Source organism: Hydra viridissima, unplaced genomic scaffold (genome assembly GCF_058129835.1).
Source record: "Hydra viridissima isolate aposymbiotic clone 2 unplaced genomic scaffold, HvirCarnegie_v1 scaffold_1, whole genome shotgun sequence".
Taxonomy (NCBI): Eukaryota; Metazoa; Cnidaria; class Hydrozoa; order Anthoathecata; family Hydridae; genus Hydra; species Hydra viridissima.
Genome location: NW_028324300.1, coordinates 37,604,614 through 37,892,971, shown reverse-complemented (window position 1 = coordinate 37,892,971; position 288,358 = coordinate 37,604,614). Strand labels below are relative to the sequence as shown.

The 288,358-nt window shown below is 29.1% G+C and overlaps 15 protein-coding genes, 1 long non-coding RNA gene and 2 pseudogenes across 38 annotated transcripts in view; 9 read left to right on the top strand and 9 right to left on the bottom strand.

Annotated features, from left to right (window-relative positions):
• The window catches only part of LOC149894841 (uncharacterized), a 7,214-nt gene extending 7,128 nt beyond the window's left edge, over positions 1 to 86 (top strand). For all 3 annotated transcript variants that reach the window (XM_090093081.1, XM_090093074.1, XM_090093087.1), the window contains one exon: positions 1 to 86. This exon is cut by the window's left edge and continues 280 nt beyond it. The gene's annotated coding sequence lies outside the window, so the exon portion shown is untranslated.
• A 1,228-nt stretch (positions 87 to 1,314) lies between these two features.
• Positions 1,315 to 8,926, bottom strand: LOC145192712 (ciliary microtubule-associated protein 2-like). Of its 3 annotated transcripts, none has more exons than XM_090093050.1 (13): positions 8,785 to 8,926; positions 8,374 to 8,429; positions 8,153 to 8,240; positions 6,951 to 7,035; positions 6,481 to 6,566; positions 6,281 to 6,400; positions 5,237 to 5,374; positions 4,937 to 5,080; positions 4,774 to 4,828; positions 2,359 to 2,465; positions 1,860 to 1,988; positions 1,580 to 1,698; positions 1,315 to 1,507 (listed from the first exon to the last, which is right to left on the bottom strand). In XM_090093050.1, the coding sequence occupies exons 2-13, from the start codon at positions 8,421 to 8,423 to the stop codon at positions 1,444 to 1,446; spliced, it is 1,185 nt and encodes a 394-aa protein (XP_089949176.1). In that variant the 5' UTR covers positions 8,424 to 8,429; positions 8,785 to 8,926; the 3' UTR covers positions 1,315 to 1,443. The 3 variants fall into 3 exon arrangements, 2 of the variants coding, with proteins under 2 accessions (XP_089949176.1, XP_089949187.1); XM_090093061.1 differs by having other exon boundaries at positions 8,734 to 8,880; XR_016454122.1 differs by lacking the exons at positions 2,359 to 2,465; positions 8,785 to 8,926 and having other exon boundaries at positions 8,374 to 8,482.
• Positions 8,927 to 11,125: 2,199 nt separating this feature from the next.
• LOC149894840 (uncharacterized) lies at positions 11,126 to 12,255 on the bottom strand. The gene is made up of 2 exons (XM_090076732.1): positions 12,071 to 12,255; positions 11,126 to 11,841 (listed from the first exon to the last, which is right to left on the bottom strand). The coding sequence occupies exons 1-2, from the start codon at positions 12,107 to 12,109 to the stop codon at positions 11,416 to 11,418; spliced, it is 465 nt and encodes a 154-aa protein (XP_089932858.1). The 5' UTR covers positions 12,110 to 12,255; the 3' UTR covers positions 11,126 to 11,415.
• Positions 12,256 to 21,514: 9,259 nt separating this feature from the next.
• Positions 21,515 to 22,389, bottom strand: LOC149894839 (uncharacterized). Its single transcript, XM_090076970.1, has 2 exons — positions 22,261 to 22,389; positions 21,515 to 22,035 (listed from the first exon to the last, which is right to left on the bottom strand). Exons 1-2 carry the CDS (start codon positions 22,297 to 22,299, stop codon positions 21,613 to 21,615), a joined length of 462 nt encoding a protein of 153 aa, XP_089933096.1. The 5' UTR covers positions 22,300 to 22,389; the 3' UTR covers positions 21,515 to 21,612.
• An 8,613-nt stretch (positions 22,390 to 31,002) lies between these two features.
• LOC149894838 (uncharacterized) lies at positions 31,003 to 31,869 on the bottom strand. Its single transcript, XM_090069100.1, has 2 exons — positions 31,663 to 31,869; positions 31,003 to 31,428 (listed from the first exon to the last, which is right to left on the bottom strand). Exons 1-2 carry the CDS (start codon positions 31,699 to 31,701, stop codon positions 31,003 to 31,005), a joined length of 465 nt encoding a protein of 154 aa, XP_089925226.1. The 5' UTR covers positions 31,702 to 31,869.
• A 22,791-nt stretch (positions 31,870 to 54,660) lies between these two features.
• On the bottom strand, positions 54,661 to 61,048 carry LOC145192413 (transmembrane protein 59-like). Of its 3 annotated transcripts, none has more exons than XM_090100996.1 (7): positions 60,849 to 61,048; positions 58,315 to 58,417; positions 57,992 to 58,089; positions 57,685 to 57,843; positions 57,454 to 57,526; positions 56,986 to 57,196; positions 54,661 to 55,257 (listed from the first exon to the last, which is right to left on the bottom strand). In XM_090100996.1, exons 1-6 carry the CDS (start codon positions 60,951 to 60,953, stop codon positions 56,994 to 56,996), a joined length of 741 nt encoding a protein of 246 aa, XP_089957122.1. In that variant the 5' UTR covers positions 60,954 to 61,048; the 3' UTR covers positions 54,661 to 55,257; positions 56,986 to 56,993. The 3 variants fall into 3 exon arrangements, with proteins under 3 accessions (XP_089957122.1, XP_089957111.1, XP_089957117.1); XM_090100985.1 differs by having other exon boundaries at positions 57,000 to 57,196; XM_090100991.1 differs by having other exon boundaries at positions 54,661 to 55,254; positions 57,000 to 57,196.
• A 4,082-nt stretch (positions 61,049 to 65,130) lies between these two features.
• On the top strand, positions 65,131 to 78,015 carry LOC145192642 (afadin- and alpha-actinin-binding protein-like). The gene is made up of 15 exons (XM_090100056.1): positions 65,131 to 65,335; positions 71,696 to 71,859; positions 72,102 to 72,159; positions 72,860 to 73,075; positions 73,159 to 73,265; positions 73,571 to 73,625; positions 73,726 to 73,815; positions 73,891 to 73,942; positions 74,141 to 74,215; positions 74,403 to 74,524; positions 74,630 to 74,677; positions 74,968 to 75,096; positions 76,940 to 77,024; positions 77,188 to 77,341; positions 77,642 to 78,015. Exons 1-15 carry the CDS (start codon positions 65,147 to 65,149, stop codon positions 77,790 to 77,792), a joined length of 1,695 nt encoding a protein of 564 aa, XP_089956182.1. The 5' UTR covers positions 65,131 to 65,146; the 3' UTR covers positions 77,793 to 78,015.
• A 581-nt stretch (positions 78,016 to 78,596) lies between these two features.
• Positions 78,597 to 85,312, top strand: LOC145192565 (uncharacterized). Of its 4 annotated transcripts, none has more exons than XM_090098997.1 (12): positions 78,597 to 79,478; positions 79,564 to 80,132; positions 81,239 to 81,497; positions 81,685 to 81,883; positions 82,085 to 82,205; positions 82,326 to 82,442; positions 82,767 to 82,889; positions 83,012 to 83,212; positions 83,419 to 83,550; positions 83,672 to 83,893; positions 84,270 to 84,535; positions 85,039 to 85,312. In XM_090098997.1, exons 1-12 carry the CDS (start codon positions 78,721 to 78,723, stop codon positions 85,081 to 85,083), a joined length of 3,012 nt encoding a protein of 1,003 aa, XP_089955123.1. In that variant the 5' UTR covers positions 78,597 to 78,720; the 3' UTR covers positions 85,084 to 85,312. The 4 variants fall into 4 exon arrangements, with proteins under 4 accessions (XP_089955123.1, XP_089955129.1, XP_089955136.1 ...); XM_090099010.1 differs by lacking the exon at positions 85,039 to 85,312 and having other exon boundaries at positions 78,663 to 79,032; positions 79,098 to 79,478; positions 84,270 to 84,587; XM_090099019.1 differs by lacking the exon at positions 85,039 to 85,312 and having other exon boundaries at positions 78,748 to 79,032; positions 79,112 to 79,478; positions 84,270 to 84,587.
• Positions 85,127 to 86,970, top strand: LOC149894837 (uncharacterized). The gene is made up of 5 exons (XM_090099027.1): positions 85,127 to 85,312; positions 85,609 to 85,728; positions 85,886 to 86,054; positions 86,274 to 86,778; positions 86,869 to 86,970. Exons 1-5 carry the CDS (start codon positions 85,162 to 85,164, stop codon positions 86,953 to 86,955), a joined length of 1,032 nt encoding a protein of 343 aa, XP_089955153.1. The 5' UTR covers positions 85,127 to 85,161; the 3' UTR covers positions 86,956 to 86,970.
• A 1,109-nt stretch (positions 86,971 to 88,079) lies between these two features.
• Positions 88,080 to 91,697, top strand: LOC149894836 (coiled-coil domain-containing protein 130 homolog). Its single transcript, XM_090076680.1, has 9 exons — positions 88,080 to 88,147; positions 88,274 to 88,327; positions 88,533 to 88,612; positions 89,151 to 89,206; positions 89,318 to 89,436; positions 89,589 to 89,673; positions 89,819 to 90,021; positions 90,180 to 90,288; positions 90,411 to 91,697. The coding sequence occupies exons 1-9, from the start codon at positions 88,145 to 88,147 to the stop codon at positions 90,962 to 90,964; spliced, it is 1,263 nt and encodes a 420-aa protein (XP_089932806.1). The 5' UTR covers positions 88,080 to 88,144; the 3' UTR covers positions 90,965 to 91,697.
• A 10,941-nt stretch (positions 91,698 to 102,638) lies between these two features.
• On the top strand, positions 102,639 to 104,529 carry LOC145192275 (uncharacterized). Its single transcript, XM_080069489.2, has one exon. It carries the CDS (start codon positions 102,945 to 102,947, stop codon positions 103,689 to 103,691), a length of 747 nt encoding a protein of 248 aa, XP_079925615.2. The 5' UTR covers positions 102,639 to 102,944; the 3' UTR covers positions 103,692 to 104,529.
• A 9,814-nt stretch (positions 104,530 to 114,343) lies between these two features.
• LOC145192711 (receptor-type tyrosine-protein phosphatase S-like) lies at positions 114,344 to 145,678 on the bottom strand. 2 transcript variants are annotated; one of them, XR_016452762.1, is made up of 42 exons: positions 145,385 to 145,678; positions 142,902 to 143,119; positions 142,724 to 142,790; positions 142,235 to 142,417; positions 141,613 to 141,743; positions 141,221 to 141,359; positions 140,156 to 140,427; positions 139,776 to 139,911; positions 139,549 to 139,692; positions 139,231 to 139,394; positions 136,655 to 136,799; positions 135,631 to 136,017; positions 135,233 to 135,520; positions 129,817 to 130,049; positions 129,494 to 129,569; positions 129,280 to 129,386; positions 128,996 to 129,179; positions 128,694 to 128,787; positions 128,085 to 128,292; positions 127,701 to 127,740; positions 127,475 to 127,568; positions 125,817 to 126,099; positions 125,640 to 125,694; positions 124,139 to 124,265; positions 123,179 to 123,312; positions 122,912 to 123,063; positions 120,381 to 120,468; positions 120,032 to 120,105; positions 119,842 to 119,890; positions 119,476 to 119,512; positions 119,126 to 119,223; positions 118,856 to 118,975; positions 118,520 to 118,680; positions 118,027 to 118,162; positions 117,803 to 117,946; positions 117,411 to 117,510; positions 117,035 to 117,114; positions 116,756 to 116,887; positions 115,355 to 115,477; positions 115,106 to 115,257; positions 114,776 to 114,911; positions 114,344 to 114,670 (listed from the first exon to the last, which is right to left on the bottom strand). XR_016452762.1 is itself a non-coding variant. In XM_090088249.1 (41 exons), the coding sequence occupies exons 1-41, from the start codon at positions 145,425 to 145,427 to the stop codon at positions 114,584 to 114,586; spliced, it is 5,772 nt and encodes a 1,923-aa protein (XP_089944375.1). In that variant the 5' UTR covers positions 145,428 to 145,678; the 3' UTR covers positions 114,344 to 114,583. The 2 variants fall into 2 exon arrangements, 1 of the variants encoding a protein (XP_089944375.1); XM_090088249.1 differs by lacking the exon at positions 119,842 to 119,890.
• A 14,537-nt stretch (positions 145,679 to 160,215) lies between these two features.
• Positions 160,216 to 227,024, top strand: LOC149894835 (receptor-type tyrosine-protein phosphatase S-like). 8 transcript variants are annotated; one of them, XM_090084886.1, is made up of 63 exons: positions 160,216 to 163,305; positions 164,479 to 164,696; positions 164,808 to 164,874; positions 165,181 to 165,363; positions 165,855 to 165,985; positions 166,239 to 166,377; positions 167,171 to 167,442; positions 167,689 to 167,824; positions 167,908 to 168,051; positions 168,206 to 168,369; positions 172,567 to 172,711; positions 177,456 to 177,842; positions 177,954 to 178,241; positions 179,227 to 179,459; positions 179,729 to 179,804; positions 179,912 to 180,018; positions 180,171 to 180,354; positions 180,568 to 180,661; positions 180,786 to 180,993; positions 181,139 to 181,178; positions 181,332 to 181,425; positions 182,287 to 182,569; positions 182,692 to 182,746; positions 193,125 to 193,342; positions 193,453 to 193,519; positions 193,850 to 194,032; positions 194,521 to 194,639; positions 194,894 to 195,032; positions 195,793 to 196,064; positions 196,311 to 196,446; positions 196,530 to 196,673; positions 196,828 to 196,991; positions 200,287 to 200,431; positions 202,657 to 203,043; positions 203,155 to 203,442; positions 204,428 to 204,660; positions 204,930 to 205,005; positions 205,113 to 205,219; positions 205,372 to 205,555; positions 205,769 to 205,862; positions 205,987 to 206,194; positions 206,340 to 206,379; positions 206,533 to 206,626; positions 207,488 to 207,770; positions 207,893 to 207,947; positions 211,952 to 212,078; positions 213,201 to 213,328; positions 213,483 to 213,634; positions 213,714 to 213,786; positions 213,907 to 213,965; positions 217,298 to 217,334; positions 217,539 to 217,642; positions 217,967 to 218,089; positions 219,342 to 219,502; positions 220,942 to 221,074; positions 221,154 to 221,294; positions 221,388 to 221,487; positions 221,588 to 221,667; positions 221,806 to 221,937; positions 224,520 to 224,642; positions 224,783 to 224,934; positions 225,174 to 225,309; positions 226,564 to 227,024. In XM_090084886.1, the coding sequence occupies exons 4-63, from the start codon at positions 165,189 to 165,191 to the stop codon at positions 226,657 to 226,659; spliced, it is 9,048 nt and encodes a 3,015-aa protein (XP_089941012.1). In that variant the 5' UTR covers positions 160,216 to 163,305; positions 164,479 to 164,696; positions 164,808 to 164,874; positions 165,181 to 165,188; the 3' UTR covers positions 226,660 to 227,024. The 8 variants fall into 8 exon arrangements, 5 of the variants coding, with proteins under 5 accessions (XP_089941012.1, XP_089941201.1, XP_089940943.1 ...); XM_090084817.1 differs by lacking the exon at positions 160,216 to 163,305 and adding an exon at positions 163,859 to 164,209; XR_016451738.1 differs by lacking the exons at positions 160,216 to 163,305; positions 220,942 to 221,074; positions 221,154 to 221,294; ... (5 more) ...; positions 225,174 to 225,309; positions 226,564 to 227,024 and adding exons at positions 163,859 to 164,209; positions 218,438 to 218,645 and having other exon boundaries at positions 219,342 to 219,466.
• Positions 227,025 to 232,408: 5,384 nt separating this feature from the next.
• Positions 232,409 to 233,241, top strand: LOC149894834 (uncharacterized; annotated as a pseudogene).
• A 2,418-nt stretch (positions 233,242 to 235,659) lies between these two features.
• Positions 235,660 to 238,035, top strand: LOC149894833 (uncharacterized). 4 transcript variants are annotated; one of them, XR_016449375.1, is made up of 4 exons: positions 235,660 to 235,804; positions 236,220 to 236,324; positions 236,457 to 237,600; positions 237,700 to 238,035. It is a non-coding gene; the product is annotated as an uncharacterized LOC149894833 (long non-coding RNA). The 4 variants fall into 4 exon arrangements; XR_016449377.1 differs by lacking the exon at positions 236,457 to 237,600; XR_016449374.1 differs by having other exon boundaries at positions 236,457 to 237,793.
• Positions 238,036 to 246,596: 8,561 nt separating this feature from the next.
• Positions 246,597 to 253,790, bottom strand: LOC149894832 (uncharacterized; annotated as a pseudogene).
• Positions 253,791 to 259,881: 6,091 nt separating this feature from the next.
• Positions 259,882 to 263,755, bottom strand: LOC149894831 (uncharacterized). The gene is made up of 5 exons (XM_090098686.1): positions 263,381 to 263,755; positions 263,034 to 263,151; positions 261,153 to 261,694; positions 260,454 to 260,997; positions 259,882 to 260,324 (listed from the first exon to the last, which is right to left on the bottom strand). The coding sequence occupies exons 4-5, from the start codon at positions 260,496 to 260,498 to the stop codon at positions 259,884 to 259,886; spliced, it is 486 nt and encodes a 161-aa protein (XP_089954812.1). The 5' UTR covers positions 260,499 to 260,997; positions 261,153 to 261,694; positions 263,034 to 263,151; positions 263,381 to 263,755; the 3' UTR covers positions 259,882 to 259,883.
• Positions 263,756 to 265,058: 1,303 nt separating this feature from the next.
• Positions 265,059 to 286,021, bottom strand: LOC149894830 (general transcription factor II-I repeat domain-containing protein 2A-like). 3 transcript variants are annotated; one of them, XM_090098680.1, is made up of 3 exons: positions 285,930 to 286,021; positions 265,439 to 270,280; positions 265,059 to 265,191 (listed from the first exon to the last, which is right to left on the bottom strand). In XM_090098680.1, exons 2-3 carry the CDS (start codon positions 266,253 to 266,255, stop codon positions 265,187 to 265,189), a joined length of 822 nt encoding a protein of 273 aa, XP_089954806.1. In that variant the 5' UTR covers positions 266,256 to 270,280; positions 285,930 to 286,021; the 3' UTR covers positions 265,059 to 265,186. The 3 variants fall into 3 exon arrangements, 2 of the variants coding, with proteins under 2 accessions (XP_089954806.1, XP_089954803.1); XM_090098677.1 differs by lacking the exon at positions 265,059 to 265,191 and having other exon boundaries at positions 265,239 to 270,280; XR_016455926.1 differs by lacking the exons at positions 265,059 to 265,191; positions 265,439 to 270,280 and adding an exon at positions 283,439 to 283,929.
• Positions 286,022 to 288,358: the final 2,337 nt, after the last annotated feature.

Sequence of the window (288,358 nt, the reverse complement as noted above, 5' to 3'; positions counted from 1 at the left end):
GACTTTTATATGAGTAACTTTCCACTAAGTATTTATACTAGAAAAATATTTACACTTCCCATAGCCCAGCAAATATTGTCAAGATGTCTGCAATAGATTTTCAAGATATCGATACAATATCGATAAGTATTCAAAATATCGATAAATATCAGACTATCAAGTATCAAACAGTTTTTAAAAACCTTTTTAGTTATTGATAAAATTTAAACTTCCATCAATAGTTAGATTTCTGTCTTAAAGCTAATATAAGAAGCAGTTTTATCATTTATGTAATGAGTTACATGGCCTACTTTATACACGGCCGGATATATTGCATAAATAGGCCGAAAATTAGAAGGCTAGTTTTTCAGTATTTTAAGTTTCTGTGTTTTAAAGTGTAAAATAATTTTAACAGTAACGCTTAACGTTTCGCGTCATACACACTAACATATTAAAAATATTATAAACGATTACTTTAAATCTTTGAACATCTATCATATAAGCATTGATATTCCATTGAAAGAAACAATCGTACATTCTCATTGTAGTCAAGTACGCTGGATTTTTGAGAGTACTAGATCATTACAATCATCAACATCAAATCCCATTGATCTTATTCTTGTGAGGCAAACTTCTACACCGAGAAGAAACAGTTACTATAGCAACTCTTTACTTTTTCTTTTTTTTTTTTCGCTTATTTCCCCTGAAGGTTTGCTACACTCGTTTATAGCCACAAAGAAATCAAAAATTTCCCCATCAGTCAAACAGAGAAAACAAAAACCTTTGGGAGCGTTTAATGCTGGTATAGCGAGAAAAAGAAAGAAATGAAAATAGATAGGAGAAAAATGAGGCATAACGGCTCTTTTTTTCTCATTTCGAATCCTGCTTATTTAAAGTTCGAAAATAGTTTACTTATTTAGAGATCACGTTAGATTTTGACGTCACGTTAGTGATTAAAATACAACTCTTCAAAGAACACGTGCAACGTTGCACGTTATTCAAAATCAGCTTAATCTAACCCTTTGTTGACATTATGCGAAAGAACTTCGCCTTATTAGTTGCTTTTTAGTTAAATTTGAGCCGACAAATGAATGATTCTTCGAATGTAATATCTTTAAGTCTGCTTTCTTCTGACTTACAATGGAAGATTTAAACATCAGATATCATGAGATTCAAACTGTATATCGAAGACATAACAACCTTTTTTTAAATAAAATTTTTAGATGCTCCAGTTTTAGGTTTATTCATTTTTCGACTAAAAGCACAAAAAAGCACAATCTTGCTCATCTAGCCATTCATTACAAATTAACATCGTCGTCATCGAAAAGCCAATTATTCTAATACACTGTTTTTTTATTCATAATTAAGATAAATACTATTATAGATTAACCCTTATACAATATAGATGAATTTAAAAAAAAAATTACAGCAGATTAAAGAGTAACTAAGAGCAGATTTACACGATTACGCATTTGTAGATATAGCAACATTTTTTATGGATCCCAAATGCTTTGAACGAATTCTTTCCCTAAAACAAACACCTCAAAAAAAAATCACAAAGATAAAAAAAATTTAAAAACTAAAAGATAAAAATCCTTACATTAAGAATATGTCTCGTGACGGATCCCATCTCTTCGTCTTGGATATAAAAACACTTTGGTTGCCATTGCTGTTTTTATCATGAGAACATAATTCATATCGACCAGGTCCAACTGAAGTCTAGTAAAAATAATGGTCTTTATTGTAACGATTTGATAATTTTATTGTAATGAATTGACACAAACGCAATCGAAAAAATCAATTGTTAACCAAACTGTCAAACCACTTACAAAGCAAATGAGACAGCAGTCAAATCAAAAATGACTTTATGAGCTACTTACGATACTTCCCGAGAACAGACTCTCAGCATTCTTATCAATTCTTGGAGCTGATGAGCCGAATGGGGGCCGACCACACGAACTAGGTTGCCCTACTTCATGAGGATCATAGGTACCGGGTCCAGGTTCATTCTACAAAAAAAAAAAAAATTTCGACAGAATGTTTTAGGAGGAACCAAACGAAAAGACTTAACATTTATTTCATTGTCAAAAGAAACAAAAAAAATTATTTTTAAAAAACGAGGGAACGAAATAATAAGAACAGCTAGGAAAAACAGCTCAAGCCTCTATAAAGTATGAGATCATTTATATAAACCCAGATTAATATCACAATCCATTTCACAAATTATTCACGTATCACTCTAAAGTATGAACGGCTATTTTTCAGAACTCCGTAACAAAGTGAGTACTCAAAATTTTAACTGGAACGCTTAAACCATGGCTCCGGTTTTACAATTTTAAAAATTTAACACTGCAAATAGGCGAAACGCAAGTAAATTACAGGTTCACGAGGCCATTGTGAAAGTGTTTGACAGTAGATGCGTTCCGGTGGTACAACAGGTGTTCGTTTAACGTTTGAAAACTTTCCATGTCTTTTCTTGTGTTCGTCTATGAAGACAAAGAACCACGGTCTGTAAAAACCACGGTCTGTAAAAATCTGGTTTAGTATTTATGGAATTTCCCAAGAAAACGCCTTGGAGGTATGAATATATACATATGGTAGAGCAACTATGCAAAGCTTCAAAATACTTTAGTTTTTCCCGAGGGAGTAATTGAATTTTGAATGTTTTGATGAAAAACACCCTTAAAAATTTGCTTAACCTGAGTTATATATTCATTTAACACCATTTGTCACAAATGGGTAGAAATAAAGCAAGAACAATCTAAAATTATCATCCACTGACAGTTTTGTAATTATTTATAACTTGCTCTACAACTATTTACAACTTTAAGAGTAGTAAAACGGTCAAAGTCAACTCTCCCTTTCCCCATTTTTTTGAACTTACATTTTTTGTTATCGAAAAAGTACTCAAACTTATTTGGGTTTTTAAGAAAATGGTTTGGATTTAACAATCAAAAGGTTCCAAAAGGAGTTTGTAATAATTGCCAAAAAGCTACTAAAAAAATTACATCAAGGTGATACAAAAGTTTTACTGCCTCTCAGCTGTTTAATTTTGATTTAATCCTTACTAAGTGACCTATTCAAAACTGTGAATGCTTGATTTGTAAGATCAGAAAATTGAAGTTTTATGAAAAGCATCCAGTCAGAGACAAACACAAAAAAATATATGATATTCCTGCAATATCAATCTTAAGAGTCTCGTATATGCAACAAACTGAAGATGCACAATTTGTCTAAAAATTATTGGTCAAGATCAAAGTCACTTCTACACAGCTAAAAAAAGACATCAAAATATTGGTTTCAAATCAGAGCTGAACAAATTGCATCAAAAGTCATTGCCACAAAAGAAGGATCATCTAATGGTGCCATATGGATCAGACAAGTAACTGATGGCAAAATAGTTCCAGTAACTTAAGGTAGCATGTTTCTTTTTCATTAAAAAGTCTTTATAAGTAGGTTTTAATATTGATTTTAAAAAATTACAATTTAAAAATAATTCAGCTTGTAAATAAAGTTACTCTTTGATTTGGTTAGGACAATCAAAAGCACAGATTTCTTTGGTCATTGCTCTCTTAACCTAACACATGATAAATGTTCAGCACATTACTTACCTTTCTAACACCAAAATGAGGAAATTGGAATCTACTTTGAACAAGTCAGCAGAATTCAGACTAGTTGAACCATATTTTGCACAAAAATTAACAGTAAAAGGAAAGAAATTAAATTCTTCATGCTGCTAAAAGTAAACATTTAACAACACAGCTACAGAAAACAGAAAAGTTGTAATTGCAAGAGTTTGAACTAATTAATCATGTTCTGCTTAACATGGAGCACTTGACAGTTCGTTACCTTGGAATTGATGGTGGAGAAAAATTTTTGAAAATGAGTCTTGATGTTATTTACACATCCATCCATGAAACAACCAGCCCTTGACAGAAAATTCTAAAATTACTCAAAACTTTGACAGCTTGAAACACTGGAGTCAAGTGCCAATCACAGAAGTGGTTTCAGAATCCTACAAGAGCATTAAAACATTGCTAGATTTGATCAATAAAACCAATGTTTGGTTCAAATTTCATGTGATCTTAAAGTTACCAACCATTTGTGTGGAATTCAATCACATTCAAGCAAACATCTTTTCTGTTGATGTGGCATTGGATTGACTCAGAAAATATTTCTACCAGAGGAGTCTTAAAATAAAAGTGTGAAGATTGATCACAACAGGTTTTTTCCTACTGGATCAAACAAACCAAACAGTGGTAATATGCAGAGACTGAGTGCAGTAATCTGTTAAAGAATCCAACAGTTCAAGAATTCATAGCTCCTCTTGTCAGTCACCATGACTCCTAAAGCAAATGGTGTTTTCTATCATATTCCAGAATTCATTGAATGCTATGGCACTTCACTTGGAATTATTCAGTGAACTGGCAACAGAAGCAATTAATTCCATATTCAGAACCCACTGGAGAAAATACAAAAAAAAAATCCCATCCAGATTATGGATTCAACCTTTTTATATCTTCCTTGAAACTTGTTTATTAAAGGTGTTTTTCATAGAAAGCTTAACAATTAAATATCTCTCTTGGAAAAGACAAAAGATATTTTGCAAAGTTGCTCTATGATATGTGTATATTCATATCTACAAAAGGTTTTTTTGGGGCCATAGACATTAACCCCGAAATTTACAGACCATGAAACCTCATAGAAAAAAACAACAAGCATTGGATTGAATTTAGATTATTACATTCAAGAAAGACAAATTATGCAAAAGAATATTAACAATCAAAATCAAACCATGATCAAGAAAGCCTTTGCTTTTGTATGCACCAGGTTCCATTTGTCCATAAATCTATGAAAATTTTTTTTTTAAAACAGTAAAATTATTAGTTCATGTTTCAAAAACATTTAACAATGAACTCAAGAACTAATACTGTTTACATCCATTATTTAAACTTACACGAGTAGCAAGGTGTCCCACAGTAATTGGATTGTTTCTGTCTCCTGTAAATAGATCATAAGGCCCACGTTTACTAACTACACGGTCCCTTAACTCATCAGTGAAACTTTTACAATTGTATTGTCCAGGACACAAACCTGAACCCTAAAACAAGAAGAAAAGCATGATAAAAAAATACAAGTTTTAATTAAAGTTTAGAAAAAACTTGCATCAAGTTTAATTTTTGCATTAGAATAAAATTCAATTTATTCAAGTAAAAAAATATTTTTACTTGTTATGAAAATAAGTAACTTGACTTACAACTTCAGGAGCATGACGCTTTCCAGATGCACCAGCATCAAGCATACCAATTAAACTAGCAGACTTTCTTTCTTTCTCTTCAAGCGCAGCATGAGGGATTCCACCTTTGCCATATGTACCTGGTCCTGGAACATTATTCTAAAATTGAACAAATAAATAACTACATTATCGACAGAGAATTGAACAAATAAATAACTACATTATTGACAGAAAATTCATTTTTAATCTCCTTTTTGTTGGATTTCATATTTAGTAAGCATTTCAGTCCATAAAAAAAAAAATTTATAAAAATATTTCAATACATAAAAGTAAAGTGGTTGAAAGACATAAAATTAACATAAACTTTGTTAAAGCATAATATCATTATATCATAAAACCATAAAAATAGTAACAGTAGTATCAAAATTATTGCCTTAAAATTAATAAAATTTGTATAAAGTAAGCCCTTTTCAATGCTCTAAGAGTTGTATTCCTAACTTTTGAATTTCATAACAACAGCATTTCCATGATTAGTAACAACACTATTGGTAACAACATTTGATACTTTAACAGTACAATTTTTATCTTTCAACCTATTTAATATCATGTTTAGCAAATTTAACTTGCTTTGTTTTGCTCATACAACAAGTCAATAGTTAACCAACCATTGTGCAGTATTTTTGGCATCAAATAGGCATATTGTAGCTCTGCTGATAATTATTGTATTGCCAATACTTTTTCCAAATTAGACATAAACACTGTGCATGATCACAAATTTCCAAGTAAGTTTGGAGAAATTCAGTTTAGAGAGCAACAACTTATATTTGTTTACTTTATATTTGTTTACTTTAAAATTTGTTCAGGACATAGAATTATGCATCATTACAAAAACTTAGTAATTTAATGTAATAAATGTTGTTATTATTTAATAACATTACTTTTTTGTACAGTTATCAAAAAAATGATCGTAACTTTTATTAACAAAACTTTTAATGTAGACAGTAAATAAATATTCAAACATTTAAAACTAAAATATGACTCTTAGAGTGTCAAAATGCTGAATACCTTATCCAAAATGAATCTTGCAGCTCTTGTTTGGCAAACACCATTGATACTCCTTGGTTTGTTTGATAGCTCATAAAAGGAATCATGAATATTATATGTGCCAGGACCCAAGTGTTTTTTCTGAAATAATATTTTATCAAGAAATTTATGAAATCTATGCAATAATTTTAAAATCATGAGAAAGACATTTTTGTACATACGAGCATTTGTTTTTTATTCCACTCTTCACGATATAAAAAATGTGGTATCTTTGCATCTTGAACTGATTTATAAGCTACTTCCCACCCTATTTAGTTAATCAAAAAGTAATTAAGATTTATTAAGTGATTAAAATTCATAACTAAAACATAGTATGTAAACAAAATAATTCAAAATATTTAAACAAAGTATGCGAGATTTTTATAGAAAACATTAAAAGATATTATAACTTTATATTTAACATCATAGCAAATAACAAAAAGGTTTATACAAAATATTTATTCAAAATATTTATATGAATATTTATGCATAATAGTAAGTAAATATTGTGAATTAATCTGTTTTATCATAAATAATGTCTTAGTAAAAATATCTTTAAAACAAACAAACAAACAAAAAAAACTCAATCATAATAAAATAATGGGATAAAATATCATAAGCCAAACAATAATATATAAATAAATATTCTCACCTGGACCAGAACTTCTCTTCATGATATTTTTTTCACTGAAGTCTCCAGAATCAAGGTTGTACACTCCAGGACCGAGTTTGCAATTCTAAAACAAATTTTTAAAACAAAATACATATGCCATACTTTGATTTTCTATGTACTAGTATATCACATTAAAATCAGATAGTGGAATTCTCAAAATCCAATAAATTACTTAGTAATACCTACTGAGTTGTTATATTATTATTATTATTATTATTATTATTATTATTATTATTATTATTATTATTATTATTATTATTATTATTATTATTATTATTATTATTATTATTATTGTTATTGTTATTGTTATTGTTATTATTATTATTATTATTATTATTATTATTATTATTATTATTATTATTATTATTATTATTATTATTATTATTATTATTATTATTATTATTATTATTATTATTATTATTATTATCATTATTATTTTCATACCATTTCTGAAAAATAAAAGAAATTATTTTAAAAGGCATACTCTTTACATTCTTTTTCATTCTACTGATTATGAAATTGTCCAACATTTAAATAATTTCATAATGTTATTCAAAATAAATACAAATGAACTTATGTAAGAGTTTAATACTTTTTTAGTTTTAACAATTGTATCAAACTAAAATTATTCTTTCATTATCATAATAGTTAAACTATTATTTATTTAAACTGTTATTTATTTATTTACATATTATTTAAACTGTATATTTTTTAAGCATTGTAATAATGAGAGACTGTTTTAAGATAAAGAAAGATTATTTTAAGATAATGAGAGATTATTTGGATTATGAAATTAAGTGATTATTTGCATTATGATGCTAAGAGATTATTTTGCATTGTGATAATGAGAGATTATTTTAAGATAATGAGTGATTGCATTATGATATTAAGAGACTACTTTGAATTATTATAAGAGATTATTTTTTGTCATGATAGTAAGAGATTATTTTGAATAAATATGAGTGTTTATTTTTTATTATGATAATGAAAAATTATTTTAAATTATTATAACAAATAAATTATTTTACATGTTTATGATGATAGATTTATTGCATTTTTTGATAAAAAAAAGGGAAGATTTCTAGAAATGCATAAATAATAAAGACTTCCAAGATCAGCTCTAATAATAAAAAAAAAAAAAGATGTATTACTCTGAATCTTTTTTAAACCTTATTTCTTACCAGGGGTGAGATTGATTTTTTGTCATAACTGACTTGTGTAAATGTACCAGGTAGTTTCCTTGTTGGATGAATACCAGCGACATCAAACCTGTGAATGTACTTTCTGATTACAAACATGGATGTGTACAAAATTTCTAATTTATGATTTAAAAAAGATCAGAATTTTATTTTAAAAAATCAGTAGATGTTTTTTTGAAACTATTAAAGCAAATAAATAAAACCTCTCTTGTTGGATTCCAAACGGAGCACCACTAAAACTTTTTCTGTTCATCTTTTTCTTTTAAAACAGATTACATTTATACTGTGTAAATTATTTATATTAACTACATAAAGAAATTTATATATAGAAATATATAAAAATGTAGATTTACTACAGAAGATTAACATTTTCAAATTAAGCTAGAAGAAAAAAAAACTATCAAAGCAAGTTGTTTTGAGTAAATCTAATAAAAAATATATATTATTCATTTTATGCAATTTTCACACATATTTGTTACAATAAGGCATGATAATAGATAACATGCCTAATTGTAACAAATATGTGTGAAAGTTGCATAAAATGAATAATATATAATTTATACCTTATTTATGTATTTTAATACAAAATATAGTAAAGTAATTAAACCAAATACATTATTTCATGTTCCAAAATAACATCATAAAACTGTTCCTTCAGTAATTGCTCGAACCATGAGATGAAGTTAGTACACCAAGTCAGCAAAAACAATACAAAACAGCATCTAAACTCCGACATTTTAAATATCTTAGTTGCCATGGATTTATACTCTCTCTCTCTATGAACAATTATTCATGACGCAATCGAAAATTTTATTGGAACAATGCGTACAAATAATTTGATCAGATTGTGATCACTGCGGATCAGAATGCAATCACTGCTCTGTCGCTGTATCAGGTTGATAATAAAAATGTTGAACTAATGTTATGGGAAAATGATAAGACTTTATTACTCAGCCGTATCAGATGATACTCTATTTTCTTCATTCATCTTATTTCTTTGGTCAGAATATATTAGCTTCAAATAGTTTTCGTGCATGAAAAGAATGTTTCAACGAATTCTATTTCTTTTCAAAAAAATTTCTGTCTAAAACGGAACTGATCGTAATTATACAGCCTTGGGGTAATAAATCTCTAAGCAATACGAAATATCTTTGATAAACAGGAAAAAAAAGCAATGTACATCATCCAATACGCCTCCAACGGGTCTTAAAAATCCAAGGGAAAAATTAATTTTTGTACTTTTAACTGTATCAGGCCTTCTAGCTGAGCATCCTTAGGTTAATGAATAATAAAGGAAAAAGAAATAGTCAAAAACTCAGGAAAAGAATAGTATTTTAGGATGGTATTGTTGAATAGAGATACCATTAAGAAGATATTTTGAAAGTAGAAAAATATAACTTTATCATGAATATTTTTATCAATATTAGAAATGTTAACTCACATATGGCGATCATCTGAAATTACCATCAATTTCGCTAGCTTCCTAATAAATGGACAACATTTTGCCTTTTTTTTTAAAACGCTTTATACAATCGAAATGTTAAAGCTTAAATGCATCTATTCGTTAAAAACCTATGTACAAAAGGCATTAACACTTAGAGTGGTAAATACATTTAAATTTATTCTCATTCGTATTGCAAACTGTTTATTAAACGTTGAACATAGAAAACCCCTTATCTTTTTATGATAGGCACTTAAAAGGGCAGAGGCTCTAAGACCTTTAAATATTTGTGAGAAGATACTTAAATCTTTATACATCTGTGAGAAGATCAAAATCTCAAAGAAACTTCTCATCAAAACTTTGTGGAAAGCTATCAATGCTTTCAATTGTCTTTTTACAAACCGCCTCCAAAATCTCCCCAAACATTTTGAATTTTCTTTTAAAGTAGGGTGGCGAAACCGTTCGAGAAAAAACTTAAAACAACTTAATATGATATCCAATAGAATAACTATTTCAATACATTCAAAATGGTTCCAAGAAGAAGTATTTAAGAAAAAAGTATTAACATCCTAAGTCGTTTTCAACAAGATAACTATATTACTAAAAACCGCGAGATTCCGAGATCCCGGTTTCGCCACCCTACTTCAAAAGAAAACTCAAAATATTTGGGGAGATAGTGGAGGCGGTTTGTAAAAAGACAATTGAAAACGTTAATAGATTTCCACAAAGTTTTGATTAAAAGTTACTTTAAGATTTTGATCTTCTCACAGAAGTATAAAGGTTCTACTATTTTCTCACAAAATATGTAAAGGTCTTAGAGTCTCTACCCTTTGAAGTGCGTATCATAAAAAGATAAGGGGTTTTCTATGTTCAACGTTTAATACAAGTTTTTTTTTCAGTTTGTAATACGATAGAGGATAAATTTCAATGTATTTTCCACTCTAAGTGTTGATATGTTAAGGTGTTGATAATGAATAGATGCATTGAAGCATTAACATTCCGATTGTAAAAAGCATTTTAAAGTTTAAGGTAAAATGTTGTCCCTTTATTAAGAAGCTACCGAAATCGATGGCAATTTCAGATGATCGCCAAATGTGAATTAACAGTACTAATATTGATACAAATATTCATAGTTCTAAACCAATGAGGAAGTGGAAGCGGACAACTTTTATGTAGTTTTACATGCAAGTTTTTATCAAAACTTTTATTGATTCGATAAAAGAAGCGGAGTCTTACAAAATATATCAATCATATAGAACTAAACTTTCGTATCTTTGAAAACTAAATCCAATTTGGAGTGTTAGATTCATGAAGCATATTAACGTTTTTTACTTTATACTTTTCTTGAAATGAATGAACCTCGTTTACTCCTTAACAAACACCCACATACATATCTGCATTAATCCGCACCTACACATTATTGAAAAAGATGAACATTTGAACAGATGAACATTTTTGGCATTTTAAAAATACTATTCAGAATATTTTTAAATAATTTTTCCGTAAACTTGATTTTATGTTACAAAAAATATAACTATCATTGTTATTACAATTATCTAACTATTATAATATTTCATAATATTAAAGCCTTCACCTTTTCTTCTATTTTCCACATGGCGATGAACATTAGGAATGTCGTAAAGGTATGACAGACACAAAAGTGGTGATTTTCGTAAAGGTATGACAGACACAAAAGTGGTGACTTTTGTCAATCATCACTCTTGTGCTGTCGATAACTTTAGTTTTGTCGTTCACCTCTTTTTAATCTTCAATTTAACTTTAATTTTTTAACAATGAAATAGTTTTAAACCATGTGCTCGTAAGCTACTGTTATTTCTCTCGTTTTAATAGTATATATGTATTGATTTATATTTTCGTGGCAGTGCTTTTCTCGCTGCAGATAAGTTATTTTTTGCTTGATTTTTTTGCACTTTCGCTTATCCACGTCATTCAGAAGAGTAGCTTCCGTGATTCTTTTTGGGATAGTATCCTTATCCGACAGGTCAGGTATATCTATATGCTGAGTAGTACAAACCGGTTTTTTGTGTTTGAATCTCAGGTGAGCGTGTAAGTTGTGATGACCGTTAGATAAATCTGACTTGTGCATTTCTTCGATTGGGTTTACTATAAGGTAGTTGTCTTTCAATATCTGCAGCAATCTTGCTGGATTTTCATGTTCACGTTTGGGACACGGTTGGAAATCCATTGGAGCTGCTTCAATTATTGGCAACTAAAGTTTAGATATTCTATTTGTCACATGTTTATTTTATTGTTACAACTTTTATTATTAAGTTAAAAATTTCGCTTTAATGCATATTTTAAGCAAAACTATAAGTAATATTATAAATTTATAAAAAGTATTATAAAATATACAAAATAATAATGAATACTATAATGGAATAAAGTATATAAGTATTACAGATATTGGTATAAACAATGTGAAATGTTAAAGATTTTACCCTCAGCATCACAAAGCAAGCAACAATTAGTTTTAACATTTCAAGATAATTTATCAGTTTCTCACTTTCTTGAATTGTTGGGTTGAAAAATTGAAACTGTTGATTGAAGTGTAAATGACCTTTTATAAATAGTTCTAAATACGGAAACACCTGATATTACCAAGTATTTGAAGCAAAAAGTTAAATGTAACGATATTCGACCATATTTGAAATACTATGGTTTCGTATAACTTTATAAGACATTCCGTATAACGATATAAAAGCTGAAAACGACGTCAGTCGACGTCATTTTTCATTAAAAATTTTATCTTAAATATTGCTTTAAAATCATTTCTCGAGTTTTCATTTTGAGTAACCATTTTTGAGAAAATTTATTTCATTCAGAGATAAATTAAGTTGAAACTTTTTTTATTATTATTATCTTATTTTATGTTTTTTTTATTTTCCATCAATTGGAAAAAAAGTTTCAATTTAACTAAAAAGATAAATATAAAAAAAATATATTTATTTATAAAGTTACTTGATAAAATTTCTTAAAAATTTCTTGAAGAGATTCAAGAGCTGAAAGATAAAATATCTAGTTTCGAATTACGACAACTATGACGAAAGAAAATGCTAAAACTACCTTTTTAGTATATTGCCGACGATTTCTTTTGTTGAGTTTTGAGCTGTTTTTCATATTTTCTATGAAAAAATAAAAAAGTTTTTAAAAATATTCTTATAACAAGGCAACTAAACAAGAACTTGAAAATCGTCACAAAATGCAATCGCAAAATGCAATCAAGTCTAATTTTCACCTAAAACCAAATCAACTACGTAACTAGAGTTAAGAAATATTAATTACATTGAAGCTCAGTTATAGAGAGTGAGCTTTTCATAATGCCTTATAGGTAGGGACCGGAGACCCGAAATCGGATTTGGTTATTTATTGCGGGTATTAAATATCTCGGGTAATCCGAAAGTTATAAAACACCCAATTGCTTTTTAAACCAACTATTACCCGATTGTTTTTATTACCCGATACCCGAGACCCGTAGAATACCCCTAGAATGCCCTTAGAAATACTCGAAGAAGAAAAAATATCTCAAACGATTTAACTCAATTCCTTTATTACATTGAAGTACAAATGACTAAACAAAATTGAATAATAAACATTTGCATTGAAGGAGTTTAAATTTCAATATTAACAAATTTAGAAGCAGCCAGGCTAAATTTTTTAAATCTGAAATTTCAACCTCTAAATTGCAGTTTCTTTCATGAAAACTAGCCGCTCCATTTTGCTAACGCTTAAATTTGTTCTCTTTACAATGCAAATGTTCCCTGCACTTGAAAACACTCATTCAGAAAAAGTAGATGAGGCTGGTATAGCCAGAATCTGACTTGTAAGCTTTTCAAGCATATGGTATTTCCCTGCCTTAATCCTCCAAAAACTGCTGGTGCATCACAAAGGTAGTTGTCAACCTTCTTCATTATATTTTCCTTTGCAGCTGAATTTTCCCTCATTTTTTGTATTGCTTCATAGCACTGTGTATGATGTATGTCTAACAAAGTAGCCATCAAAAATTTTGCGTCTGTTATATATATATATATATATATATATATATATATATATATATATATATATATATATATATATATATATATATATATATATATATATATATATATATTTATTTATATAAACTGGTATGACTAATTTTATATATGTGTGGTTGTGTATGCGTGTATGTGTGTATGTATGTATATATACACACAGAGAGACAAAACACATAGCTTAAAATAGTCATAACTAAATTAATAAAGAGAAGGTCTTAAAAATGTCATAGATAAGTTAAAAAATACAAAACTACTTTACATATTTTAAGGAATTGATATAATTTTATAATGAGATCAGCGGAAAATTCCGAAATTCGGCTTGTTCCGATGATTGGGTAACAAAATCGGAAAGCGTATTAAGTAAAAGAGAAATAACAAAATAAAACAAAATTTTTGCTTACTTTTTCATTAATAAGGTGATAGTACAAAGTTTTAAAGACATATTTTGAGAATTGCGTATGGAATAATCAAAGAGTTGGAAGGTTATTGCTTGAAATCAAAATTTTACTGGCCCGTTAATAATCAAATTTAGCTCAATGAAAATTCTCATGAGATTTAAATAACTTTTATTTGGATTCTAAAAATCATTATGCTGCAGCAAATTTTAATTAATAATGAATACTTGCATGGAGTTTGTTTGCGTGTTAAATTTAAGTTCCATAGTTTTTTATTCTTTTTCATTGTCTTTCGCTTGATTGCAACACTCAAAGCAGAGTTTTAAAAATACTATTTTTTTCATATTAGTAACGGGAAGTTTTGTTTTAAAATAAAATTCGTTTTTACCATGTCAGACCATCCAAGTTATAATATTATATCAATCTTAATAATACATTAATTTTATTGAAATGAGTAGACATCGTTTTTCATCAACTATCTTCATGCTTCTTCGAAATATGTGTTTAATGTATTAACAATGCAAAATCAATTTTAAACGTTTTCATTTATTTTTTTAAAAAAAATTCTATTCGTCTGTTTAAAGATTGCAAGAGATGCCTCAATTTTTGAACATTAAATACTTTTGTCAAAAAGAAAAAAAGAAAAAGAAAATAAGCGTATTGTGGTACCAAATACTTCAAAGAGGTTAAAACTAACGGGTTAAAAGCTCAACCTTCTTTAGGGTGGGTGCTGCCATTATTCCATCTACCCTTACCAGTCAAAGACTTTCACCACAACATGTCTTGTTAACAAAATTTATTTAATTAATGAACAGTGCGAAGTTTGTTTTCTCTTCAAACAAAGTACTGAAAAAATAGATGCGGCAATGCAAAAACCTCTTCTGCGGGGTTTTTTTTTGTTTTTTTATATTGTTTTCATCTTTGACTTTACATTTTACCATTTTATACTTTATATTTTTTCAGAGGTTATACAATTTGGAGCTTAAAAAACTGTAAGTTCAGCTTTGCAGTTAATATAGTCCTTTTATTTACTTGACTATTTCATCGACATTTAGCTCAAAGTAATTGTTGAAAGTAAATTTTTCCCGTTAAGTTTCCAAACGTTTTGGGAGTCTTACACGATTTGAGTTTGACATAAGTACTTAATTTGAGTTTGACATACTTTAGTTTACATAAATTGATTGTGTATGTGTTTTCTGAACAAAACTAATTTTTTGAAGATTTTTTAAATAAAAAAGTTACTCGTGTTCAAAAATAACTTTTTTTTAGTTATCTCTATAAGAACGTCTCATTCGAGTTTTGGTCTCATTTGAGTTATTTACGCCGTAAATAACTTTGCCGTAATAACTTTTTTTAGTTATCTCTATAAGAGATAATTAAGTCTCATTCGAGTTATTTTTGCCGTAAATAACTTTGCCGTAATAATTTTTTTTTAGTTATCTCTATAAGAGATAACTAAGTCTCCTTTGAGTTATTTTTGCCGTAAAGGGGAATTGAAACTAATATATAATAAATTAACGCGACAATTTAAATTACCAGTAAAAAATAGCTTTTTTCCCGGTTTCACTTTCTACAAATTCCAGTAAAAAAAATATTATTTTCAGTAGAAAATAATTAATCTCTGGTAAGTAAATAAACCGCCAGTAATTAATTTTATTTCCAGTAGATAATACTTTTTTTCCAGTAATTTAATATTAGTTCTAGTAAAATAAATTTCATATATATATATATATATATATATATATATATATATATATATATATATATATATATATATATATATATATATATATATATATAAGTCTAGTTGTAGTAGTAGTAGTAGTAGTAGTAGTAGTAGTAGTAGTAGTAGTAGTAGTAGTAGTAGTAGTAGTAGTAGTAGTAGTAACAGCAGTAGCAGTAACAGTAGCAGTAGCAGCTAGCTACATCATTTTACTTTCATGTAAGATTTTTTTCAATTATTAGAGCAATATTCAGATTTCTTTTAATCATAATACATTATGAATTCCATTCCTCAATACTCATCAGAAAGTGAAGCTGATTCACTACCTAGTTCTCCAAAAAAAAAAAAAACCTACAAGCAATGGGAACTTGACTGCAAATTAGAAAATTTAAATGAAGTCAAAGAATTTTTGAACAAAGAAAAAAATTGGAGTTTTGATTTTCGAAACAAAACTGAAGAAGGTCAAAAAGACTACTACCGATGTAATCTTGTGAAAGTTAAAGGAACTCAATGTGCTGCAAGCATTTATCTTTTGTATGACAGTTTCTCATCTAATGTATTATTATACAGAACAACTTCACAACACACACATGATTCTATTGAGACTAAAAGGGGAGGTAAACTTTCTGAAAAAGTTCAGTTAGAAATCAACAGACTTTTTGATTTGCAAATGAAACCCAAACAAATTCGTGACTACTTGGCCAAAAATGACTTTTGTGTACCATCTCAAACACAACTGAATAATATCCTTGCAAAATTGAGAAAGAAAAAGTTTGGAGTCACTAACATCAGTCTAGGTGAATTGGAAAAGTGGTTTATTGAAAACTCTTCAGTGCCAAAAGATGAACATACAGCATTTATTGTGTCCTATACAGTGACATATGATGAAGAGTTCCTTTTCAGATTCTTTGCTTCAACCAAACATTTGCTTAGTCTTGCCAAAGATGCAAAGATCATCCATGCTGATGCTACTTACAAACTCATTTGGCAAGGCTATCCAGTTTTTGTTGTTGGTACATCTGATTCTGACCGCCATTTTCATCACTTTGGCATAGGAGTTTGTATGTCTGAAAAAACTGCAGATTTTACATTTTTATTTGAAGCATTGAGAAAAGGTGTCCAAAATATTTTTGAAGCTGTTATGACTCCTGAGGTTTTGGTTTCTGATGCTGCTCAATCCATTCAAAATGCTTTTAAGTTAGTTTTTGGTGAAGAACAAAAAATTGTGATGTGTTGGGCACACATGTACCGAAATGTTTCACAGAAAATTAAATCCATGGTGAAAATAGAGAACAGAACATCAATTTTGACAGATGTTGAAACATTACAAAAGTTATCAAGCCCAGAATCTTTCTTAATTGCCATCAATCTGTTTTTTAAAAAGTGGGATCACCAAGAACATTTGTTTTTACTTTACTTCAAAACAGAGTGGGTTAACACTAACTCCAATTGGTATGAGGGCTATAGGCATTTCACCCCAACCACTAACAACTGTCTTGAGTCATGTAATAGAGTAATTAAAGATGAGCACACCTTTCATGAACGATTTCCTATCAGCAAGTTCAAAGTTGTTGCTTTGCAGATGATTGAAAACTGGTCTTTTGGTTACAAAAATAATCTGAAGTTGTTTTCAAAAACAACAACAATCAGTTTGGCTACCAAGACATCAGCATACCAATGGGTAAAATCCAAGAAAGAAATTCTTACAGAAAATAAAGAAGCAGAAAATTTTTATTACATACCAAGTGGGGAGCAAAATGTAATTAAAAAAGAAGACATTTTGATCTACAAAAATCAAAATGATGCCACTTTCGATGAATTTGTTAAGAACCAATTTGGAATTTGGGTGGTTCAGATGAAAGATGACAGTTGGCAAGATGCAAAATGTACTTGTCCTCATTTCTTCAAAAATTACTCCTGTAAGCATTCAGTAGGAGTAGCAATACGTTTGAAATTGTACAATCCACCTCCTGAAGCCAAAAATATTCAAATGCACCAAAAAAGAAAGCCAGGTCGTCCAAAAAAAGCTCGAAAAGCTTTGCTGATTCAGTGAATAATTCCTGATGGTTATCTGTAACCCTGATTTAAATCTATTGGACAAAGTATAAAGTTTATGTAAAGTTTAGCTTAGAAGAAGTTTATGTGTTTAAGTGAATTTTAAATATCAATCTTCAAGATAAATAAAACTAAGTTTAATGTAAACATTCGTTTAATTCAAAATAGATTATTGTTTCTTTTGGAATTATATTCCAAAATCTATTTACACTTAAAGTATTTTTCACTTGAGCACTTGAAGTATTTTTCCCAAAAATTTTTTCTACTGAAGAACAAATATTTTCTACTTGGAAGTTTGAATACCGGAAAATAACTTTTAAAAAACTAACTTTTTACTGGTAAAAAACTGATTTCTTACCGCAAACATTTTACTGGAAAAAAGTTGTTATTCTACCGGAAAAAATATTATTTTTTACTGGAAATAAGTTACTGGAAAAAAAATTAAGTTTACCGGAAAAATGCGAGTTTAATACATAAGACTTTATTGACAGCCATAAATTAAACAAAGAACAAGCAAAAAATATTTAGCTTGACAAAACAGATAACGTATAAAATTATTTCATGAATTGAAATTCACACTTAAACTAAAAAATACAAAACAATTTACCTGTAACTGGTATTTTGAATCACGTGATTGAGCTTCACGGTAAGAATCGGAAGAAGTTGCTTCTCCATCTTAAAAGCCACAACCACTCTTCTTCTTCGGGTAAACGATGAGCTTTGAACTCACAAAGCTATTTGTAGCTTGCACATCTTGTCTCTGTTATCTTGCTCTCTAACAACCTCAAATGCACAAAGTTAAAGATGTTTTACCAGATTTTTTTTAGATCTCTCTTTACAATTTTAATATTTTGATTTTGTTTTTGTTTTTGTTTTGATTTTCGATTTTTTTTTTCTTGTTTTTTTTTTCTTGTTTATGTAGATTTTAATCAATTTTAACAAAACTTAGATTTATTGTTAAACAGAGCTGCTTTTCGAAACCCTCAACCAAAATTGTATAACTTTAAAAAATTCACTCATGGAAATGGTGTATGGTACAAAAAAACAGAAAACATATATGGATTCATAGTAAATTTCTCAAGAGTTAATTATAATTTTGCCGGGGGAAGTTTGTAGTTGATTTTTACGACCATTCAAAGTGAAAGAGAGGGGGAAAAAAATCAATTCTTCCAACTAGTGTTGCTGGTGCAAACTGAAAAGTAGGTTCTTGAGTAGAAACTGCTTAGATCTCTTCATTATCTCCTTGAATCCATTTTTGTCGCGCCTAAATAATTTTCGTGAGTGGAATGATGTGGGAATACGTTTCCTTTTTTCATATTAGCGAGCAGGTCATTCCCTTAACCTGGTCATTCACTCAAATCATATTCAGAAAGCCTTTCATCTTTTTTTTTTTCCCAAAGTTCAGCTAAAAAAAGATTTTTTTTCTAACAACCATATTAAACGGTGCGAGAAAAATTGGTATTACTTAGGCCATGCTGGTATAAGCAAAATTAATAGCGCCTAATTTCTGCACGAAAACATTTTGTGATACTAAGAAATAAATTAACGCGTTTTTCTTAAAAACTCGATTCTAGTATGGACATATAAGAGATGGACGTGCAACTCATTGTTTTTCATAAAAGAGGCGGCAGAAATTAGCGAGCCATGCGAGTTTCCAACAAACTCTAAATTTTCAGCCGTCAACAAAAGAATCTTTTTAAAATGGCTACCCCCAGTTTTAAAACAGAAACTCTGATCACGTGGTACTAGTTTTAACTTTTATATCATTTGTTTAGTAAGACTGTTCAGGATAAAGTAACTACTTCACGTGTTGAAAAATTGCTAGATAAATTACACCAAGGTAAAGGAAATTAGTTGTTGGCACAAACAGATTTTATCATTTCTTCAAGACGAACATTTGTAAATTTTTAAAACTTTTTTTCATGTAAACAAATCCTGTCAATGATAAGATAGACCTGTAAGGCTAATTTTAAAATGACTAAAAAAAGTTTAGTGAAATATAAAAAAGCTTAAATAAAATTTTTTGTCAAGATCTGGTTTCACTTAATTCCTTGGTTCTTCATTCACCAACCTTAGTTTTGTGTATTTCTTAAGTATTTTTTTCCGATATGTCGCCATTTTTTGCCTCGACTACTCTATAAGCTCCATAATATATATTACACTATGCATTATTTTTTTAGTAGGTGTATTTTCTAATGAGCTTTTATATAATTCATTTGATAAAGCAAAACCTTTTATAAAGTTATTCAAATTTATAATCATCATGCAAAACGCGGCCAGATATTTTATGTTTTCGTTTTTCACATTTCATATATTATTTCATTTCTCATAAAAGGCACATAAAAACCCATTTGTTTTTGTCAAATAAAATTTAGTTTATATATAGCTGGTAAATCATATTACGTTAACATTAAATACTTAGCTATTCTTGCGCTTTACCATATATCAGCTTTGCTAAAATCTTTAAAACTGTGATTGACTATTTTTTTTCTTTATTGTATTTACATTTATTTTATGCATTAGTTATTTAACCTTAACTGTATATATTTTTGTTGTTAAACATAAATATAAAAAATTCTATAATATTTATAAACTGGAAGTCTACAGCAATATAATAGATGGATTAGTTCCCTGGACATGAAACCATCGTGCCCTAGGTAGCTACAAAACTTGATGATATTTATTATTATTTATTATATCTCTAATTATACATGTACAAAAGTAGTTAAGTAAATGATCTCAATTTCTATATTATCATCAGCATTATTTCTTAAAATATTAATGTCTAACTATATAAAATTAAGCTTAAAACAAGGTTCTATTGCTGTTATCTTGAATAACTAAAAGGCGGTTGATGTGACTGGTCAGACAAGACCAAAAACTTTCGACGATTCAGACAGACTTTAATATAATTTAATTTCTCTTGTTTAAAGCAAAAGTTTTATAATAGTACGTAACGAGCATGGTTTCCAAAAAAAGCAATATCGCTGCACGTCCATCTCTCATACGTCCGTCTCATACGTCAAAACTCGATTTTAGCCATAAAGTCTCTTTCTTCTAACACGAACACATTTTTCGTTAAAAAAGTTTTTCGTTATATAGTTTGCTTTAAATGTTATATTTACACTTAAATTTGTTCAAAGCAAGTTAGCTTATTTACTAAAGTTTAACTAATAATTACTTTTAGAAAATTAATAACTTTCTTACAACTTTTAAAATTGCAGATAAGTATCACGTGACAAAATATCATCGTGGGGTTGATACGTCTACATAAGGCTTTAGAAATCATCGAGTTTAACGGAACTGATTATTATAAACTTGTTTCGAACTTTAATTGTTTAATTAATCTTTAGAAAGTTAAAGAGAGGAAGAGGGGTTCAGAGCTCAAGACACCCTAGTATTCACTCTAGTTTAAAAGAAATTGGTATTCGCTGACATCGAGCAATATAAACCTTTTTGAAACATTAATGTTTCATAAATGCAGATGAGTTAAAAGCAATTTATGGATGATGCACTCTTTAAAAAACATGAAAAACAATCAATTTAAATATGTGAATCTGTATAAATATATTCTTTAGAAAATATATAAACATTAAATCTTTATACAAAATTTAAATAGAAAGCAGACGCTTCGTCTTATAAATAATTGTGTTCTTTAAAAAAAAATAAGTGTATAAATAGTTGCCTCCTTTTCTTTTCTCAATTTACCAAACACTCTATCATGATTCAATCTTTTCAGGAACATTCTGTGTTCTATAAATCATGATGCAGTTTTAAACCATGTGCTCGTAGGCTACTACTATTTCTCTGGTTTTAATAGTATATATGTATTGATTTATATTTTCGTGGCAGTCTTTCTCTCGCTGCAGATAAACTATTTTTCGCTTGATTTTTCTGCACAGTTTATCCGTGTCATTCAAAAGAGTAGCTTCCGTGATTCTTTTTGGTATAGTATCCTTATTTGACAGGTCGGGTATATTTATATGCTTAGTAGTACAAACCGGTTTTTTGTATTTGAATATTGGGTGACCGTGTAGGTTGTGATGATCGTCAGAAACATCTGTCTTGTGCATTTCTTCGATTGGTTTTAGTATTAGGTAGTGGTCTTTCAATATCTGCAGCAATCTTGCTGGATTTTCGTGCTCAAGTTTGGGACACGGTTGGAAATCAATTGGAGCAGCTTCTGATATTGGCAACTAAAATTTAGATATTCTATTTGTTTTATTTTAGAGTTTATTGTGAGTTTGAAAAAAATTAAACAACAGTCAAAAAGTATTGATTATGCCATAAATGTTAATAATAAAAGCATTATTAATAGTAGCAAAATTTAAAGAAAAACATTTCGAAAACCTTTATAAGGAGTATTGTAAAATGAAATTATGTAAATACAAATAAAAGCAACTTAGAAATTTTATACCCACCATCAAAGTAACCAAGTAAACAAATAATTGCTTGTGCATTTTAAATTTACAATTACTTTTTTAAAAAATTATTTTTACTTCTCTTCGCATTTGACTTTATGGAACTGTTGAATTGTTCAAAGTTTATATACTTTTAATAATATAGAGAATAATTGAAATTGCTAATTATTCGAAACGAAAAATGAAAGATAAAGACATTTTAGGCTCTGATGTCGTGGAAGGTTTCCTATGATCCTAACAGGAAAATACTAGCGTCACTGTAACAAACAGACATTTTTATTATTTATAATTGAGTGAATCGTCATCGATAATTTTTTATCGTTTTTTTTTTCGAAAAATTCGATTTTTTTTAATCGTTAAATCTTCTTATCGATTTAAAATCTTCATTTTCCATACGAAAAAAAAAAATCACATTTACATTTCAAGTTACCTTTTTTAACTTTTCTATTAATGATATATTTACCAAACGAAAAGTTATTGCTTTTTATTCTTTATTATTTATTTTATATACAATTATTTATTGGCATTTGTTCCATTACAAGATTTTCCAATGACGTTTAATTTTTAGTTTCGAAAAAGCTATTTATTAGGAAAATATTGGATTACTGCTGCTTTTCAGAGCATAATTCACTCCCAACAATAAAAAAGATTTACCAGAGTTAACAAAGGTTTTATTCGTATAGTTTTGATGAACCTATTTTCTGCCCTTAACAAACTAAGAGCAATCAAATCAACACCTCGCGGTGAAAGCATGTGAAACCAAATTAAGTAAAACCATATGAAATCAAATTAAATCTTTCTAAAAGTTGTGATTTTTTTTATCATGTAAAATAATTGCAGCGTTTAAATTGTAAACAATAGAAATTTTCAGTCTGTTTCATCAAGAAATCGTTTACGAGTCAAAAAAGTTTTTTTTTTTTTTTCAGTTTTTTTTTGTTTTTTTTTTTAGCAGGTTTCTCTTCTATAGATTTGCCAGTTTTAGCTTCTACTTCAACTAAGTCTGATTATTATAAGATGAGTTCAACTGTAAGTTTAAACTGTAAATGTAAAACTGCGAAACGCTGTCGTTTAAATAAGTAAAACTTTAATAGCTTGTAGTTTTTTGTCAGGGAAAAAACAACAAGCATCGTTTCAGCTTGTTGAAACGGTGATTGTCGACGGATACGATGGTTTCAGCTTGCTGAAACGATTGTTTGATTTTTAATCGATTCCGTTTGATCGATCGAGAAAAAATTGTTGTTCTGCGCATGCAATTAATGTTTAAGTAACTAGTCTGTAAAGCTGGTAATTTTTTGTTTGTACAAAGGAGTTATTTTTTTCGGCGCCCTATATTGCTCTTTTTGAATTTTTAAAAATCTTTAATCAAACGCGTTACTAATCTTGAAAAATTCGTCGAAAATTTGATTTAAAATTGCTTTTCAAAAAAATGGAATTTCCTGAAAAACCTAGACTTGTTAAAAAAAATTTGTTGAAAATGTTCAGCTGTTTAATTATGCTAAACTTAGCTTCAATAATAATATTTTTCAATTACAAATTAACATCAAAATTAGGCTCTTGCATTTCTAATATGTTGAAGAATAAAATGTTAACGAGCAGTTAGATAAAAATGTAAAGAATTTTATGCATGTAAATATGCAAATATCTATGCAAGCACAGTAACTAAGATCATCACAGATTATTATTCACTCGGGTATTTATATTATACTCGGGTAGATATATTATTCACTCGGGAGTATATGTTATACTTTGTCACTTTCTAAAAATGTTTATTTCCGCAAAAAATTCCACAATACGAACGAAGATTCGTGTGTAATAAGTGTCAGAATCTCAGTATAGAAAGTACCGTGTGGTCACTTAATCGGTCATTTTTTAGGATACCCGTCTTGTGATGCCGTTACAGAATTGGCATCGGTCTCGGAAGGACGGATTTTTCAGTTACCAACTTCGAAGTATCAGCTTGATAGTTACTCTAGCTTAGTGTTTAAGAAGTTACTTTACGTACGAAATTTCGAGAACAAAAATAGAAGTTATGAAAGCTTCTTCAGATTGATTCAATCTTCACATTTTAAGAACACTGTCTGAGTTGAATCTTTAAAAAGTTTTCGATTTATTTTTTTTTGTTGTTCTCTACAAACTTCATGTCCCCAGAGAAAGTTTAACTAAATGGAGGGGGCAATCTTGAAATTGTAAAACTTTGCAATTTTTCTCATTTTCATATTCGTGTCATAATTTTTGTTACACAAAGTTGATTGACAGCACGCAAATACGTCGGTGCTTCAAAGTTGATTGACAGCACGCAAATACGTCGGTGCTTCATTTGTATTAAAAAAATAAAGTCATTGTTTCGAACTAAATGCTTACTATTACAAAAAAAAAACATTTCAAGTGTGACATTTTTAAAAAAATGAATGGAACCTATGAGATCATTATACAAACATAACTGCTGAAAGTACCTATTAACAGATATCTTTTAGACGCTTCGCTTTTTATTGACAATACATTTTCATGTTTACACGTGCGAAAATCATTTGCCAATAATGTGTAGGTGCAGTTTAATGCAGATATGTATGTGGGTGTTTGTTAAGGGGTAAACGAGGTTCATTCATTTCAAGAAATGTATAAAATAAAAAACGTTAATATGCTTCTTGAATCTAACACTCCAAATTGGATTTAGTTTTCAAAGATACAAAAGTTTTGTTTTATATGATCGATATATTTTGTAAGACTCCGCTTCTTTTATCGAACCAATAAAAGTGTTGATAGAAGCTTGCATGTAAAACTACATAAAAGTTGTCCGCTTCCACTTCCTCATTGGTTTAGAACTATGAACATTTTTATCAATATTAGCACTGTTAATTCACATTTGGCGATCATCTGAAATTGCCATCGATTTCGGTAGCTTCTTAATAAAAGGACAACATTTTACCTTTAACTTTAAAATGCTTTTTACAGTCGGAATGTTAATGCTTCAATGCATCTATTCATTATCAACACCTTAACATATTACCACTTAGAGTGGAAAATAACTGAAATTTATCCTCTATCGTATTACAAACTGAAAAAAAAACTGTTTATTAAACGTTGAACATAGAAAACCCCTTATCTTTTTATGATACGCACTTCAAAGGGTAGAGACTCTAAGACCTTTACATATTTTGTGAGAAAATAGTAGAATCTTTATACATCTGTGAGAAGATCAAAATCTTAAAGTAACTTCTCACCAAAACTTTGTGGAAATCTATCAACGTTTTCAATTGTCTTTTTACAATCCGCCTCCACTATCTCTAGGGTAGCGAATTTGGGATCGTGGAATCTCGCGGTTTTTAGTATCATATTAAGTTGTTTTAAGTTTTATCTCGAACAGTAGTAATTTGTTCTTAAGCAACAAACTTTTGTAAATGGCTTCTTTTTACCTGGAGTATAAAAAATAAAGTAGTTCCGCTGTTTGAAAGCATTTTTTACGAGAAGAAAATTGACGGCGATGTGTATGTATTCCGACCGTAAAAGGCTTTTTAAAAATAAAGGCAAAGTGTTGTTATATTATTAGGAAGCTAATGAAATTGATGGTATATTCAGGTGATCACCAAAAAAAAAGCGATATCTTGTTGCGGCTGAGTCCGGGAAGCAAAGAGATATTTGCTTTACAGACTGTAAGGCTAGATGGAATAACTTTTTATTAATGCTTTATTGTGCTATTTATTAAAAATTTATGTACAAATTATGAACAAGTTATCAATATTATGAAAATTATGTACAAATTATGTACAAATTATGTACAAATTATGTACAAATTATGTACAAATTATGTACAAATTATGTACAAATTATGTACAAATTATGTACAAATTATGTACAAATTATGTACAAATTATGTACAAATTATGTACGAATTATAATTTAATTGTAATTTAAGTAGATTATGGAAATTATGCATTATCAGACAATTCTACTTGTTGGTAAATCATTTTTTATTTTTCCAACAATCAAATTAAAATATTGAATTATCGAGGAACTTTTTTGTTAAAATATGTTCAATACCAAAGTTATCTTAACCTTTGTGTTAAAAAAAGTTTTTAATTGTTGATCATTTTATCAGTCAAAAGTTGCATTCAACTCTCTTTCTTCAAATGCAACAAACGAGAACACATCTAGCTACATCACTAACAGCTTCTGAGTTCGAAGCTGAACTTTCCGTTTCAAATGAGGCACTTCTCAAAAATTTATCTGATTCTTCTGAGTTTCTGTATGAATCTATATCTTCAGAAATAAATGCAGCCGCTTGAAAATGGTGGGGCATATGATTTTTTAACGATTAGTAAACCTGCCAGCGTAAAACCCTAGACGGGCTTTTTCTACAGCTTTGGCTAAAACATAAATTTTATTTTTAAGAATAATAAGAAAAATTGCGTATCTATATTACATCTAAAGTTGCATATCTATATTACATCTAAAATTGCATATCTATAGAGAAATTGAAAAAATTTTATCAAAAAACTTTTTATCCTTGTCTAAAGAGTTCAAAAAAAAAATACAGCTCAGGAAAAAATATCATAATATATATCATTCATATCATACATATCATATTTTATATATTTACGGACGGGATTATTTTTAAAACTTATTTATATTAAAAATAGCCGGGACTAAAGGTTATTTTTAAAAATAATAAGCAAAAGTTATATATCTATATTACATCTAAAATTGCATATCTACCGTAGATTTCCGTAATTACGAACAAAATCGTACTTAAAGTTGAATAACTCCGCTTGCTTTTGGAATTTTACATTATTTTTTTAAAATAAATGAACTGGAGCCTAAACTGAATTGAACCATGTTAAGCAACAAGTATATTTATAATAAAAATATTGTTGATTTTTAAATTTAAAAAGTAAAGTTTTCGTTTGAAATTAGGAACACGTGTTTCTAATTCCGAACGTACATTACAAATCCCAAAAAACGGCATTCAATTTAGATAGTAAATAATTTATACTAGCGTGGACCTCTAGCTTAGAGTTAGGTAAAAAGATTTTTAAAATTTAAAATTACTTTTATTTTAATGTAGGGGAGACCGGGCTATTTGGCTACAGTTTTGGTTTTTGAGCTCTGTGCACTTCTGGGTGAACATTTTTGAGGATTTGATTGGACTTAAGTCAATTGAATGGACTTTCCCTCTATAAAAATAGCATCAATAACATTTTTTGTAACATTTTTAGAATTTAGAGGCCTGTCTACATTTTTTTTTATAATTTCGCATGTCTGTAGATCTGTAGTGTTACATAACTCAAGTGAATTTTCGGCTAATGCGAAAAGTTGTAAGTTGGCTCATGTTGTTAACTAGCCCCACAATCATTGTGCCAACTAACCCCAAAAACTTTTTGCTCACCAAACGGCTTATAAATCCCCAAAAACGCAAAGTATTGAGAAACAAAAAATATGACTGGTTAGAGTGAACCATCTAAATCAATATTACTTTAAAATTGAAAAAGTAATATAGTTACCAGTGATACTTTCATTAACGTGAAGTAAAATAAGAAGTAAAAATAATTGATTTCGGTAACGTGAATAAAAACTAATATTAGGAATTATCTGAAGAATGAAAACTGAAATAGAATTGAATGTAAGCATCAAAAAACGAAACTAGAAATAAAATTAGGAATTATTACCGAAAGAAAATTATTGAATATTAAAAAAATTTTAATACAATAATTTTTTTTTTTTTGACAATTAATTTAAAAATTTTACATACTTGGTTTAAAATTGGCGCACATGTTTGACCATAACGATTATATTTGGAATGATTACAGAATGTATATTGGACCACAAAACTGGTCACGTGCTTGTCATTACATTAAGTATAATTTTTTTAAAAAAAACGTGTCCTTAAGACTACTAATTGCTTTAAAATTTGATAGAAGTAAAATATGAACTGAAGTAGAAGTAACTGAAATTAGAAGTAAAATTATTGAAATCATAAGAACTGAACTGAAATTAATTTCATCAGAACTAATTCAAAACAAGTAAAATTAAAATTAGAAATTAAATCAATGCTACAAGAACTAAGTAAAAATGGAAATTGAAATTATATTTAGAACTTAAATATCACTGATAGTTACAAATGTTACAAAATTAGTAAAAAAACACAAAAGTCGCTATAACTTCTATGCGCATGCGCTTAAAGCCCTGATACAACACGGAAAGATGAATTAGTTAAGTGGGAAGGCTCCATGTAAATTTTGGAAATTTCTGATGGAAAATTCCAAAGTTAAACGCAGTGTGTCAACTTACCCTTGCAGCCAACTAGCCCCGGTCTCCCCTAAGGGTATAAAATTGTGTTGGTGCAGAGTGTGCATTATCTATTTGTTAGATCCTGTCTTCCATTATTTTTTTGTGATCAGTTAAAAAATAAACCTTCACAGTCAATGCCTGTTTCTGTTAGTTAACCAGAAGAAATCTCAGTTATTAGTATCAGGATGGTTGCAGCCTCAGCGAATGCTTCCCCATTAATCAAATGCTTCCCCATTAATCAATAGGCTTGTAGTGCATTTTATCATAGAGCAATGCAGTTTTATCCTTTACACAGTTGTATTTTGAAATAGCAGTAATTCAAAGACTGAAACATTGTTCATTGTAATTTTGCTCACTGAAATATATTATCCTGAATATGACATCTTCTTATTATTAATAGCCTCAATACAGAATTTAATTTTTCTTTCTTGATCTTCATTTTTTTTAAACTTAGACATTTTTTTTTTTTTTTATTAACAAACGTTAAGATAAACAAGACGTTTAGAAATTCAATAAAAAGGATAAAAGCGTTTCTAAGCTAATGTCGTTAAAATACCAATGTAAAATATTGTGGTTAATTACTTGCACGTAAAAACGCTAACTTTTGCAAAAAAAAGTGCATTCCAAAGTCTGTTCGGAATTTGGGAAACGTTTTAATTATGCAGAAAAGTACTGTTTTTAAGATATCTTACGAAGTATTGCTAACTTTTGACTTTTTTTTCTTCAGATAATCACCATCAAATTCTACATCGAACAGTACGCAATTTAAATTGTCTTTTTTTTTAAACTCGGTTTTATATTGTTGGTTTTTCAGGGTTTTAAAAAGTGTTTTGCTTGCAATTAAAAAATTTAATGGTATCAATATATATTTTGAAAATATTTTTTCATATTCTCATTACCCTAGTCTTCTAATTTATTATTCAGTTTTCCTTTTAAAAATCCCACAAAAATAAAAGATGCAACAGTAAGTGAACTGAAAGCTGTTCGTAATTAGGGAAATCTACGGTATACAGCATAAAAACAAGAAACTCTTTAGACAAGGATGGAGAAGTCCAACAATTTTTAAACAAAACTTCAATAATTTGGGTAAAAATTTTTTAGACCTTTTTAAGTGACAATAATTTAACAGCAGTCGAACATAGAATTAGTAAAATGAAATCCAAGAGGTGAACCTATTTAGGCTTTATGAGAAATAATATTATTGAAAAAATAAACCAGAAAATCTCACCCAAAAAAAATTATAACTGAAAAATAGTTTATGAAGGTTCAAAAATTATTTCATTAATTAACATTTATTTAATTCATTATTTTGTAATGTAATTTACCATTCGGAAATTTGAGTCAGTAAGAAATTTTTGAAATAGAAATAAAATAGCTGCAAAAGGTCCTTCAAATAACTTTTGAAGGAAAATCGATATTAAATTTACATAACTTCTATTTTATCGAAAGATACAGGTTGATGTTGACTTTCATATAAAAATGCACACATAGATACATACATAGGTACATAGATACATACATATATACATACATACATACATACATACATACATACATACATACATACATACATACATACATACATACATACATACATACATACATACATACATACATACATACATACATACATACATACATACATACATACATACATACATACATACATACATACATACATACATACATACATACATACATACATACATACATACATACATACATACATACATACATACATACATACATACATACATACATACATACATACATACATACATACATACATACATACATACATACATACATACATACATACATACATACATACATACATACATACATACATACATACATACATACATACATACATACATACATACATACATACATACATACATACATACATACATACATACATACATACATACATACATACATACATACATACATACATACATACATACATACATACATACATACATACATACATACATACATACATACATACATACATACATACATACATACATACAACGTCTAAACCAAAATCTGGATTTTAAACGCTTTAGCTCTGCCTCAGAGATTTTGTTATTTTCCTAACAAATAAATGTCTTTGGAGTATAAATACAGATGTACATTTTTGGCATTTTAAAAATACTATTCAGAATATTTTTAAATAATTTTTCCGTAAACTTGATGTTATGTTACAAAAAATATTACTGTCATTGTTACTACAACTAACTATTATAATATTTCATAATATTAAAGCGTTCATATTTTCTCCTATTTTCCACATGGCGATGAACTTTAGGAATGTCGTAAAGGTATGACAGACACAATAGTGGTGATTGACTTCTGTCAATCATCATTCTTGTGTTGTCGATAACATTAACTTTGTCGTTAACCTTTTTTTAATCTTCAATTTAACTTTAATTTTTTAACAATGAAATAGTTTTAAACCATGTGCTCGTAAGCTACTGTTATTTCTCTCGTTTTAATAGTATATATGTATTGATTTATATTTTCGTGGCAGTATTTTTCTCGCTGCAGATAAGTTATTTTTTGCTTGATTTTTTTGCACTTTCGCTTATCCACGTCATTCAGAAGAGTAGCTTCCGTGATTCTTTTTGGGATAGTATCCTTATCCGACAGGTCAGGTATATCTATTTGCTTAGTAGTACAAACTGGTTTTTTGTGTTTGAATCTCAGGTGAGCGTGTAAGTTGTGATGACCGTTAGATAAATCTGACTTGTGCATTTCTTCGATTGGGTTTACTATTAGGTAGTTGTCTTTCAATATCTGCAGCAATCTTGCTGGATTTTCGTGCTCACGTTTGGGACACGGTTGGAAATCCATTGGAGCTGCTTCAATTATTGGCAACTAAAGTTTAGATATTCTATTTGTTACATGTTTATTTTATTGTTACAACTTTTATTATTAAGTTAAAAATTTCGCTTTAATGCATATTTTAAGCAAAACTATAAGTAATATTATAAATTTATAAAAAGTATTATAAAGTATACAAAATAATAGTGAATATTATAATGGAATAAAGTATATAAGTATTACAGATAATGGTATAAAGAATGTGAAATGTTAAAGTAAAGATTTTACCCTCAGCATCACAAAGCAAGCAACAATTAGTTTTAACATTTCAAGATAATTTATCAGTTTCTCACTTTCTTGAATTGTTGGGTTGAAAAATTGAAATCGTTGATTGAAGTGTAAATGACCTTTTATAAATAGTTCTAAATACGGAAACACCTGATATTACCAAGTATTTGAAGCAAAAAGTTAAATGTAACGATATTCGACCATATTTGAAATACTATGGTTTCGTATAACTTTATAAGACATTCCGTATAACGATATAAAAGCTGAAAACGACGTCAGTCGACGTCATTTTTCATTAAAAATTTTATCTTAAATATTGCTTTAAAATCATTTCTCGAGTTTTCATTTTTGAGTAACCATTTTTGAGAAAATTTATTTCATTCAGAGATAAATTAAGTTGAAACTTTTTTTATTATTATTATTATCTTATTTTATGTTTTTTTTATTTTCCATCAAATGGAAAAAAAGTTTCAATTTAACTAAAAAGATAAATATAAAAAAAATATATTTATTTATAAAGTTACTTGATAAAATTTCCTTTACTTGATATAATTTCTTGAAGAGATTCAAGAGCTGAAAGATAAAATATCTAGTTTCGAATTACGACAACTATGACGAAAGGAAATGTTAAAACTACCTTTTTAGTATATTGCCGACGATTTCTTTTGTTGAGTTCAGCTGTTTTTCATATTTTCTATGAAAAAATGAAAAGTTCTTTTAAATGTTCCTTTGGAAGTTTGTTTCAAATTCTTGTTTAGTTACCTTATTATTGATACTCAATAACAAGGCAACTAAACAAGAACTTGAAAATCGTCACAAAATGCAATCGCAAAATGCAATCAAGTCTAATCTTCACCTAAAAACCAAATCAACTATGTATTTAATGTTAGCAAAAATTAATTACCTTGACGCTCAGTTATAGACTGAGCTTTTCATAATGCCTTATAGGAAAAGACCGAAGGCCCGAACTCGGACCGGGTTGTTTTTCGAATACAAATATCTCGGGTAATCCGAAAGTTATAAACAACTCGGTTTTTCTTTAAACCAACAAATACCCAATTGTTTTCATTACCCGATACCCGATACCCGTGGAATACCCGTTGAAATACCCGAAGAAGAGAAAATATCTGAAACAATTTAACTCAATTCCTTTATTACATTGAATTACAAATGACAAATAATAATTGAAAAATAAACAGAGCGAGAGTACCCGTAGAAAGAGATGGTTTAATTAGTGATGCAGATGATCCAATTAGTGATTGGGATTTAGATTTATCAGAATCAATCTCAAAAGTGTCATCTGCCCCTCTTTCTATCTGCATGCTTTCTTTCCAATTCTGTGGACAGATTTGCATGTTTCTCATTAAGGTATTTGAACTAAACACTATTACACCCCTGCATTGCTGTGGATTTTAAATGACAATCATTGCAGCAGGTTTTATCATCATTGGCCTTTTGATTATTTTGTTCATCTAAAAAGAATACATATATATATATACACACACACAAACACACACACACACACGCACACACACACACACACAAAGAAAAGAAAAAAATACATATAACCCAATTTTTTTCAAAAATTACCCGACTAGCGGGTTATTCCATATGATCGGGTAAACAATCTAGCAAATTTACTACCCGACAAAGTAAACAAAGAGAAGGACTTAACATTAAAAAAAATAAAAACATAAATATAAATAAAATGAGAAGATAGTCAAGAATAAAACCCCTTAAATTAGCCATAAATAAATTATTATCATTATTATTATTATTATTATTACTATTACTATTATTATTATTATTATTATTATTATTATTATTATTATTATTATTATTATTATTATTATTATTATTATTATTATTATTATTATTATTATTATTGTTTTTATTATTATTATTATTATTATTATTTTTATTATTATTATTATTATTATTGTTATTATTATTATTATTATTATTGTCATCACTACTATTATTATTATTGTTAATATTATTATTATTGTTATTATTATTTTTATTATTATTATTATTATTTTTATTATTATTATTATCATTATTATTATTATTATTATTATTATTATTATTATTATTATTATTATTATTATTATTATTATTATTATTGTTATTATTATTATTACTATTATTATTATTATTATTCTTTTTATTATTATTATTATTATTATTATTATTATTATTATTATTATTATTTTTATTATTGTTATTATTATTATTATTATTATTATTATTATTATTATTATTATTATTATTATTATTATTATTATTATTATTATTATTATTATTATTATTATTATTATTTTTATTATTATTATTATTATTATTATTATTATTATTATTATTATTATTATTATTATTATTATTATTATTATTATTTTTATTATTATTATTATTATTATTATTATTATTATTATTATTATTATTATTATTATTATTGTCATCACTGCTATTATTATTATTGTTAATATTGTTATATTAGGGAATGTCCAGGCCCTGATAGGAATGTAACGAGACCCGACCCGAACGGGTATCGGACACTGAAAAGAGTCAAAATATAATTTACCGGACCACGATATCCCGAACGGGTATTACTCAATAACACCGATAAGATCGGGTAGTTGTAAAGTTTCATACCCGACTCAATCTTACGGGTAATTTAAATTATCGGTACCCGAAAGTTATTGATCCTATTTGTACCTGAACCCAATTACCCGTTAAAAATATAATACCAGAACGGTTCTGTTGTCGGGTATTCTGTGGCTGTTTTCTGTACAATTTGAAAATCAAAAGAAAAAGAAAATGAAGTTCTTTATTTCAATAAAGTCTTACAAATGAAGGAGAACTTTTAAAGTACAAAAAAATGTACTGTATATTGGACCATTTTACTTTTTGAATAAAGTGTAATTAAATTTTGTTCAATCCTTACAGCAGGATTTAGTCCAATCTTAATTGCAACAGATGTTAAGGCTATCATTGGTCGATTACCAAGAGAGAAATATAACCGCAATAATCGCAATATTCTGATTTTTACTCGGCGTTTAGGAAGTTAAATAAAATTTAATATATTTCGTCATTCTATACGTGCAATCTAATTGGCAAAGTTTCATCATCTATATGAAATGCTCAACTCTGATAGGTTTTTACAAAAAACTCCAAGTTAAGCCAAAACCAGCAAAAGCAATCATAAAACATTACTGTGTGTTTTCAGAGTTTTTTCCGTTTCTTGAAATCACGTGAGAGAGAGTTTGTAATTGAGCAAATATTTTCGAAATGTTCGCTAGCCAGCTAAGTGCTCAGTTATCACAAAGTCTAGGCGATGCTGATACTGAAAACGAAGACGAAAATGAACGTGAAAAAAGACATTTCAACACTATCTACAGATCCAGATGACCCACCTCTCCAAGAAAGCGAAGCCGAAAAACAATGTAATACATAGCTTATTAATTTAATTTCTTTGTTTAGTGTTTATAAATTTTATGCAGTGTGCTAATTGCCTTGAAGCATTGCTTAAAGTTACAAAGAATTAAGAAACAGTGGAAAGTATTCAAAGTTTTGTTCGAAATTAATTTCAATTATTTGGCCAAACATTTATTAAATATGCCATCCTAGATGACCGTCAAAAACTGAAGCATTACCGAAATGGATTCCCGTTGGATGTGAGAAAGACAGAAGCGCTCCCTCATATTGCACTATTTCCCAGAAGCAGCTAATTCTATAAAAGGACCTCATCGGCTATCAGGGATGTTCATCTGTTACAAACTTTGAAGGTTTGCATTTTTCGAAATTTTTTACAATCATTTAATTAATTTCAGAACCCTAACGGTGATGAAGTCAAAAACAAACAAAAACAAAAAAACAAATGGGAGTCCGAGTATTAAAAAATTCGAATACTCGAACGGATGCCCAATTATTTATCAGTTTCAATTTTTTAACCGTCATTGACCGTAACCGATCGTAGTTTAATATTGCCGTAACTTAACAGTAATTCGAACATAGTTTCGGGTGCATCGGGTATTTAACGAGCTTATACCGAAGGGGTTCGGGACCAGAAAAAATTTTTTAAGTTACCCGTTCGATTCCCAAACGGGGCTACGGAAGTATGTAGGTATAAAACTACATACATACATACATACATACATACATACATACATACATACATACATACATACATACATACATACATACATACATACATACATACATACATACATACATACATACATACATACATACATACATACATACATACATACATACATACATACATACATACATACATACATACATACATACATACATACATACATACATACATACATACATACATACATACATACATACATACATACATACATACATACATACATACATACATACATACATACATACATACATACATACATACATACATACATACATACATACATACATACATACATACATACATACATACATACATACATACATACATACATACATACGCTCACACACAGAGACAAACACACATACCTTAAAAAAATCATAACTAAATTAATAAAGAGAAGGTCTTAAAAACGTCATAGATAAGTTAAAAAATACAAAACTACTTTACATATTTTAAGGAATTGATATAATTTTATTATGAGACCAGTGGATAGTTCCGAAAATCGACTTGTTCCGATGATTGGGTAACAAAATCGGAAAGCATATTAAGTAAAAAAGAAATAACAAAATAAAACAAAATATTTGCTTATTTTTTCATCAATGAGGTGATAGTACAAAGTTTTAAAGACAAATTTTGAGAATTGCGTATGGAATAATCAAAGAGTTTGAAGATTATTGTTTGAAATCAAAATTTTATTGACTTGTTAATAATCAAATTTTGCTTAACGAAATTTCTCATTAGAGTTATAGTGCTGTGACAAAAGCTAAAAATCTTAACTAACGTAACTAAAAAAACCCTGACTAAATTTAGTCAACTAACTCTTTAGTCTAACTAAATTTAGTCGACTAAATTTTTAATTTGCGAAAAATATATTGTTACTGTTACCCAAAAAATACTTTTTTTAAATCTTGTTATGCGTTAGTTGTGAAGTGGTTTGAGCGCCATCTTTTTGATTGCAAATTGCTGTAAGTTACAATTTTTATTGGCAGGGCATCTATTTCAAGGTTCGATTTTCAGAGTTTTTCAAGTTTTTGGAGAAAGGTATGCGACATATACACTTGGAATTTTGTAATAAAACTTATCTAAATTTCGCGAGGTTAGAATTATTTTGTTCTATCCCCAAGTTTAAACGTTGGGAGAATGTTTTTGATTTTTTTCTTAAAGTAAAAATTATTTAAAATTTTAGCTTTAATATTTAAAGAAATAATAACTTATGCTTTAAATAATTTATGTTTAAACAAGTCATTTAGAAAAAAAATTGTAAAATAAGCGTATTTTTAAAGCAATCATTATTTACTAAAATTAATAACTCATTTTCTCCCAACTATTAAAATAGGCGATAGAACAAAATAATTCTAACCTCACGATTTGTAATAAAACTTATCTAATTTTAGTCCCCCGTTATCGTTAAGTACTTCTTTTAAATTTCAATGAAAAGCGGTTCAGATCTGGATTTTTTCAGTTTCTAATTTAAGTGAATTTCAAATTATAAAACACATGTGAAATCAATTTATAAAAAAAAAAGGTGCTACGTTTTTGAAAGGTGTGTCATGTGCAGAAGCATTTTCGAATTTCCTTTAGATAATGCCTGCAACGATTTTTTAAGGTAATGCGTAATTTATTTCGTTCTACACTCATAAAAACGCAGATATTTACAGTGACAGCAATGAGATTGAAACAGTTGGGCAATTAGTGTTTTTTATTATTTCTATATTGTGTAATTGAATATATATCTTGTTCAACTCTCAACTTTGTTTTTCTTTTAAAAAATAATTATTAAAGTGCTAATAACTAAAAATGTTTTCGGTATAAAATATCAGCTGTTTTTGACGGAGTTGTTCAACCAACAAACAAATTTTTATCGCGTTCAATAAAATTTGGGGCAATACCAGGTACAAACAAAATATTTTTATTACCTAATTGTCACAAATTATATTACGTATTTTAAGTTTCTTGAAAACAATAAATTTTGACGAATGTCTTTGAATTGATTTATTTGTCATAGTTCATATTATGTTCATATAATTTCATGGTATAGGTTATTCAGTTTTTTTTAGCACTAAATCTTGTTTTAGTCAAGTTTAGTTAGACTAAAAGTTAGTCGATTAATTTTAGTTACGCTAAAAAGTTAATCGACTGATTTTAGTTGAAATAACCTTAATTCCCTTAAAACTAACCTTAACTCCCACCCCTAGAAACAAATAACATTTATTTGGATTCTAAAATTCTTTATGCTGCAACAAGTTTTAATTAATAATGAATACTTGCATGGAGTTTGTTTGCGTGTGTTTAATTTAAGTTCCATAGTTTTTTTTATTCTTTTTCATCGTCTTAAGCTTGATTGGAACACTCAAAGCAGAGTTTTAAAATACTATTTTCTTCATATTAGTAACGGGAAGTTTTGTTTTAGAAGTCGTTTTTACCATGTCAGACCATCCAAGTTGTAATAATATATCAATCTTAATAATACATTAATTTTATTGAAATGAGCAGACATCATTTTTCATCAACTGTCTTCATGCTTCTTCGAAATATGGGTTAAAAGCTCAACCTTCTTATATAAGACCCTACAATTATAGGGTGGGTGCTGCCTATTTCATTTACCCTTTCCAGTAAAAGACTTACACCACAACATGTTTTGTTAATAAGATTTATTTAATTAATGAACAGTGCGAAGTTTGTTTTCTCTTCAAACAAAGTATTGAAAAAATAGATGCGGTAATGCAAAAACCTTTTCTGCTTGTCTTTTTTTTTACATGGTTTTCATCTTTGGCTTGACGTTTTACCATTTTATATTTTATATTTTTTCAGAGGTTATACATTTTGGAGCTTAAAAAACGGTAAGTTCAGCTTTGTAGTAAATAAAATCCTGTTATTTACTTCGCGAGGTTAGAATTATTTTGTTCTATCTCCCATTTTAAAATTTGGGAGAAAATGAGTTATTAATTTTAGTAAGTAACGATTGCTTTTTAAATACACTCTATTTTACAAATTTTTTTCTAAATATTTGTTTAAACATAAATTATTTAAAGATAAGTTAATTATTTCTTTAAAAATTAAAGCTAAAAATTTAAATAATTTTTACTCTAAGATAAAAATCAAAAACTTTCTCTAAACGTTTAAACTTGGAGATAGAACAAATTAACCTCGCGACTTGTATCATCATCCTGTTGTTAGAGAAGATAATATAACCTCGCGACTATTTCATCGAAATTTAGCTCAAAGTAAATTTTTGTTGATTGTGTGTTTTCTGTCCAAAACTAATTTTTTTAAGAATTTGTAAATAGAAAAGATCCTCGTTTTCAAAAATAACTTTTTTTAGTTATCTCTATAAGAACGTCTCATTTGAGTTTTGGTCTCATTTGAGTTATTTACGCCGTAAATAACTTTGCCGTAATAACTTTTTTTAGTTATCTCTATAAGAGATAATTAAGTCTCATTCGAGTTATTTTTGCCGAAAATAACTTTGCCGTAATAACTTTTTTTAGTTATCTCTATAAGAGATAATTAAGTCTCATTCGAGTTATTTTTGCCGTAAATAACTTTGCCGTAATAACTTTTTTTAGTTATCTCTATAAGAGATAACTAAGTCTCATTCGAGTTATTTTTGACGTAAATAACTTTGCCGTAATAACTTTTTTTAGTTATCTCTATAAGAGATAACTAAGTCTCATTTGAGTTATTTACGCCGTAAAGGGGAATGCTAATCGTTTTGTGACAATAAAACTACCCAGATGTAAACTCTTTGGTTACGTATATGGGCGTATATTAAGTCAAAGGCCTGTGCATCTCCCCACAACAGTATTGCAGCTCTGAAGGCCTCCGTCAAAGATGAGCTTTGAACTCAAAAAGCTCTTTGTAGCTTGCACATCTTGTCTCTGTTATCTTGCTCTCTAACAACCTCAAATTGATTTTTTTCACTAGTATTTTTTTAGATCAATTTTACGATTACAATTTTACAATTTTAATGTTTAATTTTATTTTTGTTTTGTTTTGATTTTTTTTTTTTTTTTTTTTTTTCTTGTTTATGATTTTAATTGATTTTAACAAAATTTAGATTTATTGTTAAACAGAGCTGCTTTTCGAAACCCTCAACCAAAATTGTATAACTTTAAAAATTTCACTCATTTGTACCATACACCATGGTGTATGGTACAAATAAACAGAAAACATATATGGATTCATAGTAAATTTCTCAAAAGTTAATTATAATTTTGCCGGGGGAAGTTTGTAGTTGATTTTTACGACCATTCAAAGTGAAAGAGAGGGGGAAAAAAATCAATTCTTTCAACTAGTGTTGCTGGTGCAAACTGAAAAGTAGGTTCTTGAGTAGAAACTGCTTAGATCTCTTCATTATCTCCTTGAATCCATTTTTGTCGCGCCTAAATAATTTTCGTGAGTGGAATGATGTGGGAATAAGTTTCCTTTTTTCATATTAGCGAGCAGGTCATTCCCTTAACCTGGTCATTCACTCAAATCATATTCAGAAAGCCTTTCATCTTTTTTTTTTCCGAAAGTTAAAGCCATCAGCTAAAAAAAAGATTTTTTTTCTAACAACCATTTTAAACGGTGCGAGAAAAATTGGTATTACTTAGGCCATTCTGGTATAAGCAAAATTTATAGCTCCTAATTTCTGCACGAAAACATTTTGTGACACTAAGAAATAAATTAACGCGTTTTTTTTAAAAACTCGATTTTAACCATAAAGTCTCTTTCTTCTAGTCTTCTCCTCCTCATTATAAATATCAATAGAATTTGACTAAAACTTTACTCGGGGTGTAATTCAAATGGGAAGTCCGGAATTTGTTCTCTAAGAAATAATAACTTTTATCTTTTTTAAATTAATAAAAGAAAATATTTAAACAATGAAGTACTTTATAACTTAATAAAAAAAGGTCCATTCAAGTTTCTTATTAATTTGTTTAAGTCAAAAATTAAAACAACCTCCGTTTAAATATATAAATCGTTTTTTTTTAAAATAAACTTTAGACGTTCTCGATTTGACAAGCACTATAATAAAATACTAAACTGTAAATCTAACTGTTATCCCGGATTAATAACTTCTTACCATCCGTTCGAACAATTAACCTTGTATAGTTTGCTTAACTATTGCTTTAGTTTGCTATAATTATTCGCTCTGTTTGCTTTTATCTACCGACGCATCATATTTATTCAACAAAATATTGAAGTTGTGAAAAAATATATATATATATTGGGTATGTCCAGTAACGTAGCAGACATCCCCTAGACACGCCCCTGTCTACATTTAAATTTGTTCAAAGCAAGTTAGCTTAAAAACTAAAGTTTAACTAATAATTACTTTTAGAAAATTAATAACTTTCTTCCAACTTTTATAATTGCAGATAAGTATCACGTGACAAAATATCATCGTGGGGTTAGTTAATAACATTACCATTTAGCTTACGCTAAATTGATACGCCTACATAAGTCTTTAGAAATCAATGAATTTAATGGAACTGCTTGTTATGAATTTATTTCGAACTTTTATTGCATTTAAAAAAAATTAAAGAGAGAAAGAGGGGTTCAGAGCTTAAGACACCCTAGTTTTCACTCTAATTAAAAAAAAAAAAAAAAAAGATATTCGCTGACATCGAGCAATACAAACCTTTTTGGAACAAAAATGTTTTATAAATGCAGATGAGTTTTAAAAAGCTATTTATGGATGATGCAATCTTTTAAAATATGAATGAAGTATCTTCAAATCTTCAATTTGTATAAATATATTCTTTAAAAAATATTATCTTTAAAAAATATAATCTTTAAATATATAATCTTTAAAAAATATATTCATATTAAATCTTTATACAAAATTTAAATAGGAAGCAGACGTTTCGTCTCATAAATAATTGTGTTTTTAAAAAAAATAAGTATATAAATAGTTGCATCTGAGTATATACACAAATAAATACATTTAATTTTTTATTTGATTTGTAAATTGTTTTACTGTATTAATATTTTGTAAGCCTGAACTAGCAATGCATACAAAGAAATGAAATTCAGTGAAAATGATTTTCCTCGGCCAACTTTTTTGGTTAAAAGCTTCAGATGTTGAATTAAAACTTCTCATGAAACTCCTTCTTTACTTTCTCGATTTACCGAACACTTATTCATGGGTCCGTTTTTTTAAGGAACATTCTGTGTTTTTTAAATCATGATTGTAGTTTTAAACCATGTGCTCGTAAGCTACTACTATTTCTCTCGTTTTGATAGTATATATGTATTGATTTATATTTTCGTGGCAGTCTTTCTCTCGCTGCAGATAAACTATTTTTCGCTTGATTTTTCTGCACAGTTTATCCGTGTCATTCAGAAGAGTAGCTTCCGTGATTCTTTTTGGGATAGTGTCCTTATCCGACAGGTCGGGTATATCTATTTGTTTAGTAATACAAACCGGTTTTTTGTTTTTGAACCTCAGGTGAGCGTGTGGGTTGTGATGACCGTTAGATAACTCTGACTTGTGCAGTTCTTCGATTGGGTTTACTATTAGGTAGTGGTCTTTCAATATCTGCAGCAATCTTGCTGGATTTTCATGTTCACGTTTGGGACACGGTTGGAAATCAATTGGAGCAGCTTCTGATATTGGCAACTAAAATTTAGATTATTCTATTTGTTTTATTTTAGAGTTTATTGTGAGTTTGAAAAAAATTAAACAACATTAAAAAAGTATTGATTATGCCATAAATGTTTATAATAAAAGCATTATTAATAGTAGCAAAATTTAAAGAAAAACATTTCGAAAACCTTCATAAGGAGTATTGTAAAATGAAATTATGTAAATACAAATAAAAGCAACTTAGAAATTTTATACCCACCATTAAAGTAACCAAGTAAACAAATAATTGCTTGTGCATTTTAAATTTACAATTACTTTTTTAAAAAATTATTTTTACTTCTCTTCGCATTTGACTTTATGGAACTGTTGAATTGTTCAAAATTTATATACTTTTAATGATATAGAGAATAATTGAAATTACTAACTATTCGAAACGAAAAATGAATATAAAGACATTTTAGGCTCTAATGTTGTGGAAGGTTTCGTATGATCCTAAAAGGAAAATGTTAACGTCACTGTTCCACACAGACAATTTTATTGTTTGTAATTGAGTGAATCATCATCGATAATTTGTTGACTCGTTATTTTTCGAAAAATTAACTTTTTACAATTGCGTAATCCTTTTAAGGTTTTAGAATCTTCGTTGCTTTTGCATTTTAAATATACAAATACAAATTTTAGACTCTGATATCGTGGGAGCTTTCGTGTGATTCTTACAGGAAAATGTTAGCGTCATTGCTCCATACAGATATAATTGATTTTATAATTGAGGGAATCGTCATCAATAGTTTATTGAGCCGTTATTTTTCGAAAAACAAGGTTTTTTTAATCTTTAAATCTTCTTAACGGTTTAAAATCTTAATTGTCAATAGGAAAAAAAAAAATTATAATTTCAAATTGGTTAATCAAATTACATTTTTTATATTTTTTCTATTAATGATATATTTACCTAACGAAAAATTATTCCTTTTTATTCTTTATTGTTTATTTTATATACAATTGATTAATGGTATTTGTTCCATTACAAGATTTTCCAATGACGTTTAATTTTTAGTTTCGAATAAGCTATTTATTAGGAAAACATTGGATGGCTGATGACATTGGATGACATTGGATGCTGCTTTTCAGAGCATAATTCACCCCCAACAAAATAACTGTCGTGTTGAAACGGAAAACTCATTTTCTTGAAATATTTTTAAAAAATTTGTGTGCGAAAGTAATAAAATCCTGTAAATAAAAAAAGATTTACCAGAGTTTATAAATAATAATAAAGGTTTTATTCGTATAGTTTTGATGAGCCTATTTTCTGCTCCTAACAAACGAAATGCAATCAAATCAAAACCTCGCGGTGAAAGCATGTGAAACCAAATTAAGTAAAACCATATGAAATCAAATCAAATCTTTCTAAAAGTTGTGATTTTTTTTATAATGTAAAATAATTACAGCGTTTAAATTGTAAACAATAGAAATTTTCAGTCTGTTTCATCAAGAAATCGTTTACGAGTCAAAAAAGTTTTTTTTTTTTTTTTTTCTTCATGGTTTTGCCCGTTCTAGCTTCTACTACAACTAAGTCTGATGATTATGAGATGGGTTCAACTACAAAACTGCGAAACAGCGTTTAAATTAAGTAAGACTTTAATAGCTTGTAAGTTTATCCTGATAAAAAAACAACAACGATCGTTTCAGCAAGTTGAAACGATCGTTTGATTTTTGATCGATTCCGTTTTATCGATTGAGGAAAAGTTATCATTCTGTGCATGCAATTAATGTTTAAATAACTAGTCTGTAAAACTGGTAATTTCTGTTTGTACAAAGGAGTTTTTTTGGGGCTTTTAGGCGTCTTGATATTGCTCTTTTTAAATTTTTAAAAATCAAAATTTGAATCAAACACGTTACTAATTTTGAAAAATTCGCAACAAATTTGATTTAAAATTAAATTTCAAAAAAATAGAATTTCCTGAACCACCGAACTTGTCAATAATCCCATATACAGTACTATATGATTAATATTTTAAAAGTCGACTGTTTTAAATGACGGAGCGGTTTCTTCTACTTACCAAAAAAGGGATAAATCATCAAAAGAATTCCCATATGAATATGTTCTATAAATGTATATATTCTATAAATGAATATAATGTTGCACGAGATGTAAGTAACAAAGAGCGTAGAATATTTTAACTCTCTTTAAAAATAGCTTTTATATTTTTATTGTTAAAAAAGAATGCAGCTTTCTCATTAACTGAAAAATATTGGATAAATTATGATCGTGCTATTTTTACATTTGCAAATAAGGAACCCTTTTCTGCTTGAACAACTCAACATAAAACTTCAGTTGGCAATTTCCTTTTTTATTTTTCCAGCTCAATGAAACTTATTTACTTGCGAATTCCTGAAATTTTTTGAGCAAATTTTCTTTATTCAGGATTGAATTCCGAAGTTAATACTTTAGATTGTTTTACTGGCCAATCAATGAAGTGTAATATTCCAATAAATAACGTCATTTTCCAAGTTGACTGTTGTTAAAATATTAAAACAACATTCATGATTCGTTGGGTTGTTGTTGGGTTGCCGTTGGGTGTCGCAAGTTGCAACTTCCTTATTAGACGGCCTGGTTACGTCACTGTTCTTGCATATTTATAAAATTAAAAATTTATTTATTATAAAATATTTATTTTTTTATCTTATTGGTTTTTAACATTTTATTTTTCTATATATTAGAAATAAAAGAGCTTAATTTTGATGTTAAATTGTTATTGAAAAATGTCATTATAGAAACTAAATTTATCATATTTAAACAGTTGATCATTATTCCATCAAAGATCATCATTCTCTCGAGAGTATACGTCATATTTCGTCGCTTTCTAAAAATATTTATTTGCACAAAAAACGAATTCCATAATAAACGAAAATTCGTGATTAATAAGTATTAGAGTCTCAGTATGGTAAGTACCGTGTAATCACTAGATCGGTCATTTTTTACATTACACGACCTGTGATGCCGATACAGAATCGGCATCGGTCTTGGAAGGACGGATTTTTCAGTTACCAACTTCGAAGTATCACCTTGATAGTTACTCTAGGTCAGTGTTTAAGACATTACTTTACGTGAGAAATTTTGAGAACAAAAATAGAAGTTATGAAAGCTTCTTCAGATTGATTCAGTCTTCACATTTTAATGAAGAGCACTCTCTGAGTTAATCTTTAAAGAGTTTTCGATTTATTTATTTATTTTTTGCTCTCTGCAAACTTCATATCCCCATAGAAAGTTTAACTAAATGGGGGGGGGGGGGGGGGGGGCAATGTTGAAATTGTAAATTTTTGCAATTTTTTTTCCTTTCATATTCGTGTCATAATTTTTGTTACACAAAGTTGATTGACAGCACGCAAATACGTTGGTGCTTCATTTGTATTAAAAAAGTAAAATCATTGACTCGAACTAAATGTTTACTATTACAAAATAAATATTTCAAATGTGACATTTTTAAAAATATGAATGGAATCAATGAGATCATTATACAAACATAACTGCTGACATTCCCTTTAATAGATATCTTTTAAACGAGGATCAAACATATTAATCTTACTTAGGAGATCACGGGAAGTTAGAAAAAAATTCACAGACGCTTCGCATTTTATTGACAGCACAATTTCTTGTTTACACGGGGGAAAATCTTTTGCCTATAGTGTGTAGGTGCGGATTTGTGCAGATATGTATGTGGGTGTTTGTTAAGGGGTAAACGAGGTTCATTCATTTCAAGAAATGTATAAAATAAAAAACGTTGATATGTTTCATGAATCTAACACTCCAAATTGGATTTAGTTTTCAAAGATACAAAAGTTTTGTTTTATATGATCGATATTTTTTGTAAGACTCCGCTTCTTTTATCGAATCAATAAAAGTGTTGATAGCAATTTGCATGTAAAGCTACATAAAAGTTGTCCACTTCCACTTCCTCATTGGTTTAGAACTATAAACAATTGTAAGCTCACAAGTTTATCTATTTTAAATAATAGTGTCTAATAAGTACGATCTCAGGCTTACTGGCATCTTTTGGAACTTCCTTTACCGTCAGTCACTATTTAAGAAGTTAGCAACATGTGGATTTGATTGAATAAAATCATTAAAGCTATGGTTAAATGAGGACGAAATTAGCAGTCATCGAGTTATCTTTTTTGATGAAATGTATCTGCAGCAATCTTGTGAATAACACAGTATAGATTAACTAGATATGATAAAGAGAGTAATGTCTACAAAGGAGTGATTGTCTTTTTGATTGTTGACCTCAAAAAATAAATGACTGGTGTAATTAAAGCCATCCCAGAGACTAGTATCACTGGAGATTTCATTAACAATGAAATAAAGAAAAGGTTAAATGCATTAAGATCTGCGGCTTTTAACATTTGAGCAATGATTGCTGATAACCATTTGGCAAATGTCTCAGCTCATTCAAAAATTGCTCAACATTTATGTGTTGCACAAACCAGAAGAGAATTTTGTTATCACTTCTAATCATCATAAAATTTATATGATGTATTTTCATCATTTCAGTTCACTGATTATGGTTTTAATATGAAAGTGTCTGCAAGGGACATCTTTTGGGCTATGCTTCATAGAGTACATGTAAAAGACAAAACTCTTTCAGCAAACTTAAGAGGCACATAAATTAGGGGAAGAGACTCTATATCCAGGTAACAATAGACAAGATGTCAACTTGGTGTTAAATATATTCCACAGAACAACTTTAGCAACAAATTAAAATGAAAATTTGTTAAAACTCTTTAATTTATGGTAGGTAATATCCAATTCAAAAATGAAATGCACTAAAAAATTTATAGGAAATGCAGCTGTTATGATGGATGGTAAACACATTCTTATGCACTTGCTTACTGAACTCAAGAGTGGCAAAATTTACAGCACAGTTTCACTGAAAGATATTGTCTCACAACTCAGATTTCTAAAGCACGTGTAATAAAATTGCAAAGTACTTTTAGTTTAATTGAAGATCTTCTATTTGAAGGATAAATTAGAGCAGCATTTCCAAAGTATTGTCAAATCAGTGGCAGCAGGTTTCTAGTCAGATTATGGAATGTAAATATCTCTGAGAAAATATTGCAAATGAGATCATTATAAATAGAGAACTTTGACTTTTGGAAACTGGATATAAAAGCTTTTAATTCGGATGTGAATCTGAATTCATTTTCAGAACTTTTTAATAGTTATATTCAGGAGTGTGAGTTAGATGAAGACAGTAGTGAGTTTGCTATTTTTATTGCTGGATAAATATGCAGGAATTTACTTAAAAAATTGAAATGTGAATTATGTACTTTATTGTTAAAAAGTGATGTCATTGACAAAAATACTGAATAAATTGAAATTAGTGTATGAACATACTCTCCAGAGGAGGTATCTTAACTTACTTGAAATTGATTGCAAGTCATGTTATTAGTTGCTTTGCTATGCTTGATGCAAACATCTACCTGTTGGAATTTCTTGACATCAGAAAAGTTAGTGAAAAGATTTTTTATGAATTTCTATTCAAAGCATATTTTGAACCAAAACTTTATTTGTGATGGTCATATTGAGTGTGGGCTTTCTCTTGTTAATCAAACAGTAATAAATATTTTTTATAATAATGAACAAAAGATTGTAGGTGGCAGTAAATGCAAGTATGCTGTATTATCATTATTCAAAAGCAGACAAAGTGAAAAAAGAAGAAGAAAAGAAATGTTGTGAATATATGTGTGTTTGTATGAGTGTGTGTTAATACAAATTTAATACATACATATATATACATATATATATATATATATATATATATATTGTTAATACAAATAAATTGTTTTAGCTACAAATTTGTCTATATTTTCAATATTGTTAATATCTGAACTTTAAATACTGTTTTATAAATGCATCTGTGCATCTGTTATATTTTAAATGCTAAAAATTGTTTGAAATGAACTGTAAAATATGGTTTTACTAATTTAATGTTTGATAAAAATTTTAAAACACATATGATTTAACCTAAAAATTTTTTAATAAGGAATACTTGATAAACTTTAAACTTGGTAAAACTTAGGAAGCTTTAAGCTTTACTATTAAAACTATTTCAACTACTTAAAATACGGAAATAACTGGCCTCCTAATTTTCTAACGTATCTGGCCGTGTATAAAGTACGCCATGCACCACTAAATATGGCCCTCTTGAACTTTCTATAAAATATCCGGTATACTGTTGAAAGTAAACGTAAATATTTTTTAATTATTTAATTTGTTTCAACTTAATTTAACATCTCCATAATAGCAATTCTTTTACAATCCAAAATTTTGTTTTTTGACTGTTTGACGTCATTTCGAACTCTTGGCAATCATGTCAGACATTCAAAAAAACTCTTTAAGTCATGTTTAGCTTATTTTAAAAGAGCTTGACAAATGGTGATAGAATTTAAACGTTGCTGATCCCTAGTGCTCTGTTATATTTCAGTGCTGATGAAGGGCTTCGACAGTTAAACCTCACATCTCTTTTTTTTTATTTCTCTTTAGTTTACAACTATTGAGGAAAATGATGGAGACCTAAGGAATTAAGGTTACTTTTTTTATATCCTGTTAACATGTCTGCTACATGTTGCGTTACTTTAACAAAAATCAAAACTGTCTAGATTACTAGCATCAAGATATTTTTTTGTAGGTACGTATGTGTTTGAATAGCGCACAAACCTGCCTCTTTCTTCTAGTTTTGAAGCTTGGTTAGAAAACAATCATAGACATCCTAAATATAAGGCGCGAAAGATAGAGCAGCAAAATCATTTCTTGAACTGCTCATAAATATATTCTTTACTAAAATCTGATCATACCACCTCGTTCTAAATGGATTTTAAACATTTGTTTTTATTTAAGTCTTACTCTACTTTACGTTTGATTTTTTTTTTTTTTTCCCTTTTTATTTTGGTGCTACAACTTTTATTAAATAAAGTTTGAATTGCAGCTTTGTGGCTTCAAACAAAGAAAGACATAGATTTTACACAAATACCCCTCGGAAATGCATTGAAAATTTTCAGCAGAATTTCATTCTACTAAATTACTGACGAAGTTCCTGAACTAAACAGTGACATTTAAAATTTTTTTGGAAGATTTCAAGATGATCTGAAAGATAAAATACTTAGAAATGGATCGAAGAAGATTAAGTGAAGCAACAACATGGTAGATAATGGTATGAAAGGTGAATGCAGGATCAACAACAGAGTAATTGCTAGTAGATTATCGATTTCCGATTACAGCGACTGAAATACTCTCGAAATATTTAAAATAACATGACGATACCCAACGTAATCCAGGATAAAGCCAACCTTAGGTTACGTTACTGTAAACTTACAGAAAAAATCGTGAAAAACGTGTTTCAAATACAAATAAACATTTTACTTTGAAAAAACTTTGATATTTGAGCTGACTTTAGAAAACCGATGGTGATGGCCGGAGATGGGGCTCACAAGATAAAGTTTTATTACAGTAGCTCTCAAAAGCAAGTCGACGATCACATTTTTTTGTGAATAACTCTGCAACAAATCGAGCTGAATTCTTGAAATTTTCACTAAATATTTGTTTATTAATAAGAGATTAAACTTTAATTAACATGAGATGCGAAACTTCGAATTTTTTTGCTAACACCAACGAAAAACTCAAAGTTCAAAAGTCGACGAAAAAATTTTAATCAATTATGAAAAAAAATACAATTATTTTTTAATGATTTGTGTAAAAATAGAATTATTCAATTTATCAATGCTTAATATCGCATTGCATTGCTTAGTCAAATTGCTCAGTGAAATGTGGTTGCTTTGAGACGGCCGATCACTGATCTCAAAATATTATATTTTGAGATCAGTAATCGGCCGATCAAGTTTTTGAACTTTTTTTTTTAATTGAGAATAATCCTGAATTTTAATGTTTTGGATCATTATCTTGTTGGAAAATCCATACACAAAGCATTTTTTTCTTTTCCGTGCGTCTTTAATAGTGTTTTTGTTTTCATTTCCATCCATTATGCCTTCAATTTGATGAATTCGATTTGATGAATTTGACTTTCAACATAAACCGACGGTTTGTTTGCTGGACGTCTTCCGATTAAACTTGTTGAATTCAAGTTGCATTTTGTAGATTGAAAACACTGTAGTTTATTCCATAAACGGTTTTTAAATCAGTATTTAAAGAGACCACATTTAATCTTGGTCAGCTTTTGATAAGCGAACGAGCGACATTATTTTTTAGTCAGCCATTTTCTTTGCTCTGTAAACAGATCAAGTAGAACGAAAAAAATTGTGTCAAAACTCGATAAGTTGTTTGCTCGATAAGTTTTTTGCTTTAACAGATCAAATGTTTTTCAAATTTTTGTTATAGGTCTTACCTAAAGTTGCTGCGTTAACTATCAATTGTTCAGGCAATAACAAATATTTTCAGCCAGCCATATTCAAATAGTAGCAGGTTCTTTTATTTTTTACTTAACTTCACCAAAAGAAAAATCTTTTAACAACTTTATATATATATATATATATATATATATATATATTCATATAAAATGAATAAAAACACCTTTTTACGGAACTCTGGGTTTCATGCCTTTCGGCAATCATCAGCCATTGTGTATATCGTTACTTAAAAACCGTTTAAAAATTACAAAATAAAATCACTGTAGAACGAGTTCTGACGTTACTGAACCGAAACAAAACAAAAAGACGTCAAAGGTTTTTAGTCCCTGCTGTCGAATAAGGATAGCAAAAATTTCTTTGCATGTTGGTACTTTGATATTATTTCATATCTTTTGTTAAGTAAGTTATCTCCTTTATGTGTTGATATATGAAATTTTCCGCGGAGACAAAGATTACAAACTTTTGTTGTTTGATTGTAGGGCTTACGTTGTGCTATAATCTTCCATATAATCACCGGTTTCAGATTTTTAGATTTTAGCATCCATACTTCTTTGGAAAGTTCGGTGTCATTTTTATATTTAGGTGCGTTGAAGGATTTAAGATGGTTGGCATATCTAAGTTTAAATGTAGTTTCGCTTATACCGAAATAAACTTTGTCTTTGAATTGAGGATCTCCAGAATTTACAGTGGCTTGGTATACAACATTGCTAGAAAGGCATTGGTTATTTAACGGACAATTTTTTTTGTCTATGCGGTTGCATTTTTTTGTTGTTTTATATTTATCGCTTTGTAGAATTTCGTTATTATGTGCATTTATTAAAGAATTGATATTAGGCATGCATCTATAGCTAACTTTAATATAGTTTCGATTAAAAATTTTATGAAGCCTGTGTCCTACTGGAAAGTGTTGGTCAATTAAAGCTAAGAAGCGCTTTCCAATATTAGTTTCAACATTTTTGCTAAACGGGGGGTTGTACCATATAATTTTACGTTTGCGATGTTTACTTTGATGTTTGTCTATTTGCGGTTGGGAGGTGAAATAAATAAATATTGCTCTATTATTCAATAGTATCGAGCACTCTCAAACGCACAAGAGTATTTGTATTATTATACTATAATAATACATTATATATTTTGTATATATATATATATATATATATATATATATATATATATAATTAACATATACTAAAAAGAGGTCTTCAAAACGCTTTTTGAACTTAAAGTTTTCTCCTATTAACTTAACATCATATTTTTTATGCTACGAGTAAAAGATTAAACCACTTCATAATTGAATTGGTTTAATCTCTTACTATTAGCCTAACAAGTATTTGGTAAAAATCTCAAAAATTTAGTTCGAATAAAAGAAGCACAGTGGCTTAAACATAATCTGCAAATTGTTAAAGCCATATCGCAACGGTTTGTTTTAGGATGACGCACAATGCAAGATTTATTTAAAAACAACTTTTCTTTAAAAAGAAAAAAAATCTTTTTTTCTTTTTTAAAAATAGATAAAACCATAATATTTATATCACTTCATATAACAAGACCTTGAAAACAAGCACGAAAAGTTTAAAACATTTTTAGGTAGTGTGTACCAGGTTGTTAAAATTTTTCTTGAGTTTTGTTTTAGCTGGTTAATCCTGTTTCTGTTTTTTATTCCGCTAAACCAATTATGGTAATGAGCTTTAGCGCAGTTAAAAAAAAGACACCCTCTTTTAATGGGTATCAATCGCACCATTTAAGAGTAGTTTTGATTCAAAGTTAACTAACCAATAGTTTTAAGGCTACAATTTTTTTTATAAGAAAAAAAAAAAAATTTCATCAACAAGAAGCGTTTTTAGGCCCGAAGAGGTTGCCCTGGTGCTTTTAAAAGTTATGAAAAATTGACTTAAAAACGGCAATTTTTATTTTGTTCTTAAACAGCTACATCAATGTGTAATATTAAAACATAGTTTTCCATTCAGACCAAAAGCAAATATTTCTTAACCTTGTAAAACTTGCGACCTGTGGCCGTCGTGGTTTTCTAACATCTGCATAAACATCAAAATTTTTCTAAGTATTACGTTTCTAACTGTATTTGAAGAAACATGTTTTTCATGGTTTTTTTTTACAAATTTATCGGCAAAGTCAAGGTTCACAGTAACGTAACTGTTGGTTGGCTCTTACTTGGCGAGATATAAATTTTTTCTCGCTCTATAGATTTCTTTTTTTTGGCTTTCCAGGTTTTTCGGACGATTTTGTATAACACCATGTTGTTTTTAATGTTTTCAGAGTATTTCAGACGTTGGTCTCGAAAATTATTAATCTACTAGTAGTTTCTCTGTTGTTGATCCTGGAGGCATCCTTCATAATCTTAAATGTGGCTATCAACTGGCCATCATCGCCATTTTTTTGCAACCTTTTATTTTTACGGTAAACGATCAAAACTCACATCAATTAATTAAATAGGGATAAATAATTGTTGGTAGAACGGAAATCTATGTCAAGAATTTTTTTTTAACACTGTTTTTTTTGGTAGTTGTTTACATCTGATAAAACTGAAGTAAAAAGCCTGTTAATGAAATGCTTGCTGCTGCACAAAGCCCTTTCATATAATTAATAATATAATTCAACATATTAGTTATTGTAGCTGTTGACTTCGTCTTTTTAGCAAGTTCTTGGATATTCTTACCTTTAGCTCAAAAGAGTTCAAGGTTTCATCAGAAAATATGGACTCTAAATCTAGAAGTATTAAGCAATGGTAAATAATTATTTACTTTACAATAAATTTAAATATAATTCGTTTAGATGTTTGGGCGATTAATTAGTTTTCCCGCATTTCGTGGGATCCTGATTTCTAATCTTATGTCCTTTCGTAACTTTAATGCATTCTTAAATATAACATTGAAGTATTCTTCAGCGTTTTGTCGTTTTTTAGCTTTAAAAAAATGAAAGGAATATAAGCTAGGTGGACAAAAGTCACTTAAAAGAATCAATTGGTGATCTCACGAATATAACAATCCCCTATAAATAACAATATGAGGTAATATGGCAAAGATTCAAAAGCGATGAATCATAAACAGTTGAAGTGAATTAAAAAGGTAGTTCCATTTGTGCCAATGGAAAGATGAAAAGATTTTATTTGAAATTTTTGCAGAAAACGAATTACTTTTAAGTCACTTAAAACTTGATCCAAAAGGGAAATGGGTCAAAATTGTTTTAAAAAAAAAAAAAATGCGTTTAAAAGGAAACATTTTTTTTCGTTTTTATTTTTTTTAACGCTTACTGTTTTTTTTTTATTTAACCAAAGCAATTAAATCGTTGGTGTATTAGGTTCAGAAATGCTGAAGAATGGTATCAGGAACTTTAAACTAAAACATGATCAAATTGACAAACTTATCGAGTCGCAGATGTAGAGGTTATTAAGAATAATAGGTATGTAAGAAAATATCCGCCTGTCTTGCTGTAGGGGATTCACTGTAGCTCGTGATAGGAAATGTTCGTATGAATTTGGGTTGGTGCACCGGAACCGAGATTTCAGATAGTTAAAAGTCTTAAGAAATGTAAATTGGGTTTACGTAAAGAAGCAGTGCAGGCCACCTTCGTGCATCAAATTTTTTCTACGGTTCAAATTATTTTTTTTGTGTCCGTATATTTTAATTGCTTTAAGTTTTTGTAATCTAAGTCTTTAAAACACCAAGCATCCCAATCCCCATTCCAAAAATTCAGCCCTAACGCACTGGCACTTAAGTGATCACTTTCTGTTCATTAGGTTTTTGGTCCTTTAGATAAATCGAAAGTTTCAGTAAATGTGTTCGGTGCTTTAGGTTTTTCCGCGTCGGTTAAAAAAAGAGAACAATTCCCAACCTAATAGACTATTTACAAATATTAACACGTACAAAAATTGGGATCTTAGTTAACAATATTAATCCAAAAATATTATATTATTTTTACAGAAATTCGAAAAATCCCCGACACGCTAATTATTTCTACGTAAACATCGTACATATGGATGCTGCAAAAATTTAGTAAAATATCAGAAACTAAAAAATACGAAAATCAAAATTTTGCGTTAACTTTCTTTCTTTTTATGAGATTCTTCAAATTAATTTAAAAATAACATAAAAAAAAAAAAAAGTGTAAGAGAAATGTGCTTGCTGTATAAAGATACTTTAGGACGTTCAAGAGTGCAGCGAAACATGCAATAAACATATGTACAAAGATATTTCAAGACGTTCAAAAATGTAGCAGAACATACAATACACTTATGTAAAGTTTAAACAGTTAAAAATACTTTTAAATTCAGACTGGAGATTCATGCTGACAAAAGACAGTTGTAGATCTAAGCCAACAATGGTACTTTTTCAGGAATAGGACCAGCTTCGTTAGTTTTTGAAATGAAGTATAGCTGTTGGTTGTGTTCTGGTAAAAATAACTCCTCGCCAAAGTTATACTTCTTAAAAGAAAAAAAAGAAAAAAAAAAAAATACAAAATTTTTCTTTACAAAATCACAAAGGCCAAATATACAGTTTTCTATTTAGAGTTGATCATTTTTTAAACATAGCGTAAATCGGATTTTAGATTTTTTTTTCCTGAGCTTTGACAATTTGATAGAAACAAGTAAACCCAGGTCTTTTATTAGCATAATTAACATAATTAGCATAATTAATATAATTAGCATAATTAACAAGGAAGTAAGTCTTACACAAACAGTTTTTGAAAGATTTATGCTGAAAGGTATTGTTTTTTGTTTTTTTTTAGCTTTTTTTTTATTTGAGCCATTTACAGCGATCTAAGGCTTATGAAGTTTTGTAAGTAAATCGAATCTTATTCAATTCTGTATATTGAATTTGTTTATGTTAGAAGGTATTTTATGTTAACCATTGATATATTAGCAAATTCAATACATATGCTTGTTACACTGTATGAAAAAAGGAACATTTGTATACTTTGGAAGCAGGTGATTCACAGTTCTTGATAATGGCATTTATGATATTGACTGAGTAAAGAGAGAGAAAACAAAATCGGTTTTAAGCGCAAATATATTTTATTTCATTTAGAGGCTTGTTATTGTTATTTGAAATTAATTAAAGTTTAATAAACATAAAGAGCAAAACAAGTATGAAATATGTATCATAATTTGCGCCTCATACAAAAGTATTCTGAGCTCAAGAGGGAATTTTCTGAACCCAAATGCACACAAAAAAGTTGAAGCTCCTTCCTAAGGAGTGTGTAATAACAATAAAGAATAAAAAACAATTCAAATACAGAAAAACAAATTTAGCACACAAAATTAGCCAGGCAGTAATTAAAAGACTAGAAAAAAGTATTAAGTAACAACAGTGAAAATCCAGTTATTCAACCTTTGAAATGTTAAATTTCAAAGAATTTTAAAAATTGATGGAATATGAAGAATGCTTGAAAGTTTCCCAAGAAAGTCCTGTACCATCTAGATAAAGAAATGACCTTAAGCAAGAATTCCCTCCTCCAGAGACAAGAAAGGGATGTACTCCAAATAATGGGCTAACCATAGAATCATCTTATGTCCCTATACAGCTTTTTTGGGACTATTTGGTCCAGCAAGCTAAAGATCTACAGGAGACATGAAAACCATAAATATTCAAATTTGATTAAATGCCAAAACTGTAGGCAGTATTCAAGGTTTATGGATGATATATTGACAAAAACAAACATTTTTAGTGAATGCCACCAATATTCTTGATTACTTCTAATGAAATTAGAACTAAAAAATGTTTTATTTTTATTTTTGTCATAACCATTAGTGTTTAAGCTTCACATTTTGGCATCAGAAAATTAAAAAAAACTGCTTCAAGACACTCCTTAATAGTAGTCTATATGAAAAACATTCTTGGTACAGATTTTTGGTTTATAAAGTTATAAATTAGAAAACAAATGACTCAACTATGAAAAATGTAGAAGCCAACTTTTTTACAACAGGGATATTGAGTATCATCTACACAATTGACGTTAAATGGATCACAAACTAGTGCTTTATGATGAGGAAGTTCTTAGTCTTTACTTTACAATAACAATTCAGTTTTTTCATTTTTTTTTTGTAGTATAGGTTCAGATTTATAAAGTATTGTAGTTTATTAAAGTATTGTAAACAAACTTAAGCTTTATATCAGAACTTCTAAAAAAAATATAGATTAAAACAAATCACTTTAAAAATTAAACCTTGCTGCGTTTTTCATCATCGCTATCACCCTTGCAAAGTTGTAAACACATCCAAGCAGATGTCACAAATGCTGACACTACTAAAGGCAACAAAAGCCATCGAGGGATGCCTGTATTCCTTTCAACGCAAGATAACCAGTTCCTTCCACGTCTGTAGATATCACTTGTATACTTGCTTACTGATAATTTTTCTTCTCCTTGAAAAGAAACAATTTGCTTAAAGACTAGATAAAATAAAAGGATTACATGCTTCTTCATACCCCCTGAAAATAGAGTTTATAAATTAAAAGCAAAAAAATAAGGGAATAGTTGAAACATTTATTTTTCACTAAACTCTTTTGAACAACAACAACAACAAAAAAAAACAATCCTTTAAGAAACAAATTTATGGTTCATAATGTTGTAGATACTTTTTTTGCATAGACTTTTTTGCAAAATCACTATAAGAACCTACCCTGTTGTAAACCAACACTCTTGAGCTCCACTTCATTAGAAATGTCACCTGGCTCAACAAAATTGTCTGATAACTAAAATGTTTAGTGAGGTTCAATTTCAATTTTTAACATTAATTTCAAAAAAACAAAAAAAAACAAACATAAAAGGAAAAGAATAAAATAAAAATTATAAAGAGTTTTAAAAAATTTTTTAAAAATATTACAGGCATTTTGCAAAGATTTCATATAACCTGTAATACTAAGGTATAGCTTCTACTGTCATCATTAACTGGCTGTTTAAAGAATGATTCATCAACAGAAGCTCTGGAGATATATTGGCGAAAAACCATCATGGGTTGAAAAATTTGGATATGCCACTGCAATAGCTGCATGTCAAGCTCAGATTCTTCCTGGAGAAGAATAAATAAACTTATAGCTACATGTTTTCAAAATACACAACTAAAATTTATAAAAAATAAAATTTCCTTAAACCAATTTATCTCCTTAAAAATTCTTCTAATTCAACTAAACTCTATTTCAAGCTTGAGTATAACATACTTGATATTGATTAAATGACGTTGAATAATTAGATTGAGACTTGCAACCCACATCACATGCCAGCTGTTTATCTTTATCAGCATAAGCCTCTATGCAATCTTAATTAAAAGAACAATATCTAATATTAATTAACAAAACAATAACTTGGTCTTAAATCTAAATAAATGAATATCAACAAAGTCCTTTTTGAGATACCATAAAGTTAAGGATTTAGTAGTAAAACTTTCTAATAAAATCTGCAACCATACTGCTAGTATTTACCCTCTAAAGCTGCCATATTTATAGTATGTAAGTTTTAAAACTAATTTAAAAAACATAATCACCATGGTTACAATTGGAAATCGCATCCAGATTTAAACTTGAAGTCAATAAATTATTGATGCTAAAAAACCGACATCCTCTGTAGCAAGAATCTAACTCTTCTTCCTATAAAATAACATCAAAATAAAATCCTTGATGTCAGGCAACAAGAAGTATAATTTAACATGTTGTGCGGTGACATATTAATCTAAGAACAGCAAAAAGCTTTATAGCTTTTAGACTTAAAATGTTAAAGTACATTACTTTTTGAACCAACTTTAAAAATTTACCTTAGATTTTATCAATTTTTAGTTTTAAAGGGACATGTGTAAAAAGTTAAATATTCCACCATAAAATTATGAAAAATCAAGATATGTTTATCTAGTAAACAACCTTATTTTCTACCTCCTTACAAAAATTTATTATTTTTGTTAAAGTACTAAGTGCTAAGATATTAAAAATTAATTTACTTTTTTTTTCTTTAGATTTAAAAAATAAGTTCTTTTTAATATTTCTTTTAAAAATTAAAATTTTAATGCACAACTTTAAACATATGTACCAGCCGAAAAAAAGTTCCACATTGTTCCACATTCAATTTTAGTGAAACAAAACCACTAACCTATAGCCAAATAAACCCAGCAGTATTTGCTGTAACCTTCTGCTCCTTAAGAAGATATTTTAAATAGATTCTTGCATAGTTTTTGTCAAATACACCCCTTTCAATTTAAAAACAACTTTTGGACATTTGTGTAATAATACACAATCTAATATTAGTTATCAAAGGAAGAGCTTTGCTTCCAGAAGTACCAGACTTGTTAGTAATTTAAATTTTGAAAAAAGCATTTTTTTTTGCACCTTAAAGACCCATAACACTTTGTAACACATTTGCGTACATTTAGCAAACTCGTGCATTTAACACATATGGGAGCGTTAGTTTATCAATATATTAGTGTTATGTTTTGGGTCAAGGAAGTAAATATTTTACTAAAAATAATATTTAAGAATTTTAAAGAACATACATGTGCATTATATGGGTAATTAGTGTAAATAAAAATAATTTTAAGTTCCAAATTTGAATTCCTGGACTGTAAAAACCCCTAACTTGATGTATAGTATATGTACAATATACATGTATTTAATAGTTAGGTAATTTTTGCTACATTTAATCAATCTGGATCACTGTATGTTGGAAAGATCAAGGAATCTTTTAATTTTCATTTGAATCTTTTAATTTCCTACTAGCAGTTGTAGCAGCTAAACTTAAATAACATCAAGTTCAAACAATGAGAACATATTCTTTTAAGAAATAAAAACTTTTGAAAAAAAGATTAGATATTTAACTTTATGTTTCAGCACTGAAAACTTACAAAATCACCAACTATTTGATAAATTGCCAAAGATGCTTATATCATTCCATAATCTCATTTTTATTAATCTCATTCTATAGTCTCATTATTATTCTATAATCTCATTTAAATACATATCAAGGTTAATCAAGGTTTGAAGACAAGGAAAAAAAAGATGATATGATTTCTAAATAGCAAGCAAGGACTACCAAATGAAAGGACACACAAAGTTGATTTTGTGACTTCAATAGCACAAACTATTATGATCAATCTTAAAAGTTTATGGTCACCCAGAGATGTCTCTGGTCACCCAGAGATGTCTGTTGGATATTTTTTGTCAAATGTAACCACAATGTTAACATCCTAACAACAAGATCAAAACAGATTTATGACTTTAAATTTGGCAATTTTTAACGCTTTAATTTTTAATCCATATCTTGAGTTTTATATATTATGTTGAAATTTATAATCAATTTTGGTTTTTTTTTAAACTGTAGTGAGTTTTGTAATTAGTGTTAAATTGATGTTTTATTTGTGGGTACATATAAATTAGGGTACATTATGTGATTCATACCTTGTGTGACTTGTCTATTAAAATAACCTATGACAATTTTAAATGTAAATTTCTAATGTTTTATTCCTATGATTTTTCTTTTATAAATCTTGAACTCCACTAGCATAAGTTATGTAAGGATATTAAATTGCATCCACACTCACAAGAAAGCCTTAAGTCTTATTGTAAAATTTATAATTATTCACAACAATTTATGATTGCAAAGATGTAGAAAAGGTTTCAAAAATCGGTGTATTATTAGACTGCTGAATTGGGAAAAATCATAATGCTTACAATAACAGTTTCATACTGAATGAGATAGATAGCTAATATTTTTCTGTGGACAGTTAATTAAGTAGATCAAATTTGCCCTTCTTTGTAAATAGAATTCTAGAATTCCTTATAGTTTACTAATTTTATTCATGGCAATATGGATTTTTTTTTTTGAGTATTTTTCAAGTTATGTTTATGGTGTAACAATAATCTATAAACTTAAGTTAAATTTTAATTTTTTAATCATGTAGTATTTCGGATATTGCTGTGTTAGTAACCTTAAATTAAAAAACTTCTCCACAATTTCAATGTTTATTAAATTTTAAATATATATTAGTGAGAGGAAAAGAAAAGCGATACGAAGTTTTTTGATTTGACAAAATACCTGATTTGAAGACAAAAAAGTTTCTTTGCACGATTCTTCACAAATTTTGTTTCCGAATGTTACAATAAAATAACTAAAGAGCCCAAAAACACTTATAAAGTACATTTTCTCCTTCGGAATAATCTTAGTTATACAATCAGTACTTATTCATGATAGGATTGACAACATAGCCCACAACTCTCTTCGTTTCTCAATTAAGAAAAAAAGAACCGTAGTAGGCAGGAAATTAACTTTTATTAGATTTGACCCGATAAATTTCATGAAGAAAATTGCCTTTAATGAGAAAATATTACATTTATTAAATCTAGGGCATAATGAGAAGGTAATTAAAAAATTATCTCTATAAATTCTAATCATAAATATTTATTAAAAGTTTAGTTCAACTCTACATTATGCAAATTTAAATATTGTGCCAATTTGTTATCATGATAATGCGGCAGAATGTGCTAAAATTAGCAAAAACTGAGGAAACCTATTTAAAGACAAAGTCTATATCAAAATATAAGTTTTTTTGTAACCTATAAACCTATTACCGTCATAATAATTGATTTTTAAGTCCTCTGACCAGGCGGTTGACCACTCTTACCTGCCGGATTTCACGACTTTGACCGGGAAAGCAGTATTAAAACTTTTGTTACAAATCAAAATGTAGACTTTAAGGGCCATGGAATTTAATTCTGGCTTAAATACTAAGGTTTGACTAATCAGACCATCTGATTGATTCTAACCCTGAGCACTATAACCAGCCTGATTTACCATTCTGTCTAGGAATGTAACAGTGTAACATTTTTTGGACGAAAAAACATTTAAGGCATAAAAACGGAGATTTAACCACTTATCACTACATAGCTAAATGAATTATAGGACCAAGTTGGTTGAACTAGTTTGTTAAACAAAGTTAATTTGGGCTTTTTTTAGTTTATGTATTGATTTAGTTTGATGCATTTATTGAAGTTTGTTTAAAGTTTATAAATCATTTTCTATGCAAAAATTCAGTTATTATTATCATTTCTTTAAACTTATGTATTAAAAGAATACACCATCTGGAAATTTTTTTAAAAAATTCAGTGGTGCACCTAAGGAGGTAAGTACCACTACATTATTAAGCAAACTAGTTGCAATTTAAATTTAAAAAACTTTCTGCTGTATTATATACACAAAAGTATTTTATTTAAATGAAATACCTAAGTTTTTTTTTCACTTCTTCGGCTGCAGTGTAATTTTGGGTGATTTGTTTTTTAATCTAGAGCAGATTTTAAATACCCGAGGTCCCCAAATGTAAAGGAAAAAAATATTTATGATGAAACCATATTTTATGGTTTCATCATAAATATTTAAAAATTTAAATATTTATGATGAAACCATAAAATATGGTTTAAATAAAAAATTATTGCACCTTTTTTTTCAATATCGATTATTATAGAGCTTACTTGAACAGCTTATTTTAGTTTAAAAGACCAACAAAAAAGTTGTTGAAGAAAGTTAGAAGGAAGAATAATATCAAATCAAATCAATCGATTGATTTTTTTCTAATATATTGATTTTATATATTGGTATAAGAACTGTTTCATAACTCCGAACTCTTTTGAAATACTTCCTATTTTTAACTAAACTTAAAAGGTATATGTGTGTGTGTGTGTTTGTGTGTGTGTGTGTGTGTGTGTGTGTGTGTGTGTTTGTGTGTGTGTGTGTGTGTGTGTATTTGGTGCCGCTACAACCGAAAAAACAATTTAGTTTTAAGGATTTTAATCAAATAATTATCATGAAGAAATTTGTAAACGAAAAAGCAAAATATTAGGAAAAATGTATTATTTTTACACTTTTTATCCAAGCCTTCCGTAGTTTGACAATATTTGTCGTTGCACCTTGACACCGATAGTGTGTGAAAAACATTACAGCTTGTGGTACAAGTTTTAATTTGTGAGCTGAAGTGTATGTAAAATAATTATTTGTCTAAAGCTGTTGGATATTTCTTTTTTTTCTCTTTGCTTTTTCTTTTTCCATTAAGAATAAGCTCGGAATTGGCGTATAAACGATAAGTGTTTATTTACATCTAAGGTTTTTCCAGTCAATTAATTACTTAATTTTAAAATATTGACTTTCCGTTTTGTAATGAAAAGTTTGGTTGTTTAGTAGACTGATTAAATAAACGTTCTTTTAAAAACTTTTAATAATTTAGATTAGAACTTCAAGAATAGCTCTACTGTTTAGAACATTACCACACATTGGGCTTTTAGAAACGTAGAAAAGGTTTTTCTCGAAATTGTGTTTAAAGCAAAAAAAATTAGTTTACCATAGTTCAAACGCAATAATGCATACAATATTGTTAAAAAAAAAAAAAAAAAAAAAAAAAAAAAAACGCTAATTATTATTCCAGTCGATTAGAAATTCCTCCGTTAAATTTTTTTTCAATGAAACTCAAACTTTTTTTGGCTGAAGAAAATACTTGCAATAGTATTGCAGGTATTGCTAATATCTGCAAATCAGACTCTCCTTTTAATAACTATTAAAACTATTTTGTAGAAATTCCTTTGAAGGTGGCATAGTATTCAAATGTTATATATATTTGATAATGGCTTTTAAGAATTATATTTCCACATATGCCTCTTTGTTATACTCTACAATGTTAATTTTTTAACTAGTAAAACATGATTTAAGGGGTTAAAGCTATCTTGTCCAAAATATTCGAAATTTAATTTCGGACTTCGTTGAAGAAAGCAATAATGGTGATGAGCATAAACACGGTGTTTACGTAATTCGTGTTTTATATTTTAGTATAGTATAATCTAGTAGTTTCATTTATCTATTATTTAATCAAGATAATTTTTCAAAACTTTTTTTTAGAACTGTTTTTTAGACTACAGATTTTTTTCCCTTTTTTTTTTAACTTAGTAACAAAATTTAGTCTTAATGTTTATTTCTGTTGTATTGGGTAAAAAACTCTTGAATGTATCTAAAATTATCTATGTGTTTTTAGGTACATTCATGATGTAACTTATTTATTACAAATGTGTATGTAATGAATTGAAATTTAAACTTTACTACATTGCTTTACATTTTTGAAAAAGATGTTGTATACATTTTATAATGAGTATGGTAATTATAATTTTTAGAAGTTCCTGGATTCCTAAATCTTCCCTGGAAAATTCTGAATTTTCTAGATATTTTGCAAAATTTTAAGTATTACCTTGGTCTCCTAAGTCTCGGAATTTTACAGAGTTCTCTTGATACCACTTTTAGTAGTTTATAAGGTTTTGTAAAGTTTGAGAACTCTTTTAGTTCTCCTAAAACTGTCATGATTTTTGTTTTCTCATTTACAAATGTTATAGTTTTTTTTTGTCATATAGTTTTTAGATCTGTCTACATTGTTGATTTTAGGAAGTAGTTAGTATGTGTATTAAATTGAACTTGAATTGTAGTAACATGGTATATGAGTGTCTTATATCTGTATGATAATTGAGTGTCTTATATTTACATCATATATGACTGTCTTATATTTGTATGATATGAAAATCTTAGAGTTACTTTTGAATACTTTCTATTATTCATTTGAAATTATTTTATTTAGATTATAAAAATCTGGTAAATACTCTGAAATTTATTAGGTAAATGAAAACTGATGAAAACAGATAAAAACCTTAAATTTTAGTTAGTTTTTGCTATGGCAACTTTATACAAACAATTAGAATGTATCTATATATGCAATATATACTTGTATTATATACAGCAGCTCTATACATATTATCTAAATATTATAAATTTGCAGATATTATTTTTCTTTCTAGTTTTTTTTTTTTTTTTTTTACAAACATTCCAAAATTAAGTTAAGTTTTTTTGAAAACACTTTTAAATTAAGTTTATTTTGAAAACATTTCAATATGAAAATCCAATGATGCAGTCTTTTTAAACAGAAAAATGTAGTCATAAAATAAAACAAGAAGTTTTTACATTTTTACACTTTTTTAGAAACAACTTATTGTAAAATTCAGAAGAAAAATTATAAAGAAAAAAGAAGAAATTTATTTTAAAATAAAATGATTATAGAGTTTATCTTAATGTGCGAAAAATGAAAAAAAAAAGCATAAAGCAGTTATATTTAAAGAAATTTAATATATGATAAATTAAATAATAGTGTATTTAGTATATAATATAATTTAATAATAGTGTTTTTAAATGTAGGATATTTTTAAAGCATTATATTTATGTATAAACAATATTGTTTTTTATTTTTTTAACTATTTATAGAAATATTTTTCATTAAAATAATTCTGTTTTCTATTAGACTTTTAATAAATAAAATGAATAAAGATGAGTTTTGGGATGTTTCTGATTTCTTGAGTCGTTATACAACAAAATCAACAACTTCGGCTAGTCCAATTATTAAAGATAACGACTTATCTAATCGTAGTAGTATTGATTTTTTTAATGTTGAAGATGTTTTTTGTACATCACAGAACTTAGATGAACGTCTCATTTATTTAAACCAGGTTAGTTAATTTCCTTCTGTAAATTTTTTTGTAATTCTTTTAAAGTATTTAAAAGGTTTTAAAAGTAATTATTGCACTTAAAGTTATATGAAAAATGTTTCAAATGTTTCATCTATAATATATGTTATATATTATGGTCCTTATCTGGACCTTTTTTTTATGGTCCTTATCTGGACCTTTTTTTTTTTTTTCCCTTCTAAGAGAAATCACTTTCTATTTGGATTTTTTTTAAAAAATGTTCTATTTAAATTAATTTGATGCTATTAAGTATTGACTTAGTAGCATCACTTTCTATTTAACCCATATAAACCCATGATTTTTAAAATGTGTTTCTTGTCTTTGTTTGGTGTGATTTAGGTCCAAATGAACAATATTCATCAACTGTTTCATAATTTTTTATATACTTAAGTGAATATAGGTGAAAATATAGGTGTCAGTTTAAACTGACGCTAGCTGCAGGAGGGTACAGGTTTTCTCACGTGTCATATTTGGCTATGACAAGAAGAATAGTCAAACTCTGAAACCAGGAATCACATGGCAATGTTAACTGATGCAGCATAACTCACAGTGACGTTTTATAACTGTTATTAATTATTTCACAGGGCCACCTAGCGAGTGAAAACTGCCCGTTTGATGCAAAAGTGCTCAGAAACAACGAAATGGATGCAAAAAATATCATGAACTTTTAAATAGCACATAATAACTGTAATGTCACATTAATGTTAAGTTGCAAAGACTATATTTCATTGACAAAAACAGGCATCAGTTATTTGCAGTGGAATGCCTTAAAGCAACCAGGATGCAGTCCCACATTGCACTTCTCACAGTAGAAGACTGATGTGCCTTTGCAGCCGAGTGCCACACATCAACGCTGTGTACCCTGAGCAATCCAGTGATCTGTAGCATCTGTGCATACTTCAGTAAGTACTCGTCGATCGACTGCTACACGAGGTGGCAGATACGGCACTGTAGTGTCTGCACATAGGTTTGTGCAATCTGACGTCGAAATGACAGCAGATCATGCTCCGGGGTGCCAGGTATTTTCTCCTGCATACGGTACAGCTGGAAGGCATTCTGAACGGCCAAATCAACACAAAATCTAAATATTGGCCAATACCATTTCTTTGATCGGTGCTGAATCATATAGCAAGCTAGATTTTGGTCTAGGCGGTCCACACCGCCCATCCCATAATTGTACAGTTGTATTACTGAAGGCTGATCAACGTCTATGCGCTTCTTCTGTGCTGATGAATATCTCTTAGCTTTGCGAAGTGGTGCGACACCAGCGTAAGTTGATGCGACTGTCACAACCTTACTGTCATGCCAGCGTACCAAGCATACATTAGCCTTTTGATCCAGGGCAACGTCATGCAAGCCACGAGGTAGCTTGTCCATTGCTTTGATGTTTTTCAATGGCGCACCTTCAGTTTGGTTAGAACGGAGAGTGCCTGTGGCGGCCATTCCTCTATCCGCTAGTAAGCGCAACAGTCGTGGGCTGGTAAAGAGGTTGTCAAACACAATGTGAAAGAAATTACCATCACGTTTTGGTAAATCTTTTGTGAGATTGACCACCACCGATCCACCGAGGCCCAGATCTTTATCTGTCGTGCCGGCACCTTGATATGGGTAGAAATTGATATCCCAAACGAGTTGTTGCCACCTACATCTTATACCCGAACTTGATGGGTTTGCCATGGATGTATTGCTTTGCACCATGTTTTTTGTAATAAGAGATCATACTTTCGTCGATGCCGATGATTTGTTCAGGCTGAAAGTTTGCCAGGCAAGCAGCATTGATGGACTGGATAAGAGGGCGGACTTTGGCAAACCTGTCAGTCATATCAAGTTCGTTGTTATTGGCAAAATGTATATTACTCATTACGGAACTGAATTTATTGCGTGACATAGCGGCCGACACCATGGAACTGTGTACATCCCCCGCAGTTTCCCAATACATAGGGCGACGAGGCAGAGGAGCATAGCCGCTTATTAGAAGAATCGATAGGAAAAGCTTGAGTGATGTAATGTCCAGATCAAAATTGTCATGGCCTTTTTGAGCAGCGTATTCTTTGCTTTCGTTGCATATTCTGTGCATTAATTCTGGTGTCATGAACAACTCAAATAATGACACTGGTGACAGATGGTTTTCTACTTTAGGTGGGGGTATGGTCCATGGAAACTTTTCCTTTCTGACGGCCTCCTTGAAGTCGCTTTTGACCCATGACGGTTTATACGGAACTTGTTTCTTTGTTTTCTTGTGCTGCGGACCCTGTTCCACTATATCATCTGCAGTGTCCTGTGTATTATTTTCTGCATTGTCCTCCTCTGCAGTGTCTTCTGCACCGTCCGACTCTTCCATTCCAATAACATCAGTTCCATTGGGTCTTCGTAGTTTCATCGTCGCTTCCGCCAGAAGTTAATTATGATTGAGACTGTTTGGATCTCCACACACCTCATTCTCATCACCAGAATCTTCATCAGTGTCTGCACCAGAGGTATTGGAGGAATAATTGATATTTCAGCGCTCTGAAGACATTCATCGTCTGTATCTTCTAGCAATTGTAGCACCTCATGAAGCCGGTACCTGCAAAATATATGAAATTAGTTATTATTTATTTGCTCTGATGTTGAAATGACGTCAAAGCATTCCCACAAATTACGTCATTATAAAATAGCAGTAAAATAATAATAAAAATTAACAATAAACAACTCTCAACCTTCAAATATAAGAACTCAGAAGGGAAATAAGGTGGGTCACAGTAACTTACATAAATACCAGACTGCTGTAGTTTAACTATTTTGTATTAGATAAGGCTCATATATTTACAAGGAGTCATACAGTGTCTACAAACTGATGAAAATGCCTTCTATTCCGAGGTAAATAAACTGTTTGAAAACCTGTACCCTCCTGCGGCTAGTGTCAGTTTAAACTGACGCACAGAAATCGCATAAAAATTTAAGAAGACTAGCTTTGTTGACTATACCGAATATTCAAATGTTAAAACGATATTTAACAATATATTTAATCTATATTTCAACTAAAAACAAAACATATATGCATACCTTTTTCTTGACGAAACACTCATGTTCGAAAAATATTAATCAACGCTACTAAAGTGTGTCAACTGAGCAAAAATTAAAATAAGTTAATGCAGTTTACTTTATTATCAGCATCATACATTCACACATGACGTAATTATTACGAAAAATGTAAAGAATGTTTGTTATTTTGCAAATTAAATCGGATAATGTGACTGTCAGTTTAAACTGACGCTAGCCACATATGGGTTAAATAGAAAATTTGCAAAAAAAAAAAAAAAAAAGAAAAGAAAAAAAGAAAGAAAAGAACCTATTCCAATAATAATAAAGTAGAAAAAAAGAAAAAGAAAATTGATCAATAAATATTTTAATTAGAAATTACTTTTGTTGATTTTATAGCCAAAGCAAATGAAGCTGATTCATATAGATATAATTTAAACCTTGTCATTACTCTCTTCTTTTTTTTTTTTATGATAAATAGAAATATTTAAAAAACCTTTCAGAAAAAATGCTTTAGTTATTTGCAAATATTAGACATTTTATTGTTGTTTAAAGCTACACCACATGAATCAAATATTTGCGATGAAGTTATGTGATAAATAACGTAACAAAATTTTCCTATGCAAAAAAATTATTTTAAATGATAAATTCCACAGTAAAATTATGTATGAAGCAAATGTCATTTCAAAGCATTTGCATACTTTATTTGTATGATTAGTTGGTGTTTTGAAATGAACACTAAAAAAGATAAAATGATAAAAACTATTTTTCTAAATAAAATTTTGAGTACTCTTTATTTATGCTTCAACTTTCATCAATAATTTGCCAAAATACACTCCACCATGAACAAAAAATTGAACATTTATGTGTGATAATATCTTTTGATCTGCAAAAAAGTTACTTTTGACTTTCTTTATTACTATAAAATTGTTGTAGTTAAATTTCTTTTAAATGTTAACTAAGTATGAGTTTATGTGAAAAACAAAACCACCATCAAGTAATGACGGACCTATGAAGGATTATAATGGAGCCTGATAACACCAAGAACACAAGTACATTCTTGTTTTTAATTTGCTCTAAGAAGATTACCATGGACAAGAAGGCTACTAAAAATGGTATTAGGTACCACTTGGAGTTCTTCCACACAAGCAAGTATATTAAGTATAATCACAAGGGTTTATTTGTAAAGAAAAGAGACAAATACATGACTCAGACTAATACATGTTCCCGATAGTATCAGGAACATGTATTAGTCTGAAGATAATGTTGCCAGTCAAGGTAAATTAGTTTTGAAAAAAAAAAAAAATACTCTTTTTAAATGTGATTTAGCTAATCTTTTTACAAAGTAAATGAAATGTATTCTTTAAGATATTGTTAAGTGTTATGCTCTCAAATTTTAATTTTTCTCAATATAACTAGATTGTGACCTAAAAAAATGTCTTTTCCCAAGACAGTTACCAAATCAATCATGGTTTGGTAATTGGAACCAGAAAATATTTTAAGAGTTTTTACAGCTTGTATTCCCAATATAATTTTTATTTTCTTGAGAATTATATGCAGATGCTAAACAATATGTAGACCTTGACTAATTCACAGGACCCCAATTTTTTTAAAAAAATGAAAATAAAACCCATTGAAAAAAGAAACTATATACAAAAATGAATGCCATTGTTCAAAGTGCTTAAAAATGCAAAAGACCTTTGGGTTTGACATTCAAAAACAATTAGTGTACTTAGTTCCAATTGCAAAAATAGTTTTACAGAGATAAGTGTGGACTTTTCGAAAAATACCTCATCTATTTTTAACAGTTAATTTTATATTAGAAAATTAGTTTGAATAACAAATACTAAACATACTACCGATATTTAGTTCCATTGATCAAGTTACAGTATGATTGCATTACTTAAGTTCATTTGTAGCACTTTTTTAAATCTACAAATTAAAAAAAGAAAGCAAAAAACATTTGGAATATTTTTATCATACTTGTGAAATCTAAAGTAAAGGTTCATCAGTATCCTTCAAAATTAAACATACGGTCAGCACACACTAACTTCACTAAGAGTTTCAATGACTTTGCAAATAATTGACCAATTTTAAAACTGTGTCATTTGAAATTTCAGATTTTGAAATAAAATCACATTTTTTTAGAAATTTTATGTGCTTTATATATTTCTAATAATAAGCAAATTTTTATCAATTTTTCTTAAGACTTTGTATAAGCTAAAAAACTTAGGATCATTGAATGCTAAAATGCCCTAATCTCAGTTTTAATGTTCCTTGATCCAAAGCATCCATGGATTGGAACTAAAATGTAACACTTACTCAAATCTTTATCAAAAGTATGTAGGAAAAAGGGTGATGAAAAATTTTTTATCTGCCAGTTTAAAAAATATATGTGCTTTTTATAAATTCATGTACCTTAAAATTAAGAGTCTGTGCTGTTAATTTTATCACAATCATTTATTTTAGCATTTTAAATAACTTTTTAGTATTTAAATCATAAATTATGCCATATGTAAATAAGAAAAATTTATACATTTATACATTATACAAAATATATACATTATTACATTATATTTAAAATATGGATCAACTTATAAATATCTTATTAAAAAATAATATCCCTTAATCGTTTTGAGCAGGTTTATACCCATTATGGAAGCTGTAGATGTTTTGTTTATGCATCCTGTATTTTTACTTCTATATACATTACTTAAAAGATATTACTTTAAGCTTACCTTGAATCTAAAAATGTCTCAAAGCATTGAAAAAGATTTTTGGGGAATAATTGTTTTCTTTTCAGACGTAAACAATAAAAATGAATGATAGGGTAAAGAACAAGGGAAAAAACCCAGGAAGAATTTTTAAACAAAAATTTATATACAGTGATATCAAAGTAATTAAAGTTAAATGAAGTTGTAAAAGCAGCCTAAACTTTAATATTTTTTGATATGTAAGATGTCAGCTTATGTATTATGATTTTCAAAAAATCATTTAAAAAAAAAAAATATTTCTGAAAAAAGAATGATCATATTTTTTTTTCAAAAACAGTGCAAGTTTTGAAAATTTTTTTTTATTTTCAAAAAAATTTTTCTAGTACTTCAGTTAAATGTACTCCTTGTCTATCAAACCATCGAAGTGGTGTAAAGAAGAATTTTCTTAGGAGCTATTGACTTTAATATTTCTGTTCATTTTCTCTGTCATATTTTTATTTTAACATAATCTGATTGTCTATTACAATAGAAATTTGATGGTCTATTACAATAGATATAGTAAATTAAAGCCATTCTTTTTTATGTAAAATAAATCTTTGTTTTTCAGGAATTAAATTCATTAGGTCATTCATCAATATTCAAGAATAACAACCTTTTGAGTAAAAATGATATCAGAGATAACTTAGATCTTGCACAGCTTGTTAACTGCACTTACGAATTATTAAAACTACAACACCAACAACTAAGAGTAAAAGATGAACTTGAAGAAAAGTAAGTTTTTTACTGTTTTATTCTAACTTTGTTTTTTTTTGTTTGTTTGTTTGTTTTTTTTACATATGAACTTTTAAGCTTTAACAGTTCTTTTATGAACTTTATGTTATTGTATATCTATATGTATTGTATTAGAGTATTGTGTTCAGACATGAGTATTGAAAATTGAATTACCTTTAAAGTTATATGATAAGGTAATGGCTTTTTTAATGCAGTTTTTACTCTTATTTATATTTTCATAGACAAATGCGTTCTGAAAATGATAATGAATTTCTAATTCAAAGTCAAACTCGTCTCAAGGTAAATTCTGTTTTATAAAAATAGTTCAGAAATGCTTAACTTTAATGCTTTAATTAACCTAAGATGTTTTTAAATTTATATTATGCAATTATGTAGTTGTAATTATTAGTTTTGCATTATTTGGACAGACCTTTTGAATAGAAAATTGTACACAGTTAATATAGTTGTCAATTTCTTTTTATCATGTCTTCACAGGATGAAATGTAGTTGTTCATACAGGGTATAACATTCTTGCTCAGTCAGAAAATTTATCATTCTGTAATTGTCTCTTTGTAAGAAAAAAAGTTCTGAGTGGCAAACTTCTGATGAACCTTCTGAAAGATTATACACATCATTTGAAAATATTGGTCAACACCCTGATTTATGTGCTCATACTTTTTTATGGTACAACAAAAAATGAGCAAGGGATCCAAGAGGAAGTTGGTAAAAGCCTCAAATTTGGCCACATTTGGCCCAAATTTTGACGTTTTGTATGGAAATTGAGCCAAAAACGGTGTTTTGTCGCCAATTCCAGTGCTTGCCAGCCTTTCTGTTGACTGTCTTTGTCATTTTTGTGCTCAGCCTGATAGATTACAACAAAAAATGAGCGAGACTTTCAAAAAAGCTCGGTGAAAGTGGCCAAAATCGTTGCAACTTTTATTTACATACTTTTTTATGAAGCAAATTTTGATTAGAAAGCAGTTACTATTTTATATTTTAGCAAGACTTAGAAAATGCAAAGCGAGAGCTAGCGTTATCTGCTTGTCGGGAAAATGAACAGATGAGCAAGATTAAGATACTTCTTCAAGAAATTAAAACTGAGCGAGATGAAAAAAGAAAAATGAAAAGTGATTTGGATCATATGAAAAATCAGTGTCATCACGAGTTGAAAAGGATGGAGAAGGAAACATCGAGACTTCAAGCAAAAGTTCATCAGGTTTGGTCTGGTTTAGTTATACTCATTTCAATTGTTGTTAATTTTTTAATGCTTTTTCATTATAGTTCACTTCTTTATTTTAGCTTTTAAATGATAAAACACAAGAGAAGAAAGTTTCTATTGAGGTCTTGAATGTGTTGCAACGGGGAGATGGTAAAAGAAGTACTTGGAGAACAACAACTTCAAAAAGGTATCTAGAAAAATTGCTTTTAGTCAATCATATCCTGTGCATCTGGAGAAAAGTGCGACATAATGTTGCTATCACAAAATTGATGACAAATGTAGTGGCATTTTGTAAAAACTTTATTTACATAAAATTTTTTGATATTTGTTGAAAGTGTAATAACTAAAATATTAATATAAAGATTTAACAAAATGCTAAACAGAAATTAAAAAAAGAATTATTTTTAAAATATTAATATAAAGATTTAACAAATGCTAAACAGAAATTAAAAAAAGAATTATTTTTATCACAAGAAAATTTGTTGGTTTTAGAAACGAGGAAGATATGTATAAATTAATTATTTCAAGTTACGAGGAAAAAGAAAAGGTTCATAATTTGTGATGCTTTTAAAGTTTTTTATGTTTCCTTAAGTTAATATCAACAATGATACATCTTTGAATAAGAAAAAAAAGTCTTCATTTTTCAGATTTTGCTACTAGAAAATCAAGCAGTTCGAGAATTGTTACAAGATATTCTAAATATGCTTCTTTCAATTAATTCCTCTCAAACAAATGAGGTTTGCTTCATTTTTTTGTTGACAGTTGAAAAGTTTTTCTATTTGTTTTCATTCTATTTTTTATGATTTTTTTAGGCTGTTGAAGATGATAAACAGTTATACATGCCATTTCATCTAGTAAAAAATGGTAGATTTACTATTAGCTTAATCTTTCAAGAACTAATGTAAAAAGTAGAATTAATTGATAAATATTAACTTTAAAGTTATTTTGATATATTATAAACTTTTAAAATACTTTAGTTGTTAGTTAAATTATTATAATTTACTCAAATTATTATAAATTATAATAATTTGAGTAAATTATGATAATTTAACTTTTTTATAGATATAAAACAAAAATTCTTCACAGCAATTGAGTCAATTCGACCTATGCCTGAGAACAAAACACATTCCACTCAAGGTAAAATTTCAAAATATGGCACCTTTTTTTGTTAATCTGAGTTCTTAAACGGAAGAATTTTAAAAATCTATCATTTATATGTTTTGCATTACTTAAGAAATTTTTTGATAAATGCTTTTCAAAATCTTCATATTAAAAATTATTTTTTTATTTTTTATTGGAAATTTTTTTACATGTCTTGCTCTAGAAGAAAATAGTTCAACCGTTTCTAGTGCAACATGCAATGATTTGCATTCAACATATAATGATTTGCATTCAAAACTTGAGAGCTGCGAAGCTATTATTTCTGCTCAAGAAAAGTTAATTCAGGTATCCATTATTTTAAATCCAAAACTCTGACTCACTTTTTTTTTAACTATGTAATCTTTATTTATGTAATATTTATATAATATTTATAAATCTTTATATTTTTAGAATTTAAAAGATGGAAATACTCAAGAAGCCCTTCAAAAAATATTGATGGCAAGATTATTTTATTTGAAATAATAAGACAAAATATTTTGACTAAAAGTTTTCACATTTATAATTTTTATTTCAACATAATTATTACTTGTATTTAATTATTACTTCAATATAAATATCGTTCAAACATAATTATCATTTTGATATTCATTTCCTTATATTTATCATTTTATGCATTTTCAATATTTTTTGTGTTTGTTTCAATATTTGTACAAAAAGTTTTCATTTAATTTAGTTGTTTGATTTTTTTTATACGATTATGATTATTTTCAAAATATTCTTTGGTTTAGAATTTTGATACAAGCATAAATGGTTTGGCAGATAACCAAGCACAAGAAAAAGTCCTCCAAGAAAGAAACAAAGCATTTATAGATGAACAAAAAAGATTTACAGATTATGTTCTTAAAATAGAAAAAGAGGTTGTTGTTTTTTTTTTTAAATATTTTTTTGATTTTTTTGATTTGTTTTTTTAAAAAGAAGTTATTTTACTCTAAGTTAATTTAAAAACGAAAAAAAAATCAAAATTTTTACATTAAAATTTCTCTTTCATAGCATGCAACGTCATAGTAGGAGTTACACCAGCTACATAATTCAAAGTTATTACATTAAAAAAAAAATCTAAAATGTTGCTACATTAATCTTTAATGTGTATGGAATTTCGCCTAAATATACAACAATTTTATAGGAATAGACAACAATAGAAATAGTTCTTGTTATAATTGGAATAATTTTATAGAGTACTGATGAAAAGTTTAGCACACTTCAGATTTAAGTTCTCTTATTTTTCTTTAACTTTATTTTTTAAGCAGTGAGATTCTTTTATTTCTTTCAATTTTTTTTTGTGATATATTTCCATTGAAACATGCTGAATAGAAAAGAATATGATCCATCATTATTTTTTAAAAAAATAAAAAAGTTGTCACTAAGAAATTTTTTTCCTGTTTTTTGTTCATGAAAAATCTCAAAAAAAAAAACAAAAAAAAAAAAACTCGAAATCTCAACTCTGTATTTAAAATGGAATCAAGACATCGAGAGATTGTAAAAGAATTGTAAACAATTGTAAAAAAAAATTGTAAAAAGATTGTAAACAGAAGGTAAATAACAGAAAGTTATGCTGCTATGATGCTGCCAGAAAACCATTGCTAAAACCATTAGATCAAATAAGACAAACAAAATTTTGCAGAGAGTTCTTAAAATTGACTAATTATAAGCTAAAAATAATATTATCTATTGAGAATAAGAATATCATATAGAGAAGAGGAGGCATGGTAGGCATTTGGGGTTGTATTACATATGACTGAAAAGATCAGCATAGATATATAGCAATTCTTAAGGATCATTTGATTCCGACTAAAAATATTGAATGGATGTTCCAACAAGAAGAACCTGAATGGATGTAAAAGCAAGATAGCTATCCATGCCACAAAGAGAAAACAGTAAATATTTGATTTAAAGAAACTAACGCTCAAGTACTCTCCCAGGAAAAAATGTATAGATAGTACTAGACCAAAGTACATGTGTACTAGACCAAAAACTGAACAGAGCTTGTGTAACATTAGCATGAATCATTAGCTGAATCTCTTAGGAAAAATTAGAAAGAGATATTCACCAGCTTGCCATTCAAAAATTATCAAAAACATTTCAATACTGCTATAAGAGATGGGCTAACTTTGTATTAAGAAAAAAAGGCAGCCATATTTCTTGTTAACTCTGCCTTAAAATCATGTATCTGTAAATATTTTTTGCTCATCATAATCTAATTAGATTAAAATGTTTTTTTTAATTTCAATGCTAATTTTGATTTTAAAGTAACTAAAAAATTCTTATTTTTTTTCACTTTCATAGAAAAATTTTTCAATTTAAATCTTATGTGTGCTAAACTGCACTGCAAAATTTTGAGGGTGCAAAAAAGTGTTAGTTTACATTATTTCCTAATATATTTAGTTTTGATTGAATTTCTGTCTCTTCAAAAATAAATTGTCAACATTCTTGTAATATACTCTGTTAATATAGAAAAACACCCCTTGAATTATTTTTCATGTTTTCAAGTTTTTTAAAACTTAGAAATAACTGTATGTTAAATACTATTAGTTATTTAATTAGTAATTAATTAGTAATAATTAGTAATAATTAGTAATTATTACAGTTATAATATAATTAGTAATAATTAGTTATTTAATAATTAGTAATTAATATATATACTAAAAATTGGTAAGTTTGTTTGAAAATGATCATCGTAGAAAACATTTTTTTGTTTGTTAGAAAGAAGAATTTGAGAAAGAACGTGTAGAGTTCTATATGAGCTGTTTGTCCACACCCGCTGTAAATAGAGGATTGCATGGAAAAGGTTTTGGAAATTCTTAAATTTTTGTCTAGAAATACCAAATCATGATTTTGTCTAAAGTTTATGGAGAAATTGATGATACATTTTAAAACTTTTTCTAATATTTGTATTCAGCATTTACATTCTAGCATTTTTGTTTAAAAACTACATACTTCATGTTTTCCAGTATTGAAGAGTGAGTCCTTAAAGTCAGCACAGCCTATCTTTAGCCCTGCTCCCCACTCATCAAAAGTTAATACACCATCTACTGCTGATTTATATAAGTTTATGTCTCTTACGTATGATAGAAAAGAGCAGCCTATTTCAAACACAACCAACAGGTTAATAAAGTTTATCTGTTTAAAGACTTTGTTATTGTTAACACTATTGATGTTTACAAAAAACATTAACTTTCAAATTGATTTTACTATTTTTATTTTTTGACTATTGATTTTACATTAAATAAGAGAAATTAAAAAGTATTGTTATTGATTGCTTAGTAATTAGCTATAGATTTTGATTTTTTTAAAAAATTACCCCATGGCATCAAAATACTAAACTATAAAATACCATATATCTGCATTATTTATGTTTTTTTATGTTGGTGAGTTTTATTGGTTGCTTCACTGTTTTTTTTTCAGGTCTGCTTCTCATGATGGCTCTTTTATTTCATATGATACTCAAGAATCCCCGTCTGTAAAAAAACTTCAAGAGCATGCAAATAATATTCGCAAAGCTGTTGAAGAGAGACATAACAAAAGTACAGAAGAAGAGAAAAGGTTTATTAGCTGAAAAGTGTGGAGATAAAAAGTATTGGAGATAAAATAGAACTTCTATTTGAAGTTATCATTTTGAAGGGTAATTTAGTTTTAAATGAACAGTGAGATTTATGAGTTCAGTGCAAATAATATTGACTGTTAGTGTATAAAATTTGAAAATTTGAAGTTTTGCTATGAAAAAATCTTATTCCTACCACTTTTTATATTTTTCCATTAAAAATCAATTAAAAAAAAAATTAATAATTTGAAATTTAATATTTCTTTCCTTGTTAATTTTTTTTTTTTTTTTTTTAAAAAAAAAAAGTATTTTTAGTTTTTGAATGAAGAAAAAATATTATTTTCATAATTTGTTGAAATTTGTTTTTGCAATTGTTGGAAATGTCTCTTTAAACTTCTTTTAAAAAATAGCAACGTAAGAATAATTGATAGTGTTGTTAATTATTTTCTAATTGAATTGCTTTGAAACATGACATTCATTATTTGAAATGTAATTGCACTGAATATTTTTATGAACGTGTGATGGATTTTAAACTTTCGGTTTCTAGAATGATGAGTTATTTTAAACTGTTGTAAAAATTTTGATATTTAAAGCGACTATGTATATATTTGTATACATTTTCAAAATATATATATACAAAATTTCTATATAGAATTTTTTTTTATCTTTTTTTCGGAAAAATAGAGAACTCTCTAGTACATTTAACCTATATGATTAACAAGCTTTTTTTGTCTTTTTTGTTTTGTGTGGGAAATAAATAGAAAACTTTAAAATGAAGTAAAAGTCAAAAACATGTAAAAGTATGTAAGCAATAGTTTTAAGTTTAGCATTTTTTTTTAAAAGCTATTTAAAATTATAAATTGATGTTTAAATTTTAAGTTAAATATAGCTTAATATTTATCTTCATTTGTAATAGTTTAAATAAATTTATGAAATTATGTAAATGAAACATTTTTTGTTTAAATTGTTTAGAGATTTAAGTATGACTTTCTATGTTGTGATCCTGTTTCTATTGGTTTCTTCATGCTCTTCTGAAATAGCTGAAAATGTATTTATGGAAGAATATATTAATGCTTTGGAAGGAAATAAATTTAATTGTCAGTCAGTTGAAATATCTTTTTTACTATGGTTAGAAAAGCACAAATCATCAGAACATGCTGTTGTTTGTGCACTTAAATTCGTTAAGGATAAAAACATTAAGAATAAACAGCCCATTTGGATTTTTCTTCACAGTATATTTACTAAGGAAAAACAGGTAATGAAAGCCTCTTATGCACTTAAACAAGTTAAAAATAAACAAACTTTAACAATGTCAGAAAGATGGTATTTTTTAGGTCCTTTTCAAATTGGAAAACCTGAGTTTGATGGAAATCCTGCGGTAGATCATGGTAAAGATATAGCCATTGATCATCGATGGGATAGCACATTCCATGTCTATTCAGAACTGGCTAGTAAAGGGATTTTAAAGTGGATGCAAGTTTTGCCTCAAAATGGTGTAATTCATCTTAATGTTGAAGTTGACTGGAATAACTTAATTTCATCTTTACAATCTATGGCAGTAACTGAATGGAAGGGTTTTCTTGTGAACGATTTCTTTTTAACTAAAGATAGTGATGTTCAAGCCCAATGTTTGGGTGTTAGTGTGTTTTATATCAATGATATTGTAGTAAATGGTGATGTTTATCATCGCCAGGAATATTGGTAAGAATGATGCTGTTTTTAACTAATAAAAATTTCAAAATTGTAGTGTAAATGTAAATTAATTAAATATGAAAACATTTTTTAGGCATCCATTATTTTTGCCTATGGGTAACCATGTCATAAAAGTTCATGTCCGTGCTAAAGTTAATGCAGTAGTGAAATGTAGCTTGAAAATCCTAAAACAACGCAGCCTTGTATTTCACAGTGTAAAGTTTTCACCTGATCTTGTTGCAGGAAATTTATTTTCTTCTTATGTTTCTATTTTGGTTTCCAACATGAATCCTGTAAAAAATCTTTTCATTAGAAGCTTGACTGCAACTAGCTTTGATTTGAGTGATTTATCTGCAGAATTATTTGGCAATCAAGAGTTTTATCCTGGTCAATTTAGCAATACTGTTATAAAGCTTTCATATTCAACTAGCAAGATGCATGCAAGTTGTAAAAAGGATGCATTTAAAATTGTCCTTCTTTTTAAAGTCAGTGATGGGAAAGAGGAGGAAATGAAGTTAAGTTTACGATGTCGTGAAGTAAACCAGTCTTTTTTGTTTACATTTATTGATCATGATGGATCAGTTCAGCATGCAGCTGCAATACAACCTCTCTCTCCATGTTTGTTAGAGAAATGTCCAGTTCTACTAACACTGCATGGCACAGGTAATGACTTTGCCAAAATATTCTGATCTTTGTTCTAAATTCAAAATCTTTAGAAGTGTTGACTTTTCTCAGAAAAAAAAGTTGTAGATGAAATATTAACAAAAACAGATTACTTAAATAGTTCAAAGCTGCACCTTGCACAAATTATGAAAGTTAGTATTTTTGTTTATCATGTGTTTTTTTTTTTTTCACTCTTTTATTTCATTTCATTCATTGTGTTAATTTAGGTGAGTGTCACTTTATAAATGAAAATTTATCAGCATAATATCTACTACCACACAGAAATCGTTTGATCCTTTTTCTTACTTCACAAAGGCTCATCTGATTTCGGTGGTATTAGGACAGTTACTTTTATAAATATTAACGAAATACTCAATATTTCCATGTTAACCTTAAGTTTATGACTGTAAACAATTAAAATTTGCCACCGTTAAATCTTGAGTTCTTTAATTTAGTGTTTAGTATAGAATGAAGAAAAAAGTTGACAATTAAAAAAAAAAAAAAAAAAAAAAAGATGCAATAATAGAAGTCAGTACAAAAAAACTAATAGAAAGCTTTGAATTCTTCCAGCTAATCCAGCCTTCTAACAGTTGTAATAATTACCTGGTATATCTATAAATTGACAGGTTAAAATTTAACACATTTGGCCTGACTTTAAATGATTCTTGATTTATGACTTTACAGGATTTTTAAATTTCATTTTTATGTTGTTTGTGCTGCCATTGTTGGTTATTTTTAACAGTTCAAAAATGATCTCCTTCCAATTGCAATTTTTAGTTTCTATAGTATCATTTATTAAAAAGTTTGATATCTTTTTGCTGGAATTTTTTGCTGCTCAATAACAGCATGTATTTTAGTAGTACAGTTTGTAAAAATCAATAGTAATATCAACATTTCAATGATTAAAAACAAAATAGTCTTGGGATGGTCCTTGAGTCTTCCCAGCAGAATTTAGCATTAAGCTCATAAAGCCTAAAGAAACCTCCAGTTTTGCATCATAATTATCATATTGCTTTTTAATGTTTCTTTGGTTACACTTATAAGTAAATTATTATTATTTGTTATGAAAAAATTAATGATAAATGAGTATTTCAATTACATTTTAGGTGTCTCTGCACAGAATCAAGCTGACAGCTACAAATATATGAAAAATGGTAAATTCCTATTTGGTGTAGATAAATTATGGCTACTTGCACCAACTCGTCATGGTGCTCACAACTGGGAAGGTCCTGGAGAACTTACAGCTTTAACAGCTGTAAAAGAACTTTCTCTGCTTTCTTCCAAATCAATGGGTTATTTTTCTAAATGTGCAAACTCAGATCTAATTGTGTTTGCTGGTCATTCCATGGGTGGCCATGGTGCTTGGTAATCTGATTTTTTTTTCTTTAAAAGTAGCTGTAAAGTTTATATGCTTTGTGTATATAACATATATAATATTATTATTTGTAAATACTAAATATTTCACACTTAACATATCTATTTTAAAATGTTTCATATTTATAGCACTTAGTTAAGTTTAATTGTATTAATTATAATATTATATTGATTTTAGGCAGCTATCAGTTCATAACCCAGATCTTGCATTAGCTGTTATTTCTGGAGCCGGATGGTTGAGTAAAGAAGATTATGGTGATTCAAATCTTTTTTATCATTTTGATGTTTCAATAAGTTATATTGACCCTGCAATTAAGTTTATACAAGAAGCATGCATCAATGAAAATCATGCAGATAAACATGCTTCAAATTTAAAGGTATAAATTTTTTTTTTTAAAACTATTTACAATGTTTACCTTTAATTAGTTTATTTGATTTACGAAAAAAATGAATTAAAAATAATATCTAAATATATAATATACAAAAAATAAAAAGATATAAAAATAGATAAAATCTTTTTCTTTTATAACTGTATAACTGAGATTCATAAATTTTTCATAAATTGTCTATAATTTTAGGGCCTTTCTGTGATGATACGGATAGGAGCTGATGACAAAACAGTGCATCCCTATTTCTCCCGAAGAATGTTTCGTCTCTTAAAAGCAAACAATATTAATGTAACTTACAATGAGTTTCAAGGTTGAAATTTTTGTATTTAACTATTTCTAATTAATAATAGATTTCAAGAGCAAGCTTTTTTTTTTTCTTTTTACTTTATATATTTTGAGTTCAGAACATTTCTTGTTTTGTTTTCTGAAGGAAAAGACCACTGGTGGTGGGATACAAAAAAAGCTAATGATGGTGGTGTGACCAATGACTTTCAAATAAGATTATTTGCCACACAGGCAGTTGATAACTATGAGAGATTTCAGCAAAGTATTTGTTTTAACTTTTATCGTCACTGAATTTTAATTCTATAAACATAAAAGTGTTTATAGAATTGAAATTCAAGTTGACTGCACAATTTCATATTGAATGAGGTTGTAATATAAGATCTTGTAAGATTATATTAATAGATCACTTGGAACTTTTAAGATTACATAGATGATTAATGAGATTTTAACTTAAGATCATGTAAGATTGTAAAAAAAAGTTTTATGAAACAATAATATATATGACATAATAAAAGAAAAAAATGTGATTTGATGGGAAAGTATAATTTTTGTTAACATTTTTTCAACTTTCTGTTTTTACTTTTAGCTTCGGAATGTTCCGATGAAAGCTGCACACAAGTGTATGGCAAAATGAAATACACAAGTGTGGGAAAAAGAAGAAATTTTGGCAGTTTTCATTTTGTTATATTCAATCCTGCATCTTTTAATGGTTTTATTTTAATGCAGTTTGTTTAGTTTGTTTTTTTTTTGTTTTTTTAATTAATTTGATCAAAAATTTATCACTTTATTTACATTAGTTTACATTAAAGGTTTAAAAAAACATTTTTACAGGTGGTCGAGGAATTTATGTCATTCAACAGAAATTTCCAATGCATAAATCAGAAATGAAAATTGAAATCAGCGAAAATGAAGTCCACATCTTTACAATAAACATCCTTTGCATAAAAATCACAGAACCAATTATTGATCCGGTGATTTGGCAACAAAAACTGATTCACATTGATGGATTTAAAGTTCAAAGCACTGACCAAGGTTACATAATAGTTTAATGGAATTTGAAAATTGTTAAACATATTTAGCATAAATAATGTTAATATGATTTTTCTTTATGCAGCCTGTTATAATAATTTATGCAGCCTGTTAGAATAATTTATGCAGCCTTGTATAATAATTACTTTTTTTTTAAATAATTTTTTAAACTTTTCATTTTAGTTAGCTTATCTTATATTTTTATTCAGAGTTACCATGGTTTTTATGTTTACACAATGAGACATGGCAATACTGTAAAGGTGTTGGTGCTAATGAACGAAACATCTCTAGCTATGGTCCTGCTAGAAGAATAGCGGAAAAACCATTTCATATTTCCATATGTAGACTTTTTTTTTATGTGCATTTTATAATTTTTTTTACATTTACATTTTAACTATTTATTTTTTTAACTATTTAAAATTATTTAGGTACTATTTATTTATTAATTATTTTTGATTTTAGGTGATAATGAAAATAATGAAGAAATGTCAGTTCTTTTGAATTCTGCAATATTTCTTTCAAATTTGTTTCAGTCTACCTCAGACACACCTGTTTTAATAAAAAAATTAAAAACTTTGTCTGATACCACATCAGATAACATGATTTTACTTGGAACGGATGACTGTACAAAAAGCATGGGACTAAAAAAACTAATCAACTTTACATCCAATGGATTGAAGATTGGTAAGATAAAAACTTAGGAAACAAACAAATACATTATATTATATTATGATATATTGTAATAAATTATAATATTAAAATAAAGTAACATAATAAAAAGTCTTCGTATTTTCTGACATTCGATCCAAAATATAAAATAATTTTGTATACATAAATACTATATAAATAGTATGTAAATATAATAATGTATTTTTTGTATTTTTCTCTTTCTTTTTTTCTTGCTGTGGCAACAATAATTCTAACCATCCTTCTACTAATATACTACTAAAATAAGCTGCATACACATAAAATTATGATTTTTTGAATAATTTCTTCATGTTTCACTTTTTTTCTTTATAAATATTTCGTAGTGTTATTTTAATTTATTGTGTTAATTTAGGTGAGTGTCACTTTATAAAAGAAAATTTATCAGCATTATATCTACTACCACACAGAAATCGTTTGATCCTTTTTCTTACTTCACAAAGTGCTGAAAGTATACGAACATATGCACTTCGGTTGTCATTTCCAACAATTCCCCCTATGACAAGGTCACCATTTTCAAATCTGGTCCCTGATTACTTGATACTCTCTCCAGAGATTTTGTCCCAAGGACCAGGAGGATTTCTTTGTGGAGGTTTTTGGGGCAACACATGGGGATATGATGTGAAAACATCATCATGTACTTGTTAACAGAATAATATAAGTTTTTAGAAAATCATGGAGTTATGTTAGTGTTAACTTTAAAGATTTGTGATCACATGTAAATATAAGCAGCAAAGCTACTTTTAAAAAAAAACATATATATATATATTGTTGAAATGGTATTATGGTTTGAAATTTTATATTTATTAAAATTTTACTAAATGCTAAAAGATTTTTTCATTATTATAGTATAAATATTAATATAACTATTACATTACTAATATTTTGAACTACTTTTTTTAATAATAATTTTTAAATTAGAAACAAAGTCTCAGTTTTAATTATGAGAAATAAAAAATGTAATAAATAATAAGTATATATAATGTAAATAATAATAATAAAAATAATAGTAATAAATAGTAAATAATTTGAATATTTTGAGGCTATTAGTTTGTTTTTTCAAAATGGTAGACTTTATACAAAGCATATCGGTATTCTATCCTAGTATAAATATATTTTAATAGTACGCATCACCCAAATTGCCCATCAAACCAGAGTTCCAGTCTTGATTGAATATTGGTTTTGATATATCTTCTGTTGGAAGTTCACCATTTTACATATTTGGATTGGATGATTTATTTTTAAGAATGAAAAAATCAATTGCTGTTCTAGCTCACCCACTTTTTAATTTTACTGAAATGCTCACAAAAAATCTTCCAGATTACAACATTCGTGAGATAAAATACAGCGGTTATGGTGATAGCATTTCATCAAAATTGGAAACCCTTACTAAAGAAGGTACAACTTAATATGCAACTTCTAAAACTTTAATCTTTTCTTCTGTAGTTTACTTTCAACTTTGTAATTAAATCAACTTTTATTTGATTAAATTTAACTTTTGTAGTTAAATCAACTTTTTTAATTAATGTTTTTTTTTTTTTTTTTTTTTTTTCCAATCTTATTACTGCACATTTAACCATTTGTTGTAACTTTATAATATTTTTTTAAGTTGCATTTAAATTTATTTATTTTTTTAACTTTTTTTTTATTACCTTGTAAAGTGATTAGAACATAGTTGTATTTTTTACACTTAGAAAATGATGCATTACTAAAAGAAATTGAACAGAGTGAAGTGTTGCTAGTTGATCCTTACTTAATAATTCCAATTGTGAATGATATCAAGAAAATTAAGTGGGTTCAAGGTATATGGGCAGGTACTGTTATCTTTTTTGAATTTTTTTTTTTGTTTAAAACTGCTCTCTTGTTATTCACTTTGACTAAAAGTTTTTAAAATTGTCTTTGTTGTTATTTATTAATGAGGTTGAATGCTACAAAAACATATCCCTTTGCTTGTTTTTTTTTTTTTTGTAGGTGTTGATGTTTTGACTCCCATTTTTAATAAAAATAATATTCCCACATTCCAGTACACTCGATTTGGTGGGAAGTTTGGGCAGCATTTGTCAGAGTATGTAATTGCTCATATTGTTAACAGCGAAAGAAAAACTCACTTCCTTTATGATCAACAAAAGAAAAGAATTTGGTAAAAAATCATAAATCTTTTTTGTAAATATATATCTTTTTAACATAAATCTTTTTTTTAACATAAATCTCTTTAAATCATAAATCTTTTTTGTAAAAATATAGTTGCAAAAAATCTTTAAAGTTTCCCTTTTTTGAATTTTATATAAAACGTTTTGTGAAATAGTTTTAAATGTATTTTAGTACGAAGAGTAATTAGCTATTTTTGATTTTTTATTAGGTCCCAGTCAAAGATAATCATAAGTAGTGCTCCTTATCGTCTTTTATCTCAATTGTCAGTCTCTATCCTTGGAGCTGGAGAAATTGGTTGTGAAATAGCAAAACATTGTAAGAGCTTTGGAATGACTGTATATGGTATGGTATCTAAAGAGAGAGAAGACAAAATTGAAAACATAGATGAACTCTTTACATCCTCTTCACTTCCAATATACTTGCAAAAGTCTGATTACATTGTTAATGTCCTTCCCAAGACACCTCAAACAACTGGAATTCTCTCAAATTCTATTTTAAAAAATTGCACTGAACGTCAGTCTGTTTTTATTAATGTTGGTCGAGGCAATGTTTTGACTGAATTAGATATTATTGAAGCAATAGAAAAAAAATGGATCAGTAGTGCAATACTAGATGTTTTTGAAAAAGAGCCATTGCCACCCAACAGTAAACTTTGGGACATATCAAATGTTACAATTACTCCTCATGTTGCTGGTCTGGCAATGACCACAGAAGTATGTTAAGTTTTAGATTTACTGTAGAATACTTTTTTCTTCCGTTTGAACAGTACCTTGGACAGATTACAATATTTTTTTTATTTACAGGTCATAGAGATATTCTTGGAAAATTTAAAGCGTTATGAAGAAGGCAAACCGCTCAATCATGTTGTAGATTGGGTTAGAGGTTATTAACATAAAAAAAGAAAATTTTTTAAAAAATTTTTAATTGTAAACATTCTGATTGATTTATTAGGAGTATTTTTTAAATAGATTTTTTGTTTAAAAATTATAAAATTATTTTCAAAATCTATTTACACTAGTTTATTTTAATTTTTATATATTTTGTAATTGTTCTTAAATGAAATAGGCTATAAATATTTACATAATGAATAGATTTATTATAGTTATCAAAATTATTCAAAATTACTGTTGGAACCTTTTGGCTTGCTTAATATTTTTATGTGCTGATTTGTTATGGTTTTTATTTTTTACATCTTATGCTAAAACAAAAATAATATGTTTAAGACGTTACACTTTTTAATCAAAAGTGATTGAAGTATTTTGTGAGTAGGTATTTTAAAGAATTTATTAAATTATTTTTTTCAAATGAAATTACTTTTTTAGTACATTTTTATTCATCACAAAATCTATAACAAATTGTTTTCTGAAAAATTATATATTTTCCTTTTTTTTTCTGTATACTTCTTTTCTTTAATCAAACATTTTTCAAGGATTTTGCTAATCAAAATTTTGATTTTTACTTTGCAAATATTTTTATAAAAGTATTAAATTCAAAATTATTTTTCTTTGTTCTTTTTAGAAAATTGATTTAATTTTATGAATTATAATTAATAATCTATAATTTTTTTTCTTTACTTGATAGTCTTACTTGCTCTTTAACATTTTGGGTGATGTCTAGCAAATCACACAAAAAGAAAAGATATTCATGTCAAATTTACACGGAACTAATAAGTTTCTATAAGAATTATTGTTTCATAAATTTGCATTTGTAAATTTGGTCTTTTTATTAGAAAAAAAAAATTATTTTCTCTTTTTTGAAGTGATTACTTTCCTTTTTGAATTAATTTAAATTAATTGAATTAATTTTAAAAAATTTAGAAAAAATTTAATTATCAATTATGTAATTATCTATTTATATCACCTTTTTTTTTTTTATATCTAAAAATACTTAACTTTAATTTTTTTTGTTACTTGATTACTTTCCTCTATTAATTCAATAAGATTTTTTGTATTTTTACATTGCTTAACAATAAATTAATAGAAATGTTACAATTTATCATTAAGCAATATATTAAAGTCTTTTTTTTTTTAGCTACCTAATAAAACTAAGATTATAAGAATTTGCACCAGAAAATAGAAAATGGTAATTTTTATGTGTGAATATAAGTTTATACTTTTAAAAACACCTTTAACTTATTGACATCTTTTGTTTTTTACATATATTTCAGTTTAATGCAGGCGTAAATATTTTTATATTGTTTTTTTCCAGGGTGAACGAAAGGGAGTAAACAAATATTACCCCCCTGACTATGATCCTTCAAAGGTGTGTTTTTATTTCTTCTGCCATACTATTACCCTTCAAAGATGTATTAAGTGTCACAATTTTAAATGACTTGATTATCTTTTTATCCTTTATTTATTATTTCTTTTGTTCTTTTATCTAGTGTGACATTACTTATATCCTCTTTTATTTCTTTTCCAAAATAAAATCATCTCTGTTAATATAAACAGCTAGCAATTATTATTAGGGTGGGCTCAACAAATTCCTTGGAACTCATGCATTAAGAGAACGAGCAAGAAAATTGCACGAAGGCATTCTTATAATTCGGTAATAATTAATCATCCTTATTTTAATTGTTTTTAAAGTTATTTTAATTATGTTGTTATTTACAATTTTTGGTGAGAATCAGTAAAAATGATTCACTGTGTGTACTCTCCTTTATTTTAATTTTTTCCTAACGTGTAAGTTAGAAGATGACTAGCTTAATAGGATACAGCAGCCTTTTTCTACTAATTGTCAAGTACTTTTCTGAACAATATTTGGGGATTTTTCAAAACAAGAAGCAATCAAGGTTCTCTATGTGAGTGGACAATAATGGTCTCAATGCGCTTTTAATAAAAGAGTGCTTTCAAAACGATTTAAGTTTTAATGCAAAATTTTTATGGTTGTTAAGTTGTGTGACGATTTGGTGAAGAGGTTGTTGAAATTCTTCTCCCATGAAGATTAGTTTGGCAATAAAAAATGGCTAAAGTAGATCCTCAGCAACATTTCATCATAAAGATTTGACATTTTGAAAACGAATTTTGTAGTTAACAGCTTATTTTTACATAACGGATTTGTTGAATTATTTATATTTTTTTCTTAGGTTTGAAATGCCATTTAACATTTGGTGCCTGGGATGTGGTAAACACATCGGGATGGGTACTTTTGATATTTCTATGTTTTTTTTGTTTTTATGTTGCTTCGTTTTTCTGTAAATTTCTTTTTAAATTCTATTTAAATTTATGTGTTTTTCTAATGTTATTTTTTCAGGGGTTCGATACAATGCACAGAAACGCAAGATGGGTTATTATTACACCACGCCTATCTACAAGTTTCGGATGAAATGCCATTTATGCGATCAACATTTTGAAATACAAACTGACCCTAAGGTAAATTCAATTTGTTTTGTATTTTTGTAAATAATAAATTTTACTTGTTATAAATTAGAATATTATTACACATGCATATTATTTTCATACGTATAAATTTCTTAATGCTTCTTACCTAATTAAATTCGTCTTTGTCATTTTTTTAAATTTAGAACTGTGATTATTTATTACTGAGTGGATGCCGCAGAAAAGAAGAAAGATGGGATACTGAAGCGGCTGGAAATGTACAGTCTATGGGTCAGTTATTTTAGGAAGTATATTTAAGAAATCCGCGTTTTTACATAACGTATTTTTCGTTTCGCACACATGGTGTAATTAGTTTTATTTTTCTTTATATGTATATATATAAAATGTATTATATATTTGAATTTCTTTTGAACAGAACGAGGAATGAAACAAAAACTTATGTCAGATGCAATGTTTAAACTTGAACACGAATCTACTGACAGTCTGAAAGCTAAAAAAGTCGCTCCTACTTTAACAAGGTTAGAAGAGCTAAGGGAAGATTGGAGTGATGATTTTGGAATTAATCAATTATTGAGAGAAAAGTTTCGAAATGAGAAAAAAGAAATTCTTCAGAACGAAGTAATTTAATATTTGATTGGTATAAATTTCGTGTTAAATAATTTTAATTTAAACATGTAAAGATATTTTCTCTATTACACTAAAACATTTACTTTTATTTTAGTTTCCTAATTAGTTTAGTCTCCTAATTTACTTTATAACATTTCTGTTTACAATAGGCAGAATCGAGTGCTTTCAAACTGAAATCCAATCTTCCGGAAGATTTGACGCTTGTCAAGGAATCTGAAGAAGATATTGAAAAAGCAAAGCGAGTAAACTTCGGTGAAGGTTTGTTGCTGTAACTTTCTGTTTCTTTTTTAAATATGTACATTTTACATATTATATATAGTTTATATATTTATTATATGTATGTAAGTTTATTTTCTCTATAAAACGGATTTAACTTTTAGTTGCCATGCGACCAGACCTCCTCTACAAACATAAAAGGAGAACGATAAAACAATCTTCCATATTTGATTCGCCCAATCAAGATGTTAAAGTTCAACTTGCAAAATCACTCGCTCGTAACTCCGTCAATAAACACCACAAGGTAAAGTCCACTTTTAATCAGTATGGAGTGAAACTAAAGACAAAATCTGAGTCAAAACAATCGGAATATGAAAGCAACGATAACAAACAAAATGTTCCAAATACACTATTGGCTCCTCTGGGAACTCCGTCGGATCTTTCGAAAACGGTGTCAGATCTTCGATCGTCTTCTTGTAATGAAGCAACAACAGCTTTTGTTGATGAAAGACGCTCGGAGGGTTTTATAAATGAAGCATTAACTTCTTGCGATCCTCTCCAAGTTGTAACTTGTTCTATTACAACAGAAAGTACATTACCCGAAAATCCTGATGATAGAAATCTCATGAGTTTTTCAAAACCCTTTTCAACTTTATGTACTAAAGAATCGATGCTTTTAGTTGATTATGATTCTAGTGAGAGCGGAGCCGAAAGTTGAAATCCAATCTAATGTTATTTCCTTTTATAATCTTGTCTTCGTACGTCATTCGTACGTCATTTGAATGCGTTTTTTAATCAAATTTATCTTAAGCGCGCGAACTTATACAACGTTGTCAAACGACATGTCTTTTTTATTTCTTATTTAGCTTAAAGTTAAAATGTCAATATTTTCAAAAAAACTTTCAAAGCGCGTTCAAAAAACAAACAATAAACTAAAAACTTCAAAATTCAAAACATCGTCCGTGAGCAATTAGCTCTGGATTTCATAAAGCAATCTTTCAAAGAATTGGAAAAGGGGTCTTATATCCGGACTAACTTTAAGTAAATCAAAATACAACTCCGATAACTTTTTGTTGTTTTCACGTAGATCATAAGATAGTTAAATATAAGTTTATTAGCTGCTTGGACTAGTATTTGAATTTTCGTATATACTAAAATTATGATTAAATGGAAAAATATTTAAAATTATTAAACATTTTGGTTAGTAATTTATTTGCCGTTTCCGTAAAAGTTGCCGTTTTAAAAATCGTCAACTTTTACGGGTGGAAATTGTTTCTTAACTAGAAAAGATTTATTCGTGGTTTAAGTACTTTTTGAGCTCGGTCTTCAAATATTCCAATGGATTATAATTAATCTATATTTACATCCATCAGGATGATATAAAAATAGTATATAAAAAAACCGCAGTACATTATCTGGCTCTACAAAACAAGGAGTCTACAAAAGAAAAATTTAAGAAACCTTAACGCTGAAGAAATTACATGAATTTTAAAAACTTTTTCCCTAAGCATTTTTTGGATTGCTTCGATAAGTCAAACGGAAAATTGTACCCAACTACAAACTCAATAAGATTAAATGCACCCAATGAGAGTGGAAGAACGGAAAGAAACGAACTTTATTTTTTATTTGAAACGAATCAAACTTTTTTCTGATTAAAACAATATTACTAAACAATGCTCGTATTTTAAAAAAGTAATATAAACACAAAAATCGATTAAAAGTTGAGGGTGGGGTAAGGAATGGGGGATTTTTTTACGTTTTTACTTAGAATAGTACAATTTTTTATCAGAATATTCTGATATTTATCACAGGAAATATATTTATATTGTAAAATTATAAAACATCCCTATAATTCAATGTTAAAAATTTGTGATGTTACTTTTCCTAAAGGAGGGAATCATCAAGCCTCTGAGAAGAGAGTTTTGCAGTAACGTTATTCTAAGGTTCGGTAAAAATAACGGGCCTAAGATTTATCAAGAAGGCAAAAGTAAAATCTCTAATTTCTCCTACAATAAAGGTTTTTAACCCTACTTTTAAAATCACTTTAAACTTTTGTTTCTAATGCAGAAGCTGCTTGTCAATGAGTCGCCATACAACAATTTATACCGGTATTGTATACCGGTATTATTTTACCTTGATTTAAAGTCCTGTTAGCGTATTCTTAAGATGGATAATTTTTAAACGGACCTGAGTTTGCTTCAGTTAAAGTTTTTAATGTTGAGTTAAATGTGATTTTGTAGCTGTGCGTTTATGTCAGCCCAAATTTGCAGCATGACGCAGCTATGACGTAGTTAGCACTTAGGATTTATTTGTTTGCTTTTCTAATATATAAAAAAAAAAAATAGATTCCATATAGGTTGGATTTGAAAAGACTTTTCTGGAAATTTTAAAGAATTTGTCGAAAATACATTGATCAAAGGAAAATTGTATGATTTAAATTTTTGGTTTAAATTTTTTAAGTTGATTTCTTAGTTTAATGCTTTCATATTCATCTTCAGTAAATAAAAAGTAGCCTTTTTTAAAGTAGGATTTAATAACATTGATAAAAGTTAAAAATTGTAGCGTGGTTATCATCAACAGAAATTTGAAATGATTTGATATCAATGGAAAGATTTAAACTCTGTCATTTTGACTGCGTTTAAATCTTTTCATTGATACCATAATAATAATCACCTCTATATGACAATCGCCTCTATATGACAATCGCCTCTATATGACAACCGCTTCTATATGACAATAACATTCTTTCCCACAAGCCAAAGTAGTCTCTAACCATCTTTTTTGCAAATTTCCTCATCGAGTTTTTTTGACGATAATATTTTATACAATACAGTTGTAAGCGTGAGAAGAGTCGGCTGAACATATGTTTATAATCTTTCAGTGTCGCATCAGGGCTGCAGGCGCATGCGCATAGAAATTATATGATTTTTGTGTTGTTTTTTTTTTTTTTTACTAATTTTGTAACATTTGTAACTATACCCTGGGCCGGGGTAAGTTGGCACAATTTTGTTTTGGAGGCCTTTTTTGGACCACAAACTTTTTGAATTTTGAATCCTTATTAACTAAAAATTATAATTATAAATAATATATAACCCTTATTAATTTAAAAATTATTAATGAAAAGTTATTAAATTAGTTGGCGGTCTCACTTCTTTTGCTTGCTAGAAATTTGATTGAGTTTTTATTTAATGTTGCAAAAAAAAGTTTCTAGAAAAATCAACTTGATTGACAAAAAAGGAATTTATAGGTTAATCAAGACCAAAAGAAATTTTAAAATCAAATAAAAACTGGTAGATTTACCTATATCTTTCTTGAGTATGCAATCCTCACAAGGACATGAGGAATCTTTTTTCCATTTTATAGCAGCAATATTGTGTTATTATTTTAATTTAATTAAATTTAATTTTTTGTATTTTATTAATTTTAAAATTTTGAATCCTTATTAGGTATAATTTGTTTTACTCATCAAGAAGTTTATTAAAGTTGAAGGAGGAAAATAAACATCTTTTTTCCAATAGCGCACGTGTTATTAGCTTAGTAACACAGTAAATAACTGGAGTTTTTGAAGGTGTGTGCTGAGCACAGATATCATGATATCAGAAATCTGTGATATCTTTATTTTAATTTAGCTGCTGCAAGATTAATTGTTGAGTAAGATGTCTTAGTTCCACCTAAAGATATTAATTTCATTGAATCATCCTCAAACAGTAGGTAACAGTTTGGGTCGCTTCAGTGATTGAGATCAAAGAACAAACTATTTTAAAGGAGATGTTAGACAGCTAAAGCTATAGAACCTATTGAATCTGTTGAATCTGAGAATCTGTTGCATGTGCAAAATAATTTACAAGACCTTTTTTAGAGCAAAAACTTAGAAACTTAGAAAACATCTCTATAGCTTACATTCAATAAAGTTTGTAATTAAAAGTTTATATTTATATAGATTTATGTTCAATAAAACTTCAGTTTTCATTCATTCCTTAACATATTAAAAGATTTTTATGACAAAAAAAGTTTGTATTTCTTTATTCAATAAAATGTAGCTTGTTTTAGATGTTTTGCTGCATTTATTACAGCAAAACCAGATGTACTAATAAAATTATAGTAACCAAAAAAAAATCTTAATAAATGATTAAATTACGGTTACAATATTTATAGTAGATGTTTCTTTAAAATTTTTTGTAGTTGCCATTAAAAATGAGTTTTTATACTTTAAAATAAACACGATGTCAACTCATATAGTTTTTCTTTCACCTTTTTTTTTAAAGTTCTTTTATTTTTTGACATTTTATAGTTTTGAGAAACCCCGCAAACTATACTCGCGTCGGGCCCCGCATTTTTTCGATCTGGCCCTGCTTGCAGAAAGAGGCCAAACACGCAATAATTTAATGGCTGATAAGATGTTAGTTACTGCAGACAGATTATCAGTATCTGTAACTAGCACAGAGTTTGATACCGGAGATGATCTATTTGTTGTTGTAGAACCACTGAGAGTGGTAATGAAGGAAGTATGGCAGCAAAAAAATAAAAAATGGCAGCATTTGTATTATGAATCTCCTGAAATACTTTGAAGCTGTTGACGTAAGATTCTGTTCTGTAAGTAAATACTGGAAATGTGGTGCAATTGGAGAAAAATTCTGGAAAAAATTCTTAATCAACGATTTCTTCAGTTACTGCGTAGGCACCAAGATAAACAATTTTTGAGCTTTTAAAGCAATTTCAAAGGAAAAAGTCTGTAAGCGTTGTCAAAAAGTTGCTGAAAGATTTTCAGCAGATATGAATTTCATACAAAGCTTTATGCCAATGGCACTGTAAAGAAGTTCAAATGATTTCCTAAGTGAGACCTTACTGTGGACAAAAAATGAAGGGAAAATGCTTTGTAACCTCTGAGTATGAGATTTTTTCCATGTATATTGCAATAACATATAATAATATGGAGTTTTTTCTCCAGGTATTAATAATATATAATAATATGGAGTTAACTTCTTTTTTTTTTTTTTTTGAAGGAAATTAAAAATTATATTTTAGGAAAAATTAGCATTTTTAAAAATGTTTGGCGTTCTATATGAACGATAAATCAGAGAAATTAAAGAATTTTCAATTCTGTTAGCCTGGTACCTGTCGCAATCCAAGTTTTATGACCTAGGCCATACACATTCTAGTGCTTGATATATAATCCATAGTTATTGAACACCTGACTCCTAAAAAGAAAAATAAGATCTTAAAGATAGCGTTTTTGTAGCTATATGCTATGATCCTGCCTTCCTTAAATCCAGCAAATCAGAAGATGCTGTGCTCGATTATCTAAATGGGTTCAAAATAGAAGCTCTTTCTGCTGCTACTGTCTCCAAGGATATTAAATTATAGGACTTAACTATCAAGCAGAGTTGGCTATTCTTTTTTACTTATAGAACACACCAAATCTGTTCGAGAATGGTATTCAATAAGTGATTTCTTAGCTCCACATTCAGCATTTGATTCAGTTGGTTACCAATGATTGCACAGAAAGTTGTCAGGAACTGAGAACTGCGAACAAACTTTTCAATCAAACTGGTAATTGTTTTTTAGTTGTTTGATTTCGTTGTTTGCTTACAGGAAAGTAATAGTGCTTATATTGATATTCACAAACCCCATTCCTATGACGTTTATTTATAATTCAAATTCGTTTGATTAAATAAATATTTGGAAAAAACAAAATAAATTTGTTTTTTGCAGTGAATTATGGGACACATGGCATTTAAATGATCAGTAACATAGTCGATTAAAAAGTAGAACGTGCGAAGAATATTTAATAGCCCGGGTGAATAAAAATGAGCAATTGCTTTTACTCAGTAATTGGTCAACTTTACTTGAATAAAAACTTTAGGAGTTTTTCTCATATTTTTATTCACGTAAACTTAAGCAATTTACTCAGTAACTGATCAACTTTACGTGTATAAAAACTAAAGCAAAGTTGTTGAAGTTTTTGCCATATTCAACTACGAACCCCCGATATTAAATTTTGTTTATTGTTATTTGTTTATTGTTATTTGTTTATTGTTATTTGTTTATTGTTATTTGTTTATTGTTATTTGTTTATTGTTATTTGTTTATTGTTATTTGTTTATTGTTATTTGTTTATTGTTATTTGTTTATTGTTATTTGTTTATTGTTATTTGTTTATTGTTATTTGTTTATTGTTATTTGTTTATTGTTATTTGTTTATTGTTATTTGTTTATTGTTATTTGTTTATTGCTATTTGTTTATTGTTATTTGTTTATTGCTGTGCATCAACAATATTCAAAATTAAATATCAGGGGTTCAACATCAACATGCTTATAAACTTGTTGACCGAAGTTACAAGTTATAGATGGTTTTTTTTTTCTTTTGTATTTTTCCTTTGTAAATCTCCTGGCTGATTGCCAGGAGATATACAAAGGGATTAAAAATGATAATAAGTTCATAACTAGAAAATTTGATAAAAATAATTCAATAACGTCCTCAACTCTGGTTACTAGATTAAAAATCTTAACAATTCTTTTTTTTTTTTGAAAATATATATATATATAAAAAAAAAGAAAGTCTTGAATTCAGAAGGTAGACCTTTAATTTTGATATCAAATTGAGATTCAATTTGATGTCAAAGTTGATAATCTACTTTTCCCAGCTCTTCTTTTACCGAAGAAGCATTTCCCCAGGTCTTCTTTTACCGAAGAAACATTTCCCCAGCTCTTCTTTTATCGAAGAAGCATTTCCCCAGCTCTTCTTTTACCGAGGAATCTTTGTTGTAAAACTCTTTTTCAAACAGTTTTTACTTTGATATTTTCGGTTAAAAAAACTCGCACATTTAAAAAAAATTATATAAAATAAATAAATATTTTATTAGGTTTTAAAACAAAAAAAATTAAAAAATTATAAACTAGAAATTTTAAATTTCAAGAAGGAGGAGCATACTCATGAGGGGGGGCGCTAAAATTATGAAGGAGTAAAATTCACGAGAAAAAAAATTGCTTGATAAAGGAGGCAAAAACCAAAAAGCACGTGGTTTTTGAACTTTTGTGTTCATATTTTTTAAAAATCGTTTTATAGGTGATGAAAAAAAAAAAAACAAATAATTTTAAAGATCGAAAAAATGAACACAAAGCGATTAAATCTTTTTTTTTTTTTTTTTTCGGCGAATAATTTATAAAACATTAAAATTCAGCTTTGAAATTTCATATTTCTACTTTATTGTTGGTACCCGTTTTTGACTTGCGCATTGTTAGAACTTCACTGACGACTTGATTTTCCAATGTCGAACTTAGCTTCATTAAAATGATTTCTTTCGTTTCTTCTTTTCGTCAGTAAGAAACTTTTAAAACAATAAAAAAAAAAAAAAAAAAAAAAAAAAAATAGAAAAAAAAAATTATGATAAGAATGCAAGAAAATTGAAATTGTCAAATCAAATTTTAAAATAATTATTATAACTATCAAAATTAACAATCATTATCATAAATAATTATTCGTAAATAGTGATGCAAAAATAAGTATGTAGAAGAAGTTCAAAAACTTTAAAATTACAGCATAAAAAAAGTATTCAGAAATCTAAAAACATTTATTATATTAGTTAGTTGTGATTGTTTTTACAACAGCTAGTAACATCATTTATTACATCTTTTCATACCGCCATACTTACCAGACGTACCTCTTCACTCTGCACTTTTTAAAGAAGTGTGAAGCGATTTATACTATATTATTGAGTTAATATAAAATAGTGGCATCGAAGTATCTTGGTATGAATTCAAGACACAGGATTTTAAAAAGTTGAAAATATTACAATGTGACTAAAAATATTCAAAAGCATATTCTTTTTTTTTTGATAAATAGATTCTTAAGTTAATGTCTGGCTCGGCGCTGTTGCGAATGGTAAGAAAATATGACTACAAAATGATTACTTTTTTCGTCTCCAATCCAACAAATGTTTACGAGAATTATCTTTTTAATTGTCTATTGTATAATTTACAATGAAAAAAAACCTCGTGGCGTTGTACGGTTAAATAGTGGCTTTATGTTACCACGTCTTAAGGCTTTATCACCATGACGATTTTTTTAAATCTTTTTTTTTTCTGAGACCCGTTTTTAAATTACCATGCAGCAGCTGTGATATTCTGTAATCAAGGTATTTTGCAAACTTGTGTTAGCTCTATTATTTTAGTGAAAGGTTGGTATAGCTGGAGATTAAACAATAGATCATAATAAGATTATAGGTGTAACTATCCTAAGATATGCTAAGATAATAAGTTTGCCAAAATTTTCATTAGAAGGAGGAGTGTTCGCTAGACCGTATTCTTTCTTTCGACTTAAAATAGTCTATATAATGATGTCGCCTTTTACTTAGGCGAAATAGTCTAGGCGAAATATCTTTAGTATCTTTTGCTTGTTAATCTCAAAGTTTTCGGTAATTAAGAACTTTTATGTCCATCTCAGTCCGAGAATTCTTATGTCCATCTCAGTCCGAGAATTTTATGTCCATTTCAGTCCGAGAATTTTATCGCCTTTTTTTTTTCTGTATGGAACTTTAACAAAAATTAAAAAATGAAGGTATTTCAAATGAAAATCTTAACAAATTGAAGAAAAAAAATTTTTTAATGATTAAAAGAAAAAGATAAATTATTTCTAAGACTTTTAAAATCTGTTTTGTAGCACATTCTATAAATTTTTCAAATAAATCAGCTCTAAGCTAAATCCTTCTAAATTTAATTACTTATATTAAAAAAACAGAAAAGGTTCTGTATTATTGTATTAAAATGTTTTCACTTACAGGCTTCTCGACATAAAAAGTTCTTAATATTTGTAATATTTACACTTATAAAAACATAAATTGTTTGAAACTTATAATTCGTGTATATATCTCAAAAAGTTATGACGTATTAATTTGTTAACTCATTTATTTTAATTTTTTTAATTTTAGTTTTTTAATTTTATTAACTTTTTACAAAATTTTGAGAAACATGTTCCGCACTAATAACGTAAAATCTTTGGTGAATAAATCAAGTCCATTACTAAATGTAACCACCTATGCGCACATGCTGTAAAATAATAATTGTTGTTCGAACCCGGGCTCAGCAATTAAACCCTTGTCTTCCGCAGAAGCTGTTAACTAATTTTCATGATTTTTTTCAATATACAACATTTAGTTAACTTATTAGATAGATATTTATTCATAAGATAAAAGTTGCATTAATAAGACCATCTTGTTGCATGAATTTAATGTGAAAATTAAAATCTAATCTTAACCACTGTGTTGAATCAGAACCTAATCAAAATTCTTTTATTGTGATGCCATTTGGAGGAACAATTTTCCTCCCGAAAAAAATGTCGACACTTTAAAATTTCTTTTGTCACTTAAATATTAAATAGTTGTATCAGCTTGGATGGTAGTAAAAATAATAAATTGTTGCATTAGGTAGGATGAATGGTAAAAAAAAACAACGTGTTAGTTATCGGTTGTACATACGACAGTAGCGGATAGTTGCAAAAGTGCGACATTTATTAAGAGGCTAAAATCTTCTCCAACCATTCTTTATTGAGCTACGTTTTGAAAAAAAGAATGTTGATGGCGAATAAGTTTTCAGTTTTTCAACAAGTGCTTCTCTACTCTCTGAGTTCAACAAAATCTATCAGCCGGATGATTAAATGCACTTTGATGATGGAAATTATTTTGGTTCGATGAAATATATTCACAACGCTTCAAGTAATTTCACCAATATTGGATTGTAACTGCCGTAAACACGTTATACAGTAAACTCCCGGTTGTTCGAACTAGCACTTATTTGAATTTCCCGCTTATTCGATGCAATTTTCCTTCCCTGTGAATTTTTCTTAACAAACTAACAAACTCAGTTATTCGAAATTTCGGTTATTCGAAGTAAATTCTTATTCTCTTCGGAGGTTCGAATAACCGGGAGTTTACCTGGCGTTTTTGTATACACCATTATTGTATACGGCAAAGTATCATGAACGAGTCTAAAAAATTTTTTCATCTGGTGTAAAAACTGTTTGTTTCGCTTACTTTCCAAGTGACATTTTGGTTACTAAAGATACATTTTAGTTGTTTGAGACGAATCCAACACCCGTTGGTTATATTAGATGAATTTTCTGTACGAAATTTCAAGTTATCTTACGCCAGAAAACTGATGTAAAAACACGCGCTTTTTGAGTTCAGAACACGACTCCCTGTAAGCAAAACACTTACCTTTAAATCGCGATCACTCTTAAAACATGATTTATAAAAATCATGCGCTCGAACGGTTATTAATACTTCTCATCAAATAACAGAATTATATACTTTTAATTGCATTACAAAATTAAATAATTTTACATTTATAAGAAAAAAAAAACATATACACGTAAATTTTGACGTGGCGGTAGTGGAAGCATTATTACGCTATATCCGCGCTGGAGGTACCCTTGTTGCAAGACATCGTTGAAACACGTTTTTTACAAACATGTTTTATAATTTATTTCTCCCCAGTCAGCACACTACGTTGAAACAACGTCGAAATAACGTTGATCGACGTTGATCAACGTTGTTTCAACGTAGTGTGCTAACTGGGTCATGCTAAACCAACTGGGAGATAAAAACTTAAATTAACATTTAAAATCACGCTTTAAGAGAAATTTTAAGTTCTTCGATGGAGATAAAAAAACAAAATTTAACTTAAGGGTTGACATCGTTTTCATGAAAAGTATTAGCTATTTTATCTATTTTAAAAAAAAAGCTGGAAAGCGTGTTTTAAATATTGTAAATAACATGATATAAGTAATATAAACGTGTAAGCAAATAAAAACAATGTAAATGAAGGCTAAAATGTGGTCAAGCAAGAGAAGTATTTTTAAAGAAAAAAACAACGATTTAGAATTTTTTTTTTTGAAGCCACTAAAAATTTATCTCCGCAAGTAGATTGACGTTTGATATAAATATGCAGAACATTTGAGTAGTTGAATATGCTCTTAGTACCTCTGACTTTTTTTTTTTTAAATTTTCTCTATAGAATTGCTTTTATTATAACTATTGATAGATTATCTTTTTGTTTTAATTACATGGAGGTATAAGCATAATTGTTACTCTATGTAATAAAATTGTTGTTGTTGTTATTAATGCGGCTATGCTGTACGAGTTTAATAAGTATAATATTATATAGAATACTTATAAACCTAATTTAACACGACCTAAACTACGACAATAAACTACGACAATTAAAATGGAGTCATAGTAAAAATTAAATCTCTATAGAAAGTAGTTTACGATCGAGGTTTGCCGTTTAAAAACGTAAAAACGGAAATAAATTTCTCCGCGACGTCTGACTATGGCGAAAACAAATGTTTGATAAGAGTTATATAAGCGTTAATCATTAAATCTTTTACTTTTTGACGCAATATTTGTTTCATTTCTGAAACAGTGAAAACTTTTGCGTTGACATTTGTCACGTTTTGAGTAAATTATATTTCTCAGTTATATACTCAGTAACTTCCTTGCGAAGCTCGCTTTCAGTAAAAAAAATAAACGATTTCGAAGATTAATCATTCTAAAATGATTCGTTGGCGCAATTTAACAAAGCGTCAAAAAATGTGCTATTGTAGCAATTTCAATACATTTTCAACATATACCACCTGCAATCTAAATAATTTATGTCACCGCTGGTCATTTAGCGGTTTTAACGCCGCTGACAAAGTTGAAAAAGTGATACTCAAACCTCGAAAATTTTACGTCAGTTTTTATTTCTAAAACCACCTGAGAATACTTAGTAGGCGCTTAAATTGTTAAAAATGAAGAAAATATTAGCTTAATTGTCTTAATCGAATTTGGTTTTGCAGCGTATAATTATATTTAATTATATTTAGTTGCGGTTTAAGTAATTCTGTCTCAGGAGACTTTTTCGTTAATGTCACTTATATTAATGATATTTTTTAATTTATTAATAAAGAATGAATTTAAAAAAAAAAAAAAAAAACATTAAGGTATAACCTAATTGTAACATTAAGTTTTTTTAAGGTTTTGTCCCAATTTATAACCCACTTGTGATTTTCATTATGAAATAATAGCTTACTGTGGGATAATTCAAAGATAAATTAATTTATCATTTTGAAAAGCCTAATAAATACTAATATAATGGTATTAGCTCTACTTAGAAAATTGTTAAGTCCATGATTTGTAAAAATACGTAAAAAAAAATAACACCATTTTCATTCTCTTCTCGAAGCGCCTTTTTTTAACGAGATCCGTTTATTTAGGTTTAAAATTGGCGCGTACTGTGACGCGAAAATAGTCTGCGCCGAGTTCAAAAGAAATTACAAAAAGTTCCGGCTAAAAAAAACTATATTCTGTTTCGTTCATTAACACTTTTTAATTCATTTTATTTTTTTACGAAAAGTTTATAAAATAAAAGAAAGTTGGTATTATGACTTTACTTCAATGCCGAATTTTGAAGCTCGACATTTTAGTATATGAAATGACGACAAAAAAAAAAGCAATTTGTGATTGGGTATTCATAAACAATAGCTAACAAAAGCGCACATGGTCTTAAAGTACTTATCATGCAAAATGTGTAACTTGTCATTAAGTAGCGTGCAAGCGTGAGAAGAGTATATAATTTAGTTCTGCTAAGCATTACAACGAGTTTAGATTTTTTTGGTAACTTTATATCTCAAGGAGACTTAGCTTAGCAACTCGATTCCATAAATGGCGCTATCCTTATGTAGAACAAAAGACTTATTTTCCAGTCGCGAAGGTTTGAATCTCGATCAGTATGTATTCAACTATAAAGCAGATAGCCAATTTTCTGTGTTTCGTGACTATCTCGGGCTTATAAGACTCATACAGCCAGAGCATCGTTACGTCGTGTCATCTTTAGAGTCACCTAGTGAATCTGTTGAAAATATGGATTTTATTTTTGACTATCCAAATGTAATACCATCAAACAGGCATCGAATTGATAGTTTAGATTCTGATGAAGCGAGTGAGAGTTCTTCTAATGAAGGCCGTTGTGACAATGAAGTCATATATGAAAATCTCAGTTCGTCTGGGGAATACTCACCTTACCGACAAAATAAAGTATCAGCAATGCATGAGAACGTTTTATCACAAACATATGCACAAACATTAGAGTCACTTATCGCCAATCAAAGTGTTGTCAGTCAACAAATACATAATCATGTACAACAACAAATTCAAAACAAAGCATTAAAAAATCTCAGCAAAACATCTGTTTGTGTGTTTTGTCGAAATAACGGCGAGTCAAGAGAGTTTTATAGCTCCCATACTTTAAAGGACAATGAGGGAAATACCACGTGCCCAATTCTCAGAGCTTATACATGTCCTCTTTGCAAGTCACACGGAAACCAGTCTCACACCATTAAATATTGTCCGAAGTATACTCCAAAACCGAAAACAGATAAATTATTAGGTATCAGTTTGCCATTGCTTTAGTTTGTACTAATTTTTTTTTTTTTTTTCTATTTAAAATGAAAGGAATTTATTTTGTTTTAGCAAACTAAGGTAAAAATATTTTTTTTTATTGTATATAGTTTAGTTTTTCTTGTGCGTTCTTGCTGCGCGAGATTTAGTTTATTCTGCTTACTTCATAATGCCATTTTTTTTTTTGGTAAGCGTGTTAAAGTTTTTATGTTCAGGTTTTCATTCATAGTTTTCATTCAACCCTTATAAGCTTTTCCTTAATTATCTCAGTTACGTTTTTTAAAGATATGTCCTAGCTTTTTATTAAAGTCTCCAAAATTTAATTAATGTTTATATAATAACCACGGAGTTAATCTCTGTTTTGAAGTTTATTAATTTTAGATTTGTCTCGTCTTACAAAATGTTAATATTTTTCTTATTCGATATAAAATAGCCAGCGTCATAATAAATGGTATTAAAACTTATTCCGGTGGGTTTCTTTAAAAACATAAATGAAACTGTTCATTGCTGGTTTCTTGAAAAAAGAAATTCACAGGTGTTGTATTGAACCTGTTACCAGTTGTCTTGAGCCTTGTACGTGCGTTCCGTTATATTTTTAACAGTTTTTAACAACGTGAGACGAAGCAGTGTATTCTTTTTTTCATTTTTAGTCTTAATTTTAGATAAAATTTAAAAGCGATTATTATTTTACGATTTGTACATGCAAGAATTTTGTGGTGTTAAAAACCCTTCATATTTGTGTTTATATATTTAAACGCTGTAAATAGCGTGCCAACGAAAGATTCTGTAATAGATTTTACACGATATTGTATTTAGTTTTTATTCAAATATAACGAATCAAGATTTTAAATTTTTAGTTGTTTTTGTTTTCAAAAAGAGATTTAAATCAGCTACATTATTAATGCTAACACATACAATTTTCTGCTATTACAGCAAGGGAATGAAAAGTATCATTAGGACAACTAAACCGCCTGCGCACTGAGAAAAAACAAGCCATGTTCACTGTGCCTCGTCTTAAGTTTATTTCATCGATGCTTCTCATTACAATCTTGCCTCAAACGTTAGAGCACTTTTTATAATCTCAACTTTTTTGCTACATCTACTTTTAAGTCCCTCGGTAATAACGTTTTTGAAAGACTAATAGAAAATAATGCCATTAAATTGCTTTCTTTTATTAGTTTTCCGAGCTAACATTCTTTTGTATTTAAATTCGACTCATTTTACTTCGGCGCTCGAAATCTTGAATTCACAGCGACGTCAATTACATTTTCACGAACTCTTACGGTTAAACTAAGTGGTCTGCGAACCGGTGTAGTTTAAAAAAAGCTAAAATTAAAAGGGACTTAGTATGAGTTTTTTCACCCGAAAAAAATTCACGAATTGCTTTACACTTTATTTTGTTTTTGCTTAAGGGTGGGTTCTAATCTTCTAAAGTAAATTAACTGAAGTTGGTTTACCTACTTTGCGCTTGTAGTTATTAGGCGTTACTGAAATTTACGCAATTACTGGAATATCTACAGCATATTGTACAAGTTGTGTATGATTTGGGCGAAGCGAAAACTAAGCGCCAAGGAATTCTTTTGAATTCTGCATGATATGTTATTTTCCCTGTAAGAATTTTAAGGAAAAACTTAGGTTAATTTTGTAGAATCACTAGTTGTTTTTTTAAATAATTGATTTAAATGACAAAACCAATGACGCTTGGGTTGCGCTTAAGATGGAGATATTTTTAAAACATTTTTTTATTCTAAAAGTATGTTCGCATTTTTACATGTGGGATATATTATTTTCCGCGGAACGTTTTAATTTCCGCAGCTCTTTTCAAAATCTTATATTTCTGTTTTTTACATGAAGTACAAGATAAATTGGGTTTTATTACGTTTTAATTAAAAAAAAAAAAAAAAATCGAATATAGTTTTTCTTAAGGTTTTCCGCAAAAATAGTACTTAAACTGATTGTGTTCCGCAGATGTACAAATGGTGAACTATATAAATTAACCTAGAAAAACGATCAATTGTATCACATTGATGCGAAACAAGTAGAAAGTATCATTGCTGTTGCTTCGAGAAGTAGAGTTCGCTTGGAACTTAAATAGATTTGTGATCAAATGGGGTTACAAAAACTTTAAGCGTGAAATTCACTTAGTTTCTTTTTCAATGGCCACTTAACATTTAGGTCGCCACAACGTCCATGAGGTGTCCCCTGAACGCCCTGTATCTGATAAGTTTGATATTTTATCTTGATTTGGACTATACAAGAATGTAATGCGATGAAAATTAGAAGACTTTGAAACTGAGATGCAGAGGCTATGGATTTCAATAAGGTAGAGTATTATAAAGAAGAGAAGAGCTTTAAGATGTTTTATGGCGCCTGATTGGTTTTCTATCGGAAGAGTTAGACGTTGTACCTTTACAACCAGTCAACTTTAATGCAGAATATAATTTACTGCGTTTCATTTGCTTTCCTCAAATAGATTAAGCACATGCTCTTTCTTAGTATAGACTTATCCGATATCATAGTTTCAAGGATAAACGAACTGATTTATTGTTTTTAGTCACCTTTTTTTCTTTTTCTTTTTTCTTTTTTTTAGGATATTGAAACCCAGTTTGAATATCATCCGTGCATAAATTCGCACAAAACATTTTACAGACAGTTTTTTCTTCAGGAACACATAAGAACTAGTCTACAAAGCTTAACTGTCTGTTTTTTATTCGTGAAGCCTGTTATTCAACGACAGTCCCGATATTCAATAGGAAATGTCCATCAAAGTGAAAGCAAAAATTCTCAACTTTTCCGTCAATTGTTATTTTCGGTCGATAGTTGCAACTGTCGTTTAAAAAATAAAATTTAAATGAATCTTAAAGCGCTTTAAACAAAATTATTGTTTGTCTTCGATTTAGTTAATTACTTAAATGATTAGTTAGTTAATTACATTTTAAAAAAATTAACTAATTGAAGACAAAGTAAAAAAAAAATAATAATAAATTTCTTTGCATCTTGAACTATAGAAGAGTTTTATCAAAGGAATCAGTGAGTAGAAATAGCTAGACACTGGACTTCGGTTTTTCACTTTTATTAACGGTTAAAATAAAATTTTTGTATAAGTTATTTAAAATAAATCTAATTTCCTGAAGTTTAACAAAATAGAACTTTTCGAATAGAATCTGTTTTAATCGAACAGCTGCTCTTGCGCAATGCCTTCAAACAAAGTAACATTATCTTTGCGAGGTATCGCAATTTTTTTCTGAAATGCTGTAATCTTTTATGAGAATAAAAATTATTTTAAATTAGAATTATTTTAAACAACTTTTATAGAAATTTTTATTTTAATCGTTATTAATCGTAAAAAATCGAAAAACTATAGTCCGGTGTCTAGAGATTACAAATTTTTTCTTCAGATTGGATTTTAAAAGCAGGATGACGATAACGAGTTTTGAATTGTAAATAGAACCGTATAAATAGCTTCTAATTGATTTTAACGAAATTAAATTTAAGCTTGTTTATGATTTTTAAAATTCCGAAAACATTTTTAAATTTTTTTCCAAAATTACAGATTAAAGTACTCATTGAAAATTCTAAATCTTTTACTAAAAAACTTGAAGCCTTAGTAAATGAACAGATTTACTCATCGTAAGCAGCCATTAAAAAAAAAGATCCCCAAATATTTGCTTTGTATATTAATCGGAAGATAAGCGGCAATCATTTACTAAGACTGGTAGTTCTTTAAATCTAAAAAATTTTTAGCGCTTAACGTTAAAAAATGCAACTCAAAATTTTTTTAACTAAAGTGTAAACGTGCTTCAGTTACATATTCGATCTACATCCCTTTTGAATTTCAGTACAAAACAAAATGAAAAACCACATAGTATTAAATTTTTAGTAATTAAAGTTTAAATGTGTTAAATTAGTCCATTAATCACATCCTCTAAAATATGATATAATAGCAGTTAATAATAAACACAGTTAGTAAACTAAAGTTAGTCGACTGACATTTTAGCGTAACTAATATTAGTCAACTAACTTTTTAGTCTAACTAAATTTAGTCGACTAAATTTTTAATTTGCGAAAAATGTATTGTTACTGTTACCCAAAAAATACTTTTTTAAATCTTGTTATGCGTTAGTTGTGAAGTGGTTTTAACGCCATATTTTTGATTGCAAATTAATGTAAGTTACAATTTTTATTGGCAGGGCAAAAGCATTTTCGGATTTCCTTTATATATTACCTGCAATGATTTTTTGAGGTAATAATACGTAATTTATTTCGTTCTACACTCATAAAAACGCAGATATTTACAGTGACAACAATAAAATTGAAACAGTTGGAGGATTAATGTTTTTTATTATTTCTATATTGTGTAATTGAACATATATCTTGTTCAACTCTCAATTTTATTTTTCTTTTAAAAAATATTATTAAAATGCTAATAACTAGTTATGTTTTCGGTATAAAATATCAGCTGTTTTTGACAGAGTTATTCTACTAACAAACCAATTTTTACTTAATTCGATAAAAGAAAATTTGAGGCAATACTAGGTACAAACAAAACATTTTTATTACCTAATTGTCACAAATTATATTAAGTACTTTAAGTTTCTTAAAAACAATAAATTTTGATGAATGTCTTTAAATTGATTTATTTGTCATAATTCATATTATGTTCATATAATTTCATGGTATAGGTTATTCAGTTTTTTTTTAACACTAAATCTTGTTTTAGTCAACTAATTTTAGTTTGACAAAAATGTTAGTCGACTAAATTTAGTTAGACTAAAAAGTTAGTCGACTAATTTTAGTTACACTAAAAAGTTAGTCGACTAATTTTAGTTAGACTAAACTAACCTTAACTCCCACCCCTATAAACAATGCACGTAATATTTATTGTTGTTATTATTTAAATCTTAGAGTATAGTTGTATGGCGTTTATTTGCATAAAGTGTAATAAAATAAACATATTTATATGGAGCATAATTTTGTAAAATATATTTAAAAGGTCCCATAATAAACTAAAAGATCAAACCGTAAATATTCAGAATATAAATATTTTTCAAAACTTCTAATCGAATTTCTCCATTCATTCCCCATGATTTTAAAATGTAAAAACACGAAGTATGTAAACAGAACACTGGTTATACTAAAAATGTAGTCGACTAATTTTAGTTAGAACTAAAAAGTTAGTCGACTATATTTAGTTACGGTTTTTTTAGTTAAGTTAGTTACAATTTTTAGTTTAGGTCACAACATGTTTACGATTTAAAAAAACAACATCTTAAAATTTTGTTGCAATGAGAATACGTCATTTATTGTAAATTGTTTGAATTCATCATATGTGTACAGTAAATTCTCGATAACTCGAATTTCTAGTAACTCAAAGTAATTTCGAATTCCCGCTGAACCCCCTTTATCAATAATATTAATAACAATTTTATTAATATTATTGATAAAGGGGGAATTTTATTAATAATAACAATCGATAACTCGAACAATTTCTAACTCGAACATTTTCTGACTCGAACTTAATGTCTTGGTCCCTTGTTGGTTCGAGTTTTCGGGACTTTGCTAAACTTAAAATTTGAATTCCAATAAGTTGATAAGTGCGTATTAAGTTGGCTTAAAAGCTTGTCTGAACATCCAGGGTGAATAGTTAAGCTTTTGATTGGTTCAATTTAACAACAAACTTACTTTATATTGTCTGTGACTGTGTGACAAAAGTGTACAAGAATCTGAAGTTTTTATAGAAGCTCTACGATTTTAGTCTTTTAAGTTTAAAACGACTATTTCAAGTTTATATTGGGTTTTTTATTATGATTATAAAGTTTACAAAACTAAAACGTTTTCTTTTATGCTATCATCAGACTTGTGAAAGGGAAGACGCAAAGCTGCTTTTTTTTTATTTGTTTTTTAATTTCACTGCAAGGAGTTCTTCATTTCTCAAACCCTTATTACATATATATATATATATATATATATATATATATATATATATATATATATATATATATATATATATATATATATATATATATATATATATATATATATATATATATATATATTTTGGTCACGACATTCTTTTGTGGGTTATTTTGAGCAGAGAATATTTCAAGTTTGAGATTTCTGAGCAAAGTATCAGTTGAGGTTCTTGTTTTAAGCTGCTTACTTTTAACATTTTTTTTTCTTCTGGTAATATTATAATATTAATTTATTTAAAACGTTTGTTTCAACATGTGCTATTTTCATTTTAGGTTCCATGTTGTCAGGGCCGCCGAGAGCCTTCAAGCCGCTCGGGACAAAACCTTTTTTGGCGCCCTTATAGATTTCGCTTCATTTATATACTTAGCATAGAAGCGAAAAAGTACATTATGCCTTTATAGCTACTTTAACTTTATTTCATTTTTTGCTAACTAACCGCAGCATAAACAATTCCTAACTTAAATAAAATTTTTGAGCTTTTTCGAGGCAAAATTATAAATTACTCCATCATATAACAATGATTTCGCAAGATCATTTTCAATAGACAAGATCATAAGATTTGAAAGTCGCTCTTGTCCCATGGTAGCTCTGAAATGGTTTTTTATAATCTTAAAATAAGAGGGTGAAAGATCTTTTAGTAAACTTTTTAAAAAAAGTCTACTAAAAGATCTTTCACCCTCTGCAACGGATATTGGCATTGTGTGAAAAATGATTAATTTCGAAAATATTCGTAAATTGCTTCGAAAATAATATATATATATATATATATATATATATATATATATATATATATATATATATATACATATATATATATATATATATATATATAGACCTATATATTTCTACTAAATCACTTTCAAATCAGTATTTTGATTAGTAGCTTTGTAAAACCAACGTAATTCTTGGAGCATTTGATTATTTTTTTCACATTCTTTTACCCTTTTGGAAGCCAGTGCCCTATTTTGGGCACCAGAAAGTTTTTAACGATTCATTATTAACAGTTACTGTAAATAACCGTACGCATCAATAAAATAATAGCATTGTCAACTACGCAAACTCATCAAAAAATTATTAACTCAATCTCAAAAAGCTAATGTCATAAATCAATATTTCAATAGTTAAATATAAATCTTAAACATAAATTACAATAAATAAGTTGATCGTAAAGAGTTGAAAAATATTTACTATTACTTTCTTAATTCTGAATAGAATTATTTCTAAATTGTATTCACAGTTTGTTATTTTTTCGATGAATTAAAAATAATGATATAACGCGAGTAATATATACATTTCAATTATGGCATTTTAAGATTAAAAAAACTATTTTTATTTTACTTTGGCATCTGGCGCCCCATCGACATCTGCTGCCCGGGACAAACTGTCCCTTTGCCCCCCCCCCCCCCCCTCTCGGCGGCCCTGCATGTTGTTATTTTGAATGGAGGTAAACGCATTTGGAGCTGCGCGATCTATGGTGATGCTAAATATTCATCGTGTGTAAGAATTTCTGAATTGAATGGCCCGATGACAGCTAATCGAAATCCAGATGTATGTTAGTGAGAAAGCTTTTATATATGGTTCCTGAACAATGAGACAATATCATAAATGATCGTAGGTCTCGAATTTGTGACCATCCAATTGTCACATGTAATATTGTAGAATCTTTAAAACGGCCTGAAAACTGTTCTGGTTTCGTAATGGTTCTGGTTTCAAAACGGCTGCAATGGGGCAAAATCTTAGCATTTTGATTTCATGTTGTATAATATAATCTAAGGCTCCGGCAAAAATATTACTTTCATAGTCCAGAAGTAATATTACTTTCATAGTCCAGAAATAAAACTGGAAACTCACGAGAACAGTTTGAATATTTCACAAAAATGTTTCTACAAAAATGTATGTTATCTTCCGACCTGAAGGATCTGCAAATCCTACGCATCCAAAAGGGCTTTCCTTGTTCGTGTAATCTCTATATCATGAAATTTTACCCTTGGAATAATTAGTGAAAAAATAGAATTTGCAACTGCGTTCGAAGCGCAATATGCAGGTGCCGATATTCTTTTTCTGGAGAAGTAGTTCTTCCGACATATACTACCTCTACCAGTTAAAAGTTTTAAACGGTTTTTGCGCGGTAGTTAAAACAGTTTTATAACATAATATATAGAAGATCAGATTTCATAAATATTTTGCTCTTTCATGCGTCTGTTGAAATCGGTAGATCGAGCATAACTTTTTGTTTTGGGTTCTCGGAGAAACAACTTTATCGTTTTATCATAAATCTTGCAACCTCAAGATTTAGGATAAAAAACAAATCAACGCCTGCAATATTCTTTTTGATTCTTGATAACAGGCAAATCTTATTATTTTTCACATCAATTTCAGATGCCAACAAACATGTTTATTAGTTGAAGTATTTTAATACTTTAAAAAATGCTTGTTTAAAATAAAAGTACATTTTAAAATGGCGTGTTAAAGTGATTATTTATTATTTATGAAAAAAATTTATTTCTAGTAGTTACGTATTATCAATATAAGTGTTGCGCTCAATCGCGCAGTTATTCAAGCCTCTCACGTTTCATTTTTGATATGTAAAACGAGCATTTTATTTTTCTCTTTCTCTTCTTACAAAATAAAAACAGTTCTTACCACACGTTAGTTACATATCAACAATACAGGTATATGACTTTAAAAAATACATGTTTTAATTAATATGTAAGATACTCTGATCTTCCGAGCAATTAACCCCGCATAGTCAACGATCAATGTGCCCCAATAGGTGTAGTTAGCACATTTATGACAATATCTTCCATATGATATGTTGACAGCTCAAATTTTTTATCATTATACACCCAACACACTTACAATAGAATGTTTGTAGGTTCACAAATAAATCTCGTCAAATTGCTTAAAAAAAAAAATTCAACTATTGATAATAGAAACTCCATTTTCTTTATTATTTATATTTTATTTACATTATATACATTATATTTATACATTTTGTTTCATTTATTTATTTACATATTTATTCTAATTTCATAATTTACATTACATTTATACATTTTATTTATATTATTTATATTATTATACTAATTTATTTTTATTTATATTTTAATTCGTTTTTTTTTTTTTTTTTAAAATACGCTAAAAACTGTATTAAAATAATATAAAAAGTAAAAGATTTCAGGCAGAATAAAAGTTAATTCAATTGCAAGGTCGCTCATAATGAGACAAAAATGAACGAGTAAAGGCTAAAAGAACATACCGCCCTGATGATCAATGCGCCACCATCTCGCCTATTTGCTTTTATCACAACAAACGAGGTTGCCCAAATGTGTTGTATGTACGTGTGTGCATAGGTAAAAAAGGAGCTGTTTTGAGTGAATCAAAAACTAACATGAGCCAAATACGCCCCTGATCTTTTAAAGTCTCTGTTGGTGATTTGAATCAGTTTCCTCTGCAAAAAGACAGCAAGGTAAACAGAACAAGTTCTTAAATCGAAATGAGTTTAAAAAATGAGTTCTTGTAAAAGTTATTTTAACCAGAAATGTGTGATTGTGATGAAAAGAACTTTGGCGTAACTTTGCTTTGCTTAAACTACAGTTCTTTAAAAACAAACGAAGTTAACAGAAACAGCAAAACTGGTCTTCCTAAAGGCAATTCTATAATTAGAACTTTGGCATCGATAAAAATCAATACTAACTTCACTTTTGACATCATGTGGGGGTCTTAGAGTGATGTCATCTACACGGCCGTTATATTTATTATTGTAATTACGGACCATTAAGTTGTTGATCTGATTCTGTAATACCACGCGTGTCAATACGGCTGCTTCTTAATGTTAATATATAGATTATATATTTAGTTAGTATTTATTCCTCCATTATGATTAACCCCAACTTAACAGGTTAACAGCTAAAAAAATCACGTACTTTTAAAAATTTGATTTTATCATAGCAAAATATGTTAAAAACAAATATTTTTAAAATCAATTAACTAGTTTGGCTGTTTCTAACGCTTTGATTTTTTTATATCGCAGTGCATTTCAAGCTAGAACGAAAAACGTCCTCTATTCCTTTAAAACGCGAATTGTGTGTTATGAGTTTGGACAGTGAAATTCCCAATATAGCTGCCAAGCGACCCTCACTCATTTCCAAAAAAAGCACTACATTCACGCCCACGCTCCTTACTGTAATCTGGGTTGCTCCAATCAGGATTCAGTGACTTTCATCTTTTGTGAACTTGTTAGAGCTCACAAAAAAATGATAAGTTACGACGCTTTTGACCAACTTGGGATAAGAGAAATGACAAGTTACGACACTTTAGACCAACTTGGGATAAAAGAAATGTTTTGAAAGTTTCACAAGAACAAGAATCATCACTGGTTGATTTATTCACCATTAGTATGCTATGTTTTGTAGCACAGAAAACAAAGTTCAAAGAATGAAAAAAATTATTTATTTGCAACAAGTAGCCATCTTAAATAAAGGAAATGCGTTGAATTGGGTTAATTCTTAAACGCATTATTAGCCGCCATTATCTCCAGGTCAAATTTTCATTTTAGTGCTTGTATTATCTTCGAATCGCGCGAACCAAACACTAAAATCAGAGTCTGCATAAATACATGAAAATTTCAAATTATCTACATTAAGAATTTTTACAACTAAATCGAACGTGAGAATTTAGAATTGATAATATTTCAATAAGATAATTAGGTTTCTTCCGAAAACAATTTTGACAATTTATAAATCTTCAAGAAAATTATGCTCTACATAATTCCTTATATTCTAAATAATTTTAATTTTTATATAAAATTTCTTCATTGAAATAAAATTCAAACTACAAAAAAATGTAAGCATAAAAAGAAAAAACCACAGAAAAAAAAAAATCATTTTGAATGATAAGTCTCAATTTTAAATTAAAGTCACGTGTTTACTCTACCCAATTAGATCGGTGAAATTCGAGTAAGAATTAAAGGAATCGATGTATGTTGAAGCCAGATCGTAACAAAACTTGAAATGAAGCTAAAATAATAGAGGTCACAAAAATAAAAAAGGTTTTTAACCACGAAAAATGCAACAGAGTTCTTAATTGTGATATTAACTCTACATAAACAAGACAACACTTACAACATTATTGACAAATTGAGGTCGAGACGTTCGAATCTTCCTCACGGTTTGAAAAACATCAACCGCTTGTTCTAACTGCAAATGATGTAAAATAACTGAACAAGCGAGAAACGTTCCGCATCGCGATGCTCCGTCTCTGTTAAAACATAAATCAAACTGTAATTTATTTACATGTATATATATATATATAATAGAGAGAGATCCATAAAAATATGAAAACTTAAAGAAAATCATGCAGTTCGTTTATAGTTTATTATTTTGTTTTAGCTTTTAGAAAAGTTCGTGTTGTTATAATTGTAAACATTTTTATATTTACATCGCAACTTTTACCTGCACATCACAATTATTGGACTTCCTTCATGTTTTGACTGCTGTTTTTCCATTTTGGTAATTAATGATATAAGGTCATTCGGGTTATCAGGTACTTTATCTACAGGCCACTCGAAACACAAGATACCACATTCAACACTATCTTTACCAAACTTCATAAACGAAAAATACATGTTAAAAATTATTTTAATATAATTAATTTCTGACTAAGAAACCAGCCAAATAAAAAAAAAAAAAAAAATTACTGACATTGGAGTTAACGAGAACGTTCTTAAATGTTACATTTCCTTCGATGCTTTGATGTTTCATAACAACCGAAGCATTTTTATGCGTTTCCTTATGGTTTAATGTTCCATGCAGTTTAGGCAATTCCTGTAAAAAAATAACCACAGTTGACCAACCATAACAACAATAGCAACAAAACAAAAATAAAAAGCATTGCCTATCTAGTTTTTACAAAAAAATGCAATTTTTAAAAATAACGTTTTAAACTTTAGTAATATGCTGTGAATTTGTAAATGTAAGAAAAATAACTGTTTTCTGTGTCTGACGTAGTAAAAGTGTTTTGTTTATAACCTATTTATTAATCTAATATTTGCCCTACCAATGAATGTTTTTTTATTTGAAGAGTAAAACTGATATTTAAATGTTATTATTTAATTTCATTATTTTATCAAATTTAAATCTCTGAAATAAAGACAGATAGATGCCATCATAGTAAGCCGAAATGGATAAATGTTGGACGTCTATATCAAGCCGGCCTCCTTGTGCCATGAGCCAAAATGATAGGTCAAGCCGCCCTGCTAGTGCAATGAGCAAGAGGAGAGATGGGGTGACCTGATGTACTCACAAATATGGGGTGGTAACATGGTGAGCAGGCTGACTACGTTACCACATGCAGCGTTGTCAGCCTGTCCACCATGTCACCACCCCATATCTGTGAGTATATCAGATCTTACTTCACCCCAACCAAAAAACAGATGGCCCTGAAGTACTTGGCCAAGTTAGGTGGCAAGGTATATAATGCACTGTACTCAGTGTAAATCTAGAGCCATTTTTTCAATTTTGAAAAACCCAGCAAAAAATGTGATTTTTTTCAAAATGGATAAAAAAACAAAAAAAAAATTAAAAAATGGCTTGAAATTTTTTTGAGCTGTTGGACTATCATAATCATAGATCTCTTATCAGACTGGCAAATTGGAAAAATTATTGGACATTGGATGTAAAAAAAACTATTGGTTGCCCAGCTCTGGTTAAATCAAAATCAAAAATGAAAGTTTATTGAAAAAATCTCTAAGTGTTTAAATTGCCTCACTTCAAATCACTTTCAACAATAAATTAAACAATCAAAAATATTCTTTTACAAACCAGTTCCATCCTCAATTTAAACAGGTTCATAAAATAATTTTGATTGTTGTGGAACTTCCATTCGATGATTCCTATTCTTTTTTCTGCAATACTTGATCATTAAGCAAGTACATGACACATCAGCACCAAAAAATAAAACCCAAGATCAATGCCTTTTAAACAAAGTAAACTTTCTTGCAACAAAAGTTTTCAATTTTATGGTTATCATGAAATATCAGTATTGAAATATCATTATGTTAATATAGTGATGTTAGCATTATTTTGTTTATTATTGTTACTTACAGACTCTTCCTTGGTGTCATGAAGCATCACAATGGTCCCAATCTTCTTCAGAAGTACCATAGTCCAAAAGTCTGACAGAGTATCAGGAAGGGGGTGCTGGGTAGCAATAAATTGATCAACTTTCTTAAAACCCTAAATTATAACAACTGTGATGAAAATTTGTCACAAACGGCTCTAACACAACTGAGGGGACAAACTGCAAACAAAATTCAATAAATAGATATTTTAAACATGTATTCATTATGGATAGGACACCAAAGACAAATTTTTAAATCTTACATTAACAAAAACTGCGTTTATATAATCTCCACCATCGTTTTCACATAAACCATTTATCAATATTACACGTTTTTCATCACCTGTTTCAAAAAAATTTTGTAATAAAAGTTATCCAACAACCAAAAAAGTTTCATAGTTTTAAAAAAAAAAAATTGTTGAAAACTCATGTAAATTTTTTGGAGGAAGATCTTTGTATACTAAAGGTCTCTGTTGATTATTGTTGACTGCTTGTATAACAACTACACCATTTTTTAAAATGCTTTTGCACACAACACAACTTTTCTAATTAAAACTGTTAAAAAAAATAAGATAAAAACCATCTTAAGATAATAAAGCGGGATGATGATAGTTTAACATCTCAATAAAGTAAGCTTACTTGGCAATATTTCTTGGTTTCGATTCTTTGATTTGTTAACTTCTTTGAGAGCATTACTGATTTCCTCAGGGTTTGGTTTTAAAGAAAATAACTTTAGTTTCTATAAAAATTTAAAAACTAAAAAAAAATTAACAGCTTTTTAAACCATATATTACATTTTCAACTTTTTTTTTAACCTGGAACTTAAAACTGTTCTCTTGAACAGACACTTCATTAAAATTCTTAACGTTAGTCATTACAACAAAAGCTTTTTAAGTTTGAACAAAAAGTAGACAGGATCTAAACTTTGTTGAGATATTTAAAGCTTTCTAGTATTTGAAGCTGTCTAGACAAAAAAAAACAAAAAAAAAAAACAAAATTTCATAAATCTAAAAAAACTCCAACCAACTCACTTCTAATTGATCCTGGAAACCATCTGTACTTCCATGTTTTGCTTGAAGCCTAATTTTTTGTTGCTTAAAATCAGAAGCCAATGTTTCAGTGACACCACACGTGATTGATTCAAAAATAGCACGATATACGAATAAATACTGATCCTAAAAATAAACTAATGTTTAAATAATTTTCTTACTTTTCTTTGCACCGTATTAAGCACTGCAATATGTAAAATGGTAACCTCTGTTTGTATCATATAGATTCTTCTACTTCTCATGAAGTTAACGTAATTAAAAATATCCACTTTGCCTTTGTGTTTTTGTAAATCCAGCATTGCATCAACACAAATAAATGTTCCAGTTCTACCTACACCCGCACTGCAAGAGAATTAAAATGACTAGAAAAAAAAACGTTCAAGAAAAATGTACAGGAAGTAACTATAGACAGAAGCATCATAGAAAGCTTTGTAACAAGCATTACAGTGTTTCATTTGTCACTGTTCTGCCATAATACTTCTTTATTATATTAATTCTTCTTTAGCATGATAATGTTAAACCTTTTATTTGATGTCTTGATTCAAAAATATGATGTAGTTTCATTAAAAAATGCTACCATTTTGGACAATAAAAAATCTGAAGTAAACTTAAGTTTTTTTCGTTTAAAAATTGAAAAAAATTTGAAGCTGAGCAAAATAAAAAATTTTTCTGGAAAAATTTTCCAATAAGGAAACATACCTACAATGGACCACCACTGGCTTTTGAGTGAGTTCATATGGAAAAACTTTTCTAATGCGATGCCGAAAAATGAGAATGTCTGAAACAAAATCGGGAGCTGTTTGATCAGGCCACTGAAGATATTGAAAATGGAAAACTACCTTCTTTTCCTTACCGTCCACCTAAACAAAAAAACCAATAAAATAAAAACAACAAATATCACAAAGGTATTATTACAGAAATTTTAAAACTTAATTGGAGATCATATTATAATTACAAATCACAGATCATCACATTGTTTATACTTCTCCCTCAAAAACTTTTTTTGCATTGAAATTTTATTTTATTTTTTTGAACCTTTTTTATAGAAAATTTCCGAATAATATAGTCTGAGAATGTATCTGTAGATGAGATTGTCACTTCAATGTTGTCAAAGGTTTTTGCACCAGACAATGGCCAATACAACTCACATTTTATCTATAAAAAAAATTTTGAAAAATGTTTGTTAAGAAAAATAATGGTTCCTTTTACATGATATAACAATAAAAGTTTTTAAAGATTTAAACATTTTTAAAGCTTTGAAGTATATACTTCAAAACTTTGGTTTTTTAATACAAATCTTTTAACCTTTCCTTTTTCTATGAGATTTGTTAACATTACAATGGCAGGGACATCTTGTTCCCAGATCATTTTCCAAAAGTCATCTACAGATGATGCATTAGGGCCTAAAAAGTATTTATAAATCCAAATATATTTATAATATATCTATTTACATATCAATAGCAATTCTTTGGATATCACAGGATACAATTTTAAAAAAATAGTAATATAAAGAACAAATTAACATTAAATGCAGTTATTATGTAACATTAGATGGAATAATATGAACAATATCAATAGGAATTTTAAATAAAATATTATACTAATATTATTATTGGCTAAAATTTAAAAAAATTCAATTTAAAGAATTTTTTCACCTTGTGTTGCTATATAAGTATTTTGAGATGAATACCCCTATAAATGCAAAGAAAAACTCATTTTTACGAAAGAAATTTACAATAAAAATGTTTTAAAATCAGAGAAAATTTTTTTTTTATTTGAAACTTGTTTAATAAACAGAAGACAACAACAAAAACAGTACAACTGCTGAGCAGTACAACTGCTGAGCAGTACAACTGCTGAGCAGTACAACTGCTGAGCAGTACAACTGTAATAGCAAAACAATGACAGAGTAACAATTACACCAATACTACTAACAAGCATCAACACAAGTTAATGTTACAAGAGTTGGTAAAAAAGATTGTTAAAGATTTGTTTTTAGCATATTTAGTATTTATGGTAACCTTTTTATTGAATTTAGATAATTAGTCATGTTAAATGTAGACAATCAATCTAAAAATAAAATTAAGGTAAATAGTCTGAAATAACAAATAAAAAATATTACTTAAAGAATTAGCAGATGAAACTAAAAAAATTTGTGTAACGTTATGAAAAACATTCAAAACTTAAAAAACAATAAAAAAAAACACTTACATGAATAAATGATGCATTTATGTAATTACTTTTTACATTTAAATCATTTCCCAAATGCACTCTGGAATGATCGTCTAAAAATAGAGTTGTAAAGCAAAAGAAACTCTTTTTTTAAAATCTTAAAAAGAACTTGAAGAAGCCAATCATGGCTGACTGTTAACCAAAGTAAATCCCAACAACAGGAAAAGAAAAGTTTAAAACTGTTTTTTTACAAAACAAAAAAAAAACAAAACAACAAAAAGAAAGAAAACAGATTATTTGAAGATTAAAAAATAACACTAAGATTAAACCAAATAAGTTTTTACAATTATTAAAACTATTTAAAAAAAAAAAAATTCAAACGTAATACATGGTACAATATTAGCATAGCGATTTTTAGATTTGACTTCAGGTGAAACACCATCATTCCAATTGTATAACTGACCAGAGTTTAAAGACTATAAAATTAAAAAATTGAAAAAAAAAAACAAAGTGAAAAAAACAAAGTGAAAAAAATAATAAGCGGAAGAGGTAAAAGTTAAAACCAAAATAATACTTTTTTAATCAAAAAAAGTTCAAATCCAGAGTTGGGCAACTGCAATTTACAAAATGAAAATCTCTGATTTTAAAAAATTAACTTATTTTTCATTTCAAAGTGAAAAGCCTAAATCTCTTTCAAACAAATAACAAATTGTAAAAAAAAAGAAGGGTCACATTAGAAATGAAGAGGCAAGATGCTGTTATGGCTTTAAAGGCTGAGTGATTATAAGATCTCTATCTATTCAGTGACTTGATCAAGATGCTCTGACATCATTAAAAAAACCTGATACATTACAGCAAATTCAGCAGACCAGCAAATGTCAATTCCAAAAGGTCATGATGTCAGAGAAAGCAGTCAAAAACTTTGTTCAGGAATACATCATATATGATATCATCATCATGACATCATCACAATCATGATAGATGTAATGAGAAAAAGTAAACTTATGTGATTAGTAAGACTGCATCATTAAGTAAGTATGAAATAACTCATGAAATGACCAAAAAATTTGACGACCACATAACTCCTAACAGTTTCATAACTGTTAGGGTTATGTGATTATCAAACTTTATCAACATTTAAACCATTTTGTGGTACAAAACATTGGTGAAAAAAAAGCTTCAACAAACATGAACACTTTTTCAGAGATTATTTAAATCTAGCATGTTTATTTTTCATTAAAAATTATTCATTTTAGACCTTGCATAGGAAGCAGTTCAAGCTGAAGTGGCTTTTTATTGAACAAGGTTGTATCAAAAAAGAAAAAACAACAACAACAAAAAAAAAAAAAACAAATAAAAAGTTACTTCATTTGTATTTAATTCAAATTTTCAATAATAAAAATATTATACCATATATGAGTTAAAATTTGGCACTTTTCTGAGACAAAACTTTGGAGCCAAAAGATGCTGAGTTGATAAAAGAAAGAGAAAAAAACATTTATTTCATCAAACAAACACAGGAATAAAGTTTAGTTTAAATAAATGTAACTGCCTTCAACTGTGAACACTGCTTCAATCCAAGATCAGAACTTTGAACAGTTTTTCTTATTGTATATTTCCCAGTCCAGGCCTGAGATAATGACAAGTTGGTCAGTGTTAGGGTTCTGATACTTACAAGCTTATAGTGGAACTTTAGCCCAGATATTGAAGTCCACAGGACTAAGGTCAGGAGAGCTAGGTGGCCAGTGTTTTTGGGCCAAAATTTCAGATGATCAGCAAGTCACTACTCAGTAACATTGCCATTGTGATATAGAGCTCCATTATGCATGAAAACATAATTGCAAGTTCAGGATAATTAGCTTGAACCCAAGGAAGAACATGGGGGTTCAGAAACTTTTGATGTAGTTTTTGGTACACCCATTTTTTGGTAACATTTTCTTACCATTGGAACTGACTGATCCAAGAATCATGATCTGTGAGATCAAAATTTGGGCCAAAATTTCAGATGATCAGCAAGCCACTACTTGGTAACATTGGCATTGTGATATGGAGTTCTATTATGCATGAAAACATAATTGCAGGTTCAGGATAATTAGCTTGAACCCAAGGAAGAACAACAGATGATTTGTCTGAGGTGTAAACTTGACCTTGCCTAAGATATCAGGTCAAGTTTTTCAATGTCTTAGCTGCATTTGTCTGGAACCTACTTTTGACCTTGTTTACAAAACCATGTTTAAAAACTGAAATGGATCTGCCACTTCCAGGCTTCTTTTCTGCAGTCCCATCAACATCTAAGCTCTTCTTAATATTGTAAACAATTCTTCTGGGGGACCTTGAGATTTTGAATAATCTCAGAAACTGGTATTCCTGCATGAAGAAGTTTGACAACCTCCTCAGTTTTTTTGTTCACAATTCCTTCAGCAAAATTATTTGGAGGGTTTATCAAAAATCTTTTGACGACGATATATTTTCAGAAAAACGCTTTGTATAATTACAAAACCTCATCAAAGTTGAGTGCCAAATTTTAACACACATGCAGTAAATTCTCTATTTTTAAAAAATACCTAATACTAGCTGTTTTTCTAACAAAATTTGATAGAAAATCATATATACAACCGATACAGTAAAAATAAACAGAAACTGAAAATGAAGAAAATAAAGAAAAACAACATCCAATAACATACTTTCACTTAAAGAGATTATTTAAAAAATATATAGCATTCTTGTTCATAAAATTTCTAAAGATTTTTATCAAATAAAAAGTTTGATTTTAAGGGGAAAAACATGGCACATTAAGTTCCTTTTGTCCCAATATTCCTTGTGTCTCTTACGTAGTTACATTTTAAAATAATTTATAAATAACCCAGAAATTACTCATACCAATTCTTTCTTACTAAAGATATCTTAATGAGTACAAACCTTGTATTCTTCAGAAAGAGCATGATAACTGTCTTTAATTAGTAAATCCCAAAGGGCAGGAAATTCTGCCAAGCTAATTGGTGGATGATGTGAATCAACAACTATAGTGTCAGGTGGTTTTTTATCAAAAGTTACTTCTTTTTCTTTAGAAACTGGTTTTGGAAATAAAATGAAAGAAATAAGAAAACAAAAAATAAAAAAGAAATAGAAATTAATATATATCAAAATCAAAAAAACTGTTCTTCATGATAAATTAAAACAAATTACCAGGAATTTCATCTTCACATTCATTCTGATCTTGAACATAAGCATGATACACAAGTGGGGTTGGGTCAACTTTAAGACTTTTATCCATATTAATAGGCTTTTCCTTTTTATAGGGTAGTCCTCTTTTTTGCCTTCTAAACAAAATTAAAAATTATCATAGTTATTGTTGCCAATACCATTATTTTCTATCTATACCACTATTTTATTTATAAAATAAAGAAAAAAGAAAATGTTTAAGAAAAGTTTTTAAGTGTGTATTTTTCTTAAATATTTCATTTTTGTGAGCATATAAAAAAAAAATTGTTAAAAAATTTATTTTATAATTTATAATATATAAAATATGATTTATGCTGATCTTATTTAAAAAAGTAAAACCAGCTCCTTTGCTAAATCTCAAGTTTTATTACTTGTTTATATCAATCTTTACTCTACAAAACTCGACTACACAAAATTTGACTCAATCTTCATTTTGAATGTGCTCAAATCAAATTCAATTAGTTATATTTTTGTAATTAACAGATCCAAAGAGTGGTTTGATTTTGTTAAACTTTTTATTTTCAATATAAAAAAAAAGCATACATACATATATTAAACAAGAACAATATAAACTTCATATAGTATAGTGTAATAGAATGTTCTAGAAAATATATAGAACATTCTCAAATGTTATTATAAACCTAGAAGGTTCTACAAAATATAGAAAATTCCTAAATGCTCTGTTGAATCTAGAAAGTTCTAGAAAAACCATAACACAGTTTAATTAAAATTTTCACAAAAAACCTTTTGAAAGCAAAGGTAGATAAGAATGTTTTTGACATTTGACATATAAAGTCAAGATTACGTAATAAATGGATAGTTTTTTTTTTTTTTACATATATCTAAAATATCAACATTATTTACAGAGTAAAATCATTTTAAACAAAACATTCCCAACTGAAACATAAAACAATAGAATCAAACCTTATAATTTTAACACCAAGAACAGCCAATAAAATAATTATACAAACAACACCACCAGATACACCTCCAATAACACCTTCAATACCAGCTTTTTTCTGAGCAGCTAAAGTTAAAGGAGGAAGAGAAGCTAAAAGAGAAAAAATTATGCATAAAAAAGATAATTTATATTATATATAATCACTATACAAAAAAAAGTTACACATAATTTGGATTAGGGTTACACTCTAAATAATGCAAAAAAAAAAAATTCTCTTGAGGCTCTCATCTACTTGCCTTAATCCTCTTATGATTAATAGTAACTGTGATAAACTTTCTGTGGCTGGTAAGTTAATTAACTCTAAAGTGGTATTATTTTAATTGCAATAGCATAAATGTTCAATTGAATTACTTTAAAAAAAAATTAGAAAAAATTTAATTATCAATTATGTAATTATCTATTTATATCACCTTTTTTTTATATCTAAAAACTTAAATTTAAAAAATTTCAAACTTTAAATTTTTTTGTGACTCTATATGACACTGTTTACATTATTTTAAGAAATACTGACGATGAACCATATTCACTAAAAACAGTTAATTAACCTCAATCAAAGTTGCCTTATTAATAATGTCCAGTCTAGACATTATTTTATTTACAAATACCTAGCTTTAATTTGTTTGAGGTTCTAATGATTGGTATCACAAGAATAAGTTTGAAATAAATGCTGCAACATTTTTTATTGTTAAAAACTGCAACAAATGTTCTATTAATATCTGCACAACAATTGAGCCTGAAAAAGCCAACAGTTTAATTTATGAGTTCTATTGGCTGAAATTACTGCAAAAAGATTTTATCCAATGCATACATTACAGCCAGCAGCACAGGAATTCATGCAATTGCTCATATACTGTTGAAAAAAAGCCTGGGCAGTAACTTGGTCAGCTTATAGGCATCAACCTGATAATAGTAACCAAGTTGTTTTATATGCCAATAAGATCATAAAAACTAATTAAGTTTTAATGAAAAAAAATCCTCATAAAAAAAAAAAATCAAATTTTAAAATTTTAAAATTTAAAGAATTAGCTCCTTTAATATGGCAAGCAGAAAAAAAAATCTTCAACAGAAAAAACAGTTCTTTACAAAATGTCTGGTGATGAATACCAGTATGTGCATAAATTTATTATCATTTATAAACTTAATATGGCATCTGAATATTCAAATTTTATTTATAGGAAACATTAATTTGTGAGTAAGTAAAATGAAGATATCAAGACTGAAAATCAAAGTATAGAGAAGAGTTTATATGAGTTAAGAAAATTTTCTTCTAAATTTTCAAAATATTTTTAACTAGACTTCTACTAGCTCAATTATCTAAAATTCAGAAAAAAGCTCTCAGATCCTCATCACATCATTCTTTAGTAAGTATATTGTACAATTAAAACATATCAAAGTTGAAAATCAAATTATAAATAGTTTGCAAGTGTAAAGAAATATAACTCTTAAAGAAGAACAAGGGGTTACTTGATTTTTTTTCAGTTTGAACATTCACAAACCAAGGAGTTGAGTAATATTTTGCCTAGAAAAAGAAATATTCAAAAGTTAGTCATTTTTGTTTCACTCTTAAGTGAGTAACTTCTCATAATATACATAAAAGCATTCTTTAAAAAAAAAGATTATTTTAAACCAAAGCATTCTCACTTCATTTTCATAAGCTCTTTGAAGAATGGCATATGAAGTGCCATCTTGAAGTTTCACATTTTCTACAACATCAGAAGCAAAGTTATAAACACTGGTATTTACAGTTATTAAGCGTTTGTACATTTTTCCATCACCAACTGTAAAGTTTTGCAAGTTATCAAAGTTTGAAGCTTCAAACTCTGCTGCTATGTAAATATTAGAGTTCTCTTCATATGGCTTCAATTCTGAGGGAGATGGATCTATATCTTTTGGATCTCCCTTGAAAACAATTACTTGATAATACCTGTTGAGTGAAAAAAAGATGTCAAAAAATATACACATGATCACTAGTCAGATGTAAAACAGGAAACAGTAGTTGTGACAAAGGTAAATATTCTAATATTCATTAACTAGAATGGAGAAAAAAATATGCTATACTCAAGAACATTATATTCCCTTTTTTTTATAGATTTTATAGATATTGAATATTTTGCATATAAAAACTTCTTTCATTTAACCTCATAGACATTTGTTGATTGACCAAAATCATTACAAGTTTTTTTACCAAAATCATTACAAGTTTTTATCGATTAAATTTGGAAATTGAAATTAGAAAATTAAATCAAAACTCATCAATAGAAATTTAAATTAAAAAAAAAAAGAAAAGAAGAATGGAGAAAAGAATGTGCTATACTTGTTTAAAGACAAAAACAAATTTTTGCCTATAAAAAAGTTTCTATAGACATCAGTTTCTTGACCAAAAAAATGGGTAAATTTTTTATTATGTTTTTTCGTTGGTGATGAATAATACCTTCTGTATCCGTTTTTTGATAAATCAAATTTCGTGAAATTTTCTAAAGTAGAATGTTTTGTACATTTTGAAAGTGCGTTTAATTTTTTAAAATAGAATGTTTGGTATGTTTTCTTTGTACGCTTAAAACAGCAAGGTTTTTGGTAAACAAGTAAACAAATTTGTACATAAGTATAAAATTCATATATAAATTTGTTACTCTCAAAAAATTAGTCAAACAGATTTAATTGCATAGGACTATTTTGAAGTAGATTAATGGGTCGGAACAAAACCAAATTTTTTAAAAAAAATATAACTGTCTTAACAATCAAATTATTTTAGATTTGACTTAATTTAAATTTAACAGCGATTAAATAATCATCAAATAAATTAACATTAAATCTACAAAAGTGCTACAAAACACAAGAGACATTTTGTTACGGTGGACAAAACCAAAGCATCCAAATGATATTCTTTGAAAATATATGGTATGTGTCTTATTTGAAATTGTGCTGATGATGATATATTGTTTTTATTCCAAAGTTTATTGTAAGAACTTTTGCAAACAAGATATTTTGTGGTAGTTATGTTTGTTACTTTACTGAAAAAATATTACATCAAAGTATATTCAAGTGGTTCATTAAATCTGCACATACTAATATATGATTATTATATATCAATATATGAATATATGTTAATAAATATGATTAAAAAAGTGAACTTTAAATTAAATTTATAGTTTATTACTAATCATATGCCAATATCAAAACTTAAATTTTTAAAAACATGAAGTAAAACAAATAAAACTAATCGCAAGTTTAAAAAACACAGTTAAAATTTTAAAAAAGAAATATACTAAAAAGTAGCAACATTATTCATTTTCCCTCACCTTGTGGACAATGGTCCTCTTGATAAGCTTAAAGTTATTGTGCTGACACCAACTGTTATTTCTTCTTTTCTCACTTTTGCCAAGTCACTCCTTTCTAAAAAAAAGTAAAAAAAGTCATGAAGTAAAAGAGCTGAGGGATAAATTTTTAAAAATTAGGAATGTAGATCTAAATGGATTTTGAACGAGATAAAAAGTGGAAATTTTAAAATAACTTCTGATAACCAACCTAGAAATAAATGAGAAAATGTTCCTTTGTAGACATTACCCTAGAAAAAAAGATAAATTTTAGTTTTGTGACTTTTCATTACTTAAACCAGAAAAACTATTAAATCATTGGAAAAAAATGTTTTATATCCACTTTTTAAGCATCTTTGTGCTCTCAGGTATCACAACCGAAAAAAAAAACAACAAAAAACAAAAACCAAGAAAATTGAACATGAGACATTGTTTGGAGGTTGAAAGAAAAAAAAAAAAAAAAAAAAAAAAAAAAAAAATGGAATGGAGCAAAGAAATAAAATATAAAACAGTTTTTATTTTCAAATTCTCATTTGGCTGAAGACATGAAAATTTAGAAAAAAAATTTAAAAATGACTTAAAGTATTTAACTCACACTCAAAGTATCATTGATTACAGCTCGGTAACATACTAAAAACTTTCCAATTAAACCAAGTTGAAATTGTTCCTTGTCCAGTGTGATGGCTTCATCACCTTTATGAATTATAAGCTCATTGATGTTGGAACCAGAGTTTATTATAAATGCAGCATTAGTATGGCTTGTACAATTTTCAATATTGTCTTGAATACTAACTTCATAATAACTATATAAACATGAGAAGAGGTTTTACGGAATCAACATTTCACATAAAATAATTTGCTTCTTATTTAAATCAATTTTCAATTCATTCTGAACTTGAGTTTTTTATATTTCATTTCAATTCTGCTAATGATAACTTTTATTCATTTAAGCCACTCTTGTTAAAGCCAAAATTAAGAAGACAGAAAAGCTATTTTAAAGGAAATAAAAACAAATTTCAAAGATCATTTAAAAAAAAGGGAAAATTTCATATAAAATTTAAAAATACAATATTTTATATTAACTTATGTTAACCTAATTATATTATAATCAATAATTTACAAAAACTAATTTACTATAACTAAGTTGAAGTCATTCTATTGATTTCATTACTTAAACCCTAGACAAACGAAACAAGGTTGTAACCTGATTGGTCCAGTGAAACTTGGAACTGTGTATAAAACAATTTTCCTTAGTTCTGAGCTTTGATTTTTTAGCTTCAATACAGGTGCATGTGGTTCTAAAAATGAAAGAACATGCATCAAAATGCGCAGCAAGTGGAGCTTATCAGATCAAACATTCATAACACATTAATAATTAACTTATTTCAAGCTGATAAGAATTAGACATTAAGAATAGCATGTAACATTTTAGTTCACGAATTTCCCAATTAACAAAATCTATTCCTAAAGTTAATAAAACTCTACATGGAAATGGCAAAATCATACCATCATAAGGCAACGTCACAATCAATTCAGAAGAGGGGCCTTTGTCTATTGTCTCTGCATTCACAAAGATTTCATACTTTGTACCAGGAAAAAGTTCTTCAAGAACTGTTTCAGTTGAACTTACAAACAACTGTCCATCGTGCTTGAAAGATGAATTGTAATACTTGCGTCCATTAAAACTTATCTGTAAAAAATGCAAGTTTTTTAAACACACTAATTTATTCCACAATCATTATGTCAAAAACAAATATCATCATCAGCACAATTTCAAATAAGACACATACCGTGTAGTTTCGAAGAATACCATTTAGATGCTTTGGTTCTTTCCACTGTAACAAAATGTCTCTAGATGAGGTAGCATTTCCAGTTAGATTTTCAGGAGCACTTGGGACTTTGCAAAAACAATATGGTTCATTATAATTGTTAAAAAAGGTAATTACTATCATCAAAATCCTTATCATGATTATCATTATCAAGACTAAGAGTGTTCATACTTACTTCCTTCAAGAGTCTTTTTTTCTATCCAATTACTCCATGCACCTGGATTTAAATGGTGATTAGTAACAGCTCTTACCTTAAACAAAAAATTTAAACTTAAACACTTTCTACACTTACGTTAAAACTAACTGTAAAATAATATTGTGCCTTAGCTGACACACTTTTTTTTCTTTTTTTTTTTTATCTGTTTTAAAACAAACTTTATTTTGATAAATGATTGATCAAACTTTAACTGCTATAAGAATCTATAATAATCCTTACCTAATGTCTTAAATATAACTTATCAGATCTCATTTTGGGTTATGGTTTATGTACACACTTACTCTAAACTGATATTCCTGAAAGTTTCTTAAACTTGCAACTTCATAAGTCTGATTGTCTAGGTGCCAGTGAGAAGCTGAAATATTAAGAAATATAATCCTTGATGAATTAAGCTCCCCATATTCAACACTGTAACTAGTTATTTTTCCATTCGGATTTTCTGGATGGTACCAAATCAACATAATACTCTCTTTAGATACTGACAATACAGAAAAGTTCAGAACCTCTGATGGGTCTAAATGGAGAAAGTAGTTGCATAGGTTAAAAGAAGGGTTGATAAGATGCACTGCAAAAAAAAATACTGCACTATACCTTAGGGTGATCCCTATCTATATATAAAAATCTATATATATAAGTAATAACTTAAGAATCATTATGGAAACCATGTTGAACTCCTTTTAGGATAATAATGGTGAAAAATCTAGAGGACTGAAAACTATTTAGAGGTTGCACAGGAGCATTAAGTTTGATTTTATTTATTCTTTTTTTTTTCAAAAGCTGATAAAACTACACATTTTGACTTTTGATTGTCAAAGACTTTTCTAGAAGTAAGATAATTTTTCCCATGTAGTGCATTTAGCTTTTTGACCAATCAGGACTCTGAAAACCTTACATAAACAGCTGTACCTAGAGGTCAATGTAACTTTCACTGCTGAATTATAAAATGCATAAATGAATTTCACAACTGTTTGCATGGTTGATAACTGTTCTTAATCAAAATTTTTCTAGTTTTTTTTTTTTAATTTTGAAAAAAGCTTTAGGGAAGCTTCAGTGTTTTAGATTGGTAGCTAAACTAAATATACCTTTTTTATTATTTCAAAGTGTATACATAAAATTATTTTTCTTTCCAGATTCACAGAAAGTATAGTTTCAAAATGTCACAGAAGACTCAGATGTCTTTCTCATTAGGTATTAGGACATCTAAGGGTTTAAAATTCTACCCAAGGGAGATGCACTCGTTCACTTGGTTATATCTTCAGAGAAAAAGTTGACAATTTAAGAGGCATCCACTGCAATTGTTGAAAAAATTGCAGAATATTAGATTGAGCCTGTATTCAATCATAAGAACAAGAAAATTGAGACAACTTACCATGAGTGAGTTGTCTCAAATCAGCCTACTGAATATTTCCATAAGCATAACATCTATAGTAATTTGAATAACAGATATTAAAAAAAAAAGCTCTAGTTTTGCATTTCTTTTACTTTTGTTTTGTAATATTGGTAAATCAAAGTGACTTAATTGTGGTAGATAATTTAAATATCATAAATTTAACAATATACACATTCATATTTTCTCCAGTAGGTGTTTACGGTTTCTTTGCCTAAACATGCTCTTCAATTAAACCTTAATAAACCTTACAGTTATCAAGACCATTATTTATGCTAAGGTTATAGACGCTGAGAAACATAATCATTTAACTATTCCTTACTATTTAAAAAAGGTTATGAGAGAAAATTCTTTCCTATTTCAAAAGTTTATGAAAATTTTTTTTTCAATTTGTTCATCACTATTGTAAAAATTCCCAATTATAAAAAGAAATTGCGGATTGGCCCTCACAATTTAATGATTTAATTTAGTTTATTTACAATTTTATCAATAAAAACAAAAATTTATAGCGCTTACTTAATGTTAATTAACAAATGAAATATTTGTGCAATAATGCATTAGTGCATTTGTACTAATTTTGTATTCAAAACAGTTGTAAGAGTGAAAACTTGGTATTTGAAGAAATAAAGACCACCGAGGAAGACCTCCAGTTGTTTACTATTTCTACTTTTGAGAAAATTGGGATTTCGCATTTGAAAATTTCAGTAACCTTTAATGTTAAACATTCATCAATCTTAATAGCACCTGATAACAATAAGTCTAGTACCAGCCTTGGCATTAGCTAAAAAGATTCTGTCAATCCAATAATTCAATACTCTACTTAACCAAGTCTTTGTATTTAATACTCTATTTAACTCAAGTCTTAGTATTTAACTTGAGCGGATTCGTAAGTGAAACTTGAAAATTTCAAGTACGTACTTGAGTAACTCAAACTTGAAAAATAATCAAGGCATTGACTCCACGGCGTTTATTGCAAAATGCACTTAGCAATCAATAGTGGCAAAGGCTTTTTAAAAGGTTTGGTTTTGCTGTGATGCTTTTGAGTTCAATAATAAATATAATTTTGTTATTTCCATTCAAAATGATAATCAAAAAGAAAACGCTAATTATCAGTAGAAACATGATTGTCAATAGATTGTGTTTAAAAAAATATTCAATGAAACAAACTGTAGAAAAAATCAAAACATCTACTTGAGTGGTATGGAGTATTATAAAAGTGAAGGAAGAAACTGGAAGTGTGGTCAAATGATCAGGACATCAGCAAATTACATTTACTATTGAAGACAGAAGAATTGCTACCAAAAGTAAGAGAAATAGACTATTTACTACCCCAGATGTTATAAGTAATATAAATAGTTCTCCAGAAGATCCAATATGTGGCAACAGAGAACAGGCAACTGATGGAAGCAGGGGTTGTTAGTAGAATAGCCACAAAAATACCACATACTTGGTGCCAAAGTAAGAAAAAAAGAATACAGTGGGAAAACAATGTTCTTAGGACCAATCAGTAAATATTCCAAATTTTTGTCCAGAAAAGGAGATTATTTGGTAGAAACTTTTTTTCAAATATATTTTTTTTTCACCCAAACAAATTAATTTTGGTGAATAAATTCAAAATTTCTCTTCCACTTGCAATAATTACAATAAACTTGGATTTTTAATCAAGCTTGTAAGCTTACTAACTTTGGAGATCACAAACTATCTCTGAATTAACTTTGATTCAAAAACAATTTTTGTCATGTGTGCATAACTAACCCAAACAAAGATTTTTGAGGGGTGTATATATAAAATCATGGAACTAATGATTATTATTAACAATGAGGGATCCAATAAACTCAAATTGTTCATTCAATCCCTCATTGTGTTTTAGTGCAAGCGTTGTTATTTCTCTTCCACTTGTTGTTGCCAAAAAATGTAAATCCAACTAGAACTTCAGACAGATACCAAAAATGACTACTAAATGCTCTGCAACATTTATTCCTTTAAACTGATGATAGCAGAGCAAAGTCAGATCATATCTTAGAGCTGTTATGGATGCTGGACTCTTAAACTAGTACTTGACACTTCTTTTAGAATTCCACACTTCTTTCTGGTTTGGAAATTTTTTTCAGATAATTCTAAATCTGTTCAGAATTTAATAAACATAACACTTTTGTGACCTAATTGATGCTGGAAGAAGTGATTTAAATTGTTTATGAAACAACAGCATCTTCATTGCATTTGTAAATTGTGGCATTCTAGAAGCGCAACGAATTGCACCTGTATATCAAAACATATTCCATGTAGTCAAACATCCCTAAAAAAACAATTGTCAATTCCAGATGCTTGCAGTAAACATCACATTGTTAGATGTTCCAATTTTTGATGTTCCAATTAAGCAAGAGAAAACATTAACTTCAGTTTTCCATGGAGTAATCAGTGATGCTATTTTCTTGTCCTCCAAATCATTACCATAAGATTCTTGATCTATTTGAGGCCAGAAGTATTTGACATGACCAAAAAGCTCTATATTAGACAGCATTGACACATCATAAATAAATAATGCTGAAAAACTTTTCCAGCATTACATAAGACACCTTATGGTGATACACCAAATTTAATGGTTCTTGCCTAATTTTCTTTTCTAACAAAGTACGGAGCCCAACTTTTGTACCAGTGTTTGATGTTTTAGTATCAGAGCAGAGGCCTAGTTATTGACTAGTTATAGTCAACTCCAATAAAATGCTAGAGAATTTTTCAATACAATTTTGGAGTCTTTGATGTTGATAGACCAACCTCAGATTCTGATAAAGAATTACTGTAGCCATTATCAATACTGCTGGATGATAACTAAGCACACTTTCTACTGATGTTCTTTTTAAGCCTCTGCAACTCAGCATGTAGCTTCTGTATATGTTCAAGCACATGATCAGAAAATGTTGTGGGTAACATTACATTCACTTATTGTTAGTATAACTTACTAATGTAATAGTATATTCAATTAATAAATTTATTTTCTTTATTTAGTAGTTTACTAACTATTAAAAACTTTATTTTGTTTATTTGGCAGTGTTCTGCGTTAACTGAAGTCTGAAAATGGATATATTTGAAAATTAAAAATGATCAAACTTAAATTTGAGAAAATTTATAAAGTTTTTTTAAATCCATATATAAACAAAAACAGCACATTTTTAGACTGTTGCAATACACCAACATTTAATCTGGTTTACTCAAGTAACTTATCTACCAGTAATTGCTTTTTGTAAAAAATTAAATCTACTTTTTTTAAAAATTTAAACATTAAAGATAACTGAGCAATCCTCAAATATCGTTAAAGCTTAAACAATTTTTGGCTATATAGAGCCTACACATGGTACATAACCAAATGATAGGTTGAGAGAATGGAAATAAAATCATTGCAAGCTTCCTATAATATATTTAACAGTGTCATTTTTCCTGACCCATTTTCTCCTAACAAAAATGCTGAGAAAAATTCAATTGGTTGAAGATTTCTAAAACCGAGTTCCCAACAGTAGCAAATGAACAACAACAGTAGCAAATGAACGTATGGCAGCATACACAATTTTTAGAGGTAGAATTCACATACTTTTATATTATCATCTACAAAAAGTTGAGTTTTATAATTGTTTTTTGATGAAAAAATGTTGAATAGTTTACTATTTCAAAATAAAAGAACTTTTTTTGTTCAATATTTAGGTTATTGGAAGAAAAGAATGCATAAAATCACATATTAAAGCATCTGTATAACATTTCATTAAGTATATTTACTACAGCAATATTATAGCCATATTAAATATGCTAATTAAGGTTTATTAAGTAAAGTTGAGCAGCAATTTAAAATCGTTGTGAAAGTATAAACTCAAAAAACTTAAATCAATATCTTTAAAAAGAATAAGGGATCAATCAAGGTAGGTAAGTCAGATTTGAGACTGTGACAAAGTTTGAGACTACAAGAACAAGTTGAAGAATACCTTAACTTAGTAAAAAATATTTACAAATTGTGGTCATTTACTGAAGGTTAAACTAATTTGACAACAGGTAAACATGTTGATGAGTGAGATTTATTATATAGCTATTTCTTTTGTTTCAGAAAAATGATTAACAAAACATGCAGATATGTCTAAAATCATCAACAAAACCACTGGGCATAGTCTCTATTTTAATGTTGTTTATCAAATAGTTAAACTAACATTAGACATACATTAACAATTAATATTCAATTAACATTAAATAACTAGCTACACACAAAATATATGCCTTAAACATAGTTGATTGCAAGTTTAAGAATCTATTTTATAATTGAAACTTACATCCTTCTGCAGTGATAAAAGTCTCATGGACAGCATTAGAATGTATTCCTAACCGGTTAAACGCTGTCAATAGAAATGTGTAGGAAGTGTAAGGTTTTGAATCAAACCATACATATTTATTGGAGGTGTTTGAGTTAGCAACTGTTGTGTTACTTTGCCTGCTGTGTTCTATTAACTGGAAGTTGTAAAACTCTGTTTTGAAATCTCTGATCCTTCCTTCAGTTGACCATGTGATGTTTACTGATATATTTGTAGCAACAACTTTTGCAACAGGATCATCAACAACAGCTGAAAATGAACACACTTAAGTCTAAAAAAACAGTTTTCTGAAATTTTAAACAAATTTTTTCTTTATCAACTTTTCAGGTGTTTTAACTTGAAAGCAATCAAAATCTCACCATCATAACCAGTAAATACTACAGTAGTTTTAACATATGAAAAAACATCTTTGGATTCAGGGTAGCTTGCTGTTACAGAGTACCCAAAGAAACAAGATGCACTTTTATTATCATAAACTCGACAATCAGTGCTGTTGTTGTCAACATTTAAATGAACCTCAGGCTTTATCTCTAAATAAGAGTGGTATGTTCCGTTAACATCACTAGATTTGTTGGTAGCTGTTATGATATAACTCATGTTGTCATCAGTAATAAACTTTCGTCCACTGAACTCCTTTCTCCATTGAATAGAAACACCAGGTTGGCCAAAAACAGTGCATAGAACTGTGGCTGTGGAGTTTTTCACATTAAACAATTGATTTGGCAAAGTAGCTGTAGGTGGGAAAGCTAAAATTATATCAAAAACGCTCACAGATCAAAAGATCCAAAAGGAAGCAATCAAAACAAACTTACAAGCATAAAAAAGTTTGTTTTTTAAATGCATTTTGTGTTTGGAGTAAAATTATTTTACACTTAACTATGCTTTCCCAATATAAAAGCATGCATAAAACCCTAGATCCATAAAAAGGGAAAGAAAATTGAGTAAAACATTTTTCTGAGTTGTTCTTTAACTTCTATCACAATGTCTTTTAACTTGAGATAAGAATACTTATGGCAAATTTATTTTCTAGTTTTTAAGACAACTGTTCATTTTACCAGCACCTGGCTGATATATTTTCATTAGTACTTCAAAAGGGTCATTTTAAACTTTTCTGGCATGGTTTTTTAAGCAAAGTGTCAATCTTTATAAAATAACACCCAGTTAGCAAGCCTAATAGCAAAATATAACAAAGTTGCTTTTTTACTTTAGATTTTAAAGATGCTTTAAACAAATAAAATACAAGAATCAGAATGCATCTACTTTTAAACCTATGTAACCAATGTTGGTAACTATTAGCTTTCTCTCTATACTACACAAATGTTTTTCTTACAATCCACTCTCTTTATAACAAACTTCTTACTTCATATAAATAGCAAAACTCACATTCTTCATTGCCAAGGAGCTCCAACCTTGCAGAAACAGAAAGGTAATACAAAAATTGCTCTAATCTTAAACAGCGTGCCACAAGTTCAACAGGAAATTCATTGACAGTTGTAGCATAACGACAATTTGTTCCCAAAAAGCGATACTATAACCATAAGATCATGTATAAGCTTGAAACCTTATCACTATAGAAAAACTGCAGAGAAAATTAAGATAAAAACAACATAACTGATTGAGTGTGTCCTTTGAAAAAGAAAACAAAGCAAAATGAAAAAAATGCAACCAAAACAATACAGTATTGAAAAAGAAAAGGTTCAGTAGTTCATGGTAACAAATACTTCTATTTTTTAGAATTTTTTTAGAATTTATAATTTATTATAAGAATTTACAATTTATAATTAAAAATTATAATTTTAACAAACCTTTTAAAACTAAAGTTAAATTAGAAATTAAAGTTAAAAAAAACTTTTATCACTTACATATTTAACCCTTCATACAACAGAGGATTAAAATTAAGACAGATAATGCGCTATTTTGGTTATGCATATTTTTTAGATCACACAACAACAGTTTACTAAAACATTGTGTTTATGTTACCATATGACACTAAACATGTAATATCAAACAATATGTGCTTTGAAAATACCATTCCACAAAAATCTTCATCATAAAAGAAGCTCCACATGTTTTCCTTTCTAGGAAAGAAAAACATGTAGAACCCTCAATTGTGTACATGCTTGTTCAACATTTAAAATTAGCCCCATCATTTTTCAAAGATAAATTTTATCAATTTGACATTGGAGCAGCTTTTTTATTTCTTGTGAAATACATTAATTTCTTTGACGCAACCCTTGCTCCAATTTTATACTGCTTCAATTATGATGATTTTCATTTGAAACTCAATAAAGTGATGTCTTTATGGAACACTGCTTCAAGTGAAAATGAAGTGGATTTTAAGGTTACTTCTTCACAAGCAATTGCTCAAGTTGTGTTGAAAATTTTCAACACAACTCTTTATTAATATATCTTTTCCAAATTTTGAATATGAGTTTTTGTAGAAACTGGGATTGTTCTTATAAAACAAATATGTATGTATTTACTCAAACTTTCTCATACTTAGCAAAAAAAGTCAAAACTATATCTTTAAAAGTGGACAAAATCGTGTCTTTAAAGCTATTGTTGTTTGTACCCAGTAAGCAAGTTCTTCTTGAATTGCTCATGGTGCTAAAAATCAGGGATTTGACTTGAGCTTTGGAACTGTAAGGCTACTTCTATTAAGTAACTTTAACCTACTTGCATAACATCCACTTATAAAATCATTCATAACAAAAAAACAGATTAGCGGGTTTAAATTTCTGCAAAGAAATAATGAAGAGACCAGCCAATTCGTAAGATTGGGTAGTCTTTTCAGATGAGAGTCCAAAATAAATTTGAAAAACTGTGAAATATCCACCATCACTTATGGTTTGGTGTGTGATAAAAGCTGCTGAACCTTTTAAACTAGAGATTTTTGGGAAAAGCATGAAAGTTAACAAAACAAAATATATTTACATTCAAAGAGGCTAATGTTAAAATGTACATGCAGTTCAGTTGTTATAAAATCTTTCAGCATAAATCAGTAACATGCCATATAGAAAAATTGTGAAAAAAGTTGTTAAATAATTGTTTACATGATCATATTTAATCTTCTTAATCTGAACAAATCAAAAATACTGGGTTTTCTCATAATAAATGTTATGATTATATTTATGCAGAATACAAAACTTGTTTTAAGAAAAGAAAATTTCAGCAGTAACCAATATCTTCTTATCAGACTGATGTCAGCAAAGATTTACAGCCACACAATCCTCATCAAGAAATAATCAAGCTACAAACATTTAAGAAACTTCTTTCATCATAAGAATTCACTGCAACAAAGTTGCTGCAATCAGAGAAAATATAATTGCCCAAATTATCTTCATCATCAGATTTCCCTTTGAAGAGATTATACAACTCATGTGAATAAAGTTAAATAGGAGCTGTAGCAATCTGATGGCTGCATTCAAAATACATGTTAACTAATTCATTTTTTTGAATGAAATAAAATGAGTAAATGAGATGCACTTTAAGTGTGTAGCTGTTATTTTAATTGATCATAGATAATTAGACACATTGTTTAGAGTCCCATTTAGTGAGAAGCATAGTAGTAAAACAGAGATATATAAAATCCAATAAGTTTAAAATAGTTTCACTACCTCTACCAACCCCACAAACAAAATAAAACAAGAAAGTAATATAAAAAGATTGCTAAAACAGCTGCAAGTTTGAAAGAGTGCTTTGTCTTTATTGCATTTTCCAACTAATTTTTGAGAGTCTTCTAACCAATAGTCAAAGATTTCAGCAACATGGTACTTCTAACAAATATAAGCTTTTCATATAACAGGCTATGTTAAAGTTAATATCTATCAGGCATCTGAGAGATGTAAGAAAGAAGTAAGAAGAAAGGATGGATGGTGAAGCAGAGTACTGAAATAAACACAAACATAGTTTAAGAAACAAAGCTGCACTGCATCAATAGCATAACTTGAATAACTCACATTAGATCCATTAACTGAATACAAGAATGGGACATCAACACTGTAACCATACTTTACAGAGTACTCAGTTATGCGCCCCTTATTGTGATACCCTTGACCTTGAAGTGCTATGGCTGACACTGTTTGAAGTTCTCTGAAACATATTTGAAACCATGGATTGAGATCTAAAAAACACAAAAGAAGAAAATTCCCAAAGGTAACTATCTCTGCAACAGATAAAGTATCCAACATTAATAAAACAATTATTCTATGCCCTTTAAAAACATTAGTGTCAGCATAAAACATAAGAATCAGATGAAATAAAACCAAAAACAAAACCATAATCATATCTTGTCCAGTCTCCTTTCATAGCATTCAGCCGCCCTTTGTCTGCATTGTTTCCTTCACCATTTGCATATGATGACGATGCAGTTACAGTTACATCAGGTTTTCTTGCCTCTATGCCCAACTTCTTCATATTAGCTGAAAGAATCAAAAGAGTAACAAGAACTGTTTTCTTTCTATCTTGGGCTCTTACTATCTAATCTTTTTCATGAGCTACTTGCCTGAATTGCAACCAGTGAATATTGCAGACATACATGTGTCTTTAGAAAGTGGACTCAGCTCTATATATCTTGTCAATAACATATCATCAAACCAAAATGTCACATAAGATTGGGGAACAGAGCTTGTTGAAAATGTCTAAAAGAAAACATGTTTTTATTTTTCTACACTAAATAAAAGCAGACTTTTAATCTATTCTTATGACAGTGAAAACTCCATATTAACTTGAGTTTTCACTACCATAAGAAAAGGTTTTAACAAAGCCAAAGTCAGTTTTATCATTTATCCTTCAGGAAAATGCATGACTTGGTTTTCCTTTTTGAAAATTGTAATTTTAAACTCACCATTTGTGTGCATCTTGATTTTACTTTACAATAATTACCTTTGAAATGCGATGCTCCAGGGTTGGGAGTTTATCTCTGTTACCATGTTGAACACTCACATTTACTTGCACAGATGCATTTTTAATGAGCAACATGAACCCACTCATTGTTACCTTTTTACCGAAATCATATCGAAGATTCTGATTAACTTCAATGCATTTTGATGTGTTGAACTCAGAACTCATGTCCTTGCTATCAAAGCTGTTATTTGATGAACTGTTTGACTGGAAAACATGATAAATCGACAGTGGATTGAGTTTTGACGAGCAAACTTTAAAAAAAAACATTTTACATTTAGGTTCTTATCTCTAAAAACAACACTATTAACCAAACCTCACCAGATTAGTTTGCAAGGCAAGCATACATCAAAACTATTGCTGATAAAAAACAAACTTGCAATACAATCTCACAACATGACAATAACAAAAGCCTGAACAAATCAGTAAACAAAACACTGAACATTTTCAAAAGAGACAATATATCAAGTAAAAGTGAACACAACTAAAGATTCCAAAAATGTTTTATGATAAAATTGTTAAAGCAGAGCTGTTCACACACTTGTTAAGCATCAACAAATTCCTTGATGCTTTGAAAGTCTTTGTAGTAGCATTTGGAACTATGCTCTTGAGTGCTCCAAAGATTTAAGGAATTGATATCTTCTTTATCATCAGTACTAATCAATAACTTATAGCATGCTTGTTAAAAAGAAGACAATTATCAAGTGGGTTGCTGATGGTTTGTATTTCAATATTAGGCTTAGAATCCATTGTTGTTTGCCTTCTCTTTTTTTAATTCTGTAAACAATCTGCTGAGCAGAGCTCAGCGTAAGCAATTTTTAAAAAAAGTTGAACAAAAAACTTAAATAATCAGCCTATAAATACAGGGCTTTAATGTTAACACTTACACTTGATTTAGAGATAAACATGCAGTAGACACTTTTACATTAGACACTTTAATTATTCTCTTAATCCAAAGCTACAAAATTAGACACACTCATCTGAATCCTCTTTTTAAAGTAATTTGAATAAAGCTTCGGTTCAACAAACTCAAACAAAACAACCTACTTTCTGAACATCCATAGAGTTCCACTTGCAAACAAAAAGGTCTCTTTTTATCCACAGATAAAAACTCCATATACCGCACAGTCAAACCAGATTCCAGAAACCAATACCTTTTAAACTGGTTTTTTGGGTGCATAAATCTCTATACAACAAATCATGTTAAATAATACTGTTAGACCTTTATCTTGTAATATATATTGTGCATAGTAGCATATAAAAAGCATCACCTAAAGAAATCATGCTAGCACAAGCTTAGGTAGAATGACAATTACAAAAACCAAATTAAAAACAAACAATATTCCTTCTAATAGCATGCAAATCCATAAATGTCAACCCAAAATAAATAGTCTACTTGTCCTAAGATAGCTAAAAAAAAGTTTCATATCAAAAAATACCCTTAGAACTCTAATTTCATCATTCTCAGTAGAAACATATTGTATGTCATCGTTAGGATCATTGTTAAGCTTTATCCTGTACTTTATATAGATTTCCTCAACAGCAGCATTGTTTCCTTGAATTGCAAAACCTACAAAGGATATTAAAACTTTTATAGTTATGCTAAACTGCATTCTAAAAATGTTAAGATCAAACATGTTTTAAGCCCTCAAACTTTCATTAAACAGGTCTTGGAAACATTTGATCAGATTTTCTTTGAAAAAATCCCTTTTCTTACATATGCATATCATGAACTGACATTGATATTGTGATATCAGTAATATCTTTAGAATCTTCTTTCAAACCTAAACCATTGTTTTCTTTTGAACAAATTAGTTTATTTAAGCTTTTAAAACAGTTCATTTAGAAACTGCTTAAAAAACACTAACCAACAAAACTTCAAATCGGAATAATTTGCAAGTGACTTTTTGGGAGTGTTTCTCAGCAAATCTTCCATCTGTTTCACCACTTCAACATTATCTTCATTTACTTTACTAATTCATGCTTTGACAAAACTGACAAACATATCTCAAATTTCTTACATTTTCAGAGCAAAGTGCTCAAAAGAAAATCACAAACAACCTGTTATGGTCATAATTCTGCCAAGATCAATTTGTATGTAAGGTTCAGCACCATCTGAACACCAAAAACCATTTCCATTATGAAGTTTTATATCTTCTTTTTTTGAACTTGTTTGTGACGATCCTGTAATGCTATTATCATTTATAATTCCAGTTTCAAAACCCACTGGCTGCATACATGCTTCTACAGAAAAAAAGAAAACATTGCTCATGTCACAAAACAAGATAATCATCAGGGGAAAAGCAAAAGAATATTTATTAAGATTTAGTGGTCTTCCTTTCATAATTGATTGTGCATGCTTTATTTTGAAAAGGTCTCAACTAAATCAAAGATCAATGCAAACACTTTTATGTTCTCTAGGCTCATTACAAATACTTTATGTGCAACAAATTGATTTATAACATTTTGAAGGACAACTCATTTTACTATCAAATTTACGAGGTAGCATCAAATAGTGAGTGTTTAACTCAATGAATATAAAAATCAAACCTCCAATTAAAGTTTCTGCATGAACTAAATCTGATGTTTCAGTTGAAGAAGAAACAGAAACTTCCAGCTGCAATCAAATAAAACAAAACATGTAAAAAAAACCTCTAAGAATCACTTAAAAAGAAATAAACAGTGATTAAAAAAAAATTTACTAAATGCAACCACAAACTTTACTAACCTTACACTTGTATTTGGTATTTGGAGCAAGATCTGTTATTGTTACAGTACGATCAGCAACTGAGAGAGTTCTTGAAATTGTCTCTTTGTCATCAGATCTTGAACAAGTTATGCTAAGTGCGGAAATACTAACAGCGCTATTTATTTGCCACCAGAATTTTAATGATAGAGCATCAAATTCTGCCAGTTCAAAACGCTCAATTGCTTTTTGAGAGAATACTAAAATTTATGTAACATCAAGATAAACCTAGTGTAAGGGTAATGCAAACAGCAACAGTAGTTATTGAATTATTTTTTTTGTGACCATTAATTAATTGTAATAGTTATTATATCTTACAATTTTATACTGCAGTGTAAAATCATGACACAAATAACTTTAATATCAACTTTTTTATAAATGTATAATTTTGCTGAGATAATTCTTTAAACAAATAGAATTCAATTACAACGCACAGTGACTCAGGATGATCAAAAAACAGCAAAAACTCAATAAAATTTGGTGAAAATTGTAAATAAACATATTTTATATGAAAATATTGGTTTTTTGGGTCAAGGAATACAAATTTGTTAACAAATTTATGTTTAATGCACACCTTTGACGCATATAATGTGTGCATATTTGTTCACGCGCGCGTAAGATTTGGCTGCATGCGTAAAAAATGGTTTTAATTAAAGTTTTAGAATTTTCAAGCCAATACACAACATCTTGGTACTTTACTCTACTTGATATTTTCATCCTTCTAGCAGAATTACCATCATTTATTTCAGCTGCTAATATTGGCATTGTTATACCATCTACATAAACACAGCTTTAATAATATTAATGGTAATAACTGAAACCAGAGGAGAAAAAAATTTTTTTTGGATGGTATTTAAACTTTTCCACCAAAATATCGTGCAAGAAGGGGATAAATGTGTGCAAGGGTTTTTGATCATTAAATATTGTTTATCGCTGAGGTCAGTATTCACTTTTAAATCAAAAGCTTGCTTTACACTCATATGTAAAGGAAAGGTTTTATCCAAAGTATCTTTAAATTTTTTGAATTTTCTGTAAAAAATTTGACTCTTTTTAAAAAATCTACTTCTTGCAGAGACTAAAAATAGAGCCTGATGTTCAACACCTAGTTTTTTTTATCTTTTTTTCTTTTGCATTGCTCTCCAAGGACCACCCATCATTTATGGGGTTTGCCAGAACCAAAGCAGCTTCTTTTATTGGTCATAAAATTTTCTTGAAGACATTAATAATCTTTTTCTATAAATGAATCTTAATTTCTACCACATTGTTTTAGTTTTTTCTACACTTTTGAATAAACATAGCTAAAGTAGCCTTTAATTTATTTATATTCTTTTTGCTAATTTCTTTTGTTTTGTATGATTTCGTTAAGTAAATCCTTCCATAATCCAAATTTATCCACTCCAAATTCATGTATATTCGGGATAAGATCTAATCTTGTTATTGTTATTGTTTTTAAGAATCACCAAACTAGTAAAATCATTAATATATATTATAAACATTTTTGAGTACTTAATATAAATTTCACTTTACACTGTTTAACATTTTATTTTATTATTTCTTTGACTATTGTAACATTAAGTTTCCTATAATGTTTAAATAAATAATGTTACTTGTATATTACAGGAAATACTGAAGTTGTTAAGTAAAGCTATTTCAAATATGTAGTACTTATAATAAAAAATCATTATTCAAAATTAACAATAAACATTTTAACAAACTCTTAAGTAGCATATGATGACAAAATTATGTATCTTGAAACTATATTTGAAATGCTATTTGATATGAAACAAGTCATACAAGTAAAAAAACTCAAATTCAAAAAATACAAATGTCAATGAGTCCATAAAAACCTTATTTTCCTCCATTTTAATTTGTTTTGGTATAATAAACTACTGTTGAAAAATGGCAGAAAACAAGGTTTTTATGGATTCACTGACATTTGTAATTCTTTAGTAACTCGCTATACCGCAGGTGGCTGCAGTAACCCCTTTATATTCTAAAAGTAAAAGTCTTAATTAACTGAAAAAAAAAAAAATCTCCTTGGAACTCGGTGGAACATTTTTTTAGCTGATATTTAAAACAAAAAAGTATGCATATTTTCTATGTAATTTTAGAAAATTCTTCTAACTTGAACAAAAAAAATCAGATTGAAATTTTTTTTTTTCAATATATATTTGAAATATATAAAGTTAAAAGACTATCTTAAAAGTAAATTTAGACTTTTATTAAGATTAAAAAGTCTCCATTTTTACATAATAAAAATCTCCCATTTTTCAGATTTTCAGATTAACTTCTTTTAACAATAAAATACAAAATATAAGTTTTATGAGAAAACTGTTTTTACTTTTTAAATAAATAATAATTGTAGTTTATCATTATCAAAAAAAGGGCACTATATTTACAAAAAAGTCGTGAGGGGTTTATTGCCATTTCTTTGTTGTTTTGAGTCACTGTGCAACGTTACTCACCTAGTTGTGCCCGATAAAGAAACCAAATATAAATCAAAAGCATTGTTCTTTAAAAATATTTTAAGGCGATAAATGTCTTTATGAAACTATTTATAGCTCGTATAGCTAGCCCACTGACAGATATGCATTAGCTTATATGTAGAATTACCAGCTAACCCAGAAAAAGAATTTTAGGTTTAGACACGCTGCTTTTTAACGTTGACCACAATATTTTAACATTTTAAAACACTTCAAATTCAGTTATTCTTCACGTGGATTTCAGCTTTGCTAAGATAATATCTTGTGTAAATAAACAAGCACCGTTGAAGCTGAGCAACAGAGTCTCGGTTTGAAAGGTATCGCTTGGTCACTCGACCGGTCATTTTTTAAGTTACCCATCCTACGATACCGATAACGAAACCAATTTGGTATCGGTTTTGGACCAAAAATCTGTCCTACCAAAACTTTTTTAAGTCATTTTTTAAGTTACCCATCCTACGATACCGATAACGAAACCAAATTGGCATCGGTTTTGGACCAAAAATCTGTCCTACCAAAACTTTTGGTAGGACAGATTTTTCAGATACCAACTTCGAAGTATCCTTAATGGTAGTATCGTACATACGAAACCAAGACAGATGTTTAGTTGAAGCAATATCTGATAGCTACCGCATTACAGTGAATCAGAAAGGTGAAAAAATAGCAAAAATTATAACAATCAAATATAAACATGTGATACAAATACTAGCGTTTTTTGGTCAGGGTCAAAAGATTTAAACTTGTTTTAAGAAATAAACTTTACGAGTACCTATGACGCGTATTACGTGCGCTTAGGAATGTCAGAATCATTTCCTCGATTTAAAAACCATACAAAAGAAAACTACGTATTTTTAAATTAAATTTTAAGTGCACCTGAGCCGTGTACAATACATGCGTATACGTAAGAGAGCACTTAAGCACACAAAGATTAACTTAAATAAATTTGGGTTCCTCAAACCAAAACGCGCATATACACTAATTAAAAAAAGAATTTGGATTTAAAAAAACAAAATACCTTATTATTTCTGTGACTAATACAAAAAAAGAAAAAAACTATTATATAAAAAAAAAAAAACAGCTTAATTTTGTTATTACGTCATTAACAATGATAAAAATTCTGGGAAAGTGGTTTTCCATTTTTAGGTTAGTGTTTTTCAACACTAATGTTAAATATTACAGGATAACTTCTGATCAAGAAGTATTGGACTTGTTTATGCTAACATTCTTTTAAGATATCTTGGCTGCATAGTGCATTCTAGCTTTGCGAATTTCCTTATTCAGAGCCACTTGCGATTTCTCAGAATAAAAACCGATATACAGTTCTAATGCCTCGGATATCTGCACCCCATGATCCTGTTTTATCAGCAAAGATCTTAGCCTCTTCATATGCCGTTCAGGCGGTATTCTCACCATTTGTGTTGCCAAAACCTTGTTTAAGCATACCAACTATAAGGCTAAACTCCTCTCTAAAACTCTGTTAAATATTCTTCTGTAAATTTTTTACTGATATTTTTTCAAAAGAGGATTTGGCAAAGTATGTTTTAATATCCATCATGTATCCCAAATGTAAAATGTTGTTGAAGCCTGTTCGGCTTCCCGATAATAAACTACCGGGTTTATAATATTCCCGCAATGCATAGAGATCGTCAAAGTTAAGTACTTTTTAGGATTGTATTTGTTTTTTTTTGGGATTAACCTGCGTTTTGGGGTTGTCTGGGGCGCGTATTTTTGCTAGCATTAAAAAAAAATTACATAGTGTGTGTGTAATTTGTGTTTGTGGTTGCATCAGAATTAGCCATAATTTTTTTTTGAGTAAACATTTGTTGTAACTGGCATTCTTGGGGTTCGTAATAATGGTAGGTGTTGCTGGAAAAAAACGTATTCGTATCATTACCATCATTGCTATAAAAAACATACTTGAAAAGGCTAATAATTGTATGACTAATTTCAGTCAAGGTAGTGACTCAGTAGAGGAACTATCTAGTCTCAAAGAAGTTTTAATTGAAAAATATAATAAGGTTAAAGCCATTTGATGATGAATTAACAAATTTAATTAAAGATGATGAAGACTTACAAAATGAAGAGAATTTAGCCAATGAGTTCTCTTTATTTTTTAAGAAAAATATCAAAATAATTGAAAGGTTTAATGATAATTATTGTAAGAATAACAATGAGTCACAATCTGGGAGTGTACAAGGTTCTACATCAACTTTTGGAAAGATTAGTATTAGACCTTCACCTTTAAAATTATGTACCTTTGATGGAAAGCCTAAGGAATGGCAGATGTTTTATGAAAATTTTGAATGTGCCATTCATAATAATGAAGATCTTTCCCCAATACAGAAACTTAACTATTTACGTAATTTACTTGAAGGAAAAGCATTAAAAACAATTTCAGGTTTAGCTTTAATGAATGATAATTATAACACCTCATTAGAACTGCTTAAAGAAAAGTTTAGCAATAAACAACTTTTAATATCATTGCACATGAAGTCACTCCTCGCTTTAGAGAGAGTGCAAAACATAAACAATATTTCTTCGTTACGTCAAATACATGACAATTTTGAAGTTCAAATTAGAAGTTTAGAAAATTTAGGTATGGATTCCACTATGTATGGACCTTTATTAATTCCTATCATAATGCAAAAAATTCCAGAAGAGTTAAATTTAATTATTACTAGACAGTTTGATTCTTATGATAATTGGGATATAAAGGGTGTTTTAAGAGCTTTAAAATGTAAACTTCAAGCTAGGAAGAAAGCTCAGTCAGAGAGAGAAGGTAAAATTAATCATTCCACTGCAGAGGTGCTACATTCTAGTGCTCACTTTAAGCCAAAATATAATTTAAAATGTGTTTTTTGTAGCAATAGTCACAGAAGTGAAAATTGTAAAACTGTGACTAATATAAGTTCTAGGAGAAATATTTTAAGAGAGAATAGGCGTTGCTTTAATTATTTAAAGCCAGGTCATATGTCTGGTAATTGTCGTTCTAAAATCAGCTGTTTTGAATGCTTCGGGAAGCATCATGTGTCTATGTGTTTTAAAAAGTTTTCTTCTCATGTTGACGATGAAAAAGAATCAAACAGTAAATTGACATCTGTTGCAAGTAATGAATTACTAAAATCTAAGAATGTTTTATTGCAAACAGCTATTGTCACTGTCAAGAATAAGGAAAATACGTAGAAATGTCGACTTCTATTTGACAGTTGTTCTCAACTCAGTTATATTTTGCCATCATTACGTAAAAAGCTTTTTCTTCCCACAATTGGTAGGAAGCAAATAAGTATTAAAACCTTTGGTAATCAAACCCAAACACAAACTTTAGATATGATTCAGTTTTCAATAGTAACTATAAACAATTCTTTAATACCTGTAACAAGTTTTGTTAAGCCCATATGTGCTCCTCTTATTGCTCAATTTATAGAAGAAGCCGTCGATTCTTTTGAGCATCTTAAAGTTCTCACTTTAAGTGATAGTAATGTTGATTGCAGGTCCTTAGAAGTGGATGGATTAATTGGTGCTAATTATTACTGGTCATTTTTTAATGGTAAAGTAATTCGTGGCGATACAGGTCCTGTTGCTTTACAATCAGCAGTTGGTTACGTATTAAGTGTTTGTGTCAATACCATATCTGGAAAGAATTGTTGCATTTTTTCCACACATACTTTAGAAGTCGAAGCTGAATTCATTAACGAAATTTCTAAGTTTAATAATAATGTCAAAAAGTTTTGGGAATTAGAAAATTCAGAAATTGAAAATATTGTTATCAAACACTTTAAGAATAATATTCATTTTGATAATAAAAAAAGCCTGTATACAGTTAAATTGCCATTTAAAGAGAACCATTCTTTATTAGGTAATAATTATAGTTCATGTACAAAACGTTTGAACACAGTTCTTAAAAGGTTAAAGAATGATCCTGAGCTCTTAAATGAATATAATGAAATAATCATAGACCAGTTAAAGTCTGGTGTCATAGAAAAAGTAAATAACTATAATTTAAATACTAGAGGTGTGCATTTCTTGCCACATCGCCCAGTCTGTCGTAAAGACAAAGTTACAACAAAAATGAGAATGGTTTTTGATGCCAGTTCTTCTTTATCTGGTCCATCTTTAAATGATTGTTTGCATGCTGGACCAAGTTTAGCAACATCTTTATTTAACATATTATTACGTTTTCGTGCAAATAAATATGCCTTTTTAGCAGATATAGAGAAAACCTTTTTGAAAATTGCTCTTGATAAAAATGACAGAAATTATTTACGTTTCATATGGTTTGATGATATTAATAATGTTAGTGATAAAAACTTGTTTATATCTCAATTAGCTACTTATCGTTTATGTTGAGTTCCCTTTGGTGTTACTTCATCACCATTCCTTCTTAACGCCTCATTGATTTATCATGCAGAGAAGTATTACCTCTCTGATGTCAATTTTGTCACAAAACTTTTACAATCCTTACATATAGATGATTTAAACTCAAGCTGTAGAACAATCGAAGGTTGTTTATTTTTTAATAAATGTAAGGACATATTAAAAGGAGGTGGTTTCCACCTAAGAAAATTTGAGTCTAACTCTTCCGAATTTGAAAAACAAATTAACGGTCACAATTTTGAAAGAAAATTAAGTACAAAGGTTTTAGGTCTTAGATGGAATAAGGAAAAAGATTCTATAGTTTAATCATTTGAAGAGTTGTTGAATTTAGCCGTAACAGTTCAACTAAAAGAGAAGTAATGAGTTTCATTGCCAGTATTTATGATCCAATAGGTCTTACAAATCCAGTAGTTGTAACATGTTAGAATTTATTTCAAAGAATTTGTATTGCTAAATTAGGTTGGACTGAAAAGTTATTTGGAGACTTATTGTCAGATTGGAACCTTATTTTAAATGATTTCAATCCTGTTTCCCAAATAGCAATGCCGTGATGGTATATGAACCCTGGGTTGGGTACTATGAATGATGTTAAGCTCGAATTACATAGGTTTTCTGATGCAAGTGTTAAGTCTTTTGGGTGTTGTGTTTATCTTAGATTTTTTAATGCTAGTTTTAGTCGCGCCTCTTTGATAACCTCGAGATCTAGGGTTGCCCCATTAGGCAAAAACACAATACCTCGATTGGAACTTTCTGGGACTTTACTTTTAGCAAAATTGTTAGCATCTATTTACGATCAATTGATACCAATTGATAACGTTTCAAATGTAGTAATTTGGACTGATTCAACCATTTGCTTGCATTGGATTGTTAACACGAACAATACCTATGAACAGTTCATATAAAATCGATTAACTAAAATGAGACAATTAACTTTACTTTATAATTGGAACTATATTGAACCCTATAAAAATCTTTCAGATATAATTTCTTGAGGATCATCACTTAAAAAGTTACGTAGGAATGAGCTCTGGGTTTCTGGACCCAATTTTTTAAATGATGTGAATATCAAATAGCCATATTATGAACATGTCAATCATTCAGATGAATCACTGGAAGTTTTATGTAATGTTGCACACTCTGTATGTAATCTTAATCTTGACTTTATTAACATTACTAAATTTAGTGATTATAGGTGCTTACTTCGAGTAACATCATGGATTCTGCGATTTCTCAATAATGTAAAAGGTAAAAAGAAGAAGATTATGAAGATCGGTCCAATTACAGCTGAAGAATTAGATAACTCAAAGCGATTGTGGATTAAATTTTCACAATTAAATCTAACTGATGAAAATAATTTCAAACGATTACGAAAAGATCTTCGTTTATTCACTGAAGATGGAATAACTCGATGTCGTGGCAGAATCAAGAATGCTGACCTAGAATATGACACTATGTTTCCTATTTTTATTTTTAATAACTGTTATTTTACTAAATTATTAATTTTACATTTTCATAAACTTGTCAAGCACAATGGGGTGAAAGAAACACGTTAATGCATTGAAATCCCAGTATTGGATACCATGTTGTAGACAACTAGCAAAAAGTGTGATACGAGAATGTACAACTTATCGACGTCTAGAGAGTAAACCTTATTGTTACCCACTTGCTCCTCCTCTACCTCAAAGTCGTTTAAACTCTGATTTCGCTTTGAAGTCTGTTACTTTAGATTATGCAAGCCCACTTTATGTTAAAGATGTTTACAATGGTAGTACATCAAATAAGGCATGGATTTTTTTGTTTACATGTTGCAGTAGTCGTTCAATTTAGTAGATGACTGCTCATCAAATGCATGCATTATGGGTATTCGTAGATTTATTGGGAGACGGGGAGTTACTGATATAATTTATTCTGACAATGGTTCTCAGTTTGTGTCATCTGAAACTCAATCCTTTACTGCTAACCATTCTATAAAATGGAAATTTAATGCGGCTTCTGCACCTTGGTGGGGAGGGATGTTTGAGCGACTGGTTCGAATGACAAAAAGATGTTTAAAAAAGGCATTAAAGTCCTCAAAATCTTCATATGAAGAAGTACGAACATTGCTTTCTGAAATTGAAATGGTATTAAACAACCGAACAATAACTTACTTGTATAACGACCAGGTCTCAAAATCAATGGAAAGTGCTCTAATCTGAAGTTGAAAGTACACAAATATACCACAAATCGCTAAGATTCGCCATCTTGAAAGTGATTATTTTTTTGTTTAAAAGTTATCTTTTAAAAGTATAACTAACCTGGTTTTTACTTTAATAATAAAGATTTTGAATAATAGAAAGTTGAGGGAATTCATTTTGCGTAACTATAATCACGCTAGTTTGTTTTAGCTGGACTCTAACTCTGTTGAATAAAATACCTTTTAAACTTTTATGGAATAAGTTGAAAAGTTCTTTTATTGATTGTGGACTGCAATGAACTTTAAAACAACTAACACGCTTCAAACTAGGAAGATATTTTCGCGCTAGTTTGAAGCGTGAGCTATTGACTTTATTTTCATACTACAAGTTAACCTCCCGTGAAAAATTATTTTTATTATATCTTTTATGTGAAAAAGAATGTTTCAATGTAAAAGTTGAATGTGAATGTTTCATATAAATAGTTTATTTTTGCAAAGAACATTAAGGAATTCCATTTTTATTATTCGATAAAAGTTCGTTTTTTCATATCCTTTTTTTTTCTTAAACATTAATAAAGATTATGTTTAAAAGTAAGTCAAAAATTTTGTTATAAATTAAAATTCACAAGAAAGAATGACATGTTTCATAAGAATAACATGTTTTATAGTTCGTTTGTCGGTCTGATGATCCTCTAAAAAACGCATCAATAATAAACCAAGAATAAAATTCTCTATCAGAATCAATCATAAAATTAGGGGGGGGGGGGGGGGAGAAAGTGTAGTAGCGCCCAGATTTATAAAGTTTAATTACTCTAGTTTTTAAAAAATATCTATACTAATATATAACTCTAAATAAAAAACCTCAAAATACGTTTCTCTCTCAACAGCGAAAAGCAAACTTCAAAAAACGTGGCACAGAATTTTAGCACAAATATCGGCAATTGATTGAAAGAGTCCAATAAACGAGCTCTTTCATCTACTTTCTAAAAATTAACTAAAAAGCAATTAATTATTGTCTTCTGAGAGTATTAGTTACATTACAACTCAATTTATTAATTCGTAGCAATTGTTCTTTTGGGTAGGTTTTCTGGCATTTTTTTTAGATTTTGACTCACTGTGCGCACAGTGGTATTTTTTTTTCGTTTTTTGTTTTTTAAGAGGCAGCTTTAGGGACAGGTTTTATTTAATTTGGACTAACAGTTACATAGTTAATTTTTACATGGAGGTTAATATGAGATTAATAAAGCTAATGATGTAGTACTAGCCAAGAACGATTGTGTTAACTGTTACAACTCGACATGCAAAAAGGTATTTACTTAAATAAACGACTGTACGACTAGTTGGAATACCCTTTTGTTAATGTTTCAGCATGTCTGTTAATTTAAAAATTGTGTACAAAAGGGATTATTAGACATATTGAAGGAGAACATTTTTCTTTTTCTAATAATGTAGTATCAGTCATTAATAAAGCTCTTACCAATTAAAGAAATCTCAAGGCCCTTTGTAATAGAGACGCAAACTTGTTTACCACCAAAGTGCCATAACATACGTACTGAAGTACTTTTACTAATAGTAATAACTTACAAAGGAGTTCCCGGCTTAATGAAATTTTAGAACCGAGCTGGTAATCAAAAGTTGTTATTAGCAATAAAGCTGTGTTTACTCGGTCAGTAGTTTATGATGATAAATTTAAATTATTAAGATAAAAAATTTATTTAGACCATTAAACGTTTTTTTAGAATATACGATGATAAATTTAAAGCATTAAAAGTTTGTTGAAAAGCTGTTGTTTAAATTCCCTAATTTCATAATAATCGGAAATCAGGATTGAAAAAAAAAAAAAAAAAAAGTGATAACCAATATATTTAGCAGTTTCCTGTACCCTTTTAAGCAATTACATTACAGGGTTATTTGAGGCTAGATTCATCAATATTTTTTTTATTAAAGCTTGTTACCCTTGACAAACTTATTATTTGAGGTGATTGCAAATATAATTCTTGATGACAAAACATAAATCCTTCTTTGATGGCAGTTTTTTAATGCATCCAGTTTTCAGTAAAAGCTTTATTTGTTTTTTCAGTAACAACTTTTATTGTTTGCTTTAGCAAGCTTAAATGCTAATGAACAAACAACTTTTGTTTACAAATCAAAAGATGTAAATTGGATAATCTGTTTAAATATTTAACTGACAATTTCTCTTCATAATTAAAAACTTTTTAATATGGATTAATTGGCTATTTTTTAGCTTTTTTTAAATAATTAGATGTGTAATTGAATTTTGAGGAAAAATTACGTTCAGCGGACAATCTGAAGAGGGAAAATGAGAAAATTATAAACATTATCTTTACATTTTTATCCGACTCAAGCATATAACATTCGAACGAAGAAAAGAGCGAGTCAACCAAAACACCAGGTGGACACACGGAGACTAATTGAACTTGTCATATAAATAAATGATAAAGAAAAAAGAAAGAAATGTTAAAAACAGAAACTAAGAAAAGACGTATCCATGGAGACTTGTTCAACCTGTCCTTTGTAAACAACCAAAAACTATAAAAAGCTCGAAAGATTTTGAGAGATTCTCCTTATGAGAGAATCCAATGAGAAAGATGAGAAGATCTTAAAGAGGATTTTATGAGAAAAGAGTTTTAAGAGAATATAAAAGTTGATTTTATGAGAAAAGGATTTTGAAGATTTAAAGAGAATTTAATGAAAAGAATTTATGGAGAATTTAAAGAGAACCTTATGAGAAGAGTTGGTAAGAAAACATTTGAGTAACTTTCAATATGCGTCATTATATGTATAATTGTATTGTTATTTGTATGAGTTAATCTTAAGAGAATATATTGATGAGAAATAATTGAGAATATTGATTAAGAAAAATGAGTAAGAGAAGAAAAACGTAAGTATTAAAAGTCGTAAAGTCGTAAGTATTTTTTATTTTGTTTGAATTTTGAGTAAGGCAATATTATCATTATTAATATTTTCATCATTGCTTTATGCGTATACAATTGTTATTAAAAAGTCTGATGCTCCTATCGCGCTTTTACCATATCTGAGTTACACACTGACAGTCCTACCTCACATTCTATTACATTCTATATTTGCGCTACTCCCACATTAATCTGCGTCACGCTACCATTATACTTAAATAGAACCAACCGCCACAGTCACCATTATCTGCGTCTAGCTTCTTGGATCACATAAATAATTACATAAAATAAAAAAAAAAAAATTTAAACAAATTCCCCACCCTCACAATATTTAAAACTGTTTTCGCAAACGTGACTAGAAATACAATGATATGAGTTTAATTAGTAAAGTTCTCAAAAATTCTGTAGCCATTCCGAGACAAAGACTAATCAAAAGAAAACTAGTAAAGCCTGTTTTAGAACACCATGATTCAGAAGTTGAAACAAAAGTGCTAAACAAACTTGAAGAAGAAGAAATCAATTGTCTGTACAAGAATTTAAAAACCATCTACGGACAGATAGAAAAAGAACGGTTAATAAAATCTTAAAGATTTTTTTAGAGAGAGCTTTTGAGGATGTATTAAGATTGAGTTTTTGAAAAAGTTTTTTATTTATGGATTTTAGAAAAGAGATTTTATGAAAAAATAATTTTGAAGAATTTAAAGAGAATCTTATGAGAAGAGTTAGTAAGAAAAAATATTTGAGTGACTTTAAATATGCGTCATTATCTGTATAAATATATTGTTATTTGAATAAGTTAAAAATTAACAGAATATATATTGATGAGGAATAGTTGAGAATATTTACGAAGAAAAATAAGTAAGAGAAGAAAAACCAATGGTAAGTATTACTATTTTTGTTTGCATTTCGATTAAGGTAATAATATTATCACTAACACTTTTATGCGTTAACAATTGTTATTGAAAAGTCTTACTTTCCTACCACGCTCCTACCACGCTCCTACCGCACTACTATCTGACAGCCATCTGTGCTACACACTGACAGCCCTACCTCATTGAATCAAATATCACATCTGCGCCATTCTCACACTCACATCGCTGTTATCAAAGTATCTGCGTCACGCTACCATTACCCTCCTTTCCCGTCTTCACCAAAAAATTTCACAGTATACCCGTGCCATCAAACTTACATCAGATAAAAACACATAAAAGCACATAAAAACACCCCCCTCACAATATTGACGTTATTTCCTTGAAATATTTTAAATATAGTTTAAGCGGTTTTTTTTTTTGAACTAATTTGAGGTAATTTGTAAAGTGTAAATTGAACGCGAAACTTATATACAGGCAGAGAAAAGAATATGAATAATTACAACGTTGTGTTTGCTGCGAGAAAGCTACAAGCTAACCGGGCGTGATGGAGTCATCTTTGAAATTTCCGGATATCTTCTGTAAATACGATAGAACGTCTAATGACACAATTTGGTTACAGCGAACAAAGTTAATTGCAGAGAAGCATAGCGCAGAGTTGACAGTGCTCGTTCCTGTCTTGTTGCGAAGTGATGCTTACACTGTCTTAGATGGTTTGCAAGTAGAAGACAACAAAGATGCGAAGAGAATATATGTGTCTTTATTTATAGAGTTTTTTCTTTGGATGCCTACACGGCATGAATTGTGTACGAAGCGGAAGATGAGTATTGAAGAACAAGTGGATGTCTCTTTTGATGATCTAAAACTTTTCTCATGTTTGGCAAAGTAGCCTGACGAGGGAGTGCGACTGGCGTTTGTAGTTGAATTGCTAGAAGCAGTGTCTGAGATTTGGATCCATTGACGTGATATTTCCTAAAGTAAGAGCTGCTTTGAATCAAATGAGATCCCTAAGGATCAAGGAGGAGCGTAATTGAATTGCACGGAAATTTCTGAAAGCGGATATTAACGTAGTTTCCTTGAAGTATTCTATACATCGCTTGAGTAGTTTTTTATGAGCGTATTTGAGGTATTTTATAAAGTATAAATTGAACGCAAAACGTATGTACAGGCAGAGTTTTTTAGGAGAAGAGAATATGTAGAACTGCAAAGTTGTGTTTGCTGAGAGAAAGCTACATGTTGACTATGGTTTTTGGTTGAAACTAAAGAGTGCACATATCAATATTAACATATTTCTTGTTAGTAAGAATGTTAGAGAACACATGTCATTGCAAATAAGGCATGCTATCGGAAAAATCTGCCCACCATTTGCGGTGTGGTAAAGCTAGTTAACGGTCGTTTTTTGAAATTATTTTTTTGTGTGTGGTAGTGTTTGCATAATAGAGCATTTTGGATGAAAAAAATAATTAAAAATATTGTTTAGTTTCAAAATGTCAACAGAGCAAACTAAACAAAGATTTTTGATTGTGGACAAACAGTTAAAAAATCCAACTTTATCGAATAGAAAGTTGGCGAAATCATTAAAAATATCAAGAAGAACTGTAGATACTGTTCTTAAACGGTTTACAAAACAGAAAACTATTCAGAGAAAACAAGGAAGTGGTCGAAAAAAACGCACAGCAAATCCTTGAGCTCTCAAACGGTTGGAGACTTCATTGGAAGAACATCCTGATTGGTCTGATAGATATCGAGCGAAAAAACTGAAGGTTTCCAATTTTTTTGTACACAAATGGCGACAGAGACTTGGATATCAAAGTTTTAAAGTAGTTAAAATGCCAAATCGAAACGATAAACAAAATTCAACCGCAAAGAGTCTAGCTCGAAAGTTGTATGACAACTTGTTAACAAAACATAATTGATGCATTTTGATAGATGACGAAACTTATGTTAAAATGGATTTTAAACAAATTCCTGGGCAGTGCTACTATGCTTCTATAATAAGAGGAAATGTAAGTGATAAATACAAGTATTTAATGACTGATAAATTTTCGAAAAAATTGAAGATTTGGCAGGCACTTTGAAGAATTTGCGGCAAAAAATCGCCAATTCATGTTTGTTTGGGCACAATGAAATCTTCGGAATACGTGAAATGTTGTCTTTCTCGTATAAAACGACTAATTAAAGCTCATAGAAGTACTTCAGTGGTGTTTTGGCCTGATTTAGCCACAATACATTACTCAAAAGATGCTTAAAAGTTTTACGATGATAACGGAGTGATGTTGGTTCCGAAAAAGATGAATCCTCCAAACTGCCCCGAATTAAGTCCTATTGAAAAATATTGGGCCATCATAAAAAAGAAATCGAAACTAAGAGGAAAAACAGTAAAATCAGCAACAGATTTGAAGAAAAAATGGGACTACGCTGCTAAAACTTACAAAAATCACTCTGTCCAGAAACTTATGGGAGGCATCAAAAAGAAAGTCAGAATTTTCTGTAAAACTTAATTTTTTTTGTTTTTTCCCTACTAATATGTAATCTTTACAGTCTTAATTTTTCAGAAATATATTGATTTAAATACATTTAAGCTTTCTTACATCCTTTTTTGATCAAGAAAGGTGGGCAGATTTTTGCGATAGCATGCCTTAATCATTCACAAATTTTTAAGCTTTTATGAGCTTTAATTTCTTGTTAGTAAAAATGTAACAGAACACATGTCATTACAAATAATCATTCACATATTAAAAAAACAATAACCTAAACTATAGAATTTCACAAAATTCATGCAGTAAAACCCATAAAACAGAATTTAAAAAAAATTGGTATAGGTAAAATAATTAATTTAGTGTATTTAAATATATATGTAAATATTGAATGACCTTAAATTATGACCATATATTGTCCTATTACTAAAGTAGTTATAAAAAATGGTTGGAAGGTGACTGCGTTGTTGATCCCAAACAAATGAATAATATAAAAACTAAATTAAGTCGTAGAAATGAGGAAATTTGGATGAAAGATAAAGATTATCATTATTGCCCAATTTCTTGGGCAAAAATTAATTCGTATTGTTCTACTTTGAAATTAAACAGTTTTAGAAAGACAGACGGTTTAAGATTTTTCTTTTTCTAACATGCCGTAGGATCGGCCTAATTTTAGATTAAGGTCAAAAGTGTGTATTACAAATGAAAGCTTCTCATCTATCAAAACACCAAGATAAGTTATTATCACTAAATAAAAACTAGTTTTACCCAGTTATTGGTGGCACGTGGCATTTTTATAGAAAGTATGTTATGTCTTAGATAATTCTATTTCCTATTTTTTGGTATTCAACTTGATTTATCTAAAACCAGCAAGATCGGCCACATGCTGATTAAAATTTGGTTTTGTTTTGTTTATTTTTATTCAAGACATGGTGTACTTTTTAACAACAAATTTTTTAATGGATGATAAACTTGTTACCGATAAAAAGTTGAAGCAATAGTAAGAGCATTTGAGTAATTTGTTAAATATAAACAACAGCTTTTTTTTTTTAGATTGACATTTCAAGGTTCTTTGAAAATTAGCCTCTAAGTTTTTTCTTATTTGTTTGATCATGAGTTTATTTGAAAAACTAAAAGATTCCAGTACTCGTACTACTAATAATTGGCTCAGAGAAGACCTTGAACTCCCTACAAGATTAGCATAACATTAACTAGCATTACAGCATTAACTTGCTTTACAACATTAACTAGACTAATATCAAATGGATTATATATAATCAATATGGGTTGTATATATACAAAAGGCTTTTTCAAACTTTATAAACATAGACACAAAAATTACATTCTTCTATCAGAAAAAGTTTATGTTATGACCATGTTGCAGTAACTATCAACAAGCTCTATCAAAGTGTACCATCAAACATTTACTACATTAGGTAAATGTCTCTTTTGGTGAGAAAAACTAAAATGACTGTGGAAAAAAATATCCGGACAGTTACTTTCTGCTTATTTTTGGTCAAGATTCTCAATAGAGTTCATGATGTAAGATCTTATAAGTATCCAAGTAGCTTAGGATAATATAAATAAAAATGATAAAAATCAAAATTTCTATTTCTGTAACATTAAGAATCCATTGACGACCGTTAATATGGTGAAAAGTAAAGAATTGACAGAAGTTGCTTGGAAAGAGATAAAAGTGCTCTCAAAAGAAAGTAAAACGGTTCGAGAAATAGCACAACAGCTTGGTATGCCCAAATCAAATGTTCAAGATACTCTGGCGATAATTAAAAAGCATGGAGTACTCAAAAATTTACCAAGATCTGGACAAAAACGAAAAAAAACTCCATAAATTGATCGAAATATCTTCACATTGGTTGAAAATTCTGTGAAACCAAATGCAACAGATATTGCGAAACAACTCAGAAAACTCGAGTTAGTCAATACAGGTCCTCAAACTGTTAGAAACAGGCTGCATGAGTATGATTTACATGGTAGAGCACTTGTCAAAAAACAGTTACTTACCAAACGACATATTGCAAAAAGGTTTGCGTTTGCAAAGAAGTATCAAAACTGGGCCGTATATGATTGGAAGAAGGTATTATGGTCGTACAAAACGAAAATATGCCTTAATGGTTCAGATGGTAGACGTTGGACATGGAGAAGACCAGGTGAATTAATGCAATAAAAGCAGATTAAACAGACAATAAAGCATGACAAGTATGTCATGGCCTGGGCATGCTTCAGTTGGAATGGTGTGGGGCGTATTCATGTTATCGAGGATACATTGACTTTCCTAAGTATGTTAGAATACTTTAAAATCATATGCTGCCATCTGCTCGAGAGTTATTCGATGGAGAATTCTTATTCTAGCAAGTTGGTGATTCAAAACATACGGCAAAAAATACAAAAGCCTGGCTCCAAGGCAAAAATATCGAAGTGTGAGATTGGCCAGCGCAAAGTCCAGACTTGAATACAATAGAAAGCTTATGGAAAGTAGTCAAGGAAAAAAATGGTAAGCTCATATTGACGAAAAAGACGATATCGAGGAAGCACTCAGAAAATGCTGGAATTCTATAGATATAACGAGGTGTAAGAGCCTGGTTGAATCGATGCCTAGGAGAATTGACGAAGTATTAATTAATAAAGGAGGATGGACTAAATACTAAAGAAATAAATTACGAAAAAGAAAAAAAAATTTTTTGTCCGGATAATTTTTTCCACAGTCATTTTAAGTTTTCTTACCAAAAGAGACATCTACCTAGTGTAGTAAATGTTTGAGGGTACGCTTAGATAGAGCTTGTCGAGAGTTACAAAAATATATATAACAGTATGAGGTTTCCTTCATTTAATATAGAATTATACCTAAAAATAGTTTTATTTTCCATTAGATTTTTTGCATTTACAAAATAGCAGATCAATTTCGACAAAAGTTTCACAAACGTTCCTCATTTTTTTTTGTCTTTACTTTAAAGAATTCAATCAGTGTAAATCTAAGCTCTTAAGAATGCCGTTGATTTATAGTCCGTGGCTCTTCATCTATCCTTTGCGGAATATTTTCATGTGAACGAGTTGAGAATGGTCTTTCAATTGGTAGAAGAACCTGGACAGAATCGTTTTGTACAAACGTCAAATGAGGGTCAATATCGCTATTTTGGACGAAGGAACTCTTTTATTAAAATTCGCATTAATACTCACTAAATTAGAACAATCGAGCAATTATTATCAAGTAACACTCAAATTAGTTTTACCAGTTATCCTGTCCTAAATTTTATCAATAAATAATTTCCAAGTAGTGAAAAATGATAAAAATCTAAATCTCCTATTTTTAACTGAAAAGAGCAGTTTAATATTCATTTATAGATGTATATGTCGAGGTGTATTTTCCAGACTAATATTCTTAAAACGGCCAAAAGTCTTGACCTACACACTGGTATTTATGGTATTCTTTTGTGCCGATTCAAAGTCAAAAGAAAAAAAAAAAAAAAATCGAAACAAACAAAACTTAAAACTTCAAGAAGATACCCAAGGTCGTCTAATGGAAAGAATATTATGTAAGGGAAATAGCTTTTGAACAGATTATTTTTAAGAAATTCTTAAAAATAATCTTTAATTTTTAAACAAAATTATTTTATCTTTAATTTTTAGTTGACTCAAACATATTATTTATCAAACTAAAGTACGAGGCAGTCGAAACACAAGATGGACACACGTACAGCTGCATGAAAAATAACAACAGTCACACAATAAAAGTTTAAAAATGTTTTAGTAATAATGACTAGAAACTAAATTGTAACTACACCAATAAAGTAGTATTAGTTGAGTTAGTAAAGTTATCGACAATTCTGTAAATATTTCTTAAATTTTACTAACAGGTCTAGGACCAGAAACAAACGTTAATAAAAAAAATTTGTCAAAACTTGATTCAGAGAACCATGGTCAAAACAAAAAAACCAAACAAACTTTAAGATAATATGGTTTATGCCAGAACTACACTTGATTCAACAAACCATGCGAACACTTTGAAAAAGAAGGGTTGAGAGAGTTTAGAAGAGTTTTTGGAGATTTTTGAAAAGAAAATCTGTAGAGAGAAAAGAGGCTTCGAAAGAAGTGATAAAGAAAAAGCGGTAAAGTGATATTTTCAAGAATGAAAATATTTTTTTGAAAAGTTTTGAAACTATTAAAAGTAAAAGCATATTCAAAAGAGAATAATTCCTGAATATTCCATATAATCAACTATATTTGTAAATAGTAAAAGAATATGCTTGAATTAAATATTTTTTAAAGGGTATTTATAGCATTATTGAAATTTATATTTTGATTCAGATTCACATCATTACTACTTATATGAGGATTTTTCCTTTAAAGCTTCATGTAGACATAAAGTGTCAGAAATCAAGGAGTCTACAGTTACACAAATCACACTCACCCACACATACTGAGGGCAACAGAACATCCTAATCATAAATACCCATTTTCCTAATACAACCAAACCTATGAACCACAAAACCAAGAAAAGTAATATAATGGCGTCATCACAGTAACGGAAAAAAAAATATTATTATGCCTTTCCAAGAATCAGAAACTAGCAACAATATTATTGCGCGCAATCGCGCATTAATTTAAGCCTCTCACGCTTCATTTTTGTTATGTAAAAAAACGAGCATTTTTTTATTCTCTCTCTCTTTTATAAAAAATAAAGACAGTTCTTAACACATTTTATTATAAGTAAAAAATATAAATTTCAATATATCATATTTAAATAATATGACAAATATGACTAAAGTTATGAAGTACATGACCCGATGGAAAGTTTTTGGATGTAAAAGATGGACGGACCAGTATTTAACGTCGTTAGGAGAACATTATCGTTTATTAGTGAAACCAAGAATGTAATGTTTGAAATGTCTGAAAGAAGTGTTATTTTAATTCCGATCAGGTTTTAAAAGTTGTTAGACGCAAGATTTAAAGAACAACAACAACAAAAAAAATGCAGTTCAAATAATTTCAATTCACAAACTTGACAATGTGTCTTAAACGGATCAGAAGCATGAAAAAAAACATTAGCAGAAAAAAAAAGGTGAGATAAAGTAATTAATAGCCAACCTGATTGAGTGAATATCATAAGGAAATATTAAATTTTGTTTAACTGCCAAAAGGCAAAGTTAAAATGTAATTATTGCAGTTACTACGGTTATATTCCACTTTGGTAACTTTTTTAGAAATATCAATTATTTTATAAAAAGATGGACCTTTTTCACAGAACACCCGACTGAAACATTCGAGAATTATTTTTTTAACGGGTAATCAGGTTTGGGAACCACTAGAATCAATAACTTTCGAGCACCGGACAATTTAAATTACTCCAAAGATTGAGTCGGATCGGGTATGAAAACTACCCGATCTTATCGGCGTTATCGGATAATACCCGTTCGGGTTTTTGGAATCCCATAAAGTTATTTTTGGCTTTTATCAGTGTCCGAAACTTTTTTTATTTCATTTGTTTACTTTTAAATACAACTCAATGTTATTTACAAACTTATTTTTTTTTAAAAAATTAAAACATTTTTCCCGTAAAAAAAAAAATACAAAAGTTCTTTATTTCATTTGAAACTAATTTACTTTATCCATTTTAAAAGAACTCTCTTCAATTGTGTCAGCTTCAATCTATCCCAAAACGGTGCTTGTTTATTTACATTGGGTATCACCAAAGCAAGTCTTGAGAACCACGTGAAGAATTACAAAATTTCATGTATTTAAAAATTTTATGATATTAGAGATCACAATTTAGTTGTAGCATGTCTAAATGAAAAAAATATTTTTTTCTGGCTTGGTTGTTACTTCTACATAAAAAAATTAATGCATATCTGTCAGTGGGATTAACGAGCTACATATAACTTCTACAAGAAATTTAGTGCTTAATTAGTATATTCAGAGAACAATGCTTTTAATTTACATTTGGTTTATTTACCAGACACGACTAGGTGAGTCACATTGAAATTAAATTCCTATTGTTGGAAGATACTTACTTGCAATTGTAAATATTTAGTTATAGATAATGGAATTAAAATAATAATCATAAAATCCATTTTTAAGTAAATTTCGAAAAATATTAGATAAGCAAACACTCTCAGTATCTGACTTGATGGTGTAAAGATAACAAGTATTACAGTAAAATTTAAGGCTTACTTTCTTATATCTTAAGATTCAATTGCTGTTATCACTATCACTGTTAAATATACCTAAATTTTAGTATTCTCTCAAAAAGCAATTGAGCGTTTTGATCTGGCAGAATCTGATGCTCTATCATTAAAATTCTGGTGGCAAATAAATAGCGCTGTTAGTATTTCCGCACTTAGCATAACTTGTTCAAGATCTGACGACAAAGAGACAACTTCAAGAACTCTCTCAGTTGCTGATCGTACTGTAACAATAACAGATCTTGCTCCAAATACCAAATACAAGTGTAAGGTTAGTAAAGTTTGTGGTTGCATTTAGTAAATTTTTTTTTAATCACTGTTTATTTCTTTTTAAGTGATTCTTAGAGGTTTTTTTTACATGTTTTGTTTTATTTGATTGCAGCTGGAAGTTTCTGTTTCTTCTTCAACTGAAACATCAGATTTAGTTCATGCAGAAACTTTAATTGGAGGTTTGATTTTTATATTCATTGAGTTAAACACTCACTATTTGATGCTACCTCGTAAATTTGATAGTAAAATGAGTTGTCCTTCAAAATGTTATAAATCAATTTGTTGCACATAAAGTATTTGTAATGAGCCTAGAGAACATAAAAGTGTTTGCATTGATCTTTGATTTAGTTGAGACCTTTTCAAAATAAAGCATGCACAATCAATTATGAAAGGAAGACCACTAAATCTTAATAAATATTCTTTTGCTTTTCCCCTGATGATTATCTTGTTTTGTGACATGAGCAATGTTTTCTTTTTTTCTGTAGAAGCATGTATGCAGCCAGTGGGTTTTGAAACTGGAATTATAAATGATAATAGCATTACAGGATCGTCACAAACAAGTTCAAAAAAAGAAGATATAAAACTTCATAATGGAAATGGTTTTTGGTGTTCAGATGGTGCTGAACCTTACATACAAATTGATCTTGGCAGAATTATGACCATAACAGGTTGTTTGTGATTTTCTTTTGAGCACTTTGCTCTGAAAATGTAAGAAATTTGAGATATGTTTGTCAGTTTTGTCAAAGCATGAATTAGTAAAGTAAATGAAGATAATGTTGAAGTGGTGAAACAGATGGAAGATTTGCTGAGAAACACTCCCAAAAAGTCACTTGCAAATTATTCCGATTTGAAGTTTTGTTGGTTAGTGTTTTTTAAGCAGTTTCTAAATGAACTGTTTTAAAAGCTTAAATAAACTAATTTGTTCAAAAGAAAACAATGGTTTAGGTTTGAAAGAAGATTCTAAAGATATTACTGATATCACAATATCAATGTCAGTTCATGATATGCATATGTAAGAAAAGGGATTTTTTCAAAGAAAATCTGATCAAATGTTTCCAAGACCTGTTTAATGAAAGTTTGAGGGCTTAAAACATGTTTGATCTTAACATTTTTAGAATGCAGTTTAGCATAACTATAAAAGTTTTAATATCCTTTGTAGGTTTTGCAATTCAAGGAAACAATGCTGCTGTTGAGGAAATCTATATAAAGTACAGGATAAAGCTTAACAATGATCCTAACGATGACATACAATATGTTTCTACTGAGAATGATGAAATTAGAGTTCTAAGGGTATTTTTTGATATGAAACTTTTTTTTAGCTATCTTAGGACAAGTAGACTATTTATTTTGGGTTGACATTTATGGATTTGCATGCTATTAGAAGGAATATTGTTTGTTTTTAATTTGGTTTTTGTAATTGTCATTCTACCTAAGCTTGTGCTAGCATGATTTCTTTAGGTGATGCTTTTTATATGCTACTATGCACAATATATATTACAAGATAAAGGTCTAACAGTATTATTTAACATGATTTGTTGTATAGAGATTTATGCACCCAAAAAACCAGTTTAAAAGGTATTGGTTTCTGGAATCTGGTTTGACTGTGCGGTATATGGAGTTTTTATCTGTGGATAAAAAGAGACCTTTTTGTTTGCAAGTGGAACTCTATGGATGTTCAGAAAGTAGGTTGTTTTGTTTGAGTTTGTTGAACCGAAGCTTTATTCAAATTACTTTAAAAAGAGGATTCAGATGAGTGTGTCTAATTTTGTAGCTTTGGATTAAGAGAATAATTAAAGTGTCTAATGTAAAAGTGTCTACTGCATGTTTATCTCTAAATCAAGTGTAAGTGTTAACATTAAAGCCCTGTATTTATAGGCTGATTATTTAAGTTTTTTGTTCAACTTTTTTTAAAAATTGCTTACGCTGAGCTCTGCTCAGCAGATTGTTTACAGAATTAAAAAAAGAGAAGGCAAACAACAATGGATTCTAAGCCTAATATTGAAATACAAACCATCAGCAACCCACTTGATAATTGTCTTCTTTTTAACAAGCATGCTATAAGTTATTGATTAGTACTGATGATAAAGAAGATATCAATTCCTTAAATCTTTGGAGCACTCAAGAGCATAGTTCCAAATGCTACTACAAAGACTTTCAAAGCATCAAGGAATTTGTTGATGCTTAACAAGTGTGTGAACAGCTCTGCTTTAACAATTTTATCATAAAACATTTTTGGAATCTTTAGTTGTGTTCACTTTTACTTGATATATTGTCTCTTTTGAAAATGTTCAGTGTTTTGTTTACTGATTTGTTCAGGCTTTTGTTATTGTCATGTTGTGAGATTGTATTGCAAGTTTGTTTTTTATCAGCAATAGTTTTGATGTATGCTTGCCTTGCAAACTAATCTGGTGAGGTTTGGTTAATAGTGTTGTTTTTAGAGATAAGAACCTAAATGTAAAATGTTTTTTTTTAAAGTTTGCTCGTCAAAACTCAATCCACTGTCGATTTATCATGTTTTCCAGTCAAACAGTTCATCAAATAACAGCTTTGATAGCAAGGACATGAGTTCTGAGTTCAACACATCAAAATGCATTGAAGTTAATCAGAATCTTCGATATGATTTCGGTAAAAAGGTAACAATGAGTGGGTTCATGTTGCTCATTAAAAATGCATCTGTGCAAGTAAATGTGAGTGTTCAACATGGTAACAGAGATAAACTCCCAACCCTGGAGCATCGCATTTCAAAGGTAATTATTGTAAAGTAAAATCAAGATGCACACAAATGGTGAGTTTAAAATTACAATTTTCAAAAAGGAAAACCAAGTCATGCATTTTCCTGAAGGATAAATGATAAAACTGACTTTGGCTTTGTTAAAACCTTTTCTTATGGTAGTGAAAACTCAAGTTAATATGGAGTTTTCACTGCCATAAGAATAGATTAAAAGTCTGAATTTATTTTATGTGCAGAAAAATAAAAACATGTTTTCTTTTAGACATTTTCAACAAGCTCTGTTCCCCAATCTTATGTGACATTTTGGTTTGATGACATATTAACCACAAGATATATTGAGCTGAGTCCACTTTCTAAAGATACATGCATGTCTGTAAGATTCACTGGTTGCAATTCAGGCAAGTAGCTCTTGAAAAACATTAGATAGTAAGAGCCCAAGATAGAAAGAAAACAGTTCTTGTTACTCTTTTGATTCTTTCAGCTAATATGAAGAAGTTGGGCATAGAGGCAAGAAAACCTGATGTAACTGTAACTGCATCGTCATCATATGCAAATGGTGAAGGAAACAATGCAGACAAAGGGCGGCTGAATGCTATGAAAGGAGACTGGACAAGATATGATTATGGTTTTGTTTTTGGTTTTATTTCATCTGATTCATATGTTTTATGCTGACACTAATGTTTTTAAAGGGCATAGAATAATTGTTTTATTAATGTTGGATACTTTATCTGTTGCAGAGATAGTTACCTTTGGGAATTTTCTTCTTTTGTGTTTTTTAGATCTCAATCCATGGTTTCAAATATGTTTCAGAGAACTTCAAACAGTGTCAGCCATAGCACTTCAAGGTCAAGGGTATCACAATAAGGGGCGCATAACTGAGTACTCTGTAAAGTATGGTTACAGTGTTGATGTCCCATTCTTGTATTCAGTTAATGGATCTAATGTGAGTAATGCAAGTTATGCTATTGACGCAGTATGGCTTTGTTTTTTAAGCTGTGTTTCTGTTTTTTAAAGTACTCTGAATCACTATTCATCCTTTCTTCTTACTTCTTTCATACATCTCTCAGATGCCTGATAGATATTAACTTTAACATAGCCTGTTATGTGAAAAGCTTATAGTTGTTAGAAGTACCATGTTGCTGAAATCTTTCACCATTGGTTAGAGGACTCTTAAATAGTAGTTGCAAAATAAGAGAAAGTTAAAGCACTCTTTCAACTTTGCAGTTGTTTTAACAAGCTTTTTATTTTACTTTCTTGTTTTATTTTGTTTGTGTGGATTGGTATAGGTAGTGAAACTATTTTAAACTTATTGGATTTTATATATCTCTGTTTTACTACTATGCTTCTCACTAAATGGGACTCTAAACTATGTTTCTAATTATCTATGATTAATTGAAATAACAGCTACACACTTAAAGTGCATCTCATTTACTCATTTTATTTCATTCAAAAAAATGAATTAGTTAACATGTATTTTGAATGTAGCCATTAGGCTGCTACAACCCTTATTTTACCTTATTCATATGAGTTGCATAACCTTCTTACTGGATTAGCACAATATTAGCTTAGGAACAATTACTTGGTTTATAAAAGGATCAATTTTACTGTTTTTTGATCTTGTTCTAAGCCTTATAGCACTTTTCAGACTTCTTTTGTAATAAAAGATTTTGTGGAAGAGTATTTTTAAGACATTAATTGTTTGGTCTTGCGTGTTTAGAGTTATATTCTAACAATTGTTTAGAATCATGTTCCAAAATTAACTTAAAATTTTTAAAATCTCTTGCTGTATGTTCTATAAAATATGCACATGGAATTTATGCTTTGTCTGTCTCAGTGATTAACCTTTGTTGTATAATGTGTGAAATACATAAGTGTTTATTGTTTTTAAACTTGATTTCTAATTATGTTAAAGATTTTGAAGCCTGAAACATTAATATGTTTCATGATATGTAACTGTACAGAAACTATATTGTTGTATATTGTTTTCTAGAGCGCATGGTCAATTAGTAATTGTGTTTTTATCATTCATTACAGTTTTTCTATAGTGATATGATTTCAAGTTTATACATGATCTTATGGTTACAGTATCGCTTTTCAAGATCATGCTACAACTGTAAATAAGTTCCCTGTTGAACTTGAAGCATGCTATTTAAGATTTGATATTCTTAAACAGCATGATAAATATATGAATTAATATTCTTCACAATAAATGGATTCCTATAAAACTTTTCTCACTTTCTCTTATTTATTAAAATAGCAGAAGCATACTTTAAGGGTATCTCAAGTACTCATTTTCTTTCATATAAAAAATGAATTAACTAAAATAAGTATTTTGAATGCAGCCATCAGGTTGCTACAGCTCCTATTTAACTTTAATCACATAAGTTGGTATAACCTCTTTACAGGGAATTTAGATGAAGAAAATCTCTTATATTTTTCTCTAATTTCAGCAACTTTGTTTCAGAGAATTCTGATGATGAAAGAAGTTTCTTAAATGTTTGTAAATTGAGTATTTCTTGATGATGATTATGTTGCTGAAAGTCTTTGCTGATATCAGACTGATAAAATGATATTGATTACTGCTAAAATTTTCTTTTCTTAAAACAAGTTTTGTTTTCTGCATAAAATAATCATAGTGTTTATTATGAAAAAACCTAGTATTTTTGATTTATTCAGATTAAGAAGGTGAAATATGATCTAGTAAACAAACTGATATTGTTTTGATTTTCTCAATGATAAAAACTTAGAATGAAGTTATAAACTTCAAAGTGTTTTCAGTCAGAGTGAATGAAGTTATAAACTTCAAAGTGTTTTTAGTAATAAACTTTAAAAAAACTTTTATCAAAAGATTAACAAAGAAATGAGACAGTTATCAAGTTTATCTTTTCTTTCTTTTGCTGCATTTTAATGGTATCAATGAGATTTTGGGGAAATTTGTTTTGATAAATTTGGTCCTTTAAATTTTTTATATATGCGATAATGAAGAACTCATCTCACTTACTAAAATACTTACTAAAATTACTTGAAATTCCTGGGGAATTTGAAGTTTAAGTGAAATATTTGTCCAACAAACAAAAAGATGTTTATTATAGTTTGAAAGACTTATGTATTTCCTTAAAAATGGACACCAATTTGAAATGTAGTGCAGAAGTTTAGATAACACTTGGTTTAGATAACAACTTTTATTTATTTATTTAAAAGTTGTTTTTAAAATTATAAAATGTTTAAATAAAAATTGTTTAACAATGGTTTAGAAAAGGAATCATCATACTGCTGTTTATTTGATCAGGTTTTTCAAGTCTGTCAGAGGTTGGATGATGGTCTGTAACCTTGAGTTGTGTGATATTTCAGCAGTTTTCTATAAGATTGAGGTCTGGTGAGTTTAAAGGCCAGCAGGGTAGAACTTTTTCTCCATTTTTGATAAACTAATTTTTCACAATTTTTCTGTATGGAATGATGCTGATTTCTGCTGAAAGATTTTACAACAGCTGAACTGCATGTACATTTTTACATTAGCCTCTATGAATGTAGATATATTTTGTTTTGTTAACCTTCATGCTTTTCCCAAAAATCTCTAATTTAAAAGGGTCAGCAGCTATTATTGCACACCAAACCATAAGTGATGGTAGATTTTTCACAGTTTTTCAAATTTATTTTGGACTCTCATTTGAAAAGACTACCCAATCCTACTAATTGGCTAGTCTCTTCATTATTTCTTTGCAGAAATTTAAACGTGCTAATCTGTTTTTCTTTCATAATTGATTTTATAGCTGGATGTCATGCAAGGTTAGTAGGTTAAAGTTGCTTAATAGAAGTAGTCTTACAGTTCTAAAACTTAAGTCAAATCCCTGATTTTGCTCACTTTTAAAGATATGATTTTGATTTTTTTCACTAAGTAGGAGAAAATTTGGGTAAATACGTACGTACTTGTTTTATAAGAACATTCCCAGTTTCTACAAAAACTCATGTTTAAAATTTGGAAAAGATATATTAATGTCTTGAGGATTTGTTTGTGAAGAAATAACCTTAAAATCCACTTCATTTGCACTTGAAGTAGTGTTCTATGAAGACATCATTTTATTGAGTTTGAAACAAAAATCATCATGATTAAAGCAGTATATAACCAGAACAAAGATTGCGTCAAAGAAATCAATGTATTTCACAAAAAATAAAAAAGCTGCTCCAATGTCAGGTTGATAAAATTTATTTTTTAAAAATGATGGGGCTGATTTTAAATTTTGAACAAGCATGTACACAATTGAGGGTTCTACATGTTTTTATTTCCTAGAAAGGAAATAAAAACATGTAGAACTTCTTTTATGATGAAAATTTTTGTGGAATGTTCTTTTCACATTTATTACAATCCATTTATTTAAAGCAATTATTTTAAAAGTATTTGGTAGTTATCTTTCTAAGAATTCTCTTTTTCCAATGACGCTTTAAATTTTTACCAAAAAAATATGTTTCTTCAGGTTTAAAAGATCAGTCTGATTTTTAGTGAGATCACTAATGTTGATAACTCCTTTTAAAACAAAACAGTTTTTACAAATTGCATTTAGCAAATATTAGATGTAAAAGATATTTTATAATGGTTTATTATTTTAGTTTGTATTTTTATCATTATTATCATTATTATTAGTATTATTATTTTTTTATTTTAGAGTTTAACATTAGTTAGTACTCATAATTGTTTTTGTGTGAATGTTTTGTGGAATTTTCAAAGCACATATTGTTTGATATTACATGTTTAGAGTCATATCGTAACAATAACTCAATGTTTCAGTAAACTGCTGTTGTGTGATCTAAAAAAATATGCAAACCAAAATAGCGCATTTTCTGTCTTTATTATAATCTTCTGTTGTATAAAGGGTTAAATACATAAGTAACAATAGTTTTTTTAGCTTTAATTTCTAATCATTTTAAAAGGTTTGTTAAATCTAAGTTATAGAAGTATTTGTTACCATAAACTACTAAATCCTTTTTTTTCAATACTGTATTGTTTTGGTTGCATTTGTTTCATTTTGCTTTGTTTTCTTTTTCAAAGGACACACTCAATCAGTTATGTTGTTTTTATTTTACTTTTCTCTGTAGTTTACATAGTAATAAGGTTTCAAGCTTATACATGATCTTATGGTTGTAGTATCGCTTTTCGGGAACAAATTGTCGTTATGCTACAACTGTGAATGAATTCCCTGTTGAACTTTTGGCACGCTGTTTAAGATTAGAGCAATTTTTGTATTACTATTCTGTTTCTGCAAGGTTGGAGCTCCTTGGCAATGAAGAATGTGAGTTTGGCTATTTTTACAAAGAGAGTGGATTGTACGCAAGAGAGTTATAAAGTATAGAGAGTAAACTAATAGTTAGCAACATTGGTTTCATAGGTTTAAAAGTAGATAAATTCTGATTCTTGTATTTTATTTGTTTAAAGCATCTTTAAAATCTGAAGTAAAAAAGCAATTTTGTTACATTATGCTATGAGGTTTGTTAATTGGGTGCTTTTATAAAGATTAAGTCTTTGCTTAAAAAATCTTACCAGAAAGTTTAAAAATGATTTGATTAACTTAAACACTGTGAATCACTAACATAAAATATAACAGGTTAATTAAAGCAGGTGCTTGTAAAAATGAGCAGACCACAAATATATAAAATACTGGGTATGGCATAGGCGGAATTAATTTGAGCCGAGCAAACTTTACCATGTTGACATAGAGTGAGGCAGAAAAATGCATATATATTGCACTCATTCACATTTTGTAATTTTATAGTTTTCTTTGCATAGTTTATAAAGCTATTTCAGAGGCATTTGGATTTCATAAATTCTTAATATATATTTCAATTTCAATTGCAAATAATTAGCATAATTAATATTTAGTTATAATAATTAGTAATTTCAACACAAGTAATAAAAAAAATAAACTTACTCGAGTTAAAAGTCTTAGTTAAAAGATTTTTAAACTCAAAAGAAACTTTTGCAATTAAAATAATAATTTTATCAAAATTTACTATGGTTCTTTTATATGGTGGTATGATCTAAAATTTGGAGGGAGTTTTTAGAAGACTAACATTGAGTATAAAAAGATACATCTATATTTATGTGTAATATACTTATCAATCATATATATATATGTTTATGTATTATTTATTTCAAGTTTGGTAACAGTTTCAAAATGTTTAATTTGTGCAGTGCTTTTGGATGTACAGCTAGATCTGTTAAAAGGGTCTTAAGAATTTTTCATGGGTAAAAAATAGTTAATATACAGTTTAAACATTTTGTTCTTAAAGGTTCAATATAATTTTGTTATGTAGATTTTAAAAATGTAATGAATCTTAGCTTTGCCTTCTTAAATAGATTTACTATCAATCCAGAAAAAAAAGCAGTGTGGGTTCTTGCAACAAAGCAAAAGATTTTTGTTCTTCTTCAGCAAATTATGTTTGATCATACCATTTTTCTAGAGGTTGCTTTAATGAAAGCAAAACATCTGGTTTCTATTTGAGAGAATATCTAAAATCTGATGCAATACCAAAATTATTCGATTTTCCAAAACATTTAAAACCAGCTACACATAATATTTGGAAGCACCCACTGAAAGAATTCTAAAAAAGCTGATTAAACAAGAAATAATTGAGGCAATTATGGTGAATACTTTTAAAGAAAAGGTGATTAGTACTGATGAAATATTGTGTTTAAAAGATTGCATCAAAACTGATTCAGAAAATCTGCAGTGTCAACAAGAAGTTTTCATTTGTATTAGATGCAAATAAGTTACAGAAAAAGTGTGTCAGAAGTGCGCAGTAATGCAACAGAAGCACAGACTCAACAAAAAAGTAGCAAAAGTTCAAAATGTGATCAATTAACAAGATAAACTTTTGATTAGTGATGAAGTCATAGCAACTTTAAATAGTCTTAATCTTGATATAAAAGATTTATTTCAAAGAAAACTTTGGTGAACTATATAAGTGGATTTGTTAGTAGAAAGCTAAAAGGATCAGAATGAATATAGATAATAGAATGTAATATGAATATCAATATAGAAAATAGAATGCAAGGCTTCTATTGCATCTCTAACTAATGATAATTTTAAAAAAAAGAAAAATTTATAAAACATAACATTCCAAATGCATCTAAAATCAAAGATTTACAGCTTTTTATAAAATCTATTTCATATCTAAAATTAAATATCCGTTGTCAACTGTTTTCAAAAGTAATACATCAAGGACTGACAAATCACATCCGGGAGTTTCTACTGGAAGATAATCATTTGCTTAAACTGATTAATTTGATTATTGAAGCTTATTTAGATGTGGGCTTATGCCTTATCTCATCCTGTGCAACTAGTTATATGCAAGGAACATGAGTTCAAACCAAACTGACTAATCTAGAGTTGTTCAAAAATCTGTAAAAAAGTGTTTATTAGGATGCATCAAATGCCTTTATAGTGACAAATATGCTTGCGCATAGGCTTAAAATGTTCCTTTTGTTATTTCTAGTATCCCTGTAAATTTTTTTGCAATTCTGAATAGTGAAACTGGGTCCACCTAAGGGTCAAATATTTGCATTATTGTATGCAAGTGTGCTATTAGTAAGATCGCACCAAATAACTTTCCTTTTTTTTTTTTTATTTTACTAATTAGGTACTGTTGAAATGTGGATATAGGTTGTTACTGTGAGTAATTGACTATGTCAGCCCTTGAATCTGCTTCTGGTGCTCCAGATGCGTTGCCTATGGAACTAGTTCCAGCTACGTTAGCCTGGGAACCTGAAGCTGGTGCTCCTCAAATGTTGCTGATGGGAATGACTTCAGCCACAGTGGCCCTGGAACCTGATCCTGACAATTCAGCAACGCAGCCAATGAAACTCACTCCATCTATGTCGACCCTGGAACCTAATCCAACCACATCAGCCATGAAACTCACACCAACTCGGGCATTAAATTCTACAGTGTGACACGACAATCGGCAAAAATCTTCGGCCTCAGCAATACTATTACTGAGGAAGACTCACAAATTACAGGTTCACGTCTTCCAACAGGTCCCCAAGTTTTGAGCTGCATGGTGTCTTCACAACTGGTTTGGTCAAAAGTAATCACATTTTATGAGAAGGTAAATATCCCAATGATAGACAAGCATTCAGCTTGCAAGAAAATTATAAAGCTCCTGGAAAACAATGCCAAAATTAAGGAGATACTGAGCTCAAGACAATCAACTCCAGACTTGCTTCAGAAAGTGCAACAGATGAATAGTATGCTTGATGAAACATTCCCACTGTTGCCTGGTAAGGCTGAGGAACTTCTTAAAAATAATGAGGACAGGCGATTTTTACAATCCATGAAGAGAGACCATTCTGCAACATTCGGACCTCATGACAGAGTTTTGGCAGAAAAGTTTAAACGTCGATTAGCACGACAGCAGACCAAGGTGGAGAGGCAGAAAAAGATGCTCATGGAACGTGAAACTACCACCATGAAATGTGATTATAATGAAGAGGACAGCGACGCCACAAACTGCATGGATGAAAAACTTAACATTGATAATGCATCATCATCAGCTGCTGGTTCTTCTAGTACACTGTGAACTTCAAGAAGTCATCATCGCAATTCTTGCACTGGAACAGCAGTTATCATTCCTCATGACATCATACATCGACTGAGACTTGTTGTGTTGGCGACACAAAAGCTGTAATTGAGGAGGCCAGAGGAGATACATCTAAAGTTTCAACCTCATATTCCTCAGCAGACAGGTCAAGGCGCCAAGTTGGACATAAGATTGTGAAGACTTACAGAGAACAGTGGGTTGTTCCAACGTTGCTGTCTCTTGGATTCCAAGCTCATATCGACATTGACAAACAAAGACATCTTAGAAGAGCAACTAACCATTGTTGTTGGAGATAAGCAAGAATTGAAGCTTCTTGGTGTTACAAGATATCAATCAGGAACAGACAGAAACCTGGAGATATTATCACAGATTTGAGCATGGAACTGCTGGAGTCATGGAACTGTGCCAAGTCCAGTGGTCAATATAACATTTGATACCACTGGATCAAACACAGGACACATAGCACCGCATGTATGACAATACAGCAAAAGCAAACCTTTGCAAGAAAAAGTAAAAACACTATGAAGTTGCAGGGTACATTGTTGTAATTGGCTACTAACTCTGTAATTGGCTACTAACTCATACTTTGTACTGCTTGTAAATAGATGATGAAATTAAGAAAAAAAGCGAAAAGTACTACCTATGTGACTGCTATGACTGCTTGAACTACTACGTTTGTATTTTAATTAATTATGGTTATAAACATAGTAAAAATAAATGTTTATACAAGGGTAGGTTATGCAAACTAATCAATTAAAAAAATTCCTATTTTTGATATTGTCCCAAGTAGTATATATCCAATTTCCAATAAGATGGCAGTGGACCCAATAAATAATGCTCAATCTTGCCTAAAGATTGCAGGAAATTTTAGATTAACAATAGGAACACATTAAAATAATGCATAGGATGTTTGCCTAAAGTTTTTAAATTCATGGGGGATTTGATGCACCCTAGTGTTCATGCTCCTCCTGCTAACACATTACAAAATGTTTCTGGTATGAGAATAATCCAATATTTCTAAAATTTATTCTGAATCTATATGGATATATAAAGAGAGTTTTAAATTTTTTATCAGAGTTATCAGGCCAGTCATGCCTATGCTGTAATCCTTTACTTTATATATCTGTGGAACAGGCAATTTTAAAAAACTAGAAAATGAATTTGCCATAAGTATCTTCATCTCAAGCTAAGACACTTGTGATAAATATTAAAGAATAACTCAAAGAAATGTTTTACTCAATTCTCTTTCCCATTTTATGGATCTAGGGTTTTATGCATGCTTTTATATTGGGAAAGCATAGTTAAGTGTAAAATAATTTTATTCCAAGCGTAAGAAACAAAATGCATTTAAAAACAAATTTTTTAATGCTTGTAAGTTTGTTTTGATTGCTTTCTTTTGGATCTTTTGATCTCTGAGCTTTTTTTATGTAACTTTAGCTTTCCCACCTACAGCTACTTTGCCAAATCAAGCGTTTTATGTGAAAAACTCCACGGCCACAGTTCTATGCACTGTTTTTGGCCAACCTGGTGTTTCTATTCGATGGAGAAAGGAGTTCAGTGGACGAAAGTTTATTACTGATGACAACATGAGTTATATCATAACAGCTACCAACAAATCTAGTGATGTTAACGGAACATACCACTCTTATTTAGAGATAAAACCTGAGGTTCATTTAAATGTTGACAACAACAACACTGATTGTCGAGTTTATGATAATAAAAGTGCATCTTGTTTCTTTGGGTACTCTGTAACAGCAAGCTACCCTGAATCCAAAGATGTTTTTTCATATGTTAAAACTGCTGTAGTATTTACTGGTTATGATGGTGAGATTTTGATTGCTTTCAAGTTAAAACACCTGAAAAACTGATAAAGAAAAGTGTTTGTTTAAAATTTCAGGAAACTGTTTTTTTAGACTTAAGTGTGTTCATTTTCAGCTGTTGTTGATGATCCTGTTGCAAAAGTTGTTGCTACAAACATATCAATAAACATCACATGGTCAACTGAAGGAAGGATCAGAGATTTCAAAACAGAGTTTTACAACTTCCATTTAATAGAACACAGCAGGCAAAGTAACACAACAGTTGCTAACTCAAACACCTCCAATAAATATGTATGGTTTGATTCAAAACCTTACACTTCCTACACATTTCTATTGACAGCATTTAACCGGTTAGAAATACATTCTAATGCTGTCCATGAGACTTTTATCACTGCAGAAGGATGTAAGTTTTAATTACAAAATTATTTCTTAAGCTTGCAATTTTTTATGTTTAATGCATATATTTTGTGTGTGTAGGTAGTTATTTAATGTTAGTTGAATGTTAATTGTTAATGTATGTATAAAGTTAGTTTATCTAGTCAATAAAAAACATTAAAGTGGAGACTATGCCCAGTGGTTTTGTTGATGATTTTAGACATATCTGCATGTTTTGTTAATCATTTCTGAAACAAAAGAAATAGCATAATCTTACTCATTAACATGTTTACCTGTTACCAAATTAGTTTTACCTTCAGTAAATGAACACAATTTGTAAATATTTTTTACACTTTTAAGGGATCCTAAAGCTTGATTTTGTAGTTTCAAACTTTTGTGCATTAGCATTTTTGCTGGTACACAAAAACATTCAAAATCAGGCTAAATCTCTTTTAACCGAGGAAGACGACCTTTTGGTTTTTGTATGACCTATATATGCTGCAAAGTGGTTGATGCATCAAAAAGACAAAAAGTATAAAAAGTTTGTAAAAAGAAAAACTATAAGAGCAAATTTCAAGCAAATGTGATAGAATCCAGAACTCTGACAATATTTATCAATCGGTTTAAAAGAAAATCCTGATTCAATCTTGTATAGTTAGTTGATTTTGATGAAGACTTTAAGGATAAGATTAGAAAAAAGTGACAATTTTATCATAAAAAAACTAAACTGATGTCATAAAAACTCTGTCCTTCCTATAATATAATAACATAATATAATGTAATATAATATATTATATAATTTAACATAATATATAATATATTATAATATATTATATAATATAATATATTATATAATATAATATGATATAACATAATATAATATAGTAATATAATATATATACCTTCTGGACATACTGCATCTAATTGTGAATTTCAACGTTTTTTTTTTTTTTTTTTCACAATGTATCTTATCAAGTGTTTTCTTAACCCATATAACTACTTTCTCCTTTTAGTCCCATCAGAGGTTCTGAACTTTTCTGTGTTGTCAGTATCTAAAGACAGTATTATGTTGATTTGGTACTATCCAGAAAATCCAAATGGAAATGTAACTAGTTACAACATTGAATGTGGGGAGCTTAATTCATCAAGCTTTACATTTCTTTACATTTCGGTTTCTCGCTGGTATCTAAGCAATCAGACTTTTGAAGTTGGAAAATTAAGAAACTTTCAGGAATATCAGTTTAGAGTAAGTGTGTGCATAAACCTTAACCTGTAATGAGATATTAAAAAGTTACATTAAAAAAAAAGCTTATAGGCATTAGGTGAGGAATATTATACATTGTTGTGGCAGTTAATATTTTGTTAGAGTTTGATCAATTTGTTTATCAAAACAAAGTTTGTATTGAAGTAGTTAAGAAAAGGAATGTGTCAGTAGAGGTGCATGTTATACCATTATTTTACAGTTAGTTTTAACGCAATTGTACAAAGCACATAAGTTTAAGTTTTTTGTTTAAGGTAAGAGCTGTTACTAATCACCATTTAAATCCAGGTGCATGGAGTAACTGGATAGAAAAAAAGACTCTTGAAGGAAGTAAGTATGAACACTCTTAGTCTTGATAATGATAATCATGGTAAGGATTTTGATGATAGTAATTACCTTTTTTTACATATGTAATGAACCATATTGTTTTTGCAAAGTCCCAAGTGCTCCTGAAAATTTAACTGGAAATGCTACCTCATCTAGAGACATTTTGTTACAGTGGAAAGAACCAAAGCATCCAAATGGTATTCTTCGAAAATACAAGGTATGTGTCTTATTTGAAATTGTGCTAATGATGATATGTTGTTTTAATTGCAAAGTTTATCATCAGTAAAACAACAAAATATGGATGTTTTGCTTTTGCCATAGTAGTTGCGGAATAAATTAGTGTGTTTAAAAGTCTTGTATTTTTTACAGATAAGTTTTAATGGACGCAAGTATTACAATTCATCTTTCAAGCACGATGGACAGTTATTTGTAAGTTCAACTGAAACAGTTCTTGAAGCACTTTTTCCTGGTACAAAGTATGAAATCTTTGTGAACGCAGAGACAATAGACAAAGGCCCCTCTTCTGAATTGATTGTGACGTTGCCTTATGATGGTATGATTTTGCCATTTCCATGTAGAGTTTTGTTAACTTTAGGAATAGATTTTGTTAATTGGGAAATTCGTGAACTAAAATGTTACATGCTATTCTTAATGTCTAATTCTTATCAGAATTTGATCTAAAAATATAATAATAAAATATAAGTTATCAATATTTAATCTGAAAAATACCACTTGTGCATTTTGTTTTATTTTCTTTCATTTTTAGAGCCTCATGCACCAGTATTGAAGCTAGAAAATCAAAACTCAGAACTTAGAAGAATTGTTTTATATAGTGTTCCAAGTTTCACTGGACCAATCAGGTTACCATCATATTTCCTTTTCTGGGATTTAAGTTGGAAATGAAATGAAAATCGACTTAGATAAGAAGCAAATTATTTCATGTGTATTATTCATTTAGTAAAACTTTTCCTTACATTTTTATAGTTATTATGAAGTTAATATTCAAGACAATGTTGACAATTGTACAAGCCATATTAATGCTACATTCACAATCAACTCTGGTTTTAACATCATTGAGATTTTGTTTCGTAAAGGTGATCAAACCATCACACTGGAAAAGGAACACTTTCAACTTGGTTTAATTGGAAAATTTCTAGTGTGTTACCGAGCTGTGATCAATGATACTTTGAGTGTGAGTTAAATACTTATCCCATGATTACAAGTTTACTTTATGATTGCACATGATTTGGTCTTAATTTGATGCTTTGATTTTATCTTTCTAGTTATGACATGTCACAAAACTTAAAAAAAACATTGAAGTTTGCCTTTTCTTCTAGGGTAATATCTATAAAGGAACATTTTCTCATTTGTCTCTAGGTTAGTTCTCAAAATATATTCTAAAATTTACATGTTCACTTGTGATAATGTTCTAAATCCATTTAATGTTAAATTGATTTTTTTTTAAAAAATATATTCCCTGCATGGTCTTTCATTCCAATACCTTTTTTACTCAATACAATTTTTTTTTAGAAAGGAGTGACTTGGCAAAAATGAAAAAAGAAAAAATAATCGTTAGTGCAAGCACAATAACTTTAAGCTTATCAAGAGGACCATTGTCCACAAGGTGAGGGAAAAAGAAGAATATTGTCTATTTTGCTACTTTTTAATATATAGGCTGGTTGAAAAGTTTTAAATACAAAAGTGAAAGAATGTAAGTTTTTGCCTGAAATTTAAATTCTTTTACTTTTGCATTTTTTTTTTATTCAATGTCCTTCAACTTCAATACACTTATTCCAATGATCCTCTGATAATTTTATACAATCTCTGTAAGTTTAAGTTTTACAATCTCTGTAACTTTAAGTTTTTAATTGAAATTTTTAACTTAAACATGTTATTCAAGTTTTTACCTTAAACCTCATGTAATAGTTTGTTAAATTTAAATTTCTAATTTAAGTTTCTATTTAAAGTTTAATTAGATTTTAAACACTTTAGATATCTAAGTTAATTTTCTAATTTAAATTTCTAATTGAAATTTCTAACTTAAACTTCTTTATATTTCTAATTGAAATTTCTTCCTTAAATTTCTTCTTTATATTTTTCCTTAAAGATTATTTAAGTTAATTCTCTAATTTAAGTTTCTAGTTTAAATTTCTATTGATGAGTTTTGATTTAATTTTCTAATTTCAATTTCTAAATTTAATTGGTAAAAACTGTTATGATTTAGGTAAAAAAACTTGTAATGATTTTGGTCAATCAACAAATGTCTATGAGCTTAAATGAAAGAAGTTTTTATATGCAAAATATTCAATATCTATAAAATCTATAAAAAAAAGGGAATATAATGTTCTTGAGTATAGCACATTTTTTTCTCCATTCTAGTTAATGAATATCAGAATATTTACCTTTGTCACAACTACTGTTTCCTAGATTTCATCTAACAAATGATCATGGGTATATTTTTTGACATTGTTTTTTCACTCAACAGGTATTATCAAGTAATTGTTTTCAAGGGAGATCCAAATGATATAGATCCATCTCCCTCAGAATTGAAGCCATATGTGGAGAACTCTAATATTTACATAGCAGCAGAGTTTGAAGCTTCAGACTTTGATAACTTGCAAAACTTTACAGTTGGTGATGGAAAAATGTACAAACGCTTAATAACTATAAATACCAGTGTTTATAACTTTGCTTCTGATGTTGTAGAAAATGTGAAACTTCAAGATGGCACTTCATATGCCATTCTTCAAAGAGCTTATGAAAATGAAGTGAGAATGCTTTGGTTTAAAATAATCTTTTTTTTAAAAAAATGCTTTTACGTATATTATGAGAAGTTAATCAAATAAGAGTGAAACAAAAACGACTAACTTTTAAATATTTCTTTTTCTAGGCAAAATATTACTCAACTCCTTGGTTTGTGAATGTTCAAACTGAAAAAAAAACAAGTAACCCCTTGTTCTTCTTTAAAATTTACACTTTTTTACACTTACTAACTGTTCTTTATAATTTGATTTTCAACTTTGATATGTTTTAATTGTACAATATACTTACTAAAGAATCATTTTATGACTTTTTCCAAATTTAGATTATTAAGCTAGTAGGAATAGTTAAACATGATTTAATATTTTTGAAGAAAATTTCTCCATAATTTTATGAATAAAACAAAAATGTTTCAGTAAGAAGATCTGGTTACATTTGCCATCACTGCAACTACAATAAGTCATTATTTTTATTATGGGTTTTGTGCTCATAATTGTTTTCCTCTAGTAAAATATGTGTCTGATCTATAAGTTTCCTCCTAATTCATAAGATTAAGCAAGGATGTAAATAGCCAGTCTGTACAAGAATTTAAAAAACATCTACGGACAGATAGAAAAAGAGCGGTTAATAAAATCTAAAAAATTTTTTTAGAGAGAGCTTTTGAGGTTGAATTAAGACAGAGTTTTAGAAGAAGTTTTTATTTTTGGATTTTAGAAAAGAGTTATAAGAGATTTTATGAAAAAGGAATTTTGGAGAATTTAAAGAGAATTTTATGAGAAGAATTTATGAAAATCTCACAGAGAACCTTGTGAGAAGAGTTGGTAAGAAAAAATATTTGAGTGACTTTAAATATGCGTCATTATCTGTAATAATGTATTGTTATTTGAAAAATTTAAAAATTAACAGAAGCTAACCGGGCGTGATGGAGTCATCTTTGAAATTTTCGGATATCTTCTGTAAATACGATAGCATGTCCAATGACGCAATTTGGTTACAGCGAACCAAGTTAGTTGCAGAGAAGCAAGGCACAGAGTTGACAGTGCTCTTTCCTGTCTTGTTGCGAAGTGATGCTTACGCAGTCTAAGATGGTTTGCGAGTGAAAGACAAGAAAGATGCGAAGAGAATAGATGTGTAATTAGTTATAGAATTTTTTCTTTGGATGCCTACACGGCATGAATTTTTTACGAAGCGGTAGATGAGTGATGAAGAACAAGTGGGTGTCTCTTTTGCTAATCTAAAACGTTTCTCATGTTTGGCGAAGTAGCCTGACGAGGGGGTGCGAATGGCCTTTGTAGTTGAATTGCTAGAAGCAATGTCTTAGATTTGGATCCATTGACTTAGTGTTCCCCAAAGTAAGAGCTGCTTTGAATCGAATGAGATCCCTAAGGATCAAGGAGGAGTGTAATTGAATTGCGCAGAAATTTCTGAAAGCGGATATTAACGTAGTTTCCATGAAATATTCTATATATCGCTTGAGCAGTTTTTTGACCGTATTTGAGGTATTTTGAAAGTATAAATTGAACGTAAAACTTATGTACAGGCAGAGTTTTTTTAGGAGAAGAGAAAATGTAGAACTGCAAAGTTGTGTTTGCTCAGAGAAATCTACATGTTGACTATGGTTTTTGGTAGAAACAACATTAATATATTTCTTGTTAGTAAAAATGTAACAAAACACATGTCATTGCAAATAATCATTCACATATAAAAAAAACAGTAACCTCAACTTTTTTACAAAATAATTTTTACTACATAATTTCACAAAAATTATGTAATAAAACCCATAAAACAGAATTAAAAAAAAATTGGCATATTAAAATAATTAATTAGTGTATTTAAATATATATGTAAATGTTGAATGACCTTAAATTATGACCATGTATTGTCCTATTGTTAAAGTAGTCATAAAAAATGGTTGAAAGGTGACTGCGTTGTTGATCCCAAACAAATGAATAATATAAAAACTATATTAAGTCGTAGAAATGTGGAGTTTTGGATGAAAGATAAAGATTGTCATTATTGCCCAATTTCTTGGGCAAAAATTAATTCGTATTGTTTTACTTTGAAATTAAACAGTTTTAGAAAGACAGACGGTATAAGATTTTTCTTTTTCTAACATGCCGTAGGATCGGCCTAATTTTAGATTAAGGTCAGTAGTGTGTATTACAAATGAAAGCTTCTCATCTATCAAAACACGAAGATGAGTTATTATCACTAAATAAAAACTAGTTTTACCCAGTTATTGGTGGCACGTGACACTTTTATAGAAAGTATGTTATGCCTTAAATAATTCTATTTCCTATTTTTTGGTATTTAACTTAATTTATTTAAAACAAGGAAGATCGGCCGCATGCTGATTAAAATTTGGTTTTGTTTTATTTATTTTTATTCAAGACATGGTGTACTTTTTAACAACAAATTTTTTAATGGATGATAAACTTGTTACCGATAAAAAGTTGAAGCAACAGTAAGAGCATTTGGGTACTTTGTTAAATATAAACAATAGCTTTTTTTTTTTAGATTGACATTTCAAGGTTCTTTGAAAATTAGCCTCTAAGTTTTTTCTTATTTGTTTGATAATGAGTTTATTTGAAAAAATAAAAGATTCCAGTACTCGTGCTACTAATAATTGGCTCAAAGAAGACCTTGAACTCCCTACAAGATTAGCATAACATTAACTAGCATTACAACATTAACTAGACTAATATCAAATGGATTATATATAATCAATAAGGATTATATACAGTATTGGACAAAACATTTGCAACCAAATAATGCTAATTTAGTTTCTTTATATAAAAGTGCTGCATTTTTTCAATTTAGAGAAATAACTATGTAACTGTTTAGAGACAAAGTTCTTCAAGTTTTATTCATCACAAAGTTCATTATTTGTACACGAAAATTAATAAGTTAATCAAAAGTATTAAAAAAAGTTGATTTCCTTCTGGACAAAACTGGCGAATCCTTTGTTGTCGATCACAGCCTTGCATCTTCGAGGCATAGATTCGATAAGGTGATCAATGAAACTTTGTGGAATATCTGCCCAGGCCTTTTCGATATGTTGAAACAGTTGATCCTTATTACAAACACCTTCACGATTAATTCTGCGGTTGACGATCTCCCACAGGTTCTCGATAGGGTTGAGATCCGGAGATTGAGGCGGTTAATCCATCACCGATAGGTAGTTGTCTTGAAACCACTGCTTGACTACTTTTGCAGTGTGTTTCGGATCGTTGTCTTGCTGAAAAACCCATTTTATCGGCATATTCCATTCAGCATGAGGTGACATAACATCTTTCAGGATATTTCTATACATGAAATGGTCCATTATTCCATCGTTTCGATGTATTGGACCTAGATCGTTAGCAGAAAAACACCCCCAGACCATTACATTGCCTCCACCATGCTTCACGGCCTTATGGCAGTAATGTAAATCGAAGCGTTTTCCGGCCGGTCGACGTACACGGTAAATGCCATCGCTCCCAATGATGTTGAGCTTCGACTCATCGCTGAACAGGACAGTTCGCCATTTCTGCACATTCCAGTCAATATGAGATGTAGCAAACAGGAGTCTTTTCTTCTGGTTTTTTAGTGAAATCAGCGGTTTCTTTGCAGGGCGTCGAGAAAACAATCCGGCTTCAACAGCACGTCGTCTAATTGTTCGGTCCGATACAGGCAGCTCTAATTGCTTTTGTATCTCGACTGATGATATCCAGGGATACTTCTTGACGGATCTGACGATCATAGAATCCTATCTAGAAGTGGTGGAACGCGGTCTTCCACCTTTGTTATCTGCTGCCAACTTGCCCGTAGAAAGATATTTGGAACATAGTCTTGATACGGTCCATTTTTTCACGCGATATTTATCACAAATACTTTTTTGTGACATTCCACTTACGTAATTGCCAATAGTTTTCTTTCTTAGTTCCAAACCAAGACGGTCGGGAGCCATTTTTATAGATATTTCTGGATGATATTTCTGGATGCTACTGGATGCTTCCAGATGCTTCTTCTGGAAACTTCTGGAAGCTTCTGCATGCTTCTGGAAACTTCTGGAAACTTCCTTTAATTATTAAAAAAACTTCCGTGACGTTGACACGGACCAGACTTAAGAAAATGAAACAAACCAAAAATGTTGCACTTGTTTTGTCCGCTGCAAAATGGCACTTGTCAACGAAATCCTGCCTGTGTGCTTTCACCTGTCAGCTGATTGCTCATGTCATGGCATGCTATGACTCCAGACTCCTGAACTGTTTGCTGTGGTAGTATCGTCCGTTTCGTTTTTAAGACATGTAAAATTAGGAACACTTTTTAGCATTGTTCGATGTTGGTTGCAAATGTTTTGTTCAATACTGTATATACAAAAGACTTTCTCAAACTTTACAAACATAGACACGAAAATTATATTCTTTTATCAGAAAAAGTTTATGTTAAGACCATGTTGCAGTCTATTGGGGGGATCTTTGAGTCTTCTTGCGCGTGAAATCAATTCAACTTTTCTTTTTGAACAAACTAGCTTTCTTTTATCTACCATACAAACAGCAGACAGTAATATTATATTTTTAACATGTAATAGAAACAGGGTAAATCAAACATTTTTTAAAGAAATTTGAAACAAATGGCGTACCTTGACAAGCAAAATATAATATATAACTTTTATATGGTTTCGTGCACCTTTTCAAAAATATTCGCTACAATTGGATATTGAAAAGACTCAAAAGCTTGAGTTTTTATTTAACAAGAAAAAAAAGTTGCCAAGCGATCTCACATCGCAGAATTAGATAAATTAAAGCACGTTCAAGAATCAGACGATATATATTTTATTACTGTGCAAAAAATAAATGAAAAAGTTAATAGTATATAGGCAAAACTACATTTGCAATTAGAAAATAATAGTATTAATCTTGATTTTACTACATTCTTGTGAAAAATGTGATTTTTAATGATGTAAAGAAAAATATTTGATAACTCACCAGAATTATTGACCCTTGCCTTTTCACGATTTTACAAAGATTAACTATTTTACCGAAAAAAGTGCGAAAGACTTTTTAGCGTGTCATGCATAACTACAATATCAAGTAAATTTATCAATAGTTATGGCTTTATTTATTTTGAATTTATTTTATCAAATGACTTATAATTCCCAAGCTTCTGATTGGCTGACTTGTAATTCGAATTTCTATTGGTTGAAACGCAACAAAAACTTGAAAATAGAGTACGACGAGTTTCAAGAATTATTTTGATTCCAAATTTCTAGTATCAGTCATTTGTTTAATAAAAATTTAAAAAGTATATTGGGGAACATGGGGCAAGATGACGAACGTTTTGAAAAGTACTGATATCTTATTCAATAACTGTTTCAATAAGTAAAACTTTATCAAAAAAAGGAAAAAAAAATTATTATGCGTCACACATGTATAAAAAAAACCTATGTAAAAATTAAAAATAGCCTGGAAAAAACTCATTAACCAAAGTTACCTCAAATTATCATCTTATCCCGTATGCAAGGCAAGATGGCGACTTTAAAAAAATAAATTCCGTTAAACCATTACCTTCTCAAATAACACGGTATCATAAATTCTAATACAAACGTACGTAATACAAACGATTATGTAATTTTTTAAACAATTAAACAATATATTTATATAGGGCTTTGCAAAAAAAAAAGTCTACTAATCAGTTCATAGCAAATTCCAACACAACAAAATAAAGCAAATGTCAAACGAAATATTTTAAGCATAATAAAGCAATGTAATAATGACTAAGCTACACAAAAGTTATTACAGTACAGGTTTATGGTAAAGCATGTACTTTGGCGAAACAACAAACGAGTCATCTTGTCCCATTCATCTTGCCCCTAGGCTACTTAATCTTCAAAATGACTCAGAACTCTACATAAATAAGTTATCATAGCTTAATACTACTTGCATGGCTTCCAAATTGAACAAACTGAATGAGAACTTCTTGCCTACCTTTGGCTAGTGATGTAATGATGAAATAAATCAAATACAAGTGGATAAATTTTTTTTTTTCCTCAATGTAGGAAAAACCTTTTTAATAGTTATCTTTGATTCCGAAAATAATATTTATAAAGAAAACATAAATAAATCTAGTAGATGTAATCTGCTTCCCTCTCAGCTACACTCAGGTTTCATATTTAGTTGAATTTTGAAGATAACAATATGTTTTCATCTTGCCCCATTCGTCATCTTACCCCATGTTCCCCTATATATTTTTGTAACTCTCGACAAGCTCTATCTAAGTGTACCATCAAACATTTACTACATTAGGTAGATGTCTCTTTTGGTAAGAAAAACTAAAATGACTGTGGAAAAAAGAATCCGGACAGTTACTTTCTACTAATTTTTGGTCAAGATTCTCAATAGAGTTCATGATGTAAGATCTTATAAGTATCCAAGTAGCTTAGGATAATATAAATAAAAATGATAAAAATCAAAATTTCTATTTCTGTAACATTAAGAATCCATTGACGACCGTTAATATGGTGAAAAGTAAAGAATTGACAGAAGTTGCTTGGAAAGAGATAAAAGTGCTCTCAAAAGAAAGTAAAACGGTTCGAGAAATAGCACAACAGCTTGGTATGCCCAAATCAAATGTTCAAGATACTCTGGCGATAATTAAAAAGCATGGAGTACTCAAAAATTTACCAAGATCTGGACAAAAACGAAAAACAACTCCATAGATTGATCGAAATATCTTCACTTTGGTTGAAAATTCTGTGAAACCAAATGCAACAGATATTGCGAAACAACTCAGAGAACTCGAGTTAGTCAATATAGGTCCTCAAACTGTTAGAAACAGGCTGCATGAGTATGATTTACATGGTAGAGCACTTGTCAAAAAACAGTTACTTACCAAACGACATATTGCAAAGAGGTTTGCGTTTACAAAGAAGTATCAAAGCTGGACCGTTGATGATTGGAAGAAGGTATTTTGGTTGGACAAAACGAAAATATGCCTTAATGGTTCAGATGGTAGACGTTGGACATGGAGAAGACCAGGTGAATTAATGCAACAAAAGCAGATTAAACAGACAATAAAGCATGACAAGTATGTCATGGCCTGGGCATGCTTCAGTTGGAATGGTGTGGGGCGTATTCATGTTATCGAGGATACATTGACTTTCCTAAGTATGTTAGAATACTTTAAAACCATATGCTGCCATCTGCTCGAGAGTTATTCGATGGAGAATTCTTATTCTAGCAAGTTGGTGATTCAAAATATACGGCAAAAAATACAAAAGCCTGGCTCCAATGCAAAAACATCGAAGTGTGAGATTGGCCAGCGCAAAGTCCAGACTTTAATACTATAGAAAACCTATGGAAAGTAGTCAAGGAAGAAATTGGTAAGCTCATATTGATGAAAAAGACGATGTCGAGGAAGCACTCAGAAAATGCTGGAATTCTATAGATATAACGAGGTTGAGTTGATGCCTAAGAAATTTGACGAAGTATTAACTAATAAAGGAGGATGGACTAAATACTAAAGAAATAAATTACGAAAAAGAAAAAAAAATTTTTTGTCCGGATAATTTTTTCCACAGTCATTTTAATTTTTCTTACTAAAAGAGACATCTACCTAGGGAAGTAAATGTTTGAGGGTACGCTTAGATAGAGCTTGTCGAGAGTTACAAAAATATATATAACAGTATGTTTCCTTCATTTAATATAGAGTTATATCTAAAAATAGTTTTATTTTCCATTAGATTTTTTACATTTACGAAATAGCAGATCAATTTCGACAAAAGTTTCACAAACGTTCCTCTTTTTTTTTTGTCTTTACTTTAAAGAATTCAATCAGCATAAATCTAAGCTCTTGAGAATGCTGTTGATTTATAGTCCGTGGCTCTTCATCAATCCTTTGCGGAATATTTTCATGTGAACGAGTTGAGAATGGTCTTTCAATTGGTAGAAGAACCTGGACAGAATCGTTTTGTACAAACGTCAAATGAGGGTCAATATCGCTATTTTGGACGAAGGAACTCTTTTATTAAAATTCGCATTAATACTCACTAAATTAGAACAATCGAGCAATTATTATCAAGTAACACACAAATTAGTTTTACCTGTTGTCCTGTCCTAAATTTTATCAATAAATAATTTCCAAGTAGTGCATTTTAAAAATCTAAATCTCCTATTTTTAACTGAAAAAAGCAGTTTAATATTTATTCATAGATGTAATGTTGAGGTGTATTTTCCAGACTAATATTTTAAAATCGGCCAAAAGTCTTGACCTACACACCGGTATTTATGGTATTCTTTTGTGCCGATTCAAAGTCAAAAAAAACAAAAAAACAATCGAAACAAACATAACTTGAAGCTTCAAGAAGATAGCCAAGGTTGTATAATGGAAAGAATATTATGTAAGGGAAATAGCTTTTGAAAAGTTGAAAATCGTTTTTTTTGCCAGAACTACACTTGATTCAACAAACCATGCGAACACTTTGAAAAAGAAGAGTTGAGAGAGTTTAGAAGAGTTTTTGGAGATTTTTGAAAAGAAAATCTTTAGAGAGAAAAGAGGCTTCGAAAGAAGTGATAAAGAAAAAGCGGTAAAGTGATATTTTCAAGAATGAAAATATTTTTTTAAAAGATTTTGAAACTATTAAAAGTAAAAGCATGTTCAAAAGAGAATATTTCCTGAATATTCCATATAATCAACTATGTTTGTAAATAGTAAAAGAATATGCTTGAGTTAAATATTCTTTTCAGAGTATTTATAGCATTTTTAAAATTTATATTTTGATTCAGATTCACATCATTACTACTTACATGAGGATTTTTCCTTTAAAGCTTTATGTAGATCTAAAGTGTCAGAAATCAAGGAGTCTACCGTTACACAAATCACTCTCACCCACACATACTGAGGGCAACAGAACATCCTAATCATAAATACCCAATTTCCTAATACAATCAAACCTATGAACCACAAGACCCAGAAAAGTAATATAATGGCGTCTTCACAGTAACGGAAAAAAAAAAATTATTATGCCTTTCCAAGAATAAGAAACTAGCAACAATATTATTGCGCGCAATCGTGCATTAATTTAAGCCTCTCACGCTTCATTTTTGTTATGTAAAAAAACGAGCATTTTTTTATTCTCTCTCTCTTTTATAAAAAATAAAGACAGTTCTTAACACGTTTTGTTATAAGTAAAAAATATAAATTTCAATATATCGTATTTAAATAATATGACAAATATGACTAAAATTATGAGGTACATGACCCGATGGAAAGTTTTTGGATGTAAAAGATGGGCGGACCAGTATTTAACGTCGTTAGGAGAACATTATCGTTTATTAGTGAAACCAAGAATGTAATGTTTGAAATGTCTGAAAGAAGTGTTCAAATAATTTCATTTCACAAACTTGACGTGTCTTAAACAGATCAGAAGCATGAAAAAAAACATTAGCAGAAAAAAAAAGTGAGATAAAGTAATTAATAGCCAACCGGATTGAATGAATATCATGAGGAAATATTAAATTTTGTTTAACTGCCAAAAAGCAAAGTTAAAATGTAATTATTGCAGTTTTTTAGAAATATCAATTATTTTATAAAAAGATGGACCTTTTTCACAAAACACTCGACAGAAACGTTCGGGTAATCAGGTTCGGGAACAAATCAATAACTTTCGAGCACCGGACAATTTAAATTACTCCAAAGATTGAGTCGGGTCGGGTATGAAAACTACCCGATCTTATCGGCGTTATCGGGTAATACCCGTTCGGGTTTTTGGAATCCCATAAAGTTATTTTTGGCTTTTATCAGTGTCCGAAACTTTTTTTTATTTTATTTGTGTACTTTTAAATACAACTCAATGTTCTTTACAAACTTATTTTTTTCTAAAAAATTAAAACTATTTTCCCGTAAAAAAATAAAATATAAAAGTTCTTTATTTCATTTGAAACTAATTTACTTTATCCATTTTAAAAGATCTCTCTTCAATTGTGTCAGCTTCAATCTATCCCAAAACGGTGCTTGTTTATTTACATTGGGTATCACCAAAGAAAGTCTTGAGAACCACGTGAAGAATTACAAAATTTAATGTATTTAAAAATTTTATGATATTAGAGATCACAATTTAGTTGTAGCATGTCTAAATGAAAAAAATATTTTTTTTCTGGCTTGGTTGTTACTTCTACATAAAAAAATTAATGCATATCTGTCAGTGGGATTAACGAGCTACATATAACTTCTACAAGAAATTTAGTGCTTAATTAGTATATTCAGAGAACAATGCTTTTAATTTACATTTGGTTTATTTACCAGACACGACTAGGTGAGTCACATTGAAATTAAATTCCTATTGTTGGAAGATACTTGCTTTTCAATTGTAAATATTTAGTTATAGATAATGGAATTAAAATAATAATAATAAAATCCATTTTTAAGTAAATTTCGAAAAAATTAGATAAGCAAACACTCTCAGTATCATAATTGATAGTGTAAAGATAACAAGTATTACAGTAAAATTTAAGGCTTACTTTCTTATATCTTAAGATTCAATTGCTGTTATCACTATCACTGTTAAATATACCTAAATTTTAGTATTCTCTCAAAAAGCAATTGAGCGTTTTGAACTGGCAGAATCTGATGCTCTATCATTAAAATTCTGGTGGCAAATAAATAGCGCTGTTAGTATTTCCGCACTTACCATAACTTGTTCAAGATCTGACGACAAAGAGACCATTTCAAGTTCTCTCTCAGTTGCTGATCGTAATGTAACAATAACAGATCTTGCTCCAAATACCAAATACAAGTGTAAGGTTAGTAAAGTTTGTGCTTGCATTTGTTAAAGTTTATTTTTGTCTGTGTTTATTTCTTTTAAGTTGATTCTTAGGGTTGTTTTTATATGTTTTGTTTTATTTGATTGCAGCTAGAAGTTTCTGTTTCTTCTTCAACTGAAACATCAGATTTTGTTGATGCAGAAACTTTAATTGGAGGTTTGATTATTTTATTCATTGAGTTAAACACTCACTATGCTACCTTGTAAAATTTATAGTAAAATGAGTTGTCCTTCAAAATGTTATAATTCAACTGGTTGCACATAAAGTGTTTGTTATGAGCCTGAAGAACATAAAGTGTTTGTTATGAGCCTGAAGAACATGAAAGTGTTTGCATTGATCTTTGATTTAATTGAGACCTTTTCAAAATAAAGCATGCACAATCAATTATGAAAGGAAGACCACTAAATCTTAATAAATATTCTTTTGCTTTTCCCCTGATGATTATCTTGTTTTGTGACATGAGCAATGTTTTCTTTTTTTCTGTAGAAGCATGTATGCAGCCAGTGGGTTTTGAAACTGGAATTATAAATGATAATAGCATTACAGGATCGTCACAAACAAGTTCAAAAAAAGAAGATATAAAACTTCATAATGGAAATGATTTTTGGTGTTCAGATGGTGGTGAACCTTATATACAAATTGATCTTGGCAGAATTATGACCATAACAGGTTGTTTGTGATTTTCTTTTGAGCATTTTGCTCTGCAAATGTAAGAAATTTGATATATGTTTGTCAATTTTGTCAAAGCATGTGTTAGTAAAGTAAATCAAGATAATGTTGAAATGGTGAAACAGATAGAAGATCTGCTAAGAAACTTTTCCAAAAAGTCACTTGCAAATTATTCCAATTCGAAGTTTTGTTGGTTAGTGTTTTTTAAGCAGTTTCTAAATGAACTGTTTTAAAAGCTTAAATAAAATAGTTTGTTCAAAAGAAAACAATGTTTTAGCTTTGAAAGAAGGTTCTAAAGATATTTTGCTCACAATATCAGTATCAGTTTAAAGTATGCGTATGTCAGAAAAGAGATTTTTTCAAAGAAAATCTGATCAAATGTTACCAAGACCTGTTTAATGAAAGTTTGAGAGCTTAAAACATGTTTGATCTTAACATTTTTAGAATGCAGTTTAGCATAAATTTAAGAATTATAATATCCTTTGTAGGTTTTGCAATTCAAGGAAACAATGCTGATGTTGAGGAAATCTATATAAAGTACAAGATAAAACAGACAGATGGTACAGAATATATTTCTACTGAGAAAGATGAGGGTAGAGTTCAAAGGGTATTTTTTTGATATGAAACTTTTTTTGCTGTTTTAAGGGAAGTGGATTATTTATTTTGGGTTGACATTTATGGATTTCCATGCTAATAGAAGGAATATTTTTTTTTTTTAATTTGGTTTTTGTAATTTTCAATCTACCTAAGCTTGTGCTAGCATGATTTCTTTAGGTGATGCTTTTTGTATGGTACTATGCAATTTTATATGTTTCAAAATAAACATATGACAGTATTAATTGACATCTATTTGCTGTATAGAGATTTGTGCACCCGAAAAACCAGCTTAAAAGGTATTGGTTTCTGGAATCTGGTTTGACTGTGCGGTATATGGACTTTTTGTCTGTGGATAAAAAAAGACCTTTTTGTTTGCAAGTGGAACTCTATGGATGTTCAGAAAGTATGTTGTTTTGTTTGAGTTTGTTGAACCGAAGCTTCATTCAATTTACTTTAAAAAGAGGATAAAAGAATTAAGAGAATAAGTAAAATTTCTAACTTAGTAGTATCTATTGCATGTTTATTTCTAAATCATATGTAAATGTTAACATTAGAACCCTGTATTTATAGGCTGGTTTCATAAGTTTTTTGTTCCACTTTTTCTTAAATTGCTTAAGCTGAGCTCTGCTTACGGTATTAAAAAAGGAGAAGGCAAACAATAATGGATTTTATACCTAATATTGAAATGCAAATCAACAACCCACTTGGTAATTGCTTTGATTGTTTTCTTCTTAACAAGCTTGTTATAAGTTATTGACTAGTGCTGATGATAAAGAAGACATCAATTCCTTAAATCTTTGAAGCACTCAAGAGCTTAGTTTCTAATGCCACTAAAAAGACTTTCAAAGCATCAAGGAGTTTGTTGATGCTTAATAAGTGTGTGAATGGCTCTGTTTTAACAATTTTATCATAAATCATTTTTGAAATCTTTAGTTGTATTCACTTTTACTTGCTGTATTGTCTCTTTTAAAAATGTTCTATGTTTTGTTTACTGATCTGTTCTGGCTTTTGTTACTGTGGTGTTGTTAGATTGTATTGCAAGTTTGTTTTTTATCAACAATATTTTTTATGTATGTTTGGCTTGCAAACTAATCTGCTGTGGTTAGATAAATGGTTTTGTTTTTACGAATAAAAACCTAAATGAAAAATATTTTTTTTTAAAGTTTGCTCGTCAAAACTCAATCCACTGTGGATTTATGATGTTTTCCAGTCGAACTCTTCATCAAATAACAGCTTTGATAGCAAGGACACATGTTCTGAGTTCAACACATCAAAATGCATTAAAGTTAATCAGAATGTTCGATTTGATTTTGGTAAAAAGGTAACTGTGAGTGGGTTCATGTTGCTCATTAAAAATGCATCTGTACAAGTAAATGTGAGCGTTCAATATGGTAACAGAGATGAACTCCCAACCCTGGAGCATCGCATTTCAAAGGTAATTATTATAAAGTAAAATCAAGATGCACACAAATGGTGAGTTTAAAATGTCAACTTTCAAAAAGGAAAACCAAGTCATGCATTTTTCTGAAGAATAAATGATAAAACTGACTTTAGCTTTGTTAAAGTCTTTTCTTATGGCAGTGAAAACTCAAGTTAAAATGGAGTTTTCACTGCCATAAGAATAGATTAAAAGTCTGAATTTATTTTGTGTGCAGAAAAATAAAAACATGTTTTGTTTTAGACATTTTCAACAAGCTCTGTTCCCCAATCATATGTGACATTTTGGTTTGATGACATGTTAACGACAAGATATATAGAGCTAAGTCCACTTTCTAAAGACACATGCATGTCTGTAAGATTCACTGGTTGCAATTCAGGCAAGTAGCTCTTGAAAAACATTAGATAGTAAGAGCCCAAGATAGAAAGAAAACAGTTCTTGTTACTCTTTTGATTCTTTCAGCTAATATGAAGAAGTTGGGCATAGAGGCAAGAAAACCTGATGTAACTGTAACTGCATCGTCATCATATGCAAATGGTGAAGGAAACAATGCAGACAAAGGGCGGCTGAATGCTATGAAAGGAGACTGGACAAGATATGATTATGGTTTTGTTTTTGGTTTTATTTCATCTGATTCATATGTTTTATGCTGACACTAATGTTTTTAAAGGGCATAGAATAATTGTTTTATTAATGTTGGATACTTTATCTGTTGCAGAGATAGTTACCTTTGGGAATTTTCTTCTTTTGTGTTTTTTAGATCTCAATCCATGGTTTCAAATATGTTTCAGAGAACTTCAAACAGTGTCAGCCATAGCACTTCAAGGTCAAGGGTATCACAATAAGGGGCGCATAACTGAGTACTCTGTAAAGTATGGTTACAGTGTTGATGTCCCATTCATGTATTCAGTTAATGGATCTAATGTGAGTTATTCAAGTTATGCCATTGATGCAGTACAGCTTTGTTTCTTAAACTGTGTTTCTGTTTATTTCATATTCTGCATTACCATCCATCCTTTCTTCTTACCTGCAAATTAAGAGAAAGACAAAGCACTCTTTAAAACTTGCAGCTGTTTTAAAAACCTTTTTATGTTACTTTCTTGTTTTGTTTTGTTTGTGTGGATGTTAATTGGTATAGGTAGTGAAACTATTTTAAACTTATTGGATTTTATTTATCTTTGTTTTCCTACTATGCTTCACAATGAATGGAACCCAATGCAACTTTTCTCGTTTTCTCTTATAAATTAAAAATGCAGCAATATACTTAAAGTGCATCTAAAGTACTCATTTTCTATTAAATAAAAAATGAACTAGCTAATATAAGTTATTTGAATGGAGACATCAGGTTGCTACAGCTCTTATTTAACTTTATTCACATGAGTTGTTTAATCTCCTTACAGGGAATTCTGATGATGAAGAGTTATGATGATGATGATGATGATGATGATGATGATGATGATGATGATGATGATGATGATGATGATGATGATGATGATGATGATGATGATGATGATGATGATGATGATGATGATGTAAGAATGATGATGAAGAATTATAGGAAATTGATTGCAAGAACTTTGTTGCAGAGAATTCTGATGATGAAAGAAGTTTCTTAAATGTTTGTAACTTGAGTATTTCTTGATGATGATTGTGTTGCTGTAAATCTTTGATGACATCAGTCTGATAAAAAGATATTGATTACTGCTGAAATTTTCTTTTCTTAAAGCAAGTTTTGTTTTCTGCATAAAATAATCATAGAGTTTATTATGAAAAAACCTAGTATTTTTGATTTATTCAGATTAAGAAGATGAAATATGATCATGGAAAACACTTGATATTGTTTTGATTTTTTCAATGATACTAAAAACATAGAATGAAGTTATAAACTTCAAAGTGTATAGTTTGTTTAGTAATAAGCTTTAAGTAAAACTTTGTCAAAAGACGAACAATATTTATCTTTTCTTTCAACATTTTGGTGTATTTCAATAGAATCAATGAAATTTTGGAGAAATATGTTTTGATAAATTTGATTCTTTCGTTCACTTATAGATGTGATAATTAAGAGAAAAGAGAAAGAGAAAAGAAAGTTTCTTAAATGTTTGTAACTTGATTATTTCTTGATGATGATTGTGTTGCTGTAAATCTTTGATGACATCAGTCTGATAAAAAGATATTGATTACTGCTAAAGAAAATTTTTCTTAAAGCAGGTTTTGTTTTCTGCATAAAATAATCATAGCATTTATCATGAAAAAAACCAGTATTTTTGATTTATTCAGATTAAGAAGATGAAATATGATCATTTAATAACGTTTATTTTATAAATATATCCAAATGCTTTGTCTATTATTTTCACTCGTTGTGTGACATTTTATTTGTGGTTTTGAAAATTTGAAAAAAAAAGTGAAGGAGCGCAATATGAAATATGTCTCAGATAAACCTAATAAGCAAAGCTAACATTAAAGTGCCAACATGGAAAAAAATTAAAAAAAAAAGAAATTAAATTTTCTGATAAAAAATTAATTTTATCATAGCAGACACTCTGTATCATTGTTATATATATTTTTTCCAAGCAAAACTATATGGAATATACAGTATCTGAGCTGGTAAAGACAAAATTGTTCTTAATGTAAAATATTAGGGTCATCAAATATAAGGGTTCATTGTTCTGCTGTTTATTTGATTAGGTTTTTCAAGTATGTTAGAGGTTGAGTTGTGGTCTGTAACCTTGGGTTGTGTGATATTACAGCAGTTTTCTATAACATTGAGATCTGGTGAGTTCGAAGGCCAGTAGGGTAGAACTTTTATTTCATTTTTGACTGACACTTTTTCACAATTTTTCTGTATGGCATGACTCTGATTTCTGCTGAAAGATTTTACAACAACTGAACTGCATGTACATTTTAACATTAGCCTCTGTGAATGTAAATATATTTTGTTTTGTTAAACTTCATACTTTTCCCAAAAATCTCTAATTTAAAAGGTTCAGCAGCTATTATCTCACCCCAAACCATAAATGATGTTGGGTATTTCACAATTTTTCAAATATATTTTGGACTCTCATCTGAAAAGACTACCCAATCCTACAAATTGGCTGGTTTCTTCATTATTTGTTTGCAGAAATTTAAATCTGCTTATCTCTTTTTCTGTCATAATTGATTTTATAGCTGGACATCATGTAAGTAGGTTAAAGTTGCTTAATAGAAATTGCCTTACATTTCTAAAGCTCAAGTCAAATCCCTGATTCATAGTACCATGAGCAATTCGAGAAGATCTTGCTTACTGGCTACAAACAGCAATAGCTTTAAAGACACGATTTTGTCCACTTTTAAAGATATGATTTTGACTTTTTTTACTAAGTATGAGAAAGTTTGAGTAAATACGTACATATTTGTTTTATAAGAACAGTTGCAATTTCTACAAAAACTCATGTTTAAAATTTGGAAAAGATATTGATAATGAGTTGTGTTAAAAATTTTCTGTCTTGAGCAATTGTTTGTGAAGAAGTAACCTTAAAATCCACTTCATTTGCACTTGAAGGAGTGTTTCATGAAGTTTTCATTTTATTGAGCTTGAAACAAAAATGATTGAAGCAGTATATAATCGGAGCAAAGATTGTGTCAAAGAGATTGATCTATTTCACAAAAAATAAAAAAGCTGCTCCAATGTCAGATTGATAAAATTTATCCTTGAAAGATGATGGGGCTAATTTTAAATGTTGAAAAAGTATGCAAGCTATTCCTAGAAAGGAAAACATGTAGAACTTCTTTTATGATGAAGATTTTTGTGGAATGGTATTTTCAGAGCACATATTGTTTGATATTACATGTTTAGTGTTATATGGTAACATAAACACAAAGTTTTAGTAAGCTGTTGTTTTGTGATCTAAGAAATATGCATACTAAAACCACACCAAAATAGCGCATTGTCTGTTTTAATTTTAATCCTCTGTTGTATAAAGGGTCATAATAGTTTTTTTAATTTTAATTTCTAATCATTTTAAAAGGTTTGGTAAATCTAAATTATAGAAGTATTTGTTACCATAAACAACTAAACCAATTCTTTTTCAATACTGTATTGTTTTGGTCGCATTTTTTTCATTTTGCTTTGTTTTCTTTTTCAAAGGACACACTCAATCAGTTATGTTGTTTTTATTTTACTTTTCACTGCAGTTTATATAGTGATAAGGTTTCAAGCCTATAAATGATTTTATGGTTATAGTATCGCTTTTTGGGAACAAATTGTCGTTATGCTACAACTGTGAATGAATTCCCTGTTGAACTTGTGGCACGCTGTTTAAGATTAGAGCAATTTTTGTATTACCATTCTGTTACTGCAAGGCTGGAACTCCTTGGCCATGAAAAATGTGAGTTTGGTTATTTTTACAAAGAAAGTGGATTTTAAGCAAGACAGTTGTTAATTATAGAGAGAAAGCTAACAGTTAGCAACTATGGTTATATAGGTTTAAAAGTAAATGCATTGTGATTCTGGTATTTTATTTGTTTAAAGCATCTTTAAAATCTAAAGTAAAAAAGCAATAATACTTTGTTATATTTGGCTATTAGGTTTGTTAATTGGGTGCTTTTATAAAGATTAAGTCTTTGTTTAAAAAACCATGCCAAAAAGTTTAAAAATAACTTGATTAACTAACATAAAATATAACAGGTTATTTGAAGCAGGTGCTTGTAAAAGTGAGCAGACCACAAATATATAAAATACTGGGTATGGCATAGGCAGAAATAATTGAAGCCAAGCAAACTTTACCATGGTGACATAGATTGAGGCAGAAAAATGCAGTTTAAACAGCATATATATTTCACTCATTCACATTTTACATTTTTATATTTTTCTTTGCATAGTTTATAAAGTAACATTAATCATTGAAGGAAAAAAGCTCAAAACATCAGTAATGATTCTAAAAAGTGTTGTCAACGGTATTGATGCTATTATTGGTATGGATGTCATTAATCGCTGTGGAGGAATGCACTTGTACAATGGAAAAATTTAATTTGGTTTTGTTTCAATTTATACAGAGAAACAAATTGTTGGTATAAATGACAAGGATTTTGATGCTTATTTTGATGGTACAAAGTGGACTGCTAAATATAAATGGAAACAAGGTCAACCACAATTGAGAAACTCTGTCGCGCAGTACAAGGTAAAACCCCAGTTGATACCTCAATTTAATAATGAGATGGACTTATGGGTGAAAAATGGCTGATTGAAACCATGCAATAAAGAAGAAAAAAGTACAGAAGGGATTGTCCCGTTAATGGCTGTTGAGCAGAAAAGTAAAGGAAAGGTACGACCTGTTCTGGGCTTTCGCGAATTAATTAGTACGTTAATTCGTATAATGCCACAAGTGATGCATGTGATGAAAAAAATAGAAAAAGGAGAACTCTTGGTGACAAATTTGCAACACTTGATCTTAGATTCGCCTATATGCAAGTACACATCGATCCGAGTTTGTGGGAGCATCAGAGGGTAATCTACAAAGAAGAAAAATACTATCTTTCACGTCTTGGTTTTGGGTTAAGTTCTGCTCCAAAAATAATATCTTCAATCTTAGGCAGCGTGTTGAATCTAGATGCAGGTATTAGTGAAGCAACTGATCACTACATTGACGATATAATTGTTAATTTGGAAAAGACATCAGCTGAAAAGTTCGTAAATCATTTGGCGCGTTATGGATTGGTAACCAAAGAGCCAGAGCAATGTGATACTGCACGAGTATTGGGTTTGCAACTATTTAGAAATGAAAAAAAGGAGCTTTGTTGGAAACGAGGAAACACCATTCCAAAGTCACAAGATATCAAAACTGAAAAAGTAACACAACGGAAACTTTTTTCGTTATGTGGACACTTATTAGGTCACTATCCTATTGGAGGTTGGCTCAGAATTACCTGCAGTTTTATAAAACGACACAGTCAAGGAGATGCTTGGGATGATCTAATCGGAGATCAAGCTCAGTCATGGTTGATTAAAATATTGCGTCGATTGGAAGTTAGTGATTCTGTGAGAGGGAAATGGAATGCTGAAGGAATTCAAAATGGAGCGACATTGTGGTGTGATGCAAGCAGCATGGCAATGGGGGTTGCTATAGAATACAATGGCGTAATAATTGAGGATGCAGCCTGGCTTCGAAGTATAAATGATATCATGCACTTTAATATTGCTGAATTAGATGCATAAATTAGATATATAAAGAGAGTTTTAAATTTTTTATCAGAGTTATCAGGCCAGTCATGCCTATGCTGTAATCCTTTACTTTATATATCTGTGGAACAGGCAATTTTAAAAAACTAGAAAATGAATTTGCCATAAGTATCTTCATCTCAAGCTAAGACACTTGTGATAAATATTAAAGAATAACTCAAAGAAATGTTTTACTCAATTCTCTTTCCCATTTTATGGATCTAGGGTTTTATGCATGCTTTTATATTGGGAAAGCATAGTTAAGTGTAAAATAATTTTATTCCAAGCGTAAGAAACAAAATGCATTTAAAAACAAATTTTTTAATGCTTGTAAGTTTGTTTTGATTGCTTTCTTTTGGATCTTTTGATCTCTGAGCTTTTTTTATGTAACTTTAGCTTTCCCACCTACAGCTACTTTGCCAAATCAAGCGTTTTATGTGAAAAACTCCACGGCCACAGTTCTATGCACTGTTTTTGGCCAACCTGGTGTTTCTATTCGATGGAGAAAGGAGTTCAGTGGACGAAAGTTTATTACTGATGACAACATGAGTTATATCATAACAGCTACCAACAAATCTAGTGATGTTAACGGAACATACCACTCTTATTTAGAGATAAAACCTGAGGTTCATTTAAATGTTGACAACAACAACACTGATTGTCGAGTTTATGATAATAAAAGTGCATCTTGTTTCTTTGGGTACTCTGTAACAGCAAGCTACCCTGAATCCAAAGATGTTTTTTCATATGTTAAAACTGCTGTAGTATTTACTGGTTATGATGGTGAGATTTTGATTGCTTTCAAGTTAAAACACCTGAAAAACTGATAAAGAAAAGTGTTTGTTTAAAATTTCAGGAAACTGTTTTTTTAGACTTAAGTGTGTTCATTTTCAGCTGTTGTTGATGATCCTGTTGCAAAAGTTGTTGCTACAAACATATCAATAAACATCACATGGTCAACTGAAGGAAGGATCAGAGATTTCAAAACAGAGTTTTACAACTTCCATTTAATAGAACACAGCAGGCAAAGTAACACAACAGTTGCTAACTCAAACACCTCCAATAAATATGTATGGTTTGATTCAAAACCTTACACTTCCTACACATTTCTATTGACAGCATTTAACCGGTTAGAAATACATTCTAATGCTGTCCATGAGACTTTTATCACTGCAGAAGGATGTAAGTTTTAATTACAAAATTATTTCTTAAGCTTGCAATTTTTTATGTTTAATGCATATATTTTGTGTGTGTAGGTAGTTATTTAATGTTAGTTGAATGTTAATTGTTAATGTATGTATAAAGTTAGTTTATCTAGTCAATAAAAAACATTAAAGTGGAGACTATGCCCAGTGGTTTTGTTGATGATTTTAGACATATCTGCATGTTTTGTTAATCATTTCTGAAACAAAAGAAATAGCATAATCTTACTCATTAACATGTTTACCTGTTACCAAATTAGTTTTACCTTCAGTAAATGAACACAATTTGTAAATATTTTTTACACTTTTAAGGGATCCTAAAGCTTGATTTTGTAGTTTCAAACTTTTGTGCATTAGCATTTTTGCTGGTACACAAAAACATTCAAAATCAGGCTAAATCTCTTTTAACCGAGGAAGACGACCTTTTGGTTTTTGTATGACCTATATATGCTGCAAAGTGGTTGATGCATCAAAAAGACAAAAAGTATAAAAAGTTTGTAAAAAGAAAAACTATAAGAGCAAATTTCAAGCAAATGTGATAGAATCCAGAACTCTGACAATATTTATCAATCGGTTTAAAAGAAAATCCTGATTCAATCTTGTATAGTTAGTTGATTTTGATGAAGACTTTAAGGATAAGATTAGAAAAAAGTGACAATTTTATCATAAAAAAACTAAACTGATGTCATAAAAACTCTGTCCTTCCTATAATATAATAACATAATATAATGTAATATAATATATTATATAATTTAACATAATATATAATATATTATAATATATTATATAATATAATATATTATATAATATAATATGATATAACATAATATAATATAGTAATATAATATATATACCTTCTGGACATACTGCATCTAATTGTGAATTTCAACGTTTTTTTTTTTTTTTTTTCACAATGTATCTTATCAAGTGTTTTCTTAACCCATATAACTACTTTCTCCTTTTAGTCCCATCAGAGGTTCTGAACTTTTCTGTGTTGTCAGTATCTAAAGACAGTATTATGTTGATTTGGTACTATCCAGAAAATCCAAATGGAAATGTAACTAGTTACAACATTGAATGTGGGGAGCTTAATTCATCAAGCTTTACATTTCTTTACATTTCGGTTTCTCGCTGGTATCTAAGCAATCAGACTTTTGAAGTTGGAAAATTAAGAAACTTTCAGGAATATCAGTTTAGAGTAAGTGTGTGCATAAACCTTAACCTGTAATGAGATATTAAAAAGTTACATTAAAAAAAAAGCTTATAGGCATTAGGTGAGGAATATTATACATTGTTGTGGCAGTTAATATTTTGTTAGAGTTTGATCAATTTGTTTATCAAAACAAAGTTTGTATTGAAGTAGTTAAGAAAAGGAATGTGTCAGTAGAGGTGCATGTTATACCATTATTTTACAGTTAGTTTTAACGCAATTGTACAAAGCACATAAGTTTAAGTTTTTTGTTTAAGGTAAGAGCTGTTACTAATCACCATTTAAATCCAGGTGCATGGAGTAACTGGATAGAAAAAAAGACTCTTGAAGGAAGTAAGTATGAACACTCTTAGTCTTGATAATGATAATCATGGTAAGGATTTTGATGATAGTAATTACCTTTTTTTACATATGTAATGAACCATATTGTTTTTGCAAAGTCCCAAGTGCTCCTGAAAATTTAACTGGAAATGCTACCTCATCTAGAGACATTTTGTTACAGTGGAAAGAACCAAAGCATCCAAATGGTATTCTTCGAAAATACAAGGTATGTGTCTTATTTGAAATTGTGCTAATGATGATATGTTGTTTTAATTGCAAAGTTTATCATCAGTAAAACAACAAAATATGGATGTTTTGCTTTTGCCATAGTAGTTGCGGAATAAATTAGTGTGTTTAAAAGTCTTGTATTTTTTACAGATAAGTTTTAATGGACGCAAGTATTACAATTCATCTTTCAAGCACGATGGACAGTTATTTGTAAGTTCAACTGAAACAGTTCTTGAAGCACTTTTTCCTGGTACAAAGTATGAAATCTTTGTGAACACAGAGACAATAGACAAAGGCCCCTCTTCTGAATTGATTGTGACGTTGCCTTATGATGGTATGATTTTGCCATTTCCATGTAGAGTTTTGTTAACTTTAGGAATAGATTTTGTTAATTGGGAAATTCGTGAACTAAAATGTTACATGCTATTCTTAATGTCTAATTCTTATCAGAATTTGATCTAAAAATATAATAATAAAATATAAGTTATCAATATTTAATCTGAAAAATACCACTTGTGCATTTTGTTTTATTTTCTTTCATTTTTAGAGCCTCATGCACCAGTATTGAAGCTAGAAAATCAAAACTCAGAACTTAGAAGAATTGTTTTATATAGTGTTCCAAGTTTCACTGGACCAATCAGGTTACCATCATATTTCCTTTTCTGGGATTTAAGTTGGAAATGAAATGAAAATCGACTTAGATAAGAAGCAAATTATTTCATGTGTATTATTCATTTAGTAAAACTTTTCCTTACATTTTTATAGTTATTATGAAGTTAATATTCAAGACAATGTTGACAATTGTACAAGCCATATTAATGCTACATTCACAATCAACTCTGGTTTTAACATCATTGAGATTTTGTTTCGTAAAGGTGATCAAACCATCACACTGGAAAAGGAACACTTTCAACTTGGTTTAATTGGAAAATTTCTAGTGTGTTACCGAGCTGTGATCAATGATACTTTGAGTGTGAGTTAAATACTTATCCCATGATTACAAGTTTACTTTATGATTGCACATGATTTGGTCTTAATTTGATGCTTTGATTTTATCTTTCTAGTTATGACATGTCACAAAACTTAAAAAAAACATTGAAGTTTGCCTTTTCTTCTAGGGTAATATCTATAAAGGAACATTTTCTCATTTGTCTCTAGGTTAGTTCTCAAAATATATTCTAAAATTTACATGTTCACTTGTGATAATGTTCTAAATCCATTTAATGTTAAATTGATTTTTTTTTAAAAAATATATTCCCTGCATGGTCTTTCATTCCAATACCTTTTTTACTCAATACAATTTTTTTTTAGAAAGGAGTGACTTGGCAAAAATGAAAAAAGAAAAAATAATCGTTAGTGCAAGCACAATAACTTTAAGCTTATCAAGAGGACCATTGTCCACAAGGTGAGGGAAAAAGAAGAATATTGTCTATTTTGCTACTTTTTAATATATAGGCTGGTTGAAAAGTTTTAAATACAAAAGTGAAAGAATGTAAGTTTTTGCCTGAAATTTAAATTCTTTTACTTTTGCATTTTTTTTTTATTCAATGTCCTTCAACTTCAATACACTTATTCCAATGATCCTCTGATAATTTTATACAATCTCTGTAAGTTTAAGTTTTACAATCTCTGTAACTTTAAGTTTTTAATTGAAATTTTTAACTTAAACATGTTATTCAAGTTTTTACCTTAAACCTCATGTAATAGTTTGTTAAATTTAAATTTCTAATTTAAGTTTCTATTTAAAGTTTAATTAGATTTTAAACACTTTAGATATCTAAGTTAATTTTCTAATTTAAATTTCTAATTGAAATTTCTAACTTAAACTTCTTTATATTTCTAATTGAAATTTCTTCCTTAAATTTCTTCTTTATATTTTTCCTTAAAGATTATTTAAGTTAATTCTCTAATTTAAGTTTCTAGTTTAAATTTCTATTGATGAGTTTTGATTTAATTTTCTAATTTCAATTTCTAAATTTAATTGGTAAAAACTGTTATGATTTAGGTAAAAAAACTTGTAATGATTTTGGTCAATCAACAAATGTCTATGAGCTTAAATGAAAGAAGTTTTTATATGCAAAATATTCAATATCTATAAAATCTATAAAAAAAAGGGAATATAATGTTCTTGAGTATAGCACATTTTTTTCTCCATTCTAGTTAATGAATATCAGAATATTTACCTTTGTCACAACTACTGTTTCCTAGATTTCATCTAACAAATGATCATGGGTATATTTTTTGACATTGTTTTTTCACTCAACAGGTATTATCAAGTAATTGTTTTCAAGGGAGATCCAAATGATATAGATCCATCTCCCTCAGAATTGAAGCCATATGTGGAGAACTCTAATATTTACATAGCAGCAGAGTTTGAAGCTTCAGACTTTGATAACTTGCAAAACTTTACAGTTGGTGATGGAAAAATGTACAAACGCTTAATAACTATAAATACCAGTGTTTATAACTTTGCTTCTGATGTTGTAGAAAATGTGAAACTTCAAGATGGCACTTCATATGCCATTCTTCAAAGAGCTTATGAAAATGAAGTGAGAATGCTTTGGTTTAAAATAATCTTTTTTTTAAAAAAATGCTTTTACGTATATTATGAGAAGTTAATCAAATAAGAGTGAAACAAAAACGACTAACTTTTAAATATTTCTTTTTCTAGGCAAAATATTACTCAACTCCTTGGTTTGTAAATGTTCAAACTGAAAAAAAAACAAGTAACCCCTTGTTCTTCTTTAAGAGTTACACTTTTTTACACTTACTAACTGTTCTTTATAATTTGATTTTCAATTTTGATATGTTTTAATTGTACAATATACTTACTAAAGAATCATTTTATGATTTTTTTCCAAATTTTAGATTATTAAGCTAGTAGAAATAGTTAAATATGATTTGATATTTTTGAAGAAAATTTCTCCATAATTTTTGAATAAAACAAAAATGTTTCAGTAAGAAGACCTGGTCACATTTGCCATCACTGCAGCTGCAATAAGTCATTATTTTTATTATGGGTTTTGTGCTCATAATTGTTTTCCTCTAGTAAAATATGTGTCTGATCTATAAGTTTCCTCCTAATTCATAAGAATAAAGCAAGGATGCAAATAGCAAGTTGTACAATTGTATTTTTCAGCAATTATGCGTGCTCTAATTACAAAGAGACACATTATATAATGATTTTTATTAATAGTTACTCTCTAGCTTACTCTCTAATAGGAAATTTTTCTTTAAATTTTTAAATTTTTTGTTTTTAAAAGATTTTGATTAAAACTTGGTTATTTTCTATGAGGAAAAAAGATTTTTTCTTTGCTCTATAGCAACTTTTTATTTGGCCTCCTAAATGTTTCCATCAGTGTATCAAACAAGTAGGTCAATATAAGTTCAATGATTCAATGTTTGCATAATAAGCTGGCGAAGTTCCTGCCCAACTTTTCTTCAAAAGTATGTAAGTATTAGCATGAGTTCCTATGTTGTTTGCTGTAATCTAAGGGTAAGATAAAATTACTTCTCAGTTATTTCATCTAATACTGCAGCTAAATTAAGTAATATTTTAGTTGACTTTTTCAGAGTCAATTGTTGTACTGATATCTATAGAGCAATTCATTTTAGTTTTTTTTTATGATAAAATGTACTGCAGCATTTACCTGATCCTGATTATTAGTTTCTTTAGAATCTTAAAAAAAGTTAGATATTTCTAAATAACAAAAGGTGATATAAATAATAACATAATAAATAATCAATTAAAAATTTATATTGTAATGTTATAGCAAAGACACAACCATATAATTAATTGAGTTAGGGGAGATTGGGGCACCATGAAACACTTTTGGTTTTTGTTTTGTAACTACATTTTTAAACGCGTTTTTTTTTGAGCAATTAGTGCAATTTGTAGATAAATATTATACTTTCAAAATTGAATTCTTAAATTAACGAAATAAAGGAGGTCAAACTCATAGAAACGTTTTGAATAAAATTCGAATTTTGTATCAAGTTACCCCATGGGTGGGGTACCTTGATACAGTCTATGGGACACCATAAAACAGTATAATAAAAAAATTATAAAATCTAGGAAAGCAACACAAAAAATTTACACAAATAAAAAGAAACAACTTTTTTTAAAGACTCGTTATAATATTTTAAAATTAACAATAGGAATCATGTTCATTTCTTAATATTGGCTCTTGTGATTATCAAATATAAGTAGAAATGGATTTTCCTTTGACAAGAATATGTTTGATATAAAATGTTGAATTACTTCTACAAATAACTCTGTATTCATTCATCCAGTTGGATTTGCAAGACCAAGAGATTCAGATGGTGCATTATTAAGCGTATGTTGCTTAAACTTTTTTTGTGGAATATCATTGCAGGTGGTATGGTAGCACCTGAGGCTCTTATGAAAAAACATCTTGTCACCAAAGTTCCACGCTCTCCACTTGTCACAGAGTTAACTTGCTTGATGCCTTTTTTAGTAATGATTTTATTATATCTTTGTACAGTGGTGGAAGCTGTTTCATCCAGATTCCAATTGCGAAATCCATCACCAAACTTTGATTCTCTTAAATACAGTGCCTCTAAATTAGTAAAAAACTTTTGTACATTGTAAATATTGAAAGATGTCATTCTTGACAAAGAACATCTTTCTGGTGTTCAAATGCTTAAAGAATTCCGCTTTAAAAACAAGCGCATCCATTCTATTCCAGCTTTCTTCTCTTTAATCCAGTTACTGGGAACTTTTATATCATTTATTATAGCCATATCAAAAGCAATAGATATTAAATTTACAACAGACTGTCCATAACACATTTGAGAGCAGGTAACAATATACTGCTTCAAAAGATTTTCTTGCTCTTCAGTAAATACTCTTCTTGTAGAAAAATTGGGTTTCATAGTTATGATTTCTCCTTCTTTTATTCCTTTTTTTCTTTTAACATATCTGTATACATAAAAACACACATAAAGAATTTGCTTTTAGTTACAAACTTATGCAAGTTTCATTTACTAAGTAGGACAAAGTAGTAGTTATTGGTGCAGAATACATAAGCATAAATTACCTGCATAGGGTGCTATGATTAAGATTCATTTCTCCTGCAGCATTTCTTAATGAACACCCTCTTTTAAAACTAAATCAACAGCTACCTCCATTGAATTACTCGAGAAGGTTCCTTTACTATTTTTTCTTACATAGCTCCTCATTCTTATCTAAAAATATTAAAGCAATAACAAAGAGGCTTTACAATGTATTAAAATTCAATTCATGGTCATATCATGATTTGATACCATGCTGAGCTTTAATTTACATAAATAGATTTTATATAGTAATAGAAATCAGTATAAAAACATAAATTAAATGAATGTTAATCCTTCAACAAAAAAGAGTTAATAAAGCAAACTTATGTCTATGTAAACTTTTGTAACTTATGTTTATAAGACAAAATTAATTTTATAACTACATAAGTACATCATCATACTATATGCGTAAATACTAAATAATGTAAAATTTATTTTCGCTACATAAACTTTATTTAGTGGTCCACCAATTTTTTACCAAGTTAGGTGAAACATTAAAGTATAGAAGTTGATATTTCCTGTCAGGAACTAATTAAAGTATGCTTGAGTATCAAGTAGTTTTTAAAATGGTAGCTTACTTAGTTTCATGGTGCCCCACTAAAACTGTTTCATGGTACCCCATACATTCTGATAGAATAAGATGACAGGTTTTTGTTTTTCAAAAAGTTATTTTATTAAATGTCTTTACCACACTGAAGAGCTCAAGAAATAAAGTTTACAAAATAGAAGCACTTTCCAAAGAATAAAGTGAATAAAACACCGTAAAATGCAACAGCTCCAAAAATTTATAAATTACTTTGCAACAGAAAAAACACAAATTTGAACCTCTTGCAATATTATTGACATGTTCTGATTTAAATTTTACGTTAAACAATACATCTAGTAGTAACTGATTACAACTCAAAAGGATTTGTCATAATACTTCAATATCGCTGTTTAATTGCTTTGTTTCATGTTGCCCTATGTCTCATGGTGCCCCACTCTCCCCTACCAGTAAATATTGATAAAAGAAAATTTAACAGTTATAATTTATCAAAAAAGTAATAATTAATAAAGGAATAAAAGAATAAAAGAAATATATAAAGGAATAAAAAAAAAGGTGAGCTTTGAAAAGTTTTGTTTAACGTTTGATGTTTCCTTTTTTTTGTTGCTCTTCCTTCATTTTCTGTATAAATAATGCATGGATTTTCCAAAAAAAAATTCATCATGAATTCCTGTGTTACTGGCTGTAATTTCATCTAATGCAGCTGCTAAATTGAATTCTATTTCTGTCGGGTATTTCAGGCTCAATTGTTGTGTCTATATCAAAAATTTTGGGCTATATCAATCATTAGTTTCTTATTAATCTAAAGATAAACTTAAAGTTAGATATTTTTAAATCACAAAAAGTAAAATCAGTAAGTAATGTTATCTTTATTTATATATTTTGTATTTAATAAAAATTATATACGCTAGTTTATTTCCAAAATGTAGTTCAAAAGTAAATTGTAATTTAGAGTAAGTAAATTTAGCATTAATTAGCATTAATTAGCATGATTTATTATTAATCATAAAAGGATTAAGGCAAGTAGATGAGCCTTGAAAGATTTTGTTTTTTTGCATTGTTTTAAGCTTCAACTTAATGCATTTTATGCATGATTTTGTTTAATTTTAGCTACTCTTCCTCCTTTAACATTAGCACCTCAGAAAAAAGCTGGTATTGGAGGTGTTATTGGCGGTGTATCTGGTGGTGCTGTATGTATCATTATTGTATTGGCTGTTCTTGGTGTTACAATTATTAGGTTTGGTTCTCATGCTCTATGTATCAGTTGAGACTGTTTTATTTAAACTGTTTTATTCTACAAGTAATATATATAAAAAGATTTTTTATATGCTTGACCAGTAATTATAAAAAAGCTATTTTAAGATTAAAGACACATTTAGTTGGCTACATCTTACCAAAATTGTACTTTCTTTATGCCATATTTTTTAAAATTCATTCAGAGTACATTATATTTTTTAAGGTAACAAAAGCTTTCTAATTTAACTTAAGATACAGAAAATGATTTTTTTAATTCTCTGTCTGTTCTAAATGTCCTACTAAACTTGAACTAACTTGTTAACTTGTATTGAAAAGCATGTTTAAATGAAGTTTTCTTTCTTTGATTTTTGGGCTTAAACATTTGAACTTGTTTGATCTAGTCAAGTTGTTAATCTAAATTCTAAATAAAATTAACAACTTATAGCCATTATTGTAACAGTAATAGTTGTAAGAAATGCAACAACATATATATATATATATATATGTATGTATATATATATATATATATATATATATATATATATATATATATATATATATATATATATATATATATATATATATATATATATATATATATATATATATATATATATATATATATATATATATATATAACATAGGCTTAATAATGCTTTAAAACTTTAAGAAGTTGTTGAGACACTCCCATGAAGATTTCGAGCATAAAAATTAAAAAATTTTTTAAAGTTTTGTAATTTTTTCAATCTTTTTAACACTGAAGAAGCGTACCACATGGAAAAACAAAAAGCACTATATATCCACAAGCACATAAATAAAAAAAAAATTAGAATGACACTTAGAAATATTTTTCATACTAAATTGAATAAGTTTCAATAAAAATGATACAATGTAATTTGAATGTTATCATAATGAGTTTCCATGACAGGTTAACTGTATGTAATAAAAATGATGGTGATAACAAACAATTTAAATGAAAACATAACTGCTGTTAAAATATTTTAAGTAAGTTAGTTATTTTTAAATAAAGCAGTTATTCTAGAGAGCAAAAGCTTCTACTGATAAAGTTTTATGCTGTGTTTTTCAAAACCTTGTTGTTTTTTTATAACTCTTTTAAATTTAGAAGAAAACCTAGAGTGCAAAATAAAGATTTAAAAAATGTTCAAAAGCCACACAAAGGAGATGACTACAACTATATTGAGCTTGGAAAATTAGTTGAATTGGGTATCAATAATCAGACTCAACCAGTTGGTACCACTTTAAATGTTTATTGTTCTAGACTTTATTTTCACTTAGAAAATTTTTTTTTTTTTTCAAAATTTTTCTTCAAATATTTACTGAACTTTTTTTTGTTTATCAGTTGTTAACTTTTAGTTTTAAGTTTCAAATTTATTATATTTTATAGAAGGAAATTATGAAGAAGTACCTTATGATGAAATGTTACTTGACTCTGTGAATATTGACTTGAACCATCCTCCAATCAACTTGGCTGACTTTCCACAATATTGGGAATGGTTAAGCAAAGACAATTATAGCTCACTTTCAGAAGAATATAAGGTAAAGATTAACTTTTTTTTTATTTCTTTTTAATGTTGTTGCAAAAAAAGAGTAATTTTTCTTTAAAGTTTTCTTTTAGTGTTTGGTCCCTCCTCAACAGAATGATATTATTTTACCTTGCTCTGAAGCTGCCTATATGAATCTTGTAGAAGGTTTGCATTTTATTTTATTAATAATTTATTTTTTGTCTTTTCTTTTAATAATTGTGCGCTTGTTGCATGTGCTTTATGCATATCATAAATTTTTCATTGTTTTATATTTTGTTATATTAGACAAACAAAGTGATAAGAAGCAGTTTGGAGTTGTTAACAAACGTTTCAACTTTGTTTTGGTAAAAACTTCATTTATAATTTCTGTCATATATATATATATATATATATATATATATATATATATATATATATATATATATATATTTATATATATATATATATATACATACATACATATATATAAATATATATATATATATATATATATATATATATACATACATATATATAAATATATATATATATATATATATATATTTATATATATGTATGTATATATATATATATATATATATATATATATATATATATATATATATATATATATATATATATATATAAGTGTATGACTGAACAAATACAAGCATGCAAAAATTCACCATGATCTTGTAGTTAACATAGTGGCTCCATTTTTAATACCAGCTGACATTCTTTCAAAAAGCACAGTTCCTTGTCACAAAAAAAAATGTCATCAGGAGCTGTCACATCACGTACAAAAGAACTTTAGTAGCAGCATTAAATCAATTGAACATAGAAAACTGATATATCTGATGTATCTGATGTCACTAGTGCATTAGACACAAGATTCAATGACTTCATTAAATGATGGCAGCATAAAAGTCATGAGCAATCCAAAACCTTACTTCTGGAATAGGTAGAGCTGCGACTAATGTAGTTTTTGAACTTCTTAAATCTTAGCAGTCAGAGACACTTGTTATTGGTATGTGATTTGATAGCACTCCAATGAATGGGGCATGCTCTCCTTTCAAGTCATCTTTTAAGCTGAACTTACTGTGCCTGCCAACACCATACCTTTGAGGTGCTATCGGCAGATGCTTTTAGTGTCTGCCTAGGATGGGGGTGTACTGAATATTCTCATATTTAAGAAATTCATTAATAAAATGGTTTAAAATAAACCACCATAAGTCAAAAGAATCTCAGACTCCATTAATCAGTATGCTTAAGAAACTGAAAGAACTTATGGGAGACCACTCTCAGCTCAATTACATAAGAATCGGCTATTTTGAGTTTCAGTCCCTGGTATCTTCTGCTGTTGGGCTTGAAACAAAGTATGAAATCTGAAAGCCTGCTACCCTACTACCCTTGAGCATATCAGTTGTCAAAATTCATCTAGTCATGGAAGGTGGAATTACTCTATGATAGCACTGAAACTGTACTCAAACTTACTGTTCATAAATTCAAAGGAACGAAGAAGTTTAACCTATTTTTTGGCAGTGTTTGCATCCAGTAATGGTTTACAAGTAGAATTGTCGCAGATGCTACAATGAATAACATTTTGCTGATGCAGCGATTGTGTGAATATAAAGGCAAAGGAATTACAGAGTGTTGGCCTAAAGATGATGACACAACACTCATGATACACTGCGACCATTTTCTATAGGCGCATGTGGGTTATGTCTTAAAAAAAGTACTTAACTTATCAAAAATAATGAAAATAATCAAAAAATAATATCAAATTTGAAACAAGGTCAATCATAAATGAATTAAATTCAAAAGATAGCTGACTATTTTCTATAGACGCAGTTCACATTTTTTAACAAAACTATTAAAAAAAATGTTTTTATCACATTTTTAGTACTCGATTGGACCTCCTTTGCGCTCAATTACTTGATAAATTCGTTTTGGCATACTTCCCACCAAGTTCTCCAGCACTTTTGGCTCCATATCCTCCCAACATTCTGATACTTTACTTTTATCTGTGCCACAGAGTTATATTTCTTTTGGTCAGCATAGATACATCTTGCAATGATTCCCCAGATGTTTTCAACAGGATTCAAATCTGGACTGCAAACAGGCCACCACATTTGCTCAATTTTTTTAGCTTCAAACCAAGCTTTAGTCTCGTTACTAGTGTGAATGCTGGCATTGTCTTGTTGAAAAACAAATTTTTTGCGTCGATATTTGTTTTTAAACGGAGTCAAACATAATTTTAGCACACCAATGTATTCAGAACTTTTCATTTTGCAAGATGTTAATGCTAAATTTAACTTTCCTGCTGCACAAAACCCAAGCCAAACCATCAAAGGTCCACCACCGAAATTTCTTGTTGAAAAATATTTGGGTTCTCTCCTCAAATCACGCCAATAGCCACTAAAACCATCAGTCCCATCAAGATTAAACTTTTTCTCGTCCGAAAAAATCACCTGGTATTGAAAACAAAAATATTCAGCTATTTAGACATCTTATGTATTCACGAGAATTTAATCTAAAATTTCTTACTTGTTTCCAATCGCGTGCCATACTTTGGCGGGCGAATTCCATCCGCTTCTGTTTGTGAACGGGGTTTAAATTTGGTGCTTTATTCATTTTTGATCATACAATGTGTGGGCTGTCTTTAAGAACTTTCCTAATCGTCTTGTTGCAAACATTTAAACCCAAATCTGACTTAATTGCTTTCAAACTTTTTGATGAATTTGATGCGAGTCAAACAATTCTGCATTTTTCACAGCCTGAAACCTTAGATTTCTTTGGTTTCCTCTTGATTATTGCATAATCTGTTGGATTTTTCAAGAAATTACGGATAAAGTGATCTGATCTCTTCAATCTTCTAGCAATTTCTCAATTTAGAACTTTTTTTCTATGATAAGCTAATATTTGACCTTTTTCAATATCGGTAAGGACCTTTCCTTTTGGCATTTGGTTAAGTTCAATTTAATTTCGACTCACAAAAAAAAAATACTGCGGAATATAAGAAATTTTCGACAAAATTCGTAAAAACTTTAGTGCATCTATTGTAAATTCAGAAACAGTATCTGCTACAGGTCTCAGAGCATAATTGATAACTCTTTTATCATTGCAACTGTAACAGTTTGTAGATATGTAGATTTTATTATCTAAGCACATGTTTGTATATATATATATAGATATATATATTTATATATATATATATATATCTATATATCTATATCTCTATATATATCTATATATATATCTATATATATATCTATCTATCTATATATATATATATATATATATATATATATATATATATATATATATATATATATATATATATATATATATATATATATATATGTAAAGGAAAAAATTATTATTAAGCAATATTATTGATCTATATATATATATATATATATATATATATGTATATATCTATATATATATATATATATATATATATATATATATATGTAAAGGAAAAAATTATTATTAAGCAATATTATTGATCTATATATATATATATATATATATATATATATATATATATGTATATATATATATATATATATATATATATATATATATATATATATATATATATATATATATATATATATATATATATATATAAATAAAGGAAAAAGTTATTATTAAGCAATATTATTGATCTACAAAACTTTCTTTTTTGTAGGGATATGTTAAACAAAGTGCTTATGTTGTTGTACAAGGTGCAACTTTTTTTTAAACTTACATGCTTAAAAAATAACTTGACAATAAAAATACAAAAAATAATTGTAATTAACTCTGCAACTTAAATACCTAATTGAAATATATATTTAATTTATGATGCAAACTCAAAAAAATTTTTTCTGACTTCTTTTCAAATGGAGGTGTTTCTACTTTTTATGAACACAAAGTTTTTTTCTTTTTAGCGCTCAACAAATCCTTGTCAAATGAGTTTTGGAACATGATCTGGGAGCAAAATATACCTTTAATTGTAACATTAGCAAATTTTATTGATAATCCACAAACTGAGGTATTAAAATTGATAATTAATGAATAATTTTTTATTGTGTTGTTAATTCAACTCATGATAGTATATTTAACCAAACAGTTGTTATTTGTGAAATATTGATGTCTATTTTGAAAGAGTTTTAAATATACTAATAAATAGATAATAGTATTTTTTGAATTTTTCAATAGTTAGTTAGAATATATATTAGTAAGAAATGTGTAATATGTCATCAAGCATAGTTTAATAATGACATAATATAATATTTTGTTAATACATAAAATGTGAATAAATATATCAATAATATATGTAATAAGAAAATGTATTAAAGTAATATTTAATTAATAGATAAAATGTTTTTGGCCAATGTCTGTTGCAGAAACTTACGGCAACATTCAAGTAGAATATGCTTATACAGAAACTTTCTCAGCCTTTGTGATTCACAAGTTTTCAGTTTTTAAGGTTTTTAATGTAAGTTCTTTATTTTTAAAGTTTCTTTAATGAATCAATCAACAAAATCTTCAATTCTGCTGTAACTAGCTCTTTTATAACAAAGCAAATGCAATTGTAACAAACAAAAAAGAAAGTATATTTATTTTTAGTTCTCGCCTGAAAACGGTTAGAAATAATTTAATACTGATTTCTTTGTTTAATAATACTATGAGTAAACAGAAATCAAGGATAGAGCTCTGCAAATCGAAAAGAGTTGTATTGGAATAAAGGCTCTGTGCCCATTCCAGTTTTTATGCTTGAATGGTTTACTATTTGGTGATTATTTTTTTAACTTTTGTTACTATTTCTTAAATAGCCTTTTATCAGTTATACCTAATAGAAATCCTGATGAGAAGATTGAAAATTTGGATGAAAGCAGTGAGGAGATGGATATGCTTCGTATGAACTACAGTTTAGATAAATAGATTCTCTTTGACTAATAGACTATCTCCAAAGATTATTACAGAGAAAAGATGGTGAGGCATTCTTTGAGATAATCCTGAAGAAATCCACATGTGATCCTCTTCTACTTCTTGTAAGAAAAATAAAGCTTACTTTGTTTACTGTATTGCGGTAAGTAGTATATGAAAAAATACAATGGGAAAGATATTTTAGAAAGATATGAGATTACAGCTCTCTGCAAGCAGAGGATGAGTGAATTAGCAATCTTATCATTTTTCAATCACATAGAGCTTAGAAACATAACAGTTAAAATCTTTATTCAACATGTTGGAATCTTCATTTGAAAAGTATGGGTTTCAATTAATTTTGTAAAGAAAGGAATCAAGAACCCTAAAGTTTTTCATTAATCAGTGGCCGAATATAAAACAAGTTCTTTGATAAAACCTAAATCAAATAGAACAATCGATTTTTTGTAGTGGTTTTTAACCATAACACAGATATTCCATCATATCACACTATCTTTAAAAAAAAAATAGACATCCAATTGAAAATGTACAACTGCACATGTTAAATGTGTAATGTATATAATTAAAAATGTAATCGGTGTGGTTATAAATGACAGCGGATGAGGTTTTGTAATTGGTGTGGTTATGAATGACAACGTAGGAGGTTTTGTAATTGATGAGGTTATGAATGACATAGATGAGGTTAAGAAGAAATCTTTTAAACCAAAATTGTTTTTTTTTTTCTTTCTGTTTTCTTAATTTTGTGAAAAAACTTTAAAATGATTTTCCAGTTATTTAAGCTGAATTCTTTATTTTTTAATTAGAATGGTTGCAGGGAGGAGAAGTTTGTTTCCTTCTATCAGTACCTGAAATTATCTGATGACGGGGCTCCAGAATTTGCATCAGACATTGCTACCTTTTGTCATCGAATTAGAAAGCTTTTTCCATATAAACACAACCAAAAAACCGTTGTAGTTGATTGCAGGTGTGTTTTTATGCGTAGATAAATCTCAAAAAAGTGTAAAGTAAAATAGTCTTCCTCTAATGATCTGCATTGAGTTCAAATCTTTAATTGGCCAATTAACAATTCAAAATCCAATTTAATTGGCCAATTAACAATTCAAAATCCAATTTAATTGGCCAATTAACAATTCAAAATCCAATTTAATTGGCCTATTAACAATTCAAAATCCAATTTAATTGGCTAATTAACAATTCAAAATCCAATTTAATTGACCAATTAACAATTCAAAATCCAATTTAATTGGCCAAGTAACAATTCATACTTAATTCAGCTCAAAATACAGATCACTTATTTAGCGTGTTATTTTTTAATTTTTCCTAAATCTTGTTTTCATTATAAAGAGAAATTCGTAATTGCATAACATTGTTAGTAGAAGTCCTTGCAAACTTACAAAATTCAAACTTGAACTAAATCATAAAATTTTCCTTTAGTCTCAGTACGTTTCGGCAATCGTTAAAATTTTTTCAAATAATAAGAAACGTCTTTTCAAGTCCTATCTATACTTTTTCTCTACTGAATTTTTTTTCTTTAATATCAGAAAAGTAAATAAATACAGCTGCCAACCAATGTGTCTTTGACATTCTACAAGTGCATCCATCTGAAAAATATGCCAACAGAATTTAAATGAGCATATAGCTATGTAAAGATCATATTTAATGTGTCAGTAGTAATTGTTGTATAACGACTTATTGAAAGATAGCTTCTGCACTATAAAATAGCAAGTTAGCTTCTGCACTATAAAAATCTTTTTGATACTCCTCTGATAAGCAATTTATGCAGAACTAAAAAGTATAAACAAAAATTTACAAAATGACCAAATTAATTACTCAGTTTTTTTTAAAATTTGTTTTTTCTTTTTGTTGCTTGTTTGAAGTAAATTTAATAACAACTTCTATAACCTTCGCGAAACTGAAACTTACATGGTTGAGTTTTGTATAAAACATATGTTAGGTAAATGGATATCCCACAGAGGTCGTCTGCATAAAGCTACACTGAGTTCGAATCATTAATTGGCTATTAATATCCAATTACCAATTTAAACTCAATCCAGCTCAATATACAGAACACTTGTTTATTGTGCTATTTTTAAATTGTTTCCATATCTTATTATATTATTGAAAGAGAAAGTCATTTTTACATAACATCATTACAAGTGGCTTCCCTTGACTCTCTTCCCCTTCTAAAGTTACTCCACTGACAATCAATTTGTGCAGAATTTAGACACAGTGCTAATTTTTGTCATTAGGACATTGAACTATTTTTTCAAAAAGGTAACAGATTGCAACTGAATGTTAGGAACATTTAATGATTTTTATTTATCATAATTAGTAATAAAAGTTTTATGTTACGCTAATATGCGAGTTGAAAGTTTTCTTTTGTTTTTTTTTCTTTGATTGCAGCACTGAAAAAAACAGCGGAACATTTGTTTGTGTTGATGCTATGCTGGAATTGGCAAAACACCAGAGAAAAGTGGATGTATTTAATTATGTTAATTTTGTGAGAAGCAAAGGACTCAACGTCATTAAAACTGAGGTAAGTTCTGATAGTTTTTTTTTTTTTTTTTGCAAAAAATTTTTTTCCGGATCTTTTTTTGAAATGATTTTATATATAGGATCAGTACAAGTTAGTATACCGAGCACTTTATGAGTCACTGACTTGTGGATTTAATGAGATAACTGTTGCAGATTATCAAACGCAAGCCAAAACACAAGATGAGTTCTTAAGTTTGGATCGTTTGCGCGTCCAACTAATAGTAATGCATATTTGTATTTTTTCTCATTGTGTCAGCTCGAGACAAAACTTGTTTGAATTTTTTTAAAAAAGCATTTAATGTAACTTCTTTTAGAATCTTGATCTTCTCACGCAAAAGCCATCTGTTGATAAAACCATGAACGCTTTAAAAGACGTCAACAAGCTAAAGAACCGCGATCCAATGATTCTGCCAAGTGGGTTTCTTGTTCTCTTTGTAATCCGAAAGATGTGAATTGCTAAAACTCTTTAAGCTTTAAATGATTTGTATTTTTAACATTTTTCGTTTTAAACCAGGTGACGATAAACGCGTTGTTCTGATTGAAAGCATGTACGAAAATGAGTTTGGAGATTACATAAATGCTGTTTATGTTCAAGTGAGTTATCTAAGAAGATTGATTGTTATCTTGCGCATCTGTAATGTAAAAGTTGTATTGCATTTATGCGTATGTAAATGTACGTTACTATCGCATTTATATGAAAACTACTTATCTTGAAATCTTTCTTTAAAATAGGGTTTCAAAACTGAAAATGAATTTATTGCTACGCAACACCCACTTCCTTCAACGGTTGCAGATTTTTGGAGCATGATCCTGCAGAAAAAAATTCATACCATTGTTTTGCTTCATGATATTACCGAAGATTCAGTGAGTAAAAGGCAGTGGCGATGACGTTTTTTTATATTGATCTTTCAGCACGTTTGTTTTTTTAAAATGGCTTAAATTACATGCATAAATTTATCGTCCAAAAAGTTTAGGCAATAATGAACAGTAGTACGCATTCTTGAAAACGTTTAAGTAGAACACCATTTAAATCCCCATCCAGTTTTAACCAAGGGGTCACTTTGACCATTTAAGGGCAATTTTTTAATGATATTGATCTAGTTTTTTGATGATAAAATTTGCTAAAACAAAAGGTTTTTTTTAAATTTAAGTTAAGTAACCTTTAGTAAGCTAAAGGAATTTTTTAAATTATATATATATATATAAATCCAAGAGCAAAATATAATTGTTAAATTGATTTTACAAAAACTAGCCATTAAACTTAAACGAATTGAATTTACTGAAAAAAAGCTTTACAAAAAAAAAGGTAAATTAATCTTTAAAGTAGTCTCCTTTTGCTTTTATGAATAATTCGATGTAACGAAGCATTGATTCATCTCATGCAATAATCCTTAGCTAATTCTGCTCAAATGTTTAACAACTGTCGTTTAAAAATTTCAACTAAAGTTATCTCATACTTTGCAAGTTTTCCATCAATTTAACTCCATACATGCTCAAGAGGATTTAAATAGGCGACCGAACATACCAAGGAATAACTTTGTAGCCTTTCTCATTGAACCAATCTTGAATTGAATGCGAAGTATGGTGTGGCGCAATCCTGCTGATATATCCAATTTTTTTTTCTTCTATTAAACAATATTGCTGGCTGGTTTAATCATTTTTCTAGTGTATCTTTGTTAATTGATTCTTCCGGTTTATATTTGCTGAGACCTGGACCCTTGTGAGAAACACATTCCAGCTGAGCCTCCACCTGCTTTTAACCTTGGTTTAAAGGTGATTTTCCACTCATCCGTTTTAGCTACGGAAAAGGGAAAGGGATGGGAAAATTAATCACGTGAGCATGCGCAGTGAGTATTTTTCAATATTAAATTACAAACTGCGCATGCTCACGTGATTAATTTTCCCATCCCTTTCCCTTTCCCGTAGCTAAAACGGATGAGTGGAAAATCACCTTAACATAGCGAGATGAATACTTCTCAGGTTTTTATCTTTTTACATAAACCTTCTTTTGCTATTTAGTACCACAAAATTAGCATAATCACTAAAAATGACCGAGACCATTCTTCAACTTCATTCTTCATTCTTCACTCTTCAGTTGGTTCTTTCTCGGCACTATGTCAATTGTTTTATATAGTCTTTTACAGTCAAAAGTGGTTTTTTAATGGCAATATATGAACCTTCGACAGTTTCTTTTAACTTTTTTAATGTATTTCGAATGTAACTCTCTGAGATACCAACTAATTTTGCTATACCAACATTAGATTGATTTCCTTGTTTATTTAAACCAGCAATTTGCCATTTAACGCTCAAAGGGATACTTTTCTTGTCCATTTGGTCAAAATTTTACCAGATCAGACTTGGCACTAATTATTTAAAAAATTATTTAATACTTTATACATGTTTTTTTTGTTAGTGTATTATGTAATTACTAAATAGCAAATATTATCATTTTCAGAGAAAACAGAAGTCGGATAGATTAAATAAATCAAAAATAACACAATTCGTTTAAAAACTTAATTTTTTATTTATTAAATATTTATAAATATTCCCATGTAAAAAATCGCAAATTTAAACTTAATAGAAGAGAGGGAAGGTGTCGCACATGCACAATAGAAGAGAGGGAAGGTGTCGCACATGCACAATAGAAGAGAGGGAAGGTGTCGCACATGCACAATAGAAGAGAGGGAAGTGTCGCACATGCACAATAGAAGAGAGGGAAGGTGTCGCACATGCACAATAGAAGAGAGGGAAGGTGTCGCACATGCACAATAGAAGAGAGGGAAGGTGTCGCACATGCACAATAGAAGAGAGGGAAGGTGTCGCACATGCACAATAGAAGAGAGGGAAGGTGTCGCACATGCACAATAGAAGAGAGGGAAGGTGTCGCACATGCACAATAGAAAAGAGGGAAGTGTCGCACATGCAAAATAGAAAAGAGGGAAGGTGTCGCACATGCAAAATAGAAGAGAGGGAAGGTGTTGCACATGCACAAAAAAGATGCCAATAAATAGTGGAACTCTAACTCTAATTAACAAAAAAAAAGATTTTAAAAAAATCTTTTGCTTTGGCAATAGAACACTTTCATAAAAAATTCGCCCTCGTAAAACCTTTCTGGACACACCGTATAAATTTATTGACATACATTAAATTATAGCAGTTTTTTTTTTTAGCATTAATTTGTAATTGTTTTCACGCATCATTTTACTTACATGCATTAAGGTTTTGCAGACGAAGAATTATCAATTAAATGTAATGTTAACACCCAAATTATAATTTGAAATAGTAATTATTTAAAGTATTTATATAAACAAAATAAAATAATGAAATAGTAATAAATTAAAGTATTAATATAAAATTTACTAAACATGATAACAATATTAGCAATATGATACAATATATGTATGATAACAACATGATAACAATATATATCTTTATAATTTTTTTAGGGACTTCCTGAGCTTCATGGACCGTTAAATGATAAAGTTATGTATAAAAATGCTTGTGTCGTGTTTAAGCAGCAAGTTGACGATGGGTGCATAAGAAAGAAAAAGATTCTTGTAAGCTCCACAGTAAGTTGCTGATATCCTTAGGTTCTTTAATTTCGCTAAATATGAACTGTTTTCATCTTTGTTTTATAGATTGCTCTCTCAAGTTATGGCTTGTCTACTCTTTATACATACTTTTTTGTCTAATTTAGTTTTTTTTCTAGCGAGACAAAGATGCAGTTGAATGTACACTTCTATACTTCAATTGGCCAATTTGTGGCGTGCCTGCTAATCCAAATGAACTTATAGCCTTGATAAGTCAGATGGAAATACAGCAGTGCAAGCATGAAGGAAATTCAGTGGTTGTGGTATGCAGGTAACTTCAAAAGTTGCGTCATCTTTTCAATGAAAAACTTTTAATGAAAATCTCAGATTTTTTTTAGTTATTAATACTTGATTGGATCTTTTTTTTGGTCGTTGCTGTTGGAGGTTGGAGAGGAGGTTGCTGTTGCTGAAGTGAAAAATGTGTTTTAAATAGTTTGATAACACTTTGTAAAAAATTTACTTCTTAAAACTATCATAGTAAACAAAATTTAATGTGAAGTATTTTAAAAGGGATGGAGCGTCACGAAGTGGAACATACCTCGCTTGCGCACTGGTTTTACAATATTTGAAAACGGAACGCTCTGTTGATATTTTCCGAATTGTAAGAATGTTAAGAACGTCGCGATTTCAATTCGTTAACAATGTCGTAAGTATTTGAGTTTTTATCATTTCAAAATACTCACTTTTATTTTCCTGAGAAATTGTGTTGCTGTCAGTGAACTTTAAACCTTGCATTGATTTTATCCTGTTTACAAAATCATAAATGTACACTGTCCACCAAAGCATAAACATCTTTTTAATGAATCAAATGAAATAAAATTTATTCTCGTCATTTTACGTTTTTTCTTAAATTGTCATTAAAGGCGTTTTAATGCGGATCTGCGGTTTTTGTTCCGTGTACGCTCTTTACACTTCTTTATATACCAGGCATTTGGTTAGGGCCCGTGCGTTAGAAAAACTCTTGTTTAGCTTTTCGGCACACACAAGATGGCTGTTTCATATGGAGATGACAGTGATCTAATTATTTAAGGGCTTTTTACACAGTGAGAATCCATGTTTGTTTAAGGCAAATGCCTTAAGGCTTCAGTATTTCACTTAAACTTTATTCGAATGTCTCATTTGGAAAATAGTTAGAGAGATTTAGAAGATTGAAAAGGGTCCATAGTAACCGCTAGTCTCAAAGTCGTGGCACTCGAATGAGAATTTTTTATGTAACTAGTTGTATTTATTTTCTTGTTTTCTTATTCAAGTTATCTGGACAGTCGCATACCACATAAATCCTTTTAAATTCAAACGCAGCTCTCAAATGTCACAGATGTTCTATAACAAATATGTAATAAATGCTATGTAAAAATGCCTCTAACTTCTTTTAAAGAAGCTGTAGTTTTCCAGTGGTCACCCCTCTTGCAGAATTCTTTATGGGCCTAACATTTTTTGGGTGGTTTTTGGGTGTGATAACCTAATTTGAGTTAAACTATTCCTAGTTTGAGCTAAACTATTTCAAAATCTTTTTATGTTTATATTTTAGTTTACATTCTGTAACTGTAGAAAAAAAATTACTTTTGCGTAAACCTTTATTACAATATCGACTTGAATAAGGACTGGCATTTATATTTGATATGAAAACATTCCATTTTTCAACCGTTCAGTTGTGTGTAGAAGCTCATCAAGCTGAAACAACTTCGTCAAAATAATCAATTTGAGCAAACTAAGCAAACTGAGCAAAAAAGTAAATCCTAATATTAGAAGTTATCGATGTGTTTGAATGGCAACATGTAAACAACGTTTTGAATATAAAAAATCAAAAATAGAAAATTAAAAGATTTGACTGAAAAATTTAACAAAAATTAAAAAGTTTGAATAGAAAAAATTTTATTATTTTTAATGAAATTTTTTTTAGCATCACTACAAGTTTTGCTATGACTTGATTTCAACTTTCATCAATACATTCGATAATAAGGACTGCTCGAAACTGCGGCAAATTCCCTCAAAATGAAATCAAGAAGATAGCTTATCGAAATCATTTTTAAATCTGTGCGAATTTTTAAATTTTAAAATTTTGAATTTTTAAATTTTAAATTTTATGATTGTTAACGTTCACTTTTTTTTATAGCTTTTTTTATTTTATTTTGAATTTTTCATTTTAATTTTTTTTTTTTACTTTTCAAAAGTTCCTTTTTACTTACAAAATCAACAAGTAGTCAATTTTCTATATTTGTTTTTTTTGTTATTTTTTTTACGTTTTTTATAATTTTTTAAATTTTTATTGAATAAAAGTTTCTGATTTATTTTTTATTGAGCAAAACTAGCAATTGCAATATATATAATATACGCATTTGAAAGAATAAATTTAAAAAAAAAGCTTCGTTATTATATTTTCGTTATTATATTCTTTATTACATTATATTCGTTATTATATCGTTATTATATCGTTAGTATATTGTCGACTGACCAGCTTCAGCTTCTGCTGACCATTTTCTGAGATGGGCAGAGGATACTTCCCAATAATTTTCATAGTTGTTTACTTTTCGTTTTTGATCCACAGCTTTAACACAATGTGATTCACCAAAAAAAAAAAAATTCAACTTTATAAATGTTCTTTAATATTGATTTCTTCCTGATTTTTAAGTAAAAATGTAACTCTGACCATCTTACCGATTTTTTAAAAGCTCCAATCTCACTTTTGGTAGTGAGGTGCATTATTCTGGAAAAAGTTTAGAGATATACTGTAAGAGAACAGCAAGGTTCCTCTACCGTAAACAATTTTAAAAATGCACTAAAATTGAACCAATGACTTTTTCTTTCTGTATACTTCACAGTTTAGTAAGTTCAAGTTGGCAGAGTTTGAAACCAGGGCTTACTAAACCTTTAAAAGATACACTCTCATTTTGAGAAAAGGAAAGATTCTTTATGCATGTGTATTTGTGGTTTAATTATGTTTAATTTTGTTTCTTTTGAGTGATATGATTCGTTGTATTGGCAGCTCTTTACAAACCTGGACTTATCAATTACAACAGCAGCCTTAAATCATCCGATATCTCCTTCACTCACCTCAGGTAGACCAATATACTTCTGAGAAGAGCTAGGACAAAAATTCCACATAAAGTTTGATTTCCGAAGCAAACGTTGGTCGACCTGGTTGTCCGATAAAAGCTGCTTTGTTTTTCCCGGATCTTTTAAAAAGACTTTTCTTCGCAAAAAAAACAAACAAACAAAACAAAAGAAATGCTCTTCAGCACTGAAATGAGAGCTGAAATTTTTATTTCGATAAATAAATTCAAAAGCAATAAGAAAAACATTAGCCACTACCATTTGTGACAACTTTCATAGGAAGTCAATTAATTTTGTAGGAAATTATATTTAATAAGATTTTTCACTTGAGCAAACCTTCCAGAGACGTTTTTTTGTTTCGCTTTCGCTAATGGTTCACACGCCGTATATAACTTTTGTGATTAATAAAGTTTTCTCAAGTTTTAGTGGAGAACTTTCTGTTTTCCATGTGATGTTCGATTAGGAAGAGCACGTTCAATCATTTAATTGAACAAGCTGAAATAAAGCATAGACGAAATTCAATCGAAGTAAAATACAGTGAGAAAGTATTACCACCCTCTGTATTTTTTTTATTTCATAAACTCAGATTAGTACAAAATAAGTATAAATCATAAACAATCAAATTCATAAGCATTAATATATATTTAAAATACAAAAACTAAATAGTTCAAAGAGTTTTAAGTAACAAAGTGGAAATGAAAGTCACAAGGATGTTGATCACATTGAAGATAGTTATCAGTCATCAAGAAAAGAAATTTCATTGAAAGAGATTTTGATTTGCTCAGAAACAGGTTTAAAAAAATGAAAAGATTGTAAGCAACTCTGAACTTGAATAATGATTTAGTTCTTATATATTTTAGATATTTAAAAACAAAGTATTTTTCATTTTGTTAAATTAAAAAGTTACATGAATATTATTCACGAGTAAAAATGTGGTAAAAAGCATCTCTCACATTTTATACATGAAATAAAGTTTTCTTAACGGGCTTTCATTATGATCAATCATATACCCAGGACCGCTTAAAGCGTGTTCTGGCCATTAAAAATTAAAAATGAAAATTGATTAAATTTTTTTAAAATCAAGGCTATTTAAATCTTTTAAAAGTTACAGTTAGGAAAAAGTGTACAAAAAATAATGTTAACCCTTTAACTACCAAAAGCGGCCGAAAATAAAAAATTATTTATACCATTAAGTTTACCGGTTAAATCTTCCGTAAAATTAGTGTAGTTTTGTAGAAATTCTGTAAAATGTTTTGTTTACAAAAGGTGCATTGTTGTAAACCCTAATTCTTATTTATAAGCTTTAATATTTTAATAACGATTATTAATAACTGAAATTTCAATGCGAAAACTTTTTTAAAATAGGCAGTTACGTAGTTAAAAAAGATACTGTATTTAAAATTTTCTTTTTTTAGCAAAATAACATGACTATTATTTTTATGTAAAAAAAGGTTGATGTCGCAAATATAATAAAATAAGAAAAAACATTTAGCATTTTTTTTATTAAAATAATATCATAAAGTTACATAGTTATATGGACTTAACTAGTTCAACTAAATAATAACAACTAAATTAAAATATTTTATTTCTTAAATTTTTTACAATTTAAAAACAGAACACAATTTTTACAGTTAATAGATATTTATTTTACGTCTTGCAAAAAGTAAACTTTTTTATTGAACGGCATTTTTGAAAACGTATTAAAATAAAGCCGCATTATAAATCCAATATCATAAGAAAGTCTATGTAACGCAGCCGGAATATTCCGGCATGGTATTATTTTTATTTTCAAGCGCCGGAAATAGTCGGCACAATTTATTTAGCGGTAGTTAAAGGGTAAAACCATAGATATATAAAACATATAAAAGTGTTTTATATATCTATGGGTAAAACACTGTTTTACCCTGTAGTAAAACACTGTTTCATAATAGAGCTTTGCGAGCCTTTCGACTCGCAAACAAATCAATAACTTCTTCAAACTTAATTTTCATTGCCATTTCGGTTTCAATAGATAAAAGTCCTAAGTCATTTAAACGATTTTGTGTCATTGCTGATCTAAATACATTTTTTATTCTTTTCAACACGCTAAAAGAACTTTCTGCTTGAGCAACTGTCACTGGAATTGTGCAAAATAGCCTTATTGCAATTATGTTTAGAAACAGCACATCCAGTTTGTTTTTTTTAATTTCATTTAATAGTTGAAAGGGTTGAAGAGAAATATTTTGTATAATGTCATGAAATTGATTTTAAATGTAGTATTTCATCTTTAGGATGATCATCGATATCATTTTCATGCATATTTTACAACTTTTCACACTTATTTCATATTTCTTGATCATTTAAGTCACGGAACAACCATAATACATTAAATAAAGAATCTATTTCTTTTGCTGCATTAAATCTTCTTGTTATATTTCCAATCACGCTATCCATGAAAACATTGAAAATATTAATTCTGAATTCTTCTGTCGGCGTCCTTTTTAAACTTGTGCGCTGTTTTTTTTCTTTCTAGTAAATTTTTTTTCCTGAAAATTCTGTGTTTATCTTTAAAGTTGTGCCCAACAATCTACATTCATTTTAAAATAGTATCCTAACTATCTCTTATTGTATTTAATTCATCATCAATTGTCGCATTGCGAGCTTGTAAAACAGTACATCTGTAATTTATCACTGCAAGAACTTTGTGCCATATTTTCGCCAGTGCTAAGCATTCAAAAGATTCTATATACTTTTTTTATTCCGTTAAGGTCTGATCGAGTTTCTGACGTTAAGTTTAATTCCAAAACAGCGTCTATTGCTCTTTTAATTTCATTAACTTTTTCAGCAAAAAACTCTTGCAAACTACCATGTATTTGACATAGTGTGCAAATAACATTCAGTATTATTTTTTAATATTGCCCATCTTTGAGGATTACTAGCGTAAATAATGGTAATATGAGCCTCTGGAAAATATGAGCATACACGTAGTTTTCTATTTTGCTTTCAATGAATTTCCAGAAGTTTGGTGTTTTTATAATGATTTTTATGTAGTAGCTGCATAAAGAAGTTTATTAAGTTTATAGCGGTATGCAGTTATTAACGGGTGTCTAAAACGCAAGAAAGTAATTTGGTTTTTCAAAATACTCTTGATTCCGAAGAAAAGATATGTGTAGTTTATTCTTGTTGTTAAAGTTGTTCTTTTTGCATTTTCTTATAGGAAAACTTATTTACTATCAAGTTATCAAGTGGGACTTATCAAGTGGGATCTATATAATTTGAACATTTTATGCTCTATCTACTAACTTATTCCATTTCCAGGTAAAACGAGCATGCTCATATTATCGTGGGTTTTATTTTGCAACTCCATAGCTTGTCGCGTTTAAATCCGTTTCTCTAAAGTGAGTTACTAAAGAAATCGAAAACACTTTTCAATTAATTGGTGGTACCTATACAAAATCGATACCTATATCAAATATACCTATATAAAGTCGAAAACACTTCTTACCTGTAATTTAGATGCCAAGAAATAATGAATCAAAATTTTCAAGAGCTATATGGTCCTTGGAAAATCTGAAAAAAGCAGTTGATGATATGTTGAAATTTAGAAGTACTCTTTGGTGCCTTATAGACGTCCCCCCCTGCTAATTAATTTCTCAAAAATTTTCCACCCAGGACATTCTTATTCCACCCCCCCCCCCGGCTATTAAATTTTAGAAAAAATTCCATCCAAGACAAATCAATTTTTTAATCCTTCCAATACCATTCCATCACTGACAAATGTTTCAGATGATCCATTGATTATTAAGGACGCAACGTTTTTAGATGCACTGCAGAAGGTGTTTGAGGAAAATGAAACTAGTATTATTTTTAAGCCATATCTAAAAAAAAATGAAATCAGCTTTTTACGAGGCTCGAAAAAGCGTCAAGAAACGAATAAAAGAGGCTCATGATAATACCGATGTTGAGCAAGAGGACGAGGGAAACATATTTGATATTTTACAAAATATGTAAAGAGAGAAACTTATTTGAACTGGACTTCTGTTGATATTTCTTCTTTGGACTTTAGTACTTCTTTATTATATATTTACTTTTTTTCAGGCACTAATATATATGTTAATAATTAACAAAAACATTACTTAGTTATTGCTTTAAGTATTTAAAAAAAGTCGAAACTTTCCAACCCCCCCCCCCCCCGCTTATTCCAGCCCCCCCCTGCTTATTAAGTTTTAGTGATATTTTCAACCCCCCCTGCTTATTCCAAACCCCCCCCCCCCTTCTATTAGGCACCAAAGAGTTGTCAGAAATATGCGGCAAAATTATTTAGAACACCAAGACAGACATTGAGACGTTACCTACTCAAAGTTAAAAATGGGGCTGATTTAAAAAAAAATCTTGGTCAACCAAAAGCACTAAATTCTTCTTAAGTATCTGAACTAGTTAGCATTATCGTTGAAATAGAAAAAAGACTGTTCGGGTTAACAAAAATGGAAATAAGGCGTCTTGTATATTTTTTTAGTGAGGTAAATTGCATTTCACATAAGTTTCACAAAAATAGGCAGTGTCGAAAAGATTGGATACGTTCATTTCTTAAAACCTAACTCTAATTTATCCTTGAGAAAACCAGAACCAACTTCCATGGTACGTGCATCAGGGTTTAACAAAGAGAAAGTTAATCACTTTTTTTGATGCTTATGAGTCAATACTATTTAATTAACATGGTGCAATTGCAATCCTACCAAGGTACATCTTTAATGCAGATGAAATTGGGTTCTCAGGTAAGATTGTTGCCCGAAAGAAAAGAGATCAGTATGAGCAACAATAAGTCTTGAAAAAGGCAAAAAAATTTCCCTTTTATGTTGTTTGAATGCTGTTGGAGCATATGTACCTCCCATGATTATTTTTCCATGTTTATGCATGAAACCATCTTTCATGGATCAAGCATCCAAAGGAGCACTTGGTGTTCCAATAAAAAAAAAGTTGGATAAATGAATAACTGTTTGATATCTGGTTTGATCACTTTTTACAATTTACACAACCATCAGATAACATTACACCAACAATACTAATATTAAATGGTCAAGACAGTCATGTAAAAAGTATGAAAGTAATATTAAAGGCACTTACAAAAAATGTGATCATATTAAGCCTTCCAAATCATTTTAACCATAAAATGCTGCCTCTAGATATCTCAATATTTAAATCACTAAGATTGAGATACAATTCAGTTGTACAGACATGGCATCACCAACACCCTGGTAGACCAGTAACAGAGGCTGAATTTGGAAATCTTTTTAGTACTACTTATGGCGAGGCTGCTTCAGTGAGTAAAGCTGAAAGTGGTTTCTGCAAATCAAATATTCATCCTTTTAATCATCACATCTTCACAGATGAAAATTACATAGCAGCTGTAGTGACTAATCAAGACCAGAGCACTTCTAACAGCGCCCCTGTTGTGGAGCACACAATATCTCTGTTGAAAAATCAAAGATCAGAACAAGTTAAAACTGAACGTATCTCAATTAGCATTAGCATAGTAAGTTGCCTATAGACTTAAAAAACAAATAAAGGTTTACCATTTATAGCTTAGTATCCATTTTAGGTTGTTTCAAGTAATGATAAAAATGAAACTAATGATGAAATTTTAAAAAATTGAAAAAAATGTGAAATTTTGTACAAGTCTGAAGTGCCATGGAACCAATTCATTCATTGCAGGAATTGGTACGGCGAAACATGCACTGGAAAGCATAAACTGATAAGTGCTTTTTTGTGTTGCAGCTGCAAATAAAACAGTACTTATAGCATTTATATGTATATAAAGAGACTTATTTTACTCAATGTTATAAAACAATTTTATATTATTACATTATGTTTACTTTGTGCTATGTTAACAAGCATTTTATGTTATTATGTTAAGATTAACATAATATTTTGTGACTAAACAAATAATCAGAAATCGTTTCTTTTTGTTGTATTGCAAAAAGCATTTTTAGATTTGCTCCAAACTAACCAATCGCAAGAAACAATTTCTTTATCTTTTAAACAGAAGCTTAATAAATACGTAGGGAATAGATTAACGTGTTTATCTACAGGAAATGTCGTTGGGTTTACAATTTCTTCAAAACACTGAACGATGGCTATTGCAATAATGGAAACATTAATGCGGACCCATAAAGTGCAAGAAATGAAACGGAATTTGTTGGAATTTCAGCTCTCGAGGTGCAATCTGAAAACTTTAAAACGTAGCATTAACAAGAAATCAAGTCAAGCAATCTTAAAAACTGTTAACGTTTTAAAAAGAAAATTAACAAAGAAAAGTTAACGACATCGATTGAAAAAACTCGAATTTTAATCTTAATTGAAAAAAATTCCATTGAAAAAGTTCGAATTTTAATTCTAGAAAAGAAAAATAGAAAGAAAAAAAAGAAGCATACTATGTTAAAAACTCAAATAATTTTTGCCATTAATATTTTTTGGAAGCGATAAACAAGACTTTATTAGCACACACGGGGCCCCGGGAATCGTAACCGTCCACTCGCCCTCCCCCCCCCCCCCCTCTCAACAGCCATGAAAGTAAGCGATGATGGAGAACATTAAATCTATTCCTAATCACAACAAATTTCCGATTGTTTAGCTTCAGTTGTTTTCATTTAAATAAATACATTATGTTTCTTAAAGTTTTATAAAAACTTTAACGAGCTGTTCAATTTGTTTTTTCATAGTCAAAAAAAGTTATTTTTTAAAAGTTTTTGACATTACTTCGAATTTATCGGAAGCTGAGGCAAACTGTTTTAATCAATACAATGAAGTAAAAATCTAGAAAACTTGACTGTAGTAAAGATTGTAAAACTAACTTTTCAATATCTAAAGATGCTTTGATCTTCATTGATTTTCAAAATATACTGCTCTTTAAAAAGCTGTTACCACATAACAACAAAATGTTGGAGCAATTTGAAAACGTGCGGCTCAAATAACAATGAAAAAAAGTTTGAATTTAAAAGTTATCAAAATTTGACTGAAAATTTCGGCAAAAACTAAAAAAATGTTTAAAAATATTTAATGCGATTTCTTTCAGCATCACTACAAATTTTGCTACGACTTGGTTTCAATTTTTATCAATAAAATCGATAATGAAGTCTACTTGGAACTGCAGCAAATTCAATTTAAATGAAATCAAGAAGGCAACTTATTTTGTTAGATTTTAAATCTGTGCTATTTTTTATGATTGTTAATTGATGACCACTTTTTCTATTGTATTTTAAGTTGATTTTTTTTTTCTTTTTTTGATCAAATTTTCATTCATGTTTTAAAGATTGCAATTAGTAAAATGAAGTAATTTATTGAGTAATAAATTATTAATTTGGAAAGAAAAATAATTTAGTGAATAAAAAAATTTAATAAATAATCAAATTCTATTTTTATTTTTTTTACTTTTTATATTCATAATATAATTCCTACAGAAATGCTTAACGTTTAACGTTTAACGTTTAATGTTCAACGTCGTTTCGTCATTAGTTCCTAGGCTTTGAATTAGTTACTAGGCTTTAATAGAGCGCGTTCTTCAAATGCACGCGGCCATTGGAGAAAGATCTTTTGAGCGAGTTAAAACTTTATTCCTTTTGAAATTTAATTATTAGTTTAGATATATTACATAAAGAATCATCTTAATCAATTATATATCATATTATAATTGAAGTAAGTATATGAAATAGTTATATATACATTTTTATCAGATAAAGTAGAAAGGACTAAAATTTTTATTAGATAAAGTAGAAAGGATTTAAAGTAGAAAGGATTTTAATTTTTTGAATCGTTTAGATTTTGTTTGTTTTAGTTTTTCTTTTAGCAGTTTTATTTTTATTTTTTTATTTTTTAGAAAGAAAATAGGGGTATGGATGTTATTTAAAGTTATACTAATGCTATTTCCATAAAAGGGTTATATTAATACTTTGAAATTTCTGTGATGCTATTAACTATTTTTGTTCTTTTTTAGAAAATTTAGAAAAATAGATTAAAATTTTGTGCCAACACTAACAACGCATGTCACATGTTATTGTATGTAAAGGTTAAATTTTGTTATGAGGATTACAGTTCTTATGAAGAAAAAAAAGAAGGTAAAGATTATTGTTTGTAAATATATATTTTGTATCTTTTTAAATTTTCTCGCATCATTTTAAAAATTTTTGTTTGCACACATTGTTTGCATATATGCTTTTTTGATATGTATGTGTATGTGGTAATAAGTGCTTTATAGTTGTTTTATCAATGTGTTTTTATAATAATGTAAAGTGTTTTTTTACTGTTTGTGTATGTGTTAATATGTGTTACAATTGTTTTAAAAATGTGTTTAAATATGTATATAAGGTATTTATTTATTTTAGTATTAGTATATATTTAACCTTATATACATATTTAAACACATTTATTGTGCTTATAGTTTGTACATATGTTTATATTATGTTCTTTCTGTGTTTTTAAAGTGCTGTGACTTGGTAAACATCTACCTGAAAATCAATTATTGTATTTTAGAGAAGGAGCAGAACATATGGCTTTAGATCGTGCAGCTCAGCGTGATATGCACCTAATGGCATGGTTTAAGTTAAATACTGAAAATGAAAGAGCATATTGCTATTCGTATGTAGACATTCCTTATCACTTTATATTTGATGATAAACATTGTAAATGGAAGGTTAGATAAAGGGGTGGTAATAAGGTGATAGTAAGAATGTATAAAGTTAATCCAACTGGAGAATAGTTTTTTCTTAGACTGTTACTTTTGCAAGCAAAAGGAGCAACATCTTGGGAGGATGTGCATACTGTTAATGGTATTGTCCTTGAAACGTTTTGTGTAGCATGTGATTTGAAAGGTCTGTTGCAAGATGACACTGAATGGCAGAATACTCTTTCTGAGGCGGTTTTAAGACATGCCAAAGAAAATTAGACAGTTGTTTTCAATTATTTTGACCTTTTGTGAACCTGACAATCCTTTACATCTCTGGAATACATAGAAATTTTTTATGATGGAAGATTTCATTCACCACTCAGTCCCACTTCTAATAGCTGAACAAGCTACTCTTCATCAAATTGAAAAGATTATTAATCAAATATGTTATATAAAACCATATTTGTTTATAGTTGTATATATGTTTAAATTATGTTGTTTCCATGTTTTCAAAGTGGTGTGATTTGGCATTATGTTGAGCAAGATTGATAACCTTGCCAGCCAAGCGATGTACTTATAGCAGAGTTGTGACTTGGCAGCATTTAGTGCCAGGCGGAGTTACTGCTTTGGAGCTAGGTTGTGTTGTGTAGCCTTTTTTAATTATTCTCAAAACACATAATAATGTCTGTTAATGTTTAGCGTAATGTGTATGAGAGTATGCAACCTTGATCTTTAAATCCAGGGTGTTTTCATGTCCTAAGTTTGAAGTAATTGAATAACTAATATTGAACATAAAAACAAATATACTTTTATGTATTTATATGTTTAGTAAAAAGATAAATATAGTTAACTTTAAATTGGTTTTCTAATTTTGCCTTTCATATTTTAATTTGGTTTGTTATCTTCACTGGATTTTAGGATCAAGGATGTAAATATTCTATTGTTATGTGTTATTGTTGTGATGTTTTGTGTTGGTATTCATTTTTAACAATAGACACCTTCATGTTGGTGACTATTGTAAAAAATGAATAATAGGTTGTTTCATTATTGGAACTTACTGCTTTTATTTATTTACTGAAAGCCAAGACAACATGGTAAAAATGCAATTTATATCTTAAATTGTTTTTTTTTTTTTTATATACATATATAGTATTGTTAATCCTTTTGTACTTCGAAACAGATTTTATTGTTACATTTTCGATAAATGTTTATATTAACTGCCATGTCAAAATGGGTTACTATAAATAGGTAAATCGATTTTCAGTTTTTATGTGGTGTTTTATTTTTGTTTTTTTTGTTGTTGTTGTTGTAATTATAGTATCATAATTCCATTTTTTTTTTCTTTAGGATTTACGATTGACGCATTTATACGATTTATAAAAAGAAACCTGATTACCTTTTATTGTAAATTTTGGTCAGTTAAAATGACATAAATGTATGCAATTAGTTCAACTTTTTTTAAAGTTTTCTCTATTTTAAGCCTAATAATTTGCTGTACGTAATTTGGTGGTTAATATTGTAGTTTAGCGCATTTTTCAAATATCGAGTTACTTAAATTTTATAAGGTTTTTAACTAATTAATTAGCTTAGTTTGCATTTGCAACACTTTTGAGGAAAGAAAAAATTCTTATATATGTTAAATTCTTATAAATGTTAAAAAGAAAAAATTCTTATACACGTAAATCATTGTTTTACATTTCGGTATTCTGGTAAAAGGTCTTCATCAAAAACTTGACTACTCTTAATAAAAATATTCTCCTGACCACCATTAAGGTAAAACGGCAAAAACGGGGAAGGGAGGTCCTTTATTAGTGTCATGATATTGAAGAGAACTTAACGTTTTAAAGACAGTTTCCTTTTTTAAAGAAACATGTGTCAAGGGGATACCAAAAAGTTAATAATTTATGTATAATTAACGTTCGCTTTATATTAATCTTATAAATTAAAGTTCATGTTATAAAAAATATCACAAGAATTTAGCTTCACTTTTTCGTCAATTTAAAGCGTTATGAAGTGTTATTATTTTGAGTCAGTAACTAAAAACGTATTGCGTTGAACTTGGTAATATCGAGGAAAATGGTTCTGCCTAACACTGATATGACCTATGTCAATGGTAAATTACTCAATATTAAATAATTGGTAAATTATTTTACCTCCGCATACTTTTTATTTTAACTTTACAGATGGTTTAATTTTTTCAATTTGAAGGCGTTTTTCTAAAAGGGTATTAGTTATGGTTTCGCAACTTTAAATTGTGGAATACAGCCACTATAAATTAACAGACCGACCATAACCCGTTTTACGGGTTGCTTATTGCTAGTTTTTATAATTTTTACAGAATTGTATTTCATGAATTGTTATTATTGAATATAGCTAGTAATTGTAATATATGTAGTTTAAGCAAATATTATTGTGAAAGAATAAATTTAAAATAGAAGTTTCTTCGAGATTGTCGACTGATCAGTTATGCAGACCATTTTTTCTGGGACGGAAAGAGAACCCTTATAATCTTGGGAGTGGAAACCATCCTAATAAGTTACAGCGACATTTATTCTTTACTTTTGATACACAGGGAGTTTTGACAAAAAGCAGTTTTCCTAAAACAAAATATGAGTTTAATGAAACTCTTTAACATTTTCTTTTAAGAAATGTTACTCCGGCCATCATGCCGATTTTTGAAAAGCGCTCACCGCACTTTTGGTAGCCACGTGCCAAATATTGGAAAAGCTTTATAGATAAACGCTCGCAAGTATTGCACTTCACTTTATTTTTACATAAAATGATTTTAAAATTGTTTTAATTTTAGATTATATTTATAAACCCCAGAGTAAAAAATCAGACGATCCGGCTTCCGTATCAATGACGATTAACTGAAAAGTGATGTTGCAATTATATTTCAATCGTTAACATTTGGTGAGTGTTACAGAAAAAGCATAACAAGATCTGTTAGAAATATTTTGTTAAATCTGAGGTGGATGTTAAATTATTAGAATTCTATGTCTGGTGAAATAATCTGTCTCCTCATATAGCCTAGTCAGTATGTACCAGTTAATATTGCAAAAAGAACTTACGGTTTTTACCATATATCTATATGGTAAAATATAAGCAATTTAAAAACTGAACTAAAGTAGAACCAATGACTACTTCTTATTATATATTTAGCAGTTTAGTAAGCCTAAGTTGGCAAACTTTGAAACAATAGACTTACTAAAAGTTTTATAGAAATCTTTTCATTTTTAGGTAAAGAATTTTTAATTATACTTATGTGTTTTATTTACATTTGATTTTGTTTTTGAATGTTATGATTGGTTGGGCAATCAGCTCTTTACAGATTTTAAGTTAAATCACAACACCAGCCGCAAGATAACAGGTAGTGACATGATTCATCGGAAGAAAACCATAATACTTTAACTATTGGAGGCCATTTGATTCGCCATTATGTTGTTATCAGGGCTGTGGAGTCGGTAAGCTGCTGTTCCGACTCCGACTCCGACTCCGACTCCGACTCCGACTCCTTGGTTTTATCATGGATCAACTCCGACTCCGACTACGACTCCCGACTCCCGACTCCGACTCCGATTCCTTCATAAGTAATCAATTTTTAACAACAAATATACTGTAGTAAAATACTAACATTGGCTATTTCATCACTATGATACAAATAATCCAACCACTTAGTGCTTTAAGCAATATTTATTAAAAAATAATTTCTGAACAACTTTTCTGAACTCTTGTTATGCAATAAACTCTTATGCAGTCGCTAATAATATTATGAATTTGTCAAAATCTCGTTTGAAATATTGTCAGTTGGACAGAAAGAACTTGTTCTTCTTTAAGTTCATATTCTTTAAGAATCTTTTCTACTAAAACCTGGAGAAATTCGTTGGTGTGATTAGCTTTGGTATCTTTTACTGCCAATGTCTTGGTAACTGCTTCACTTTTTTCAAAAAAGAATTAAACATTGATTGCAAAATAGTTCACTCAGTTAAGAAACACAAAGCGTCCCTTGAGAGATTCATTAAGTTCTTCTTTTTGTTTAACAGCTTCATCAATCACTAATTTTCTAATACTCTCTCTCTCCAGAAAAACAAAGTTAATTGAATACTTACAGTCTTTCTGTTTGTGGAGCAACTCTTTGGTGCTTGGTGGTGGCACGCCTAGCTTTCTACTAAGAATATGTAGCGCAGTGCCAGACAATTTAAGTCGGGAGTTGGGGATCATGAAGTTATATAGCTTAAGGGAAGGTAGAGGAGAGCGCAAGGGAGGTGATTTATGATTCTCAGTGATAAGCAGCAAAAGACCCTATTGCTTATCACTGCTTTAAAGGCATAAAAATAAAATGTCAAACTCCTTGTCCTTCAGTTGTTGTAAACTACAATTCCCATTGTGTCTGGATATCCTACAGCTTTCAGAGCATCCTGGGACTTGTAGTTTTGTAACAACTGGAGGGCTAGAGTTTGATACTTGTGCTTTAGACTGACAGAACATAAAATATTTTAATGAATAACATCTATAAAATCCTTTTGAAAATTATGAACATTTGAAAGATTTTTTTTAAACCGGAGTCGAATTCGGTACAGTTTTTCCATCTCCGACTCCAACTCCAGCCAAAATGAGCTCCGACTCCGACTCCACGACTCCGACTCCACGACTCCGACTCCACAACTCCGACTCCACGACTCCGACTCCACAGCCCTGGTTGTTAGTTGTATTTTAAAAAACCGTCTCGATTTACATTTTTACTCTTGATTAGAAATTTATATATAAACAGAAAAAAGCTTTTAGCATTCCATTTTTTAAACCTACTTGTGTTATAAACTAATGTTATGTAAAGTACTTGTAAAAACAAATATTTTTAATTAATTTTTTTTTTTACAGATATGATTAGGATTAGGAACAAAATAAAAAAATAGATAGAGCTGCTATACAAAGTGTAACAATAAAACCAGCTGTTAATAAAGTTTTAGAAGGAAACCCATTGAATGTTGTAGCACGGGAATTTAACATTAATCGAATCACTTTAAAAAGTTATTGTCCTAAATGAAAGCTCAATCCAAATGAATCTTTCAAATCTAACCACAACAATGAATAAGTTTTTACAGCAGAAGGGAAATGAATTAAAAGCAAAAGTCTTGATTCATACTCCAGTCCGAAATAAAATTTGTTCATCTAAAGAAAAAAAAAAATCTCTGAAGCAAACTAAACAAAAAAAGAAAGTCGCCACAAAAGAAAAGAAAGAGGGAAACTAAGAACTACTTGCTTAGGAATAAAAAATAATGCAAACCAAAAGCTGCTTCACAACTTGACTTAGGGAAATGATAATAATTTAAAAGAAACTATAGTTTAATAAAATTGTCTCAAAAAAATCTTACACATTTTACAATCTTTGTAAACTTAGTAAACTTTGTAAATAGTGTATTCTTATTGTCTTTATAACCTTCAAGTTATTTAAAAGTTTTTAACATAAAATTTGGGTAGCATTTAGCTGCCATATTTACATTTTAGTATAGAGCTGCTATACATACGGTTTAAATCATTCTTTTAATTTACTGCTATTTTTTAAAATAATTTACATTTTTTAGATGTTTTATATAATATACGCTATTACTCTTTGAAAAAATTACAACTTAAACCCTGTTTTTTACATTATATTACCATTAAATAACATCTGATTACAATTTAAGACATGTTTTTTTGATTTTCTCCATAAAAAATTTAGATATAGAACTATTAAACATTTAATTAATATCTTTCATATAAGATCAACGCGCTCAAAGTGGGAAAACATTGTAGCCCATAGTTTTAGGTAGATTGATCTTTTGAAGTTTTTAAATCTATTTCGGGGTCTTCGCATATTAGAAAATACTGCCCCGGCGATGAATGCGCCCCCATCTCCCCTATACATCTCGCTAGTAAAAAAGATAAACACATGAACTTAAGTTAGCTGACAATAATTTGAGAAGTAATAGTATAAAATAGTATAAAATCAGTATAAAATCATATCACTGCATTTCTTAAAATGTTTTCCATAAAATAAAATGGTTGAAATGCGTAAGCTTCTATGTACAGCTCAATACTTTGCTAATACTGAGCTAACAATATATCAATACTTTGTTAGCAATATTTCAGTAAATAAAATGTTAATATTTAAAATTGATTATTCATTCTTTGGGTATTCAAAGCCACTCTCTGAGCTGTCACTGCCAACAATGTTAAATGTCATGCAGCATATGCTGTATTTGCAAGGCAATGTAAGCAAGCTATACTACATTTCATTTCTCAAATAACTTATCATTTAAATATATATTGTAATTTTAAAGAAACTTCTTGGAAAAACTATTAAAAAGAATAAAGAGAATTTTTAGGCTTTTTGAGCAGAACAAATGGCTTCAAAAAACTCCAACTTCTGACAGAGAAAATAAAAAGAGCAACTTCCAGCTCTATAAGGACAAACTAGCCACACTGTTTGATATATCTGCTTGCAAATCCAAACATCTGAAGAAATTCTGCTGTGCCAAATTCAATATGGCAAAAAAAACAGGACACTCCAATTTCCTAATGATAAGAGAACTATAGTGATGGAAGAGCACATATAATTGATTCAGGAAACAAGAGGAGGCTACTTGAAACACTGCACTCCTCTTAGTGGCACAGTTGAAGTACCAAAGTCTAAAGTTCTTCAGTATTCCAAATCATTATTTGGAATAAAAAATTTAAAATATGGAAAATTCAGAAAATTAATTTCTAATTTGGCCAAATTTTGCTGCGGGGATGATTTTTATCCTATTTTACTCATCTTGGTCTCATTTTTTTTAGTTTTCCTATAATTTATATAGTAGTAAGAGAGAATAATTGGATATCTGAATAAAATTATTTTTACTCTACCCTACTAATTATGTCTATTGCGTACTAGAGCTTTAGCAAAAACAATTTCTGCTCCTCATTCTTTATTATAGAGGTGTTTCCTTCAGGTTGTGGATAGCCATCAAAACATTTTCCTACCACAATACAATTAATGACGTAATCTTTCTCAACTTACACTTTTTGATCGATCATTTTGCATATGCAGAAAAAGGTGTTGCATCATATTATAGCATGCCTGTTTCTTCTTTGTCATCATATCATTGCGATCCTGATTATTCTAACTCTCACTCAAAATTAAATGATAAAGTTGCAGCTCTAACATATTAAAGCGTTCAAGAGTTTTCCGAGAGGCTACCCAGCTAACACAAAACGTTCAAGAAACGTTCGTAAAACGTTAGAAACGGTTGGGCATTTCTAAGAACGTTCTAAGAACGTTTCCAACGTTCTTCGAACGTTTTTGAACGTTTTGTGTTAGCTGGGACTATCTTATTTTAAACGGTGAAAAACTCTGTATTTTCACTAAATACATACTAAAAAAAATATTGGATATCAGTTTTCGTTTTCTGATAACAGCTGTGTTTTTGATTTTGATTGTCGCCCAAAAAATATTTATATTAATAAAAGCTTGAAAAAGTTAAGTTATATACAAAAAACTGAAAAATCAACTCGTGACAGTATTGCAATTCGATTAAAATGGCATCTAAAAACATGAAACCGTCCAAACTCAACAAAAATGATGAGGTGGTCAAACATTTTGATCACGGACTCTGTTGCTTTGGTTACTTCAAATAGGCCATGAGTAATTGATACACACAAGGGATATTGCATGAATGATAAATACATCGAATTTTTACATTAATTCCAGTAGTTGAAATTTTAAATGGACCCATTTGTTTTTGAAAGAATCATCGTAAAAACTATTGAAAAAATTTAACGAATATCATGGAAACATTAAAAATAGTACAGGCCTACACCTAATTTCGGCTATTCCTTAGCTATCTTTTTCGACATTTTTTATAAGATCCCTCGAACTTATGCCTGTCATGGTCAATAAGACTTTCAAATACGAAAGATGTTATACGGGAAAAGCCAAACCATAAGCAAAAATAATTTAAATGTAGGATTGATCACAACAGCTACTTTGAAATTTATTGATAAATGTACATATTTATTGATAAATGTACATTTTTTACTTACCATTTCGTTAAAAAAGGCTAAAAGAACAAAAGTAAATCTAAAGGAAAGTAATTATCAAAAAATTTCTTACAAAGAATATCTGATGGTATAAGAGGCGTTCTGATATTTCTTGAAATTACAGTATCCATTGTTTTAAAGGCTAACTAAGTTAAAATGTGCCACAACTCTTCATGAAATATTTCTTTTTAGTCGTGCCTGAAACTCTTGATTATAATATACTTGTGATGGATTGATATATCCAGCATCAAGTGATTGGACACGGTGGGTACGAAATTTCAATGAATGGTTTGCATGCTTTTATCGAAACGAGAAAATATCTTTTCAAGTTCTAGTTGACATTAGTTGTCTCACGTGTCATTATCAACTACTAAAACTGAAATATTTTAGTTCGACTTTTCCACTGATGCTATAGCTAAAGCACCTTTTTGTGTATGTAAAATTAAAATATATAACTTCGCCTTACCCTCGCGTACAAGTCCAAGAAAATAAACGCATTGCAACACCATTTTTTTCCCCATAATCCATTATTGCAAAATTTTTTATGAATATGGTGGCTAAGCCTTTTGTAATTTTTTAACGCAACTGATCGATACTGATAGAACATAATGCAGTTAAAAAATTAATGATACAATAGTCGCTGTTTTAGAATATCTTTAAGAAAATAGTTCATATAAAAAAAAAAATTTAAAAACTTAAAACCTAAAATAGATATAAACATTTGTACGTAAACATTTGCTGAAAATTAATCTTATTTTACAATAAATTGACTTCAAATGAAGAGTATTATTAACAAACATACTAATAGTTAAATTGATTCAGCCACCAAAACTTAAATTGTTTAAAAAATTTGATTGAATTCAGCCATAATGGACAGCCATCAAGCCAATAGTAAAATTGATGAAATATTCAGCTGTAATGCATAAATATTTGACAAACAATTCACTAAAATGAACGTTAACAGGCAAAAGTTGTTAAAAATTAAAATATTAATTTTGCACGACGTTATGGTTTATGACGGATTTTGTCTTTTCTGACATATATAATGATAAGTAAATAAAAATATCAATACATACATACATACATACATACATACATACATACATACATACATACATACATACATACATACATACATACATACATACATACATACATACATACATACATACATACATACATACATACATACATACATACATACATACATACATACATACATACATACATACATACATACATACATACATACATACATACATACATACATACATATATACATACATACATACTTTAATCTAGCGGGCATTGTATTCAAAGTTTAACAGTATGAAAAATAGCATTAGAGCAATTATAAAAAGAAGAACTGATGAAAAGTAGCTCCTGTGATTTATTACATGTTTATTACAAGGCCATTGTTATTATTAATGATGAAATTAATATAGCAGTCCTTTTTTCTAAAAAGGTGGTGGAACTCATCATTTGTATCTCACAAAAAATGACGACAAAAGTAACACTTTTAAGTGTTTTTTAAAAGGTGAAGGATCGGCGTTCGGTGCTTTTGAGGAGAAAAAACGCAATGCAATATTTTACCACAAAAACTTGTTTTGTATGGTTACTAGTAAACAAATTTATTCTTACCTTAACTGTAATCAACATCCTATACTGTTAGCTAATGACCAATAAAGTAAAGTTCAATCATGAAAATTTACTAAATTCAAACCATATTTCAACAGTAGGCATTGTACTAGTAGTTGCAGCTATACTAACAGCTTCTTTATACCATTCCGTGTGTGAAGTATCAATAGAGCTCCGAAGAGATATAAGAGTAATCTTTAAATTTTCTACATCTTTACGAGCTTTTGAGAAGCCTTGATCAACATATTGCAAAGTTTTTGTCAGTGGTCTTATGTAGCCTAATAACTTCTTAACTATGATTAAGGTGGTGATAAATTTAAACGAACAATATATTGCCACATATGCAGAAGCATCACCTCTGGATTTGTAGTTCCATGTCACATCTTTTTTTATACAAATAAGAGATGCAACCATATCCAGATATAATTCAATAAAGGCTTCAAGACCATCAATTCTTTCAATCCACCTGGTTCTACAAACATTGATTGTCTTTTAAAAAGATGAAGTCGGACACAGCTCACTAATTTTTGTAGACAGATCTTCTAACCTTATTGGAGAATTATTAAAAACATCAGAGACAAATCGAACATGATCCATCATATCTCGAATGGAAGGAATTGCACATGCTTTGGGAACACATAGATTAAGTTGATGGGAAAAGCAGTGGGTGTATGGAGCTTTAGGAAAATCTTTTAAAATTAATGCTGCTACACCACATAGACGCCCTGCCGTGTTTCCAGCCCCATCGTAACCTTGCCCACGAAATAAGACATTTCCAGACCATGTTTATGTATACTTTTCCTGACCATGGTTGATAAAGAAATTCCAATCAAGCCAGAATTGAAAGAAACAAATTTTAGAAAATCTTCCTTTACTTTACAACATTCATCCACATATAGAACAGTTACAGCCATTTGTTCTGTTTGGCTAACATCTGAAGCTTCATCAGCTAAAATAGAAAAAAACTTTGCTTTCTTTATTTTGTCTGTCAATTGCGATTGAACAACACCTGCACAAATATCAATCAACTCATTCTGCACTGTCTTTGATTGATAAGTAGCATTTTTAGGACCATTTTTAAAATGGTCACTCAAGATCTTGTCACCGCATAATGCCATCAGATCTAATAAGCATTGGAAAATACCAGCATTATTAAATTGCTCAACCAGATGTTTGACATCTCTGTGTTCTCTAAGCGGTATATTCTTCCTTCAACAATGAAGAATTGCGCGTGATATTGAAAACAAAATTTGCCGATTTCTAGAAATATTATCAGAGAGAAACTTAATGAGTTGTTAATTAATTGGTATGGCTTTATTACTTATTGCTGCTTGAAAATCAAGCATTTTCTGTATTGAGGTTTTATGCATTGGAGAACTGCTATTATGTCATAATATTCTTACATTTCCAACTAACCAAAGCCGATATGGTAATTTATAAAATAATTGAATAGTTAAAGAGGCTTTTCCGAATAGAACACAAGAGATACAGAACAACCAATCATATTTTTTTGAAATAACACAACCATGAAAGTTTTTTGAACTAAACGGGATTTCATTTGCGGCCTTTAGTTTTAGGAAATATATAGTCAGAAGGTGGCACCCATACGTTCATTAGATGATTATACTTCTCATGCTTTGATAATTTTTCCATTTTTTCTACAAACAACCCAATATCAATTTTGTTACATTCATCTTCTGTTGTTGACTTTTCATAATTTACATGCAGTTTTGGAACTGACACCTGATATCGATTTTTTTAATTTATTATTTAAATCTAAAGACGAATCAGACACAGACAATCATTTATTGTTCACAGAAAAAAAAATTCTTAATACTCGATGAGGGTTCGGTCAAATTCCTTTTTTGAATAGCAGAACAGTGGGGTATTTGAACAAGTTGGAAATTTGAAGTGCGTTTTTCTCCCATTACAACAATATTTTTTGTAGAATTTACACTTGTTTGAGTGCGAACTAAAATATTTCGAAGTTCTGGCTGAGCACTTTTAACAGATATTAGAGGCACATAGTGATTAGGTTTGAAAAAATGCATTTTTCCCATATGTGTAAGATTGCTTGGAATTTCTTTTTTTGTGTCAACATTGTACAGAATTAAGTAAATTATTTGATTGGGTTTATCGAATTTCCTAAAAGACTATGGGTACAATGTACTTCTAAATAGATATTCTAGATAAATGGACATGCATAGATAAATAGACATGCATCGCCTGTAGTAGGATAAAAGATTTTTAAAAGAATCTAAAATAGAAAATAAATATATACACAATAATATTCATATTATAAAACAATAAAATTCAAATCAGCTTAAATGTTATATTATACAAATAAGAATATACTTTTAAAATATTTGAGATAGACATTACACAAACTAAAGATGACCAAACACCATATTGAGAAATATTTAATGCTTCAGCAAAAATAGCACATGCAGCATTGGGGATACCAAACAAAAAAGCAGAACTTTCTGATCGAAAAACACCACTTGAATGCCCGAGACGAAAAACAGGATGCAGAGCAAAAAAATTTGTGTTCTTGTATAACTCAATTGCACAAAGTTGCCTAAGAGTTGGTGCGAGTGTATTTTTTCCGCATTTTTCATGCATACACATTCACACACACACATATATACACACACATTTATTCATTACTATATATATATAGTATTGCAGTGGCTAAATATAGGGTATTCAGGTTGTGGTGCATTGACTATAAAAAACAAGAAGTCTCACGAACTTTAAGAATTGTTCTGATTTTAAATCAAGAACTTCTTGAAGAAGTTCTTTTGATAAAGTAAATCTAAAAAATATCTGTTCATCCACTGCGCTGCTCAGCTAGAAATCAACAAAAACCATTAAAAAAATATTACCTGACAGGCACCTTGGAATACGTTTTATCGTCTATAAGTTTATCAGGATACAACCTTGCCAAACTTTTACTTGCTGCAGCATCTATAAATCCATCGGCTGCACCAGAAAATTTATGCAAAATATATATTCCCTCAGAGTTTCACAGGCAGAAATTTAATTTGGCGGTGTTACATAATTTAATCTGATCTATTAAAGAATGATTGCCAGTCTGTGGAAAATCAATCTTTACAGATTAGGGTTGTTTTGAAAGAAAATTTGAAAAAATCTTGTAAAAATAATTGCAGAAGTACTAAAAAAGAAAATCTCTATCAAAAGTTTTCTAAAAATGCGATAATTTTTTAAGAGAGAAATGTTATGAAGCTGAGAATAGCCCTATGACGAGCAGTAAAAATCGTTTGTAGGAATGTCTCATCTGATAAGATCTCATCTAAATTGTCATTAAATGTGACAAGTAACATTAGCAGAAATGATTATATGTATGTTAAGAATTGTAAGTTAGTTAAGTGGATTGTTATTCACTATAAATTTAGGTTGAACTTTGTAAAAGACAGAGTTTGACTTATTGAAGTTAGGTTTCGAGAAATAACACAATGCCAAATCATGCAAAACTGCATGATAAAAATCGAAAGTTTGTGTGCTTGCTCTGTTTGAAAAAATGTTTAAGAAAGGTAACTGTTTTCCAAGCAGTTCGAATATGCAAACTGTACAAGACTAAGATCAATATCAGTGATTTTCTGGTACCACATGGACTCTATGAGTCGTGCAGAACTACTTTGCGCTGGAAACAAAGGGGAAATAAGTTGCACTCCTCTCTTTGTTCGATTTCAAGTCAATGCAAGTGAGACTTGAAACAAGAAGCACGAGGAGTTATTCCCTAATGTGTCAAATCAGTCGTTCAAAGCTACAAAAAAACTATAGTCTTAAAGAATAAACGATCATTGAGAAAGAGCCAAGTGTGCATTGCAGCACATGCCTCAACTTTTTCGGAAAAGGTTTGCCCCACCAATCCTCTCAAATAAAGTACAAGAAATAACATCAATCTTTAGCAGCAAAAGATTGATGTTATTTCTTGTACTTTATTTTTTTTCTCCTTGATCCCATTCAAGTGTGCACCCTTGCACATGGTGTGACGTTAAAACCAAATGTCTTGTCAAATCTTGAAACTTGCGAACACTGGGATCATTCAAATCTAGCCTCGATTCTTTCCAGCTACCTGGCGGGATCGTTGTTTATGTAAAGGTGTTCGGCACTGTCATTTGATGGCCAAATATCAGCGGGCCTGACAACGTTCTGATTTTGGAAATCATCCCACCGATGGAATTACATCTCTTTTCAGGAGTTGTCAATAATCTTTTCAAGATCCTTAAAACAGCTTGGATAGAGGCAAGCTGACCTCCAACGGGCGATGTAAACGGTAGTTATAGCGATTACGGGCGATGTAAACGGTAGTTATAGCGATTAAACAATTATAGTAAAAATTGTTGGTATTACAAAGTAGAACACTCATGTAACAATTGTTTTAAAAACAGTGACCGAATATCCCAGTAATTGATAACACTTTGAGGTATAAGTAACAAAAAACTAACAAAGTTTAAACTAAAACTGCAATAATTACTTAACCAGTTAATCAATCCGACTGAACTTTTATCGAGGCTTTGGATTGGCTATAGGCTACATTTGCATCAATTTTTATCAAACTTTATAGAATGGTTCTCATTCTATAGGTATTTTTATTGGCGCACTATGAAGTCAAACTTTCACTCAGTTTAAACATTCAAATAAAATTATTTTCGCGGACAAATTTAAATTATTTCAAAGTTTACATCACAGTGTACCTTGGTGTGCACGCCATACAAGTGGTGTGTGTACCCCATAAAAGTGGCGTTCTTGGGTTTGGTAGGTTGGCGTTATTATGGTCTATGAGAACCGTGAGAACCGTGCAAGAAAGGGTGGAAAAAACTCTTTTCCTTAGCGAACTAATAGAGTTTAATTAAAACCTACATTATATGTAAAAGTAAGAAATTTAAAAAGCAATGATAAGCCTGTGAGCAATATGAATTTTGTAAAGCTCTTGGTAAATCATTTAGTAGATAACTTGTAATTAATGAAGTAGATCATCTATTTTGTGATTGTCTAGTCCGTCTAATGTACGACTTGGCTGTAAACTGTATGTTTTGTGGAAAGGATGGAGGAAGGACTGTGCGGTGTGTTCACAGAAGAAAGCGGATTAAAATAGGAAACATATGACTGCTGTGACAGGTGTCCTTGTGAAATTTGGTCCCAAGATACAATTAGGAGATTTTTTTAAAAAATAATATACTCTTTGTGATTAAAAAATTTAACAAATTCGTAAATTGCTTTTTTTTTTTTTTTCTTCCTAAATGAATTACTTTATATATACATCAACTTATTTGAATATCCATTAGCGTGAACGTTTTTTTTATTTATTTTTAAATCGATTTAATTTAAAACTAAGCATTCTTACTTGAAGTTTTAACATTACGCTGGAACTACAGGTATATCATAAAAAAAAGAAAAAATCTGTTGTTAAAAGGGCTAATAGACAGGATTTCTACCCCCAGGTTTAACAAGTTTCCATTTTCTCCAGTCAAGCATATAACTGTGCTACTTTTCAAAAAAGAAAGTATACAATAAGGAACACTAAGTTTGATGGTACTTCAGAAATTTTGAACCCAGATAACTCATAAGGAAAAGAAGAATAAATAACATTTGATGACTCAACATCAACGTATGATTCTGAAATGATATCTACCTGAACTTTAATATTACTTACTTTTTGGATTTTAATTTACTTTGATTAAAAAATATTGCGACAAAGTTTGTCAGAATGAGGGTTAACCTAAACTTCTGTTTCCAGAGAACCACTTTGACAGGATGTTACCTGGCACCATCCTGGTGACTCACAAAAGTTTTCTAAATCTTATAATTACGTCTTGAAGAGATATTTACAAGTTTTGACTCATTATTTTCAATATGAGCGGCATCAATTACTAGTCTTATTTATCAGATTTCAAAAACATTTATTTTACATAGTCAATAAAACTAGATCATTGTGTATCCAAGTGGAGTTTCCCACACCTGTACCCATCCTATATTTATGATTCTTGAATTACTAGAAGAGATTAAAAATCTATCTATTTCCGCAAATCATTTTTTTTTTAAAAAGATTTCTAAAGTGACTTTTAACATACAACAAAAGACAGATATCTCACTTCTTAGATGTGTTTACTATTGCAATCAACTAGACTGTTTCGCAAATGTTTTTGATTGTCAGGATGACTTTGAACCCTTTTGAACCCTTTTGAACCTTTGTTGATTACTTTTTAAGTTGAAGTGCATGACTTTAGTTGCTTTCTCACTAAAAATACCTAGGAGTGATTTTCTTCTGTATGTTTTAATTAATGTAAAAAGCAAAGGATGCTTTTAGTAACTTTTACTGACAATACAAGATATGATTTTGAAATTCTTCCATTTTTGCATTGTAGTCTTCCTCCAGGCTTGTTTCAAAACAAGTTGAAAAAAAATCTTCGAACCTTTTAAAAGTATCAACAAAACCAAATACTTGAAATGCACATTCTTGCTCAGCAAGCTATTGAAGAAGGTTCACATATTTCAGTAGCTTGTGACAATTATTCTCTACAAATTTCCAGTGTGGTAAGGCTGTAAGTGAATATTTAATGTAGATGCCCATTTACTTACTCTTGTCCAAACCTCTGAAATACCTTTGAAAAGATGGTTAACAACCACCAAGAGCAGATGCAGTTTCATAAGTGGAGAAAGCTGCAAAATGAATGATGAATCTGATGCTGCCTGAATTTGCTCATCAAAAAAATTGCCAAAATGTAATTCTTTTTAAGATATCACTTCCTGATGAGACAAATGGGGAGTATTGCTGTTTTAAGATGCCAATAGTCCTCAATTTTCCACATTTTATGAGATTGTCAGATACAACATCAAACCAAGTGCCAGGTTTTGTTTAATGTTACAGTGATTTTTCTCATTGCGTTGTTTGATAAACTAGTGTTTTGTTGCACCATGACATGATCATTTGTTATTAAAGCTGCTGTGGAAGTGAAAAAATGTTCGTTCTGGCACTTCTCCAGATAAGATAGTCCCATGCTGTTGATATTCTTTTTTTAGGCTTCAGAACGATTAGCTTGTAGTCATAAAGAGGGCAAAGTGGACCTTGAATAATTCCCTGGTCTCTTTTCTGCAACTGAAGTTAATGTGAGTTGCAAATGCCTTGTGGAGTTCTTTTATCTTCAAAGTTCAGTTGACATTAAGGAGTTTGGAAGCTCTGTTTAAAATCATAATTTGATATTATCGGCTGATATTATCAGGATTGGTTCAGCTAACTTCCCTCAAAGGATTTCTCTGGAAACATAAGTTGATGTTCATTCCTCATTCTAACAAACTGTGGCTATGTAGTAATAATTTATAGAATTATCATAACTACCATTCCTTGCCACTTGTCGTTGTATATTATTGTATATCAATGAAAGTTCATAACTTCTTTCTGGTACTTTAGTAACATTTCGAGTAAGTCTTCAATCTTGAGAAAAGTTAAAATAACAACTTGTAGAATCAAAGTTCGGAAATGAACGGTGCATTTCCAAGTTAATTAGTAAACACTTGTATTTCTTGTTTTCGTCCAGCTTCAATGGAGGGTTAAAGTTATTTCTGACTCGTGTATTATCATCTTCCAATACAATCATGTTAAAGTTATTTCTGACTCGTGTATTATCATCTTCCAATACAAGCATACTTTCTTTGGTTGCTGTATAACTAGGTATTTGAACATGATTGCGCTTAAACTCATCAAATACTTGTAACATTTTTTAGATTGTTCTCCATTTTTTTTCAGTAAACTTAAGTTTCTTTATTCGCTGGAACAAAAATTTCAAAATACTTTTCATGAAATAATTTCGTTAAATCACTTCATTGTTTAATAAAAACAGATTCTGGTAAAAAAAATCTATTAAGCCCACATTAACATTTTCCATTGGTTAGTTTACTAGTTTTATATTTAACGGCAAACCCATGTGGTTTTGTCTAAACTGTTTTACACGATTTCTTAAATACGTTTATTAACATGTCTGAGTTTAAAGTATTGGAATATGTATATAATTTAAATTTTTGCGCTCCCACGTATAGTTTGTCATGAATACTTATAATAATTTTGTGTATAAGATAAATATAATCTTCATTACTGTCTTCAAAGAGCGTAAAATGCTTCATATTTTTTTAGACTTTCTGACAGCACGTTGTCAAAAGTAATTAATCTTTTATTTTCTGCTGACAATTCTCAAGGATATGGAAAGTCTTCTTCTGATTCAAAATGTCTGGATTAAAAGTCCCTTTTTTTTTGCCATAGCCCATCTGCTGTTGCCTTAATAGAGAAATAAATTATTTTCTGGCATTATTATTTCATTCTGATCAAAAAATCTAGAAATCGTTTCATTCGCTAATTTCTCTTCAAACATGTTCTTTAAAATTCGATTCTTAGGCTGATTAAAATGTTTCCCAAAAATCGTAACCAATTATAATTAGACCATCTTGGTTTAATTAGAAGATAAAGAAATAGCGTGGTTTTTTCACATCCAGATATACCAACAACCAATCCACTAGTATTATTAGGTAACTAAGGGCAATTTTTTCTCTGTTAAAACATCTTTCCACGATTACTGTTTAATAATTATCTTTTCATGTATGAAAAATGTTTATGTGGAAGTTATTAAAAAGTTTATATAAAATAAATTATACAATTACAAAAGTTGGTAACATTTCGCGAAATAAAAATTATTTTGTTCTATCTCCCATTTTAAAAGTTGGGAGAAAATGATTTATCAATTTTAGTAAGTAATGATTACTCTTAAAATAAGCTTTATTTCATAAACTTTTTTTCTAAATAATTATTTTTTAATAATTATTTAAACAAACTATAATTTGTTTAAACAAATTGTTTAAAGCGTAAGTTATTAATTTTTAAAAATTTGAGCTAAAATTTTAAGTAATGTTTGCTTTTAGAAAAAAATCAAAAACTTTCTTCCAAAGTTTAAATTGGAGATAGAACAAAATAATTCAAACCTCTCGATTTTACTACAGAACAATACATTTATCTTATATCGAGTTGATAAAAATAGCTCGAGATCTTAAAGAAGTATTTTTCCGAGACTCTTTGCCAAAAACTGCCTAGAAAATATGAATGTGGAGTCATTAACTTATGCTCTAGTTATAGAAGTGGAATATACTGGGTAGCTTGATTTAAAACAGCAGATAAAAAGTATTATTTCGATAGCTATAAACCTTGAATGAGTTAAAAGGCTGTTTACGCTAATCAATATAGTACAACATAGCACAAGTTCATTGTGGTGATCAAGTACTATGCGGTCAATTTAAGTATACGTGTTTTGCAAAAGTGATGTAAAGAAATCGGCAAGCAAAATATTATCAAAAAACAGATTTTAAAATAATTTTTGCATAAATAAAAATACCTCTTCAAAAATTGGCAGAGCTATTAGTTTGATCAACGTAAAACATGATGTAGTCCTTGCAAGCCTTGTGCCATTTTATTACATTCCTAATGGTATGCAACAAGGCTTGCAAGCTGCTGATGACCGTAAAGTTATAAGTAAAAGAAAAAAATATTTGTGGAAAAAAAATTCAACACAGAGATCAAACTCATGGGAATAGTGGGCTTGCTTAACCAACCAAAAATAAACCTTGCTTAACCATCCAAAAGATAAATACCGAATAAAAAAAAGTATTATGCAAACAGCTAGATGAAATAATTACAATAGCTGAAATGAACACAGTTCCTGAAGATCAAAACAAAGAGCAGATAGAGATATACCCATTATCTACAGCATGCAAAAATGCAATAAAAGCTTTGCAACTGGTAGTTAATACTGAAATGTCGCATGTAACTGATTAAAAAGTAGCCTTTTTTAATAATCCATCATCTTAACGTAACTGATAACTTTAAGATTCATTGGTAAACTAAGTGAAAGAAATGTAAATTCGATTTATAATTTTTTAATTGATAACAAATGACTGTTAATAAGAACGGTCAAGCCGCAGCAAGTTAAGGAGAAACTGTTATATTACTATCATACATTGAATAAAACATGCGAATACTACGAGTACCGAGTTGGATATGAACAATAATAACTAACATGATCCAACTAGCGCACAAGATGCTAAAAACAACATTAGTTTTTACCTACAGTTTACTGGTTATAATGCAAATAGATTAAAATCATCACAAATTGAAAGCCTAACTTCTGGTGTAGCTGACATACTTAACATAGTTATTGTTTATAGATAAAAATCATTACTGTAAATACTAGTTTAAAGTTATATGAAATTAAATAATAACAGAGCCAGTGTGGTTTGGGAAGAAAATAAGTTTGGGAAGAAAATGATTTTGGATACCTTAGTTTTAATCCTGATTCTAATAATCCTTATTCTTATATCGTAGCAGTTTCAGCCTGAGAATCTTTATATATGAGAATGTTTACGTATGTTATTGTTATATTTTAATGTTGTTATAATTAGCCATTCTAATGACAAATAGCTTATTTTTTATCCTACCAAATAATCGTCAACCTTCCCCTTTAATTGTTGAGATAAATGTAAAAAAAAATTTTTTGAGAGTTTTGACAATTTAAATCCAATTGAATTCCTGCATGAAGTTTTATGTTACTTAACTTTATTAAAAAGCAAAATTTGCTCGTTTTTCTATACTTTTAACCGCATTTTGTAAACGGTGTCTTAGACGACTAAATGAAGTGCATTTAAATAAGTGATGCACGGGAAATGGTTCTTCACACGGTTATATCCTTGAGCAAATCTATTTTGTGGGAATCCTGCAAAGACAAATGTAAACGAAACCAATATTGCTAAGCAAAGGTTTCATCAGCCAACCTTTTGTTTTCAAAAAAAAGGTTCGTTAATGAAACCTTCGCTGAGCAATATTGGTTTCTATTGAATGGAGAAAATATTATACAAAACTCTTTATTATTAATATACAAAACTCTTAAATGAGTTCTATAATCCTTTCTAAACTTGCATTATAGTTAACTATGTGAACCTTTGAATTATTTTTCAAAAACCTTAAACCATCTAATAAAAGAGTATCCAACACGTGGTTCACACAACACCATTTTTTAACAAAATGTAAATAAATAAATAACATTCCACGGTGCTATCGAAACTAAAATAAAAAAAAAATCATTTTATGGGATCAGAAGAAATAAAGCTTCGTTTTATCGTGTAAACTTCAATATTGTATTTAGTGGGTTTGTGGGAATGTTGTCGTTGAGGAAAGATGCAATATGGACTTTGTAATAACATTAAAAAGTTGCGTGCATTTGAGTGACATGTTAACAGATATTTTATTTTTGACTTAAAGAAAAATAATCTTTTCGAAAAGAACACTTTGGGCCATTAGGTTAGTAAATAATAGACATGAACCTTTTTGCTATAAATCATACCAACAAAATTGAGAATGCAACACCAACACCAGAACCTGTAACGTTCGGGAAGAACTGCAACATTAGCAACAACAACAGCGACTAAAACTGCAGCCACAACTTAAAGTAAGGAAAATATAAATGCTTCTTTGAAAAGTTCATAAAGATATTTGATATTGGGAGATTATCTTTTGAGTTCATAAATTGGATGGTTTGAGAAATGGTTTGATCACGAAACTTTAAATAGCGCAACTTTGAAACAAGAGATCCCAAAAAAACATGCTCAAATAAATATTATAAAAATTGTTTAGCGTTTAATTATATTACTAACTTGAAAGAAATTTCCATTCTCAAAAATGAAGAGAGGTCCTTTAGAGAGACTGCATTATTTTTTTTCAAGTTTTTTCCTGCGATAAATTTTTTGAAGATTGCTAAGAACTTGTTCTGTAATTCACTTTCATTTGTTGTTGTTAAAAAAGCATCAGCTCGATATTATCGCAATCAGTCCAAATATATCGAGAGATTTTGAGATAAAAGTTTAGGAGACCAAATCAAGTGGAAGGAGATTTCTCAATCGTTGACTCAGAACTATAAAGTTATAAAAAATCTGTTGTCCAAGCACTCCAGTAAAACTCAAATGTACCAAAAAAATGTTGCATTCATCAATAATTTTAACTTTTCTGAGGATATCTTTTGTCATAAATAATGTTTAAGAAATTTATTTGTGATTATTTTTTTTGCCAATCCGTTTTTACGAATCATGTTTTTTTTCCTTTAGCAGTAAAGTGTTAAATTTAAAAGTGTTCCAATATTTATTTCTTCAGAGATTCTAATATATTTATTTGAATTCAGCCGGATTGATCTTCATCATAAGTCAGGTCCATCTTCCTAGGACAACTTCTTTAGCAACAACAAACATCTAAACATGATAAACTTTCTTAATTTTTATTACATTCTTAATAATATGGTTGCATTACAGTTTCATTTTATTTGTTAAAATAATTCTGTGTATATGTTTTTAGATGAAATAATTATAATAGTCATGTGGCACATTGACTTAAAGCAAGACAATCAGAAGTTCGACCTAACTTTGATCTGTTCACAGGTGAGAATTCTCAAAATTACTTTTAATTCATTAAAAATAGTTGTGTCCCAATAACTAGTTATATTAGAGTTTATTAAATTCAAGTTCATGAAAATTGATTTAAACCGATTATAAATAATTATAGCCAGTTATACATAATGACAAATAATCAATTATACTTACTCTAAATTACTTGTAAATCAAAGACCTGCAATAATAGTTTTAAAATTAAAGTTTAGTGACTTTTCTTATTCCACTTTCTTTTATTTCTCATTCTAAGAATATAAATGAAAAAATTGTTGGATCGAACTTCCTACAGAAATTAGCTTTAATGAGCATGCCCAACCAAAATGCAAAGATGAGCAGACAGTTAACAAAAAAATAATCTGCTTTTTATAGGTTGTGCTTTAATGTTTTTTACGAGAACCAATTCTCAAATGTACTTTTGAAAATAGATCTTTTATTACTGTTTAAAAATCGGTACACCTTAATAAGCAGCATTATTGTGACTCCAAAGAAGCTGCAAAAGCCTTAATCAATCAATAGATAGCTTCGAAGACAAAGTGAACCATCTATTAGATGAGTTATGCTTAAAAATGGACAATTTGAAAGATAGACATTTTGTAAAAGCAGTATCTGAAGGCATTTAAAAACTATAGTCTAAGCCAAAATATTAAAGGTAATCGTTCAGCGATGTACTGAAGTTAAATGCTTTTTGAATATTTTAACGTATGAAAAAGTTTTTAATTTCATAATACTCTTTCATGAACTCATGAAAGGCTGCAAGAGACTATTTTCCAATAATATCTCTTTTTTATGTAACTTTAAAAATCACTAAAATAAGTTTGTTTTAAAAAGTTCCTATCAATTTCATGTCATTTAGGTATGAAGAAGTAACAAAAGAGATAACTAAATATTCCTTTAACATTTAAGTATAACTGGATATCTTTACTTAACTGTCATAACTTTCACTAGTAATGTTTAAGGCAGCTATGCTCAAAAATATTTATAAATAGTTCATCTTTTCTTTATAACTATCAAATAAATAATGATTGTACATTATTTTTTAACAACATCAACAATATTTTGAATGGAAAAGGTTTGCATTTTTAATTTATGTAGATCTTGAAAACAAACTTTTTTCTTAGAGGAAATATTACAAATGTTTAAAAAGTAAAAAGCATCACTTTAATTGCAAATTTAAATTTTCCAAATATTCTATTTCAAGTCAATGTACAACAATTCATATTATTCTATTTACAATATCAACAATATTTTTTTAAAATATCAACAATAAATATTAAAAATAATGTTAAAAAAACTTTACAATAAACATTAACAAATAACAAATATCATAATTACCATAAAGCTTAAACTAAAACTGTTGGTTGGTATGAAACGACTATCATTTTTCTTTTTATGACATACATTCTGAGGTGCAACTTTTCGTGACAGTCGTTTTCTTGCCACAAGTAAAATATTTGTTTTGTGACCTTACGACAACCGTACTTCTCTTTGTCTTCGATGTTTGCAAGCGTTACCTCATGGATTGTTTGAGGAATTCTTCTGCTATCAAAACTAGAAGTCAGAACTGTAGCACAAACTGACTTTTTATTGCTATCAATTTTTCTTTCAAAACTAATGTCGGAGTCTTTTTCTTCAACTGGTTTCTCGTCAGCAACTGACAACTCAATTGATTTAAGGATGTAATAATTGTCTTTGACAATTTGCAGCAGTCTAGCTGGGTCTTCCGTAGACTTTGGTGTGCTGCAAGGTTGGTAAACAAGAGGGTTTGTGTAGAATGCTTTCATCTAAAGAGTATATTTTGAGTCATTTATCGAGTTTTACTGTTAATTTCAAAGTAAAAAAAAAAATTGGAGATAGAAAATAAGAGAGAAATAGAAGTTTAGTTCTAATCTAGTTAGTTTCGAGAAACATACCGTATTGCAAGTAACTAAAAAATGTAGGAGTCTTGCTAAATCCATTTTGTGCCTTTAGTTAGAAAATAATTTATTCAAAACTTTGTAAAAAACCGATAACTTTCTGAGTTTTTTTTCTATGTTATTTAGCAATATGCTCTAGTACTTTGCTTAGTAAGTTTGTGAGACATACCTTTGGAAGTTACTCTTATAGTTTTTGTAAGCAATTAAAAGCTAGAAATAATTTAGCAAAGAAATCATAAAAAACCTTTAACATAGGGAAGTTTTACTAAGTTGCAAAAATTCCTTAAGAAACGGTTTTTTTTAAGGGAATTTTTACTTGCTAATTCATCTTAAAATTACTTACGTTTTAAAATTACAAATTATAAGATTTCATTACACAGTATTTCTTATCAATACTGTGACGTAGGAGAATTAAGAAAAAAAATAACGATCAGAAAAGAAATACACAAGATGACTTGTCTACCCTTCATATAAAGAAAAGATTAAGCAAGAAGGATTGAGTTAAAAACAGCGACAATGAAAAGACCGAGACATTTTCAACCTGCTATGTAAAAAAATGATGAAGAAAAATGAAGAAAAGTTCTAATTTTTCTTCATCATTTTTTTACATAGCAGGTTGAAAATGTCTACCTGCTATGTAAAAAAATGATGAAGAAAAATGAGAACTTTTCTTCATTTTTCTTCAACATTTTCAACCTGCTATGTAAAAAAATGATGAAGAAAAATGAAGAAAAGCAAAGACCTGATATGACGTATACATGATAATTCATCAACCTGTCACGTGATAAAATGGAAAGAAGAAAAGTTTAAAATGTATCACTGGTAAAAGACGTAAACACGAAGACTAATAAAGAATAAATCGGATTGAAGATAATTTAAAAAAACTACTGGGTAAAGATGCAAACATGAAGACTCATCAACTGGCCACACAAATAAATCAGGAATAGGTAATCGCAAACGAAAACAATCAAAAACTGTAAAAGTTAAAAAAGAAAAAGCTTTCCATGAGGAAGATGGTTAGTAGGAGGAAGTAAACACGTTGGCTTGAAACATTTGATTTAAGCTAAAAAGTATATTATAAGTACATTAAAAGTATATTATAAGCAATAAAGCATTAAAAAGTATATTATAAGCATTATAAAAATAAACCTTAATGCTTGGTTTTGTATCAAGTTTACCAACAATGTAAGGATCAGTTAAATTACTCTTCTCTTCGATGAATGTCTAAGTATAATTTTCTATAAAAGATAGAAATACAAACCAAAAAAAAAAAAAAAAAAAAGAGTTTTTAAGAAAGTTTAAAAGAAGAATTTAAATGAGAGAACTTTTGTGATTGAAAAACATTTGAACAAATAAGAAGTTTTATGATTGAATAAAGGATAAAAAGAAGTGTGAGGAAGCTAAACCTAATTAACCAAGATGCTATTCATAACAATCAAAACACCCAAAATCAACCATTAATATTTTACACGCTATCTAACGAAAATGAAAAGACGCCAACGCCTAAAAACAAAGCAACAAATATAAAAACGAGAAACCCGAAAAGAGTAGGGGAGTTAAACGGGGGTTGAAGAAAGAGGGAGTTGGAGGAGCAGCGAAAGGGAAGAAGTGGAGAGAAGAGGAGAAAGAACCTAAGAGATAGGTTACGAGAAGGCCTTGAGAAAGTTACGAAAATTGTTTAAATAAGGGAAGACAAATTGTAGACATAAGAGATATACGGGTGGGCATTTAGGGTAGGGAAATTTATAGTTGGTTACATGATAAACGATAAAAGAAGGAACAGAAGAATTAGTAAGAAACAGTTTTTTTTATATAGTTTAAAGTGGAGAATATATTATTTGTTAATAACGGAAAAGATTTGTTAATCATAAAGAAATATATCACGCGCCAAGAAAAGTAAGTACGCATTATAGCACAAGTCAGAGTGCTACCATTACACAGAACCAAAAGAGGCATCCCAACATCCATACCCCTATCCTCCGTAAATTCAAACCATTAAACCTCATTCCTCGTAAAGAAACCCCGACTCACAATATTTAAACGATAAATTTATATAATCATACACAAAAAAGACCCGCCTCACAGAAGTAAGGAATTACAGAAGTCAGAAGAAATATTAATCAAAGAAGAAAAACCAGACGTTTTTGGTCGTTTCAAATAAAGAAGAGGTATTCTTTTAAAAAAGAAGAAGAAAACAGAAAGAGAAAACAGAAAGAAGAGTAATTGATAAAAGCAGTATCGAACAAGTAGAGTAAGAGAATATTATCTTAATTTTACAAACGCAATGAATAAAAGAGTACTAACAATTGGACAATAATAGAACGCTTATTGAGTTATATTGTATTATATATTATACTGAGGACGTTAAACACAATGTTAACTCTTTATCAATTGAGCATGCTCAACTGCTATAATGCGATTGGCAACAAACAAACAAGCAAATATGACATTCTAGCTTGTAAATACTACTCTAAAGCACTTTAAAGTTTATATGTAAACACAAAAAGCAAAAAATAATTCTTTTATGCTCAAATTTTAAAAGAATTTCATGTTAGAATAAAACCTTTATAAGTCTACCTTCTATAAACATAACATCATATTGAGGTAATCTTGATAATATCCGAGTTTCAACATCATTGCTGAAATCCATTGAATACATTGTGAAATGAGTTTTTGTATGAAATGTTATGAAGCACTAAAGAATAAAATCAGCAAATTAATACTTTGTCACAAAACTCTCCTATTTACTATACACAAGAACTTGTTATGAGGTATTTCGAAAAGTTTCTTTGGTTGTACGAAATTAGAAGACTCTTTGACACTTCCATTTTCACCTTTGTAACATATTTTCAATAATATTTCAATCAAAAAGAAGGTCATGTAAATTCAATTCAATTCAGTTAAATAAAACCAATTTCAATTACAGAACAAACAAAATAAGTCAGTATTTGCGATCTTCTCAAACGCAATGAAATCCCATAACTCTTGAGACGAAACCTTCATCAATAGAAATGAAAAATGCATCGTCTAAAATAACATCAATCTAAAAAGAAATCATAAAAAAACTGCAAGAGTTGACCAATTTTGTTTGAAAAAACATTTTTAATAAGGTCATTTTTTGCTTTAAGTTAAATAAACTTTGATTTTACTTGACGGACTTGAGCAAGTTTTCACAAAAAATGCACAGATTGCATTCATTTCTTTCATTTCCAGGTTAAATTAGTCTTGCAACTAATTTTTTATGCTATAAGATATTTTCAAATAACAATGTGAGATATATAAGCTTGTTTTTTTTTCAATAAGCTTGTTTGTTTGTTTTTTTAATTGTAATTGTTCCATTATTTTTTTCAAAAATATTTTTATGGTTTCAAACTTTTGTTTTTGATGAGATAAAGATGTAAAACTTACAGACCATTTATCTCGCATTATTATTCCAAAACATATTATTATGATACATATTTAAGATGAAACGATGGATTGTTTCTTAACACAAAACGCTTTCTATTTAAGAGAAAGTAAATAAAAAGCAAAAATGACATATCAGCCAAAGGATTTATCAACATGTAAACACTTTTGGTCTCTCTTAATATGTCTAAATGTAATCCCATACTTTGAAGGATATTCTGAAAATATTGATGGTATTGAGAACAAGTATGGTGACTTGATGATCAAATATTAAAAAATCATCTTTATTGCACAAGAAGAAAATGTTTATATCAAATAGTTCAAAAATTAAAGTATTTGATGTAGACCATATTTCCAAAGGGGCCCACTTGAAAAATTCTTGTTTTAGTTGCAGCCCATAGCAATAAATAAATTATATATAAAATAGGTCATATTACCTATATAACAGAATATAGTATAGAATTAGATTATAGAACTTATAATTGTATCAATACAAAATACATACTTAAGAAAAAAAACACATAAAACACAATTAAAAATTTGGTGAGTATTTTGTTGTTGCAACTAGCACAAGGTCATTCAAATGAGTGTCAGTCAGTCTTGTTCTGTAAACATTTTTTATTATTTTCATGGCTGAGAATGTTTGTTCGCATTGGTAACTAGTGCCATACATACAGATAAGTCTATTTGCATGTTTTTTAAGAACTGGAAAACGTTCCTTCATGACAGCATGCCAGAAAATAACTAAATTTTCACCAAAAGTGCCATCTTCATCTTTTTTTGGTGCCTTTCTTCTCAACTCGTCGTCACATTGAAAGTTAATTAGTTCATCCTCTGCTTTTAAAATATCAGCTTCTTCAAAGTCCTTTAGAATACTAATATCATTCATATCAAAGTCAAATGGATAACACAAAAAAACCATATGCTTTTTTAAGTCTTCAAATTCATTAAATCTGTTTTCAAATTGATCATACAGAGCATTCACTATTAATAAAAATGACGATAACATTTCCCTTGATGGTTGACATTCATTTTAAGTAGGAAAATGAGTACAACTACCAGATGCAAATTGAGTTTTGTACAAATTAAGTTTTGTCTTCATCACAGTGATGTGGTTGATCAAATCACAAACCAGCACACAGCGGCCTTGTAATTTCTTATTCAGAACATTGAATTGTGCTGTGATGTCGCAAAGGAAAGCCAGTTTACACTTAAACTCTTCAATAGACATTGTAATGAATGAAAATTTTTGAGTTACCATGAACTGCAGTACACTTGGCAAACACTCCCAAAATCTGTTAAGAATATTTCCTCTTGATAGCCACCTAACCTGCAAAAAATAGACAAACATTTATTTTTGATTGTAATGGTAAATTATTTATTTTTTGTCTATATACCTCTGAATGAAGAGGAAGATCACCATGTTCATCTTCATTTTGTTCCATTAGCATTGGAACGTATATGATTGATTGTTTTTACTACAGCTGTCATTACATCATCAACTGTCGCAACTTTAGCGCACAGTGCTTCCTGGTGTATCACACAGTGATATGACATAAATTTGTTAGGAAACTCACCACTATTTCTCAGCAAAGTAACAACTCCTCGAATTCTTCCAATCATAGCAGGAGCGCCATCTGTGACAACTGAAGATATTTTTTGAAGAGGCACTTTCCTATTTTTTAATATTTTGAACAATTTGCCATAAATGTCTGGTCCAGTTGTAGTTGTTTCCAGTGGTTCAATTCCAAGCAGTTCTTCAAATAAACAACAATTCGTAGTGATAAAACGTGCATAAACACAGAGTTGTGCTTTACCGACAAGGTCAGTAGACTCATCGAGAGCGATACTCACAAATTCAGCTTCTGACATTTTGTTTGACAATTGTTCATAAACATTAACAACCATTTTCTCAATTTTTCGAGTAACTGTACGCGCGGACAAGTGCATACTTTGAAATTTGTCATGAATTTTTTTATCATTTGGGAAAAGAAATTTTGATGCTTCAATCATACATTCTTTGATTATTTCACCATCAGTAAATGGTTTCAGGTTTTTTGCTAATATCCATGACACCATATTAGAGGCACGAGTTTCACAATCAACACTGCTAGACATTTGTTGAAACAAATTTTTCTGTTTTTCTAAACAGCTTTTCAATGAGTCGTATTTTATTTTTCTGGTTGTTGAATCAAGAGGATATTTAGTATTGTACAATTCATGTTTTGATACGAAATGACGTTCAAGCTTGGTTCCTTTCAATTCACTAACAGTCTCATTACATATTAAACATAGAGCATTGTTACTTGGTCCCTCAGTGAAGAAATAAATCAGCTCCCATTTTTCATTCCACTGACGTGCATATTTACGCTTCGCTTCATGTTTACCTGGCATATCTTTGCAAGTTAATGTGTGTATTTATCAGAGTTGCAACTTCTGAGTAAAGCATCCAAACTCGATAACCGGTTACTCGATAACTGGTTATACTCGAGTAATTTTTGGTTATTCAATTTCCAAATATTGCGTCTTAAAAAACCGGTTATTTAAAACATTAAAGATTTGCCGACTATTTCTTCTATTATACTTATTTCGTAAAAAATCTAAACAATGTAGTATTTTTATTCAAGAAAAGTACGAAAAACATTCTGAAGACGATAACTTTTACCACTGGTATATTTGATATGAAAGTTTTTACAGCGTTAAATTAATTAAATTGTTGTTTGAGTTACTTCATCTGAACAAATTCGAATGTTCTAATTATTTTTGACGTGCTTTTCGAATGTTTTTATTTTTGTAGAGTAATTTTTTAGCACGATTTAACTTTTAAGTATAAGGATCTTATTTGAAGTCTTAAAGTGCTACAGTGTTAGAGTGCATTAAAATTATTTTTTTACTATGCCTAAAATGACAAGATCTGGTGTTAGGGAGTATTTTATAAGGAGGCTTTATAATTTTTACAGCTGGAAAACAACTAAAAGGCCCACAACTACACTACTTTTATATTATGCAGTTAGGTGGCTTGGGACCCACAAATTGTGTAGCAAAGGCCCACAATAGGGCCGCGGCCCACAATTTGCCGACCTCTGATGTAGACAGTTTCTCGACATGCTATACTTTCAAAGCCTCATAAATCAACAAAGCATTAGATTTTGATCAGTTACTTTTAAATCTTTTGATAACAGTTAAAAATCTTGAAAAAGAAACTGCTTAGTAAAAAAAGAAAGCATATCATAAAAACAGCTAAAACCTATAGGATTGTAAATTCCAATTAGATTCGAACATTTTTGCCATAAATGCTGCTGGAAATTCTGGGTAATTTGCAACAAACTTGAATTAAAATGAAAAACTTTACTCATAAGTATACAAAAGCTTTTGTTCTTTTGTAGATATCACTGAGCCTTAGTAAAGAAAAAAAGTATTTTAAAATCAAGATTACTTCATTTTAGAAGCAATACTGTTCCTTTTTCTTCATAGCCTAGTTGCACAAGAAGAACAGGTTTATCTATTTCTTCATTTTTTTTTTTTTCCTTAAATAAATTTTTTTAAGATAACGAACATTTGACGAGGTATTAATTTTATATTATCGAAGGATATTTTAATTAAGCTTCATATTAAAAGGTAAACAAACAAGCTCGTTGAAATAAAACTCGTTGTGTCTTGTGTAGCAATTCCACTTACTTTGTAACGTGTCGATTTTAAACTTTATAAGTTGTTAAATCTTGCAGTCGAAGAGCGACGGTCTATTCCACCTAAAAAAATGTATTTTCTTTACCATCCAAGTTTAGTTTGCACTTTACGGGAAGGAATATCTACTGTATGCACAATATCTTATAAAGCGTTAATTACATTATAAATCCAAAGACCGTTTTAAAAATCGACAAACTAAGTTTTGTGTTACTCAGCGGAACTCGCTGTGACAAAACAGAAATCGCAAAATCACAAAAAATACATAATTTGAAGGTAAAGAAAAGCAAGGCAAAACGAAAGTGGGCAAATTTAGATTTTCCTTTAGCCGCTTTTCTTTAATTGAGAAACAGTAATGAATCATGTAAAAAAGTGTATTGTGTCAAGGTAAACTAGCACCAAAGTCAAATTGATTAGAATAATACGTTCACAGCATTGCGCAGCACGTTTTACATACAAAGGCAAAGCTTCAGGTATTTCTATAGTTATGTGGGTTCCAGGTTTTGAAACCTTGATAAAGTTCTAATCAAAATTGTTCGAAATTCAATATATTAGCCCCTAAATGTTATTTTAACTCTCGTTAACTAAGCCTCGCTGTTTTGACAAATGCACATAAGAATCAGTAATAAATTGTGCTACTGTGGTTGGGAAAGAAAATGAGTTCGGCCATCAAAGGTATCCTGATTCCAGTTATTCCAATATTTATATTTTAGCAGTTTTAATTAATATTTGTTAATGCTATATCATTATGCTATTTTTCTTAGGCTGTCTATAACAAACAGCTTATTTATCATCCTACCCAATTTTATTTGGCATTCCGATTAATTGCTGATGTTTTAAAAAAAACTTGTATAAATATAAGCAACCTTAGATTACTCTTTATAAATTTAACTGTTTTATTTTTTGGCAAAAAAAAATTTCAACGCAATAAAATTTTATTCCTGAATGAAGCTTTATAAATTTTACTTAACTTTATTAGGAAGCAAAAACCATCCGCTTTTCTATACTTTTTATCGCTGTATTTGCACGTGCTGTTTATCATTTTGAATATTCTGCCTTGTACACCCAAATGAAATGAATGTTAACACTACGTGGTGCACGGGGAATGCCTCATTACTTTCTTATATCATTTTTGTTCCATTATTAAAAGCTTTTTTTGTTGAACTCCTTGCAGCTGAAGTTGTTATTTAAGAACCAATAATGCTATGCATAACTTTAAATAATCTTCGTGTTATCATTATTGCTTTTTACTTAAGTAAAAAAAGAAAAGCTTAAACCTATTATTGAGTTCTCTAATCTTCCCTAAATTCGTGTTACTTTATTCATGTAAATCTTTGAATTATCCTTTAAATACATTAAACAGTCTTAAAAATGAGTATCCTAAACATGGTTAACCCAACACTATTTTTTAATAAGGTATAAAATAAACAAGTGGAGTTACAGGGTGCTGCAAAAATAATTATCAAAAATAATCATCTTATTGGATCATACTTTACACAGCACCTCATCGCGCAAATTTGAATAGTGTAAGCAGTGGATTTTGGGAATGTTGCTAGATAGAACGTGGAGATAAAATTAAGAGATCGAGTTCGTCGGAGAGATAAGTTAAAAGATAAATTTTACTTTTGACAAAAGAAAAAAACTCTATCGAAAAAAGTGCTTCATATCATTAGGATATTAAATAATGAAGTTAAATCTGTCAACAAAATACCACTTGAAAAAATGTTGAAAAAAACAAAGGTCGAAAGTCTATTAGAGAAATCGCAAACAATTTTCTTTAAATCTTGTTTTTCCACAGCCTTGTGATTCATTCTTAAGCTCGTGTTTTAAAGTTCACTTTCGATTGCAGTATTTGAATGGACATCAGTAAGTTGTTCTTAATGATGACCAAAAAAGGAAAAGGAACCATAAGAACCAACGTACAGCATATGTCGTGTTCTTATGGTTCCTTGGGATATGAAACAGTTTTGTTTTAAAAACATTCTATCAAATCAAGCATTGTTATGTATGAAGAAATAGCAACAAAGAAATCTAAACATCCATTTAGTATGTAAATATAAAAGGATACATTTCGCTAATTTTTTCCACATTCAAAACGTCATTTGGGTATTGATTACATTGTGATGATTAAGGTAGCTATGCGTAAAATTACTTATATATATCACTCAACCTCAAGTTGCTCTTGCTAAAATCCTCCAATCAATTTTTTTTTGAGCAAAAGATTAGTTTTTTATAACTCTGGTAAATAAATAATTAAATACTTCTTCACAATAAATATTTTGTTAAACAAGTAGTAAACATCATAAATACTGTAAAATTTAAACTGTTGCTTCATACGCTACGGTTTTTATTTCTCTATTTATGACAAACAGGTGCAACTTTTCGTGACAGTCGTATTTTAACAAAAAAAAAAGATTTGTTTAGTGACCTTGCTTCTCTTTGTTTTTGGCGTTTGCTAACGTAACCTCATATGTTGTTAGGCGAATCCTTTTGCTATTGCAATTAAAAGTTGCAACTGTTGCGCAAGCTGATTTTTTGTCGTCATCTACTCTTCTCTCGAGAACGATGCTGGAGTCTATTGTTTTAACTGGATTATCGTCAGCAACTGATTTTTCAATGAGTTTTAAGATATAATAGTTGTCTCTAAGAATCAGAAGCAACCTAACTGGGTCTTCAATAGCGCTTGATTGGTTACACGATTGAAAAACAGGTAGAGTGGTGTTGAATGCATTTACCTGAAGAGTACAGCTTAAAATGATTTATTGAGTTTTACTGTTGGATTCAAAACAAAATAGAAAAATTGAAGAAAGAAAATACGATAGAGCATTAGAATGTTAGTTCTAAGGATGTTGGTTAAGAAAAACATTCTGTAATCACTAAAAAAATCAGAAAGCCTTTTAAATCCATTTTTGTATTGCTCTTTAACTTGCGCATTTTTTGGTTTACAAATCTTACATGGCATTCTCGTTGCTTTTTAAAGAGCAACTAATGCCAATCTGGACGGGAACCTATGGTTTCCTTTTTTTTTTTTTTATCAGAAGATGGGTTTCAAAAAAAATTTACTGGGTTTATTTTTTAAGCAATTTCAATTAAATTTTATTTTTTAGGCACTTTTTTTAATTACTTGAAATTATAAAAATTAATGACAAAATTGTTTTTTAATCAGAACCGAAAAAATCCGCGAAAGTTTGTTATGAAAATAATGGAAAATGAAAATGAAAGTGAACTTTGTTATAAAAAAACTGTTTGAGATTTAATCCATAGGTTCAATGTTGTAAAACTAATAAAAACGCTATCGGCAATTATTTTTTGAGCTTCGTTTCCTAGTTGACCGAGGGCAAAAAGATTTTATGAGGTTGTTAGCTCAGCTTTGCAAGTAACATTATTTGAATGAAATAGTTTTACTTCGCATAAAGTTAGAGTTAGTATTTTAAAATTACCAAAAACAATCTTTTTAATCTAAATGTTCAATAGAATTCAGTGCCGCAATAATTCATATTTAAGTTTACTTTCCATACACATGATATCACATAAAGATAGTCTCGATCTTGGTATCCAAGCTTCAACACTATGGCTAAGTCTTGAATGTTCTATAAAGTAAAAAATAATTAATGCGAAATGTTATGAAATCATTTGAAGCGCTATTTAATGAATTGAAGATGAAATGAATATTTTGTTACAATATTGTCATATTTCCCTCCTGTCATTTTACAGTTATATCTCATGCTGCACCAAATTTGGGACACTTGGAAATTACTTGAAATAAAATTGATATTATAATATGAGTTTTCTATAGTTTACTTGATTCTTTAAATGATTGATGACTATTTTTGAAACTTTTTCACCTCTGTAATTCATGATAAATAATTTCGAGCAATCCAATTAAGTTCCATCAAGCATAAATAAAACATTATTTTTTAGAATTAATTACAGCGAACCAACATTTATGATATCAAACGTGGTGAAGGCAACCTTCGTTGTTTAAAATAACAAAAACCAAAAGATATTATTGTCCAATCATATTGAAACAGCACAAACCAGAGAAAGCTGAATTATACCAAAAAAAGATCATGTATCATTTAGCTGAAATTACAAAAGTATAATTTTAGCTGCTCCTTTGGAACCAATCAATGCAGATGTTAACCTTCAATAGCCAATGAACCTAGAGGAGGAAATAAAATAAAAAGAAGTCAGATTAGACCAGATTAGACCAATTGTGAAGGAAATGGATTTTTTATCATAGCACCAATGTAAAAATCACTACCTACACTTAATGGTCGAAAAAAAATAAAGAAAGTTGTATAAAGTTGCATGAAACATCTTATTAATGATTTTTTTTTTATTTTAGTTTAAATTATGGTTTTACTTGATGCAATTAAGTAATTTTTTTTATGAAAAATAAACAACTTTTTGATTGCATTTTCACTTTATTAATATATGCATAAAATTATTACAAATTTTAACAAGTATTTTAATTGGCTTTATAATGAGGTTCATTTATTAATATATCCAGACTCAATTAACCTGTTAATGAAAGGTGTTATTGTTTGATGCTGAAAAATCTTTTAAAATGATAATATGTAAAAAATGATCCGTAAGCTGGATTATTTGTTAAAGCTTATGAAACTTTTTCACTAACTTTGACACAAATGACACTGGCCATAGGCGCCGAGTTCAAGGGGGCAACAGGGGCAGTGCTCCCCCCATGAAGTTTATACTAATAATATATTATCACGGATTATCTCGGGGGCGAATAGATACTCTCGCCCTCATGATAATCCGTGATAATATATTATTAGTATAAATTTTTTATAGTAAAAAACTGTTCTCACAACAAATCTGGAGGAACTTATTGAATCCTTTGATCTTATCTTACAAATTATCTAAGCTTATGAACAAGACTGCCAGATTAACATTTTTTTTAATCGATTAAAATAGCTGGTTTTATTGATGCGTACAGCAGCAATCTTGAGTTAAGCAAACTTCAAAAAAATTAACTGCAAACATAATATCTTCACATAAATTAACTGCAAACAAAATAAAGTAACATTTAAATCAAAGAGATCATTTTTCCGAGCTGTTTTACATACAAAAATTGCTCAAAAATCAAACGGCGATTAGAATATGTAGTGTTTTTGAAAAACTTTACAATCAATATTTTTTTGCATTAACAGGTTATCTAACTTGTGAATCTTTGAACGATACTTACATTTTTTGAGAAATTTAGAGTAAATAAGTTGGAGTAAATAAGTTTAGAGTAAATAAGTTGGAAATAAATATTTTATTTTGTCAACAAAATTAATTTTATATTATTCATGTAATGAACTTTTTTATTAATCTTGATGTTATTGTTGATGGTAGTTCTTCTTTTGATCTCTTTTGAAAGAAAAAAAGAAAGGCCTTCAATAAAAAGGATTAACGAGATAACGACAAGCTTAATATTCTTAATAAATGTTGTTTTTATCATTTTATGCTATTGTACATTCAAAATTGAAGGAGGACGTGTATGTTGAAACCTATTTTAGCTTAATCACGGTATAAACGAGCAACAAGAGGATGATTAAGATGAAGACTAATACGAACGTGAAATTAATCAAACGACTTAGCGGTATACATATTCCATAAATAATATGAAATTATTTGTATGTACAATGCAAAATGATGTCAGAATTTAATTAATGGTAGATGTAATTTTTATTGTAAAAAGAGTGTTGGTACGAACTTCTTTTTCTTGTCTTTTATTGATGGAGAAAACGTGTAATCTTACTGACCATGATTCTCTCGTTATTATTCAAAAACAGTCTATTGTAATATATTAGCATATATTAAATCAATTATGAAAAGATGTGTTGCTCCTGTAGATTTATAGAAGGAACCCTTTCTGTCTAGGGGGAAGTTGAATATCTAGCTAGAATGACAAATCTGCCACATAATTAAACAAAGCAGAATTAAAACTTAGCTGAAAGAGGTAATGTCCTTTACTATTCCATACCAAAAAAACTTATTTTCAATATGTTCTTTTGTTAAATCGATGCCTATACGGCCAGATAATGCTTTTGCCTCATTAGAAAGATCATTACCGTCATTCAAAAACTTAATTGGTGCTGCTCTTCTTTACACCAAACATCTTTCCTCTAAAAGAAAATTAAAAAAAAATTCTTTTATAACTTCGATTTTTTTAAGTTAAAAACTGCCCCCCTACAATACTACACGCCAAATTAAACTAATATCACACATGATTACGTCCAAAAGTTATCTCTAAAATGAGAAAAGTCTTGCAAGTTCATCTTTATTGCGCAAGAAGAAAATGTTTATATCAAATAGATCAACAATAAAAATGGTTTTTGTAAACATTTTATCAATATGATAAACTTTCAAAGTTCCATAAATAAACAATAAATAAGATGTTGGACTGTCATTTATATATTTTTTTCTTAATAATTGAATATGTTAAAAGAGTTGTTGCTTTAAAGCATCTTAAATTATTTAATTCATATCATAAAAACGATTAAAAAGTTTATATCCAAATAAATATCAACATTTCGGCCTAATGTGTTATTTGAAATTCTCAGTAATTTACAATAAATTGACTTTTAGTGAAAAATCTCATTCATAATTAAAAAATAATTATATTGATTGTAGATTTGAGTTTACCAAATTTACGAGAATAAACATTTTAAAGTTACTAAAATTGTATTTTGGGGACTTCAACTTGTTTCCACTTGTTATCAGAAAACCTTATTTAGGAGAATGAACATTTTAAAATCACAAACATTTCGTTTTGAGAACTTTTCCTTTCCACCTGTTAGAAACCTTGCTGTTTGAAATGGGTTAAAAGTGTGATTTGCCCTTTTTTTAAATACTTGCTTTCTATAATTTTTAATGATAAAGAATTTTTGATGAGGCATTACTGTTATTGAAGGATATTCTAATTGGGTTTGACCTCATAAGTTAAACAAACTAAAGGCTTAAGTAAAACTCCTCCGATTTCACCGAAAAAAATGTCTAGTTTATCATCTAAGTTTAATTGCTCTCTATAGAAAGGAATATTTACATGATGAACATATTTTTTATAATGTTATAAGTATATTATAAATCCTAATGTCGTATTAAAATGCTACAAACTAAGTCTTGAGTTACACGGCGAAACGTGCAGAGGCAAAATAGAAATCGCAATACAAACACATTTTCAAGGTATAACGATAGTGAATGAATAATTATTGGCCTAGCGCAAAGCTCTTTAGCCATCCTTCCATAAAACCTTTTTAGAAAATTCTGTTGAATTAAAAGATACCGTAAAAATTACTCAAGAAAACCTGCTATCAAGCCATTGTAAAAATTGAAGAATGTTAAACCATAAAATGCAATCTTTTTGTTTTAAAATCATTAATATAGCGATGAAAAGTTATCAAAAAGTGTTTTATTCAAGCATTTGACAAGATTAAAAAGATCTATGTATTAACTTAACAGAAGCCTCAAACAATCATTTTTAACCTAATATATTTTTCAAGATTTTGTTGATTATTTGGATTATTTTATATGAATATAAGTTTTTTGTAATAATTTTCAGAAAAAATTATTTACATTTTTTTGGTACCATTTGTCTCTGTAGTTTCAATTAGATCAGAAATATTAATAAGATAATTATAATTGATTGATGAGTTAAAGGAATTGGGATAATCCAGCCAATTCATTTGCAAATTAGTCTGATTTCTCCTGAGGAGCTTTCTCTTCAAGAAATCTCTTATTCCATTTTAAACACCTCTGCTTTGTAGAATGTTTCATTTATTTCTCTATTATTGTAATCTTTAAACTTATATGTAACTGGTGTTGTATTTTGTGCAGCAGATATTGTGAATATTTATTCAATCCATCTATTTACGTAGTCCTTTTCGAAAGTTGATTTTTTAATTGTTTGTTTTTACTTTGTCATCAACTGAAAGTTTTGGTTTGTTTTCTTTTTTCTTATCATTTCTGGCTGTTCTACCTACTCCTTTCTCTTTCTGTTTCTATTTTTTTTTATTCTATAAGCAACAGGTGTCATTTTTATTGAAAAGTATTTATTATTACTGTATTGCTTAACTAGTTAATCCTAAACTTTAATGCAAACATGTGTTGATTTAGGTGAAAAATATTTTCTCATTTGCTCTTTCATTAAACATTTTAATCTTTCTGATACACTTGGCTTTTCAAACCTTTTTATTACACTTATCTCTGTTATATAACTATTATCAAACCACATTTAAATTTGTTTTCGCTCATTGAATAACTTTTTAAATGCTTTTGAAAACATCTTTTCTGCTTTATCTTATAACGAAATTAACCAGCAATATTTACAGAAATTATCAATAACTGCCAATAATACATATTAAGGCATTCTCCAAATTTAACAGAGGAATAAAATAACAAGTATTTTATTCCTCTGTTAAATTTGGAGAATGCCTCAATATGTATTAGAACAGCAGCTCATTTTTAATATAAACCGTTAAAAAGGACTCGTCTTCAAACAAATTTTCTCGTTACTCGTCGAACATTAAAATGAGTAACATCTTCATGCTGCGCATCTAAATGTGAAGCATCTGAATGATTCAAGTCTTCTTTGATCCCACTGACCTCTTTAATTTTTATGATCCATTAGATCTTTTTAAACCCATTCAAAACTATATATTAGTTCCACTAAGCTTTTTAACAATATATTTATCTAGTTTTTCTCTTGGTGTTGGGTTAACGGTGCCACCATTTAATCTGACATTTGTGTGTCACATACGAGTTACAATTACGATGCATCTTTATTCAATAGATATCATACATCATGATGATTTTTTAATGTGCCTATTTGCTGAATCCACCTATTGCAATTGATTTTTTCGAAAGCTAGAGCGAAGCATTCGTGATACCATGGAGAGATTTCTGCCGCCAGTGATTTTTTTAAATTAAGTTGGATTTTAATTAACTGGCTTTAAATATAACTCATATTGATGTCAAAAGACGGAATGGAAACATGTTGTGGCAATAGATTTACATGCTGAATTTCTAATATAATGCTTCAAATGATTTCACATCATATCATATTTCACTTCATATAACATTCACAACTTAGCCATGGTGTTAAAACTGGGATACTATCAAGATTATCTATAAGTGATGTCATGCGTAAGGAAGGTACACTTTTAAATGATATATTGCGACACTAAACTCATTTGAACATTGAGCTTAAAAAAATTATTTTTGGTATTTTGCGTATACAGATAGTTCTAAGAGTACCATGGAGTACTCCAAAAATCATCTTTATTTGCAAAATACGAACTCCTACTTTATGCCAAATGAAACTATTTCATCGAAACAATGTTGCTTGCAAAGTTGGGCTAACAGCCTCATAAAATCTTTTTGTCCTCGCTCCATTAGGAAACAAACTTTAAAAAAAACGACTGCTGTTAGAGTTTTTACTACAACTTTAAATGTATGAAACTAAAGTCCAAACAGCTTTTTTCATTACAAAGTTCAGTTTGATTATTCAAACTGAACTTTGTTATGAAAAAAGGCTTCATCGCTTGTTTAATGATGACGGCATGTTGGTCTTCAAAAACATTCTTAGAACCATATTTCAAATTCTCTATCCATTTTTTTTTCTTCGTTTTTTCTATTTTGTTTAGAATACAATAGTAAAAACTCAATAAATGATGTTAAACTGTACTATTTAGATAAAAGCTTTGAACACCGCTCCTCTTGTTTACCAATCGCGTCAATCAAGCGCTTTTGATGACCCAGCTAAAATGCTTCAGATTCTTAGAGACAATTATCACATTGCAAAACCCATTGAAAAATCAGCTGCTGACAAGAAACCAGTTAAAACAATAGACTACAGCATCGTTTTCGAGAGTAAAGTAGATAGCAGCAAAAAGTCAGCTTGCATAACAGTTGCAACTTCTAGTTACGATAGCAGAAGGATTCCCTAAACAACACAAGAGGTAACGTTAAAGAACGCCGAAGACAAAGAGAAGCATGGTTGATTTAAGGTCACTAAACAAATCATTTACTTGTGGCAAGAAAACGACTGTCACGAAAAGTTGCACCTTAGGATGTTTGTCATAAAAAGAGAAATGGTAACCGTAGCGTTTGAAGCAACAGTTTAAATTTTTGTAGTATTTATGATGTTTACTATTTGTTAAACTAAATTTTCATTGCGAAGAAATATTTTTATATCTATTTCTCAGAGTTATGAAAAACTATTCTTTTGTTCAAAAAAAAAAAACTCGGATTTTAGCAAGAGCAACTAGAGGTAAAGTAATATATATATATAAAACTTTAAGCATAGCTGTCTTTAGCATCACAATAATGTCAATACCCAAAATGACGTTTTGAATGTGGAAAAAGGTAGTGAAAAGTATCCTTTTATACTTATAAGCTAAAGGGGTGTTTAGATATCTCTGTTGTTATTTCTTCATACGTAACTATGCTTGATTGGATGGAATGTTTTTAAAACAAAACTGTTTCTTACTATAAGGAACTATAAGAACACGTCATATGCAATACGTTGGGCTCTTACGGTTCCTTTTCTTTGTTGGTTATCATTCAGAACACCATGCTGATTTTCATTCAAATACTGCTGTCAAAATTGAGTTTCGAAAGAAGAGCTTTTAAAAGAATGTGTGGAAGAAATTTGCTGTGGAAAATAAGCTGTGGAAGAAATTTGTTTACGGTTTCTCGAAGAGACCTTCAACCTTCGTTTTTTTCAACCTTTGCTCAAGTGAACTTTAGTTGAGAGATTCAACATTATTATTTACTAACCTACTTTTTTCGAACTTTCCACCATTCCTCATAAATAACAGCCCCGTAATCCAATGCTTACCCAATTCAAATTTGCCCGATAAGAAGGTGCTGTGTTGAGCATAACCCAATAAAACGATTGTTTTTGATGATTGATTCTATTGCATTTTGCAACGCCACTTGCTTATTTACACCTTGTTAAAAAAAGTGCAGAGTTAACCACGTGTATAATACTCTAAGAGTATCACGTGTATGATAATCTTTTATGAGACAGCTTAATTTTTTTAAAGGATAGTTCAAAGATTCACATGGATAAAGTAACACGAACTTTGGGAAGATTAGAGAACTCAATGACAGGTTTATGCTTTTCTTTTTTTTATTTTAATAAAAAGCAATAATGGTAGCACGTGGATTGTTTAAAGCTTTGCTTAGCATTATCGGTTCTTAGTTAACAAATTCAGTTGTGAGGAGTTCGGCAAAAAAAGCTTTTACTAACGGAATAAAAGTGATATAAAAAAGTAAAGAGGTACTCCCCGTGCGTTACATAGTGTATACATGCGTTTCATTTGGGTCTACAAGGCACAATATTCAAAATGATAAACAGCACGTGCGAATACAGCGATTAAAAGTATAGAAAAGCGAATGGTTTTTGCTCCCTAATAGTTACTGTCGTTTTCCTTTTTGCCTTTTCTCGTTTCACCTTCAAAATATATTGTTTTTTGTTGTGATTTTCTGATTTTCTGAACTCTATTTTATCATAGTGAGTTTCACTGCATAATTCAAAACTTTGTCGAACTTTAATGTGTTATTGTCGACTTCGACTAAATCGACATTCTTATCGAAAGGCGTAATCAGTAAAGTTAGAAAAATCGTATAGTCGATGTAATCGATTGTCTCCTACTAATCGACTAAATTTCGATTTAGTCGGGTAATCATCTTAACATCCTTATTTCGATTTTTTTATTTGATTTAATATTATCGATCTTTAATATTGTTATGATGCTGGCCAATTATTAAATAGATATCTTCATAAGTGATTTATCTTGTAAAGATAAATTACTTATAAAGATTGAGCCATGCGTAAGAATATCAATCGTAGCGGTTTTTTAATTCAACCAAAATATCTGATCATTTAATCTAATTTCCTATATCACATAAACATAAATGTTTGCTTACTTTTACCGAACCACTTCATTAATGTTTCCTTTTTCGCATAATAGTAAGCAGTTGATGCTATTTTAAACCAAATATTATGTAATGTGTTATAGTACTCTGTTAAGGATGAAAAAAAACTTTACATATCTGCCACCCCAGAAAAAAGTTCAGCAGCCCCATCTGCCCCAACCGATCTACGCCACCGTTTTGTATTAGTTTTTTTATTATTTTGTGCTTTAATTGTTTTGAAAAATGGTATAGAATGCCTATCTTTGTTTTTTTTTCATTACTTTTGTAATAGTAATTTCCGTTTTACTTTGCTTGATTATTCAATTTTTATTTATCTAATAGATTAGATGAATTAAAATAGAACAAAAAAAAATGCTCTTGATGTAGCAACAGCATGTGTTATCATAATAGCATTACATATCACTTGCTTTTTTGTTTACTCTCTTAAAGTTCTATTTGTTTCATACATTTAAAAGATAAATTGTCTTGCAACACTAAAGTGTATGATTGTGATAAAGTTTTTGCTCAAATATTTCGACTAAATTGACTTTTAGTCGACTTAGCCGATTTTAAAAAAGCATCAGCCGATTTTGGTCGACTTTCAAAAATACATGAAAAGGTAGATAACGATAAAAAGTCAGTTTGTCTAACAGTTCCGACTTCTAGTTTCGATAGCAGAAAGATACTCCAAACGATACATGAAGTAACGTTAGCAAAACCCGAAGACAAAAATACATTTATCGATTTCGTCGACAGTTGAATATTTTCACTTCACCGAACGAGTTTTACTTCAATCTGCTTGTTTGTTTACTTTTTAATATTAAGCTTAATCAAAATATCTTCAATAATTTGCAAATAATGCCTCGTTAAAAGTTCATTATCTTCAAAATATTTAACAAAAGAAAAAATAAACGCAAAATATAAAAAAAAAAAATGAAAAAATATTGAGACCTTTTCGTCTTCTGCGACAAAACTGAGAAGAAGAAGAAACGGTATTGCTTCTAAAATGAAATAATCTTGATTTTGAAACGCTTTTCTTCTTTTTTAAGCCGAAGTGATATCTACAAACGATTTTAAGTTTTGTATACTTCTGAGTAGAGTTTTTCATTTTAAGTCAGATTAATTGCAAATTACCCAGAATTTCCAGCAGCATTAAGGGCAAAAATGCTCGTATCTAGTTTAAGTTTACAATGCTATAGGTTTTGGCGGATTTTATGATATGCATTCTAATTTAGGTAAGCAATATCTTTTTAAGATTTTTAACTGTTATCAAAAAATTTAAAAGTAACTGATCAAAATCTAATGCTTTGTTAATTTATGAGGCTTTGAAAGTATTGCATGTGAAGAAACTGTCAGCTTCAAATACTTTAATTGTTTTACTATTCGATATAAACATTTTCTTCATGTGCAATAAAGACGATTTTTTAATATTTGATCATCAAGTCACCATACTTGTTCTCAATACCATCAATATTTTTAGAATATCTTCCAAAGAATGTGATCACATTGGGTAACATTAAAACTGATTGCGTGATTAAAAGTAATAAAGTGATTAAAAATTATTAAGCGATTGTGAGTGATGTAGTGATTCAGTGATCAGGAGTGATTAAGTGCTTGACAATAAGTAAATGACCATAATGTTAAATCCTTCGGCTGATGTCTTTTTGCTGTATATTTACTTTTCTAGATAGAATGCATTTCTTGTTAAGAAACAGTTAGTTGTTTCATCTTTAAAATATATTATAATAATATGATTTGGAATAATAATTCGAGATAAATGATCAAGAAGCTTTACATGTTTGTCCCATCAAAAATAAATGCTTTAAACAATAACGAAAAACTATTTTAAAAAAGGAATTGAAAAATTACAAAAAAAAAAATATGAAGCTTACTGACCATTTTACACCATTAAAAATGAGCAGTGAGCCTCATTTAAACTGGAAATGACAGAAATGACCCTGATGTGGTTTAAAAATAAAGTCTAATGACAACTGCATGAAATTATTACAACTCTTCACAGGTTTAAACTTGTAAAGAGTTGTAATATTTTCATGCAAATATGAAAAATATGAAAAATTCAAAATGCAATCTTTGTGCATTTTTAATAAAATATTGCTGAAGTGCGTTTAGTAAAATCAAAATTTATTTAAGTTTAAAGTTAAAAATGAAATCATAATTTTTTTTTTTCCCACACGATTGGTAAACACTGGCATACTTTACAAAATCTTTTCTTCCACTTTCAATGGTCGTCGACTAAAAACTTTTGAACTGATTGACTCCTCAACACTGGCAGTTTTGTATGATTTCTTCCTCCACTTTCTTTGGTTATTGACTGAAAACATTTCTATTGATTGATTACTTAGAAGCTGCTCAATATATACATTTATATTCCCAACATTTGATGACTTTTTTTTGTTGGTATAATTCAGCTGAAGGGTATTGGCTCATTGTGCTTCGACAACGGTCATTTTCTATTGATGTTATTTTAGAAGATGCATTTTTCATCTCTAATGATGAAAGATTGATCTTTAGTGATATGGGACTTCATTGTGCAAAATCTGACTTGTTCTACTTCTTCTATAATTGAAATTGATTTTATTTGACTGAATTAAATTTAACTTAATTGCAAATAACTGATCTTCCTTTTGATTGAATAATGATTGAAAATTAGTTACAGAAGCAAAAATGGTTTGAAAACTTGCAAATAAAAATTCAGAGAATCAGAGAAGTTGTAAAACAACTTCACATTAAAATAATTTCTGGAAGTGCCGAAGAGTACTCTAATTCGGTACAACCCGAGAGACTTTTCGAAACGCCTCATAACAATGTCATGTGTATACTAAATAGGAAAATGTTGTGATAAAATATTCATTTTTATGCTGATTTTCAACTTTACTGCTTCATAACATTTCATACAAAAATAATTTCACAAAGTATTAAATGAATTTTAACAAAGACCTTGAAACTGGGATGTTTTCAAGATTACTTCAAAATGAAGCCATGTTTAGAGAAGGTAAACTTAAAAAGGTTTTCTTGCAACATGGAATTCTTTTAAAAAGTGAACTCAAATAGTTATTTTTTTGTACTTTGCATTAACAAAAGATCCTCATGGTGCTCCAGAGTAGTGCTGTCAAGCTAGAGAGTCATATTTGTTTGTTTCTCGCACTCTTTCACCAATCGCGTTGAAGCAATATGGTGAAATAAATTCCAAACTAAATTGCAGGAGCAAGGAGCACGTTTACTTACGTAAATTACTCAGGTTTGCAACCAGTGAAACCATAATAAACAGTTAAATGTAAAAGCAGCACAAAGATTTGTAATAACTGAGCTGCATATGTACCGATTTAAAGAATGTAATGCAATGAAAGTTCTGGCGATGTAAAACTGTCGCATTAAAACTATTTCATGCAAACAATATCGTTTTCAGAAAAGAGTCAAAACCCTAAAACAAATCTTTAGACCTTAATGTTTCCGAAAATTCTTTAAAAAAATACTATGTAACACATTTTCATCTTTTTTTTAGATCAGAATACTGCTAGTTTAGTTTTGTGAGATGTTGTAGAATATCGATGCCTGATGGAAGTTAAATCCCTATAAACAAGGACTCGTTATTTTTAGCTGAGATAACTTAGATTAGATCTCTTTCTCTCTGTCACTAGCATAAATGTTTCTTAAAACGTAGAATCTGCCTGAAACTGCTGGTAAAGCAGTTATAAAGATAAACAATTTCTTCATTTTATTTGATCTAAGCTTAAAACTTTTGTCCGTTTCAAAAGGGTCTATCTTTTTTTTACATTTTTATTGCAAGCTGTTACTACTTTTAATTAATTTTAATCTAAATAACCTAGTCTTAATTTTACTTTTGGAAAGACAATAAAAGCAATACCGCACTTCCAAATATGTAACATACGTAAGTATATTTTATAACATATATTTATATCGTAAATAATATATATAGCATTTTATGTAAGTCCTATTGTATATTCATTTTGCATTTTATGTCATTAGAAAAATTGTAATAATAACGTAGAAGCATGTACTTTTACTAGGTAAAAATATTTAACATTCACAAAATAAGTAATTCTAGACTGATTTTAAATATTTATACATCTGTAAACTTCAGTATGAATCTAAATAACAAAGTTTGAACATAACTTTTGAAAAGCTTACAAAAGCAACACCGCACCGCGCAACAAACAATTTTTAGCCGATTTGAAATGTAAATTATACTATTTCATAGGATGGAAGAAAAAAGCATTCCGAGTTAATCAAAAATGCTGATATTCATTTGAGGCCTAAATAAACAACTTTTAAGAAATGTTGTTTGCCTGCATATACATATTTATATGAAGGGCTGACGAATCATAAATGTGTACGTCTTTTCTGATTGTTGTTAATTCTCCCACCTTACAGTATTGGTTAGAAAAACTGTCGTCATCATAACTATCATCAACTAAAAAAATGTTTTAAGGTTAAGTCATGATTGAAGTTGTAAAAATTACCTCAAACTAATACCTGCTAAAAGGATTTTCTTTTAGGAAATTTTAGAAAAAAAACATTTAAAAAGAAAGTTTTTAATTTTAAAGTTTGTAATTTTTTTATTTGTTAGCTTGGTAAGTTTTTAAAAAAAAACCTACTAAGAGGTTATTTTTTGGGGTAAATTTAACTTAATGCTTTTCTATCAAAAGCGATTCGATCTCAGTCTCTTTAAAGGTATTGAAAACGACAAGCAATACTATTAATCTCAAATAAAAACACAAAGGCAAAATGGATTTAACAACCATCTTCGTTTACTTGTTAATGACGGTATGTTTCTCAAAACCAACAAGATTAGAACTAAATTTATATTTCTCTTTTTTATTTTCTATCTTCGATTTTTCTACTTCACTTTGAAATTAACAGTAAAACTCGATAAATGACTCAAAATATACTCTTTAGATGAAAGCATTCTACACAAACCCCCTTGTTTACGAACCGTGCAAACAACCACACAATTTTGAAGACCCAAATAGACTACTACAAATTGTCAAAGACAGCTATTATATCCTTAAGCCCATTGAGTTCTCAGTTGCTGACGAGAACCCAGTTGAAAAAAAAGACTCCGGCATGGGTTTTGAGAGAAAGGTAGATAACGATAAAAAGTCAGTTTGCGCAACAGTTCCGACTTCAAGTTTCGATAGCAGAAGGATTCCCCAAACGATACATGAGGTAACGTTAGCAAATGGCGAAGACAAAGAGAAGTACGGCTGCCGTAAGGTCACAAAAGAAATCATATACTTGTGGCAAGAAAACGACTGTCACGAAAAGTTGCACCTGAGAATGTATGTTATAAAAAGAAAAACGATAGTCGTTGCATACGAAGCAACAGTTTAAGTTTTATGGTAGTTATGAGACTTGTTATTTGTTAATGTTTATTGCAAAGTTTTTTTTATATTATTTTTCATGTTTGTTGTTGATATTGTAAAAAAATATTTAATTATTTATTCGATATTTATAAAGAAATAATCAACTATTTAAATATATTTTTAGGCATAGCTGCCTTAAACATTACTAGTGAAAGTTATGATAGCTAAGTAAAGATATCCAGTTATATTTAAACTTAAAAGGAGTATTTAGTTATCTCTTTTGTTACTTCTTCATACCTAAATGACATGAAGTTAATACAAACTTTTTAAAACAAACACAAACTTATTTCAGTGATTTCAAAAGTCACATAAAAAAGACATGTTATTGGAATATTGTCTCTTGCACCGCTTTCTTAGTTCATAAAAAAGTAGTATGAAATTAAAAACGTTTTCATACGTCAAAGTATTCATAAAACATTTAACATCAGTATATAGCTGATGGTTACCTTTTATCTAATTATCCAACAGTTAACAATTTGACGTAGACTATAGTTTTTTAATGGCTTCAGATATTGCTTTGACAAAATGTCTGACTTTCAAAGTGTCTATTTTTAAATATAACTCACCTAATAGATGGTTCACTTTGCCTTCTAAGCTATCTATTGATCAATTAATGCTTTTGCAGCTTCTTTGGAATCATTATGATGCTGGTTATTAAGGTGATCCGATTTTTAAAAAGTAATGAGAAATCTATTTTTAAAAGTACATTTGAGAATTGGTTCTCTTAAGAAACATAAAAGCACAACCTATAAAAAGAAGTTTATTTGTATGAAAACTGTCTGCTCGTCTTTGCATTTTGGTTGGGCATGCTCATCATAACTAAATTCCTTAAAAACTTTAATTTTAAAACTAGTATTGCAAGTCTTTGATTTTAAAAGTAATTTAGAGTAAGTATAATTGATTATTTGTCATTATGTATAGCTGAATGTAATTATTTTTAATCGATTTAAATCAATTTTCATTGACTTGAGTTTAATAAAATCTAACATAACTTTTACTAGGACACAACTGTTTTTAATGAATTAAAAGTAATTTTGATAATTCTCACCTGTGAGCAGATCAAAGTTAGGTCGAACTTCTGATTGTCTTGTTTTAAATCAATATGACACATGACTAATATAATTATTTCATCTAAACACATATGCACAGAATTATTTTAACAAATAAGATGAAGCTGTAATGAAACCATTCATATTATTAGGAATGCAAGTAAAATTAAGAAAGTTTATTATTTTCAGATGTTTGTCGTTGCTAAAGAAGTTGTCCAAGTAAAGATGCACCAGACTTATGATGAAGATCAATCCGGCTGAATTCAAATAAATGTATTAGAACCTCTGAAAAAAGAAGGATTGGATTACTTTTAAATTTAACACTTTACTGCTAAAGGAAAAAAAACATGATCCGTAAAAACGGATTTGTATAACAAAAAAAATGACGAAAAACTTCTTAAACAAAATTTATGACAAAATATATCCTCATAAAAGTTACAACTATTGATAAATCCAACATTCTTTTCGTACATTCGTGTTTTACCAGATTGCTTCGAAATCAGATTTGTTGTAAATTTGAAGAATGAGCTAACCATCAAAAACTCTCCTTTCACTTGATTCGGTGTCTAGCCCTTTTCTTCAAAATGCTTTACTTGGAGTGATGGCGTTAACATCAAACTGATGTGCTTCCAATTACTACGTCTGATAGTGATTTTCAGAACACGTTCTCAGCAATCTTTAACAAAGCTGTAGAAGGAAAAAACGTGAAGAATATCAACCACTGTTTCTCTACAGGAGATTTCACCGCTTTTGAGAATGAAAACATTTTTTCAAGTTGGTAAAACCTTTAAACGTCAAATGGTTTTTATAATTTTTAGAAGAGTAGGTTTTATGGGAACTTTTATGTTTCAAAGCTGTGCAATTTGAAGTTTCGTGATCGAACTATTTCTCAAACCATCCTGTTCATGACCTCAACACAGAATCTACCAATGGCAAATATCTACATGAGATTCTCAAAGAAGCATTTAATTATTTCAAATAAGCTTTCCTTATTTTAAGTTGTGGCTGCAGTTGTAGTCGTTGTTGTTGTTGCTAATGTTGTAGATCTTCCCAAACGTTATAGGTGCTTGTGTTGGGATTACATTCTGAACCTTGTTGATATGATTTATTACAAAAAGTTTAAAATCTATTATTTACTAACCTAATGGACCAAAGTGTTTTTTTTGAAAAGATTATTTTCCTTTAAGTCAAAAATAAAATATCTTTTAACATGTCACTCAAACGTACGCGATCTCGTCATGTCATTATAAAATCCGCATTGCATCTATCCTAACAGCATCCATCCCATAACCCGTGGATTACACTTTTGAGGTTTACGCAATACGACGATGCTGTATTGCTCCTGATCTAATAAAATGAATTTTGTTTGATTATAGTTTCGATTGCACCCTGCAATGCGGCTTATTAATTAACTCGTTAAAAAATAGTGTTTTGTTAACCACGTGTAGGATACTCTTTCATTAGACAGTTTAAGGTTTTTAAAATATATTACAAAGGTTCACACGGCTAACATAATACGAGTTTAGAGAAGATTAGAGAATTCATTTAGAGTTTTTATATGTTATCAAAAAAGAGTTTTATTTTCTCGTTTCAATAAAGCGCTTTGAAAACAAAAAGTAGGTTAATTAAACCTTTGCTTAGCAATATTGGTTCTTCGTTAACATTAGCAGTTGCAAGACTCCCGAAGAAAAAGATTTGCTCAAGGATGCAACGGTGTGAAGAAGCATTTCCCGTGGATCACGTATTTTAATGCACTTCGTTTGGTTGTCGAAGACACCGTGTAGAAACCGCTAAATAGAATATTAAAAATGAAGCTAACTGATATTTATAAAACTTCATGCAGAGACAATATTTTATAAGGATTTAAATATTTTGTTGTCAACTCTCTAAAAAAACAGTTTTCTAAAATATATCAACAATTAACGATTTTTATCTGTAACATCAATTATGTTAAGTTTATCGGCTACACCAGAAGCTGGGTTTTCAATTTGTGAAGAATTAAATCTATTTGCATTAAAACTAGTGAACTTTTAGGTAAAAACGCTTGTTGTTTTTAGTCGAAGATAAAATAGGTTGATTTGCTGTAGCTGTTTGTGTAGCATTCAAAGCACTAAGAACGTGATTTAAAATTTAAAAAACTTTTCTAGCTGTAGCATCAAACTTTGTTTCTTCGCTAAACCCTCTACTAACTTGAAACAAGAATTCAGACCAATTTGTTGTGAATTTTTTAATCTATCTTTCAGTTGCTTGAGCCGTTGTAATTTTTAAAACATTGTTATAAAAATAGTTCTCTGTAGTAGCATCTTGGTTACTAGTTGATTTCATTGCAGTAGCAACTTTACTTTTTCACATATTTATTTCACCAGTCATTGTGCTAAGAGTTTTTTTAAGATTCAATGTATTTGTATCAACATAGGTTCTAGTAGTT

What these genes read in the sequence shown, in the direction of transcription:
- LOC145192413 (XM_090100985.1), bottom strand. Translation starts at nt 60,953, where the DNA reads ATGTACTTTATAAGTGTTTTTGGGCTCTTTAGTTATTTTATTGTAACA. An exon ending in GAGTGTTGGTTTACAACAGG is followed by an intron (nt 57,197 to 57,453) that starts GTAGGTTCTTAT and finishes TTTCTTTTCAAG; the next exon opens with GAGAAGAAAAATTATCAGTA. An exon ending in ATGATGAAAAACGCAGCAAG is followed by an intron (nt 55,258 to 56,999) that starts GTTTAATTTTTA and finishes TTTTCTTTTAAG; the next exon opens with AAGTATAACTTTGGCGAGGA.
- LOC145192642 (XM_090100056.1), top strand. Translation starts at nt 65,147, where the DNA reads ATGAATAAAGATGAGTTTTGGGATGTTTCTGATTTCTTGAGTCGTTAT. An exon ending in GTCTCATTTATTTAAACCAG is followed by an intron (nt 65,336 to 71,695) that starts GTTAGTTAATTT and finishes TTTGTTTTTCAG; the next exon opens with GAATTAAATTCATTAGGTCA. An exon ending in AAAGTCAAACTCGTCTCAAG is followed by an intron (nt 72,160 to 72,859) that starts GTAAATTCTGTT and finishes TTTATATTTTAG; the next exon opens with CAAGACTTAGAAAATGCAAA.
- LOC145192711 (XM_090088249.1), bottom strand. Translation starts at nt 145,427, where the DNA reads ATGCTTTTGATTTATATTTGGTTTCTTTATCGGGCACAACTAG. An exon ending in AGAGGACCATTGTCCACAAG is followed by an intron (nt 126,100 to 127,474) that starts GTGAGGGAAAAT and finishes TTCACTCAACAG; the next exon opens with GTATTATCAAGTAATTGTTT. An exon ending in GGAAATTTTCTATAAAAAAG is followed by an intron (nt 118,681 to 118,855) that starts GTTCAAAAAAAT and finishes TTTTTTGTTTAG; the next exon opens with GTGGACGGTAAGGAAAAGAA.
- LOC149894837 (XM_090099027.1), top strand. Translation starts at nt 85,162, where the DNA reads ATGAAAAAATCAATTGCTGTTCTAGCTCACCCACTTTTTAATTTTACT. An exon ending in GGAAACCCTTACTAAAGAAG is followed by an intron (nt 85,313 to 85,608) that starts GTACAACTTAAT and finishes TTTTACACTTAG; the next exon opens with AAAATGATGCATTACTAAAA. An exon ending in GTCTGGCAATGACCACAGAA is followed by an intron (nt 86,779 to 86,868) that starts GTATGTTAAGTT and finishes TTTTATTTACAG; the next exon opens with GTCATAGAGATATTCTTGGA.
- LOC145192712 (XM_090093050.1), bottom strand. Translation starts at nt 8,423, where the DNA reads ATGAACAGAAAAAGTTTTAGTGGTGCTCCGTTTGGAATCCAACAAGAG. An exon ending in AGCGTCATGCTCCTGAAGTT is followed by an intron (nt 5,081 to 5,236) that starts GTAAGTCAAGTT and finishes TTCTTGTTTTAG; the next exon opens with GGTTCAGGTTTGTGTCCTGG. An exon ending in GTCTGTTCTCGGGAAGTATC is followed by an intron (nt 1,699 to 1,859) that starts GTAAGTAGCTCA and finishes TATTTTTACTAG; the next exon opens with ACTTCAGTTGGACCTGGTCG.
- LOC149894836 (XM_090076680.1), top strand. An exon ending in AAATACAAACTGACCCTAAG is followed by an intron (nt 89,437 to 89,588) that starts GTAAATTCAATT and finishes TTTTAAATTTAG; the next exon opens with AACTGTGATTATTTATTACT. An exon ending in AAGAAATTCTTCAGAACGAA is followed by an intron (nt 90,022 to 90,179) that starts GTAATTTAATAT and finishes TGTTTACAATAG; the next exon opens with GCAGAATCGAGTGCTTTCAA.
- LOC149894838 (XM_090069100.1), bottom strand. Translation starts at nt 31,701, where the DNA reads ATGTTAAAACTAATTGTTGCTTGCTTTGTGATGCTGAGG. An exon ending in CTTGCTTTGTGATGCTGAGG is followed by an intron (nt 31,429 to 31,662) that starts GTAAAATCTTTA and finishes TCTAAACTTTAG; the next exon opens with TTGCCAATAATTGAAGCAGC.
- LOC145192565 (XM_090098997.1), top strand. Translation starts at nt 78,721, where the DNA reads ATGAAACATTTTTTGTTTAAATTGTTTAGAGATTTAAGTATGACTTTC. An exon ending in ACTAACACTGCATGGCACAG is followed by an intron (nt 80,133 to 81,238) that starts GTAATGACTTTG and finishes ATTACATTTTAG; the next exon opens with GTGTCTCTGCACAGAATCAA. An exon ending in CTATGAGAGATTTCAGCAAA is followed by an intron (nt 82,443 to 82,766) that starts GTATTTGTTTTA and finishes TTTTACTTTTAG; the next exon opens with CTTCGGAATGTTCCGATGAA.
- LOC149894840 (XM_090076732.1), bottom strand. Translation starts at nt 12,109, where the DNA reads ATGTTAAAACTAATTGTTGCTTGCTTTGTGATGCTGAGG. An exon ending in CTTGCTTTGTGATGCTGAGG is followed by an intron (nt 11,842 to 12,070) that starts GTAAAATCTTTA and finishes TCTAAACTTTAG; the next exon opens with TTGCCAATAATTGAAGCAGC.
- LOC149894831 (XM_090098686.1), bottom strand. Translation starts at nt 260,498, where the DNA reads ATGGATTTAGCAAGACTCCTACATTTTTTAGTTACTTGCAATACG. An exon ending in TTTTAGTTACTTGCAATACG is followed by an intron (nt 260,325 to 260,453) that starts GTATGTTTCTCG and finishes TATACTCTTTAG; the next exon opens with ATGAAAGCATTCTACACAAA.
- LOC145192275 (XM_080069489.2), top strand. Translation starts at nt 102,945, where the DNA reads ATGGCGCTATCCTTATGTAGAACAAAAGACTTATTTTCCAGTCGCGAA.
- LOC149894839 (XM_090076970.1), bottom strand. Translation starts at nt 22,299, where the DNA reads ATGCACAAGCAATTATTTGTTTACTTGGTTACTTTGATG. An exon ending in TTTACTTGGTTACTTTGATG is followed by an intron (nt 22,036 to 22,260) that starts GTGGGTATAAAA and finishes TCTAAATTTTAG; the next exon opens with TTGCCAATATCAGAAGCTGC.
- LOC149894835 (XM_090084817.1), top strand. Translation starts at nt 164,167, where the DNA reads ATGCTTTTAATTTACATTTGGTTTATTTACCAGACACGACTAG. An exon ending in TGTGACGTTGCCTTATGATG is followed by an intron (nt 205,556 to 205,768) that starts GTATGATTTTGC and finishes TTTCATTTTTAG; the next exon opens with AGCCTCATGCACCAGTATTG. An exon ending in TGCTTATGTTGTTGTACAAG is followed by an intron (nt 217,335 to 217,538) that starts GTGCAACTTTTT and finishes TTTTCTTTTTAG; the next exon opens with CGCTCAACAAATCCTTGTCA.
- LOC149894830 (XM_090098677.1), bottom strand. Translation starts at nt 266,255, where the DNA reads ATGCCAGGTAAACATGAAGCGAAGCGTAAATATGCACGTCAGTGGAAT.